This window comes from Phodopus roborovskii, unplaced genomic scaffold (genome assembly GCF_943737965.1).
Source record: "Phodopus roborovskii unplaced genomic scaffold, PHOROB, whole genome shotgun sequence".
NCBI lineage: Eukaryota > Metazoa > Chordata > Mammalia > Rodentia > Cricetidae > Phodopus > Phodopus roborovskii.
Genome location: NW_026126541.1, coordinates 32347134 through 32635491, shown reverse-complemented (window position 1 = coordinate 32635491; position 288358 = coordinate 32347134). Strand labels below are relative to the sequence as shown.

The 288358-nt window shown below is 44.7% G+C and overlaps 2 protein-coding genes across 5 annotated transcripts in view; both read left to right on the top strand.

The window, feature by feature from the left end:
• Window positions 1–60040: 60040 nt before the first annotated feature.
• Window positions 60041–175580, top strand: Kank1 (KN motif and ankyrin repeat domains 1). Of its 4 annotated transcripts, XM_051200109.1 has the most exons (12): window positions 60041–60092; window positions 121598–121713; window positions 151169–153847; window positions 163444–163641; window positions 164198–164306; window positions 165567–165815; window positions 167284–167371; window positions 169227–169446; window positions 171450–171592; window positions 172060–172260; window positions 174047–174145; window positions 174662–175580. In XM_051200109.1, exons 2-12 carry the CDS (start codon window positions 121677–121679, stop codon window positions 174722–174724), a joined length of 4086 nt encoding a protein of 1361 aa, XP_051056066.1. In that variant the 5' UTR covers window positions 60041–60092; window positions 121598–121676; the 3' UTR covers window positions 174725–175580. The 4 variants fall into 4 exon arrangements, with proteins under 4 accessions (XP_051056066.1, XP_051056068.1, XP_051056067.1 ...); XM_051200108.1 differs by lacking the exons at window positions 60041–60092; window positions 121598–121713 and adding an exon at window positions 148738–149067; XM_051200110.1 differs by lacking the exons at window positions 60041–60092; window positions 121598–121713; window positions 165567–165815 and adding an exon at window positions 148735–149067.
• Window positions 175581–237848: 62268 nt separating this feature from the next.
• Window positions 237849–288358, top strand: part of Dmrt1 (doublesex and mab-3 related transcription factor 1) — a 99262-nt gene continuing 48752 nt past the window's right edge. Inside the window, exons 1-3 of the mRNA XM_051200114.1 lie at window positions 237849–238399; window positions 242428–242611; window positions 280651–280934. Of these exons, the coding sequence (XP_051056071.1) occupies window positions 238052–238399; window positions 242428–242611; window positions 280651–280934 (816 nt within the window). The 5' untranslated portion in view covers window positions 237849–238051. The remainder of the gene's footprint in view (window positions 238400–242427; window positions 242612–280650; window positions 280935–288358) is intronic.

Sequence of the window (288358 nt, the reverse complement as noted above, 5' to 3'; positions counted from 1 at the left end):
AGAGAAAGGAACTAGGTGGGGCATCCGGGAGGCCCAAAGGTACAAAGAGAGCAGGTAAGAAAAATGGTTGGATTATATGGGGAAGGGCAGATGGGGGGAAGGGCAGCCCAGCCCCTGGGCTGGAGAAGTTTAAGGTAGAGGGGTGGGGTATGCCAGCCTGGAGGGCTCTATAACAGGTGGGGGTGAGGGATGCTGGGAGAGCCTGGCCTGGTTTACTTTGATATGTTAAGTAGACACCTCAGCCATTCGCTCCAGGTTTGAAGCCTAACAGGTTGTATAAGAAAGGTAGATGAACAAAGCCAGAGGAGTGAGCCAGTAACCACAGTTTCTGCTTCTGTACCTGCCTTCAGGTTCCTGACTCCCCTCAGTGATGGACTGGAAGTGTGAGATGAAACAAACTCTTTCCACCCCAGTGTTTTATCACAGCAATAGAAAAGAAACTAGGGCGTTGCCATGAAGCACTTTCGTGCCATTTTTATTGTTGATGAACATACATGGGCATCTATTTTGGAAATACATCTAGGGATAAAATGATTGGGCCTGGAGTTGAACAGGGGTAGCAGTTGCCAAAGTGACTTTGCTAGTGTCTACTCTGGACTCTGGTGTGTGAGCTCCAGGTAACCCCACTTTATAGTCTTTCCAGTGCTTACAATTGTCTGTGGCCTCGTTTTTTTAACTGTGTAAGTGCATGGTATTGAATTTCTAGATTTAATGAAGACAAGAACCCAAAAAGGTTCTATTCTTTTTACTTTTTAGTATAATGAGTTCATCGAGAGCTGACAGGCATGGTGGTGGTACCTATACATCTGGTAGAATCTTGAGTTCTGGGCCAGTAAAACCCTGTCTTAAAAACCAAACAACCAGCCAACCACCGGGACGATTTGTATCAGTTATTTTGATCTGCTCCTCCATACTACAAAATTCACCTTTTTTTCATTTCTTCAAGAAATTTATGTCTAATCAAAATAGAAAAATTAGATAAACCCAGCTAATTCTAGCAGTATGATATTCAGTATGTTGTTAGATAGGTTTGAAAGCTGATACTCGGTATTTGAGCTTTTATATTGTGCTGAGTTAGTTCATTGATTTCTTTTGCCTCCTGAGGTGATGTTTTTTTCACAGGGGACAGTGTCTTGAGCTATGCTGTGGAATGGGTCAGGAAGAGAGGCAGGAGAAAGGGGAAGACGGATAGGAGAATAATGGAGATTCTTTCGGAGGGCGGGTCTTGTCAACCCAGGGTCAGGTGATACCTTGAAGAATCTGAGGAATGGAGTTTTTGATGCTGCTTGGAAAAAAGCACATTTTTAAGGAATGTAACCTGTGGGGTAGAGAGCTTGTTGTGCTTTGATTCATTTCCTGGTGGCTGGTTTGAAATTTTTCCTTCAACTTTAGGACTCCTGTGTTGTCTTTTCGGTTGATTTTGTTTGCTTGTTTCTTCCTCTGTGTAGCCCTGGTTGCCCTGGAACTCACTCTGTAGTCCAGGTCTGTCCTCGAACTCACAGAGAGACACCTGCCACTCCATTCCGTGCTTGTGCTACCACCACCCAGCCTCAGTTGATTCTTTTAAAGGACTTGTCTCTCTTTAAGACTGCCATGCATGGGGCTGAAAAGATGGTTCAGCAGTTAAGAGCTCTGGCTGCTGTTCCAGAGGACCCTGGTTCACAGGGAGCGTTGTTGAATGTTGCTTATAAACTGTTGAGGGTATTGGTTCCTGGGGCCCAGGGTTGAGGAAAGATGAGATCTTTTTCTTGGGATATCCAAATTGGTGCTTCACACGTCTTTTCTGAGATCTGTGGGCATGGGGGACAGGGGGCACCAGGGGACTGCAGGTTGGGTAGAAGCTTTGGTGGGGTTTCCCAGGTCTGTGGTCTAAACCATTCATTGTTGGCTACAGTGTTTCCAGAGAATCTTCATAAACGCAAGTGATAAACCCTTGGCTTGCCTGCTTCCCTGTGGTTGGACCAGAAGTTTGAGGAGAGGAGGACAGAGATTTGTAACATTTGTTCTGTGAGGGTTGACAGAGTTAGCGTCCGTCCTCATTTCAGACGCTTTACTTTTACTTTCTGGACCACTCCAGAACACAGTGTTGTCTGCTTTCATGTGCATTCAAGCTTTCCCTCATCAGCACAAGTTCAGAGAGTCAGGGCAGGTCACACAGAAGACACATGTCTGCTTGTCATGTGTATCTATAGACCTGTCTAAATTATGGGAAGGCATTACAGTGGAGTAAGAGCAAAAGAAAACTCAGTTTTTAAACTGAACAAGATGGAGTGTGTAGTTGTCAGGAAAATGCCTATTAAGATGATTGCAAACAAACAGTCAAAATTTAAAAATGACAAATCCGGGTGAATAATAGCAGAGAGGTAGACGTGCGCTCTATTGTATGCTGCTGGTGTTTGGAAGTACCACTTAGTGCTGAACACACACCCTGTGACATTCTGTGAACACACCCTGAGACTTGGCGACCACATTCATTTCTGTGAAAAGGTATGTATCCTCAACTAGATGAACGTATACAGTCATCAAAAGCATTTGGGAGACTCTATAAATAGGGCTGATTAGAAACAATCCAAATGGGTCAAAGATCGCTGTGGCGTAGTTCTACAATGGAGTATTACTCAGCATCATAAAAGGAAGAATGGCAGCCATCCAGAATAAGACAAATTGTATAGATACTACAAGAGAAATAAGCCAGACACAGCTACGTATTCCATGACTTCATTTGTACAAAGCTCAGAACTAGACAGAACCAGCCCAGGTGATAGAAGGCAGGGCAGGGCAGACTGGGGCCGGGAAGAAATGAGGGAGTGGTGAGGAATGTTCGGTCAATGTTTTGCCCTGTCTCTGATATAGGTGTTGACAGGTGTTTTCCCTTGTAAGACTTCATCAAGGTAAACATTTATAGAAGGTGTTAGTTTCTTTTATTGTGCTAAGTGTTCCATTTTTAAAGATGTACAGATCAGTGTTTTTTTGTTTTTGTTTTTTTTTTTTTAAAGTAAAATCATTTGTATTTATTTTAAAGATATTTGGTAAAAAGGAAAAACTATGTGGTTTAAACAGATCAGCATCTGGAAAAAAAAACATCTGTGAGACTGCTGGCTAGTTTTATGTCAACTTGATGCAAGCTCTGTAGTCATCTGAGAGGAGGTAGGCTTAACTGAGCAAATGCATGTAAGGCATTTTCTTCATTAGTGACTGATGTGGGAGGGCCCAGTCCATTGTGGGTGAGGCCATCCCTGGGCCGATGGTCCTGGGTTCTATAGGAAAGCAGGCTGAGCTAGCCATGAGGAGCAAGCCCTTAAGCAGCACCCCTCAGTGGTCTCTGCATCCTCTCCTGCCTCCAGGTTCCTGCCCTTCTGGAGTTCCTGTCCTGATTTCTTTCAGTGATAGACTACAATGTGGAAGTTTAAGACAAATAAACCCTTTCCTCCCCAAGTTGCTTTTGGTCATGGCATTTCATCGAAGCAATAGAAACCCTAACTAAGACAGAGATCAAGTAATATTTATCAAGTTCTTTTTAATTGGTTCGAATCTTGAGGCCTTGGTCAGCTGTCCAGGCAGCCACTAAGACTAAAGTGTCCAACCAAACCAGATACCTAAAAAGATTTCTACTTTCTTTCACATTGACAGACTGTTAGTTACATTTCCTGGTTTTGCCAGGAGCCGGCTCTGCCAGTTAAATTTATAACCTCGATTCTTGTTTTCTCCCCTACTGGTTAGACATTAATTGCACACCTGTGCAAAGACTGGCTGGACGATGTCTTCTGTGAACTCACTATTGTTTTCATCAAGGTCATCTAAAGGTCAGACAAACTAGTAGTTTAGTTCTTGTCCTCTCATCTCCCAGAGCAGTGTGCAGAAGGTAAAATTTTTACATGGAAGAAGGCAGACATTATTTTCTATTTGTCATTGGTTAGCTGAGCGTTCTCTAAATAGTGAAACCTGTACATCTGTCCAACCCTTCAGACCTCTCCTGGTTGTTATCATTGGTTTCAAGAATGAAGTGGTGGCATCACTTGGAATAGACAGTGGCTTCTATTATGTGACATCAAGAGTTCTGTTGCAGGGGACTTCTTGGCCTTGGGTCCAGACTGAGCAGGCCACCATACTCTCTCAGAGACATAGTCTAGTGGTAGAGCCTAGGGAAGGAAGTGACTCTTTGTGCCTTTTTGTGGCACATCCCACTAACTTGCAGTGGGTGGAAGCCAGCCACACAGACAAGCTAGCCAGCAGGAGGAGGTGGGAGTATAATTAATTCTTCCATCTGGGAATATTGTACGTCATGTAACAATGGGAGGGGTATGATCTTCCAGGGAGGGCAGCAAATAACTGCAAATAATGTGACCTCCCATAATAGAAAACTATATTTAATTCAGAAAGGTTTAATGACCTCTATGGCAATGCTGAAAGTGTTTTTAGAATTGATTAAAGTGCATTCTGGGTTTCATTTTGAAAGGTTAGGCCTCGGAAATCTGCCTAGATTTGGAAAACAGGTCCACTCTCTGGACGGGACTGATTAATATTTCATGGGCTGGAGAGCTGTACCCGCGGCTTGGTGACTTTCCATTCACTGTTACTAAGAGCCCAGCATTGCACTTTAACAAAGAAATCGTGTTTCTTAGGGCTAGAAATCTAACTCGGTGGCTAAGTGACCCTCCCTTCACTCATCACGCCCTTCCCCCGCCCAGCAAAAGAAAAACCAACCATAATTATATTTGTTATTCTCTTGGCTTTCATGTCTGGATTTTTCACGTTTCATCTATGAGTCAAGTAATCTTGTTTAATTACCCAGGTTGATATGGTCCTGCCACCAGCTACTAGCTAGAGGTAGATAGTGCTCTCAAGAGAAGGATAGACTTGTAAGGTGGAGGGTGCATAATGGGTAAAGTGCTTGCTCCTCCAGCCTGAGAACTTAAATTTGATCCCCAGCACCCACATAAAAGCCAGGTGTGGCATTCCGGTGACTTTAATCTTAGCACTGGGGAGGCGGAGATGGGAGGGTCTCTGGGGCTTGCTGGCTATCAAGTCTAGCCAAGTGTGTGAGCACTGTGCCCCCAAAACATAAACAAAGTGGAGAGCGATTGAAGAAGATACCCACCTCTGGTTTTCACATGCATGCATGCTCACACTCACACACACATCCATGACCATGTACACACATGCACACACACACCTTTGTGGGGGATTACCTTTTGATGAAAGTGGCATTTTTTAGGACCTAATAAATCTGCCCTGACAGCTTTCTTTAAAAAGTAAGATTGCTAACAGGACCGCTATCCCCATGTGATGACCACCACAGTTTTTGGTCACTGCTGACGCTGTGTCTCCTTCTGTGATGTATGCAGACAAGAGATCCAAGGACTGCAGAAAACATTCTGAGCACCGGAGAGAGACGATTTGGTTCTGAAGGGTCCTGCTTTCACAGAATTACTCCAGGATGTCAGGGTGGTGACCGTACATGCCACAGTGACACTGTGGCAGGTCCATGCACAGGGAGAAACCTGTGGATGAGAACTTGGTCCTAAAGCACCTGCTGCTGGCAACCTGTCTGCAGCAACTGCAAGATGAGCATAAATGTTTTCCGGGTTTTCATCTTGCTGCCAAGGTTGAATGGTTGGAGGGCAAGTGTGTAGCTTAGGAAAGAAAGGGAAAGATGGTGCAAACATCATGGATGCTGTGGAACTTTGTGTCCAAGCATGGGAAAACCAGAGAGATCACTACTGCCAACCGTGCTGACTCTCATACTTTTAGGTTTGTGTGCATCTTTACCCTCAGACCATTTCTCTCTTAGCTCAGGAGGCTGCCCCTCCATCCCGCCTGCTGGCAACATCTGTAATCTTTGTGTTTTCACCACAGAGCTCTTTAGGGTCTGTATTTTCCTTATTCCCCTCCAAATCTGGCTGGATCTGGGTTAAGTGTATGATTATAAAGAAAAAAATCTAAGGAAAGAGAGAGAGAGAGAGAGAGAGAGAGAGAGAGAGAGAGAGAGAGAGAGAGAGAGAGGAAGAAAGAAAAGAAAGAAAAGACCGAAACAGTCTTTGCTAGGGGCTTTCTACCTTATCATTTTAGAAGTCTGCTGTCATGTGGGTGCTGGGAACTGAACCCTGGTCCTCTGCACGAGTAGTGAGTGCCCGTAACTGCTCAGCCATCTTTCCAGCTCCTTACTGCTCAGCCATTTGTTGTTAGAACCATTAGGTGACTTTAGGAAAACTATGGTGTATAAGAATTCAAATCTAATTACCAAAGAGTACATAGGTATATAGAGAATGTACATACCCCAGCTCAGTTGGTTTTCTTTGAACTTTCAAGTCCCAGCCCTTTTTTGGTCCGTATTCTGAAACAGCACTAGGGATATGCTTCTCTGTTTCCTTCCCTTGGGTTGAATTAAGCTCATCCTGGTAAACTGCTATTGTCTCTTTCTTTGGTTCATTGCCTCACAACTCTTGCTTCTTAAACCCGAAGCCCTTAATTTCAGACAGAATATCTTTTGAAGTATTTCTTGCCACAGTTGTTTAAAAGCAGTTGTTGGCTAAAACTTGAAAGGATTCCATTCTGTGTGCTGTGTGCATCCTGGGCAGGGAAGAAATCCTAACAGGCTTTTCACACGTGGTAGCGTGGGAGATGCCCAAAGCTGTAGAGTAAACATCCTCCTGGAATTTGCTTTTCTTTGGAGGGAACCTTTGAATTTGTGGAATCCTTACAAGTTCTGATGCATGGGTGCACACCAAAACTGGTAGTATTTTACGTTCCTGAGTTGCCTTTACTGGGCTGATGTCTCTAGTGGGTACGCTGTACTTTTTTCTTCTTAAGTAGGTGGCTGATTTTAGACATTGTGACTGGCAGGGGATCACAGGAGTCGAGTCAGTGTCCCTGCAGCCCTGGTGACTGCATTTCTTTTAGAACTGGAACTGGGGATTTCAAGTCAACTCTTACACCATGTACACCTGCCTAGTATTTTAGCACATCTGATTTTAGTCTAAGGATTACTATTTTTTTTAATTATGTCCACCTATAGCCATTAGATTCTTACAAATTATGTTTTCTGTTTAAGATGCTCATAATTAAGTTCTGCATGCAAAGCCACACCTATCCCCAGTTCCACCTCTCAAGAATGAGGTTTGGGGGAAAAAAAAAAAAAAAAAACCAAGAACTGATGATTCTGGTTTATTTTGTGATCTTAGTCATTTCAGAATTGATAAAAAATTATGGTGTTGATGAGAAAGCCTGAGAAACGCAGAACTCTTCAAGGAGTGTGAATCTTCTGGCATTGTCTCCAAAAACTTCTTCCAGTGAATAAGACTGCAAGGTGATGGCTTTGTCCTGACCCACAAGTAGGAGTTGGTAGGCAGCAAGCGCCAGCAGTGACCCAGAAACCGCCGGCTATTCTTAGAGCTACTTGCAAGGCAGCTGTTATTATTGGGGCAGTACAGATAAAGCTATCCTTTGTGTCTCGTTTGTTGTAAATCAATAACAACAATTCCCCTACCCCCAGACTGGAATATTAAATCTGTGAAAAGTTTTAGCAATGGATTATTCATATATGTTTGCTTTAAGGGTGGCCTCGAACTTGCTATGTAGGTGAGGGTGACCTAGAACTCCTGATCTATATGCTTCAGTCTACCAAGAGCTAGAACTATAATCGTGCACCGCCATGTGCAGTTTATGCAGTGTTGAAAATGGAACTCAGGGCTTCGTGCATCCTAGGCAAGCACTCTACCAACTCGTCAACCTCTCTGGCTCATGTTCATATACTTGAAAAAGCCAAGTCTAAGTCAGCAGACTCATGAAGATGGCAGGTTTTTTTGTTTTTTGGTTTTTTTTTTTCATGTATGTTTCTGTGGCACCTGAGTGTATGTATTTGTGTGTATAGGCCAGAAGTTAACATTGGGTGCCTTCCTTGAGTACTGTCTACTTTATTAGATTTTAGTATGAGTGTTTTGCATGCATTGGTGTGCATCATCTGTATGCCTGGTGAGCTTGGAGGTCAGAAGAGGGTGTCAGATATCCTGGATTGGGAGTCATGGTTGCTTGTGAGTCATCTTGCCGGTGCTAGGAATTGAACCCAGGTCCTCTGCAAGAACAAATGCTCTTAACCACCGATCCATCTCCCAGCCCCAGTCTACATTATTTCTTGAGACAGGGTCTCTCACTGATTTGACATACTAGCTGCCTTGCAAGCTCCAGGGCTCCCCTTGTTTCTCTGCTTTTCCAGTGCTGGGGTTGCAGTTGTAACCCCACATCTAGCTTTAATGTGGCACTAAGGGTTCAAGCTCAAGTCTTCATGTCTGTGTGGCACTTAATTGACTGAACTATCTCCCCAACCCCTAAATGGTAGTTTCTTGAGAAAGTGTTCTGGGCTGTTATTTCTTATATTTTTAGTTGTGAACCTAGCCTTTAAAGGTTGAGCCATCTCTCCAGCCCTGGGTTGTCATTTCTTAATTTAAACAAACAAACAAACAAACAAGAAAAACAAAAAGAACTTTGAATACTATTTATTGAAGTTATTTTGTGGAAGAAGATGAAGATATAGTTTGTAACTTTTCAGGGTGGTGGAAGAATGGCTCAGTGAGTAAGAGCACTAACTGTGCCAGCACTAGGACCTGGGTTCAAATCCCAGAACCTACATAAAAAGCCAGATATGGCAGAATGTGCCTTAATCCCAGCATTGAGGAATGGAGACTGGAGGAGTCCTGAGGGCTGGTTGCTCAGCCAGCCTAGCTGAACGGTGGGACCCTGTCCCAGGGTTGGAAGGGTGAGCTGTAGAGGGAGGGTCCCTACATCCTGCTCTGTAGCCACAGGTGCTCACACTGGCTTACACACCATCTAATTGTGTACGCACCACATGCATGTGCTGTCTCCCTCAGAACCATGAAGATGTACACCCTCAAGGACTACCTTTTTATGGACGGGGATAAAGAGAATGGAGTTTTCTTTTCATTTTCTTGGTGAACGTTTTAAAACTCTTTATCCAGAGAATTATGAATGACCTTTTTTTTTTTTTTTTTTTTTTTTTTTTTTTTTAAATTTTCCTGGGAATATAGTAACCTTTTAAATATGGACACAAAAACTATTTTAGTTTCTGGAATATTCTTTCTCTTCATCAGATTCCTGTTTTCAAATATTAGTCCTTCAAGAGTGATCCTCTGTGCTTTTTACCATTTCCTTCTCCTAATTTTTGTCTTGATTTTAAAAATCCATCTGTTCTCTTTTGTTTTGTTTTGTGAATTGCCTCAGCTTTATTTGACTGTTTTGATGACTTAAAAAATGGTTCTCAAATGACAAATGTATGGCTCATAGACAAAAGCTCTAAGTGTAGTGAAGAGCTCCCCCCACCCCCAAATCCATCCTCAGAGACCCTGCTCATTTGACCACTTTGATTGCAGCGGCACAGATTTTTTTTTTTTTAAATGGACAGCCCTCATCCTATTTAATCTGTTTCCCATGAATCTTCTTATCCCAGGATGCTCAAGGACACAGCCTTGCACGTGTGTTGTTGGGCTCATGTGATGAATTTGGTGTTGCCAGGTGACAGGACCCATGCATTTGTATGTGTAGAGGTTGCTCCCCTGCTTTTCCCTAAGGCAGGACTGGTCCCCACCAGGGAGGTGCAGAAGCTGCCATTTCTCTGGAAGTTTCATTCCTCTTTTTCTTTTTTGTATGGAAAAAATGGTTTCTCAAGCGGTTTTAGTTTGTACTTTGTTTCAGAGAGGTTGTGTCTTTCCGTGAGCTGGTAGCTGCCATTTGTGTTTACCTCTCTCTGAACTGTTAGTCCTTCACTATTGAGCCTTTGTGTCACTTCACTTTGTCACTTTGAATGCTATACACTGGAAGCAAATCCCTTATCTGTGGAAACAAGTCATTCTTACTGGTAATAATGAAATGAGGACTCATTCCCAGTCTATCGTCTTTTAGCTTAGATTGCATCGTATTTTCTCATGGCATTTATCAGCTGCTTAGTTTTAGTAGATTGAATGAATGTCATAAAAAGAAAAATGATCCTTTTTTTTTTTTTTTTTTTTTTTTTTAATCCAGGCTGGCCTGGAACTTGCTGTGTAGACTAAGTAATTCTTAAACTCTCAGTATTCTGCTGCCCTTGCCCCAACTGGTACAGGTATTAAAGGTATGAAGCCCCATGCCTGGCTGTTTTTTTCTATCGTCCAGGGAGGGTTTCCTCTCTAAGTCTAAGGTTTCAGGGGTTTTTGTTTGTTGTTGTATTTGTGTTTTGATGGGGATGGAACCAGGGCCTTGTAGAGGGAAATAAGTGCTTGCCTGCTCAGCTCCACCTCTAACCCCAGTTTTTAGTTTCCATAATAAAACCATTACTCTGTTTTGAACTGGTTTAGGTAAGTAGGATCCTAGTGTACTTCCAAATAGTTAGTTCTCCCCAACTATTTAGTAGTCGATTACCTATCTTGTTTGGCAGTGACATGTTCCTAATATGCCAAGTGGCGCACATGTCTGTCCTCTGTCCTCAGCTTTCTGTTCTATTGGTTTGCCTGGGTGTTCCTGTTTGAGTCATAGCAGTGTTCCAAATTTGTTAAGAATAGTTTTTTATTAGGGAGGATGAAGTTTATTTTTTTGTATTTGACTGCTGATTTTAACCTTCAGTCTCATGACGGCATTTAAACCTGAATTTCACATCACTCAGGGTTTATGTAACTTGAAAGTCCGATGACCTGGGCTGACAGAGATCGGGTTTTAGCCAGAAGTTTGTCTGCCTTCTTGCCTTCCTGCCTTCCTGCCCTTGCTCCCTTTCCTCTCAATCTGGGAAGCATGGTATTACAGCACAGGTAAGACTGGGATCAAGGTTGGCTTACATATCAACATTCCACATTAGAGGGATGAGTTGCAAAGCAAAATCTTTAGATGGAGGAATGAGTTGGGGCAGCTCTGTCATTTGAGATGAACTCAGGTGACCTGGGGAATGGCACTCAGCTTTAGCTTCCCTTTATATGAGATGGAACAGAGACCGCCATGAGCCACAGATTCATTCTTAATCATTTTGGTGTCCTGAAGCAACCCATAAAATGCAGCATCGTTGCCAGGGGCGTGAGGGAGATCTGCTGTGTGTTATGACACTAGGGGAAAGTGTGTTTTTGGGGTGTGTACCTGATGACCAGACAGTGGATCTGATGTGCTGTGTAAGGTATTTTAAAGCTTCTCTCTGGGTAGTTTCAAAGACTGAGCTGGGCATTGTGATACAGGTCTAATCCCAGGATGGGGAGGCTAGGGCAGGAGGGTCCCAAAACAAAGACAAGAGAATAAATAAAACACCGATAGTCAATATGAACACAATGTGGAGCAATTCTGGAGGGGTTTGTAAAATAATTGATGGATTATGCCAAGCTTGGCTCTGTGTGTGTGTGTGTGTGTGTATGTATTGAGTGGCTCAATTGCTTTTTCCCCCTTTTTGCTTGTATGTGTGTGGTATGCAAACATGTGTATATGTACATTTACTGTTTATGGGTCTTTGTGTGTTTTTAATAACTCAATAGCATTTGGTTTTTTCCTTTTTTCATGTATGTGTATGATATGCAAGGTACATATATAGGTAAGTTTACTGTATATGCATGTATGTGTGCTTATGTGTAAGGCCAGAGGTTGGCGTTGTGAGCATTCTCTACATATTAAGATAGAGTCATTTTTTTTTCTATTTTAACCAATTTCCTTCCTTCCTTCCTTCTTTTCCTTCCTTCCTTCCTTCCTTCCTTCCTTCCTTCCTTCCTTCCTTCCTTCCTTCCTTCCTTAAACCCAGGACTCACTGTCCACTGAGCTATGCTCCTACCTCTGCTTTTAAAGTGTTTTAACTGTGGTGCCATAGTGTTTGGTGCAGTCATATTATATGACCAGCATCATCATCCCTGTCCATCGCCTCTTCATTTTCCTAAGCAGAAGCTATGTCCCTTTAAACTCAACTCACCTTGCCTTCTGCCCACAAGCACTGGTAACATCTATCTGTTTCCCTGTGATTGTTTTATTTAGATACAGAGTTAATACTCAGGCGTTTTAAGCCTCTATGTAAAAGTCTTCACCAGTCTACTGGGCTTGGACACCCACCTCTACTGAAGCCATACCTTGGGTTTCTTTGGAGCATTTTGAAATGGGATGAAACTTGCATTACACAGCATCACACTTCCAGGTTTCCGGAGTGTAGATCAAAGCTTCTTCTTCTTCTTCTTTTTTTTTTTTTAGAGTATAATCGCAGTCAACTTGTCTTTCATATTTCTTGGCCATGGAGCTAAATTGCCCCTGACTTATGATAAAGCATGTGTACACAGCTGCAGGAGGAAGCATGGGGGTAACTGTGGTCGCAGGCAGGGTGGCTTGTAGAAGATAATAGGGCATCTGGCACCAGGTCCTTGCTGGTCGGAATAGTTTGGAACTGGATTTTTGTCCTGCAGGGATGGCCCTCTTTGAAGAGGGAGGCCTTCTGAATATTTGCATTGCTTTGAAGTCAGCACCATGGAGATACTGTGACTTATTGCCAGTCAGAAGGAGGCCTGGTTGTGTGAAGGTTTCTTATATAGGAACAAAGGTTGCTAGAAAAAGAGAGAGAGAGAGAGAGGTTGTGATAATCATTTATTTTGCCAGTTAAAATTTGTTGAGCCCTGAGGCTCATAGCTGAGGAGGAGTCATAGCTAAATTTCACATTTGTTGAGAATGTGTCGCAGGAGTTAATCCTGGGATAGGCACATGAATTTGGCTCAGACTTTAGAGCTGCTAGCTTGTAACTTCAGACAAACTTGTTTAAACTTAAGTTTCCTCATCTGAAGAGTGGACATAGAAAGTGCCATTCTTTGGAATGGTCAGGTAATAAATTCGTAGCACAATCTAAAGACTTTTTTTTTTTGGTTTTTCGACACAGGGTTTCTGTGTAGCTTTGTAGACCAGGCTGGCCTCGAACTCACAGAGATCCTCTGCTTCCCAGGGGCTGCGATTAAAGAGGTGTGCCACCACTGCCCAGCCCAGCCTAAACACTTATATAGGAGACCTCATGTCCCTGGATAGGAACGATGAAGTGGAAAATTATACTTTAAATGATACTGTACATGTATAATTACATATGTACTGTGTGTGTGTGTGTGTGTGTGTGTGTGTGTGTGTGTGTGTGTGTATCTTATCCTTCAGGTCTCCAGATTGTCTCTTGTTGAAGGTGGCCCTGATTGACAAGAAGTGAAGGACTCCAGAGGCCCCAAAAGCTATGAAAAGTCAGGGCTTTTGAACTGTTTCTACCTGTTACTGCTTTCCTCTGAGCCCTGGGTTGGAATTTGCTTTCTGTAGCTAGGTTCATTATGTAATTGTGAGTCAAGCCGCCTCTTTCTCATGTTTATGAAAAGCAAAACAAAATCAGTTCAGTTTGGGAGGATCTGGAAGCTTACCAGCTGCCACGCCCAGATTCCACAGAGTGGGTGAGATAAGGGGATGTCACCTAGCACCTTTCCTCTCTTGGCTCTTCTGCACAAGTCCTAGTAGAGATTTGCAGCCTGGGGTCAGGGACAGCAGTGGGCAGGGATCAGAGCCACTTCCCCGTCTCTCGCACTGGAGTTTTGCTGCCCATCTTGCTCCACTTGGAAAGGGCGTTGAGCAATAACATACTGTGGGAGTATGAAGAATGGGCCCTTAGACCAGCCTGGCTTGGGGAAATTCAGAAAATGTAATGCAGAAATGTAGGTCCTTGCAGCTTCTGTGGCCTCAACAATGGGGCTGTTGGGTAACCTCTGAAGACTGTTCTGTTTGGAAAGCTATATTGTGCTCAGTGCGCTCATGTGCCATGACCACAAAATCCTGTGTCCCAGAGTTGTGGCTGGGAGCCATGCAGAGCTGTGAGCAGGAAGGCAGGAGGTGGGAGGTCTTCTCAGCAGGAACGGGATCTACAAAGAATGAATGGAAGAGGCAAGGCTGGCTCTAGGGTAGACCACAGACTCAGGTGCCCGATTTTATCATTCTCTACTTGGCCTTTTAATAGAAATGACATTTTGTGGATTAATTTGTATGTGGGTATCCGTCCACACGAGCATGCTCTGCCATGCACATGTGAATGTCAGAGGACGGCATGCGGGAGGGAGGTTCCAGAGATTGGACTGGGCACACAGGTTTGGTGGCCAGTGCCTTTACCCGCTGAGCCATCTCACTGACTCCGTGCTTGGCTTTATGGGAAGAGTTCCTAGGGTGATTTCCCCCTTGGTTATGCGGTAGTCTCCTGGATGACATTATCCTGGGGCATGAGCTATTGTTATAGTAAAGGGTATGAATGCAAACAGGCTATAAGAGGGCTGCGCGCTTTGAGTTTTTTTCTTTTTTTCTTCCTGTGATGCCTTCTTCTCAGAAATCTCATGAAAAGCATAAAAAACAAAAACTTAATTACATTAGGAAAGGAAAACTGTCACAAAGAAAGTTCTATGTGTTTCTATAAAATCTGCTTTGCCTTGCGCATGGAGTGTCGAACGGTAGTTTTTTAGCTTGAGTTTTATGTTGTAATTACACTGGTGGAGGCTGAGGGGGGACGCCAGGCTTAGAGAATTGAGAATTGAGAGTGATGTCTTTCTCTGAGGCCACCCCATCGCCCCTTGCTGCTGGCCGAGCAACCGTGAGACCTGGCACATCACTTCCTGTCCAACTTGGCACCAGGAGTGGTGCAGTGCCTCTGCCCAGTGCTCTCTGATTGCCCTTGGCAAGCTTCCAGTCACACAGTCACTCCCCCTTTGCTTTCTGCAGCCTTAGGCAACTTCCCCAGACTTGGGTACCTCTGTCCCTTGCATTTTGGAATAGCCCCATCTAGGCCCCAGGCCTTGTCTTTGTTTAGCACTGGCTTTCTGAATAAGGTCCATTAGCCTGATTCCCTTCTCCATGCCAGGTCCGCGTGTCTTTCCTAGGAGAAGACATATCGGATCGCGTGCTTTCCTGTGGGAGAAAGGAAGACAGAGACCTGCCACTCGTAACTCAAACAACCGTTCTAGTGTTCCATCTGTTAAGCCCTGGAACCGAGTTCTTCCATGCGTGACCCTGGTTGCAGGGTTGCCGAGTGAGCCTTGGAGTAGGCTGCGGAGAAGCTGTTGACCCTTGACCTGGTCTGATGACTAGGATATAAAAACGTTTTAAAGAAGGAGCCTAGAGTGGTGGACCCACGCCTTTCATCCCAGAACTCGGGAGGCAGAGGCAGGTGGATCTCTCTGTGGGTTTGAGGCCACAGCCAGGGTGGTTACACAGAGAAATCCCGTCTCGAAAAACCAAAATAACAGCAGCAAAATGTTGTAAGCAAAACCACCTTCTTCAGTTTGAGTGAGAAAGAAGGGGGGGGGGGTGGCCATGAGGACCAGGCTCTCCTAGCTTGGAGGTTTCACCTCCGCAGTGCACATAGGCAGCAAATGGGCTGGCGTTTGTGTTATTTTCTGTTCTCTGTGATCTCTTTACCATGTTTCCCTCTGAGCCCTCAGTTGTTAGCACTCACATTCTCTATTAACAGGTATAGCCGTTCTGTAAATTTCTACCATGTTCCCTCAGTTCTCGCAGGCTCCACACAGCATATAATTCCAGCTGTTCCCATGCTGTTTAACTTTTCCCTTTAGCTAGGTCCCCTTGTCTGCATTACTTTCCCATCTCTGCTGTAGTAGAAGGTATAACTCTAATGCTGAAAATACAGATTTTTCTACTACAGTATATAGGTCAGAAGTTCCACATGGATCTCTAGAGCAGTGGTTCTCAATCTATGAGGGGCAACTCCTTCTGGGGTCAAATGACCCATTCACAGGGGTCACCTAAGACCATCTTGGAAAACAGATACTTATATTAAAATTCTTAAGAGCATCGAAATTACAGTTATGAAATAGCAACAAAAATAATTTTGTGGTTGGGGGTCATCACAACATGGGGAACTGTATTAAGGAGACTCAGCATTAGGAGGGGTGAGAACGCCACTCTAGAGTAAAACCCACAGGCTAGCAGGGCTGGCTCACTCTGAAGGCGGTAGAAGAGAGCCTGCCTTAGTCATTTTTCTGTCATTGTGCCAAGACATCCTGACTAGGGCAACTTACAAAAGAGTTTATCGGGGGCTCACAGTGCCAGAGGGTTAGAGTCTTTGACCATGATGGGGAACATTGCAGCAGGCAGGCATGGTTCTCGAACAGTAGCTGAGGCCTCCACCTTGACACACAACCAGGAGGTAGAGTCCTAACTGGAAATGGCGTGGGCTTTGGAAATCGTGAAGGCCACTTCCGGTGACACACTTGTCATATCTCCTAATCGTTCCCAAACAGTTCATGTAAATGAGTCTGTGGGGCCATTCTCATTCAAACCCCCACAGAACTCCTGTCTCCTGGTCCTGGCTTATGGACACAGTATGCATTTCCTGGCTCATGATCCCCCCCCCTTCCATTTTCAAGGGGTGAGCCCCATTTACATTTCCTTGGCATTTTTTCAGGCGTTTTAGGATTCATGATAAACTGGCCCCATTTGGGTAATCCAGGATATGGCCCCCTGTCAGCATCCGTAGTCTCCATCTGGCCAGCACACTCGCTTCTGCTGTACGTGTTATGTTCACAGGTTTGAGAATTAGGAGCAAAGCCTGTCATGCAAGGTAGCATGTGAATCCATAGTACAGTCAGCCATCTGGTCCGCGTTTATAGATGTTACTTGGGTAGTGGAACTATGAGCATTTTCTCCAGGGTTCATCTTTCACACAAGGCTGGGACCATGAACCTTGCATGTATTAGATCAGTGGTTCTCAACCTGTGGGTCATGACCCCCAAGACCATTAGAAAACACAGATATTTACATTGTGATTCGTAACAGTAGCAAAATTACAGTTAAGAGGTAGCAACAGAAATAACTGTATGGTTGGGGAGGTCACCACAACGTGAGGAGCTGTGTGTGTTAAAGGGTGGCAACGTTAGGGACGTTGAGAATCATTGTATTTGATGAACTGAAGTGTGGGAGCCCCTCACCCCCACCCCTTGCCCCTTCATCTTAGTGACTGGAACGAGAAAGGGAAGCAAAGGGACCGCTGGAGCTGTGACTGTCCTCCTTGTCGTGAACTGAAGAAAGAAACCTACTGCCCAGAAGCCACCATCCGTGACTGACGCAGGATGCTAGGTTAGAAAGCGGAGAGACCTCCAAGGGCTCTTCTCCTCTGAGGATGGGGCTACACTGCATTGCTGTTTGTTCCTGGGTGCTTTGTAGGAAAATTGGACCCCTCTGTGGCATTTGGCACGTTACTGAGCAGGGTTCCTTCGTAGGGGGGGCAGAAGCCCCCTCTCAAGACACCTGGAATTTGATGCCAGCTCCCACCTGACAGCTGGCGCGCCTGTCGGGTCCTCACAAGCTAGGTCTCGTCTGAGGAAATAATGTGCGAGAACATCAAAGCATGGGTTGGTTAATTAATTTTTCAGTAAACTACTGGTTTAGGAGTGTATAAACACCGTCTCTCGGGTCCCTGATAAGCGTGGAATTTTGAGTCCCTTTGTTTTTGTTTTTTTTTTTTTTTAAGATTGGTCAGTCTGCATTTGATTGATGTGTGCATCAATATGTTAGAAAAGAACTCTGAAAACTTGCACTGGCTATGTAAGAGGAAGCCCTGCAGTGAATAACCTTAGATACTCTGGCTAGGTGACTGCCGCGCTTGCTTGCCCTTCTCATTGGCGCTTGCCCTTCTCATTAGCGGTGGTTCTCAGCAGGTTGGGGATGGGGACTGCAAATTCTCCAGGGACATTCTGCCATGCAGACACATTTCTGGTCACTGTGACTTGGGAGGTGCCACTGGCATCTACAGAACATAGGGTAGAGACACTCCCACATGTCTCTCATGATGCCCGTGACATCCCCACACATCCCCCATGCCAGTGACAGCCCCGCAACTGAGATTTACATAGCGCAGAATACCAACAAGGCCTGGGGTTGAAAAACCTAGACTGAGGGATGATGGTTTTCTGATTTTCACTTATTGGGTATTTCTCTTTTCCTCCCTTCCCCTTTCCTCATTCCTCCCTTCTTCCCTTCTACACCTCACCCCCATCCTGCTGTGAGCAGGGTGTCTTGATTATTTCTCTATTGCTATGCTAAGACACTCTGACCTAGGCAATTCATAGACACGGTGTATTAGGGTTTTAGAGAGTCTGACTACCATGGTGGAGAGCACGGCAGTAGGCAGGCATGGTGCTGGAGCAGTAGTCAAGAGTTTACTTAGATTTTGGAGGCAGAGAGCTGACTGGAAATGGTGTGGGCCTTTGGACCTCTTCCAGTCTTTTCTAAACACACCAAGTGAGGTTCAGGCATTCAAATATATAGTCTCTAGAGGCCTTCCTCATTGAAATCTACACAGTTTCTTACTACTGTAGTCCTGGATAGCCTGGAACATACTGTGTAGACCAGGCTGGCCTCAGGCTCACAGAGCTCCTCCCTGCCTCTGCCTCCTGAGTGCTGGGATTAAAGGCATACACCACCACACCTGGCTGATTTCTTAATCCTTAATTTCTTTGGTGATAGGGATCCATGAGGGCTTGGTTTCCCAATAAATGGAGCATCTTGCCCTGGGCTCCTATACTTTGTTGTTTCTTGTGGCCTGCATCTTGCTCGAGGGCTTCATCTTTTTGTCTTGGATCTGAGTTACTCAGGGCAGCAGTTGAGAAAGCAAATGACAGCTGTGGCAGAATCAACTGGGGGAAAGATGGCCTGGGATGCTCTGAACCCGTGCTCCTCACCCCAGAAAACAGCTGTATGGCAGTGACTTAGGGTGCTTGTGTGTATTTGAGACAGATGCTGCTGCCAAGTGTGCCAGGGAACAGAGAGGCATGCAAGTGTAAATGCCCTTTTCCCAGGCGACTTGCATAAGGGGCCTAAAAGCCACACTGCATATTTTAAAACTTTGATAAAGAAGACTTACACATTCTGGGCTTGTTCTCGGCTCCCCCTCCCTGGAAAGAGAAGGGAGTTTAGAGCTCTTCTGCAAAGGTTACTCCATGATGGACAAAGCAATCTCAAGTACCCCAGAAGCATGAGGGCCTCGGGCCAGAGCTATTTTTAACTCTAAGTTGACAGCAGCTAGTTCAAGTTGTAACGCTCCAGACTTAATTACAGAGCCCAACGGTTCCTTCACACAGGTAGGTTTAGGCATTTCCTAGATTTGACAAAAGCTAGTTCATATTCATTCTCCTTCCCTCCCCCCTCCTTCTTGCCCTTCCCGGACTCCCTTGCTAGCAGTTAATCCTAGGACCTCTTCCGTGATAGGCAAGTGCTGTCCAACTGAATGTCACACACACACACACACACACACACACACACACACACACACACACACACCCCTGCTTTTTAAATTGTGAACTTCTAGGCCTTATCTTACCTTTGTGATCCTCCTGTCTCACCCTCACAAGTTACTAGGATTATAGTCTGGTACCCAGGCCCAGTATATTGATTGAAAATTGGCTTAGACTATGAGGTTAGGAGTCAGTTTTGTGTTTGAATGCCAGTGGGAATGGATCCTCACCTTTGCAATTTATAAAACAGTCATAGCCCCATAAATGGTTATTAAGAGTTTAATTAAGATATGGCATAGTAAATATGTAAAAAAGGATACTTATAAACATTATTGGTTGGGAAATGTTCAGTATTTAAGTATCTCCATGTTTTCCTCTAGATAGTTTTACTTGGAGTCTTTGTGGCTTTTATGCAAACTTTCAGGGTTTTGTTATTTTTGTTACTTGTTTCTTTTTCTTTGAAAATTGCCACTGGCTTTTTTTTTTTTTTTTTTTTAAGTTTTTTTGAGGCAAGGTGTCTCTGTATAGCCTTGGCTGTCCTGGATCCCACTCTGTAAACCAGGCTGGCCTCAAACTCTACCTGCCTCTCCCCTCCTTGGTGCTGGGATTAAAGGTGCACACCATTGTGCCTGACTATGTCACTGGTATTTTGACAGGGATTGTGTTGAATCTGTAGATTGATTAGATAATGTCATTTTAACTATATTGTGATCCATGCACACATAGTATCTTTCTATTTATTTCTATCCTTTTTGGTGTTTTTTATATTTTGTAGCTTTTCTGTTCACAAGTCTTTTCTTGCTGTAATTTGTCCCTAATTTTATTTCATTATTTACTTATTTTTGAGACAGGATTTCTCTTTGTAGCCCTGGCTGTCCTGGAACTCACTCTGTAGATCAGGTTGGCCTCAAATTCAAAACTCGGAGGTCCACCTGCTTCTGCTTTCTGAGTACTAGTATTGAATGCCTGGCATTCCAAAGTTTTAAAATTCTTTACTGATGGTATTGTAAATGAGACAATTTTCTTAATTTCAGTTTTGGGTAGTTCATAATGTATCTCATGCTGATTTTATAGCCTAAAACACTCTTGAGAGACAAGAACAAACATCTGGGGCTGGAGAGATGGCTCAGAGGTTAAAAGCACTGGCTGCTTTTCCAGAGGTCCTGAGTTCAATTCCCAGCAACCACATGGTGGCTCAAAACCATCTATAATGCCCCCTTCTGGCATACAGATGTATATGTAGACAAATCACTCATAAATTAAATATTTAAAAATATATATCTGCTTATTCCAGATAGGGAGACTTATTATTAATTATGAAAGCTTGTTCCGATAGTTTAGGCTTGTTTCTAACTAGCTCTTTTCGAGGCAGGGTTTCTCTGTATTGCTTTGGAGCCTGTCCTGGCTTTAGCTCTGTAGACCAGGCTGGTCTCAAACTCACAGAGATCCGCCTGCCTCTGCCTCCCGAGTACTGGGATTAGAGGGGTACGCTACCACCAGCCCGGCTTAAATTAACCCATTTCTATTAATGTATTTTCTGCCTCACGGCTTTATCCCCTCATCTACGCACTGCCCACCCTGCCTTCCTGCTTCCTCCATATCTCATCCTGTTTGTGCCCTTCTTCCCAGTGTTCCTCTGTGCCTGGAAATCCTGCCTAGCTATTGGCTGTTCAGCTTTTTAATAAGTTAATCAGAGTGACATATCTTCACAATGTACAAAAAGGTTACGCCTCAACACAGCTTGGTGAGCCAATGAGTTTATTGGGGTTATTCGCAGGAGCAGATATAACTCAAAGACAGTTGTACCACCAAAGCCCACCCCAGCATACCTGGCGGGTCACTGGGAGCACACTGCACAATCTGCAGACAGCTCCAAAGATTGGAGAGTGTCCTTTCTATGTGGTTCAGTTGGTCTCAGCTTCTTTCAGTCAGCTCAGCTGATGGGACTGTCAGTCTGAGCCTCTTTTAGGCAACTCAGCTTGTCTGAGAGTGTCTCTCAGCAGTTATTGCTTATTTGGGGGGAAGGAGAGGGGTCTAATGAGTCTGGTCAGCTTCAGGGACTTCCTGAAGCTTTGAATTGTTCATTTTCTGAGCTTAAGTACTTCTCTGCATGATAGAGTGTTTAACCTGTGTCTTGAGCTTCCCTCCAAGATGGGAGATGGCTACACAACAAACACTCACATTTTAAACAGATTCCAGGTGGAATTTTAATTTTAATTACTTTTTGATATTTAAGAGCATCAAAGAGACAATCTAACTTCCTTTGTGACTTGAAATTATTTTTTCATGTTTTATTGCTCAGGCCAGGTCCAGTACGTACTGTCTAGAACCGACAGGTGCAGATACTCTTGTCCTTTCTGACTTTGAAGGAAAACTTTGGCTTTTTACTACTGAGTCTGGTGTTGGTGGTGAGATTGTAATATACAGTCTCTATTACACTGAGGAACATTTCTTCCATACCTACTTGCTTGAGAGGGTTCCTGGAAAAGAAAATTTATCATAAAGGCACACAACATTTTATAAAATGACTTTACTGTGACTATTAAGAGGATTATGAAGTTTTAATCTTTGATTTTTTTAATGTGGCAAAGCATACATATTGATTTGCATATATGTGTTGAACCATCCTTGCACCCCAGGCATAAGTTTCACTGATCATGATGTGTACTAAGTGTCTGTTCTGGCCTGCAATGGTGTGTGTATATGTGTGTGTTCATGCACACAGTACATGTGGGTCCCAGGGATTGCATTCAAGGTTGTCAAGCTGGGTGGTAAGCCACCTGCCTTGGCGTATTTCTTGAGGGCAGTCTAGGTTTTGTGTACTTAGATACAGCTGTGGCTCTGTACAGAGAGGGTGTTCTGTAGTCTTGGCACTTAACTGTGTTCCTTAACAATAATGAGTCACAGCAGATTTGAGGTTGGCAGTTCATAGACAAGCCAATATGTGTAGAAGAAGTGAGGTTAGGGACTGGTTTATAGCTAAAAGAAATGGGGTTTGTATACTTGGGGAACTAGGCCAGTAGTCAGCGTTCTGATGGGACAATCCAGAGAAAAAGTGAGAGATGAAACATGGTGGGAAAGGTGGAGCTAACCAGGTGGGCAGAGGCAATGCTCTGAAAGGAGGCAGAGCATGCTCTGTTCAGACCAGAGAGAGTGAAGTTTGAAACTTCACACTACAGGGTAGAGCTGGATGTGCATAGGATAAGGGTGGGTATAGATCATAGAGGTATGCTGTGGGAAGAAATCTTGGTTTTTTTTTTTTTTTTTTTTTTTTTTTTTTTTTTTTTTTTTTTTTTCCTCGAGGGTGGTGGGAAATCTTGATAAGTTTTAATTTGGTGAGTGATGTGACAGGAAGTTATAACAGGTTGGAGAGAATGTCTCCGGTGTATGTATGTGAGAAAGGTCTGAGAACAGAGCCCCAGGAATATAGCCCAGTGAGTGGAAAGCTAGCCCAGATGACCGATTAGAGAGCTGGTGGGATGCAAAGGGAAGAGTCAAGGTCAGCGCTGGCTCAGGTTTCTTGGGAGATCAATCAGCTGCTCAGTAAGAGAAATCCTAGGACATTGGTGGGGGACAATGAGCTCCTTTATGAACAGATCGGGGGTGTGTGTTAAAGGGGACTGCTAGCTGGAAAGGAGAGAAATTGAGCTCTATGGGTCTTTTTACACAGAGAGATGGCGGTGCATTTGTGAGATAGTGTGATCACCTGGGACAAGAGTAAAGCTGAGCCTAAAACTGAAGGAACAGCCTGCAGGCTGACAGCAGGGAGGCCAGAGCAAGCTTAGAGGGTGCCTTTCCAGGAGGGAGCTGTTACTAGTGTCAGACTGCAGAGCAGCAGAATGGAGTCATTTCTGCGGGATTTGGCAACAAGAACCATGTAAGTAATTGCACGATTACCTGGTTAGCCTCAAATGGAGAGTTGGGAACACTGTGCAAACAGTACTTCCTCTGGTCTAGGGGGAGGGAGCCTTGTGTGGATTGGAGGAGGACTGTGCCCCTTCGGATGGACAGTTTCTGGGTGCATAGCTTGGTGAGTGGGCATCGTGGCTGGAACTTCATCTCCTATGTGCCACCATAACAGGGTGCACCTGCTCTCGAACACCCAACAGTACACACAGAAGCATGACACCAAATCTTTATCTTGCCCCAAATGGCAAAAATTGAGAAGAGGTTGTGTGTACAAGCCTTGTATGAGATTTGGCTGTGAGCAGGTGGTGGTGGCGGCCATGGCGCCGCATGCCTTTAGTCTCAGCACTGGGAGGCAGAGGTAGGTAGATCTCTGAGTTCAAGGTCAGCCTGGTCTGCAGAGTTCCATGACAGCCAGTGCTAGTGCTATGCAGTGAAACCCTGTCCCCCAAAAAAACAAACAAACAAAAAGATGAGCGTGAGGAAGGAGTCTGGAGGCGTTCCTCTGGAGGCATTCCTGAGAACAGTGGCCCACGTTTTCTGGACGGTGGCAGTTGTCTCCATGCCTACTCCGTCAGTATCATAGTGTTCCCAACCTCTGTGTCTCTTGGTCATCAGGTAGGAGTTCCTCACTGTTCAGTCTCTTGTAGCCTTCCACACCCACCATGCTACAAAGTGGGAGATAATCTGTGTGTCTGCATTCCTCTCTCCAGGCACTTTGTCAGACATTTGCATTTTAATAACATGGGTCAGCAACTTCTATTTTGGCAACCCAGAAACATTGCTTTGGCTAGTTAAGAGCAGCCCATAGTTCACTGAGAGGTTGACAAGGCCTTAGTGTGCGGCGGCCCCTTCGCTGCTAGTCAGCTCCCCTTGACTGCCAGTCTCGGAAAGCAGCAGAAGTGACTTCCCAGCAGCCTTGCTTCTGGCTCTGAGAACTGCAAGAATGGTTCTTACCAGATAGACTCAGCTTTCCCTGCGTTTTGGGAGCAAATCAAGTCATTATCTGAACAATGTCAAAATTGTGTTCCCAGCTCTGTTGCAGTTTGAAACATTTGGGACTGAGGGGGGTGGAGAAGAATTAATTAATGACTCTCTCCTGGTGTCCTTTTTCAGCCTTCTCAAATGGCAGTCTAAACACCCTGGCTGCTCACCAGTAGCTCATTGATGCTACTGTTCCATTTGATACAAACAATTGCTGGTTAAATTTTGTGAGCCCCTCCAGCCTAAGGCTAACAGTGTCTTGGCTCCAATGGTCAAGCAAATACATTGCGATGCTCGGTCAGTGGGGAAGGGGTTGGATTTGCAGAACTTATTTGGAAAGTCCTGGGTGGGTGTGCTCAGTGCTGATTCTACTGTTCTACTGCTGAGGAGCAACAATGTATAAATCTAAAGGTCTTGAAAGATAGTAAACAGGTTTAAATGTTGCCATTTGCAGAGTATACAAGCCAGAGAGAATGTGTTGTGGTGGAGAACAGTGTGTTTAATTTAAGAATGATGTTAGGAAGCGGGTGAAAAGGAACTCCTGGCCATATTGGCTGTGAATTAGGTATTGGATGTGGGTGCGTTCCTTTTAATCACTGTCTGTAGATACGTATTTTAGGTCTTTTTTCTATTAAATTGTTTTCTCCATAGTTTAAAAGTAGGGCTGATGCCAGTCTTCTCTTGATAGCCTTGGTCTATAACTCCATGACACTTCATGCAACATTTAGTTTACCTCTTTGTAGTGAATCAGATCATATGGTGGATGGGAAACATGGTGGAGAGCAGGTTTGGGGCAGGACACTGATGTAGAGTCATATTTCCAGCAATGACTGATCGGGTTAAAATTCTGGAAGGGAGCTAATTGCAGTTTGGAGAAATAAATTGTCGAGAAATCTAGTGTACATACAGCAAGCCACAATACGGTGTGTTCTTAAAAAGTAAAGTGAATGGTATGTGCCTGCAGGACAGATATGACAGCTATTTGAGGTCAGACACTTGTTAATTAGATGGATGTGACCGTGTACATACGTTTAGCCAAAGTATATACACTGGGTCATCTGTCAGTTTAAACAAACAAAAAGCACCCGGATCAGCTTGTCCATGTGCTCATTTAGTCAGGACTATAGATAAAAGTCTCTCTGTCTCCACCCCTCCCTCGTTTCCACAGAGAGAAATTTAGGTCTGTACTAGACCATGTTTTTTATTTTTTTTTTTCTTCTGCATTTAAGAGGACTATTTATCATGCTTTGTAACTTCACTAACTCTTACATGTGTTTTTTAAAAACCCTTTATAATTATGTCATGGACACAAATGTCACTGTCATTGTATTATGAACAACTGGTGAGACGTGACCAATAAGGGTTTTTCTCATGATTGTCTAGGAAAAGGATTCCAGCCCTACTGGGTTTCTGTTTTGTTATAAACCTAGGAGGACGTTCCTAAGGACTGCTACTTAACTTGAGAATCCCTCTTTGTCTAACCTGATACAGGTGAACTTGATACTGACCAGCATTTTCAGCCCTCAGTGACTGGTATAGATGTCCCCGTATGCTTTCCAGGTCTATTTTTAACAGTGAACCCCAGGGATACTTGCCAAGAATGTATGAGAGAATACAAATGAGCCAATACTTATTTACAAAATAATATTTGTGAGTTATGTGACAAAATCCAACAGGGGACCTGAGCCTGCTGGCACAGGACTGTAGTTCTCACTACTTGGGAGGCTGAGGCCAGAGGATTGTCAGTTCAGGACCTGCCATTAATCCCGCCATGCATTTGCACGTACATGCTTGCCTAGGAAAACAAACTAAGGATGGCTGTGATAAATAGTTAATAGTGGCTGAGCAGTGGTGGCACACGCCGTTAACGCCAGCACTCAGGAGGCAGAAGCAGGCAGGTCTCTGTGAGTTCCAGGCCTGCCTGGTTGACAGATCGAGTTGCAGGACAGCTAACGCTTACACAGAGAAACCCTGTCTCCAAAAAAAAAAAATAAATAAATTAATTAATTAATTAACAGTGCGAATTTCCCTTAGTAATTAAAGTAATTTCATTCATCAGTGTATATTCATTGTACAAAATAACAGATTTCATTATGGCGTTTTCTTGTGTATGTATCATGTACTTTTATGATCTCTCCCCCCTGGTACCCTTTCCTCACCCCTCTTCCTCCCTTTTTGCTCCCAAAATAGAGCCATTTTTACTCTTTTGTATTTTCTTTTCATTTGTTGTGTATTTATTTTCCTTTGTACTTTTGTTTTTCTCGACAGGGTTTCTCTGTGTACCCTTGGCTGTCTTGAACTCTCTGTAGACTAGGATGACCTTGCACTCACAGAGATCCACCTGCCTTGTCCTCAGGAGTGCTGGAATGAAAGGCGTGTGCCACCACACCCAGCTACATTTGTATTTCAATGCAAATAGATATCCTTTAATACATGCATGTGGGTGTGCAAGTGTCTCTATGATAATGCTGACTTAGAATTCTTTCTGTGTGTATCTAGAAGTCTCAGAGTACGAAAGTTCAGTAAACTGGTAGTTATCACCTGACTGGGGAGGTCACTGACAGACCACACAAGGTCAAGTAGTGAATGGATGGGTATACCCAAACTAGTTATAGAAGAATGGGCTATTTCACAAGGAACCTGGGCCGCTTACTGGAAGAAACGACATCCCTGAAGAGTTCCACCCACAGCTTGGGTAGCTTACACAAATAACTGCACCATAGTCCCCTGGGCATCTTCATGACTGACAAGGGTCCTAACACCCCCAACACATATACCAAGCAATTGTTTTCTGCTTCTATAACCTTGAGAGGGGCTGGACCACGTGGGGATCTTGTGAGGTTCTGTCTTCCTCCATAAGGATTGCTAATAGACCAGATCTCCCAGGAGTGAGGCGATTGTGATTCAAGATAGGCATGACCAATCCGATGGAATAGCTGTTTTCTTCAGTAGACCCTACATGCTGACTTCCACGACGGCTGCACTAATTTCTCTTGTCAGCTGCAGTATATGAGGATGGCTTTCCCCCTCCTCTCTCATCCTACCCGGCGCTTGTTTTTATATTGGCCATTCTGACTGGGATTGCAAGTAATTTTAATATTTTTTTTTTCATTTTTTTTATTTCTGGTGTATGAGCATGTATGTCAATTTGTGTTGCCACAAGCAACGGTGAGGAGGTCACAAAAACTTGAATTTATTCTTTCCTTCCACTGTGTGGGTTTAGGGGATAGAACTGAAGATACCAGGTTTGGTGGCCAGCACCTTGACTGGCCTTCAGTGTACTATTGATGTATGTTTCCATGATGGCTGAGGATATTGAGCATGTGTTGATTGCCTACTTACTCTTATCCGAAGAACCAACTGTTTAATTCATTTGCTCACTTACTGATTGGATTATTTGTTTTGTTTATGTTTAATCTTTAAGTTCTTCATCTATTTTGGATATTGATCTCCTAGGAACTGTCTGGCAAAGGCTTTTCTCCCCAGTTGTATGCTTTCTCCTTATTATGTTGTTTCCTTTGCTGTCCAAAAGCAAAAACCACAACAAACCAGAAACAGCCTGTCTTGTCTTTTCTCCAAGGAATATTTTTGGTAACTTGTTCAAAATGAGATGTCCGTGTTGGGCAGTGTTGGCTCGTGCCTTTAATCCTAGCACTTGGGATCTCTGTGAGTTTGAGGTCATCCTGGTCTACAGAGCTAGTTCTAGGACAGCCAAGGCCACACAAAGAAACCCTGTTTCAAAACAAAGAATTGAGATGGGTATAGTTGCCTCAGTTTTTTTTTTTTTTTTTTTTTTTAAATTAATGTGTTTGTTTTTTTAAAGTATCAGTGCTCTGTCTGCCTACATCCCAGGAAGGGCCATCAGATCCCATTGTAGACGGTTGTGAGCTACCATGTGGTTGCTGCATCGGTTGTGAGCTACCATGTGGTTGCTGCATCAGATCCCATTGTAGACGGTTGTGAGCTACCATGTGTTTGCTGGGAATTGAATTCAGGACCTCTGGAAGAGCAGCCAGTCCTTTCAACTGTTGCTCCATCTCTCCAGCCCGAGTTTATTTTTGAGTCTTCTTTTCCCCTGGTTCTGCGTGTCTGGTTTTGTGCCATTTTCTATAGTGTTGAGAAATCTCCAGCCTCTTCTTTGTCCAGGATTGTTTTGAGTATTTGGGATCTTTTGTGTTTACATGTGAATTTTAGAAGTTTAAAAAAAAATTGTTTATTTAATTTTATTATTACAGGATTTCTCTATCCTGGAACTAGCTCTGTAGACCAGGCTGGTCTCGAATTTATAGAGATCCAGTTGTCTCTGCCTCCTGAGTGCTGGTATTAAAGGCCTGTGCCACCATGGCCTGTTTTTTGTTTGTTTGTTTGTTGTTTTCCCTTTCTGATTTTAAAATTATTTTTCCTGTTTGTGTAAACAATATCATTGGAATATTGATGGGGAGTGTCTTATAGGTTGCTCTCAGTGGTAAATCCATTTCTAGAATATTGATCATGCTTATTTGGATGCATGGGGTATTAGCTCATGTGTCTTCAGTGTAACATTGGAGAGTATTTACTTTCCTTCATTACCATTTATTTATGGGCATTTTATTATTGAGGCAATTGTACACAGGATTGTTTTTCTGTTATATTTCATGGTTTGCTCATTATTAAGGTATAGAAAAGCTACTGGTTTTTGTATTTTGATTTTGTGTCCTGCTCTTCTGAACATTTGTTAGATCTGAGAATTTTCTGGGAGAGTCTTTAGGGCACTCAACCTGTGGATGGTGACCAACGGGAAACACACATACTTCCGATGATCTTAGGAACTGAGACACTGTCAGTAACAAAATTATAGTTATAAGGTAGCAACGAAAATAAATTTATGATTGGAGGTTCCTAAGACCATTGGGAATATGTTTCTCTGATGCTTGTGACCCAAAGGCTGAGAATCTGTGCTTTAGGGTCTTCAAGTACAAAAACCATTGTCTGCAAATAGGGATGATTTGACTTCCCGCTTTCTTGTATGTATCCTTTTTATTTTATTTTTTTATTGATCTGGCTAAGACTTCTCCTATGACATTGAATTAAAATAGAGTGTGGTCACTAGGTGGTGGTGGCACATGCCACTAGGAGGCAGAGGCAGGCCGATCTCTGTGAGTTTGAGGCCAGCCTGCTCTACAGAGTGAGTTCCAGGGCAGCGAGGGCTGTTATTACAGAGAAACTCCAGAGTGTGGCACCCTGACTTATTTTAGGGAAAATGATTTTTAGTTTTAGTTTGCAGTTACAATGTCGCCTTTGTTGTATTTATGTTATGATCCTTTGAGTTCGAGTCTCTTCAGGGCCTTTCTCATGAAGGTGTTTGAATTTTGTCAAAGGCCTTTTCTGCCTTTGTGCTGGCAACTGTGATTTCTGTCCCTGAGTCTATTTAAATGTGTCTTAAGACATCTTTGGAATGAAACCAACTTGCCCGTGACATACAGTATTTCAATGTACCATTGAACTTTTTCTGACCAGGATTTTAAAAGTTTTATGTTGACCATATTATCTTTATGTGACTAAGATACAATATAAGGGGGAAGTAAGTGTAAGTAATAGGAGTGACAGGAGTTTTAGAATCTGGCTGTTTCACATTAAACTATAGATATAATAATAGGAAGTTAATATCCTTTTAATTCCCTCAAAAATTCGAAGGAAATGTCTTCCTTTCTCTGTTATTACTTCCGCTGGAAAATGGGTATGTGCGAATTTTCAAATTAGTTGGTCGCTGGTGTCATATCTCCCTTTGTCCTACTTTCATATTTCTTTCTGGACTACTATTATGAAGCGTTCTAGTGACCAATGAATAGCTGATCAGAAGCCTTTGTAAGATCTCAACTTCCTGCACTGGACATGAATGCTTGCCCGCTGCCAATCTAAGCCACCCACCCCTCCCCCAACCTCCCAGCCTCTCACAGACTTTGGGCAGAGTGTTTAGCAGCAAGTGATGGACCCTCATGCTCATGGATGACTTAGTTTATTCCTCCAGTTTCCTTTTTTTTTTTTTTTTTTTTTTTTTAAAGTTTGGACTTTCTATATCTAGTGTAGGCCAGTCTTCAGCATTTTCAATCCTCCTGCCTCAGCTTTCTGAGTGCTGGGGTTGCAGATGTTCTCCAGATCTTCAGATCTTGTTGTGTTTGTTTATTTTTATTTTTTTCTATTGGTGTTTTGCCATGGGCGTTGGATCCCCTAGAACTGAAGTCACAGACAATTGCGAGCTGCCAAATGCGTGCTGGGAATTGAGCCCTCATCATCTGGAAGAGTAGTCAGTATTCTTAACTGCTGAGCCTTAACTGCTCCAGCCCAACTCTTCATGACAGAATTAAACTAAGTCAGTGAAGGAAAGTCTACGGTACTTCAAGATAGGCTCTGCCTGGTGGTCAGAAGTTTCCCTTCCTCTAGACCAGCGGTTCTCAATCTTCCTAATACTGTGACCTTGAAATACAATTCCTCATGTGGTGCTGACCCCCCAACCATAAAGTTACTGCATTGCTACTTCATAACTGGAATTTTGCTACTGTTAAGAGCTGTAATATAAACCTCTGATCTGCAGACCCCTGTGAAAGGGTCGTTTGACTGAAAAAGGGGGTCTCAGCCCACAGGTTGAGAACTGCTGCTTAGGGTGAATGTCTGGGAAGTCTTTAGAAATGACTCCTTTTCTTTTCCCTATTCTGGCCCTAACAGCTGTCTAAATACACAGTTTGGGGTGGGAACAACCTGGTTTCCTCAATCTGCAGGCAATGAAGAGTCTCCATCCTCCCTCTGTCCCAGCCACCTGGCCCCTTTGTTCTTTCCTCTTGTTCTCTGGGCCACAGGCAGCAGTGACTCCTGGACTAAGGAACTAGGCAGTGGGGGACTAAATCCCTGTGCAGGTGGCTGGCTATTGTGTGTGTGTGTGGGAGCCAGCCTCGTTCTTCCTGGGGTTGCTTTCATCTCCTCAGCCACCAGAGGGTAAAATGATGCCTAATTGGGGCTGGGAGTCGGCACACACAAAGCAGTGGGGTCAGGAAGGTCCCTAGGGAAACATACATAAGTAGATGTGCCACTGGGGAAAACTTACTTGGTGGATTTTAGTCTTTTCTTGTCGCGTAACTCTGAGGCTGCTGAAATCAAGGACTTGCTTTCATGTGTGGGTGCCTGTGGAATGTTAGCAGTCTTGATACCATCAAATGGGATGCAAGATATTCAGAGTTGCAAGTGTGTGTATTGGGAAACATGTGGGCAGGAGCATGTACACACACACACACACACACACACACACACACACACACACACAGGCAGTTGGGACAAACTGTAATTTTCAGTACTGCTTTAGTAATCTAATTCTAAGCAGAAGCTTCCATCTTTAGCTTTTTTTTTTTTTTTTTTTTTTTTTTTTTAATGAAAGCTGTTAAGATGTTTATTACAAAAAACCTGAACCTGTCATTTGATAACGTTCCTAGCCACTCCTTTCTTGGGCAGCGGCAAGCAAGCCTAAGTGCAGATCTTAAACAATGTCAGGCTTTGAGCTGAAGCAGCAGGAACAAATAAGTCTCCTGAAGCCTGGGAAGTGACCTGGACTGTCCTCAGCAGGGGAGGCAGGTCCTGGCGGGAAGGAGAGCTGGGAAGAGGTGGGTTAGGAATGGGAGACACCCATCCATGGTCCCATTTCTTCCTTCCTTCCTTCCTTCCTTCCTTCCTTCCTTCCTCCCTCCCTTCCTTCCTCCCTCCCTTCCTCCCTCCCTTCCTCCCTCCCTCCCTCCGTCCCCCCCCCCACCTCTCAAGACAGGGTTTCCCTGTTTCTCTGTGTGACCCTAACTGTCCTGGAACTCACTCTGTAGACTAGGCTGGCCTCAAACTCAGAGATATGCTTGTGCCTGCATGTGCCACCGCTACCTGACACCCTATCTCACTTTCTACCCTATTTTTTCGCATTCTTTCTCTGCATTGCCTATAGTTTTACTTTATTTAACCTCCTTCTCCTTTTCCCAGACTCCCGGTGTAATATCTTGTGGGTGTCATAGCTTTAGGAGTCTCCCAATTATCCTGCATCTTGAGAGTTGAGACCTGGAGAGCATAAGGGAAGATGGGGAATGAGACATGTGGCCATGAAGGCGACTCCTTTGGAATGTGTGTAGAACAGGGCAAGGGGGGGAGGCAGGGCTCAGCTAAACCTTGTATCAGGACAAGGAAGGATGTATGGTTACCATGGTTACTATGAGAGTGTGCCTCAGGGAAACCAAGATGGTGAGAATCACAAGTGGCTACTCCTCCATCCTAGAGAAATTTCTAAGTATGGAAAAGGTGCAAGATGTATGACAATCCCAGCACTAGGGAGGCAGAGGCAGGTGGATCTCCCTGAGTCCAAGGCCAGCTAGAGCGACACAGCCTGATCCTGTCCCCCAGGCCTCCATATGGGGTTGTGCATTTGGGAGGCACAGCATCGAGATGTAGGACCAGATTCTATATACTTGGTTATTGTGTTTTATAGGTTTGGTTAAAAGGATTTTTAAAATTTACTTATTTGCATATGAGTAGTTGCCTGCATGTATGTCTATGGACCTTGTGTTTGCCTGGTGTCCTGAGTGTCAGATTCCCTGAACTGGATTTATGGGGTTGTTAGCCACCATGTGAGTGCTGGGAACAGAACTCAGATCCTCTTCAAGACTGCTGAGTCACCACTCCAGCCAGGTTCCTAGACTCTTTAATCTGAAGTCAGTGGGTCATTTAAATGACAAAGGTTTACACTTATCTTTTTCTAGATTCTTCTGGAAACCGGACCAATTGTTGCAAGGTTTCAACCTGACACTGGTGAGTGTGAGAATCTGTGTTCAACTTCTGGCTTGGGAAGATAGTGCTTCCAGAAGGCCTTTGAAAAGTCACTCTCTTTTGTGCACCAGACCCTGAGCTTATGTTAACAACACAGCCTAGAACAGGCATGTTGCCAGCCTGCGGCATGCAGCTTCCAGTGCAAAGACACAAACATTAAACAAAGTTACTAACCAGCAAGAAGTAAAAGGAGTCTGTAACCGGTGGCCATAACCTAGCTTAGACCAGGCAGGCATTCCTGGTGACTTGACACCTACGGATTAATAAATAGAATTAGCTGTGTGAAGGTTAGAATGGGTGCTCTCTGGTATAACTGTGGGGCGTTTGCTAAGGCCATGAGGTAGAGAGGGGGCTCTCCCCTTCTTGAGGAACAGATTGGGATTATGTGATTGCTATGAAAGGATGGACGGGAAGGAAAAAAGGATGGCCCAATAGGAATCCAAGGGTCTGGTCGCTCAGGTCAGTCACCAGGTGAATGCCCAGCCACAACTCCACCCAGATCTGTTCACACCTCTTTCCTTAGCATTGAGAAGAATGTTTGGCAATGATGCTTATATCAACTCAGTGTATATTTAAGCCTTTTTTTTTTTTTTTTACTTTATTCTTTGAAACAAGGTGTTAGCTGGCCTCAAACCCCAAGAGATCTGCTTGCCTCTGCCTCCCTAGTATTGATATTAAGATGTGGGGTGGGCCACCACTCCCAGCAACCCAGTATAAACTTAAAAGATGCTTCAGTGACTTTTTTATACATAGTGTTTGCATCTTTTAATTATAATATAAGATTTTGTAATGTTAGCCACAAAAAGTCAGGGAAAGACTCCCTGAATGAACTCAAAGAAATTTGGCATGTTGCCTGCCTCTTACTTAGCCAAAATATAATTTAAAAGTTTTTTTTTTCCAGTCACTTCCTTGACCACTCCCCCACACCCTTGACCACTCCCCCACAACCTTGACCACTCCCCCGCCAGTCTGTGTCTTGCCCTAGTTTGAGGATCTTTAAAGAAAGTCTTAGGAGGTGTTTTCTGGTGATGGCAGTGTTTTGGGTTGGAAGGCTTGCATGCTGCTTTTGTTGTTGTTACTGTTTGTTTGTCTTGTTACTTTTTAGTATCCAGCCTAGAATGAACTATTTTTCTATTATGGACAGCCTCTGTTGGAAATAAATGTAACTGACGTGTTCTTCTCCCTGCCCCTTTTAAATAATTTTACTGCTGCTTCATGTAGAAAAGCAGATTAGATGTTTGCATCCCTTGTCTTCTCTGGACCCGGGCATATTCAGAAGTATTTAAGATGGAACTAAACTGTTAGCTGACAACAGTAATAAAAAACTGTTGCTGGACAGAGGCCTAGCTTGGTACAAGACAGTAACTGACTTTGCTTTCTTTCCTCCCTCGTTTCCCTGTCTCTCCTCCCCTTCCTTTTCCTTTTCCAATTTCCCTTAATCTTTTGAGATGAGGTCACCAATTCCCCCTGCCTCGTCTCTTGAGTCCTTGGGACACAGGTGACAGTAGACTTCAAATCATGACTTCTTCATGCTTAGGGCTGTGTGATAATTTTTCATTTATATGTTGTGAAGTTGAGGTTCCAGAGACTGAGTTTCCCAGAAGTCCCTGGGTGGGCCATGACGAAGCAGAGACCTCAGCTGCTTTCAGGCCACTACTGGGTATTGCCTTGATGCTCGGTCCCTGTGTGGCAAATAAATGTAAGCAGAGGCATGCCCCTCTAAACTCTAGGAAGAGCTTAATTCTAGAGCTCAAGTGAAGGAAAAATGAAAGCTAGTTGCTAAATTTTACATTATTCTTTGTCACTTTTGATAAATTCAAACCTTCCTTTTCTTTTATTTTACTTCCAAAGAAATATTAGAAAACCAATAAACTGCACCTAATACATTTAGTGAAAGCTAAACCCAAATCATGGCAATCCATGGGAATGATCCCTTTAAATATATCACTCTTAGAGGGTACCCTCAGATTTCTGTGCTTAGCTGAGGCCTCTGGAGGCCTGAGGTGTAAATACAGGGTTTCTGAGTCCAGTCTAGCTCCCCCACCCCACCACCCACCCCCACCCCCAGTTTTTCAAGACAGGGTTTGACTATGTAATAGTCGAGGCTGCACTGGAACTTATTTTGGTAGATCAGGCTGGCCTCGAACTCACTGAGATCTGTCTGTCTCTGCTTCCCAAGTGCTGGGTGTGTGCCACCACCACCCTGCCAGCCTAGCATTTTCTGTGTCTGGCTTGAAAGCTGGCATTTCTCACAAATTCCTAGGTGATGAATCTTGATCTGTCCACCTGTAGATATGAAAGGGGGAATTGCTCATGTGACTGGGGAGGCCAGGAAGTCCCCAGACCTGCCATGTGTGTGCGTGTGGGAGCTGGGAGAGCCTCCAAGTTCCAAGAGAGCCTCTGGTGTGTGTCTTTAGGGGTTTGAAGGTCTGAGGACTGTGAGCCCTGATGTCTAAGGGCAGGAGGAAAAAGAATCGCCTTGGTTATGTTTCTGTTGAAGTGGTCAAGCACCGTGACTAAACATAACTTGGGGAAGAAGGGGTTTACTTTTCCTACACATCTTGGTCCATCATGAAGAGAAGTCCAGGCAGGAACTGAAGCAGAGGCTGTGGAGGGTGCTGCTTTCCTGGCTTGTTCTCCACAGCTTGCTCAGCCTGCTTCCTGAGTGTCTTTCTTTTCCTCTTCCTCCTCTTTTCTCTCCTTCCTCCTTCCTCGTTTTCAAGACAGGGTTTCTTTGTGCAGCCTTGTCTATGCTGGGCTTGCTTTGTAGGCTGGCCTCAAACTCGGAAATCAGCCTGCCTCTATCTCCCAAGTGCTGGGAATAAAGGTATGCTCCACCACCACCTGGCTAAGTCAGCCTGCTCTCCCCCTCCCCTCTCTTCCTCTCTCTGCCCCCCCCCCCCCAATCAGGTCTTCTCCATAAGGTCTTCAAGTGCATACAGGTCTTTTGCAGCAGTAGATTCACGGATTTGCCCGAAGTGGCTTACTGGTTATTCCAGCCTTGCCCCCTTAACTCTCTGTGGCAGCTTGACTAAACTGCCACTGTAGATGCTGCTGCTGCTGCTGGTGTTCTGGGCTCTGAGCACCACTGGTTAGAAGTAAGACAGAGCTCAGGGCCAGTATTAGTACTAATGAAATAAGATGATCAGTCCTGAATTCCAGAGAGAGCCATTTCCCAGTTATCGATACTTTTGTAACCAATAGCAAGTGAATCTGATGCTCATCAGGGTCTGGGAGAGGCAAGAACTCGTGGAGCCAGCATGGAGGAGGCAGCACCACCCTTAGGTAAATAGTGGAAGAGTGTGCCCTACCCCCTTACACATGATGGCTCCTGGCACAGAAGCAGGCAGCCTGCACATTCTAGGATGACTATACTCTTCCATTCTCCTAGGCAGGAGGCAAGGGCATGCACACTGCTTGAAATAATTGAATGACTAAACATCAGATACCAGCCAGGCATGGTGGTGCAGAGATAGGTGGGTTCTCTGTGAGTTCCAGGCCAGCTTGGTCTGTGTGTGTGTGTGTGTGTGTGTGTGTGTGTGTGTGTGTGTGTGTGTGTGTGAGAGAGAGAGAGAGAGAGAGAGAGATACAAATCAATCAATCAAATAAAAAGATTTAGATACCAATTAGGCGTAACATCTGTTTATTTTACTCGGGATGGAGGGGTATGTGTGGTTGTCCTTCCTCTGGGGTTGTTTTTGGCCACAAGAGCTAGACTGAGTTTTTCCTTCCCTCCATCCTTCCCCCTTCCCTCCCTGCCTCCCTCCCTTTCTTTCCCCCTTGCAGTGACTAAGAAGTAGCTGGATAGCTGAAATCACAGAGTAAGCCTTAAGGAATTCCTTCAGCTGTGATGTGTCCAGACTTGTACCAGCATATGAAGTTTTGGATTTGACAAGATCTATGGGTTCCCAGTGCATAAGTGGTTTAAAAAAAAAAAAAAAAAAAAAAAAAAAGTGCTTCTCAAAATACAATTAGGGAAAAATTCCTTTGAAATGCTCAAGTTACCCTTGGGTGGTGATGAAGATACCGGCAGCCCCTTCTAGTTTAGAATTAAAATGACTTTTAACCTTTCTGATGCTACAGTACCATCATTAATTGTGTGTACACAAGCATCACTGGTCATGTGTAAAGTGATCGTTAGAATTTTTTTGCAAAGCTATACTTAAGACAACTAGTTTTTTTGTTTTTTGTTTTTTTATCATCATAGCACTCTAATTAAAATGCTACTGTGAAGTTGTTGGAGAGGTAGGTCACAGCTCTGTTTTTCTTTTCCTGTGTGGGGTATTGGAAAGATGGATTCCACTGAATGCAAAAGCGGTTTTCCAAATTCGTGTGTTATGAATGAGAAGGAATCCGAGATCACTGGTGATGGTAAATGTGAAATTGGAGAAGGGGAGGCTGGAGTGTGTGGCTCAGTTGGTAAAGTGTTAGTCAACCTAGCATGCATAAAGCCCTAGCTTTGATCCCTACCCAGCACCCAATAAAACCGGGTGTGGTGGCACATGCCCGGAAACCCGACACTTGGGAGGTAGAGATGGAAGGGTGGGATAGACTTAAAGTTCTTCCTCAGCTATGCAGCCAGAAGCAAAGAGGCCCAATTAATAAAGTGCTTGCTGGGCCCACGTAAGGACCCGAGGTCAGAACCCTAACACCCATGTAAAAGCTGCCCGTGGTGGTATACATCTGATAAGTCCAGGCTGGAGGGGACATCATCCTGAAGACAGGATCCCTGGTTCTTGTCCAGCTGAGTCCACACATTCCAGTGGGGAAGGATTGAGGAAGACTGCTGATGTCATGGCAACCTCTGGCCTCCATAAACTCCCTGGTGTACATACCTGACACCACCACCCCCCCACACACACACGAGAAAAAAAAATACTTGATTTCATTGTTATCTTATTTTTCTCTTTAATCTTGTTGAGCATGTAAAAGCTTTCGTGTGTCTGTCTGTCTGTCTGAGACAGAGGGAAAACCCGATAGCTGAGCTGTGCTGACCTCTGGCTGAGTGTGACTTGAATCTTGGTCTCTGGAGTTGGAGTCTCAGGGCTGCCAGTTGTGAGACATGTTCCTGACTGTGTCAGGAAACCCGAGGCCTCAGTTTCCCCTTCTGTCAATCAGGTGTGATCATAGTAACCTTCACTTAGGGTTCTGAAGTACTCTCCTTGGTCACTTGTACTGTTGGGCATCATCCTGGTAAGTTGAAGGTCATGTTTATTTTCTTTTCTAGTTCTCAAGAACTAGAATAGGAACCCAAGAGCTAGACGTTAGCACTGCTATCATCCCTTTCAGACATATTTGATTTTGGTCTCTTTGGGAAAAGAAAATACAGATTTGCAACCAGAAATCTTTTGAACTTGTGATCTAGTTATTAAGGTGCCGTGATGTACAAGGGCGCTTACGACATGGAGATTTAGGAAATGAAATGAGTTAGGCCCTGTGTCTGGAAGATTGCCCCTTTCATGCTGTTCAGTACTCCATGGGTCTGAAGTGTGAGTTTTCTAGCTGAATCGTTGGTGCCATTAAGATAATTCACTCACTCACCCAGTTACTCTCCTTCTCCTCTTTCCGCCTCTTTGGAGTCCTATGGTTCTTGACCTGCTGAATAGTTTGTTATCTTCCCGTTTCTTGGGGGCATTCCTCCAACTTAATTCTTCTGGTTGAGTGAACTGTTGTAATTTTTTTAGCTCTCTGGTGCTTTTCTGCATTAGTCTCCAGCACAGTCTCAGTCACTGTGCTGGGGAGTGGAGGTCCTTGTTTAGGTTCTTTAGTAAATGAACTACAACAACAGCTTTGAAACAAAAACTCCTAGGCAGACAGCTCACAATAGAAACTATAAGCTTTCTTAGATTTCCATTTATTTATTTATTTATTTGTATGTTTTTTTTTTTTTTTTTTTTTTTTTTTTCCGAGACAGGGTTTCTCTGTATTGAATTGGAGCCTGTCCTGGAATTAGACAAGGCTGGCCTCGAACTCACAGAGATCTGCTTGCCTCTACCTCCCGGGTGCTGGGATTAAAGATGAGTGCCACCAATGCCCGACTTGCTTTCTTGGTTTGATAATGAATGATGTGGTTATGTTAAAGGAAACATCTTTATCAGCTATGAAAAGGATGTTCTTAAAGGTTAAGAGAGAGCTTACTTTTGCTCTGAGGTGTAACAACAAAGGGCTGGAGAGATGGCTCCATGGTTAAGAGCACTGGCTCGTCTTAGAGAACCTGGGTTCGATTCCCAGCCCCCACATGGCAGCTCACAGTCACTTGTAACATCCATTGGCAGGGGATCCTGTGCTCTCTTTTGGCCTCTGGGTACTAGGTGCACATGAGATACACACACAAACACTCATACACATAAAACAAAAAATAAATCTCCAAAGAAAATGAACAAAAAAGGACCAGATGAGAAAGAGTAGCCAAGGATCATACTTGTTACAGCTCACTGTGTGTTCATATGTAGTCTCCTTGTTGTTACATATGTTGGAAGTTAATTTGTAATAACAGATTCTAAAATGGAGTTCTGGGATCCTAGCATGTGTTTCCATTCTTATGTGTATCTACTCTGTATTTGCATCTGTATATACAACTGTCACATCAGAAAATTTAAAGGCTCCTTGAGCAACAGTGGCGGGAAATACTCGTGTCCTAGACCTTTAAGGTGGGGGATTGTTTCAGGTAGCTGTTGAAAAGTGAGTTTTAAAACAGACGGAAATGTAGGTATAACCATGTGATGGACACAAATGTTTCAGGAGACTGCTCACATAAATAATGCAGTCTGTGCATGAAGACGGCAGTCTGAGGTGTCTGAGGCTACCTAGCAACCGAGGAAATGTGCATGTAGCTGGACCTGTATGAAGGTAGCAGACGTGTCAAGGAAGCAAGGTGCCAAAGGGTTAGTGTGGTCCAGAGAGAGGGTTGGAAGAGAAAGTCAAGTCTGGACATTAAAATCATCTACAAAGGCCCCTCAAGGGGTCCTTTTCATACAGCCAGGGAGCTGAAGGAAGGTGCACAGAGCACCATTTGACTTCATCTGGATTGATGCAAGTATTTGGGTTGCCCGCCCAAAGAAATTTAGTGAGCAGGTGAATTTGTGAAGTAGAGATTCTTTTCATGATATCAAAAGTGTTTTTATGTATTTTGTTCATGTATTTTTTTGGGGGGGTTGTTGTTGTTTTGGTTTCTTTTGAGACAGATTTTTTTTTTTTCTGTAGCTTTGAAGCCTGTTAGGAGTAGGTTTTTTAACCCTGCCGGCCCACAGCCACGCCAGCCCCAAATAACACACACAGATGCTGTATTAGATATAATTCTGTTGTCCAGTTACTAGTTTCTTACCAGCTAGCGCTGTCTTAAATATTAACCCATTTCTATTAATCTAAGTACTTCCCTGTGGTCTTATCTTACCAGAGAGAGGGGCTGGCGTTCTGCTCTCTCCGTCTTCCATCTTGGATCTCTTCCCTACCACTTCCTCTCTCCTCCTAGTCTTCCAGTCCCACCTATCTTGCTTTCCTATTGGCCAACAATGCTTTATTCATTAACCAATAAGAGAAAGATATTTACAGAATGACATCTCCCATCAGAAGTCTGTCCTGGAACTCTTCTCTACAGAGAGACCAGGTTGGTCTCAAACTCACAGAAATCCACCTGCCTCTGCCTCCCCGAGTGCTGGGATTAGAGGCATGTGCCACCACCACCTGTCTCTGTTCATGTATTTTTTTATGTATAGGTATCTGTATTTTTTCTTAGCTTTCAGGGAAAGCTTGCTGATAGGTACTGAACATTTTTTATCTCAGAGATTAGGTACTGTCTTGAGAATTGTCTGCCTTGTTCTTGTGCCTTACAGATTTATCCAAAACTATTAGTTACTGAGAATTTTTTTGCAGTATTTTCGCAGTTGTCATTGATTTGCTGTGTGATGAATTTTTACGGTAACCACTATCTTTGACTTGTGTTGGGTCTTTTTTTTTTTTTTTTCTCTACGCTTATAAAACTGAGGGGTGATTGTTGTTAATTTGAAGGATCAGAACAACTATGTATGAAATTGGTAGCCCCCAGGCTGAGGGAGGTGGCCACATATGAACGACACTTGAACCAAAGTTGAATGTTCAATCCCAATTTCATCATATCTTAGCATACTTTAAAGTCATGCAAAGGTAATCCATTTCAAAATTCTTTACAAACTTCACAAGATTGTCAGAAAAACAAAATGTATATCATTTTCTGGCTTGTAGACTTCTGTTGGCATTCTTTGAAGACAGGAGAAAGACCAACTGATTGAAAAGGCAGTTTTTAAGAAATTGAACCATAATAATTTCCTGATGTAAAATATGTCTCAGGTTTTCTAAGCATGGCCCAGAAGGCATTAGGTGAAGTCTCATTGCATCCTTTAATACAGAGACGTCCCCATCGTGTGTCCAGGCTGGCCTTTGCCTTCTTCATGCCTGTGCTCCAAGCTTCATAGCACAACACATTCCTTCCTGCACACTGGTGCTCCCCTTCTGGAACATTCCTTGTGTTTTGTAGTTGTTTGTGTGTGTATCGGGCTTTCCCTCTCACAAAGTATTTTCTAGACAAGTGTTTTTGAGACAGGGTTTCTCTATGTAGTCCTGCCTGTTCTGGAACTAGCTCTATAGGCTGGCCTTGAAGTCAGAGATCCACCTGCCCCTGCCTCACAGGTGCTAAAATTAAAGGTGTATATGTCAGTCTTCTGTGAAATAAATTAACTTTGTTTCTATACAGTCCCAGAATGGAGTAAGCTTTGCTTCTGGAGACTGGAATCGGGCAGAAGTTCAGGATCATTTTGGTCATGTTTTGGCCCGGTAGCCCCCAGGCTCAGCTTGCACAGACAGTATGGAGCTGAGGGCTTCTCTACACAGTAGATTCAGCCATACTGCCTGGTGAGCGCTGGATCTCTACAAGCCTTGAGTCTTTAGTGTACAAATGAGATGAATGGCCAGTTACCACATTTCCCGAAGTTACCGTGAGGATTGTATGCAGCAGCACATACCCAGTGCTTTTTAATCTGTAAAACACCACAGGAATACTGGCTGTCATTGGCAGCTACTGGAACATTCCTAATAGACGAAGAAGCCTGGCTTGGCAGGAAACAATAAGTCTGCATTGTTTTCCCCCCTTCAGAAGTGTACTTGTCTTGATGGGATTGATAACCCTGATATTCTTAGCTTTAAAATGGGGAAACTAAGGCCGCTTGATCTCAGCTGGTTCCAGTTTTGCTGCATGCTGGTGTCCTCACGTGATTTTAGTCTGTTTATCCGTGTTTTTCTGTTTCTGTTTTTTTTAAAGATAGAAGCAGGTCTCCCGTTGTGTAAACTCTTTCAGAGCAAAGGGATGCAGTCTTATATCGGACTGATTTACTCACCCTTATCAAAAATGAGTTTTGTTTCTCGTGCCGCACTCTGATGGGCTAGGAAGTCGGCGTCCCTGAGTCCCTGATATGGCCACTCTGTCTGTCCCTGCCCTTGTGCATTGTGTTTGCTCTCTGATAATGAGTGTTCCGTTCACCAGGAAGTCTGAAGTGCCATTGTGTAGCTGAGTGACATTGTGTCACTTCACTGCATTGTGCTTGAGAATAGAAATGGAGTTTTTCTTCTAGAGGGTCTTTTCTCTGCCACTCAGATGATGCAGCCGAAGAGAGCATGCCTCCTAAGTGCGCTTAGGACAGCATGATTATTATGTGTGTTTATATGTTAAAACAAAAAAGTAGAACTAATAATTTCTTACTCCCGGTCTTTGGGTTTAAAAAAAAAAAAAAAAGCATCAATGAAATTCAATGCAGTTGTAGTTGTGCGTGCATTCTTAGAAGATGGTCCATTAAAAAAAAAAATAGAATAAGTGCAGTATGTCCCATAAAGCTTAGTAAGCACTGGCCCAGCAGTATGTTTGATCAGTGGCAACTTTGTTGCTGGAAAATGATGTACAATCCTAGACTGTGGCTGTGGCAGGGCTCACATTGGTGCTAAGAGAACATGGCTGAACTCACAGATGTTGCTTTTTTTCTTTTCTGTTATACACCGTGGTCCCTGAGCTCCTGGACAAGCACAGGGTCTTTGTCATGATCCTTCAAAAGTGTCCTAACCTCTGTCACTGTGTGATGGAAAATGCACTTTCTGTGTCAAGTCTAAGCATAAACATGTTTTGAGAGACCCCGAGGTGGTCCAGCAGGCAAGGAAGTGCCCTGCCATGCCTGATGACCTGGGACTCGCATGGTGGAAGGTGACAACCAATTGTCCTCTCTCCCTCTCTCTCTCTCCCTCATGTCCTCTCCCTCTCTTCCTCTCTCTTTATCTCTCTCTCTCTGCCTCTCTCCCTCTCTTTCCTCTCCCTCTCCCCCCTCTACACACACACACACACACACACACACACACACACACACACACACACACACTATCTTAAGGAAGCTACTCCTCACCTCAAAAAAATTAAGTCATTTGTCTGTAGCTGCAGACTAGCCACGCATGAAAAGGTTTGGATCCTGAGTGAGAAAAATATACATTTTGTACCTTCTCACATTTAGGTAAAGGTAAAGATCTTTGCTCCCAAACTTCACTACCCGAGTCTGAGTCCCAGAACCCACATGGAGGGAGGAGAAAACCAAGTGGCAAACTGTGTCTTGTGACCTCCACACGCATGCTGTGCCATGCTCAGCCTCCTGACTCCCAATGTAGATAGGTCGGTGTAAAAGAATAAGTTAACCTCCCCAGATAGGCTTCAGATGAAAGGTGAAACCATTTAAATTCTCTGGTCATTCCTGGTTTTTCTTGACCTTCATTCCTAGCTTTCAACTTAACCAAACTTACTTCCCCATCTTAGACTCTTCATAAATGTGTAATGTCTATGTAGTAGTTGAAAAATCAAGTTACTGAAAAATTTGCCATTGTCTGGTAAATCAGTGACAGCATTTGTGCTGAAGTCACTGGGCTTATTGTCACACATGAACACACACAGGTCTGTCTGTCTTGGTGTCTTTCTGAATTACACTGCACCTTATATTTTGAGACTGAGCCTCTTACTGAATCTGGAGCTCACCCGCTTGGCTAGACTAGCTGGCCAGGAAGGCCCACAGATCAGTGTTTGCATTCCCAGCACCGGGGTTCCAGGCATGCAAGCATGGTGGTTGGCTCTTTTACGATTGGCTTGAATTCAGGTCCTCACTCTTAAGTGCCAAGCACTTTACCAACAGAGCAGACCTCTCCCCAGCCTGGCTTTATTTTAAAACGTTATTACTTCCTTACTATGTGTTATTAGCTGCAGAATTATAGGGTCAGAAGTAATATTAAAATAAATCATAAGCCAGATGTGTGGTGGCTCACACTTTTAATCTCAGCATTTGGGAGGCTGAGGCAAGAGGATGGCTGCATGTCCAAGGTCAGCCTGGGCTGCAAAGTGAGACGCCAACTCACTCAAACCAAACCAAATTGTAGCCACACTGAAGACTTGATACACTTTACTGAACTGGTTCATTTTAGAACAGCCTGCTTTGGGCTCCCACTGCTGACGCAGTACTCCCTTGTCACCGGGGAGTGGTAAGGATGGTAGCAGTGTGTCTCTCCCAACTGCTCTCTTCATCTGGGACCAGCCCCTCTGATTGAGGAGGCCCTTGGTGCAGTCTCTGTCCGTAGGATGAGTCTGACCCAGTCCTGTACACCTGCCTCCCTGCCAGTCCTCCAAGGCCTTCCCTTACTGGTGTCAAATATGACTCCAAGAGCTGAGGTGAGCCGGGACCAGCCCTGTGATTCCTCCTTGCATCCTGTATCTCTGTAACCATTTACCTTGGGTGGAATTTCTGAGAAGCTGTTAGAGTTGCTACTTCAGTGAGATTTTTTTTTTTAATTGTTCAGTGAATTTATTCATTGTTACCTTTTTCAGACAAACTGGTTATTTGTTCTCATTTGGGCAGGTAGTTCTCTCCAATTCCTCAAGGCTTGTATCTGTCTTTGTTCTCCTGGTCACTGGTCACAGGAGGTGTTCTTTAATTCTGTACTTTCTTTGCTCTTAAGGCTTTCTGTATTTTTATAATAACTATGTAACTGGATTTGTGTTTCTTTCAATCAATAATTATTGAGAAGAATTTGCTTTTCAGGTGTTGGGAATTATTTGTGCAAACTTGTCATGGTTTTGTCTTAATTTGTGCTTGGAGTGTGGTCTGTCATGGTTGCTGGCAAGCGTTTATGGAACTCTTCTATGCTCTAATACAATTTATGTTTGTGTATGTTTGAAACAAGTTATTAATATAAAAGATGACTTACTTTTGCCTTTTCCAATCCCAAACTGCATTTTTGTGATGGGGGGGGCGTGTCTTGAGTACAGAGTGACCATGAAGCCTTGAGTTAAGCTGGCTGGCTGCCCAGAGGACCCATCTGGTGGGTGCCCAACCCAATACAGGGAAAAGAAATCAAAACACGGTCCCCAGAAACCTAACCTGTGACCTAGACTGGGTCCCCAGGTACTTTTTATCAGGAGGTCCCATCTGTTAAAGGGCGCTCATCATCCTGAAAGGCAGGACAATCTTAATGCTGCTGATAAAACCTAGATGTGTCTGCTTAACCATTTATTATGGAAATTCAGGGTTGGAGACTTCACTTTCCTGTTTAAAATAAACTCCCTCCATTAACTTAGATTGGTTTTACATGTATGTATATATGTATATGTAAATATATATATATATATATATATATATATATATAGAGAGAGAGAGAGAGGGGGGTATACACACACATGGACACTAGGTAGCAAATTATATTGATTTTTTTTTTTTAAATGTGAATTCATTAGCTTGAAAGCCCATTTGCATAGTTCTCTGCTAGACTTCATCAACTTTTTAAATGCTTGGCCTAATAATTTTTCTGATTTTTACAATAATGAAGTAAGCAACAAATGCATTTCGTTGTAAATGCTTTTTATGAACATTATTTCCTTACTTTTTTTTTTTAAGAGGGGGAAAAAAATAGCTTCAGAAGGATCAAGCCTGTGGTAAGTTTTGTATGACAAGTATTGGTGTGTTCTCTGAAAGAACAGGTCTTGTTCTCAAGGCAAACAGTGATATGTCACATGGTACTCACAGTACTGTTAATGGCAGAGCAAACCTTCTTAGGGGAGGTGTTGACAATTGCTATAGATTGTTGACAGCTGCTGGAGGTTGTGCTGGGCAGAATTTGTTTCTGTGGCAGTGCCTTGTTAGACTCATGCTACTGTTGGTCTCTTATTAAATGAAAGTCTCAGCACCTATCCTGAGAAAACAGGGTGATTCACCACCCAAGTGAGGAATGTTCATATTGTTTAAGATTTAGCAAAGGAGATCCCATTATTGAGCCAAGTGTATATTTTTCTATTTAACAGGCCATGCCTCGTTTTAAAGCAAAAATATAAAATAAAGTAAGGATGTTACAGCAGATGTATATTCCATGACTGTGTGGAGGTCAGAAGAAAACGTTTAGGAGTTGTCCATCCCTGTCAAGTTGTTAGCCCCCACCCCCATCAGTTCCGGAAATGAAACTTGGATCATCAGGCTTGTATTGCAAGTGTTTTTATGCCCCCTCCCATCTGCTCCTTGGAGTGGGTAAGGCCTTCCCTAGGAAGTCTACTAAGTCGATCATCTCATTGAGGCAGGACCAAGGCACCTCTCCACCCCCACACCCCTGGTCTAGGAGGAACAAGGTGTCTCATGTCCATATAGAATGGGCTCCACTAAGTCAGTTTGTGCATTAGAGTTAGATCTTGAACCCACTGCCAGTGGCCTCATGTATTGTCCCAGTCACTCCATTGTCACCTATGCCAATGGAGTCTAGTTTGGTCTTATGCAGGTTCCTCATTTGTCAGATCTGAGGCAGTGATCGCTCACTAGCTCAGGTCAGCTGAGTCTGAGGGTTTCCTCATCATGGTTTTAATTCCTTTGTTCATATTATCGCTCCTCCCTTACTTCCATTGTACTCTAGTATATCAGCCGAGTATAGTTGTGGATTTCTGTTTCTGCTTCCATCTGTTTCTGGAAGAGGGTTCTAGCTTCTCTGGGGTTGTGGATTATAGGCTGGGTATGTTTTGCTGCATTTCTGGTATCCACTTATGAGTGAGTACATACCATGTTTGTCTTCCTGGGTCTGGGTTACTTCACTCAGGATGTTTTTTTCTGTTTCTGTCCATTTGCCTACAAATTTTAGGATGTCATTGTTTCTTACTACTGAGTAGTACTCCATTGTGCAAATGTACCACATTTTCTTTATCCATTTTTCAGTTGAAAGGCATCTAGGTTGTTTCCAAGTTCTGGCTATTATGAATAATGTTCCTATGGACATAGTTGAGCAAATGTCCTTGTGGTGTGAGTGTTTATCTGACAATCTTAAACACACAAAGCAAGCAGTGTCCTTTATTTAAAAAAAAAAACACACACACACACACAAAGAGAGAGAGAGAGAGAGAGTTTATTCAAAGGCAGTGGATAAATTATCCAAGAGAAATATTGGTTTATAGGAATTTGGTATTTATTTGGTAAACAGTTCAGCTCCTTAGTTTTATGTTTTATAAATCAAATCTTAAGTTTACTGCATTCTGTCCAGGTTTCTGTGTGTCTAGGGCACCTGTGGGCAGGCATTCTTGAGGAGACACCTGTTTAGGTTTTGGTTGATTCTGTTTTTGAGACAGTTCATTACCCATGTGGTCTAGGCTGGCCCCAAACTTATGGCTGCCCACCTTGGCCTCCTGAGTACTGAGATTACAGATGTGTGCAGCCACACCCAATGGAGTAGTTCAGTGTTAAAACAAGTTGAAACCAACAAGTTGATGTTTTCCTTCCACTAATACATCTCAGGCTTATATGTGTAGTAGTGACTAAGCTACATATTTTTGTGATTTTTAAGGCATGCCCACTTTAGCAGGAAAGTTTAAAATGTTAATGTGTTTGTTGCTGTTTGTGGTGTGAGAACCTATTGTAACTGATGAGGACATAAAAGCTGTTTGTGGTAAAATGATTATATGTTTTCCAATTTTATAGTCAGCAATCACAGAGATGCAGTTTCCTTCTGGAATAGGATGGGGATGCTGGGTAGAGGGGCTCAGCAGGACTTGCTTTTGCATTCTTGGTAGTCTCTTCAAACCTTGTAGCAGTGTATGTGCTAATCCAGAGGAGTTCAACTTTAAGAAGAAGGCCCCTTTTCTCCTAGCAAGGTTTATAAATAATGACCGCTGTGGATTTTAGTTACTGGCTGAAGAGAAAATCTGGCTGTCGAGGCTTAGGAAGGGGTGGGTCTGATGCCGTGGTAATTAGAGTGCTTCCTGGGTTAACGCCACCACAGAGCGCATCCTCTGAAGAATGAAAGATAATGTGACAAGGAAACAGAGAGATGGCTCAGTTGGTAAAAGCACTGGCTACTCTTGCAGAGGACCTGGCCTCAGTTCCCAGCACCTACCTGTGGCTTACAGTCCTCTATAAAATGCCAGTATCTGGGGATCTGGTGCCCTCTTCTGGCTGCCATAGGTACTGCTTGCACATGATGCACAGACATACAAGCAAGTAAAATACCATACATATTAAATTAAAATTTAAAATACTTTGTCACTGGGTTTAATCCCAGCACTTGGAGTCCAGTTTGCTCTACAGAGAGAGTTCCAGGACTACCAGGGCTACACAGAGAAACCCTCTGTCCAAAACCCAACTGCCCCCACTCCTGTCCCCTCCCACAAACAAACAAACAAACAAACAGATACTTTGTCAGTGTGAAGGACCTGGAGTAATAAAGTTGATGCTTGACCAGTTTCTGTTTAGGATCATGATTTTCTTCTTTAAACTGGAAATAACAGGCTGTGAGCATCGAGGGAAAGTCCCAGGGAGAGTAGCTCAGATGCTGTTGAGTTAAATGTGATTGAAATGAGTAAAGCCTTCCCTAACTGGGCTCTCCCCAGCTCTCTACTCCTAGTGATTAATACTTGTTTTTCAAATCTGGAGTGAGAAAATGGAAGCATTATTTCACTGCAGTAAAAGTAGCTGCTATGAGGCTGGAGAGACAGCTCAGTGGTTAAGAGCAGTTGCCCTTGCAGAGGACCTGGCTTAAGTTTCCAGCTCACAATCATCTGCAACTTCAGTCCCAGGAGGTCTGATGCCATCTTCTTGCATCCACAAGCACCAGGTATGTGTGTGTTGCACACACATGCTTCACACACACACACACACACACACACACACACACAACTAAAAGTTGGAGGACACACACAGTTAACTAAAAGTTGGAGGTCAGTTTTCCCGTCTTGCAGCTAAGTGCAGTTTGCAAAGGCATGCTTGCTGTCGACATGGCTTGGCTTATAGAACAATGAGCTGCTTGTTTCTGTACCTGCAGCTAACTTTAATTAGAGACCGAGGGCAGAAGGCAAGGTGCTTGGAGGGGCCGGGGAGGGTATTAGTGAGCTGCCCTATCCTCCACAGCCCAGAGTTTCCGGGGGTGTGTGCCAGGGCAATCTGGACTTGTGTTTCGTGGTGGAAGGAGTCTTACTTAGCCTATAAAAATCAGTTTCATGCCCATCATGTGGTCTTTGTTCTCTGGCCACAAAGACTTGGAGGGCTCACCTCATGCCTCTCTTCTCTTGGGAAAAGCAGAAGCTTGACACTTGTAACCTTCCCTAAAGACTAAGGAGCATGAGGCTGGGCATTGGAGTCTGCTGAAAGGCCAGCACTGGACCTCTGCTGAGGTGCTGTCAGTCATTGTTGCAGATCCCGAGGGCAGGGCTGTAGCATAGAGCCCTGGCCCCACCTCCCATTCTTTGCGCCTGGATTGAAGTAGGACATGTATACATTCCCAAGATGAGCAACATGGGAGAGACCTTAGATTGTAAAGCTTTATTGAATGCTGTGTGTGTGCGTGTTTTAACTGAAACCTGTATTGTTGACTGTATTATATCACAAACAGAATTTTTTTTTAATGAGGACAAATGAAAACATTGAAAAAGTTTCAGAATCTGATTTAAAAAAATTTTTTTTAGAAGGCTCCCATTTGCAAAGCTTTAGCTTAAGAGGACAATAACAACAACAAAAGCGAACAACAACAAAATAAAACAGTTCTTGAATCTTTATCCCACAATGTTGTTTTTCCAGGGAGGAGCTCTGGACCCTGCTTCAAATGTCATAACGATTTCAACTAAACCAGGAAAAATATTCCAAGAGACAAGCAGTTTCTAATACAAAGTAACATCTTTAAAATTACATTAGTAGTGGGAGATTTACAACAGTCTAGAAAAAAGTGTCCATTTACGTATGGGAAGGTAGGGTATGACACCTGTACAGGACATGCCTGAGGTCTGTCATGTAATGGTGACAAAAGCCACGTTCCTACGAGGGATTTCTGTCTGTTTATTAATCCGATCACTAACAGAGCGGGTGCTTAGGTGATAGGCAGGTGCAGTGGCCTGAGCCATGGCTTAACGAGTAGCTCTCTGTTGTGTGATCTCTAGACTAGACTGTGTACATCATCAGGGAGGTTTTTAGCAAGTGATGCTCCCAGGTACCTCTCAGACTCAGGGAAGTTCACTCTAGTTTCATCTTTCCGGTCTGCACTGGTGATGGACTTCCCTGGTTCTCCATGCCATCGGCAGTGGAAGCAGCCTGCTTAGGGGACTGCCATAGACAGCCTTGCTAGGGCCACAAAGGTAGCCTTAGGAGGTGCGGAGGGACGCCAGGGAGTTGAGAGAAAAGCGTGCTGAGTTACCTCCACTCTGCCCTTAGTTCACTGTGTCCGGTGCACTGTGGCACTTCCTCTTCAGGAGCTGTCTGTTATTCTCAGGTCCAGCCTCGGTGTCTGCACTGGCTCTTTACTGAGGGAGATAATGTTTCACTCAGCGTCAGCGCATGCTGGTTCGAGTCAGATACCGGAGGCCTCGAGATAAATTTGGCACTTTCTGAAACTGATTTTATTTCTGACCAAGGGACCTTATCTTGTAAGCCATTAATATCCTTCCCCTGCCCGGTAGCAAGTGCGCAAGTGCTCAGATGTGCAGTGTTTGCAGGGATCTCTGATAGTTAATACCAACTGTGCATCGTCTCCCAGAGGGCTGGCATCTTCTTCTGCTTCTCCAAAATGTGCCCTCTGGGCTCTTCACCTGGGGATGCTGTAGGAGCATGACTCACAGACTCCACCCCAAACCTCTTGAGTCATAAGTTCTGAGGTGGGACCGACCGATTTAACAAACCCTAGGGGTGATTTTGAAGCATGCTAATATTTGAGAAGTGCTGTGCTTAAGCATTATTCTTAATTTTTTTAAAGTTGTTGCACAGTAGTCCTGTGCCTCCTAGTATTTGCATTTGCCTAGTTTTTGAGGTTTCTCTTCCTATCGGCTGCTGCGTTTTTAGTTTACTATGATCTGTTAAGATACAGGGGTTATTTGGATTCTTTTGTATTTGTTAAGACTTTCTTGTGGCCTAGAGTGTAGTCTGTTTTAGTGAGATGCTCCCGTGGGCTGCAGAGAAGAATGTACTTTGTTACCTAATATGTGGGATATTCTGTAGACACCTTGTTAAGTCCATTTGATCAGTAGTAGGACTTAACTCTGAAGTTTCTTTGTTGATTTTTAGTTTCAATGATGTATCTAAAGGTGAACTAGACACTCCCACCTCCACCCCCTGGGGGGTTTCTCTGTGTAACCCTGGCTCTCTTGGAACTCATTCTGTAGATCATGTCTACCTCTGCCTCCCAAGTGCTGGGATTAAAGGCATGCACCACCACTGCCTGGCTGAAATGGACTGATAGTGTATCAGGACAAAGTTGGGTTTTAGGGCTATTGGTATGAAATCGGGAGCCCTGATCTTCAGCATATGTATATTTGCAATTGTAACTTCTCAATGAATTTTTCCATTTTCTAATATGTAGTGTCCTTTCAAAATCTCTAACTTGGGTGTGTGTTCTACTTTATCAGATACCCAAATCCTCTAGTTTGTTTCATGTTTCAGGTTGCTAGGTAGACTGTGTGGTGTGTTTCTTGTGTGTCTGTGGTGTGTGTGTGTGTGTGTGTGTGTGTGTGTGTGTGTGTGTGTGTAGTGCGTGCATGTGGTGGGGTGTATGTGTATGGTTTTTGTGCTTACCTTGGGGCCCTTTCTTACTAAGCAGCCTGTACTTGAGGGCTCAGGCCCTAATACTGCTCACAGAGAGGAACATAAACTCTTTTGTGATGGGATTTCTGTTTCCCCTCTTCCTGTGGAGACCAATGGGGCTAGAACTGTGTTCATTTTGACTTCTTGGCAGGTTAGCTGCCTTTCTATTGACACCATTCGGCTCTTCAGTCACCATCTCTGTGGATTTGCAGAGCTCTTTCTTTGGAACACAGTCCATGCTTTCTTTTCAGAACTATTCTTTTTTTTTTTTTTTTTTTTTTTTTGAGGGAGGATCTCACAATGTAACCTATCTGGCTTGGAACTCAGAGATGCACTTGCCTCTGCCTCCTGGGCTAGGATTAAAGGTGGGCTCCACCACACCCAGCTGTCTTATACTCTCTCCCCTCCTTAACTAGGTCTCCCGGTAGTATTCAGTTGACAGCATCAAAGAATAGAGTTTGCTGAGTAGAGTCTGAGAGTTGAAGCACCTGTGTCTAGGGGGGGGGGGGGGCGGGAGGTCTAGCTAGCTGCCTGTAGTGTTCTCAGGTGCACACTCTACTCCATCATGCGTCTCTCCCTGCCATCCCCTACCACTCTGCCCTGCTTTAGGGCTCCCAGCAAAACAGCAAACGGAGCTCATGGAAGAGATGGTTCCACTGGGAATATTTTGCTACCAGGAACAAAACCAACTTAGGAATGAATTTATCAGGATCCCGAAATAATCCTAAGAGCCCAGGAGCCTCGGAGAAAACCTACTGTCTTCACTTTCTCAGCTCTATCCTCAGCGTTCTGCAGGCCAGTGTTGTGTGAGCCTATCATTCCCTGTGTTGCCTTTTGTCAGGCTATTTGTCACATCCACAGACATGAAGCTAGGACATGGAGTATGTTGGGAGGTGGAGGATGGCCTTTATTTGACGCTGTGGCCTCATAGGCAAACCCCAAAGAGACTACAGGAAGGACAGAGGCATTCTCCCTGCATATACCATTAGCATGATCTTGTGGATTTATCCATTAACCCCTCTCTAGGGGAGTGACCTTCGTGGGCTCTAGGCTGATGTTAAGCCAGAGGGAGTGTGGGTCTCATCCTAGTTACCCTGTTCCTGAGGCCCCATGGCTGTCAGCACCTGATGCCTTCAGTGATGTCTGTCTCTGATAGTGTAGGCCTTTGACGTGACAGCAGTGACAAGTGAGTTCTTTCTTAGTGCAAGGGTTCGTGGTCAAAGCCTTCCCATGGGTGTCTGTCTGCTTTAAAAGCCTCCCCTACTGAGGATGTTGAAGGCCAATGACACAGAACTAAGAGACACAGACTCTGGGTATTGAACCCTCCCTTTCTCCTTTTTTTTTTTTTTTTTTTTTTCAGTCAATAGTTGATTTGAATTGGGGATGAATCTTAGTCCACAGACTAGAGATACAGCGATTATTGCCTTTTTTTCCTAAGTTGACTTAATATTCACAGGGAGCGTCTCTCTTAGGGTAACAAGGTTTACCTTGGTGTTCTGAGACTTCCCACACCTTCCTCCTGGGGTTTGTAGTGATCTGAATGAAAATGATCCCCACAGGTTCCTAGGAAGTGGCACATTCAGAAGGTATGGCCTTGTTGGAGCAAGTGTGTCATGGGGGGGGGGGGGCTTGAGGTTTCAGAAGTTCGAGTCAGGCCCAGTGGCTCACTCTTTCTTCCTGCAGCCTTCAGAGCTAGATGTAGAACTCCCAGCTTCTTCTCCAGCACCATGTCTGCCTGTGTGCTGGCATTCTTCCTGCCATGGTGATATTAAATCTGAACTGTAAGCTACCCCAAAATCAAATGTTTCTTTGGCCATGGTGTCTCATCATAGCAATAAAATCCTAAGACACGATGTTAAGCGTCCAGGCCTGATTGCATGTCACAGTGTCAGTAAGGGCTTTGGGCCATGTGTTGACACCGGTCCCTGCCACTTTTGAACGCTTTTGAGGCCATGCTTGGCCATACAAGTATGCATTCAGCATCTGGCCTTTCTCCTGTAGGTACAGCCAGAGGGCAGATGTGCCTGTGCTGTTGTAGCCTCCCTGAAGGTGGGAAGCCAGAGAGATATATGTAACTGGGATTTAAACACTGAGTGAGCTTCCTGCCTCCAAGTCAGTGATGCGCTACCTCAGGGCTGGGTGCTGCCCGGTAGTCTACAGGCAATGCTTCCTCAGTTTACCTAGCCACAGATGTTTTTGTATCGTTTCTTTGGCTACATCCGTACTGCTGGGATGCCAGCTGTACTTACTTATGACTCCTGAGACGTCCAGGCCTGTGCCTGCTATTAGGTGGCAGGCGAATTTGAGACACCTGGCTTCCCAGAGCCAATTTGGAAACTTTCTATTGCACACCTGTTAGCCTTTGCATTTCTAGCATTGTCTTTGAAATCATCACCAGATTAACCCAAGATATATGTTTTTCCCTTTCTGGCAATGAGTCATTTGGATCCATTAATAGTCTTTTGCTCAAAACCTATCTCCCACTCAGGGTCACACAGCCATGAACTTTTGCCCTCAGGCCTCAGCAAAAAGAGCTGTGAGTACAGTCAGATGTAGGCATCGGCTGCCTCCTTTTGTTCTAGTTTCAGACCCTTCTTCCTTGCCCATAGCACAGCTACTACAGTAAAAAATAAAACAGACATTTGGGGTAGGTAATTAGTGCGAGGCGGGGAAGGACACCCTGCAGGGTGACAAAGCCCACACCACACCGGCTTTGATAGAAACAGTGTTTGCCGGAGAGTTCTGTGAAGCCCTTGGCATCTAGAGTTGCAGCACGGGCTGTGCATAAAATATTTATGGAGCACAGTGTGCTTTACCTTTGACAAAAGGGTTTGCAAATGCACTGTTACTGGGGTGTGCACTGTTACTGTGGACATCGCTAACCGATAAGCCTCTGGAGGACCTTTGGGAGAAAGGAAAGCATTTGCCTTTTGCTTTTGTAGTGGCTGAGAGAGTGGCCTTGGTTCTCAGCCAAAAATGCTTAATTTTTTATATGTTCTCAGAGTGACCCTTAAGTATCAAGAAACCTAAAATGGGGAGAAGTGAGTTTACTTGAGGCTGAGTTTACTAGAGATGCTGAATGGAATGGATGGAGCTAGGTGTGGTGATATGTTATTCATGATTTATTAAAGCTTGCCACAGGATTCAGAAAGCAGAGCCAGCCACAAGCTATAGAGCTCAGGCAGTGATGGCACACACCTTTAGCCCCAGGACTCAGGATTAAGAGGTAGATGGATCTGTTAATTCAAGGCCACACTGTGTGAAATGTATCCAGTCCTAAAAGAAACAGTTCACACCAAGGTGATCTCAGCACTGGGGATCACATGCCTTTAACCCCAGCTCTAGGGAGGTGGAGACAGGAGGATGTGGCTGGGGGGAGGAAGGAATAAAACTAGGAGGAGACAGGATCTGAAAGCTATGCCTCTGAGGATTCGTGGAGACAGGATTGCCATTTCAGCTGGGTAGAGGTAAGATCTACTGGCTTGGCTGCTTTGCTTCTCTGAACTTCAGCTTGAAGTTTGAACCCCAATATCAGTCTCTGGGTCTTTTATTTTTCATGCTACAGCTAGGAGGCGTTTGAAGCTTAGCCTCTGGGATTAGAGTTGAGAAACCCAAAACAGCTAAAAATAGTCTCAAGAATCAGTATATGGTGTGTGTGCGCGTGCGTGTGCATGTGTGTACTAATGTGTGCCAATGTGCATGCACCAGTATTCCTGTGTGTGACAGGTTAGAGGTCAATGTCTTTTATTGCACCCCCTCCTCTTTTTAAAGCATACTCTTATTGAACCCAGAGCTTAACCATTTTAGCCTGACAGTCTGGCCAGGGGATACCCAGGGCTCCATCCATCTCCACCTCACCCCTCAAACATTAGGATTGCAAACATGTGCTGTCATGCCTTGCTGTTACACAGGTGCTGGGGATCTGAACTCAGGTCCTCATTCATGCCAATACAGCAAGCACTTAGTAAGCCATCGTCCCATCCCTACATGGCTGATATGTAAAACCACGTATCTCTCTCTTGGTTGTGTGTTTGTAAAAGAGGATTGCTAGTGCTCGCCTAATAGCCTGATAAAGGGTTGGAAGAATAAGGCACCTGTTGCTTTTAGTAAGTGGGGGTGATCTCATTTGTTCATTTGTTTTTACGAAGATTACTTTGACTCATGAACTTACCTTGATTTTCTGTGGTCATTGAAATGGGCCAATAATATGAAGATGCCTCTATTCTCAAAAATCATAAGCTAGGAAAGGATCAGCCAGGCAAAGGCATATGCTCATGTCTTTCAATATGAAAGCCTCTGGAGACCCACAGCGGGTCCTTTCGGAGACTCGGAGGCTTCAGTAGGCTTCGCTTCTTGTGTCCAAAAGTCCCCACTCAATGTACAATCAGGTGACAAGTGCCCTTGATATAGCGAGATGGTGTAAATCCATCTAGGAAACATTCAGGTAGAAAAGTAAACAAAGGGCATGGACAAGAATGTAAAATGTGTATTGCTTCAAATGTACACTGAGTTTGAAGTATCTATAGACTATAATACTAAAAAAAAGAAAAATACTGCCCAAGTATTAGATGGTTGTGGAAGAGTGGCATTGCCCTGTGCCATGGGATTTGACAATTCTTGTTTGCAGCTTTTCATAGTATCAACCCCTTATTTTCTCATGATTGGCCTGTGTCTTTTTCCAGAAAAATAATGAACGGTGTGTGAAAAGATACCCGACTCAGCATTGTTTTACAAAGCTTAGAAATGATTTCAGTGAGTCAAAGGGCTTCTAAAATGAAATCTCACACAGCCATTAAAATAAAGGCGTAGAAAAACTTTTACATGATAGTGCTTCCCTTAAGTGGGAAAACCCAGTTGCAAATAATGTCAGGTAATTCCTGTTTGTGTGTTATGTTTATAAATTGACCTTGCAAACACACCAAAGAAGGAGGAGATTCAACAGGATGCTAATGGCACTTCAAAAAGCCTTACCTCTTTTATTTTCCAAAATTATAGTTGAGAATAAAATCTAATTTTAAATTTTCCCTTGAGACAGGGTTTCTCAGTGTAACAGTCCTAGCTGTCTTGGACCTCACAGAGATCCGCCTGCCTCTGCCTCCCGAATGCTGGGATTAAAGGCGTGCACCACCACTTCTCAGCTTAGAACACACTGTTTTGAAAGGCGAAAACATGCTACTTTAAAGATAGCTGAGCATTAACTATATAAATTACCCAACGTTGTTCCGTGGGTTTGACACTGCATCCTATCTGTTTTCTTTTAGCTGTGTGAATAACCATCCATCGTGTTCCTGAAGCGGTAGACTAAATGCCGGCTTTCCTGAGTTGACAGTGGAAAATGTTGAGTGGCTCTGTGAGATTTCTTAGGGAGACAGAGCCAGGCAAGCGGGGTGGTGTTGGCAGAGCAGACTTTGACAGCTGGGAACCAAAGCGACTCCAGCTGGTGGTGATATTTTGGGAACTGGTGGAAACTTTAGGAGCTGGGAGCTGGCTGGAGGAAGTCATGTGCCCATGGGGGTATATCATCACACACCTTGCCACGCCCTGCTGGCTCTTGTTTCCTGCCCACCCCCACCTCCTCCATGAAGTGAACCTAGGGGCTCTGAAACTGCTTGTCCAAATAAGGCCTTCCTCTTTAAGCTGTTTCTGTCAGGATTTCTCACACAGAGGAATGAAACTAAGTAATTGAGGTGTTTTTATCAGGTTGTTGGGCCAGGCAGACTCCAGGGTTTGAAAGTGACCAGCAACCTTAGAGTTCTTGACAAGCAAGTCTGCTGTTCCCATTCAACCTCCTTGTTTCTCCTCAGTCTCTTGCCACGGCCACCCTGTGTCAGCCATATTGAAAACTGCACCTGCTGCCTCCCGTTTCTTAAGGCTGAGGCCTCCTGTGAGTTTCCGTGATGCTGTGCTCATGTGTGCGCTGTGTGCCTCTGCTGTCGGTGTGGTCCTCTGCATCTTTGTAGTGGCTCCATCTCTCCTCCATCAGTCCATCAGTCACTCTTCCTGCATCCCTCAGCACTTCACTAAATCTTCTGCTCATCATCAGGACCTTTCTTTAGTTTGTTGTGGTTTCGTTGTTGTTGTTTGTTTGTTTGTTGAGACGGTGTCTCTCTGCATATCTCTTGACTGTCCTGGAACTTGCTATGCAGCCCAGGCTGGCCTTGAACTCACAGAGATCCACCTGTCTTTGCTGTGATTAAAAGCATGGGCCACCACCACCCATTGAAGCCACCTATCTATCATCTTTTCCCATGGCCTGTTACTGTCGGTGATGCTGAGAGCTTGGTTATGAGACGCCATTTGAAATTAGAGGATGATCACTCTGGCATGAGCCCTAACACACTGGACATAACATAAAACTCATTTCTTAGTTCCATGAGACAATCCTTAGACTGAATGGTCCGTTAAGAGGAGCCCAGCCTTCTGACATTGCTTCTTGATGTCTTCTATAAATGTGCAGGCCATATTCATATGTATCTTGGGACCTATGTGACTCAGCAGGTTAGATGTGCCTGGTATCCACTGGTGATTGAACCTAGCACACAAAAATTGTAAACAGCTGGGTAACAATATGTTTTACAACACACATATGTTGTGAATTATTAAATCCAGGCAGATATATCTCCTCAAACATTTGATATTTCTTCATAGTGAAAACTTTCAAATTCCTTTTAGTAAAGGAAACTTAGTAAAGGCCTGTTGACTTCAAAGAACATTGGTAGAACTGACCCAGAAGAGAGATGAAGTGAAAAACTTAATAATCACTGGACAGTTAGACTCCGTAGACAATGCCACATTGGACAGTATTGTTAGGTGGTGTGTGATGCGAGGGTTACAGGATGTGGATCATGAGCGTTCCTGTGGCTAGAAATCCTAGCATGTACCTCACTAGGGGGCATGATGTAAGGCAGGGTATAAGTGCATGTTTTTGGTACTTGGACTAGGCTAGCTGGGATAGAAGGAAACTGGTAGCATGTGGTTATTTGATGGTAGATCATAGGACAACTGAAAGCCAGCAGAGGGGTTTATGTTTGGCAGAAGATGAAATCTTTAGCACTAAGGATATAGGTAAAACAGGGCTTGGGGTTTAGAAGTTTTAAAGCTAGAGAGCCTCAGGGTTGGTGGCGGTCTGTAAGGTGGGGTGGGCATGGCTAAGGCTGTGGAGTACCTGTGGGCCCAGTGAGATGAAAGATTGTACTGTTCTTATTTAACAGCATGGGATGCATGTTCTCATTTTATTTATAGCGAAGCTGAGATTTTTGGCAGAGTAGACATAACCTGGTTATATTCTGCAGAGTGGCAGGAGCTCGACTCATGCCCCAGGGACCTCTGATTTCTTAGAACAATGAGGGTGTGAAGGCTGGCATCGGTTCTTGATTGTGTAAAGAAAACCAAGAGCTCAGGACAAGGGCAAGAGAGTGGACAGGTGGCAATCTACAGGAAGTGTCCAGGCTACAGGTTAAGAAGTCATAGACATGCAGTGTGCCTATGGATTTAGTACTTTTACTAAAGCGGTGGTGGATGGGTGTTGGAATTGGGAGTGGTGGAGAGCATGGTAGAGTGACAGGGAACTGCCACTCAGAGTGTTGATGACGGAGTGGTCTGAGGGTAAAGTGACAGGAAACCATGGAAAGGTGGGTGTGGGATGCATGAGCTGACCTATGCATATCTGAGCAACTGCACAGAAGAATGCTGACGACTAAGGATGAAGGCGGTGAGGGACCAAGCCTTTTCTTTGGAAGAATAAATCGCCCTACGAGTGGCAGCCAGCCCTTTGCTAGAGCAGAGACTGGTCTTTGCAATTTCCTTAGTTCTTTATTCTGCTCCCACTCCCAGCAGGAAGGTTGAAGTTTGATTCAGAAATTTGTAGCTGACCTCAACCATTGACTACTCCCACCTGTCTTTCTCAACCTCATTGAGATCTTTTCCCTTTCAGAGTGATTGTCACCATACTGGAGGGGCAGCTGAACTACTGAATTACGTCCATCTTCTGACCACACTAGGAAGTTGTCTGTGGAGTTGAAATGTTTATTGCAGGAACCTCTGACCTTACCTGATTAAGGTAAGCTTTTACTTTTTTATCTTATAGCCATCACATAGTTGTCCTGTTTGTCTCCTATAACTTTACTTTTTACAGACATCAATCCATTCCCTTCCACAGGTTTTTATGTTCTAATATTCCATTCAGAATGCTCTTAACCTGAAAATGTAAAAGAGTGCAGAAAATGTTTTTATAGGGTGAAATATGAGCAGGCTGTTTGTCGCTAAAAAATGGAGGTCAAATATATTACTCCTCAGATTAAATCAATAAAATATTCCATTTCCATAAGCACAGTATGCACAGGCTGGATTATATTAGAAAAAATTTATTAGGCCAAGAGAAGTATTATTAAGGCTACTTGAAATAAATGGAATTCTTAAATATTAATATATTGCTATTTTAGTTCAAAAGACAAAAATAAAAATACAGGGAATTTAAAGGAAAAATATTGGCCCACTTTCAGAGATGCTAACATTTCACTGAGTTATTTTCCCAGTTTATGAAGTGTGTGTGCTTCATTTACTAGATTGGCTTAGAAATGATTGACATTTACCACAGTCTTGCCCTGTGCCAGTCTCCACACCATCCCCTTTGTAGGCATTAATTTATTGACTCCTATAAAAATTATTTCTTTTGTCCTTTATTATTGTTTGTGCGTGTGTGTGCATGCAAAGGTCAGAAGACAGCTTTCAGGGCTGGGCTCTCCTGCTGTGGATTTTGGGGATTGAAGTCAGGTCATTGGGTTTGTGCAGAGCCATCTCTCTGGCCTGTCAGTTTATTAACTCTTAATGATGCTGTGAGATACTTTTGTCACCATTAGCATCTAAGAAAACTGAGGCTTTGCGAAGTTAAGTCACTATCCATGCTTGTAAACTTGGACTGGGAACATAATAGCCCCACCAATAGGCTGTTATACACAGTTCAACAACATGGCATTTTTCATGGCTGCGTAACACTCTCCACCCTGTCCTTTTCTTGGCTGTGCACATCATTTCTCTTTCAATAATTTTGGAAGCCTCCGTATTGGGAGTATTTGTCATACATACATATGATTATTTCTGTAGGACGAATTGCCGCCGCAATTTGATCATCACTAATGGAGTTGCAGGAAGGACAGTGCATAAGGGTGCAGGCTCTAAGTAAGATGCCTGGCTTTAGATCATGGGAAGGCCACTCTACCCCTTTCCCCAGCCTCCCGTGTAAAACACTTTAGGATGGCCTGCCTTGGTACATGCTCAGTAATTGTCTGCTGTAGCTGTCTTCCAGAAGTACATACTCACAAAATTAAAAAAACAAAACAAAGGCAACAACAAAAACAAAGGCTGTACTTGCTTTGAATGAAATGTAGTTGTTACCAAGTTAGTAAATCACAGTAGAAACGAGACCACTGATAATGCCATACTGTTAGCTGTGATTAGCTGAAGCTCACACATAACCATTCCTGCCTCAGTTGATGCAGAGAGGTCATGTATAATGGCAGAGTATAAACAGGGCAACCAGGCTCTTGCAGCTTCATGGCTCCCATTGGACTTACACACACACACACACACACACACACACACACACACACACACACACACTCCCATTGGACTTACACACACACACACTCTCTCCCATTGGACTTACACATACACATGCACGCGCACACATGCGCACACACAGCTGAGCAGCTGTTACTAACCTGGTTTTATAGCAGAGGAAAGTAACTCAAGATTAAGTGTTTGGTGCTCACTGCAGTTGTCAAATGGTCAGTGGCAGAGCTGGCAAATAGTCCAAACGTCTATCTTTGTGTCCTTAATCCTCATTCTTCATGTTCTGTCCATAAGGATAAACCACAGGGTGGCAGGTGTGGAGAGCCAGGGACGGAGATGTCCCGGTAAAGGAAGAGCAAAACTGATGCTCCCTAGGAGAGGGCAGCAGAGTTGGGGAAGGAAGCTTGGGCATGTAACAAGTATGCAGGGACCCAGGTGGAGAGCAAGCGTGTGTACATGGGGAAGTTCAGGACCTCAGAGCGCAAAGAGCTGAATCAAGATCCAAGGAAAAGGGTTTCCTTCTTTGCTGTTTGACTTAGTGTGTACTCTCTATGTGGGTGTGTGTGCAGGCACGTGTTTGTGCACTGTTATGTGTGTGTAAGGGTGAGTATGCCCAGCACACGCAAGGGTGTCAGAGAATAACTTTGTAGAGTTGACCCTCTCCTTCCTTCCATATTGACATGGGTTCTAGTGATTGTATTCGGGTTGTCAGGCTTGTTTGGAAAGTTCCTTTGCCTTCTGCGCCATCCTTCTGACCAACTTTGAGCTTCTTACTCTCCTGGCCTCACCTCCCGAATGCTAGGACTACTGTTATGTGTCATCACGACCAATTTATATAGTGCTGGGGATCAAACATGCACTATATAAATTCATGCATGTGACAAAAGTACTCTACCAACTGAGCTATATCCCTGCCTTTGTCACTGTGCCATTGCTGGGAAGAGACACTGTGATCAAGGCAACTCCTATAGAGAAAACATTTAACTGGGGGCTTGCTTACAGTTTCGGAGGTTCAGTCCATTATTGTCATGGCAGGGAGCATGGCAGCGTGCAGACAGGCGCTGGAGCAGTAGCTGAGAAGTATATCCTACTCTATAGGAGACTGGGCCTGGCACGGCATTTTAAAACCTCAAAGCCCATTCCCAGTGTGACACACTTCTTCCAACAAGGCCACATCTATTCTATTAGGCTATACCTATTGGGTCATAGCCTATTGGGGTCATTCTTATTCAAACCACTGCAATCCCCATGCCCTACTTTTAAAACTGACAGGCAATTTATATATTTATGCAGTGTGCTATAGAATAGTACATGTAAATAGATACTGTGATGATCCCATCTCCATCACTTGTTATTACGTATTGGGCACTCTAAAAAAAAATTCATTCTTCCTAAAAATAGTGTGTGTGTGTGTGTGTTCAAATGCATGTGTACATGTGTACCCTTGCATGTAGAGGTCAGCTCTTAACCTTGTATATCATTCCTCAGGGCCCATCTACCCAGTTTTTGAGGCATGGCCTTCACTGGTCTGGGGCTTCCTGATTAGGTTAGGCCAGCTGGCCAGTGAGTCATAGAGATCACACGTCTTTGCCTGCCCAGCACTGGAATCCAGCATGTATCATTGCATATAGCTTTTCATGTGAGTGATGGGGATACAAACTCAAGGTCCTCAGGCTTGCACGAAAGCCCTTTACCAATTAAGTCATCTCTACCGCTCATTGAGACAGAAACTCTGTTTTCTCAAAGCCAAGAATACACAGACCCAAGAGCTCTGAGGTTAAAAGGAACATTAATGAGGAACGAGTACTTAAAACTCCTGTATAACCCAGACCTCGTTGGGTCCCCTGTCTTAACTTCTCTTAGCTGGGATTACAGAGCTGTACCACCACATCTGATGCCAAGGCTCCTCTGTAAAGGAAGAATTAAATGTTAGTGAGGATCTCCAGAGTGGTAGGGTGTGGGTTTTAGATTAGAGGAGGGGGTAGACCAGACACTGTGTCCTGCAGCCCCGCTGTGGTATCAAGAAGGGCTTGCCAGCGCCTGAAGTCACTGGGAAGGATGGCGATGCTTCTGATGCTGAGTCTGGGTCAGGCACAGACACTGTCGTGAAAGTGTATCAGGAAAGCAGGGTTGGTTCCTCAGTTTCCTGCAGAGTGAAATGACTCCACCTACAGGGACACTGTGTCTGGTGGCCAAGTGACTGTCAGGTGGTGTTCCCAGTTGCGGGAGTCAGTGCCAGTTTTGACAGTTGCTCAGGTGGACACCTGGACCCTTGACTGGTGGAGGAGCAGGGAGAGCCTAGGGTTTGCTTGGAAACAGTCTTTGTTCAGGGCTGTTCTTTGTGGTATTTTCTGAATATTGAAATGATGTTGGGCTCAGTGGGTGCTTCCAGAATCCTCCATCTGTTGCTACAGTTCTCCAGGCTACACTGAGCCTCCACTCCAAGGCAATTTTAGTAGACAAGTGGTTCTCAACTTTCCTGATGCTGCAACCCTTTAATACATTTCCTCATGTGTGGTGATTCCCCCTCCCCATCAAAGACGATGTTGCTACTTCATGACTATAATTTTGCTACTGTTATGAATTGTAATGTAAATTTCTGATATACAGGATATCTGATACTGAAGGGAATGTGTCCCACAGATTGAGAATCACTGTGATAGGACATAGCATGCCTCATTTAATGATACTGTTTCTTTTTCTTAAAGATTTGGCTTTTTAAAAAAGCTTTATTTATTTTTATTCATATGCACTCATGTTTTATCTACATGTGTGTCTGTGTGAAGGTGCTGGATCCCCTGAAACTGGAGTTGCAGACAAATATGAGCTGCCATGTGGGTGCTGGGAATTGAACCTGTATCTTCTGGAAGAGCAGCCAGTTCTCTTAACCACTGAGCCATCCCTTCAGCCCCTGGCTTTTTTGTTTTTGCTCATTTGTTTGTTTGAGAGAAAGTCTCACTGTAGCCTTAAAACTATTCATCTCAAAAGTACAACTTTATTATTGTTGTTGTTTTGGGGGACAGGGTTTCTCTGTATTTCTTTGGAGCCTGTCCTGGAACTCACGCTGTAGACCAGGCTGGCCTCGAACTCACAGAGATCCGCCTGCCTCTGCCTCTTGAGTGCTGGGAGTAAAGGCGTGCACCACCACTGCCCAGCCTCAACTTTATTTATTATTAAGAATAATGTGTATTTTCAGTTTAAATACAAAATTCACCTGCTTTTATCAGTTACAAAGAGCAAAATTTCCTCCACACCAGTGTCACTACTTTGCAGTTACCCAAGGTGTTCGAGGAGTTGAGTTTAGAAATGCACTGAATTTAATAGGTCTCTTTAGACTTGTTTGTTAATATCCATCCTTCTAATGGTATGGTTGAGGCCAACCTAAGTTCTTCTGAAGAAAGAGGCTTTTTTATTTTTTTTTTTACACTCTGTTACCTGGAAGCCTAATTCAATTTTTTATCTTTCTTAACTGGAGAAAAACACATATTTTTTTTTTTTTTTTTTTTTTTTTTTTTTAGTAAGGAGACAGGGGAGATGGATTGGTGTATGAAGGTACCAGCTGCCAAGCCTCACGACATGAGTTCTAACACTGAGAGTCATATAACAGGAGAGGACTGACTCTCACAAGGTGTCCTTAGACATCACATGTACCGAATGGTGCCTGTACACACTGTCCCCCACCCCCACACAAAATAAATAATGTTTTAAAATATGGGGGGGGGGCTGATGAGATGGCTCAGCAGGTGGCCTGGCTTCCAGGCCTGATGGCCTGTGTTCCCTCCCCAGGACACACATGTGGAAGGAGAAACCATCCCCTGCAAGTTGTCCTCTGACCTGCACACATGTCTTAGCACATGCTTCCCCTCCTAAGAAAAGCATGCAATTAAAGTAACAAAAAACAGTGAGTGCATGGAGCTTTATGGACATAGGAACCTTTTCTGACACATTCATATTTGTTCTTTTGTAGATTTTTCTAGCCGTGCACTTTGACTATGTCTCTAGAGAAATGGCTATTTTTGTTTCTACTTTACCAGAATGTTTTCCTTCTAAAATGTCCTACTATAGAAGTATTAGTCATTTTTTTTGGCATCGAATCGTGCTTAATGTAAACATTTTAGACAGCCGAGTGTTTATTTTCCTTTATTATTTCTGCGTAGATCCACTTGGAAACAAGAATGTGGCCTTTGCACTGTTGTAATCTCTTTCAGGTGTGGTCCCACTGGACACACCCTGCCCGAGCCTGTCCTGAACTTCTCTTCATCGTGGCCTGCAAGGTGGGACATGATCTGGCTGGGCCTGCTCTCCATCCCCACCTCTTGTCACCCTTGAACACTGTGTTCCAGTGCTTGGCCGAGAACAAAACGTGCATGTGCACACACTCACACTCACACTGTAGTGAGATATCCCCCCCCAGCCCCTGTAGCACTGACCACGCCCATTTAGGCGTGGCCACTGGTGCAGATATGAAGGAGGGTAGGACTAGGTCTGGGGTCCTGGACCCCAGCTCTCTTGCTTCCAGTTGAGTCACAGAGGGCAGCCTGGGTGAATTCTTGGAACTGGAACTTGCACAGTCACCCAATTCTTGTGTAAGTGCATTTTCCCTGAATAGTTAAATAAACTTATTTTGAGACTAGTCCCATGAATCTTGATCTGTGCATCCACATCTCTCTCTCTCTCTCTCTCTCTCTCTCTCTCTCTCTCTCTCTCTCTCATCTATGCACTTGCATGGTTTTCTGAACAGCATCAAAAACCCACTTTCTTGCACACATCAATGGGTGGCTTTACTAACACTTGCCGTCTTTGTTTCTTGGCTGGCAGCATCCTAGAGAAGTCACTAACTGATGCTTTCCCAGGCTTTCAAACACCAGACCCCACTTAGTCTCCGCGACTCACTGGAAGCAGTCTTCAGAGGCCAGACGCTCTGGCACATTCCAGGATGTGGCATGATCTGATAACGATTTCTGTTTCACTACAGAGGAAGAAATGGAGATTTGGGCAGCGAATGAATGGGAGGGAAGTTCACAAGGCTGAAAATTTAGCTACAGTTTTCTCTGGATTATGACAAAATAGTTTGATTTCCCTAAGAAACAGGATAGCAGATGGAATGCAGTCAGGTCACAAACATTTTCATAGCGGTGCTTCTTACAAGTCCCTTGTGCCCACCTACCTCCATTTGGTAGTGGGAGGCGGAACTCGTTGTCTCATACATGATGCATGATGCCCCAGCCTTTCTCCTGCTTTTCTTACGCCATAAGAACAGAATATAAATTTGGGGTGAGTGAGGGTGATAGACAAAGTTGACTCCTGGCTGTGCCCTTCACACTGGCTCTAGAGAGCACACCGTCCACTAGCCTGGCTCTGATGGATAGCACTCAACCCTGAGAACTGCAGGGCTGGCTGTAAGTGATGGGGGCTGTGGACTTCCAGAGAATTGCAGTTGTAGGGGTTTTCTACAGTGCCTACCTTATCACACTGGAGAGGCAAGTTTCATTGCTTAAGGGGACAATTTACGGCCATGGCCTCATCTCCATGTTTTAGCTCTTTATGTTTTTCTGCCTCTTAATAAAATGGGAAGTCACCAAGCAATTAAATAGTAGTGTAGTTTTCAGGCAAGAAGTGGAAAAAGGCTTAACTAGGGGGAAAGGGCTCACATGATTGACAGAGGCTGGGAGGAGATTTACATTGAGAATAACTCGCTCCTCAAAACTTTCTTCATTTTTCTGGTGGGAATTAGGGAGTAAATCATTGGCCAGGAGGATGAATGATTAGAAATGCAGGAGTTATGATTTCTTTTTGACTTTGTAAGTCTCTAAATCCTCTCCACCTTAACATGGAACTCTCATTTCAGAGTGTGAAGCCATGTGCCTAAGATTAAAGTGATCCCAAGGTACTGTCGAGTCCTAAAGTGTTAATTAGCTGAGATTGTTTGTATTTCATGGGCTATTTTAAGAAAAGATGAAATGAGGGACAGAACCCAGGGTTTGCTTTTTACTTCCTGTGCTTAGATCCATAACGGTAGACGTCCTAAAATATTCAAAAATATTGGATGAGGTTTCTGTAGTTTCCAAAATGTTTAAATATAGCCTTGGTAATTTTTTTCTATTTACGGTTGTAGCTAATATAATTCAAGAGTTCATTTCTCACGGAGCACACCTCTTTCAAACATTCTTCGTTTTCTGAAGAAGGTACAGAAAATCGGTGTGCTCCCCCCCCACACCCCCCCAATGGGAAACTGCAAGGGACTCAGAGTGGAAATGAAATGTCCACGCCTCTCAAGTCTCCTTTTCCTCACATCCTTCAGCACTAGTAATTTGTTTTGTTTTGGTTTTGGATTTTTGAGAGTGGGTTTTTCTGTAGCTTTGGAGCCTGTCCTGGAACTTGCTCGTAGACCAGGCTGGCCTCGAAGTCACAGAGATCCACCTGTCTCTGCCTCCCGGGTGCTGGCATCAAAGGTGTGCACCACCAACACCCGACTCAGCATGAATAATTTTTAATGACACTTAAAATTAGGCAAAGTTTTTAAAAACTGAACACAAAAATCAGAGCGGTTCAGATTTCATTCCAAGCACCCTTCCTCTACCACGTCATGAGACCCTTTTGATTGAGCCCCTGTGATTGGTGCAGATCGTGTCTATTGAAGGAATTCAGAGACTAGAGGTGTGTAAATGTTCATATCATCCTTTCTTCTTACAGAAATAACTTAAAGACGTGTTGGAAACCTGCCCAAAATTGAAGTTTCATTTCCTCTCCCCACATCCTCCCACCCCACAATAATCACATTGAAATGACTCAAAGAAATGTGGATAAGGTATAATAAGGTACCGTTGATAAAGGATTCACTAGGAATTAATGTACCCGAGCTCTCAGAAAATAAATGTTCTGGTGTGTATCTCTCCTTGGGAGACTGGAGGCCTGAGGTCCAGGCTTACCTCAGTCAGCAAGATGAGAGCTCCAAGCGCTAAGTGCAGCATCCTCCTGCCCTTCCTGCTGTGCTCCTGGGAGGGTGCTCATGAGGAGTTAACCCAGAGAACAGGGGTTTATTTTTAGAAGCTGATGAAGGGGGACCAGAAGACCCTTTTAGCAAAGCACCACACCCTGATCTCCAACCCAAGGTCCCATGTAGAGACTCTGGACACAGCCAGTTCAATTTCTCATCACGTATCTGGGTCAGGTTCACATAGACATGAGTAAGAGCAGCCAGAACGCAGCCCGGACTGAGGGAGCTTACTTATGTCCCAAGCACGCATCCCCACTGCTTGGGATCTGGGATTGCATGACTCCTGATTTGGGGTGTGTTTCCTCTCCCCTCACCATACTCCTTCATTCAGGGTATCGCTCAGAGGGGCAGCTAAATGTAGAATGTCCTCATGTTAGGCTGTTTGTCCCACTGTCCCACTGTCCAGCTTTTCCATGCCAGCATGTCAAAAACGAATTGATGACCTAGTCTCTTCTTGTAAAACGAGTTATTTTGTTTATGTATGTTTATTTACCTGTGTCTGGCACATAGTGTACAGGTACCTGTGGATGCCCTAAAGAGGATGTCTAATCCCCTGATGCCTGATGGTGCTTATGAGCTGCCATATGGGTGCTGGGAATTGAACTCAGGTCCTTTGGAAGACTAGTAAGTGTTCTTAGTAGCTGTGCCATCTCTCCAGCACCAATGATGTATTCTTGCCTGTGTGCTATTTCTCAAACTTCATTTTTAATGAGATGAAATTTTCATACAAAAATTAACTTCTGTGCCACTGCCATCTCTGTTTTGAAAGCTTTTATCATCACAGAAGATACTCTGGGTGCAGAAGCAGCCTTGCTATTCCCTGCCCACCCAGCATCTGATAGCCATTAATCTGCCTCAGTCTCTATGAACTCACTGATTCTGAATGCTATTATACACTAGTGTGATCTTTTGTGTAAGTGGAGGTTTCTCTCCTGCCCACCAGTTTCCTGAATAAACACCTAGAGGCTTATATTAATTATAATTGTTTGGCTCGGCCTCTTACTAGCTAGCACTGATTATAAATTAACCCCTTTCTTTTCTTTTTTTTGTTTTTTGTTTTTTTGAGACAGGGTTTCTCTGTGGTTTTTGGAGGCTGTCCTGGACCTACCTCTTATAGACCAGGCTGGTCTTGAACTCACTGCCTTACTGCCTATCTAAATTAACCCATTTCTAATTACCACGTGCCCTGTGGCTTATGGGTAATGTTCTGGAATCTTACTCCTTCTGTGGCTGCTGGCGTCTCCCTTGGCTCAACACCCCTACCCCCACCCCGTTTGGATTTCCCACCTAGCTATATTCTGCAGCACCATAGGCCAAAGCAGCTTCTTTATTAACCAATGGCAACGAAGCATATTCACAGCATACAGAGGGGCATCCCACATCACATTTGTATCTCACTTCTTCCAGTTGGTGTGTTTTCAAAGTGTGGGCGTATCATATAGTATGTGTCAGCTTTGTGTGGGCTGAGTGCTACTCCATCATGTGTATAGCGTTATGTATGTATGTTTATCTACTAACCTTTAGGACCTTTTCTGTTGACTGTTACCACTCAGGGTTCAAGTGCTTGTATCGCTGTTTCTCCTGTCTGTGTGGCTGTGTGCTGTGTCCTGTAGGAATTCTGTTGAATTGTTTTGAGAAACTAACAAAAGCGTTTTCCGTATCAGCTAAATTGCTTCATTCTCACCGTCATAGAAGGGGTTTCCCATTTCTTCACATCCTTCCCGCCCATTTCTCTTTAAAACCATCGTAACTACCTTAGGGACTATCAGTAGTGGCTCACTGCGATGTAGTTCTACACAACCCATGGCACAGATGATTTTTTTTTCCATGTGCTTATTGGCCATTTGTATATTTTCTTTGGAGGAGTGTCTATCCAAGTCCTTGCCTGTTTTTATAGTTGGATCATTTGTCTTCTGATTGTTGAGTTGTGGGATTCCTTGCATATTCTGGATGCTTACCCCTATCAGATACTGATTACAGACATATTTCTTTCTCTCTCTTTTATTTTACTTTCTTCATAATTGCTGTGTAGGAGGTTAGATTTTGGTGGACTCCTGCTATCTGAGAATCCATTGCAGAAAGTTATGAATATTTATGGATGTATTTTTAAAGGATTTTGTGCCTTTACCTTTGGTATTGAAATCACTAACGCACTTAGAGTTAATTTTTCATGTGATGTGGGTTCGTGCCCAATGCCACCCTTTTACACAGTGAGTTTCCCTAGCATTGTTTGTTGACAGAACCGCCTTTGCTCACCCAGTGGCCTCTGCACTTCCTTAAAAGCCTCTGGTCTGTGTGACTGTCCTCACATCACCACTGTGCTGTCTCTACAACTCTGAGTTTTATAAGTGGGGAGTGTGGGTGTCTATGCTGTGGCATTTTCCAGCACTGTTTGGATTGCATGTGAGTGAAAGGCCCTGTATGTTCATTTATCTTTTTTGGGTTATTTATAGTAAGTATATTGAGTGTGTTGGTGACTCAGGACAGTGATTTATATCTTAAAATATTAGAATTTGTAATTGGTGAATATGGGGCACCCCTTTTCATTTTCTTCTCCTGAGACAGTCTTCTTGTGTAGCCCTGGCTAGCCTTGAAATTGCGATCTTCCTGCCCAAGCCTCTCAAGTACTGGGAATTCAGGCCTATTCCACCATACCTGGATACTTATTTTTAGGTTTTATTGAATTTACATGGTCACAATTTTACATAGTCTTTAATTCATAGACCTGTTTCAGTTCCACTACCTTTCAAAAGTATTTTATTCCTATTAAAAGGAAAAAAACAAAAACAAAAACAAAACAAAAAAAAAAAAAACAACAACAACCTGACTTCTCTTCTGTCTTTCTCTCTTCTCCAGACAGGGTGTCATGTAGCTCAGGCTGGCCTCAAACTTGTCATTTAGCTGAGGATGACCTTGAACTTCTGATTCTCCTGCCCCCACCTCCCAAGTACAGTGATTGTAGGCATCTGTCACCACTACACCCAACAGAATTATTTTTTAATTTATGTGTATGCTTGTATTATGTGTGTGTGGGGGGGGGTAGGTACTATACAAAGATATCTTCTATATAAGAGTTGTGTTTTACAGGTGGTGATGATGCATAACTTTAATCCCAGCACTGGGGAGGCAGAAGCAGGGGGTAGTTTTGTTTTTGCTTTTTCTATTGCAAACAGTGCAGCAGATAGCAGTCATGTACTGTGTCAGTTTATAACTCCTTGACTGTCTCTAAGGTCAAAAGAATCTCTGAGGTGAGAAAAACATAAATCTTACCATTTAAAAAACTCTTCAGGTTGGAGGATATACCTCAGCAAGAGGCCCTGGATTTTGTCCCCCAGAACTATATACACACACACAGACACACACAGACACACACACACACTTTCTTCCCTCCTTCCTTTCTTCCTCTGATAGCCATTTTACTTTTGTGCCTGTGAGCTTGACTGTTTGCAGTAACCCTGTAGGTAGAGTCTTAGACTATTCACCTTTTAACACTTTGCTTATTTTACTTATTAGCAAAGTGTCCTTGAGTTTTTTTGAGACTGAGTAATACTTCACTGTAGTGGGTGCTACACTTTGATGGGCAGTAAGAGCCCCGCCCCCTTTAAAAATAAAGTACGTGCTCCCTTCTGGTCCTAGATGCCTCCCATCATTACCCAGCATCATCCCACTGATGATTAAGTGTCTGAGAAGAAAGGAGAAAAGTGTATCTGAGTCTTTGTATTCCCATACAGTGTGGCAACACACACACACACACACACACACACACACACACACACACACACAGAGAGAGAGAGCTGTAGAGAACAGGCGTGGAGATGAGCTATGTAAACACGGTGAATTGCATGCCTTGTGCTTCAACTCAGTATTGTTAAGCAAGGGAGCACCTATAGCACATCCCTGATTCTAGATGCTTCTCTCCCTTAGCCCTTCCCACACCCCACCCAACTCCCAACATACCTTCACTATCCCTCCACCCATTTCTGGCAGCACCTCTTAAATAGCTTTGAATTTTATGCCAAAAGATCTGCTCTTTGTTGGCAGATTCTGTGAGCATCCATCGTTTTAGGTTAGGAATTTGCTTACTTGCTCTGAAGTTAAAGACTTGGGTTTATCCAGTGTTGTCCTAGATTCATTTCTGTTCCTGTGATGAAATGCGATAAAAAGAAAGAAACAGGTCAAACGGGGTTTATTTCAGTGTACAATTCAAGGTTATATTCTATCACTGTGAGGAAGTCAAGGCAGCAACTTCTAATAGCTAATCCCATTGCACCCAGAAGGGCAGGGAGAAATTAATGCAGCATATGTGCTTGTGCTCAATTCTGTCCTCCACTCTTGCACAGTACAGGACTTCCTTCCTAGGGAATGGCACTGCCCAGGTTGGCCTGGGTTTTCCCCACACTATTAAGACAGTCTCCCACACAGGGCCACAGGCTGAGCCATTGTAGACAATCCTGCCATGAGACCTTCTTCTCGGGGGATTCTAAGTTGTGTCAAGTTGACAGTCACAGCTGTCCATCACTGAGGATGGTAACTGAAAGGAAGCCAGACCATGTTTAACCCTCAGAAGCATCACTCTGGTGTGTATGAGCCTCAAGTCTTAAGCCTTCCCAGGAAGATGCTTTTGTACAGTGTCCCCGAAGAGAAAGAGGCTAGGAGGAAGAATACTGTTGGTGGTTCTCCTCTTTGTTTGCCTAAATTTTTAAGTGCTGGAGAAATGGCTCCAAGTATGTACCACTCTGGCAGAGGAACCCAATCACTCACACTAGTCCTGTTTAGAATAGGAGGCGGGAGGGCTAGAGAGAAGGCTCAGAGCGCTTCGTGCTCTATCAGAGGACTGAAGTTCCGGTCCCAACATCCACAGCAGGTGGCTCACAAATGTATGTATGTATGTAATTTCTACTTAAAAGGATTCAGTTACCACTTCTGACCTCCATGGGCACACACACATACACACACATACACACACATACACACACACACACACACACACACACACACACACACACACACACACACCTACCTTTAAAAACCAAACCAAAAAACAATTAGCAGAAGCCAGGGGTGTCTGAGGACTACTTGCTGAGACATCTTTCCAGTCCCCAAATAAATCCTTTTTTTTTTTTTTTTTTTTTTTTTTAAATAAATGAGACTAAATGCCCAGTGCTGTGTGCACCTCTAAGGCAGGAGATGGAGCTATGCAACCACCTACAGCTTGTTTATCCTAGGAAGCTCCTGTTGTTGGATAAACAAACTTAACTTAAAGAAATGGCCAGTTTTACTAAAACAGAAGTGGTTAATCCTACTGGGTGTTTTTTTGGTTTTGTTGCTTTGTTTTTTGTTTTGGTGGTTTTTAGAACACTTGCCATCTTAACCCACAGCCAAAAAGTGAGCAGGAAATGAGCTAGAGAGGAAAGTTTAGCTGTAATTGAATCAGTGCCACTCAAGCTCTTGAGTAGTTAGAACACACTGGAGACAGCCTTACAGGGTTCAGTGCCTTGTTAGAATTTCTGTGGTCATAAGGAGTTCCTTAGTGGTGCACAACTTTAATCCCAACGTTCTAGAAACCCCCGACCCAGTCAGAGTTTCTCTGTGTAACAGCCTTGGCTGTCCTGGAATTCTCTCAGTAGAACAGGCTGGTCTCGAACTCACAGAGAGTCACCCGCCTCTGCCTCCTGAGTGCTGGGATTAAAGGCGTGCACCACCAACCACCCACATGTGTTTTCTTTAACACAGCCATATTTTGTTTTGAGTACTTCTGAAAGTGGGCAGAAATCACATAGAGGTCATGCATTGGGAGCATAAGCCTCCATTGCATTGGTGTGCTAGACTATATGCTGGTGGGCCCTTGATCTGATTCTAGGCTATCCCCATCATAGATACTTAGCAGTATCTATGAGTTTTTGTAGACCATCCTTTAAAAGACAGTCTCAGAGTAATGATCAGTTGAGTTGCACTGGCTTTCATTCATTCACCACATCTCCCAAACCCCCAGTTTATTTGCATGCCATTGGGTCTTTATAGTGGCTTTGAGATTAGTTTTGCCCTAAGCTGCTTGTGCACAGGTGACTGCCTGTGAATGGAAGGCTCAGCTGGTACTCCCCTGCCATGGGCTTGCTGGCTCATGTTCAGTCTTGCATTTCACACTGGCTGCGTACGCCTGGAGACCTGGGCTTTGCCCCGGGCTAGGAGAGCCAGATTGTCAGCTCACCCAACCCACAGGTGGAGTTCTAGAGACATTTTCTCTCAGACCTGTGAGATTGTGACTTTTCTTGTTATCCCTAATCGCTGTGATGGAGAAGAGGTTATGATGCAGTGACAAGGATGGTAGGCAAAGAAAAGAGAGCAAAATGGATGTGTGAAGTTAGGTTGATCTAGACGCCTCCTAAAACATCCCCTTCCTCCCATGCCTGCTGCCCTTGGCTGTCTGAAGCATAGCACTGGAGGTTGTCATACGGAGATTTCCCTGTGTGATTATCCAATGCTGTGAAATCTTAGAAGGATAGGATGAAACTTTCAAAATTATATCAAGCCTGCCTTTATGTGGGCCTGGGGGGGGGGGGCTTGGTACAGTGCCCGCTGTGCAAATATGAAGACTTGAGTCCAGTCTGTAGCTCCATGTTAAGAAAAAAAGGCCAGGCATGCTTGCACATGTTTGGGCAGAGTGGTATTAGAGATAATCAAATCGCTGGAGCCCACTGGCCAGCTAGTCTAGCCAATCCATAAACTCTTGAGTGAGAGATGCTGTCTGAAAAGATAAGGTGAACAGCAGCAATGAAAGACACCCAACATTTACCTCTGGCTTACACACACACACACACACACGCACACGCACACGCACACACACGCACACACAGATATACACATAGACACATAGAAACTTTATGATGTGTTTGATGATGATAGACCAATTTCTTAATTTAAATCAGCATATGTATATACTCTTAAAGACCTGAACGTTGTTTTTTTTTTTTGTTTGTTTGTTTGTTTTTTGGTATTGCTTTGGTGGTTGTCCTGGAACTAGCTTTGTAGACCAGGCTGGCCTCGAACTCATAGAAATCCACCTGCCTCTGCCTCCCGAGTGCTGAGATTAAAGGTGTGAGTCACCAACCCCCTGGGGACCTAGAAAATTTTTAAAAACCTTCCATTGGAGTTGGATATGGTGCCTCACAGCTGTTATCCCAGCACTTGAGAAAGAAGAGTCAGAAAAATTGTGAATTAGAGGCCATCCTACTCTCCCCCAGTAGTCCAAGACCAGCCTGGGATACAGAGTACTAGTCAGTGACTAAACAAGAGCAACAACAAAAACAGCTTTTATCTCTACTGGCCAGTGTTATCTATGGGACAATGCAGTTGTTTTAGACCTTGTAAGACGATAGTGGAAAGCATTTTGATGGAGATGGTTGATGTTTACAGGGGTGGACTGATCTACAGTGATGAATAGCTTCTCTTGAGGGAGGAGTGCCGTCATCACTCAGGCAGATGCGGTCACTCTGTCTTTCATCAAGCCAACGGAATAGGCAGAGTCCAAAACTTGTTCTTATAAAGAGTGTCAGTTATTAGGGTGTGCCTGGTGAACCACACCTGAGAAGCTACCTAGAAGAAGCCAACTCAGAGTTTCTTCATAGCCTCCACCCCAGTTGATGGTACAGATTGTATCCAAGGGAGGTGACCTAAACCAGCGTTAGACCTTGAGTGGGATAAGGCAAGGGCGATATGCATAATGGATGCATTCATACACATTGCCTCCGTACAGCCTGTTCTTGGATGGAAGCATGGGAAATAACACATAGGCACGTACTCACGCCTCTTGTCGGAGCTCGGGTCACTGCTGGCCTCCTACTCTCTCTCGACTGGCTGCCCACTGGGACTGGATCTCTTGGAAAAACATTGAAAATCTTTATGTTATGAGAACCAAAGGGAAGAAAACTTGACTCCTGACCCGAGGGGGGGGGGGGGAAGAAGGGGAGAGAGAGAGGCAGAGAAAGAGACAGAGAGAGACCTAGTGTCAATTTCCTTCATCTGGTAAAGTTTACCTTGTTATTAAACCTGTAGTCAAGGCATCAGGGTTATGATGGCTCTACAGCATTTTAATTGAGAAAGTATCTATAAGCTATTGCTTCTAATTTAAATGGATTTGTTTGTGTGTTCTTTGGGGATTCTTTCACTTTAATTGGCAGGCATCACAGAACCATTGTAAATATATCCTGCAGTCATCAATCTACTCACATACATTTTGCCTTTTAATCCATGGAACCTCTCTCATTTCCTTTAGTGGACTTTTCATTACAACTTAAGCCTGTAAATTCTGGTAGAGTCTGATCAATAGCTTAGTTTGGAACTGCAGCAAAATTAATTTTCTACAGACCACTGGCTAGCCAGTAGTTTATGTTTATTTGTTTATTTGTTAAAGAAAACAAAATGTTTTCAAATGACCTATAACTTTTACCATTCTCGTATAACAAATGTTTTTGTTTGTATATTTACTATGAATTTTAATATGCTTTAATTTTTTTTGGAACATGGCCTTTTCTTGAGGCATTGGGGTTTTGTGCTTATTTATGAAGTCTGCAGTTATGACAAATAACATTCAATTGCATTAACATATCATAATATATATAATCTGTTTTAATGCTAAAAGTGTAGACTATGCTTAATTCTTTGCCACATTAGATATCACTGAATGAGGCCTTTATGTCATAGTCATTTATTTCCTTGGGCTAAATCATAAACGAAACCATATCTTGGGGATAAATATATTTTAATATTCTTGAACACTTTATCAAAATTCTTTAAACTATAAAAGTAAACACAATTATCTTTATAAGGTAGAACAATTTAGCCATAAAGTTAAAAAAAAGAGAAGAAATTGCCTTACCTTAGCTCCACTCAGCAAAATGAACCATGATGTCCCCTTAAGCCAATGCATAGAATGAGAAAGATAGTTCTGATGGGAAGAGGGTCCGATAGAAGTGATGATAATGAATTATGTGGTTAAAAAGTAAAGCTAAGTGCAGGATCAGCCTTGGGGTGTTTTCTTTAATACAGTCTCCCACCATGCTGTTGCTGAAACCAGTATTGGCTGGCGTAACGCAGTAGCTGGATGGCGAAGGGCAGACTCCTATGTGGTGTGTCTGTGAACTGGTTATCTTTGAGATTTGTCTTCATGCTCTAGATCCATGGGTGGAAAAGTTTATGGTTTTTCTGTTTCTCTGGGAATTGCAGCGAGCAAAGAGACCAGTATATATAGTACTGCTGCTGACACAGCTAATGTCTTTTAGGAACCCGAAAAAGGCAGCAACTGTGTTCTCCTGTTTGCTTGTCTTATTGGGGGTGTTTCAACATCCATGTCCTGTGCTCACTTCCTCTGTTACACTGGCCCTATTTGTCACATGATAGGTGCCTGTCACTTTAGTGCCAACCTGTCTCCAATCATCCCCGTGTTCCAAGAGAAGGCACCCTGACATGAATACTGGGTTTTTGACCTTTAAAGATGTCATGTTATTGGTGCCCAAAGTTCTGTTTGCTAGCATAGTCCTAGATCACAACTTTCTACTCTAAACCGCAGACTAAGGAATCTATTACGAAGTCCCTGACATTGTCACTGAACCAAGTCCAGCTCTCTGGGCCAAATTCTCCACACATTCTGAGCCATAGTTTGTAATTTCTAAAATTGCATGACTAGACCTCAACTAATGGTTAAACTTGGGATAAAAACCATGAGACCATCTGTCTGTCATGCTTTCTGATGTGTCCATATCAAACACCTGGGCCGGTGTGGGCTGGGTATCTTAGTTTGTGTTCCCTGCATGGAGGCTAATTCCAGACAAGCTAGGTTTCACGTCCCCTGTGGATACCACAGCCTATCTTGTATAGGATTACATCAGAAGCTTAGAGGCTGACTCCCTGGCCTCTGGACGACACTGGTCTCACTTTCTGAGGCCTTTTTGATAGTTTATCCTCCAAGTAATGTTTCAGTTCTTCTCAGCACCCAGATCATGTGACTCTTGTGTGTGCATGCCTAAGCCTATAAAATAGAATCTTCTGAAATAAAATCGGCTTCCACTTGTGCAAGGAACATACCTGCTATTCCTACTACCGTCTTTCTTGACCCACCCACACCCCCTATACCATCATTTGCTGATAAAACCCTTCAGCTGTTTTGTGCTTTGAACAGTTATGAAGAAAACACATGGAGCCAGCTGTTGGGGTTCCTGGGTGTAAGATCAAGAAGGTCATTTTTTTGTGACCCATGTAGTTTATAATATCTCGTTACTAGCACTAAGGACTTGCAGCCCAAGGCTGAGATGATGTCAGTCATTAAGCATAGGTTGTAGGTAGCTCAGTGGGTGTGTGCACAGAGTGTCGATAAGCCAGCCTGTACCAGCCTGGGTGTCTGTGAAGGTGTATCCTGGGGTTTTCAATGTCATCATCTTCATGCCTGCTACTGAAATAGTTTACCTTTAGGTAAACCAATATAGTAAAATTGAAAGGCTTTCCTATCAGCATTTGATACTTGGAAGTATGTGGGTTTCTGTCAAGGAATGGGACAAAGTTAATACTGGATCTGTAGGGTGATGAGTAAAGAGTCACGTCAGCCAAGCAAGCTGCAGGATTAAGGGCAGACATGCCAGTAAGCCATTCTGGAATGAGTCGAAGGTGGGTCATCTCTTTGGTGAGGACACTGGTCTAAGGGCCAGTTTGTATACCAGCACCTCTCCTAATGATGAGTGTACGAGTTGGAGGAGACGTCAGAGGTCAGGAATCCCCATTATCTGATGTTTGTTGGGATGAGCCTGTGGTTGCAGAGTCAGGGCCCCAGTGAGAATACCAGGTACATGGCAAGCAATCCTGATGGCTTTTATTTATACGCACCAATCTTGGTCTGAGAAATTTTTATGTTGGCTTAAAAAAGCATATACAATGAACTACAAAATCAGTAGAAGAAGGTATTGGGACTGCAGGAAGAGGAGGTGAGAAAGGGGGAATAGCATGTAAGGGCTTGGGGACATGCTGGAATAGGATACTGCTCTGGTTCCCCCTCAGCCAAGGGAAGCAAGGAATTGGGACCAATTTCTCTGTTCACTTGTGTGTGTGTCTGTGGGGGGAGGGGAAGGGGGGAGGTTAAATTGGTACTAACTTGGGAAAACCACAGGGGTCACCACATGAGGAGCCGTGGGCCTGGCCACACATTCAGTGAGGACAGCTGTACAGCAGTCACTGCTGGAGATGGACAGAGCTCCAGTGCATTATGGGAAACTAGAATTTGTTTGTGCATGCACCCCACTATGCTCATTTCTGAAGATTGATGCTTACATATAACAGTCCACATTCTGACGGCCTTCTTTCATTCAGCATGTAAGGCATCAAGGAGGTTACAAAGAGGGGACTTAGCTTCTGGAGTTGCTTTAGAGATGCTCTTTTTATCAGGCGCTGTTCACTAGATGGCAGTATTAGCAGCCTTTTGGGGAGTTCAATTGCAGAAAGTCAGCTAATGATGTACTTGAAAGAGCAATTTTGCTTTCTCCTTTGAGGGGGGTATGGGGGGGTGAGCTGCTGCTGGGGGCAGCTGTGGGCATCTATGGATGGCACTGGGGGTAGAGATATTTTCACTAGGAGCAACTGTGCAATGTGCTCTACTAGCTCAGGGCTAAGGCTACCAGGTTCCCAGAAATGTCCCTTGCTGCTTTCTCTTTTTCAGACCAGGGCGGTGTGATTGACAGTCATTTGGAATAATACTAATATTTTTATCATTAGTAGTGTATCAATAGGATGTGGAAATGTATGTCATGAGTGGAAACATATTTTAGACATCTCAGGAAATGAGGTAATTTTCTCTATTTATATAAGGTTGATCCCCCACTTCTGTCTTTGAGGAGGGATTATATACCTACCTAGTTTTAATGAAAACTTCAGATCATTTTCAAATTAAAATTGTATCAAACTAACAGTGGTTCAACTTGACAATTTTTAGTGTGTCTTGGTTAGCACTTAGAAAGTCCTAGAAGACCTGCCTTCCTTTGTCTTATCGTTAGTGGCAGTTTGCTGCTGGCATTTTCCATGGGGCAGCTCCTTGTTGCATGGGGCTATAGGTTTGCAGGTTATCTGTGTTCCTGGCCCCTGTCCACTAAACACTTGAAGTGTCCTCAGACATGACTCAGTAACATCGTCTGTGTGTGTGTGCGCGCGTGCGTGCGTGCAGTGTGTAGGGGGCATTGTCTTCTAAAGAAAAGTGTACTGGGGGCTGGTGAGATGACTCAGTGGACATGGTACTTGCTGCCAAGCCTGATGGTTTGCGTTCAAACCCTAGAGCCTATATGGTGTTAACAGAGAAAGACAACTGCTTTCAAATTGTCCTCTGAGCTCTATGAAAGAGAGGATACAGAACTATCTTTTTAAAGAAGAAACATAATCTACTTTGTGTATTTTAAAAATCCCTACCTTGGCCCCTCACCTCCCTCCTCTTCCTCCTCCTCCTCTTTTGTTTGTTTGTTTCCTGAGTCAGGGTATCTCTGTGGCAAAAGAGCCTGTCCTGGAACTTGCCCTTGTAGATCAGGCTGGTCTCAAACTCACAGAGATCCGCCTACCTCTGCCTCCCGAATGCTGGGACTAAAGGCATGTGCCACCACCGCCCACCGTTACCTCCCCCTTCTTATCAGCATTTATTTTATGCTGTGACTCAGGTTAGTTCAATGTGAACAGATTTTTACTTGGTGTGAAGTTGTACCTGATTTCACCGTGTGAATATTTATCCTCACCAGGCCTTCCTCTTGCTCTCTCCTGCCATCTGTTGAGTTGACAAGGTGTCAAGGTGGTCTCTTCTCCATCCCCTGCCTCATTGTATTAAATAGATAATACACGTACGTAGGGACTGTTAGTTTCCATCCTGTGAATTTTTTAGCATCGTCTTCCTGAGTTTCCATCCTGTGAATTTTTTAGCATCGTCTTCCTGAGCTCTATAGTCATTTTTGTTGAGATTGTTTCAGACACAGTGGGGGAGGAGTAGCAGGCTTTGCCATCAGTCTCCCTGGTGTCAATTGGTTCCCCCTTTTTAGGAGCCCCTCTCTTCACCTGGTGGGAAGCACCTTGCCTGAGGTGGTTATTTGACACAAATTTCCATTTTTTTTTTAAAATAGGGTTTTATTAAGTAGCCCAGTTTGGCCTTGAATTTATAGCCTTGTAGTCCTCTGATTTAGCTTCCCCAGTGCCGAGACGATAGGCCTTCACCAACACTCCTGGTATCTGTTCCTTTCTTTAATTGTTATTGAAGAGAAAATTGACATCTTATTTCTTTTCATACTTCATTGGGTGCTTTTCTCGTTATGACAAAATACTTGAGGGAAAAGACTTCACGAGACGGGAAAGGTTTGTTTTCCTCATGGTTTCTGAGAGTTTTTGGCCCAAGGGAGGCATGGCAGTAACAGTCCTTCTATCCATGGTGGTAAGAGTATGATTAGTGAGAGAGAGTGCGAGGTGGCAAAGCAGGAGGAGAGACCAGGCTAGTGCTGGGCTGGATTATAGTTGTCAAAGGTCACTCCTGGTGAGCGCTTCCTCCAGCCCCGTCTTGTACAGATTCCACAGCCTCCATAGAACCTCATCCTGAGGAGCCAGCATTCAAATCAGGGACCTGTGGTATCATTTTAGACTTCAGCTGTAACGCTCATTGCCGTTTCACGGTAAACAGCCATCTATCCATCTGTCTGTCTGTCTGGTATACTGTGTTCTATCTGCATATATGCCTGCAGGCCAGAAGAGGACTCCAGATCTTACTACAGCTGGTTGTAAGCAACCATGTGGTTGCTGAGAATTGAACTCAGGACCTCTGAAAGACCAGCTAGTACTCTTAACCACCGAGCCATCTGTCTCTCCAGCCTCAACACTGACTGGTCTTAAGAGGCTCCTGAGCTCAAGGACTTGAACTTAAGGTTCCTGTTTGCTCTCACTGTACTCAACATAGGGCTGGCCCCATAGCACACCTTCTCGGGGACACAATTTTTAAAATGTGGGCTGTAAGTAACTACATATGAGGTCACATAACTGAGTGCAGAGGTCATGAAGTATTTGACAATAATAGATTTCTGAGCATGCTCCAATCAAGAATTAATTCAATAGCAAATGTCAGCGGACCTCAAATGTTGCTGACAGTGAGTGCTGACCCCATGGCTTCACTGCAGCCTTGTTTCTGAACACACAGCATGCTCCTGCACTGTCCGGTCCATCCTGCCTGACCGCCTTGGCTCAGAATCAAGGATCTTGCAATGTTTTTGCTATACATACAGAATTCTCAGCTCTTATAGAAACATACACTGTGGAAAATCAAGCATTCCTTAGCTTGTCTGCCTGTTGCACCTGAAGTCTTGCATTTAACAACTTACAGTGTTGTCCCCCAAAATCGTCGAGTGATTTTTGGCTTGTGATTTGAACAGTCACTATCTGCCATTTTGTTCTGTATTTTTGCCGAGCACGCTTCTCATCATTGGCAATCATAAAATCAAAATATCAGTAAGCTCTAAAAACTGTTAGATGCTCTGTGCTCCGCAGTATCAAATATACTCGCCAAGATCTAATTCTTTATGCAACTGCAAACATGTTGGTATGCATATTTGCCTTTGCCTTTAATAAATAGGAATAGTACATATACACCAAAGTGTTTTAAAAATACATTTTCTGATTTATTATCAGTAATGATTTGCACACATGTTTGGGGTGTGTGTGTATGTGTGTGTATATGTATATACATATGTGGCTGTGTAAATATTTCTCAGGCAGAAGTTGTTGCTAGTGGGAGAAGTTTCGAGAAGCCCTGCTCTAGGGAAGCAGTTGACTGATTTAGTTCTTAGTCACTTTTCTGGCTGGTTTTTGCATTGGTGCAGTTTAACCATCAGCTTCTGGATATAGGTTAGGTCAGCATACTACATTAGGACCGTGTCACTGGGAGCAGATTTTACCTGTTTCCTTTGATAGCTAACAACAGAAAATAGTGACAGAGGACACACACAGCACCTGGCATCTGACTGACTAAACACACAAGGAAAGGAAGAGAAAATAGGGAACTTGGCCTCTGGTTCCAGGAAATGTTGGCTTATTGCTGTTCCTTGGTATGCCAAGATCCAAAGGTGAGACCAGCTAACGTACATGTTCCCTGCCTGAGTGGATGCCATTGATTGCCTTAAACAAGCCTGGTCAGGCAGAACAGCCCAAAGAGAAACTTATGTTGAAGACCAGCAGGAACTCCTTTGTGGGCCTGATTCCAGAGTTACTTCCACACCTAGCAACAGTGTAGTGCCACACCCTGATTGACACTCAAAGAATGTTGTTTGATGCTGGCATGTATCAGGCAGTAAGGTGGACTTTCCAGGTTTAGGTGAATGTAGGAATTGTTTGGGTTAGGACATTTCCCTCCTTTGAGCCAGGCTCTCATGCAGCTCAGATTGGCTCAGTCTTGTTTGTGTAGCCTAGGCTGGGCTTGAATCTCTAAGCCTCTTGCCTCCACCTCCTGTTAGGATTACAGGCTGGAGCCAACATGCCCAACTATGGGTACTAGACATTTAATTTTCGTCCAATCTCTAGAACACCCTCATTTTAAGGAAAATCTGTGAGGACTCAGGTAAAACCATCTTTGGTAATAAGTTAGTAATTTCTTTGGATGTAGTTGGTGTTAATCATGTCTGGAGCAACTTGAATTAACCATGGTTGATCGTGTGTAGATTGCTAAAGTAAATATTTAAATGTAAGTTACTATCAGGCTGTGTACATCAGATCTTTGTGTTAATTTACAAAACTTTTATCGCTTCTCAAACCTGATATTTAATCCAAATGTAACTTAGCTCCATGTTCTATAAAGGAATACTCTATATTTACTTGATACCACATTTCACTATGGGAAATTTTGAAAGCCTATCCGCTTGTTTACCTACTTATCCAACCATCCACCCACCCACCCATATATCCATCCATCCCATCTGCCCATGTATCTATCCACCCACCCATGTATCCATCCACCCACCCATGTATCTACCTGTCCATGTATCCATCCGTCCGTCTGTCCCTCCCTCCCCCCTCCCTTCTTCCTCCCTCCCATCCATCCATCCACACACCTTCCTACCCATCCCTCCATCCACCCATCCCTCCCTCCACCCACCCATCCATCCACCCATGTATCCATCCATCCATTCCAGTTTATTAAGTTCCTTGTGTAGAGGCATCCAATATTAACTGTGGTAGTAATTATATTGAACGAACCACAAATTCAGTGCCTTTGAGGAAGAAGCATCAGGTTATACCTCTTCCCTGCTGAGTCTACAGCCTACTCCTCCTTGAAGGTCTCAGTCTGCTGCGGGGCATCTTTGCTTTGCATCTGTCTTGACAAGGTTCAAAAGAGCTCCATGCTTGGCCATAAGCCTTCCTCTTGGACTGGCACATGGCATTCCTAACACTTCATAACAAATAATTTATGACTTATTTAAGCCATTTTTAAGGACTGCCTCTATTCTCTTACCAAGTTTATATTCTAAGCTAACACTTGGCTTTTGGTGTTCCAATCCAGACATTTCGTTTGTCTCCTAAAGATAAATGGAAACCAGAGGCTAGAGGGAAAGAACAAGGCACAGCCAGCATCTAGTGTCCTGACTTCCATTTCCTTCATTTTCTCAAAACTGTCAGCTCTTATTCATGTGGGTGTATCTTCTTTGTCTGAGATATAATTAGCTTGTATCTCTAAGTGGGGGGGGGACCCTGAAGCTGCGCTTTGTTTATCCTGGAAGCCAGCCTGGTAGGCAGAGCCAGCACCACCCTTAAAGCTACTTGGTGGTAATAAGGAGCCAGGCACTCTTGTTCCATCTAGCTATGGGGAGGGGGTACATGCAAAAATGGGCTGATGGGGAAAACTACTCATGAAGCTTGTTTCTCCCACTATAACTTAAGGCCAAGAAGCAGCCGCCCGTGCCTACCACCCTTGGCGCAGACTCAGATCAGCAGGCTGGGTCCTGGCAGGTTCCCAGTCTCATTTGGAAACATTCTTCTGTTGTCCTCTCCTCTGTTCATGTCTCTCACAGGAGCAGGCTCTACTTAGACTAGCTGCTTTCGTAAAGATGAAAACAAATGTTTATAGACTGGAACATCTTAAGGAAGGAGGGTGTGGGTGGGGTGGAGGATGGAGTGAATTCTGGTTGTTGTCAGTCAACATATCTAGAGGACTGCCCTGGATGCCAAGCTGATTATAGGCAGTTGTCAGAGAAGTAAGTGTGGCCCACCTACTCCTGCTACAACCCATCCTGCACAGAGATGCCTTCTTGAAGATCACTTCCGACACTGCCCTTGGAATTCCACTTCTCTGGACAAACAACTGAATTCCAAAGAATAGAGTGCACGGTTGATGCCATTCAGTATAAAGCTATGTTCATTGAGGAAAAAAAAACGATCTGTGTTCTCCATTCCAGATCTGTTACCTCCCAGTCAAAATATTTATCAGGAAGGAGTTATTTTTAAGTAAAGATTGCTTTACATCTTGAGACTGTTTAAATGTTTACACAAAGAGCTTACATCAATTTGGAATCTTCCATTCTTTTAGAATGAAATGAGCCACCAGATAGATAATCTTGGTAGCTTTCCAACATTCAGCAAGGGATAAAAGAACTTGATGATCTGTAAGTAATTTTACCTTCAACATGTGGATGCATGGGCAGATTTCTCCTGTCAGCCTTGCTATCATTTTTAAGGGCTTCACATAAAATTTATTCCTCTGTTAATATCTAGAAACATTAGAATATTGAGAATTTTATATAATTTTAAGATACACAAGTCAGACTTTTCCTTGGGTGATGTATTAGTCTATTGCTGTGATAAAACAAAACAAAAGCAAGCAATAAACAGAAGGCAGAGTTTAAGCCAGGCATGGCGGCGTATGCCTTTAGTCCTAATACTCTGGGATGGATCTCTGTAAGTTTAAGGCCAGCCTGTTCTACAGAGCAAGCTCCAGGACAGCCAAGTCTACACAGAGAAACCCTGTCTCAAACAAAACAAACCAGAAGACAGAGTCTATTTGGGCTTATGGTTCCTGAAAGGAGGATTCATTATGGCAGGGAGCAAGAGGCAGGCATGGCTGTGGAAGCTGGAAGCTGAGAGCTCATAATCTCTAACCATAAGCAGAGAAGTCAAATGATAACTGGCAAGAGGCTTTTAATCTCTAATTTTGCCCCCAGTGACAAATTTCCTCTAGCAAAGCCCTAGCAAAGCCTTACCCCCTAAAGCTCCCTAGAACAGCGCCACCAACGGGGAAGTGGGGAATACTACGTTTTCAAATGCTGGAAACTAAGGAAGTATGTCTCACTCAAAGTGTACTAGAGAGAGAGAAAGGTTGTTACAGTTTAATCTCAGTTACAGCTCTCTGGCTTAAGTCCTATTGTTGTGTTGCCGTTTCTAATTCAGGTCCAGGCCAGCCAGACAACTTTGAGGCACACTGATAACTAAGATGGTCTTACTTTCTATTACCCAGCGTCACCTACTAACCATACCAGCTGGATTCCTACCATGTCTTAGAATGGGACATTAACTCTTAAACTATCTATCAGTCAAAACCTGATTTTTGTAGGCTGATGTGTTCAGCAAGCGTGTCTTTGGAAGAAAAGGCAAACAGTAGTTAAGTGTGTGTGTGTGTGTGTGTGTAGTGAATTGAGCCCAGAGCGTGTACCTACTACTAAGCAATTATGAACCTGACTACTGAGCTAGTCTCCAGGTCATTGATAGTAACTTTTTGAAATTAAACACTGGGTAGAGGAAAATTTAGAAATACAAGGTCTAATGAATAAGAAATAATACCTTTTCAGGAAGAGGATGGGCAAGAGTTTGCTGTATAAGCTGGGCAAGTTTCAAATCTCATGAGGCTCCTGCCTCAGCCTCCTAAGTGCCGGGATTACAGGTGTGTGTGCATACAGGTGTGAACCTAGCCAACACTTTACGGTGACCAGAGTCCCCTGTTTGTTTGGAAGTTAGTCAACATTTGATCATCCGGAGTGCAGCATTCCAGTCACATTTCCCAGCTCATTGTCTCTCATCTGGAGCAATGCAGTTAAGGGTCAACCTACCCAACATGCTTTGGGAGTGAGAAGGACTCACTCTTGTGTCTTCAGGTTCCTTGCCTCGAACCCACCTGCCCTCTGGGGGAATCCTATCCTCTTTCACTTTGGGGCCAGAACATCTCACACCCGTAAGGTGATGTTAGCATCTCAGTGGTTGGAGACTACAGTCAAAGAGAGTTGCTTGTAGTTGCTTGTTGTAAGTCTGCCAGTGGGCTTTGTGATGCATAGCTGACTGTATATGAAGTAAGTGTGAAAGTCTTGGGGTGCCCTTGAGTCACAGTCAAATTCACTGTCAACATGGACGGGCTAGGTGTAGAAATTCTCAAGTCTCGTTGTTGCTGCAAACCACTCCACCTCCGACAGGTGGGGCTGGTCATTTGACTGTTGTTGAAAACTCAAGGTCAAAGATTCTCAGAATTAGTGAAGAAAACCCTTTCCCACTAGCCAGGAGTTAGCTCTCCCTTGCTTTAGTCTGGCATGGCTGCCCTCGTGGACTTGAGCAAAGCCCACCATACTATCAGCACTGCTGTGTTTGCTCCTGAACTATCCTATTGACTGCGGTATTTCCCTGCTGACTACCCCAGTGGGAGGGGTGTTGCCCTAGCAGGAGACATGAAGATGTCCAGATGCTGTATCAGCAGCATTGCTTTGCCCTGGAAATCTCAAACACTACTAATGCCCCGTAAGAAGGAAGGGGAGGGAGAGGAAAATGCTTATATTAATTTTTTTCCAACTTTTTTTAAGCATATATGATGAGGGTCTTCTCTGTGGTACGATCTGCTTTTATAGCTCTCAATGCTCCTTTGTGTCACGGAGTTATTAAGTGATGGAGAGACTTAAGGAATACATGGATACAATTGTTTTGTCTCCAAGACAACTCCCCTTAGAGTACTAAGAAGCCAGTGATGTCTCATGGCTCGTGTTCTCCTCAGGCTTTCTGATGGGATTCTGTTCTGGGTATGGGTAACAGAAACACTGACCAACAAGCAAGTTGGGGAGGAAAGGGTTTATTTGGCTTACACTTCCACAGCGTAGTCCATCATTGATGAGAGTCAGGACAGGAACTCAAGCAGGTCAGGAATCTGGAGGCAGGGGCTGATGCAGAGGCCGTGCAGGATTGCTGGCTTGTTCCTCATGACTTGCTCAGCCTGTTCTCTCTCTCTCTCTCTCTCTCTCTCTCTCTCTCTCTCTCTCTCTCTCTCTCTCTACCTCCCTCCCTCCTCCCTCCCCCTCTTTCTTTCTCACAAGACAAGTGTTCTCTATGTAACAGCTCTGGCTGTCCTGGAACTCACTCTGTAGACCAGGATGGCCTCAAACTCACTGAGATACACTGGCCTCTGCTTCCCAAGGGCTGGGATTAAAGGTGTGCACCACCACTGCCAGCCAGACTGCTTGCTTTTTTACAGAACCTGGGACCACCAGCCCAGGGACAGCACTACCCACAATGGGCTGGGCCCTCGTCTATGAATCACTGAGAAAATGCCCAGCAGGCTTGCCTACAGCCTGATCTTACACAGGCATTTTCTTAATTGAGGCTCCCTCCTCTCAGATGACCTTAGCTTGTATCAAGTCAACATGAACTTGTCCTGTCCAATACACCTGTCCTGTCCCATGTACAAGGATGAAAGATGTACATCCTTAGAAAGAAGGCATTTTCTAGGGGACAGCACAGTTGACAAAGAGTGACGGGTGTGTAAAAGCATGTTCAATATTGGTTTCTGGAAAATGCAAATCAAAACCACCTTAAAATTTCACTCATTCTGATGACTAAAAGCATAAAAGGTGTTGGTGAAGACTTGGGGGGGAGGGGAAGGACCTATTGCATGCTGTTAGGAGTAATGAAAGTTAATGTGGTCACTATGGCAACAGTAGGAATGCTCCCCTCAAATTTAGAACCACCATAGGATCCAGCAGTTCTCCTTTTACCTGTATATCTAAAGGTTGGAGACATATTTGTACCCCTATGATCAATGGATAAGTATTCATAGATAGCTAAGATATGGAATCAACTAAGGTATCCATCAAATAACAGAGAGAGAGAGAGAGAGAGAGAGAGAGAGAGAGAGAGAGAGAGAGATTATTCAGCCATAAAGATGAAGGAAACCCTGCCATTTGGAATACGAACCTGGAGGATGTTGTAGTGTGTGACTCAAACCAGACTCAGAAAGACAAATACTGTCCAGTCTCTCAGGGGAATCTGTAAATCATAGCCCCACTCGGTCCTCCAGCACCCCCCAGCCCTCATGGGCGCCCCCTGCAGTCTATTCCTGCAGCTTTCACACCCATGCTTCTGCATGGAGGAAAAGACTACTGGGAGGATTTGTTGAAATTTAATTTCCCATGCATTTCCTGAGTCGTTATCGAACCGGTCCCCGTTAAAGAGTGCTGATTGAGCTGCCAGCCAAAATCTGGGGATAGGAAACATTTACATCTTTAAGAACTCAAGTCCAACAAAAACTGCTGGCTGTCAGCCTTTTCAGGGTGAAACAAACCTTGTTTCCTGGCTTCCCAGAAGCCCGTGTGTGTGGGCCTCAACGGACCTGCGCTTGGATCTTTTGTTTTTATGCCTTTCCTTTGAATCTACTGGAAATTTGTGGGCGGGCTGGGTCTTCTGATAGTTGTCCATTGTTGAAAGTTTTACTTCTCTAAGTTCTTTTTTGTACAAGGGGATGTTTGGAAAATCCCCAGACTCAAGGTCAATTCCCCCACCCCCACCCTAAAAAAGAAAGAAAGAAAGAAAAAAAGAATCACTTTTCAAATTGGTGTTTTGTCTGAGATACTGCCTTGCTGTGTTTGTTTACTGTCTCCACAGAGTCTCTCAGACAGAGGTTTAGAATAAAATGAGCAGAAAGAAGCTTCAAGCCCCTTCTGACCAACAGGAGCCTATACTTTTAAATGGCCGGAGAGATGTCAGGGGTTACGAGTACCCGGTTAATGTAACACAGAGAACTGGGTTTGAATCACGACACTCACATAGTAACTCAACAGCCTTTTATAACCCCAGTTCCAGGGGATGGGCACCCTCTTCTGCCATGGACATTGCAAGCACAGGATGCAATAACACAGGCTAAACACTCATACACATAAAATCAAATCAAATCTCTTTTTTAAAAAGGCTAAAATGATGCTGCACAGTGATGGCACATGTCTTTAATCCCAGCACTCAGGAGGCAGAGGCAGGTGAATCTCTGAGTGTGAGGCCAACCCGGTCTACAGAGTTCAAAGCTACAAAGAAACTCAGCTAAAATAACTAGGGAGGCAGAGGCAGGTGGATCTTTGTGAGTTTGAAGACAGCCTGCTCTACAAAGTGAGTTCTAGGACAGTCAACCAAGGAAGACTACTTAGAAAAACCTTGTCTCAAAAAAAAGGGGGGGGGGAGTTAAAATGAGCCATTACAGAAGTTCTCAGCCTATGGGTCTCGACCCCTTTGTGATGGGGTGATCCTTTCACAGCAGTTACATATATGTGATAGCCTACATATCATGTATTTAACATTATAATCCGTAATAGTAGCAAAGTTACAGTTATGACATACCAACCAAAATGAGTTTATGGTTGGGGGTCACCACAGCATAAGGAACTGTATTAAAGGGTCACAGCATTGGAAGGTTGAGGACCATGGCATTAGAGCATGCTGCAGAAGGAGTGTGAGGGCGAGTGAGCTGCTCGAGGCTGTCTGCAGATACTGTTGCTGTAGCCTGGCCACTCAGTCAGAGCTGAGCTGAAGAAGTGAGGTGTGGAACTGTGGAGACTAGAGGTGAAAAGCAGGGCTGGGTCACAGGCAGACAGGTGAACGGACCACAGTTCAACAGAGCTCATCAACAGTGGGGGCCGAGCTGAGCTGGAAATTCAGGAAGTCAAGGTGCTCTGCCGCTGATCACTTGGCATACACGAGGGGGTCATCCAGGCGAGGATGTTGTACTCCTTCCTCATTCCGGTGTGTCCAGTACATTCTCCGGTCTGGGTTTCCTGCTACAATCCCACTTTTCTTGGATAAGTGTAGAGAGCATTATTTTCTTTCCTGTTTACTTTTGGGAGTATTCAGTTAGCCTGGGCCTTGTGGACGGCATCAGACAGATGGGGCTTCTCTTGTGTCCACCAAGGCACGCAAATTACCTGCATTTGCATTAAACATGGAGCCAAACAAATGCTTCTTCCCAAATCTCATCTCTGGGGACAAGATGCAGCCTGAATAACCACTGTTCTATACAATACAGAGGGGCTGGGAAGGTGACTCTGCAGTTAAGGGTGTTTGCTCTCCTTGGAGAAGATGAGAGTTCCGTTCCAGCACCCACCCACATGGAGTTGCTCATAGCTGCCTCTAACTTCAGCTCCAAGGGATTTGACACTGCCTTGCCTTAGGGCAGGGCATTGCCTGATCTCCCCCTCTCCTTCCCCCTTCCTCTCCCCACTTTCCCTCCCCCCTTCCCCCCTTCCCCTCTGCCTCTCTCCCTCCCCCTCTCCCTTCCCTTTCCCCTCCCTCTCCCTCTGTCTCTCCCTTTCCCTCCTCGCCTTCCCTCCCTTCCAGACCTCCTCTTTCTACATCAGCCTTTTGAATGCCAATGTCACAGGCATGCCCCACCATGCCCACCCCCCACCCCATTCTTTCACATTTCTTACATTCTGAGTAGATACCAGGATTTCTTTACTTTCCAACTTCTTTGCCTGTTTTCCTCTTTAATTGTTCTTCTATGTTTTATTTCTTAGTTCCCTAGCATCCTTATTACCAGCCCCTTAGGGTGATGGACAGCAGAGAGTGAACGGCATGGAGAGCTATTCTTAGACACCCCCCCCCCCCAATCACAAAAGAAGGCAATTCCTTAGTTACTCCTGTCTGCTCTTAATGTCATGGTCAAGTCTGGCCAGAGGCAGGTAGTGCTTTCATGGGCTGTCTCCCTCCTGGCTCATCTCCTTAAACATGCCTTCCTTCAGTGTACTCAGAATCAGCCAGATTTGATATGGACACCTCCAACTTAGATCCTTTCTCCCCATCTACTCTAAGGTATACCACAGACAGGACCTAATTTTCCTCGTTAATAAACTTGCCTGGCAGATACCTCAACATTCTAGGAGACCCTGATGGCAATCTGGTCTCTGAGAACACAGATACTACTGCCAGGGGTCTTTTCCCAGTGTAGAATGGTCCTGGTCTCTCCCATCCTGTCTGATCCCATTTCAGAGCACCTGCTAGAGTATAGCTGTTGGGGGGGGGGGAGAGAAGAAGATATTATTCTACTTTGGTGTTGGCGTGGCTGGGAGTAGATGTGTGGGAAATGAGTACTTGTGTAAACCCACATACATCCTGTCCTGGATTGATGGATTTGAGTTTTTTGTTTTGTTTTGTTTTTCTCCTCTTTCTATTTTTAGCAATAAGTAATAACTAAGCTGCCTGAGGAATTTGAGTTCAAATTGTTTGAGGCTGGTGTTAGCAGTATGTATTTGGTTACTTAGTAAGGGTTTATTTACTTGTTTGTCTAGAGCCCTATGCTAACTAAAAATAAGAAACACAAAATCTATAAGGGTCATTCAGACCTCTTACATCAATTACAGCAAGCACAGTCTTTCCAACACCGTATATTCTTAAGTAGGCAAAATATTTTAAACAGTTGTTTGTTTCATTTCCTCCCTGATCCTAGAGAACATTTCCCCCTCCATTACTAGAGAGAGCTAAAGCAGAGAGCCCTTGTCTCCTGACTTGAAGTTAGAGAATCAGAGGAGAGGGCAAAAACTGGAAGGTCTGGCCTGCTTTTGCCCTAGAGTCCTCCTCAGATCCGTTTCCTTCAGTGGGTCACTTGCTGGATCCCCTTCCGCTTTTGACCTTGGTTTCTGTGTTGACCTCTTCCTGATTTTGTTCTTTGCTGTAGACTCTGATTAATTCTCAAGATGGGCCTTGCAGTAGACATGTTGCCTTTATGAGTTTCTGGCTCCTAGATGTCATCTGTCCACTTGTCTCAGATCTGTCTCTATATCCTTCACCTCTACTGATTACCTGGAGTGCTGAGAAACCAGAGCATAAGTTTATAGATTCTCTGCCTCAGAGCCATTGGCCACCCATGGAGCAGGTCCTCAGGGAAGAGTCCCCTTGACCCGCCCATTTTCCAGTTGCCACATTGAGTTATACCTTCTTGTCATCCTTGTTTCTATGGAGAGTTGATTTCTTGGTGGCTTTTGGTGGCTCAGTGGAGGGTTGCCTTGCTCAACTCTACATCTTGTATCTTTTTCCTTTCTTCATGACACATAAAATAACATGTATTTGATGCTCCATAACATCTCAGATTTGATGAAGTTACGTAAGGATGTCCGCTCCTAAATGCTGCATATGAGTTTTCCTGACATAGCACTTTCTTTTTGTCACAGGAATGAGCAAATATCCTGGGCTCCCCTCCCCTCCCATATGCCCAGGCTTGGCTTGCTTGCCTACTAAAAGGATCCCCAGCTTGCAGCGCCCACTCCTGTGCCCTTCCCCCACATCTGCGACAGCTGCCTGCCTTGTCTTCCTGCTGGTTGCACACGTGCAACAGAAATACAATGTTAATAAATATTTCTGCATGTAATGGAGAAACAAGCTGTAAAAATAGTCATTTGCCATCTGCTCAGCTGAGTTGCAGAAAGCTGTGACATTTTCTGATTCAGTAACTTTAACTATTGCTCCTCCTGTCCAAACAGATTATAAATATCCAAACACATGTCTTGAGAGAAAGGCATCGGTCTCAGAAGCAAATATAAATGACAAATGATACCCAGTTCCCTCTAACCCCTGGAGACCATGCTCTAGGTTGTACTACATGTCTGTGGTGCACACATGTCAGGGACAGCCCCGAGTCTATGGGGTGCAAGTGCCTGAAAAGAGGTGAGAAGGGACTAATGGAGTTCCCAGTGAGTGGCTAAGGATGGAGAAAGGCTGCAGTACCGACCTGTCTTCCCAGGGCCTCTGTATGTCATATGCTTGACCAGACTCTGCACGTATTAACTCATCCATAAGGGAATCCGGCCACTCCTTTTAAGAGCAAAGAGAATAATAGGAACAAAAGGCAATAATCTAAAGCATGGACTCAGTCAGGTCCAAGGTGAGAGGTGCTGTAGAGAGCCTAGTCAACCTTGGCCTGTTTGAAGATTAACAAAGGGCACAGTGAGGACATCGCTGGCTGGTGGGGGACGAGTCACTCTGTATAAGCAGTTGGAGGAGCGTGTATTGCTGTTATTTCTGCTCATCATCTCTATGCTTTGCATCAAATTCATGCACAAATTTTGTTTGTTCCTTTGCCTTTGGGATAAAGATCATGGATTTGCAAGTTGGTGATGGATTTATACAGTGCAGTATATGCCCAGCAAACAGAATCAATCTATACAAGTTCTGTAACCTGCAGTCCAGCACTCCAGCATGCATTTGTGAGGCTTTCTGGGTAGGCAGCTGGACCAGGGAGTTCCTGGGATGTCCCTGAGATGCCACCCCATGGTTCAAGATTGCTTTGCTCGAGGACCAGCATTTCCACCCTGGGGCACAGTTATCTACAGTTACCAACCCTGACTTCTACTTCCATTCCCCACTCCTCCGTTCAAACAGCAGAGGGCTTTCTTGCTTCCTCTCCCTCTAATTGAGCTAATTCCTTTGTTTCCTTCCAGAATAGCAATTCCAGAAGACTAACTGAGCCCAGGTGTCTTTCAGTGACACCACCCCCATTGCTTTCAAAATACAAGGCAAATTCCTTAGCTTGGCACACATGGCCTTAGTCATCCACTTTTGGATATCTGATTTCCCACAACTTCATACACGCCCCATCCTGTGGGCTCTGGCCCTGTGCTCTTGGACGAGCCTGCTTCCTCCCCTCCAGGACCAACTTACTCATTTCTAAGACTCCCCCAAAGCCCAGTGTCCTCTCTTCCTCTGTCTGCATCCTTATTTGGATTATCCTCTGTGGCTCTGGGCTCACCAATGGGAGTACAATACAGGTGTGTCACAGGGACCTCCAGTACTCTTCCCTCCATGGGTATGGAGCCTGCGTATTAACCCCCTCTCCCTAGAATGAACACTATGCCTAGCCTGTATAACCGCTCAATAAAAACTTGAATGATGGAGGTGACCTTTGACCCTTGGTGTCTAAGGAGGTATTGGTCAAGTTGTAGACAGCGGAAGTGAATGCCTAGCAGGATTTGTGCTTTATAGTGTTGGTAGCCACCAGCTTTGCCAAGGTTGGTTACTCAAGAAATTCACTGAAATTCTGTGCTCTGAGATTTTGATCTTTGGGATGATGCACTTTATTTGTCTTGGTAATTATCCTTTACCTGGGGCTCTAAGAGATGAGGTTAGGAAGGGATGGGATGGTGTAGTAATTGTATTATTCTCCTTAAAAGGAAAGTTAAATAGAAACCATTTTAAAAACTGGCTAGAGAAGGTAGTTACTGGGAGCATGGAGAAGATAATTACTTATTTCATTTAGTGTAACTGGTGCAGATGGATGCTCTGTGCAGAATACAGCAGCTTAAGAGATTTGTTTTGTTTTATTTTTCAGAGCCTCTTCCTTGCGTGGGTTTAGCAGCCCCAAGGCACAGGCAAAGCCTTCTTTTGGGATGGGCTTTGGAAATTAATTCCATAGCTGCCTTTTGACTGCCTCTTTGTGAAAGGGAATGAGCTACTCGGAGGGTCTGTAATTGAGCCTCCCCAGGAGAGTGGCTGGGTGCCTCGTCTAAGAAAGAAGTTGGGAATGGGTTTTAAGCAGAGCCAAAGGCAGAGTCGGGGTAGCCTTCTCCTTTATCTTAGGATATTCCATGCTGGGTCTTCCTTTGTTGGCACACTTCTAGAACCCTATAAGGGGGTTGTGATATAAAATATTTCATGGACTTTAGGTAAGAGCCTGTCTTCATCCCATTCAAGTTTTTACCAACAATGTCACTCTATTGTAAGAATCTTTCATGCTGAAGTCTTTCCCATAGCAAATAATCCACACTCTGGAGCCTGGAAGAACAGGGAATTCATTCTGATTCATCTTTGTCTTATTGTTTGAATGTGTACCAGGTGCAAGTAAAAGCCCAAGAACAGTCTTGACGCGGATTGTCTGTTTTGTAACTTAAATCTAGGAAGAGGGGCTTGAAAGTTAATTGACAATTGGCACAGTGCTGCCACCAGCCGCCCAAGTTGTCCCAGCAACTCCTCATGCCAGCGCATACCCTCCGATTGCACAGAAACAAAGTAGCTGTAGAAGAACTAGTCATCGCATCCTGACCTAGCATCGGGTGTCCCTTCAGAACTGTACAAAGTGTCCCACGGGAACAACCCAGAACTGAGTCACCTGTCCTTTCCTGTCCCAGTCACTGGCAAGGAGAATAAGATCAGATGGTCACCATCCTCAGTGGGACAAAGGTAGAAAATGAGGGCTTCGGGGCCTGTTCCTCTCTACTCACCCCTTGCCACTTTATTCTGTTTGTTATTTATTTTTAATTTTGCGTGCATGGGTGTTTTGCCTTCGTGTATATCTGTGCACCACATGTGTGCCTGGTGCCCACAGAGGCCAGAGAGTTCATTAGATCCCGTGGACCTGGAGTTAGACAGTTGTGAGCCAGCATGTGGGTGCTGGGAATTGAGTCTGGGTCCTCTGGAAGAGCAGCCAGTGCTCTACTCATCTCTGCAGCCCCTCCTGTCACACTTTAAGGACCTTCAGGACTTACTGGTAAATCTTTTATCTTCTTGTGTACTTTTCAGAGAGCCACAAATCTTAACATCTTCTGAGATGTTAAGACTAATGTGACCCCAAGACGGGAATGTTCACACATCCTAGGCCATGGCACCTTGGAGACCAGACTAACCCTTAAAATTGGATGCATGTGGACCCTTTCTATTCAGAATCCCTCATTAGTGAGCGAAGAAAAGTAAACACAGCACTCATAATTTATTCATATTTTCTCTTTTTCCGTTTTCACATATATGTATGTGGTATGTGCATATCTGTATTTGCATGTATATAAGCACAAGATGTGTACACGTGATCATGGAAGCCCAAGGTTGCTGCTGGGAATATTCTCAATCATTTTCCCACCTTACTCCTCCTGTTAATCAAGCCCAGAGTTAATCAAGCCTATGGCTGGTTTCACTGCCTAGCTTGCAATCGGGCAATCGTGTTCTCTGCCTTCTGAGACAGGAATTACAGGCACGTGAGTTCTGGGTTCCAAAATAGCCCTCCGTACTTGGGTGGTGGCAAGCCCTTTAACTACTGACCCTAGCCCCTAACTTTTTGTGGGGGGGGCACAAGGTATTAACCCCCTTAATATTATTGTTTAGCTGATTATTTCTAACAAGTGAGTACATATCAGAACTAGTACACATTGGATAGCTAACAATTAGCAAACATGCTGACTCACACATCATTTAAAACTGGCTGTCAGATGGTCTGGGGAAGGACCCAGTCTGCTCCCCAGGAATAGGTATGTGTTCTGAGGGTGATGCTGAGGGCTCCACATGCAAGCCCTTCCTCTACAGAACTATCAGAATAATCTCAAAATTTCCAAACTTTGTGCTCAGACTGTTTCAGGTAAGCATATCTTGTGTAAGCTGTGATGGCTAAGTCCATCTACCTTCCTTGTCTGCATGGGCAACATCTCATTTCTGTGCTTCCCACAGAACCAATGCCAATATTTCAGCAGTCAGAGAGGCTCAGTTCCCATTGCTGAGTACATACTGCTAGTGCAGAGAGAGAGAGAGAGAGAGAGAGAGAGAGGATTGTTGAGGCCAGAGGTGTCAGATCTCCTATAGCTAGCTGAACCACCCAACGATGGGTTCCCCGATCCAAGCCTGGGTCCCCTGTGAGAGCAGTACGCATGCACTGAGCCATCTCTCCAGCCCGCTCACAGCCATGTTCCCACAGTGTTCAGGGCTTGCTGCCCTCCGAGGTCCTATCTTCAGGCTCCTGTGTCTTGGGGAAGTGTATTATGACTGTTTGCTTTCTCCTTTAAATTTTTTAAGTCAGGATGCACACACACGGCAGTGTATTTTGCTCACAGTCACCTCTCTTCTCGCCTCTCATCATCCCAGGAATATTTTTGTTGTTTCCCGCTTTATTCTGCCCAGTTATGTACCGGTCTCGCCTACCCCTCTGCCCCCACCTCCTTACCCCCCTGCCCTTTGACAGTCCCGTCTGATCATCAGCTGTGTCAGGAGAACATCTGTATCTTCTCAGGTTCACTGTTTCCAGGTTCAATTCTCCCTTCGGACACTCCCCTGTAGCCTTGTTATACACTCATGGTGACATGGGAAAGCTTTTGTGCGGGTATTCATTCTTTCCTGACCTTTCATCTGTGACAATACTTGGCTTAGGGACTGGAGGGCAGGGTGGCCCTTATATAGCCCATTTTGCATGGTTCGACGTTTCTTTGGTTGTGACTAATGATGAGTGGCACCTGGTGGCTTAAGCAGCAGAGGTTCTTAAATTTCAAAACCACCAATGTACTTATTCAAACAGTTTGCTGGTCCCTACACCCAAGGATTTCTGAGTCACCAAGTCTGGGGTGAGGCCTGGGAATTGGTGCTAGTAAGTTCTCTGGTCACAAAAGTACACCTTTCTCTGGGGACCACACTTGAGAAGCTCTGTCAAGAAACAGCCCAGGAATGAGTACATACTTCTTTAGGTTAAGTGTTTGATGTTAGCCAGGCCTGTTGGTACAGGACTGTAACCTCAGCTAGGTAGCTAGAACAGAAGTTCAAGCCTACCTGGACTACAAGGAGGGTCAGGGCTAGCTAAGATTTAAGGTCAGTTTTGGCAACTTAGCAAGACCCTGTCTCAAAACAAACATTTTTGAACAGGATGGTGTATGTAGCTTAAAGTGGAGACCTAGTTTCAACACGCATGCACACATGCACGTATGTTCTGGAGCACAAATTAATATATATTTGGAACATTTTAGGTAGGTACTTTTCAGATACCCTAATAGTAGGTACTTGTGTGGGATACATTTTATTAGGTATAGATTTGAAAAGGAATTCTTAAATTGAGACATACTTAAGCATCAAGAAAGTAAATATCTTTTCGAAAGCAGATCTTGGAGTTGATAGATTCAGTTGGCTCAGTAATGTCAGACACTTGGGCTGGTATTGTTACCTTCTTTTGGCATCATCATGGGTCCTCAGGCTCCTGGGTCCCCAGACTGGTACTCCTTGGTGACAGAGCAGCTGCAGAAGTACTCAAATCTTATTCAGGTGCAACCCTGTTCAGTGTCCTAGCTTACACTGTCAGTGACTATTGGAGACACTGAAATCTAAATGCAGGGTTGGGCAAAGATAACCACTAAGGTATGAGCAGAGCAGTCACGGAGACAGGTTGACTTGCTTACCTAAGAAATGTGCCGGGTGGTTCTTTCTCAGCCTACTCCTTAATATCTGAAGCTTTGTATCAGTTTCTTGACCAATGTCCCTACATCCAGGGTACATCACCTCATAGGATCTTCCAGCTTCGATGATTTTGTTGGAGGGCTAGTAAAACAAACAATCAAAATGATGCCATCTCCATCAGAATGCTGTGGCTACTCCAGCATGGCTGCATGAAGCTGCAGACAGACCCACCACCTGGGCCAGAGGCTTTGCAAACAAGGCTCCACCATGGCGGAATGGGCAGTGAATTCCCTGGACAGGTTCCCCTACTCCACTGCCTTCCTGCCCTAGCCAGGGTGTCCATACAGCCTGCCCAGATGAAGTCTCTCTCTCTCTCTCTCTCTCTCTCTCTCTCTCTCTCTCTCTCTCTCTCTCTCTCTCTCTCTCTCTCTCTCTCTCTCCTGATTCTAGCCTGAGTCTTTTCAGGCTTGGTCACTATCTGGCCCTTGAAGAAGGTATCCGGGATGAGTGTTCTCTGCTGGGCCAGGGATAGTCCAGTTTTGTTGAAGGAAAGCATGTGAAGATAGCTTCAGATGAATCTGATGAATCTGTTTCCTTCTGGGCATGGGGGCTAACGTTACATTTTGGCACCAGCTGTGTGGGGCGTCCCGGAGTGTCCTGTCTGTCAAGGCTGGGTACTTGGCAAGGGCTATGTTGGTTCTTTATTCTCAGGTTCTGGGCCCATGCCAGGCTACCTTCCCTTTGAAGTGGCTTGATGTTCATAATCTTGTTAAATTTGACTTCTATGGAAGAAGGACTACGTTTTTTCCTAATTCTCTCCTGTCAATTCCTCTGATCCCCAAATCAATGTGGATATTGGAACTGCCTCCTTTGACGCTCCCGAAGGGGATAAATACTCAATGGTGCTCACCACTTGGGAGTAGTTTACACCTTTTACCTGCAGCTTGAGCAAACACATTCATTCCTGCCTATTTACTATCTTTGTGAGCTTTAAGGCATTCTACCTTTTAAAAAGCTAATGACTTGGAGTGATTTTATGTAATACGTTGCGGAAAGAAGCAGATATCATGGAAAGTCTCTCATTCCTGTGGCAGTCCGATTTAAAACACTCCCAAAACCTACTTCCTCCCCTCCCCCAAACTGGATGCTAAACATTTTGCTTTATCCAGCATTTCTCAAAGCTGCTGTTTGACTTTGCCTGGGATTGTACTCTGTGCTGTCTCACTTAAACATCCCTTGAAAGTCTCGCCCGTATCACTGGCAGTAATGGTTGTCAAGAGCCCACCTTCTTCCACTTGTAGATTTAATGTTGGATGCCTTCCTGAGCAGAGCAGCAGCCATGGGCCTCCTGAATGTAAGTGCCTCAGGCACCATGTGAGGCTGCTGTGACAGAATGCTGGGGGCGAGATCATTCAAAGTGCCTCAGCTCAAGTTCGTCCAAGATCAAGGTCCCTCAAGTTCAATATGTAGTGAGAGCCTCTTCCCCATGGGGTGGGCGGTGCTGTCTGTGTCTTTTCATGCTGGAAGGGCAAACAGGCCTACCTGGATACTGGATAAAGGGCACTGATCCACTGATCCTATTCATAGCACCCATCCCTCTTTACTGACCGCCTCCCAGAAACTTAGGAGCTAGGTGTGTGCGTGCGCATGTGTGCGCACTCCTGTGCATGCGCTCACACACGTGTGTATACAAGCTCACGCATACAGAGGCCAGCATTCTGTGTCTCCCTCTCAGAGCTTTATATGGTCTCTCTCTTCATCTCTTTGATTTTTGAGGTGGGATTTCTCTGTGTAACAGAGCCCTGGCTAGCTTGGAACTCACAGAGACCTGCCTGCTTTTGCCTTCCATATACTACCATGCCCTGGCTGGAGCTTCATTCTCTTGAGGTAGGGTCTCTAATGTAACCCTGGAGCTTGTGGGTTTTCAGCCAGGTTGGCTGGCCAGCACGCCCCACTGATTTGCCTGACTCTGCCCCTCCCCAATAAGGCTCCAGATACAATAGGCCATGCCTGGCTTTTTATGTGGGTGCTGGGGATCTGAACTCACGCTCTCAGGCTTGTGCAAGCAAGTGCTCTTACCCACTGAGCTATCTCCCCAGCTCAAGCCCTGCTCTTAGAACCGTTGTCTTGGGAGTTAAGTTTCATCACTTGAATTTGGGATGGGGGTAGACAGAGGTGTTCAGAGCCTGGCGTCCTCCCAACCAAGATTCCCTTTTAGAAGAAAACCCACCACCCTTGCTCACATTCTCATCCTGACTATCCATCTGAAAGGAAACTCCATTTGTGGACCCACATCAGGGTTTGTACATGTCTGTCTGAGTGTTAATGAATTTGTAAAGAGGAGTGCCAAATTTTGATGTCAGTATTTAGCAGATGTTGCCAAGAGCCCAAACCGGTTTCTTTTCACCATCAGTGAGTGATGGTTGCAGCATGAAAAATTAGCGCGATGGTGAAAAACTCAGCTGAGGAAAACCAGAATCCCTATGGGAAGTGCTAATTAATGCCAGGAGATACACACAGCCGCATGGCACATATTTAAAAGCCGTCTGAGCATGTGTGTGTCTACGTGCCATCTTTATCAGATAAACAAATGAAAGTCTTTTGTGTAATTGTTTCCTGTGTGTAATCCTTATCAGATGCGTCATTAGAAGTAAAGGGGAACAGCTTGCTGCCTCTTAGGGTTGTCTGTAGCCTCTGTGCTTTGCTTAATGAGACCCTTTTGTGCCACTGCGGAAAACACACAGGCAGAGGAGCAGCCTGCAGAAGTCAGGATGCTCTACCAGGCATTGCGGGTCCAAAGAATCCCCAGGCATGTGACCCTATAGTGAAGGACCTTGTGTCAGAGGCACAAGCATCAGGGAGGCTGAGCGTGCGATTGCGTGGAGAGATGTTCTGTGAGGAGGATGAAGGATGCTTTCTCAACTCATCTTACAGAATCTGGACTCTCTGACTTTTCTCATACCGTCTCATCAAATCTTACCTTTCTCTACCAGCTAGCTGCCACCAAGATTCTCCTGTCTCCCCCTCCCATCTCACTACAGGAATGATAATACAGACACTGGGTTTAAACAAGGGCGTGAGTGTGCCTGGCTTTGTGTGGGTTCTGGGGATTTGAACTCCACTCTTCACATTTGCTGGACAAGTGCTTTCCTCCACTGAACCATCTCCCACACACTGAATTTTTAATTTGGGTCATATTGTTGAGGTTTAATTGAAGTATAATTCACCACACAGGAAGTCCACCCATTTATTAACATGTGCGAGTATTACATAATCCCACAGCCATCACCACAAGCGATGTTTGAGTGTTTCTGTCATTCCAAAAGGAAAACTGATAGGCAATATGAGCCATTCCCTTCTCGTCTTACCCCACGCTCTGGATCTAGGACCATTTAATCTACTTTCTCTCTGAGCCTGTTTTGCTTTTTATTTGGGGACTGGGAGGTTGAACTCTGATAGCAACTTGCTTGGATTTCTCAGTGAATATATCCAGTGCACTCTGTAGCCTGAAAGCAGGAAGGGCCCCGGAATAAACTGGTTAAGTTACTATGTGCTTTACCAAGTCAGTGGGAAGGAACAGCATTCTGAAGTTTCTCTGAAAAGACCCTTTTTCCTTCCCCTTCCTCACCTTAGAAAGGGGGATTGTCTATGCAGCAATTTCTCTAAATTGTTATGCTTGAGCATCTGGCAGGTCTGGTTTTGCTAATGTTCATAGCAGAGGGTCTTAATTTTGTGGACACCCTAGCCAGAACTCCAGGTTCCCATTTGCACTCAGCCACCAGTGCCGAGGGATAGTTGGCATTTCTCTGAAGTAGCTGATAAAATTCTCCATCCTTGAGGGACAAGAGTACAAAAGCTAGACAAGGCATGGTAGTATGAGATATTTGAATTTCTGGATACCTTGTTCTGGGTTCTTCATAGTAAACAGGTCCCTGTTCCCTTACTTTTCCACATCTTTGAGCTTCTATAGATGGAAAAAAGTTGGTGCCTCCTTTGATATTTTGGGATTTTTATTTTTATGCCTCCTTGGCAGCCCCATCTGTCTGAGAAGCTCATGCCAAGAGGTGAAGGAAGGGTAGGTATCTTTGGAAGTCAGCAAGTGTTTTCTTAATACCTGTTTATAACTATCTCTATCTTTCCTCCTCCTACCTTGCAGTGTTTTGAATTAGTATGTCAACATGTTTTTGTTAGAAAGTAACTTTTTTTTGTAATCACACAGATAACACAAGGAAGGCCATTTTCAAGTGCCTGCTTAGGTCATGATTTGAAAAGAGCTTATGGTTTAAAATTTTAAAAATGTAATTTATTGATTTATATATTTCAAGATAAAAGTTTTGATCCAAGAATGTGTTGGGGAGTCGGCAGGAGGATGACATTTCTCTGTCTCATCTATCTTCCTTTGAAATCATATTTGGATGTTTTTGTTGTGTGTATATGAGATCTGTATGATGTGTGTATTATATATCCACAGATATCCATATATCTACATTTTAATGAGGTTTATATTATAGCTTATATAAGCCTTTCAGATAACCTCCTCCAAATATCTTTTTGATCATTTGTCATTGTGTTAATATCTAACTTTTGCTCTATTATAATTTTCTGTGTTAATTAACTCTTTACATGCTGCTTCTGTAGAAAAAGATCTGGTTTTGCCTTTTCGTTTTGTTTTGAAGTGTATGGTCTTGTTTGTTTGTCGTCCCAAAATGTCAGTGCACACTTTAAGACTCTTTTCCCATTAGACTTTGATTGAAAACAAATGGATTTTAATTTTTTTTATTACTTTCATATTTTGTGTATGGGTGTTTTTGATTTGTGTACATCTGTGTACCACATGCATTTCTGGTGCTGGAGGAGGTCAAAAAACAGCATCAGATCCCCTGGGTCTGGAGTGACAGGCAATTGTGAGCCACTGTGTGGGTAGTCATCTTAGGTCTTCAGGAAGAGAATCCAGTGTTCTTAGTCTCTCAGCCATCTTCCCAGCCTACAAAGAATTTTCTTTAGCATTAGTGTTCTAACAACCTTTGATTGGCTTTTCCCCTGAGAATAGGTACATGCTAGTGTGGGATGTGTTTATCACTGTGTAGCACATATCTGTTTCCACCATGCCCGCATGGAGAACTTATGGCAGTAACACTCGGCCTGTGTAACAGGGAAGTGGAGTAAAGGGGACTCTGGCCTTGTGGTCCTAACGATAAGCTATGTTGTCTCCTGGAGAAATGCTTACATCAAGTACCAGATTTGGAATCAATGTGGCCATTCCGGTTTGTGTGGTTTGTGACAAAGAGCCACTCCTTTGGTCAAAAGTGTCAATTCCTGTTGAACTTGGTAAAAAGGAGTTACGCTTTATTCTGAAACATTTAAGAATTCAAGAATTAGGTCCTTAAAGTGGGTGGGTATGGTGCACACCTGTAATCTTAAGGATCACAAATTCCGGGCCCATCTGGCCCACATAGTGAGTTCAAGGTCAGCTGTGGCTATATTGTCTAAAAAAACTGGAAACGAAACCAAAGAAAAACAAAACAAAAAATACTGTCTAAAATAGGACAGTATGTACTATAGCATCTTGATGCTAAAGTTCTTCTGTATTTTTGTTTGTTTGTTTTGTTTTTGTTTTCTCAAGGCAGGGTTTTGCTGTATTACTCTGGAGCCTGTCTTGGCACTCTAGACAAGGCTGGCCTCGAACTCACAGAGATCTACCTGCCTCTGCCTCCTGAGTGCTGGGATTAAAGGTCTGCACCACCAGTGCTCAACAAATTCTTCTGTATTCTTACACCAGAAATAGATAATGAAAGCAAGCATTTGATATGATATTAATCACTTTGGAGATGCATGGGCTGGACCATCATGATGTGTTTTACACAGCGAGGTGTCTCCTCTGGCTGTTTGCATAGTTCTCCTTTAAAATATGAATTCATGTTTCCCAGAAGTTGCCCTTATTAGGTCTCTGACACAGTAGGTTATTTCTCTAGGTGCTGCATTTTGTTCCTTGATTAGGAATGGTTGGAGCCGTTACTGGTGGGAAAGGAGAAAGAGGTTGCATTCAAGGGGAGGAGAAGGCAATCCTGGTGTGGTCACAGACGTCCCCAGCTGCTGATCCCATGGGCATCTCTGTGTAAAACCGTGTGGAGCAGCAATTCATTGTTCTTAATAATTTCTAAGTGCTCTTTTTTTGTTTTTTTTTTTAGTAAGCATAATATAATGGGGAAATAGATACAAGTAAGATACTTGGATCACATTCCAAACCTAAACATATGCATACCTGCTAACACACACACACACACACACACACACACACACACAAATAAAAATAAATCTTTTTTTAAAAAAAGTAACTGAGAAAATGAAGAATCATATGAACTCTTGGGAAGTATATATATATCACCAAACACCACAAGCAGATATAAAAAAAGAAAATATTTAAAAATAAATTGTTGTACAACATAGCTGTTTATGTTTCTCCACCAGAATAAGTTATTCTGGGTGACTCAGATTTCCAAACAACACAGGCTTTGCCCCTCTAACTGACTTTTCTATCCCCTTCTCATTTAACTGTCACTTCCTTTCAAAAGCTTTTGAAATTTAAATTTGTACTTGTAGACTTCCTTAAGCAATCTGTTGAATACGATTGACCTTTATTGAGGGAGGTCCGTCATTCCCAGTAGTAACTATCCTGTTGTGCGGTAACAATGACAAGGACCAGGAAACTGTTCCCCCAAATCGCTATCCTTACTGTCAGGGTTTGCGTCCTCCAAAGGAGGACGTCCTCCCAAGCCATCCCATTTGACAGGGGTGGGATCCCATTGTCAACAGAGCCTTCTCTAAACTGACAGTGTTTTATCTCATTGTGGGGATTTGAATGAGAATGGCCCCACAGGCTCATAAATTTCAATGCTGGGTCCCAGTTAGTGAAACTGTTTGAGAGGGATTGTGTGGTAATTTGAAGGAATATAATTGGCCCCCATAAACTCATAAGGAATGGCACTATTGGGAAGTATGGCCTTGTTGGAGTAGGTATGGCCTTGTTGGAGGAAGTGTGTCACCGTGGAGGTGGGTTTTGAAGTCTTATATTTGTCCAATTCACGCCCGGTATCTCAGACCACTTCCTGTTGCCTGCTGGTCAAGATATAAGAACTCTCAGCTCCGTCTCCAGCACCGTGTCTGCCTGCTGCCATTGTCTGCCATGAGAATAATGGACTAAAACCCCTGAACTGTAGGTGAGCCTTCCCAATTAGACGTTTTCCTTTCTAAGAGTGGCTGTGGTTGTGGTGTCTCTTTACAGCAATAGAAACCCTAACTAACTAAGACAGAAGTGGGTACCAGGAGTGGGATATTGCTTCGATATGCCTGACTGTGGTTTTGTTCAAGGGAATTTAGACCTTGGGACTGTGGATTAGAAAAAAAAAAAAAAACCAGTTGAATGCTGTAAGTGCTTGCTTGATGGGCCATCCTATTAGGAATGTGGAAGAAATGTCCTCCAAAGCCACCCGCACTCCCAACCCTTTGTGTAATCTGATCTAGGTGATGGGATGGGAGAGAGGGAAGGTTGCCATTGTCAATAGAGCTTTATCTAAACTTGAAATATTTTATCTTGTTGTGGAGCCTTGAATGAGAATGGCCCACATAGGCTCCTGTGTTTGGATGCTTGCTCCCCAGTTAGTGGAACTCTTTGAGAGGGATTGGGAGGTGTGGCCTTGTTGCTACTGGGGATGGATGGGCTTTGAGGTTTCAAAAGCCTATCTCAGGCAGTACATCTGTCTCCCTGCCTGTTTGCCTTCAGATGAGAATGCAGAGCCCTCAACCCCATGCCCAACTGGCTGCTACCATGCTTTCCGCCATGATGATCATAGACTAACCCTCTGAAACTGTAAGCAAGGCCTCAGATAAATGGGGCCTTTGATAAGTGTTGTCTTGGTCATGGTGTCTCTTCACAGCAATAAAACAGTATTTGTTTATCTGACTATTTGTTTGTATTAGTCTTCCAAATATTGTGACAAGTAGGCTCAGCTCTGGGTAAGATGTGCTTTCGTGGTATAGCAGCTTTCTGGCCTTTCCTGGCATGCTAGTACGCTCTGTTGTGAGGTGACAAGATGCCTTTTTGGTCTCTTTCTCTGCTTTTCCATGAAATATAGAAAAGCCACCGTTCTTATCTTTGGAACCATTCAGGTCTCAAAACTAGTAAAAATAAAAACCTATAGAAAACTAGTTCTTTTGGTTAGTGTCCATCCACTTTCATTCTGAAAATTCAGCTTTAGTTCTTTCTAAACAAAAGACAACATAGTACAGTTTACCTCATGGAAGGGTCCTGAGGGGAAGCATCCAGAGATAGCTGTGTCCTCTCAAGTGCCTTTGAAAGCATGGAGTGCTAGAGCTAAGCGTTCTGGCTTAGCTTGTTTCTTCAGAGCAGTGAACACTAAGTAAGCACTGAACAACTCAGTTCCTTCTTCTGGCCGACACACACACACACACACAGCCAAGATGAAGCATCAGCTCCCACCCACGCCCCCCCCCCAGTTGGTAGGGTGGGGAGTGATTTTCATAGCCATGCTGCGGTCCAAGGAGATGAAGAGTAAAGACTCTCCTCCATCCAGGGCACAGCACGTTCTGCTCTCAGACTGTGTGACACAGCCCACTGAAGGTGCAAGAGCACTTGTGCCGGTGTCCTTTTCCTTTGGCGCTTTCCAACTGCGTAATAGGAATGCCTTTATCTCTTTGATCTTGGATTATAGATCATTCTGATATGTTGAAAATGTGTATACAGGGCTGAGGATGCAGCTGTGTGGTAGACTGCTTGCCTGCTATGCACGGAACCTTCCGTTCCGTTCCAGCGCTCCATACACTAAACATGGTGGTATATGCTTATATAATTACAGCAGGAGATGGAGGCAGGAGGATGAATGCCCTAAGTAAATATTTCATATCATATGTGTGTATAGTCATTGTAATTTACCTTTCTCATTCAAAACTGAAAATGTAGACGAAGAAATGGAGAGGCATCAGTGCACTTTCTCATGGAATGTGTCCTGCTCTTCAAAGTTCAATTTTTATGTATTTTTTTATTTTATTTTATTTTTTGATTTTTTGAGGCAGGGTTTCTCTGTATTGCTTTGGAGCCTGTCCTGGCACTCACTCTGTAGACCAGGCTGGCTTCAAACTCACAGAGAACCACCTGCCTCTGCCTCCTGAGTGCTGGGATTAAAGGCATGCACCACCAACGCCCCGCTCAATTTTAATTAATTAATTGGAAATGTTGTCAAACACCAGCTCGGCTATGAGTGTGAGGTGCTGGGACACTGAGAATCATTGCACTCAGAGGGCTCACAGCCCAGTGTGGAAGGGCAGTGCTTGGTATGAAAGGCGCCATCACAAGCCAGGAGGCTCACTGCTCTGATCCTTATTTCTTCATCTGTCTCAGGCTAAGGCTCTCATAAAGCGAATATACGCCTATGGCCATGTGTAGTTTAGAAGCTGGGAGAACTAATGTCTGAAACCACATAGACAATACTGGACATCTGGTTAGAACAAGGGCTAGCCACTCGGCTCGTCAGAGCGGGGTACACTCCTGCAGGAATCATTTTGTCCACATTAATGTTAAGTAGCACAGCACTGGGAGCAGCAGTATGACATTGGCAGCCTCTCTTAGTACTGCCACTGTGCTTTTTCTATGGCGTGTTAACAAACTGGGCCGGGGCTTGTGGTATTAATGTCTACAGTGCCCATGCCATGATTTCCCAGTGTTTTTATTTACTGGCTTTCTTCATTTCCCCCTATTCTTTAATGGTAGAGAAATTATGTCTCAATTTGCCTGAGTCTGAACCATGGCCGTTGTCCTTGATATTCCATTTATTTCTCACTTTAATCATCTCCAAAGTTTTCCCCCTTGGACCTTAAGTTTTCTGGTCACTCTGCATCAAGGCACAGGGGGAAATTAGTGAAATTATTACGGTCCATAGCAACTGAGCTTGGGCACTGAACTGACCTACAGAGAGTGCATTTGGTCCGGGAACACCTGGGATGCCTCGCACAGATTGAAGTCGGCGGTTTCTGGTGTTCACCTGGCAGGGAACGAAGCTTTGACACTGTGGCTGGTCGGAGTGTCAAGGCTCACATTCCTCCTGAAAGTCCAGCGAGGGTTTCATGTGGTGTGAACACATGCACTAAAATGGGGTCTGTACCATTTTGAACCGTCATTCATCATGTCAGTCACCCGGGGGGGAGGGGGATAGGAATTTGGATGCACTGTTCTTGGGACTGCCTCAGTGACCCAGGAGAGTTTCTGGGTCTCTTGCGTTGCCTCTACTCATGTCCGTGCTTTGGGGATGTGTTTGTGTATACAAATGTTTATATATCCCTCTAAGGCCTCCTTCTAAGTATGTATTTTAATATATATTTTCCTTCATTCCTTCATTCCTTGTCACTGTTCCTTCTGTTTTCCACTGCCCCCCCCCTTTTTTTTTCCTTTCCGGTTTGTAACTCCCTACCTGCATAGATCCTACATGTGATGTGGCCACGGCTGTAGAAGAGGATGCAGGATGATGGGGTTAGGCTTGATTGCTGTTCCTCCATTTAGAAAGAGGAGCCAGGAACGAAGGACCCAAAACACCAAAAGGAATTTCTGGCAGTTCTGTCTTTTTATAGCAAAGGGATGGGTGGGTGTTACTTTGTGGGCTGCTTGCAATACCCAATATGATGGTATGAAGTTGTCCCTTGATGCTGGCCTTAATAAGGAATTTATTAAAAAGGTAAAGTGAAGGCCGGGTGGTGGTGGTGCGCGCCTTTGATCCCAGCACTCCGGAGACAGAGACAGGTGGATTTCTGTGAGTTCAAGATCAGCCTGGTCTATAAGAGCTAGTTCAAGGATAGTCTTCCAAAGCCACAGACAAACCCTGTCTCGAAAAACCAGGAAAAAAAAAAAACTAAAGTGATGCTTTGCTGTTTAATTATATTCCCTCCCAGTGTTTTCATCACTGGGCAGTTTGAGAAAAGTTCCGTTCCTGTCTTGCTAGGTTGAGCTCAAATGCACCTTTCTCTCTTGACAGTTGTTCTCTGTGTTTATAAGCCCCAAAGAAATGTGAATAAAGAAAAATCAGTGAGATGGGATGTTTTTAGTGTTGCCCTATTCTCTAGAAAGGGAGAAGTGTCGCAAAGATCTGTTTAAAACACCCTTGGGAAACTTTGATGTGGGGCTCTTACTGAACAGGCCCTGAGCTTCAGTAGTTCTGGGGTGTTGGCCCCAAACCATGGTTTCCAATCTGTTCTGAAGGATGCAGGCGCCGTCAGACCCTAAGCTGTGTGACAAAGTTTGAGTAGCAAGTCCTCAGAAGTGGGTGCTTCACCCACCTCTGACCCTGGGTGCTATTGTCCCTTCCCTGAGTTAGAGTGGCGCATGTGGTCCCCAGCTTTGAGGATGGCTGTGATTAGTTGAGATATTGGGGTGGGAGGAGAAACTACCTGGGACAAGGGCTTTAACTAATGTGCCTGTTCAAGAGAAGAATTAGGAGTGGAATTCCCAGAATTGGCTCCTCAGGGGCTGTGAAGACAGGAATGCAGGGCAGAGGGACAAGATAATGAGGAAGTGAGATAAGGTCCCCTTCCCTCCTGCCTCCATCCTAGGGGTGGACTGGGATTATTAACCATCAGTCCCTTTTACTCTTCGGAACAAAACCAGGGTACATTTCTGACTAGCTTGTGAGACTGCGTTCCACTTCACCAAGTGTCCTCATGTACACAGACAAGAATTTGGACATACCCTGTTCTCCGGAGCTGCTTCAGTGACACAGGGGAGGTTTCTACTCGCCCGGCATTGCATCTGATACCCATGTCTGTGCTTCTGGGATGCGTTTGTACATCTATAAGGCCATTTCCAAGATAAGTACGTATGTTAATATATAATATTTCCCCCCACATTCCTTGTCTTTTCCTTTTTCATTTTCAGAAAAGGGAATATTTAATTTTATGGCTTCAAACTTTTAAATTATTTTCTTTATGCCTGCAAGCCACGTTTGGCCGTGTCAACACCTCTGTGTCTCCGACACTGATCTGAGATTCTGACATTTTAATGCAGCAGTGCCAGAAAACTTCCTTTGCGGCTTGCTAGCCTTTGGAGGTGTCAAGAGGCAGTTCTAGAAGGTTTTTGATGAAAATGTCCTCCTGCTTCATGTTTCCGTCTGCCTGGTTGGTACATGGCAAGCTGGGGATACGGCGGTGGGTAGTGAGGCGCTCTGAGGAACTCAGGATGAGAAATTGAATGTTTTCTGTTAATTTGCCTCCAGTGCCTGCTGTGTACATACAGGAAAATAGAAACTGCTCTGAGCCGAGAGTGAAGAGTAAACACATAAGCTGGCGTGGAACAGCTCAGACGCCTTGTCAGATTCAAACCTACTGAAAGCACATTAGCTATTTTGCGGAGATTTTTGATATGCTCTTTGGTGTGCAAAACAATAAAATTGGGAATGGAACTCACTTCAAATTCCCTCCCATGTTTTTGGTTTCTAAGGAACAACACAATGCCATCCATATTTGTAGGGTATGAACAGGCTCTGTCTTTTTTCCTTGCTCACCCACCTCTTGGAATTTACTTAGAGGAAATTACCGGGGAATTATACACAGCAACCTGCCAAAACGTTGCAAAGTGAAAAATACTCTAAATATTTAGTAATTAAGGAAGGTCAAACAAAATATGTAACAAATATGAATGAATTCTATGCAGCCAGTAATAAAATAGTTATTGTCTTAGATAACTTGTGTTATGGTATGATGTGCGTGGGGGGGTTGTATTTAGTATTTTTAGATACGGTTTTTCTGTTTAGCTCTGGCTTGCCTGGAACTCACTCTGTAGACCAGATTGGCCTTGAATTCAGAGATCCTCCTGTGCCTGTCTCTTCGCCTCCCAGGTGCTGGTATTAAAGACTTGCACCACCAAGCCCAACTACAATGTTATATATATTATAAAGTAACATTTGGAAATAAACTCACTCATTTACAGGCACAGGGAAGAACCGGAAAGCATGTCCTCTCAAGGTTTCTGTACCTCGTGAGATGTTTAGCCATTGTTTATCCAGTGTTTGACAGGTCACTTTTGTCAAAGATGAGTGTCCCGTCCCCCCCCCACCCCCAACTATGTGGAGACCATGTACACCCACCTGTCAGTGGACTTCTGGGTTGCCACATGCTGGATATTGTGACTAATTCTGTAATAAGCATGGGGTTCAGTGTCTTTGGACAGTTTTTGGAAGCAAGTTACTGCATTATAGAGTAATTCTATTTCTTGTTTTAGGGGAGCCTCCGTACAGTCTTCCATTATAACTGTACCATTGATTTCAGTTCTGTTCATAGGACACACGCAGTCCTGTTTCTTCAGTCACCATCACTTGTTATCTTGGGCGACAGCTCTGTCCACCACTACACCACTGATGTCAGTTGTTTGGAGTTGGATGGGGACTGTGAGGTGATAATTCATTGTGGTTTTCATCTAATTCTGCCTTGCTTGACACTGACACCTGCTTGTCACCAGGTAGCATGTTATAAAGTGCTTCATCATAAAATGTATCCTAAGTAGAAACTTGTTATTGGAAAATCACACACACACACACACACACACACACACACACACACACACACACACCCTCACCCTCCCTCCCTCCCTCCCTGGGAGATTTCTCTTTAGCATAACCAAGCCTTTCTGAAACCAGAGGCAGGTGATAGCTTCAAGGTGGAATCCTCTTTTTGTGAGGTCCCAGGATCCAGTGATATTCCCTTCTGATGTATTGCTTTTAAGGTCTGTAAGCCTCAGAAACACACGCATGAGCCTGTTTTGTTTACCCTGTAGTATTCGATACTGTTTGTCATCACATACTGAGGTTTAGTATTTGTTTAAATAAATCATCAGAGCCAGGTTTCCTGTTGACAGCTTCCAAACCACTGAGAGTCTTTGTGTTAAAATCTTGGACCATTCCTGGTTCAAGCCTTGAAACTTAGTTTCTTCCTGGTGACTTCCTGCCAAGCTGTGGGGTTAAGAACATCTGCTGTACATTGGGGTCTCCTAGAAACTTACTAAAGTGCACCTCACTGGGCGTGGCTCCTGGAGACCTGGCCCATGGCTAAGACGATCTGATGATTTTCATTTCTTTTTTTTTCTTTGATTGAAAATACTTTCCTCACATAATATATCCCGATTATGGGTTCCCCTCCCTCTACTCCCCCAGTTCCTTCCCAATTCCCCTCCAGATCCACTCCCTTTCTCTCTCTCTCTCGTTAGAAAAGAGCAGGCAACTTGGAGTAACATTAAAATATAACAAAATAATAAGATAAAACAAAAACTATCACATTGGAGTAGAACAAGACCAAAATAAAATAAAATAAAATAAAATAAAATAAAATAAAATAAAAAAGGAAAAGTGCCCAAGAGAAGGCACAAGAGTCAGAGACCCACCCATTTTCACACTCGATAATATTCAGGCATCCTCAGCTGCAACCACTTAGAGCATCACCTGTGCACATTCACTGCATCCCCTTTTAAAAGGGCCTGCCCAGCTCCGGTATCTCTCTCTCCCTCTCTTCCTCCCTTCCCCTCCCTCCCTCTCCCTCTCCTCTTTTCTCTGCCTGGATCTCTGTCTCTACCCCCCCACCCCTTTTCTGCTGTTCCCGTCCCTTCCCCTCCCACCTTTTCCCATTTCCTTTCCCCTAATAAACCCTCCACGTGCGCTCTGTTGCATGGTGTCTTTCTCTCTCTCAAGTCACTTTTTAAATTACAACACTCATAAAAACACTAAATTGGAACATTTCTTACAAAATTCTGGGAGGCAATGCTGCTGCTCCTGCTGTTGTGGGGACTTCGCTCTAAGATAAACCATTTTAAGGTTAAGACTCTGAGGGTATGTGACTGGTTCCACTTTACTTAGTGACGGCTCCAGTAATAATATGGATCAGTTGAAAAATAATCTTAGAGGATGTCACTGGAAAATATAATCCCATAGGAAGTAAAGGGAAAGTTTCCTCTGAGAGCAGCAAATGAGAACATTTAAAATTATTTACACAGGGCACATTTAAAGTCTTCCAAGTACAGGAACTGAATTATCTTACATCTGTTAGTCTGGTTCTGTTTTGGCTTTTTGAGACAGGGTTTTGCTGTATAACAGCTGTCATGGAACTCGCTCTGTAGATCAGGCTGGCCTCAACTTCACAGAAATCTGCTTGCCTCTACCACCCAGCATTAGTCTTGTTGTTAATGTCAGACTAGGGAACAGTACTGATATTTCAACTCATGAAGAATGGCAGGCAGAATTCTTTCTCAGCCAGGACAGGGCACGGGGAACCTGGCCATACTTGTAAATCAAAGTTTAGCTTCCGTTAGGATTGTTTCTCCACAGTCATCTGCATGAGGAGGACCAGGGCAGGTGAGAACTTGCTGCTTCGTTGTGCCTCACCTAAGAGATGTTCTCCTCCAAAGTCAACAAGAAGTGAGAGGTGTTTGTGAAGGGAAGAGCGTGCTTGTGACTGCACTCCATAGTCCGTCACATGTGGGGGTCAGGAGAGAGGTGGCTGTCGCTATCCAATGAACTTTCACCCCAGAAAGTTTCCTGGCAAGAAACTTCGCAAACATTAGTTCTTATTGTAAGTACAGGAAGCTATGTCTGCCCCCAGCAACCCAGCTGGAGCAGAGTCAGTGTGGGGCCCTGAAAACATCTAGAGGCTTCCAGGTGGCACTAGCCTGCCCACGGCTCCTACACACCCTGGGAAAGATATCGGTGTCCTTTTGTGGTGTTGGGTGGATGTGGATGAGCAATAGGGGTCTATGAGCCAGCACAGCACACCCACACCCACTTGGGGACAAAGTGAGTACTTAAGGAGACAGATGTGATCATGGGAACTTTTCAAGTAAGGCCAAAAGGTGAGCTTTGGGGACAGTCGATCATTAAGCATCCCGGTAACCTACATGTGGTGTAGGATGGGTGTGTGACTCCTTTGCTCAGTGCTATACTCAACGTTCACAGTCAACCTGGCTTATGGTGTCCAGACACAGAATGAATGAATGAATGAATGAATGAATGAATGAATGAATGAATGAATGAACGAACGAACTTATTCACTGGTGCTTATTTTGTTTTCTCCTTAACATCTGCATTTTAGTGTCTGTGATAAAAATACCTACTTCAGCCTTTTATCTGGGATTTACTCAAAACACAAAACTGTAAATATAGCTAGTTGTGTAGACAAACAGCCTAAAAATACCCCAGTAAGCAAACCGCAGCCTTCTTTCTCCACTAAATAAAACCCAGTATCTAGGTAAGAGTCTAATTTATATCTTGATCGATAGTAAAAGTCGGTCCCTCCCTCCCTTCCTCCCTTTCTTCACCTCTCCCTCCCTTTCCTATCAAAAGAAAATGATCTGCTGTAGCCAAGGGTCCCCATGAGGTTTAAACATACTAGGTATCATGTCTGTAAAACAAGCCACACCCCATCCCCTACCCCTCACTCCATTCCCTCCCCACCCCTCCCCCAGATGGTCAGAAGCCAGTACTCACAGGGGATCATTGGGAGAGAATCTAATCCTGAACAGTGGCCACAGTGACATAGCTTTTAATTGTTGCCATTAATTAGATATTGACTGCCTTTGCAGAGTCTATAGGACAGTTGTATGGGATGTGTAGACAGTTGTATAGGATGTAATGTGTATGTTAAGTAAGGTTTTTGGAGGCTTGTTTGAAAGACTAACTTAAGTAATTGAGATGTACAGTTTTTAAAATTGGAGCAAAGGTACTTGTGCATCTACTTGTCCAGTTGCTTTTGGTAGAGTCTGTTTCCTTCAGGTCTCTCTCTGAGTTGTCTTAAGCCATCTTGCTTCGTTTGCACTCCTGTCTAAAAGCAGTGTGAGTCAAGCATCCTTGCACTGAGCCTATGCATCCCTGTGCAGGGTTTAAAAGGGACATTACGTGTTTGTACCTGTATGTTCTCTTGTGTCAAAGCCTAGTGCTCTGACTGCTAATCCTATAAGCACAGGGCAGGCTCAGCTGTATCTGCTCAGTCATGTAGCTATGTGACTGGGTCATTCTAAGCCTTCAGTACTTGTAAAATGAGGGAATGGATTTTAGTGTTTGCAGGTTCTTAGAAGTGGAAAACAAGGTGATCAGTGTGTTTAAATAAAAACTGTTCAGAATGTATCGTAACATCACCATTTCTTAAGATTTCTTTCAGACTTTACCCCTTAACAAGGATCTGTCTTACAAGTGAATGCAGTCCCTCTTCTTCCTTCTCTCAATCCTCTCTCCCTCCCTTCTTTCTTTTTTATAGTGCTGAGAGCCAAGCCCAGGACCTTACACATGTTAAGCACATGCTGTACCATGTATTAACCTCATCATCCACCCAATATAGTTTTAGCGAGCATTTTATTTTTAATTTTTAAATTTTTATTTATTTTTATGTATATCAGTAGTTTGCTTGTGTATGTGTGTGTCTGTGTACCACGTAGATGCAATGCCCACAGAGGTCAGGAGAGGGCACTGGATCCCCTAGGACTGGAGTTACAGATCATTCTGAACTGCCATGTGGGTGCTGGGAATCGAACCTGTGTCCTCTGGAAGGACATCCAGTATGCATAACCACTTAGCCATCTCTCCAGCCCTGGTCATTTTTATCATTTTATCATCATTTAATTAGTAAAATATGTTTTCACATCAGCATCACTCAACAGTGCATCATGTAGTGGGTGAGGTTTCCCATTTCAGTTTTAAGAAATCCTAGCAAGGGATGAACTCGTTAGCTGCAGCATTACAGTCAGTGTTGTCCATTGGCACCATGTCCTAAGCAATTCGGTGACACTTGATTTACAGAGGTAACCATGTGGGTCTATGTCTCTGTGTGTGCATGTGCAAGTGTGAGAATGTGTGTGTATGTTTGCCTTAGTTTCTCCAACTGCTGTCTTTCATTGGTATGCTCTTCACAGAACTCCATTGAGTTCCTTCATTTCAGCTGATGTAACATATTTGTGAGGTCAACTCTTTATCTTGTTCACTGAGCTACTATACTTGGGCTACTTGGGAGATGATCTTCAGTCCCACCCAGACTCTGGAAATAAAGAGAGAAGGCACAATCTTCATTTTCTCATTTGAAGCATTTCCCCAAACCATAAGAAAAGCTTTTTGTAGGTATCAGAATTCAGCCACAATCGCATCACTGGAGTTAGTGGCTGCACTCTCCTCCAAGGGGGGGGAAAAGAAATATTTTATTGAGCTGTAACAAAGGAATGGACCATGGCCATCCTCTGCCTTCTTCAGTGGGCCGCATTTCACGAGGAAGAGCAAGTCGGCACAACTGGAAAGCCATCTGTCAAATGGAATAATACCTGGGAGGCACAGGTCCACAATTTACAGCTGTTCTCAACACAGGCGCTGCCAGCTGCCACATCCCGTGACAGGGTGCCTTGTTATTTTATCTGTGACATGCTTGTAGCTCCTAATTTTAGGCTTCCTTCTTTTTATTGGATTGTTCTGTTTTAGGAGAGGGTGGGAGAGGCCAATTTGGATCTGAGATAAAGATCTCCTGCCAGGTGAGGGAGGTTCAATAACGAGAGAGAGAGAGAGAGAGAGAGAGAGAGAGAGAGAGAGAGAGAGAGAGAGGGAGAGAGGGAGAGAGAGGGAGAGAGAGGGAGAGAGGGAGAATGTGTGTGTGTGTGTGTGTGTGTGTGTGTGTGTGCTGGGCCAAAAAGTCCATGAAGCTTGCCTGGGAAGCCTGGGCACATCTCCACTCAAATACCTTGACACATACTTCATTCACCCCTAACACCCACAGCTTGTCTCTTCTTGCCTTCTGTATGCCCTCAGTAGGTTAAATGGTGGTATTGATGAGCCTCTCTGAACTGACACCAGAGTACAAACCTGAGAAGCCACTGAGGGGCCAGCAAACGGGTTCGGCCTCAGGTTTGTGAGGTTTTTGTTGAGGGTTTTAGAAGTGTGATTAGTTGAATGATTCCAGAAGCTTGGCTTTTCTCCTTGCCCACTCCTCCTCTCGAGTCTTTCCTGGCCCCACATTCTTTTTTAAAGGCCTTACCTGGCAGATGTGGGTAATCATTTCTGTTCTTGAAAGCTAACGTTCCCTCTGTCCCTTGCCTTTTAACCCAGCCGCCTACCATGGTGCACAGCTTGGTGCCTTGCAAGTTCAGTGCCCCTGTTTCCCAGGGAGTGTCCGGTGAGTGCTTCCTAATCAGAGAGATTAGAGCCATCTTGCCCTGGTATGCAGAAGCTGGCAACCGGCAGCGAGTGGAAGACTCGCTATCTGGTTTCTGCCCGTGGCACTCCGAAGTAACTGGAAGAGCGTGCAGGGGGACATGCCTGACAGAGCAGCCTGTAACAACAACAAAATGTCCTTCTGACTTTGCAGCTATGAACACTGAAGAAAATTTCATCAGCTAAGGAGCAAGGTTCTCGCCCAATGTGATCACTAACATCAGCCATCTATTCCCTTCATTCTTATTTAAAAGTATTGCCAACATCCTGTGTGTTCAGAAGGAGCCTGAGAGTTGCCTGTTATGTGGGAGTCATATTCTTGCATCTCCCCTTTCAAAGCAAGATGAGTCCAGACACTGGATTATTGTTGTCGTTACTGTTGTTGAAATAAGGCGGGAGCCAGTATCATTGGTAGGTGTATCAGCCAGGTGCAACCACAATGGACATCCTGGTTCATTCACTTCTGATTTTTAATTAAATGCACAAGCACACATTTAAAAAAAAAAAAAAAAAAAAAAAACCCGCAGGTTTAGGATTTGATTGGTACCATCTTTTGCTTGTTTGTTTTTGTTTTTCAAGACAGAGTTTTCTCTGTAGCTTTGGAGCCTGTCCTCGAACTATATGTAGACCAGGCTGGCCTTGAACTCCCAGAGATATGCCTGTCTCTGCCTCCCAAGTGCTAGGATTAAAGGCGTGCGGCCCCACTGAGAGGCTGGTAGCATCTTTTTTAAAAATCATGGTGTACTGATGCATGCGACAATTTAGATTTTAACAGCAGTTAGAAATTAATGAATGTTGGCTGTCCTCTGCATTATCAGTGTTAATATCACATTGAGTTTTGTGGGGTAGGTGTGTTGGTATGTGTACACACACAGACATATAACACCTATTGTTAACTTGCAGTTTTTATTTACTTGAGTGGCGAGTCAATGCATGTGCCATGAGTGTTTGTAGAGCACTTACTATAGAGGCAGGGGCTGCTGCTGCTGCTGCTGCTGGCCTGTGTACTCCTACCTACCCGGCCTATTGACTTGTACCCATTCTCCTGGCTCTGCCTCCCATCCCACAGGAGATGCTGGCTTGCTGGCTTTGAGCCACCACGCCTGGCTTTTGATGTGGGTGCTGAGGTTGAACTCAGGTCCTCTGGCTTGTGTAGCAAGCAGTTTTACTTTCTAAATCATCTCACCAGCCCTGTCTTGGTTTTTAAAAAAATCAATTTACAGTGTTTTACCATATCCTTAACAAATCTCCATGATTTCAGTGGTTGTGCTAGGATGGCGAATGTTTCCACTGTTATTTTAGCACACTCTTGTCCCTGAGAAGTCACTTGGCTTCCTGGCTGCTACTTCACAGGGAGGTCTGGAGTTAGGATGATGGATCATTAGTGTTCTTGTTTATAATTATTTACTTTCTTTTCCAGTTTTTCTATAGAGAAGCATTTTGAAAAAGCAATGGTTACCACAGTATTTTTTTTCTAGCTTCTCTCTTGTTTCAAAGTTTATAACTGTTATATGTCTCCACTCAGTAATCCATGATTACCTTTAGCAGAAAGTCAATGTAAAATCAGAAACAGTGTCTCCAATTGTGTGTCATGCTGTCTTTAAAGTTTGTCCAACAGAACAAAGCAAGATACTGAAGGTTTTGATTGTTTTAAGACAGGACTGATGACTGGGTTATGGTGTTGGCGACTGCCTTTAATCCCATCACTCAGGAGGCAGAAGGAGGTGGATCTCTGTGAGTTCGAGACTAGCATGACCTACAGAGTGAGTTCTAGAGTTACACAGAGAAACGCTGTCTTGAAAAACGAAAGAGAGTGAAAGGGAGGGGGGGGGGGCTGGATGGCACCATATTAGCATTTTAGCAATGTGACTGCATAGAAAAATGGGACTGGGAAAAGGACTTGATAGATAAAAAGAATTTATACAGAGTTTACCTATAAGGGACAGGGCATCTGATGCAAGAACTGCAACAGATTGCAGTTGATAAAGGGAATTGTTGAACCAGCTTATAGAAAGGCAGATGAGCTTCAAAGCCGTTATACATAGAAACTATTATATGTAATTAAAAATATATTATATGTAATTAAAAATATAGAGAGCACTGAAGAGGGACATGTGTCAGGTGTCCTACTTCCTGAGCAATGGGTGTTTGGGAGCCAGCTCTCTCCCCTCAGAGTGTGTTGTTTTCGGTCCGGACACTGGTAGGCCGGTGGGCATGCCATTCCTCTGGCAGCTTTGGGGCCAGGGTCTCATGCAGCCACCACCTGCATCCTCAGTCTGTCTCCATGCTAATCTGCTTTCTCCAGCGCAGTCACCTCTGTCCACAGAAACCAAGGTTTACAGCTCTGCCATCTTGGAGGTTCTGATGGTTCTCTCTTTGTCATTTCAGGTCGAAAGCCTGTGGGAACTTGCTGTATGAAATTCGTACAAATCCTCCCTGCTTCGTCCATCCTTGGATTTGAGCCAGCATGGCTTATACTACGAAAGTCAATGGCTATGGTGCAGGTAAGTGCTCTCAGATTCTAGAGGGAGGGAAGGGTATGTCTTTGCTCAAGTTGCTTTTTTCCCCTCTCTTTTAATAATGGATAGATAATAGTAAGTGGCCTAGAGAAGTAGAATTTCACAGCAACTTTCTGTCTTGTTAAAGTTGTTTCTTCTTTAATCTCTTAGAAAACTTGCCTTAAAACACACACACACACACACACACACATACACATTTTTGTAGGGGGGCATCACAAGACAACTTTGTGGGTATCGATGCTAACCTTCTATCATGTAGGGTTGGGACTCAGGATCAGTCTTGGCAATAAGTGCCTTTACCCCACTGAGCCATCTGACCAGCCTTTGGTTTTCTCTTTAAGACAATTCTTCCCTGAAAGAGAAGGTGTGTTGGTATGTTGAGAGAGAAATGTAAAATATCTTGAATGCTGATCTGAGCATAAGGCATACTCACTCAACTTAGACTTCTCTGAGTAGTCACTAGATAAAGGGCAACCCACTTTTGATTCTGCAGCCCAATTCCTAGGAGTTTTGTTTGATGAGACCATCCATGGGAAAGGGGTGGAGTGGACAGGAACAGAGCCCAGATACATGTGTTTGTTTCTTCTTAAGTAACAGTAAATCCCTAAGTTCAGTCAGTTATGTTGGCTATAATTCACCGAGTGATCTTGTCTTTATTTGGTGGTGTGGCAGTTCCCAGCATAAGGTTCTTTTGTTCCCGTCTTATTAATTCACACATCACACATACCATAATGACATGCAGGCTACAGATGGCCTTACTGAAAGGCAGAGGCATGGATGGTACCAGTGCAGTGCAGATGGTCAAATAAGGTTCACAACCAGGGCAAGCAGAAGCAGAGTGCACTGCCTGACCAAGTCCTGATGAGTGGCACCCAAGTCTGAGCTGCCACCCTGGGGACAGTCTGAAGTCCAGTGCTTATCGATCTGATCCTGTGATGCTTGTACCAGGCGGTGGTGTGACAGGTCCCTGGGTGACTGTGTCCCCATTGTTAGCTCTCCCCCCTTCATGGGACCCAGCTGAGGGGGTCATATTCATCATGGATCTGGTATGTTCCATAAGCTTTTGGGCCTGGCTTTTCTGTGTCTCCAGCCAACTTTCCTAAGTTGATAGTAACTCTTTACTTGGGTGACCAAGCTGTGTGCTGCTTCCTGGTTCCCGGTGTACTAGTAGCAGTGTCTGAGACAGAGACTCATTCTGACTCCGCATATGATTGAAAGAGAGCCACCTGTTGCTTCATAAAAATGGAGTCACTCTGGACAAGGCCTAGCCTGAAAGCTACTACTGTTCCATACAATACGGAGTAACTTCGAGTAGAACATAGCTTGGTGGCCACAACGAAGAGAATTTATGCTGTAAACAAACTCCTTTTGGAATATATAACAAGCTATATTTTTGAAACATGAAGACCTGAACTTTGATTCTCACTTGGGTTATATTAGAGACTTAACATATTTTGAATAGCAGTTTGCTTTTGTAAGATTTGAGAGATTTGTAGAATAAATGGGGGAGGGGTCATCCTATTAGATAATACGTAACCAAAGATGATAGCCTGTGGGGAAAAAAGCACTCGGAGTATTAATTCCTTTCTTGAAAACTTGCTGTGGAGCTGAATGATTGGCCGCCGAAGGCTTTTTTTCTCAGAGCCTGACCCCAGAGTCCTAGCTTTGCTGACTCGGCACCCTCCGGTGGCAGCATTGTATGCAGGAGGGGCAGATGAGCTTCAAAACTCTTAAATATAAACTATTCTAGACTTCGGTTAGCAGTTGTGTTCTGCTCAGTTAGCATTTGCACTCCGCTCCCGTGGTAGAGATCTGTTTCACCCTCTGCCTCCCCTCTTCCTGACCTCGCCTTGTTCTGCCCTCCCCTTCCCCTTGCTCCTGAGATGTGGTGGTATCTGGTGGCGGCAATAACTCCCCCACCCCCACTTGGTTTCCTGCCTACTAGGTCTGGGCATCAAGTGCAAAGTAAGGGAAAGCCCTCAGATCCCTGTGTTCCAGGATGCATAAGTATGAATGGTTACTGTAAGCAGGTGTCTGGTCCAGACAAGGGGAAGAAGAATCCTTGCTTACAGTAGTACAAGTACTTCTGAGCCAGGGTTCTCAACCTTCCTAACGCTGCTTACCCATGATGTGGTGGCCCCCAACCATAGAATTATTTTCATTGCTATTTGATAACTGTACTTTTGCTAGTTTTGAATGGTAATGCAAATATCTGTGTTCTCCGATGGTCTTAGGCCACCCTCATAGTAAAAGTGGTCCCAAAGGGGTTATGACCCACAGGTTGAGAACTGCTGCTTTAAGCAAATCAGTCATACACAGTTGCTGAATTAGCACACATTGGATCTATGTGCATATGATGCTCATTAGATGCAAAGTAGAAAAGTGTTGCATTCTCTAAAAAAAAAAAAAAAAAAAAAAAAAAAAAAGGTGACTCCAAAATCCTTGGTACTACTACCACTCAAAAATAGTTTTCTTACTTTCCAAACTGTCACGTTTTAAATATTTTAGTTGATAAAGGATTTTCTTATCAAAACCATTGTTTTGTGTGGGGTCCCCCCCCCCTCATTTTATATTACAGGGGAAATACTTGCCCGTGGTTTAAAATGCAAAAGTATATGCTGATTATGAACATAGAGTTTTGAGGGGCTGGGAAAACTTCTAGGAGATGTTACGTTCAGGTCTCAGCAACTGTACCCATGAGCCAGCTCTCTCACCCACCTGAAGGTCCTGCTTTAGGTCTCCAACTCCCTTCCCTGTTCTCCATAGGGGTCCGCCCTCACACATACACACCCCATGCACATAGTCATGACCAAGAAATAATTCTTTTTAAAAGTTAGTTTTGTGTGTTAAGTTTTTTTGGTCACCTTGACCCAAGCTGGAGTCATTTAAGAAGAGGTAACCTCAATTGAGAAGAAGATGGCGGCCTGAGTTTGGCCTCAGGCGAGCCATTTTCTTGGTGGACAGTTGATGTGGGAAGGCCCAGTCAATCGTGGGTAATACTACCCCTGATTAGGTGCTCCTGGGGTACATAAGAAAGGAAAATAAGGAAGTCACACAAGAAAACAAAACAAAACAAAACAAAAACAGTAAGCAGCATTCCTCCATTGTCCCCTTGAGTACTTGACTCAGGGTTATGTTTGAGTTCCTGCCCTGACTTCTTCTTCATCAGTGAACTGTGATGTGGAAGTATAATCCAAATGAATCCTTTCATCCCCAAGTTGCTTTTGGTCTTGGTGTTTTATCTATTGTAACAATAAAAGAAGCTGAGACATTGTGTATGGGGGGAGGGCAATTAGTGGGGGCCAGTTACTGATCTGTCCTCTGAGGAAAAGGCGAAGTTATTTGGGGTCATCTAGTAGACGTTTTAGATGAAAGCTATATGTTTGCAGGTCCCCTATCCCCAATAAAGTCATATCTATGATTTCTTAGAAATTACACATCCCTTAAATGTGGTCTTCCAAATCCTTTCCCCAAAAATGACTGTTTGGGGTTTATTGAACATGAATAGGAAACACTTTTCATGTTCTTATGAATCAAGGAAAAGAGGCCAACAAAAAGCACCCCAAGACCAAATAACCCTGTCTCTCAGAAGGACTGGCCGGCTGCACACTGACACTGCTTAGGGTTTATGCTGGGTAAGGAGTGGCCCCTATGTCCTCCCAACTCCAGCTTCTCCACAGAGCCCTGGAGATGGAGTGGGCAAATAAGAGCATTAATGTTGTAATTTATAAATGATCCTTAGGACATGGTTCTGACAGAGGTGAAGATTGTGTGAGGGGTGCACGTGTCTACCTGCACTGTCCAGCATAAGATAAACCCTGCGAGAACACAGCAGTTGCTGAGCTATGTGCCAGGTACTGTTTGTATAGGATGTAGCAATGAACAAAACAGGCATGAATCTCTGCCCTCCGGGATTGTATACCGTGGAAGCCAGGGTCTCCTGTGGACAGGGATGCTAAAATAGGACGTGTGTTTACACAACTGAAGTGGCCTGTATCTGAGGTTCACATTTAACCGGTGATCTGCTTCTGCTTGCTAAACCTGGCCAACCTGCCCCTCCCAGTTCCCTTCCATTGGCATCACCCTCCTTGCCACTCACCCCTCCGCATCAGTTATCATCTTTACACTGTCTGGTTTTAGCAGAGCGCCAACACTCCACTTCTATCCACTGGCACAATTCGTATGCGTTCATTCAAAACACGGCTGGTGACAGCAGGATCTGCTCTCTGGAGCTTGTCTCATCAGAATTGCTCGACTCTTCTGTAACTAGCTGGCAGTAAACAGGGATCATTGGTTAGGAAAGTAGCCCAATTTCTCCGGGGGTTCTCAAAAATGGGGACAATCTGCTCTTCACCCAAGTTCCCAAGTTGTGTCTTAAACTGGCTACACTGATTGATACCTCTCTAAACACTAATTAATGTTGTGAAACTTTAATTAGACCTTAGGATTCCTTTAGAAGCCAAATAACAAGTGGCTGATTTGTCAGACGAAGATAATAACCTGTGTCTTCTCTTCTTCACAAGACAGGCGTGAAGAAAAAAGTAAGCAAAGCTGTTAACTTTACCGTGCATTATTTTGTGGTTCTTTTGAGACAGGGTCTCCCAGGCTGCCCTTAAACTCAGTCTCCTTTTGGCCGGAGTACTGGGATTATAGGCATGTGCCCTTACACCTGGTTTGGAAGAACACTTTTTAAGACACAAGTCCTAGTCAGACATCAGGGGACAGACCAGTTGTCCTTGCCTTGTTGCCCCTGTCATGAACCCCTGCTCTGGTACCCTCAGGTGGAACCTGGACAGATGCTGAGGTGTAGGTGCAAGCCTGTTCTCTCCCTCCACCCCACCCCCAATAGTTAAATGGATGAGCATAGCTACGTGACTTTTCTGGCCACTGTTACCATCTTTATGTTTGCTAATAGTTGCCTTCCCACCTTTATGGCTTCTTCCTCTTGTCAATCTGTCTTTCTTCAGATGTCTACTTACAATGTCTGAGCCATTATTTACTGGCTGCTTTAAATTTTTAAATTATTGGGGCTGGAGAGATGCTCAGAGGTTCAAGAGCATTTGCTGCTCTTGCCGAGATCCTGGCTTTGGGTCCAAGCACTCAAATGACAGCTCACAACTGTAACTCCAGCTCCAGGGGATCTGATTAATGCCCCCTTCTTGCCTTTGTGGGCACCAGGCACACAAGTGATACAGGTCCATCTGTGCCAGCAAACACTCCTACACATAAAATAAAATCACTTTTAAATCAATTTTTTTAATTTGATAACTTTCATAAATTGTTAGGAAAGTAGGAAGAAGTACTTAACAAACATATTAGGTCTTACTTTTAGCCATCCTTGGCTTTAACACGCTCTGCATACTACCCAGTCTTCATGGAAAATAGCTTTCAAATTAATCTGTGTGGTGGCTTCCTGATATTCCTGGCCATATTTCTAGCAGCTTGGTTACCCTTCGCTTTTTGCTGGGGGGTTCGGAATGAAGGTTGCCGCGCCTTTCCTCATTGAAGGTAATGATGCAGAGAGTTGCTACCTCTTTCTCTTACCTTGCCATCTTTCTCCTCTTCCATGGTTTCCTGAGAGTAATTTCACAAAAACGGGAGTTAAAGAACACGGCTCTTTAGTGGCCTCAGTAACTGTTGGAGGTCTTGAATCTGCTTAGCCTGGGCAGTGATTTGGCTGTGGATTTTGTCTCTATGCTGATCTCAAATGAGGTACAAAGGGCATTGATAAGGCTGGGTCAAGCAGAGGAGCCCAGGACTCCTGCAGAGCAGGCAAAGCGAGCTGCAGCACCCACAGCCCACTCTGGGTTGTGTAAATATTTTTTCTGGGCAGGCACATTTCTCAAACAGAACTCTGAGCCCACTGAAGGTGAGCCTAGCAGCTGGAATTTCAAGTTTAAACACTGCCCTGCATTGACTAGCCTGCCTAGAATCACTGTAGTGTTTGCTGAGACCATCTTTAGAGAGGACACATCAGAGCTGCCATGTGTTCATGATGGTGAGTTCCAGCGCTGACATCTAGTTATCCTGGTCCCATAGGGGAAATTAAACTACTTCTAACCTCTACTGTACTCTGTAACTTCCCAGGGCCTCTTGATCCTATTTGTAATAGGATGTTAGATGTGTGTTCTTATTTCAGCCCTACATTTCATGTCATCAACTGTCAGAAAAAGCTGAGGGTGAAACCAAGTTTCTTAACATAAAAATACAGGTAGAAGCTAAAGGAGATCCTTTTATTTCAGTTGTCTGGCCTCTTCCCTCCTCTCAGATAACAAAACACAGCTTGTGAAGCTCACACAGTGAATCAGAGTCTGCCTTGTGTTAACAGTGACGGTGTGTATAATATCTGATCAAGATGGTTTGAGAAAACAGACCAAGGGAGATGTATGTATTTCAGAAAATTTATTAACGCCTGAAAAGTAAATGATTAAAAGCAAAATGTCCTTTAAGATAGGAATTATGGTAATAGTCTTTTTTCTTTAATGCTAGTTTCTTAATATGCACGATAAAGGTTGTGTTGATGGTTTACTCCTCCTCTGTCCCTCACAGGGTTTCTCTGTATAGAGTTGGAACCTGTCCTGGAACTGTATACGTAGACCAGGCTGGCCTTGAACTCACAGAGATCCTCCTGCCTCTGCCTCCCAAGTGCTGGGATTAAAGGTGTGCCCCCCACCACCACCTGGCTAATAGTTTACTTTTTAGTGCACATTAATGTGCATTGTTTCATTGAGTTAAATTAACCTATTTAATGCCTTATATTTCTTTATTGTACCATGAATTTCCTTCCTAGCATTGAATGTGTATTGGATTTAATCATATTGTGCATTTCAGCTTTTAATAAAACTTAGATGCTAATTTATTGAAGGCTAATTCCACACCAAAGGCCATAAATGAAATAATTTTTCTTATAGTAATGGTCTTTGACAAGGCTTTATTTTTTCTAACGTCAAATAGATTTGAATTTAGTAACTGTTAAAATGCCAATAAAAGACCCTGGGATTTGGAGTCTTGCCTGTGTGGCTAAGCAGAACCCCAGAGCTGATTCCCCACCCTGGAGAGACTGTGAAAGAACCTCCCTGCTCAGGGCTTGCCTGGTGTACTAACTCAAGGCTTCAGCCTTAGCCTGTAGCCAGCTTCACTTCCCAAGCATTCTTTCTTCAAGGCTTGCCCAGTCTTAATGGGTTAAGCATCAGATTTCAAGCAGGCGATTAGGGCTGCAGCTAAGCTGGGACTGGTGACTAGCAGCCTCCTCAGGCGGGCGGGTGCAGGCGTAGGAAAGAGAGAAAAGGGCTGGCTCCTCCTGGGGCAAGGCTAAGAAAGCCTGAGCCGCGTATTTCTACTGCGGTGACTGAGAGCCTGGGCAACCGGCACAGAGCAAGCATAGCCCTTGCCGCCAGGGTTTGGAAATTCCACACTCTAGGGCTCCCCATCGTGAGTATTCCCATTTATTATGACTTGCAGGTCTGTGCTTTCTTCCCTGGCTCCAGTGGGCTAGGGGAATTCATCCACAGACAGAAGAAGGTTTGCCTTCTTCTTCTGGTGTCCTGGAGAATTTCCAGTCCATCTCCTTTGGACAGTATCAGAGGTTTCTGTGGGCGGGGAAAATGACTGGTAAAAGCTTTAGGATTCTTTTCTGTTTTTTTTTTTTTTTTTTAAAAAAAAAAAAAAAAAAAGCTGTTTGATTTGATCTGGCATGAAAAATACATGCATAATTCTTAGATTCATGGAAGCAATAAATTCTTCCTCTTTTCCTGAGGAAAATGCATTAAAATTGCCTTGAGGAGACGTCACTCATAAAAACTTTACTGCGGATCTGGGAATCAGATGTCACAGGATTAGTTCAAACTGCTGTAGGCATTTGGAGAAGGAGAAGCAATTTGCTCTGGAAATCATAGTGCTGTGTTCATGGAGTTCTTTTTCTGTGACTTCCTGTCACTGAGGAAGGTTTTTCTCCCCAAGTGATCTTTTGTAATGTGAATGTACTCTCTGCGGCTGGAGAAATGTCTCAGTGTGTAAAGCCCCTGCTATGCAAGCCTGAGGCCCTGAGTTCAAACAGTCTCAGGCCAAACAAGGTAGGATGTTCTTTTTCGTTCTTGGCTTCTCTGTGAAATGTATTCTGAGTGAGCTGTTCATTAGCTCATTCATTTTCATAATTTCGTAGGGAAAATATGCTTGTGTTTAGAAGACAAATTGGATTCAGCTTTGGGGCTATACAGTTTAATAGAAAGACTAAAATAACATGTGGCCCATTTGTGTCTAAGCTCTGGTGATCTCAGCTCGGCTTCGAGTTCTGTTCAGACAAGTGGTCGCCCCACTTAAAAATAATTATGCTTCTATTTTGAGGATTATTTAAAAAAAAAAAAAAATACAGGGGCCAGATTGCTCATCCGAGCAGTTCTTAGAACCAGCATCAACTAGAAGACTAAGCTGTACCTCTTCAGCCCTCACTGTCAATAGACAGAAAGTGGAACAGAAAACTCTGCCAGGGACTAGCTGCCCGTTTCTGGGATTTAATTTAGTTGGAAAAATCAAACTTCTGGGGTCCCAACTCTACCTTATTCTATGCAAGCCAAATTTGAAGGACCCTGTGGCAGTTCCTTTGCCTGGGTCAAGGGTTTGTTTACATCTTCACCCTTTCTTCATAGCGGAATGAAGCATCCAGAGAAGCAATTTGCTGTCAAAAGTCCCAGTACCGTGTTCACCTGAGCTCTTTTTCCCATGACTTCCTGTCATTGAAGCTTTTTCTCTCCGAGTGATATTTTGTGTTTTAGATAGACTCTCTAGGGCTGGAAGAATGTCCCAGTGGGTAAAGTGCCTGCTTTACAAGCACAAGGACATGAGTTCAGATCCCCGGTGCCCACATAAAAGCCAGGTGCAGTTGTAACTCATTGGTGGAGCAGAGGCAGGTGGATCTCTGAAGTGTGCTGGCATGCCAGCATAGCCATCGGTGAGTTCAGGGATAGACCAGACCCTGTGTCTAAAGGCACACACAGCACAGCCTTTAATCCTGACAGATGGGAGGCTGAGGCTGTGTGAGTTCAAGGCCAGCCTGGTCTACATAATGAGTTCCAGAACATCCAGGGCTACACAGTGAAACCCTGTCTCAAACAAATGACTGTGTGTGTGATATACATACATACATACATATACACATACACACATACATACATATGTAGTGGAGAGTGGTAGCGGGAGATATCTGTTTGACCTCCATGTAAGTGTACACACAGTCACATGCACACACACACACACACACACACACACACACACAACAAAAAAAAAAAGAAAGAAAAATAAATAAAAATAAAAATGTTGCTTGTTAGGTAGAAGCAAAAGAAAATCCTCTGGCTTCTGGATTTGTTCACATAACATTTGGTTGAGGTGATAAACCCCATCAGCTTTGCAGATAATTTTGTGAAAACATTGATTGAGAACAACTCATCCACTTCTCCCATCCCCTCCCTCTTCTGAGTCAACCTCCTCTTCCAAGTCCAGAGACCCAGCCAGGTACAGCTGATTCTCTGTCCTTCCATAGTTTTCATGGGCTGGGGACCATGAAACTAGGACCACACCAGGAAAACTTGGGGGCACAGCTTGTTCCCCTCCAACTGAAGACAAAGGCTGGTTTGTCTTTCCATGCCCTGGCAGAGGAGGCTGAAGTACCTTCTGGATTTAGGTAGCACATTCCCTCACTGGTGCCCGGCCTGCAAATGGTGAATCAGTCTAATGATGCACTGGCATTTACAACACTCCAGGGTGGAGACCTGGAAGTCTGTAGGCCAGTGGGGGAGGAGGGACGGATTGCCTGTGAAACGATTCCAACAATGTAGCTTACAGGAAAAAAATTGCAAAACACAAAGCCCTGTGCCACCAGACTTTTCCATTAGCACCAGGCTCTGTATAGTTTCCAGATCTGCCCCAGGGACAGTGTGAGGGAGATAGCCCAGTATGTCATCAAGTTTAGGGCTGGCCACCTCTCTGTTTATCCCAAAGGGGCCACTTGCATCGCCTCCCCGCCCTCTCAGCAGTCACAGAAACAGCTGTAGCTATTTGTCCTCTGAAGGCATGGCTAGGGTTTTATCTGGGCACCAAAACATGGCAGCTGGAGCCCACAGTACCTCAGAGTACTGATTTGAAATAAAGAATCCCAAAATAGGCATCTAGAAGGTTAAAGGGATTTCAGGGCCGGGGATTTTCCTCTGTGGAAATCTTTGGTATTCCCTGGGAAAGAAAACCTTGCCATTGGTGGCGAATTTAAATTGAAGTATTGTTTAGGGACTCGGCAGTAATGGGAAACTGCAAAAATACATGAATTCAGAAAGCTCATGCATTAGGTGGCTCACTTTAAAATACCTGCTCAGAGTTGCGTTTGGCAGAGGCCACGCTGATGAGCCAGCCAGGACCCAGGAAAAGCATCATCTCTCCTTCCTTTTTCTTACTAGGTTATGGTTTGGTTAGGTTATGATTGGCAAGATTCTTTGATTTTCTGTCTCCTCAGATACTTCTTCCCCCACTAACTTTAGAACTATTTCCTTGACCTTTGTTTGGGGTCAGTTTTGACATAAACCATTTTCTGCTTCTGTCACCACCAGTCCTAGTGCCTGAGGAAACCGTGATGGTTTCTTGGGGCTTGAGGTAGCGAGAAACCAGGCACCTGTGTGAGAGGGAGGAGTGTGTGATCCGTCCCGGTGCCGTTTCCTAGCCCGTGGCTTTGCTTGAAGCACTAGTCCTGGGCCTGAGCGCCTCTCCTGCATCTGTGAATACAGGCCCTTCTTGGCCTTCAAGCCCCGTGACCCTGCTCTACCAGAAATGTTCATTGACCGGTCCTGTGGAATTCACTTTTCCTTTTTAAAATCATTTCTCAACATCTCTCTTCTTGGCATTTTTTATTATTTTGTGATTATGTATATCTGTGGGTGTGTGGATATGAGCGTAGACAGGTGCCCTTGGAGTCTGAAGGGGATGTTGGATGCCCTGCCATTGGAGTTACATGCATTTGTGAGATGCCTGATACGAGGGCTAGTAACCAAACTCCAGTCCTCTGGAAGAGCTGCATGGGCTCTTGACCACTGAGCCATCTCCAGCTCTTCATCTTTCCTTTTCTTAATTCCAAGAGTGTTTTGTGTTTCTACCAAATGGTTGCCATTGGCTGCTTTCAATAAAGTGCTGGGGTCGTTCCTGCACCTAGGTTGTGTGCCTCGCCCATCTTCGACAAGAGCTAGGAATCGTGTGATAGTCTTTGTAGACTTGTCCTCCCTGGCTTTGTGGACCAGCAGATTCCCTGTCCAGCCACACTTCCAGCACCCCTACTTTGTGCTAGCTAACACTGGGCACACGCTTCAGAGCAAAAAGCAGAAGTGCAGGCCTGAAACAGGTCCTGCTGCCTTCCAGTCTGACATTGTTCCAGCCCTAACATGTCATCTAGCAGCCTGTTCTCTGGGGTCCCTTGCTCTGTGTGTCCACACCTGGTCTGTCCATCTGGTGAACCAAACAGGCCTCTCGTTGTTGAGGCTGCAAGGTCTCTCTCTCCATCCTTTACTCAAAGGCTGGCTTTTGAGTGACATCCTCAGGGAAACTCGGGTTGCAGAGGGGGCGGAGCGGTGCAAGAGTATGATGAATGGCTGTCCTTGGAAGGGTTTTCAGAGGCGGTTTGGGACGTCCTCTCCGCACCTATGGCCTGCCTGTTTCTTTGCTCTTTTCATGCTTGTTGACAAACTGGCAGCAGGGAGAAGGCACAGGACCGGTGGACTCCTTGGAACTGTGTTGTGGGTGAGACCTGAGCTGCGGATTCTGGGGGTGTGCTCTGTCCTACTTCTGTCCCACCGTTTACTTGGGAGAGCCTCTGTACATCTTTTTTAAGATGTAAGGAAATAAATAGTCCCCATTGTTCACTCACAGCCTTTAAGGCAGTCCTTGTGAATGTTTATAGTTTTAAGTCCCTTATTTATTTCTGTGCCCCACAGGTGATTTTTGGCCATTTGACTTTTTAAAATGTTGACTTCAGCCAGGTCTGGTGGCAGGGGCTGTAATTCCAGACACCGAGGAGCTTGGGACTGGGGGATTGCAAATGGAAGGCCTGTGGAGGCTACCAATTGAGTTGAAGGCCATCTTAAACAACTTAGGAGAGCCTGTATCAAAATCCACAGCCTAGGGCTGGGACTATGGCTCAGGGCTATGGCTTACTGGTAAGGCCCTCAGTCCCAGTACTGCCCAAAGTAAAAAGATAAACTACAGCTGAAATGTTGGTTTTAAATCTTGGCTAGATATAGCCACATCTCTTCCTTTAATCTGATGAGGCTAATAATGGAGGGAGTGACAGCAGAACCTGTGGAAACCCAGTGTGACTGCAGCCCAGGCCCCTGCTCAGGGAAAAGCAGTAACAAAACAAACATGCTTCTCATTCTTGTCTTTTCAGATAGGACTGTGAGATAGTATCCTCTTCCTCTGTAGCTCTCCTGAGAAGAACCACACCCCTTTGCTGCTAGGACACACCCTTGTCCTGTTGCATGCCAGGTGGCCTCTCCTGAGAAAGTCTGCCCTTACATTAGGTCTCCTGAACTGGTCTTGCTAATCCAGGCATATAAAAGAGCCCTCTTCCAACACCCAGGGTGGAGCAAGGTCTACACCCCACAGAAGGAACGAGGGTGCAGAGCCTTGTTGACTTGCCCACTGATCCTCTGCCACCCCCGTGATTGCCGATGGAGGTGAGAAGAGGCGCATCAGTTCTGTGGGAAGGAACTACAGCCACTGCCTGCCTCTGTACAGTTCTCCAGACACCCGGAGATCCACATGCACATCCCATCGCCAGCCTGATGGTAGAGGAGGGGCAAAAGTACAGGGAGAGATTTGAGTGTTTGGAGGAAGTCTCCAGTACAGCAGGAGCAGCCTAGCCCCTCTGAGAAGAAGTGCAGTGAGTTCCCCTTCCAACCTGTCCCATTAAGGGTGAGCATCCGTCAGTAGAGTTCTGCAGAGTATACTTGGGAGATGCTGGTGAGGCTGCGAGGGGGTTGTTTTGGCTATTATGCTTATCATTATTCCATTTTTTTAAAATAAAACATCTTGTTAGCTAAATAGGTAAATTTAAATGTGAAAGATGGCCAAATTAATATGCAACAAAATAAATCTTTTTAAAAGTTGAGTTTTATATCTTCTTCCTTTCAGTGGGTTTATAAGACGAAAATCACTGTCAAATAAAAAAGGAGGTCTTGGGGGTGTGGGTCAGTTGGTAGAGCGCTTGCCTAGCATGTACAAAGCGCAGCACCACCACGTATGGTGCTGTCTGTGCCCGTAAACAAGAGCAGAAGTTCAAGGTCATCTTCAGCTGCATAGTTCAAGGACAACCTGAGCTTCTTGTAACCAGAGGGGGCAAGAAAGATAAGAAAAAAGAAAGTGGCAGAGACAGGAGTGGAATGGGAACAGAGGGGATATCAGGTGTCCCTTGCCTAGGACACAGGGTGGAAGAGAGGCTGTCCTGTTTCTCCAACCCGTTGTTTTCATCTGGGTTCATTGCTAGGATATTTTAAATTGCTCCATTTTGTGTAAAGGTATCAATTGTTTTAGCCTCTTCGGGGACCAAAAAAAAAAAAAAAAAAAAAAAAAATCAGAAGCTATGGCAATAACACTGTATTAGCACTCCAATGGGCACAGTCACTAGAGAAAGAAACAGGTGCTCTCTGGGTCTCCCAGTTTCCTTTACACCCCTTTCCTTTCAGTTCAGCTACTTGACTGGGAAAGTCTCTGTCCTAGGCCATGAGGTGCTTGAGTTGTTTAAGGGGTGTGTTAACTCTGCTCTAATTGAGAAGCCAAAAAGAATGTATCACTCCAGGCTGCAGGTCAGAATCACTGGGGAGCTTTGAAAATGCTGATGCCCAAGTTGGGCCAGGCCCTGGGAGGTCTGATTTGTGGTGGGTGTGGAGGTCAACATCTAAGGACAGCCCTAGGTAGCTTGTTAGTGTCCAGGGACTGAGAACTCCTGGGAGGTTCCAAGCTTGGTGCCAGCTCCTTGCATGACAGAGCAGAAGTCAGTTACTGGCACCTCTTTGTGCCCAGAGTTCTGCCTGGCTGTGAAATGAGGGCATGGGCTGAGTGATTGGCATTTCACAGACACCTTGAAAGGAAATAAATACTCTGAGTTGTGCTCCCTGAGAAGGGCTGGGCTTGAACTTGTCCTCTACACCCAAAGACCTCGGATGGACACAGCCTTGTCTATGATGGACAGGACAGAGCTCTCTGTGCTTTTATAGAGAGAGGGAGCAGGGGCAAGCTGCTCTGAGTGCTGTGGTGGGAGAGGACGCTAAGGGGGTAAGGAGTGGCCTCACAGGGCATAGGTAGATGGTGAGGGATGTCTAGGTTAGGTTTCTGTTGCTGTAATGAAATGCCATGACCAAAAAGAAGTTGGAGAGAAAGGGTTTATTTATTTCACTTACACTTCCATGAGATCAGACTGTAGGCAAGTTTGTAAGGCACTTTCTTAATGAGTGATTGATGGGGAGGGTCCAGCCGGTTGTAGGTGGGGCTATCCTGGGCTGAGTAAGCCATGAGGACCAAGCCAGCAAGCAGCATCCTTATGTAGCCTCTGTATCAGCTCCTGCCTGCAGGTTCCTGCCCTGTGAGTTCCTGTTCTGATTTCATTCAGGAACTCAAACTTGCCTACAGTCTGATATCATGGAGGTGTTTTTTCTCAATTGAGGTTCCCTCCTGTCTGGCGACACTTGCCTGTGTCCGGTTGACATAAAAACTAGCTGTGACAGAAGGGGAGGCTTGTGTTTATTTTCAGTACTAGGGACTGAACCCAGAGCCTTGGGTATTCTAGACAAGACCAGACCACTGGGATACACTCCCAGCCCCCAGAACTGATATTTTGGATGGCCCTTAGAAATGAGAAAAGTTTTTCCAGAGAAAAATAAGCCGTAACCCTCACTCAGAGAAGAAATAGTATATGCAAATCCTTTAAATACCATTACCAAAACACAGTATTGACATGTCAAACTTTAGCAGAATGTTTTTTACAGCATCAAGACACTATATTCAGATGCTTTCCATCAGTTTAACTCTTAAGATCGAGAGGTTTGTTTGTTTGTTTTTATTTTCTGGGGGTTTTTGTTTTGTTTTTTGTTTCTGTTTTTTTTTTTTTTTTTTTTTTTTTTTGCGGTGGAGGGGGCCAGTTAATATTTAGTTTTGTGGCTGTATTAGATCAGGATTTTCTTTTTCTGAAGTTGGAAGAAAATTTCTTTGCAGAAATCTCCCTGTCCTTAATCTACCCCATGCTTCCGAGATGCCAGCTCCTTTTCCCAGACCCTCTTTGCCCCTATAAAAGCTACAGGGTGGAGTGTGTATGTCTGGGCAATACGCTGCAGGATGGAGTGTGTCTGGCCGGGCAATACGATATAGTGTCAAGGCGCAGTAGAAGGGTACTATGTGTGCGTGACCTAAGCTCATCTGTGAAATGCGGAGATGCTCACACCTGCTTTGCAGGGCTGCTGCAATGATGGATGAGGTCATACGTGGAGAAAGCACTTGAATGGGTACTTGAGGCATAGGTGAATGGTGGCAGACTGACAGAGGGTGGGCGGTGGAGAGGGGTAGGAAGCACGTGGGCAGTCTGTTGCAAGAATGACAACTAGTGCGCTTATTCCTGCTGTAGGGTGTGGCTGGGAGGGCCCTGTGAAATGCATAAGCAAGAAGGGGAATAGGAGAGGGGAGGGAGGTCACAGGCATCCTGAGGTGTCTGCCCTGGGAGCTGCGTTAGCACGTTAGCACTCAGCTTCGCTCTTCTCTCTTGATGAGGGGTAGAATACCAGAGGACAGTCTTGCTGTGACAGTACCATCACCGTGTGGCAGAGCTGAGTGGCTGGAGGTGTTGAAGCCCCCCCCCCACACCCGGTGTAAACTTAGGCCTATGTCACCAGAGCAGCCCACCACCTGCAGCTAGTGTCCTTTCTCCCCGGGAGTCACTTCTTCGGGCTCCTCCCCAGCTGTCCCTAGAGTCCCCTCCTTCCTCAGCCCTGTGCCTTCTTGCTTGCTCAGTCTGAAGAGGGCGATGAAAAAGGCCCTGGGTGGGAACCTTTGTGACTGATGGTTTCCAGGCAAGTGGAACTCGTCCTCGCAGGAGTTTCCCTCCCCAACTTCTCTGTCACCATCTGACAAAAGACTAGACATGTATTTGCATACAATGACTGTTGTCCTGCCAGAATTCATGTACATGCACACAGGTGACTGACTGCACAGCATCAGATCCAGAAGCCAAATAGTTAACACCCGCTGCTCTATATGCTAAATCAGATTCTTACTGGAGTACAGTGTCTATCCGTAAAAATGTAGCCAAATGCTTCTATGGGATCAAGAAACATATATTCTGATGATTTCCTTATTTATTTTATTCTGTGTACATAGGTGTTTTGCCTGCATGTGTGCGCACCCATGTGTGTGAAAGGAGGCCAGAAGAGGGCATTAGGTCTCCTGGGGACTGGAGATGCAAACAGTTGTAAGCCACAGTGTGGTGCTGGGAATCAAACCTTAAGAATGCAGCCAGTGCTCTTAGCCACTGACCCACCTCCTCAGTTCCTTAGTTTAATTGTTTTTTTAATAATTTATTTAACTTTATTTTATGTGCATTGGTGTAAAGGTGTCAGATCCCCTGGAACTGGAGTTACAGATATTTGTGAGTTGTCGTGTGGTTGCTGGGAATTGCACCCGGGTCTCTGAAAGAGTGGGCAATGCTTACTTGCTGAGCCATCTCTCCCGCCCCCTTAATTTAATTCTTAATAAAAGGCTTTGTGATATTAATACTTAGCTTTGACTAAAATAATATGACAATAATACAGAATTTTATTATAAAAAGCAGAAGCCAGTTTCTTTGTGGAAAGCAAATGCTAAAGCATTTAGGTGATTGGCATCTTTTAAAGCTGGGCCCATTTAATGTGTATTGCTTTGTCTTTTTTTTTTTTTTTTTAAGTCCAAAACTGGGGGGTTGGTGATGGAATGAAGAGGTTCCACTAAACTGTCTTACCTAGTGGAGGTGTTGTTGAGTACAGGAACTTAGAATTATTGGGGCTTGATACTTCAAATCTGTGACACTGCGTAGGCAGAAGTTCTTATCCTACCAGTTGGTCGTCTTTGTAGCTGCTTCTAAATTACCATAGGAGACCTAATACTATTTATAAATTCTCTGCCAAATAGCTCAGGCTTATTACTAACTAGCTCTTACTTTCTAAGTTAGCCCATATTCCTTATTTACCCGTGGCCAACTTGCTCTCTCTGGCCATCTGTCTGGCCAGGGTCTCCTGACTCCTCCCTTCTCCTTCCCATCATCCTTAGTTTGGTAGCTCCACCTATACTTGAGCAGAGAACCTGGACAGGGCCTGTGAGTTCTAAAGCTCACAGCTCTCTTTGCAGCTGTCCCAATTGCGTGTGATCTCTGCGGTCTTGTTCGGGACTGGCTTCTGTTGTTTGTACTCCAGTAGAATTCAGCAAAACGTCCACAGGGTCGCATCAATCCTGTATGCTTTGTGAGACAGGTGGTAGTGGTTCTTCCTCCTCCTCCTTTCCTGTCCCCCTCCCTCCCTCCCTCCATCCTTCCTATTCCTCCCTCCCTCCCTCCATCCTTCCTATTCCTCCCTCCCTTGCAGTGATAATGTTAAGTCATTTCAGGGACACAAATTCACTCATTTTAAACACAGAAGCAAAAGCAGGTCCATTGATGCCACCACACCAAACAGAATGTACATGTCCCAGAATTAATGGGAGGGGCTGCGGTTTACAAATGGTGTTTTCAGCCTTCAGATTCCAAGTTGCCTTAAATAAGAATTGTTAGACCCAGAGTTAGTTTGTAAGCCCCACCTGCATAAAAACTAGGTAACTTTCTGGGATTCTGGGAGTTGTAATTCTTGGAAAACAACAACAAAGCCTCATGGGAATGTAGGGTGGCCTGTGGGTTTTGTCTATATGGGCAGGCCTGTGTCTTGAGGCCACGCAGCTGGAAAGCTTCCCAGATGGTGGTTCTGACCAAGTTCCATCTTGGTCAGTCTTTAACATTTTAATACAAGCTTGCTTAAATTTGGCCAAAATGGTGGAACTGGTTTTTCTCCAGCGAATTTCACCATCAACAGACTATCCTCAGGGAGTCTCCAGCCCAGCCTGGGGCAACATGAAATCACCTTCTTCCCAAGCCAGCTGCTGCCCCATAACTCAGATTATACCCAGGAACCTTTCTCCCTCTGACTAGACAGCGGGGGAAGAGAGTAGAGGGACAGAACCTTGGCCGCCCTTTTCTCTCCCTGGAGTTAGGGAACTACATTTCTAATGCAGCCTCGCAGAGAGCGAGGGTGGCTGTGGAAGAGTGGCCTGTTTTTTTTTTTTTCCGGTTAAGATCCAGGTCTCATTCATTGGTGATTTTGCTGTCTCACCGAGCTCCGTGTCGTGGAATTAGACGCTGTGGCTGTTAGCTGGTCAGGAAATTCCAACATGGGTATAAATAAATGCTCTGCCATGGCTCCTGGGCTCTGTGCCTGGGAGCTGTGTAGAGTCTCTTTAATGCGCAGGGAAGTTTCCTGGGACTTCCTGCCTTGCTGAAAATGACAGCTATTGTGTCCCTGGGTGGCTAAGTAGGAATACCCAAAAAAGACAGGGGAACGTGACACGTGGGTGGGGGCTGCTGGGACACAAAGTGGAGCTCTGTGTGTTATGAAAAATATTTGCCTTTGTGACAGGCTGGAAAAAATAACTCAGCACTTGCCTCTGGGCTCAGTGAAAACTTTCCCTATAGCCCATGGCTTTGACACAAAGATGTCATTGTAGCACTAGTGACCATTTCACACAGATGTTAAAGCTTGGGTTTCTGAGTTTGTGGTTTACTTAAATTCCAGGATTTCCCTTATGTTGTTAATCAGTCCCTCTTTGGATATCTGTTCTTATGTGGTTTTCTTTTCTTTTTAAAGATTTATTTTATGTGAGTGTTGTAACCCTGTCCATGTGCATGCCTGGTGCCCACAGAGGCCAAAGGAGGGGCGTTGGATCCCCTGGAACTAGAGTTCTAGGGAGTTGTGAACTGCTATGTTGGTGCTGAGAAATGAGCCCAGGTCCTCTGCAAGACAACCAAAACTTTCGTTTGTTTTTGTTTTTCAAGACAGAGTGTCTCTGTAGCTTTGGAAGCTGTCCTGGAACTCGCTCAGTAGATCAGGCTGGCCTGGAACTCACAGAGATCTGCCAGTCCCTTCCTGGGATTTATTAAATCTGGATCTGACTTCCTATGCCAGCTCTGTAAGGGCTGGGGTTCTCCCACACATCCCAAAAAGTGCAGTTGGTGCCCCCCCCCCAAAGCAGTCTCAGCCTGGGTACCTTGTCTGCTTTTTACAGAGTCGTCCTTGTCATCTGGCCTATTTCCTATTTATGCTTAGAGTTGCACAGAATTCTGTTTTTATGTTGGGGGGGGGCAGGGTTTCACAATACAGCCCTTGCTGGCCTGCCTGGAATTCAATATCTAGACCAGGCTGACTTGGAACTCATGGAAATCTGTCTGACCCTGCCTCCAAGCACTGGGATTAAAGGTGTGCAGTTTGGTTTGAGGTTTTGGTTTTCCGTTTATTTTATGGGTATGGGTATTTTGCACATGTATATCTGTTACTATGTGTGTGCCTGATGCCCACAGAGGTCAGATGAAAGCATAGGATTTCCTGGAACTGGAGTTACAGATAGCTGTGAGCTGCAAAAATGGGTACTAGGAATCAAACCTGGGTGGGATCCGCAGATGTTTCTAGACCATTTCTCACTTGGCAAAAGTGACTCCACACACATCAGTGCATTTCACAGCGGCACGATGCTGGCTTTGATTACTGTGGATTTCCTCAAGGTAGCCATTACTTTTCCCTTCAGGAAAGACGATGTTTTGACATGAGGTTTTCTGAGACCACAGCAATAGTCTTTCTTGTCTTTGGTAAGAAATACCCCATCCAGCAGCCTTCACAGCCATTCCTGTCTCCATCAGCCACTACCATGATAGTTCCTATATGGTAATTTCCTGTTCCCATAATCCTGACCTCGGTCATTAGCTGGCGCTCTTCTCTAGCATTATGGACTCATAGATACTTATCAGTTGGTTATTATCATTAATTATATTATTTTGATGCTGAAATTATCCAAGTGGCCAGTGGGGTTCTGGAAGAGTCTCTGAACTAAGCAGACCACACAGCACTGGTTTGAAATCACTAATGTATTGGAAGTTGAGAGCCATAACTGACAGGCAGTGTCACCCAAAGGAAGAGCTAGGCTGACAGTGTTCAGGACATAAGGCAAGCCAACCCCAACCCTAGCTCTGAGGCCATCTGGTGGGTAAATATTTTTAATCTGGGAGGGGGGAACATTGCTTAAGACTTTCTAAGACCCTCTCCGAGTTGTTGAGTCGAGTCACCACATTGTCCTGTCTACCCTCTACCATCCCCTGCTCCCGAGGCAGCTGGTCAGGTCTGGGTGGAGAAATTAAAGTCACAGAAGGGTTAAAGATGCAGAAACTGCTGCTGGCTGCCAGGTCAGCCTTGTGGTTAACACTTCTGAATCCTTGCTGTTCCCCTCCCTGAATCTCAGGGTATGGGGCAGGTCTGCATTCCTCCCTAACGTCTGCCTGCTTCCTGGCATTACTCATGTCACCTCTGTCCTTCACAGATTAGATTTATTGTTGTTTAATGACCTCCAGAAGAGGAAACCCCTCCCCCACCATTTTTCTCCGGAGTGAGTCATTGGCTTAAAGAAAAATATTTTCCTTTTTAGTAGCAGAGCGGGGTAGCAGATAGAGGCAGGCATAGCCTGTAGCTCAGCCCACAGGGCTGACATCTGTCAGGACTTCTCAGTTTCCTCCTAACTACAGGGCATAGAGGTGGAGAGATGGGCACCAAGACACAAGTCCCGGCTGCCCAAATACAGAGGGTAGGTTTGGATGGTTTAATGTCATGTCATGCTGATTATCTAGCTTGTTACCTAGACAAATACTCACTTGTGAGACTGAAGATTTGTACAAACAGTCCTTGGAAGCCTACCAGAAGATGGAGAAGGGAATTTTAATATATAATCCTTCGACTAGCAAGAGAAATCTTATTAAAAATGTAAAAGGACTATTTTACTCCCTTATTTAAAATGCCCAATAGCTTCAAGGTGCACCTCAGGATGCAAAACTGGTCTTTCCCTAGCCCCCTCCTCTGCTAGCACCGCCTACCCCTGCCCCCATAGGAGGGCTCCATTTCACCTCCACAGTCTTTACTAAGGCCGTTGCTAATCTGTACAAGCACTTATCTGTCTTCTCTAGTTGGTAAGTTCTACCTGGGCAGGCACGCTCCGTGGCTGTTTAGTTCAGCACTAAGCAGCCTGCCACTTGGGTTCTTCACAAATAGTTACTCCATGAAAAACTGAATCCGTCATCCTCCTAAGAGGAGGCTCCCCCTGTGGAGTGTGGGAGTATTGCCAGTAGGAAAACTGGTAATGTGGAGGTAGTGTAGAAGAGGCTTGTGCAGAGATCATATGCAGGTCAATAACTGTGACACACAGCTTACAAACATGGAGATGGAGGCTAAAGATTTAAAGAAAGGGGCACCGAGCCCTCTAGCAACCACATGAGCCAAGCAAACTATAAAGTTGCTTTTGCTACAGGTAGTGTCAGCGGGCCTGGTACTTAGAGCTTTGGAAATACCCTTTCACTTTCTTGTTTTATTTCCATAAAGGTTTGGACAGCTATTTAGAACAGCTGTAGGGAGATGTTGTAAGATTAAGATGGGCAATCTACACTCCCAGAGGAAAGAAAGAACGCTTTCTTCAAATGGAGCCTAGCGCCCTTTGGAGGGGCTGAATGAGTGGGTTTTAGCTGGAAGGAAAAGAGCAGGTTTGGAAGCAACTACCTCTGTCCAGCACTGGGGCAGCTGAGGCAGGTCTCAAGTTTGAGGCCAGCCTGGGATGCAACATAACAAGACTGTCTCAAGAAGCAAAATAAAGAAGTAAAATTTTTAAAAGAGTAACTGTTGGATAAATGCTTCGCAGAGTGCAGAATACTTATGTTACTGGCATCTCTGTTGTGGTTTCCTGTATCCTAAGTGGTGTTTCTCAGGTGAATTTGGTATTGGGTGGGAAGGTGTGCTTGGAACCTAAAGCTTAATGCTCAGTGTCTTTGGAGCGCTTCCTGCTAGACCTGTTCTGAAGGGCACGGTCCAGTGACACTTCCTGCTTTCTCTATACCACGGTCCCTTTCTGGAGGAGCTGTCTTGCTAGCTCAGACACCTTTGTGGGCCTTGCCTTCCCCCAGTTCATTCTCATGGTTACCTTTCATGCCTCCAGCCAGCCACTGCCACAGGTCCTCTGTGACATTCCCCACAGCAGCTACTGTACTTGGGCACTTGTCACTGTGGGAATCTGTGGCCATGCCATGCCTCTCTGGGACTGATTCAGCTCCTGGGCCAGGTCCCTGTGCTTCCTGTGAGAGGGGACAATGCATTAATGGGAATTTACACTCGTTAGCCTCAGCAGTTAGTGAGAATGTCTGATGAGTAAAAGCACGTTAACAATGTGTGAGGTTGTGGCACACTGGTGTAATTATTCTTCATGGCATCCTCAGTAATTGGACTAGAGTGTGGAGCAAAACAAAGGGGTCATTGTGTCCTGATGAACAGAGTAATAATATCAGAGCCATGTCCATTTAAAAGTCCAGGGTGCATTGGTTTGGGAATGTCTGGTGCTTTTTGCTCATAATAAAAAACAGCTCATTGTGGTGTAGGAAACGGTGAGTGTTTCTTACTCAAAAGTGGCATCTTCCCAGAAAGATAAATATTGCATCTTTTCTGTCATACACAGAATCTAATTTTAAAAAGAAAACGATGTGAAAGTAAACCAGGAACTCTTAGAGAAGGGGCATAAGGAAGAGGCAGGTGGAGTAAGACAGGGAGTATGGAGAGTAAGGTGACTGGCATACAAGGTACCCACGTGGCAATGTCACCATAAAGCCTTGGATATACACTGATTAAAAAGACAGGTGTCGGCATGGTGGCACAGATCTATAATGCCACCACTCACAAGACAGAGGCAAGAGAATCACCAAGTTTGAGGTCTGCAGAGCAAGCTCCATGTCCTAGCATTACATAGCAAGACTGTTTTTTGTTTTGGTTTGGTTTTTTATTTTATTTTTAAAAAAAAAAAGATCACCCTGTCCCTGGCACATAGCGTTACAGTGTCACTGAGAAATAGAGGGTTGAAAGGCCACAGCCCGGATGTTGCTGTGTGCGGATATTTTGCTCTGTTGGGAGGCTGAAATGGGAAACGGGGCAGACCAGGCATTGAGCACCACCTCTGGACTCAACTCACTAAGCCACACGCCAGCCAGTCGTAGCTCTTCTCACTGCCTTGTGATGTTGCCAGATGTCACCGTGGAAAGCAAAGCTGAGTTGAGAGCTGCTGCTGGCCAGTCATACTCCCACACTAGGTAGCTGCTATCCAAGCTGCTGCTTCTTAGTGAGTAGAGTCATTTTTTAGGTCTTCCCAAATCGAGGATTATTTTTTTGACAATGAATTTAGTTTGTTTAAAAAGTTAAAACTGAATAAGTAACCCTTTATGGCCCTAAATGAAATGATCTTTAATACTTCTCGCTCTCCCAAATTCCCTGGCAAATGGAAAAGAGCCACAAGAAAATGCTGCGCTGTTCTGGAAACCACAGTCGGGCCTTTTTCATGGGGTTTGGAGTTTTACAGAAGGTAAATGCACACCTAAAGAAAAGCCTTATCATCCACTGTAGATTTTGATTTCCCTCTGAGCTCATGGGACCCTGTCCTGGACTTGGGGAGTTTTCTCTGATGGAGGCTGTGGTTATCCCTAATTGCACACCGGACAGACTGGGTAGAGAAAAGAGAAAGGTCTATATGGCCTTTGGATTTTAGGTGTGAGATCAGCTCAGAAAGGGTGCTGGCCCGCTGTTAGCAAGCCACCCAGATGCCCAGACACTGGTGCAGAGGCTGGGGAGGGTGTGTCTGGGGTCTTCATTTCACTCCTGCTTGGCATATCTATTTTTTTTTTCCTGTGTGTCCCATCTACACTAGACTGTGAGTCACATAAGAGTGGAGACCTTGCTTCTTTTATTTACGTTATGTCCTTAGCTCATCTGCAGGGAGTGTTAAGTGGTGAAGATGAATGGAGGATAGATTTTAACAAGCCTTTAGTCTCAGTATTGACTATAAGTTGCACATAAGAATGCCCATCTTCTTTGCTTTAAACCTCCCAGTGGCTATTAAGATCTATTAATTGCTGCCATGTATGATAACACATGCCTTTAAATCCAGCTCTTTGGAGGCAAAGGCAGGCAAAACTCTGAGTTCAAAGCTAGCCTAGATTATGTAATGAATTCCAGGCCAATCAGAGAGATATGCAATAAGACTGTCTTTCAGAAAAGAAAGCCCCCACACCAGTTTAACTGGCTCTCTGAATGTAAGCTCTCTGCCTAGCTCAGCCCAGTAGCTACATGGTAGTCAAGGACGTATTTCTGGTGCCTTTTAACCTCTTCTGCTCCTATCCCCTGTCTTACCTGCCCTGAAGCTACTCTCGCAGACATAGTCCTGCCCCTTTTCCCTTGGTGTTCTATTATTTGCCTGGTCTTCAAAACCCAGTTCTTGGGCGTCCCATTCTGTTTTGCCCACTTGTTCCTATATTGCCGTCTAGCTTGTTCATAACATACCCTTGTAACTAACTTCAACCTGTATTCATTTCCTCAGCTGGCCTATACATCTGATTTTATTTCTTTCACACACACACACACACACACACACACACACACACACACACTACTGATTTTATTTCTTATAAATTTTTCCTCCTACTCTTTCAACAGAATAGAATCATTTTTCTACACCCAGTAAGTTTTCAGTAAAAGTTATATAATGAAGACAGAGGGGTGCTAGGGGTAGCCTGACTCCATTCCTGCAATCCCAGACATTCAGAAAATTCTCGTAAACACCTGGGCAGCCCTCCAGTTCCAGAACGGTCAGAAGCTGTTGCTTGCAAAATTCCACATAGCCAGTGGAGGTTTGGCTATGTAAAAACAGACATATTTCTGTTAGTCTAAAAAGGGTTTTTGAGAAAGCTATGAAATTTCTTTATAACTCAGCTATGTTTTCTTTTTCCTTAAAAAAAAAAAATATGTTTTTGTGCTTCCTTATTCTTGAATTAACCAGTTTTCATACTAAAAGCTATATTGTTGTTTAATTAGTTAGCATTTTCTTTTTAAGATACATGGCCAACAATTTGGGTAGGAATGAGACAGAGGCACAGGATAGAAGCTGCTGCATCTCTTAGAATTTGGGGTCATTACAAAGTTGGTTTCTCTCACATGAAAGTACAGAGATATAGGCTCTTGAGAGTTTTAATACCAGCTTTGATCCACAGAGCCACTTGAGACCCAGATTCCTTCTAGCACATGGGTTCTCTATCCACAGGTGTAAACTCGATGGCCAAGTTAGCAGCGAGTGATCTTAGCATCATGTCTGCACTGGGGGAGGGAATGGAGAAAAGAATTGGAAAGATTATCCTGGGTCTCTTGAGGAAGAGTTGGGTAGGGGTGGGGTTGTCTCATGAACTGTCTGCTTATGTCTGGCCACACTAACAGCATAAGGAGACTGGGGGAAATACTGGCCTTACATTTATTCATCTAAAAATAAGTTAATTCTACCCCATCCATTTGAGTACACTTAGTTTTTACTGCAGGGCATGCCTGTAAGAACAGTGCCCTTTTTTTTTTCTTATTAAGTATCCATGTGGCATAAAAATTTGTAAAGTGCAAATGTTACCCCTAACTCCACACCCTAAATCAACCACTAAAGGGGTCTTAAATGTCTACTTTGTTCCTAACATCTTATTTGTGATATATATAGTGTTTGAAAATTCAGTCTATTGCTCTGAGGATGTTTAAAATGTGGGAGAATAAAGTTAAGACACATTTTTGTTCAGAAAAACTGAGAAATAAGTATGGGCCATAGGTGTGTCATCAGGCATTTGTGTAACGATGCAGTGGAAATCTGTAGATTAAAAACATTAGTGAGATTATATCCTCACTGTGGTGGCCACACCTCTTTTCCAAACACTTGGGATGTAGAGGCTGGTGGATCTCTGAGTGAAGGCTAGCCTGGTCTACATAGGTAGTTCTAAGGTAGCTAGCTGGGTTATCTAATGAGAGTCCATTTCAAAAAACCAATAAATAAGTTAATTAAGTAAAAAGTTTTGTTGACTGGCAGCTTCAATGTAATAGACTACTTGGTACCCAGGATGGTTGCACAGGTGTCACTTTGAGAATGTTGTTTGTTTGTTTGGGGATTGTTTCCCCATCTGCTCTATCTGGTTTTTGTTGTTGTTTCTTTTTATTGCTAGGGCCCTTTCAGTATTTGGGATTCAGCAGTGTTTGGGAAAGAAGTCTGCTGTGGTTAAATTCTAACTACCCCTGATTTCCAGGGGGAGAAGTCCAAACTGTCACTTGGGGATAATTCAGAGTGACCCAGACCTTTGGTTATCTCTACTCTCTGAGCTTGGGAAGTAGCTAAATATAGACCAGTTAAGTTTTGCTGAAAAATGTGCTCTGTGTGTTTGGGGGGGGGGGTCTGAAACCCGACACTGAATCCACTCACTTTTTCCTACTGAAAAACGCTGCAATGGGAACATCGGTAAGAAAAACCTAGAAGTCATGCCAGCTGCCACCGCCTCAGACATGATTGCCTTTTTCTTTGTAAAGTCTCTCTGTGATGTTCTTGCTAGCATGGCCTGCTTTGTTTGCAGCCGATAAAGGGCCTGGTTCATTCATTTTCTTTAAGATGCATGGCCAGGGCTCGACTGTTGGAGGGGAACTGTTGGTTACCGGTTACCGGTCACCTGTCAGGAGCTAGGCTGAGAAGGGCCCTTCAGTGCTAGGAAACAGTGGCCAATTGTGGCCCTGCCCTTCCTCAGGTGACCTGGGCTGAGTTTGCTGGGCCTGCCTCCAGAACACAGACTCTTTGATGAAGTGTCTGGCCCCAGGGGCAGACTGAGCCCTCGGTGGAGAGGCTCACATTGCCGGCTTTATTTGGGCTCCTGGCAAAGCTGCATCGAAGAGCACAGGTTTTCCGAAGAAGGCAGGCGGCTTCCTGTTTTCATTAAGACACCAGGGGGATGCCGGACTGCTGAGAGTGCCTTGCCTTGCGGGGGACGCCGGGAGCCCTCATTGGTGCAGGCTGGGCCTATGGTGTCCCTGCGGGCCTGGGAGGTGTGTGCGCGAGTTGACAGGCGTTCCCTTAAGTGGAGAGGAGTAGAATCCGAGCCTGGGGTGCTGCGGCTGGAGGCTGCCCTGCTGTGGGCCCTCGGTAGGTGAGCTCAGGAGGGGTGAGCCTGTGGGCTGGGGTGAGCCTAGGGGGGTGGGTGCTGGATCAAGTGCTTAGGGGGTGAAGGTGACCTGCAGATGGCTCCGGCTCCTTCCCCACCGGACCCTGAACGCACCCCCCTACCCCACCCCACCCCACCCCCGCTTTGCCCGGCTCCATATTGTGAGCCCCGGGTGAGTATACTGCCCCCTTACCCACACCCACCCCAGACACCCTGGGCTGGTGGGATATATCCTATTTTCCTTGCTTCCTTTGGAACTTCAGACAGTTCTGGAAACAGGTCTGGCTGCATATTTTGAGCTAGTGCACTGTCCTGCGGAGTTGGAAGCTAGGAAAGAGAGGGGAAGACACATTCTGTTAGCATGAGCTCAAATTTCCAGGCACTGGTACTCTGGGTCAACTCATGCTGGGACATTTATTTCAAAGAGAATTCCTTAACAGTTTTAATACCGCTGGGTGGTGGTGGTGGTGGTGGTGGTGGTGGTGGTGGTGGTGGTGGTGGTGGTGGCGGCGGTAGCGGCGGCCGCGGCAGTAGCCGAGGTGGCAGCAGCTGCCGGGGTAGTTTAGATGGGGATTTTGTGTGTGTGTATATAGAATGGTTGTGTGTATATATATGGAATAGTTGAACCCCAGGACACAGGTGACAGGCTAGCCAAGTATTCTTATCTTAATATTGTTCGAAAGTGAGACACAAAGAATGTGTGCCCATTTGGCAATCTTTTTAAACTTCCCAGAGTTTCAAAGGAGAGAGAAACGTGGAGACTAGGGCTGGGGGGAGGGGTGCGTCATTCCGAGCTCTGGGCATCAGCTGTAATGTGGAGCGGAGCGGGTGGGGACTGGGAGGGCAGGCAGCAGCCTGAGTCTGCTTCACATCCTTGGACCTGACAAGGCAGGACAACCAGGACTGGGGCAGGGGACAGATGGCTCTCATTTTCACTCCTAGCTTTTGGTCCTTTCCATAGACCTGAAGTTAGTGTGGCTGTAGGAAAAAACATATGACCTAATCCTACATTTTAAACAAACAAAACGGCATTGCTTTTAAATTTGCAATGTACGGCTCAGATCAGCAGCAAGGCCCAGGCTTTGAAAGGTTCCTGCGTTTCCTTTTTTATGTTTTGTTTAGCCAGAAGTAGCGTTTACTGAATGCCACATGATCCCAAAGTTGGAGTTTGCTTTGTCCTTACTTCCATTCCTCCTTGGACCTGTTCCGGTTGCTTGTGATGACAAAACCAGGTATTTGTGAGTTAGTGACAAAGCTTGGCAGAGCAGAGAAAACGTTCCTCCAGTTGGGAGGGGGTTTTAAGTAGGGAGAGAAAGTGAGCAGTAGGTGAATGTCTGTCCTCCAACCTTGTTCTGGCACCCAGAATTCTCTCCTGTCCTGTATCCCCAGCTGGGAAACTGGAAGGGTCAGGGCAAAATGGAATCATGTGGAAATAGTCAGACACTAGGTGGCTCTTTGCCACCGGCAAGAAAAGACTACTGAACCTGCAGAAAAATTAACATACACACACACACACACACACACACACACACACACACACCTGGCTCCCTGGGTCTGCTGTGACCCCCTCTTTTACTCTGCTGGCAGTGCATTTTGTGACTTAGTGGACTCTGCATAAGATGCCTTCTCTCTTTTCCTTCGAAGAACTGTAGGGGACAAGTGATCTACACAGCCATGTTGTCAGGCTTTTTGTACCAATATGTGCTTGGCTCTCAAGGCCATTGTTTCATAATGTTATGAGTTGAATACTTGAATTGTCCTTCTATTCACTTGTGTGTGGGGGGGTAAGGGGGTTAATACTGTAGATTGCTCTACTACTGAGTTACATCCATAGCCCTACATCCACAACTTTTTATGTTGAAATAAGATCTTTCTCGGTTGCCCATACTGGCCTTGAACTTGGAATCCTCAATCTCTCTAGTAGCTGGGACTACCTACTTGTGCCATTATGACAGTCACTGTCTCCATTTTCACTCAGGGCTGAGGTTCAGAAAATAGGACTGACAACTCTTATAGCAGACTATCTTGTGCGACACTCACAAGTAATTCATTGCATATATTGTCATGTCTTCTCTCTCTTAGAAAAAGCGGATAGCGTTCTGAATGGAGACCACAACAAGGAACAGAAAGACCCGTATTTTGTGGAAACCCCTTATGGTTTTCAGCTAGACTTGGATTTCGTCAAATACGTGGATGACATACAGAAGGGAAATACCATCAAGAAACTCAACATCCAGAAGAAGCGAAAACCATCTGTACCATGTCCAGAAGTCAGGGCCGCATCTGCCCACCAAGCTGTGTGGACTTCCACCGAATCCCTGTCTTCCTCCAACAGTGATGACAGCAAGCAGTGTCCCAGCTTCCTCCTAGCCAGAAGCCACGTTACATCAACCCCGATCCCACGGCCACCTGCCCCACTAGAGACCTCACCCACTTTTGCCATCCCGGAAAACCGACAGCTGCTGCCCCCTCCGTCGCCTCAGCTCCCAAAGCATAACCTTCATGTCACCAAGACGTTGATGGAGACCCGGAGAAGACTCGAACAGGAGAGAGTCACCATGCAGATGGCACCGGGTGAGTTCAGGAGGCCCAGGCTGGCCAGTTTTGGAGGCATGGGCTCTACGAGCTCCCTCCCATCCTTCATGGGTTCTGGTAACCACAATTCGGCCATGCACCAGCTTCAGAATGGATACCAAGGCAATGGGGATTACGGTAGCTATGTCCCAGCAGCTGGTACCACTTCCTCCATGGGGAGCTCCATCCGCCACAGCCCACTGAGTTCAGGGATCTCCACCCCTGTGACCAACGTGAGCCCCATGCACCTGCAGCATATTCGAGAACAGATGGCCATCGCCTTAAAACGCCTGAAGGAACTGGAGGAGCAGGTGAGGACCATCCCCGTGCTCCAGGTTAAGATCTCGGTCTTGCAAGAAGAGAAAAGGCAGTTGGCCTCCCAGCTGAAAAGCCAGAGGGCTGCATCCCAGAATGAGGCATGTGGTGTGAGGAAGCGTTCCTACAGTGCGGGCAATGCCTCCCAGCTGGAATTGCTGTCCCGAACCCGCAGAGGTGGCGGGGAACTGTACATCGATTATGAGGAGGAAGATTTGGAGAGCGTGCAGCAGAGCACACAGAGGATTAAGGAGTTCCGGCAGCTCACGGCTGACATGCAGGCACTGGAACAGAAGATTCAGGATAGTGGCTGTGAGGCCCCATCAGAGCTCAGAGAGAATGGACAGTGCCTGTCTCGGGAGTGCAAGTCTGTGGCTGTGGGCAGCGATGAAAATATGAGTGATGTTGTTGTTTACCACAGAGACTTCAGGCCCTGCCGGGACACAGCTGTAGGGACAGTCACTGAGACGAGGAACTTTGGCATCGGTGTGACGGAAGCCATGCTGGGGGTAATCACTGAAGCCGACAAAGAGATTGAGCTACAACAGCAAACCATAGAGGCCTTAAAAGAAAAGATCTACCGCCTGGAAGTACAGCTTAAAGAAACCACCCACGATCGGGAGATGGCAAAGCTAAAGCAAGAACTGCAGGCTGCTGGGTCCAGGAAGAAAGTGGACAAGGCCACAATGGCCCAGCCACTAGTCTGCAGCAAGTTGGTGGAGGCGCTGGTGCCGACCAGAGACCAGATGGTTGGCAGCCATGTGGACACAACAGATTCATGCGTTGGGACCTCCGTGCAAACGAGTAGTGTAGGCATCTCCTGCCAATCTGACTGCAAGAATCAAGTTGTGGGGCCCGAGCTGCCTATGAATTGGTGGGTCGTGAAGGAGAGAGTAGAAGTGCATGACCAATGCATAGGGAAGTCTGTTGAGACTTGTGACCGGAGTGTGGGCGTGGAAGTCAGTGTCTGTGAAACAGGCAGCAACACAGAGGCTTCTGGGAGCGACCTAACACTCCTTAAGACAAACTTGAACCTCAAAGACGTGCGGTCCATTGGCTGTGGAGACTGTTCTATTGACGTGATTGTCTGCTTTCCCAAGGAGTGCACCTCCCGAAGCATGAACACAGAGGTGGTAGGCCAGGAGGAAGCCGCTATCATGGCGGTACCTGATACCACAAACCAGCACACCAGCACAACTCTGGAGCAGGTGGACCAGTGCACGAACACGGAGGTGGCCACCCTTGTGGAGTCCTGCACCAACACTTTCCTCAGCACTTTGGACAAGCAGACCAGCACCCAGACTGTGGAGATGCGAACGGTGGCCATAGGAGAAGGCCGTGTCAAAGACATCAACTCCTCCACTAAGACTCGGTCTGTTGGTGTTGGGACGGTGCTGTCCGGTAGTTCTGGGTTTGACAAGCCATCCGCTGTGAAGACCAAAGAGTCAGGCGTGGGACAGATAAATATTCATGAGAACTATCTGGTTGGTCTCAAAATGAGGACCATAGCTTGTGGCCCTCCACAGTTGACTGTGGGACTGATGGGCAGCAGGAGGAGCGTGGGTGTTGGGAATGAACCTGTAGGGAATCTCTTGGAGGATCCTCCTCAGCCTCAGCTTGCATCTGGGATGGTGACTGGTTTGGATCACTACATTGAGCGCGTGCAGAAGCTGCTGGCAGAACAACAGACCTTGCTGGCTGAGAACTACAGTGAACTGGCCGAGGCTTTTGGGGAGCCTCATTCCCAGATCGGCTCCCTCAACTCACAGCTCATCAGCACCCTGTCGTCCATCAATTCCGTCATGAAGTCTGCAAACACGGAAGAGTTCAGGAACCCCGACTTCCAGAAACCCAGGCTGGGTAAAGTCACAGGTAGGTGATACCCCCCAAGGCCCTGGGCGTGAGGACAAGGGGAACCATGTAGAACAGAGATTTGTGTAGCTCAGCACTCTGAAGAAAAGTCCGATGCATGGCACCGACTTTCAGCAAGCTACTCATCTGCTCTATAGCAAAGAATGCATCATGTGGTGAGATGGGACAATAATGTACCTATTCCCAGAATACTGACATCAGTCCATAAGGACAGGAGGATACATCTTCCACCATGTGAATTGTTAGGGACACATTCAAACCATGGGAGGAAAGAGGGGGAGAATGTCTCTCTAGGAAGTAAGGAAGTTTTGTTTTATTTTTTAATGGTTGGAACTATTATTTTGGAGTCTTGGGAAAAGCTTTAGGATGATAATGAATTGAATGTAGACCAACAGCCGAGACACGTAAGCATAAGCAGCCTTGCCCATCCTCAGTACCTCAGCTCTTTTACCCCCTGGCTTCAGGCTAACACAGAAAAGCAAGCATATGAGGCCTGGCCACCCTGGAGGGGTCCTGAGACTTTATATGATGCCTCATGTCTGTCTTCTGGTTATATATTTGCTCATTTTATACAGAACTTCTTTTAAAATGCTTGTATTGTTTAAATGCATAATTATCAATATATGACCAATTAATTCTAGAGTGAAATGTTCTCGGTTAACATTTTATGAGAGGGTAGACACTTCATTGACTTGTTAAGGTGGCAAAATAACCTTTGAATTACCACTTCATGTCAGCATAGGCTCTGAGGGTACTTAACAGAGTCCCTCCCTGCCGGGAGTCACTGGGCCACAAGCAATAAACAGGAGAGCTGTGTTAGGTCAGGAAGTAGCAAGAGCTATGGAGACAGGGACAGGGAGTGAAGTGCCTGGAGTGGAAAGTATGTTTTTGAGATAAGGGACCCATAAGCAAGGACTGACGGTGGCTTTTTCCTTTGCTTGAGTTGATAGGCACTTACACTTTTGTCCTCCCCTTCATTGAGATCACTGCTCACCTGATTTTAAGTGAATGTGAGTCATTGAGCAATTACCCTGGGGTACTCTGCCAAGTAGCATCTCCCCAAGAGACTCTAAAGTGACTGCCCTTGGGACCAGGTGCTCGGAGTCTCCACACAGTGCCCTTAGTAACCCTGGTCATCACCCGGGGCTTCCATTCCCTGGTGTAACAGTTCTCATGAACCCGCCTTACCTAGGGAGAAGGATGCTCATCCAATTAATCTTTTTGTGAAAATGTGGGGAATAGATCTTAGTTAAGACACCTTTATAACTGTGTGCCCCTTTATATCTGGAAAGGACAGTAGACTAACATATACCCTTCCTATATCTTCCCGGGTTTATGCTTTCAAACCTGGATGATTATTAGTTTTTAGTGTCTGTGCTATAGAATAGTGTTTATTGTGAAAGGAAAATGCACATGGCAACTGATGTTTATATGGGTTTGCCTTTAAGAATTATAACACACACACACACACACACATAACTGTAATAAATACACACAGGAGTCGTTTTAGAATAAACAGGATTAGATTGCAATGTGGGCTAAAGTGAAGTCTTACATGTCTGCCTCCTCATCCTTTAAAAGAAATCATGATGTCAGATGTTGATGTCAAGTAACAGAAACAGGTGGCAGAGGAGGGTACAAAAACATGTTCTTCCCAGCCTTCCTCCCTCCTCCCAAAACTGGACTTACTATTTCTCATTCTTGTCAAGAATACACGGCTGTATTGCTATGGAGTAATTTGTGTGGCCTCCTGTGCATGGAGACCAGGAAGTTCCATTTGACTGTGTTACAGCGTGTTTTGGCCTATGTCCAGTCAGGCTGACATCCCACACATCAGTGTGTAGATCTGATCCTGCATGGAACACCTAATTAATCAGCTAATACACGCGAGATCTGTGACAGCTAGGACCAAAAGGAAAAATACTCTCCTAGCAGGCAGTCACTGTCAAAGCACACAGAGCACCCTCACCCTTAAAGGCTGCCTCTAACTCATATCACAAACGTATTGCAACCAAGATCTGATGAGAAAGGAATTTACCCCACATAGGGTGTTTGTACATGTGAGCTGGATACAGGAAGGCGGTAGCATTCTTGACATCTGCATGCCACATATATGGAGGTGTCACAGCACACTGGGTCACCATACCTACCTCGTAATCCACAGTATCCGTTACACAGTGTAGAATTCATATCCGTGCCAAAAGGCATTTATTTGTTCACACAATCTAATCCTTAAAAAACAGTAAAGAATTGGGTTTGGCATGTCTCAGAGTATCAGTAGTCGCTTGTACAAACCCAGTTCTTTCAAGAAGTTAACCTCAGGCTCTGAAGCCAGCCAGGCAGTCTGAGTGCAGATTCTCTCTACAGAGAGACTGTCTTTGAGCCTTGGCAGGGTTGTAATGAGGAACTGGGGATTGTAAAAGGGAAGCATGGAATGGTCTGCAGCATAGAGCATAAGGGCTAAATAAAAGCTGCTGCCTCCCATGTCTGAGTTCTTCCAGAAATGGACCTGTTGAGAAAAGTTGCTAAACAAAGCTTGTGGGAGTAACCTTTGACTTCCTCTTTGTTCTTCTTTTCTTTTTGTATGTGTGAGTGTTTTGCCTGAATGTATGTCAGTGTACCATGTGAATGACTAGTTTCTACAGAGGTGGGAAGAGGGCATCAGATCCCCTGGACGCAGCAATATAAATGGGTGTGAGCCACCATGTAGGTGCTGGGAATCAAACCCAGGTCCTCCACAGAAGCAAAAGTTCTCTTAACCACTGAGGCATCTCGTCAGCTCTCTCCCCTTTTAATCTCAAATTTATGTATTCATAATTCCAGCTTGAGAATTCTCTCTTACACACACCAATTATTATGCCTGTCCAACTAATATTTTTATCAAGATAAAGAAACATTATGAGGAAATGGGGTGTATGATAGTCAGGCCACTGTCATTCAAGATGAGTAATTAGGCTCTCAATACATTATTATACAATATATACAAGTATTATACCCTGTCTGTAGACCCATTCTTTGTAGAGTTAAAGGTTTAATGATGGAGTCACTTGTCAGCTTGTAAACTGTCACCATTCCCTCACCCCATCCAAGACAGGGTTTCATCGTGTAACCTGGATGACCTGGAATTTGCTCTGTAGACTAGGTTGGTCTTGAACTCAGAGATCCACCTGCCTCTGACTCCAGAGTCCTAGGATTAAGGGCATGTGTCCACCACCATCCAGCTGCAAACTGTTATTTTAACCGAATCATCACACTGAATACTTTAATTCTATTTAAAATTTCACTGGGAGTATGTAATTGAGTGTCCTTTAGAAGACAATGACACATTATGCTCTCCTGTAGTACCCGTGTGTGTGCTAGCCATGTACAAGAATGCAGTATGTGACTTGCGTTTTAGAAACATATTTCTTTTTCTAACAACATTTGAGTCACAAATTATGCTATCCCCTCTGTATTTTCTCACCTAAATGATCATAGATGTTCTCTCAGGATTTGAGGGACAGTGTGTCATGGCTTTGACACAATAGAACTTGGTGATGACTAGACGTATTGTTTCTCTTGTTAAAATGGTCACAGGAAGTAAGTTCCCTCCCTCCACTTGACAAACCCTCACCGTGTGGATCAGGCTGGCCTTTTGCTAGAGCCTCTTGGCTCAGCCTTCCCAAGTCTAGGATTCCAGGTATACACCACTGTGCCTGGCTAAGAGGAAGGAAACTCCTGTTGTTAACAAACAAATCTTAAGAAGTTTTTTATCTTTTCCTTTTAACTTGTTTATATTGATTTAAGGAGTGGAGTTTCCTTTTTTTTCTCTTTTTTTTTTTTTTTTTTTTTCATTTTGGAAAGGGGAAGAAAATTCTAGACAAATGACTCAGAGTTACAAATACCCTAAAAATATCTTAACTATTCCTGCACAAACAGAGATAGAACTTAACTGCCTGCTACATGGTTTTTGGAGATTTCATCCTTTACACTCAAAGGAATTTCTGGTTAATGGCCTGTATATTTGCATTCTTGGTTCTCTGGGGTTTGTTTAAAATGTTTATAAACTTGAAGACCTTCTCGTAGCTGTGCAAGTTTGTAGGAGGAAATCTACCCAAAACTAGAGTGGGAAATGAAACAGTTACAGAATTCTTCTAGTGAGCTGTCTCCTTGTTTCTTGTGCTATACCACTAGGTATCTGTTTTTGGTTTTGCATTCCCTCTAAAAATGCAGGAAAACATCAAAATAAGCCAGGCCAAGAGGTCTTGGAACCCTTGAAGTGTTTAAACGGCCTGGGTAGGTAAGGGGTCTCTAATGGCCTGGGAGTATGGAGAACTGGCTGGTTCTCAGTCCTGGGAATTTGTGTTAGTCTCCACAGAGTCTGAGTTCTGTGTCTGGGTCAAATGAGAAGACTCATTTGGTTTTTTTCCCCCCCAGGTTCCCTCCCAGCAGAATTGTCCTATGGAAGCAGCTGTGTAAGGCTGGCTGTCCTTTACAGCTGAGGCATTCCTCTGAATATATTTAAACATGTATTATCTGCCACCACCCATCAGCTATCCCCATCACCAAATAAACACTCCAGTTTGGGGGCATTTTGCAATGAATGGGCTTAAAGTCAAGGGTTGTCTGTATCTGAGCTTAAGATGAACCCAGGTCCTTGCTGGGGAGGCTGTCTGCCATAGGCAGCCCAATTTGTGACCAGAGCTTCATTCTAGAGTCAGTCCATAACTTTGAATATCTTTATGCTTGAGCTTTTTTTTTTTTCTTTTTTCTTCCTTATAAAACAGTGAATGAATTTCATCTGATTCTCAGAATTGATAGCTAAACATGGTGTGGTGATGTGTACCTATAACCTCCATACTCAGAGGTAGAGGCAAAAGATTACAAGTTCGGCTATGTAAGAAATAGTGGGCTAGCCTGGTATATATATATATATATAAGACCCTTTGTTGAAGCCAGGAAGCCGGGCAGTCATGGATCACGCCTTTAATCCTAGCACTCAGGAGGCAGAGGCAGGCAGATCTCTGAGTTCAAGGCCAGCCTGGTCTACAGAGTGAGAGTGAGTTCCAAGACAGCAGTAGGGAATGGGGATGGGGTGGCGATAATGACACAACTTTTTTTAATGCGACCCTGAAAGATTGAAAGTGTAGGCCAAGTCACTTGATCATATGTTAATGATCTTGGGAAAAGGCATTCATCTATGAAGGGAAGGTCTTAAAAGGATTTAACTCTGCCCCCTCCCTTGGCAGCCCTTCAGCTTTTGTTTGTTTCAAAGTTCTGCTCTCTTGAACTGTTGGTATTCCTAAATGGTTATTAGCCAACTACAGGAGTGTTCTGGAAGAAGATGCTGACTTACTTTGACACTTACTCTGACTGAATCCTGACACACATAGCTGGTGTCAGGCTAAGGGCTGGTGGTTGGTAATTTTCAAGAAACACGAATGGCTTGAATTCATGGTGTCCATAGGAATGGCAAACGCAGTTGCTGACACTATGTCTTCCTGAGCGGAGAGTCGTTCATACTTCAGTAAAATTGTGTAGACTCTGTTCTGCCCCCTCGCCATCTATTTGTGTTAAATGTCAGCTATATACAAAAAAGAAAGTGTAGTGCTACAACAAAGAAATCTACAGATGAACCGTGAATAACTAGCCCTCTGTTTGGGACGCCGAGACACGTGCAACAGACAGAAATGTAAATGGTCACCTGTGGGGATGATGTTAGGTGATACAAGGTGCTCAGGGTTAAGCTGTGGTCAAGGCCACCAAGGTCCAGGGAGAAGAGGACCTTCGCTTCTCTGGGAGGAGCCTGGTCAGGGCACATTTTAACTCAGCCTTGGTAAATGCAGCCTGGGATTTCTGGGTCAAGTCATGGGAGGGTATATAATTAAATATGGGTGGGGTTGTGCTGAAAAAAGCATCTGATTCTTAAACCCACTCTAGCGTTGTAATTTCCAAGTGAGTGTCCACTTTCGATGCGTGCTTGGCAGCCATTTGAAACTGATCTTAGGAGAATACCACCACCGTGCTAGAAATGACTAAACCACAGCTCTGACCTGTCATGGCTCCAGGGCTTCTGGTTGGAAGTAACTGTTTATGTCGCTGACTCCATGTCTCGTTCACATGGGGCGGAATTCCAAGAGCAAAGGTCCTGCTCCTCCATCCAAGACCCAACACTTTCCCCAAAAAGGGACCTCTGTCAAAAATAGAATCTGTTTCTTCTTCCTCCAGCCAGTGCCAGCACCCCAAGGGCGGGTCCCTGCTAGTGCCCATCCACTCCCCAGGAGAGTTACTTTAGGGAAACACCTAAAGTCATGGGTGGCCTCTCATGAATCAGAAATTATGATTCTTCCCATTCTTGACAGGGAAGCTAAATGGTCTCTAAAACCCATTTGGATGCTAAACCTTAGGCAATGCTGCTCGGCTACTTAGCTGTGTTTTCTAAAACTGCTTGCCAGAGTAGTGTAAATAACTGTGGACAAAACTTTCAAAATTCACTGTAGTAAATTTTCAAAAGCCAGGGAGGAATGTCACAGAGGAATTAGAGGGAGGGGAAACCCTGTAAAATTCTCCTAGTTTTCACGGATTTATATATATATATGTTTAATACTTTGTTTCTAATGTTGGGAATACTATAAAGTTTACATTTTATTTTTCTTCAATATAGTTTGCCTTTGCTATAAAGATTGTCCACATATTAATTCCTGCATGCACTTTAGAACTATAATTAATTCATTGGATAGATGTGTTTTACTTTGCAGAACACTAAGATTTCTGCCACTCACTGTCTTTTTGTCATCACTAACCTGGCCAAGTCCTAAAATGAAGCTCATGTTTTATTGTTACCTATGACTACTTTGAATGATTTAACGACAAAAGCCATCTCACAGCTACCCACTCCTCCTTCAGTCATTTCCCTGATTATACGTGTGGGAGCCATTGCCACCCACTGGGTATCTGGAGCATCTGGACTATAGGGCCAGAATTCTGGAGGGTGTTATAATCACTACTCTTGCGTTTTGTTATTGTTTGAGTAACATGTGATGTTCTCTATGGGCCTCTACCATTGGCGGTCCAGGCCTGTTAATTAAACTACCAGTTAATTAAGACCTCATACACATCCAAGTTGATGAGTTGAGACTGAGGAGGCATGTACTCTTATTTTTCAGTAGTCAAGTTGTAGTTTCGTTTAATCTTAATTTAAGAGTTCTGCAGGGGAAAATTGTGGGGAAAGGTTTAAAAAAAAAGACAAAAACAAAAAAAAAAAACTGGGCATGGCAGCGCATGCCTTTAAGATAGACACTGAAGAGACAGAGGCAGGCTGCTCTCTGAGGCCAGCTGGGTCTACATAACACGTTCTAGGCCAGCCAGAGCCTCAAGATGATGATGATTCCTGAGCCCACCAGCACATAGTAGCCCTTTTCTATGTTTTTAAAAGCCCCGTCCCCTCGTGTACATAACTTCCAACCATGGCCAGGCTTAAAATCATCTCATTGGACTTTGCTGGCCACTCTGGTTTTGCCTGTCCATCCCCACTCTTCCTCCCCCCTCTCCTTACATGTGGCAGTCCTCTGTCAGAGCTTTACGCTGGGACAGATGTCACTCCATGTGATGGCCATGCCCATAAGGGCCTTGCCAAGCTCAGAGAATCATGTCCAGACTATTCAAGTCCAGCCAGTTTGAGCACCACCCAGAAGAGATTTTTTCCAGCAGTGCAGGCAGCAATTCTCCCTGATGTGACTAATTCGGACTAGTCTGGTGCCTGCTGACCTTGCCTTACCTGTTGGCCTCTGACATCATCTCTGACTTCCAGGTGAGTTGCACAGATGCTTAGCAGAGGACATCTGTGGCCCAGTACCTTGAAGAAGACACAGATACAGATGCAGCAAGAAAGGCTTCCCGGGGCCTGCCTTCCCCAGGGAGGGAATACACAGGAACTGAGAATACAGGATGGGGAGAGTTTCATTTGCTACAGAGCAATGATAGAGAAAAGAGAGCTTTCTAGAATGATGTCCTAGAAAAACAGAGTTAAAAGAATAGGATTTAGACCACGCCTTGGAAAGACTGTGGATAGGAATAATGGTGAACATCTTGCCTGAAGAAGGCTTCGTGCTGTAGTCACCGCCACATGGAACCCATAACGGCTTCATAGAATTCTGTCTGAGTGCCCTGTAGCTCACCCACCAGATTCAACAACTTCTCTCTGTTTTAAATGTGGGCATTGTGAAAATCCTTCTATATGTCCCTGTGCATCCTTAGAATAATATTTCTGGAAATCAAATTACTAGAAAACATCTGATCCATATTTAGTATGGATTATATAAAACAAAGTAATATATGAAAATTTTTAGTCATGGTAGCTGACTCATTTTAGTGGAGTTTTACTGATTAATCTTCTATGAAAGTATGTTTGTGCAGATTGTTATATTTAGTCGGCCTTAGTAGCATGCAGAGGCAGCAGGCAAGATCTCCATGAGTTTGAGGCTAACTTGGTCTGTGTGGCAAATTCTAGGCCTGCCAGGGCTATATAGTACGAAGAAGTGTGACCACCTTGTCTCAAACAAACCTTTGCCTCCATGGATTTCAATGTGTTTGCTTTTTAGTTCAGTCTTATGTTATCAACATCATTTCAGTGCCAGTCATAATGAGGGTTCTGTGGAACATTAAATTGCAAATATGATTTTATCAAATTTCCCTGCTTTGTCCGCTGACATGAAATGCTTCTCATGTGGAGAAGTAGTCTAGTAAGCGTGATGAGAGGAAAGCTGACAAGGAAGTATTTCTAAGACTCATCCTGTCCCTGTGGCGTAGACCCCAAAAGTGTGACTGATAGTTGCACTGAGATAAGAAAAGTTGGTTCCAGTTGAGGAGGGAGGGGAAGAAAGATGTGGCTGTGCGGAGCTGGGGAGAAGGTACTCCAGGTGGAAGGATTGTCAGGAAATGAGGGAGACCTGGGCTTCGGTCCCTTTCCCCACAGAGACCAGAGGAATAAGGGAATGATGGAAAGCAAGATGGCGCCTGGCTGTGAGGACTCCATTTCCCAAGCTTCCCTGGTGGAGGTGCCCTGTAGGTTAATGGTGTTGGAGATAGTGGGAGCATAGTTCCTGCACCAGTGCCAGGGGGAGCTGTAGTAGAAGTGAGTGCTATGTGGCTTGGATGCCAAGCCTTGGTAGGTCACCATTGTGGTGACAAGGATAGAGCTTAAAAGTCACTGAAGGCCTTGGAGGTTTGAGTCTAGGAGACGTAAGTAAGTAGTGCAATGTATTCAAAAGGGAAGCACAAGAAGTCACTGAGGAGAGGGTGAGTTGTGAGACTTGGGTTTTGTTTTAGTAATTTTTAAACCTAGTTTACTTTTTTGTTTTAAACTTTTTTATTGCTTTTAAAAATGATTTTTAAAACTTATTTTCATTGGTGTTTCACCTGCATTTTTTTCTGTGTGAGGTTATCAGATCCCCTAGAACTGAAGTTACAGACATGTGGGTGTTGGGTATTGAAAGAACAGCTAGTGCTCTTAACCAAGCCATCTCTCCAGCTCCATGAGAATTGTTCTCAACAAAACGACTTTTAAGTATGTTGTACAGTCCTAGTACCACATACCCACACTCCCTTCTCTCGAACAGGAAATCACTTGGATCATCCTTGTATGTGTGGAAGCCTTCAGTCTGAAGGACTGTTAAATGTGCCAACGCCCCCACCTGATCAAGAGACGGGAATGGCAGGACGGAAGCTGGTCAGAGGCCGTGACCAGTTCCCCACTCAGGGAAATACACTGTCCCCAGTGAACCTGACAGATGACCAGATAGCCACTGGCCTCTATGGTGAGTCTCCTCCCAGCTTGGTATTGGGAATCTAGGCAGTTGATGATTTATATATTGACCTACAAGACAGGTTAAATCATTTTTTTGGCAGCTAGGAGGTCTAAGGGTATCTTTAACACAAAGCATGCTATGTAGTCTTAGCTACAAATTATGTGCTATACAAACAACCCTCCATTCTTTTACATGCTGGCATGCATACACATATCCACTCCCTGCCACCAAGGTTATCTTAGCTGATGAAAAAGTATACCAATATCCCTACCTTAGCCTAAGTGTTTTTTTAGGGTGAAATGAGACACAGTGTCACTTTAGTACATGCCAACAGAGAAAATAATAATAATTCAGCATTCTATTAATAATGTTCTTTTAAATGGGGGAAAATCTATCGGCGTGCCCAGACATTACAGACTGGGTGATGAGGGGCATTCACACTTTCCCAATGGGTTGGTTCCATGAGTGTTTCTCGCACAAGCACACTAAGATCTATATTCACAAACACAATTTAACTTGTATGATTTCCATCACTTTGATTCACTTTTTTTTTTTTTTTTAACAGTATGTCCAAACAACGAAAACACACTGAAGTCCATCATGAAGAAAAGTGATGGGAATAAAGACTCGAACGGCGCCAAAAAGAACCTTCAGTTCATTGGCATTAATGGCGGGTAAGACAGCTTGGTGTTTGGGTGCAGAGACATCTCTCCTTTGCCTCCCGCCTACTTAAGTCACTGTCAAGGCACCTAATCTGGGATGCTGCCCTGTCTTGATGAAAGGTGCCCCTGGTGCTCCTCTTCTCTCCTTTTAGTATCCTCTTTCACAGGTACCCACTGAAGCTGGGAAAGTGACATCTCTTCACCTCTGACCTGGGGTGGGGGAGATCTTTAGCAAAAAAAAAAAAAAAAAACAAAAAACAGCAGGGTTGCTGCTCTCTCTCCTTTGGACACTTGTGCTTGTACATGTTAGAACACAGGAGGGAACAGGAAGAGGCTAGCATCATTGGTCCAGGGCCCAGTGACAGTCATCCACTTCTCCAGAATGGATTGCTTTTGCCTTAGCTCTCTGTGGGCATTTCAACTGAAGAGTGATAACCTGGCCCTCACTCCAGTTCCTTGCTTTCCCTTGCTTTCTACATAGAATCCCTGGTAGTTATTGGCCCGGGTGGTTGAGCCTGTCTGTCCTGCAGTTGAATCAAAGCAATTAGTCGATTGCTCAATAAGAAAGCAACAGTGTAGCGTTGGGCATTTATAGTGATGTGGCTACCAAGAGAGGCTTAACATGATGGTGCATGTTTTACAAATCTTCAGCTTTGAATGATGTGACCCGGCAGATTTCAAAGGACATGCAAGAGAGAAACCATTGGTTACTTATGTCATCGGTTCACCTTGACAGTGGGAGAATGAAGGGGGCAAAAATAGGAAGGGGGGGGAGGAGAGACAGCAACTGCAGATCTGCTTTCCTATAAAGTCACCTTCCTTTCCATTTATTCTGAGCTAATGGTGTCATGCCTGTTTTTATTATTATTAAACCCAGTGGTACATGATACCGGTTGTCAACAGGGAGATAACTCTTTGATTTCAGAACTCATTGTAAATCTACTAGATCTTACTTTGAATTTCTTCTCTCCCCACCCCACCCCCCAAGAGACAGGGTTTCTCTGTGTAGCTTTGAAGCCTGTATTGGAACTCACTCTGTAGACCAGGCTGACCTGGAACTCATAGAGATCTGTCTGCCTCTGCCTGCCGAGTGCTAGGATCAGAGGCGTGCACCACCACCGCCCGGCTCATACTTTGAATTTCTAAAGTGCAGGCTCTAAACCACTGGCCAGATGTCTGCAGTTAGGCAGCAGCTTTCCCTTCGCAGGAATGTCTGTCACTGGGTCTTTATGGGGACGCCCTGCATCGCCTGAAATCCCAATTGCCACCTAGGTATGAAACAACTTCAAGTGATGATTCCAGCTCGGATGGAAGCTCTTCTTCCGAGTCAGATGACGAGTGTGATACCATTGAGTATCCTCCCGAGGAAGAGGAGGAGGAGGAAGAGAAGGAGGAGGACGACACTCTGGGAATGGCGAAAGGGCACCATGCAGTTAATATTGAAGGTTTCAAGTCTGCCAGGGTGGAAGATGAAATGCAGGTTCCAGAATGTGAACCTGAGAAGGTGGAAATCAGAGAGAGGTGTGGTACATTCCCCTCCCCTCCCCGATTCCTCCCATGATTGGTGGTGTGCTTGGGTAATAGAATTACTGGTTCAGACAGTTTATGACTGTGTCTGTGGATTTGGTCTCCTCTGTGTCTCAGAGACATCTGGTCAAGGTACTAGTGAATACAAGTGCAGGGTATGGTCTCTGTCGGATCTCTCCTAGTGTAGCAATGAGAACGGCTTAGTTGATAGTCTCCTTTGTTTGCTGAAGCTTTAACTCTTTGCTGTCTAACTTGGCATATGGAACCCTGTCCCCTATAGTGTCCATTGTTTGAACGTGTCACCTTGTGTACAAAGACATCTTTGACATTTCTGATGACCAGCATACTAGTTAAGATTTCAGATTTTTATCTTAATGCAAATGTCAGAATCGTTATCACAGGACCATTGTGTAAGTGCAGGACAAGAGTTTAGCCTCAGCCAAAAATCCTGCTAACTGGAAAGGTGGTGGGTATCAGCCACATGACTCTGTTCTGTTGCTTACCGAGTGATAAGGAGCACAACAGTAGATGTGGGATGTCATAAATATCAGCTGAAGTAAAAATCTCACATACTCTGGTTGGCTGAAACATCTCCTGAGAAGGAGTGAGTTCGAGACACCGTTTAGTAAGTGTGGATTTAGCCTATAAAATGAGAAAAGATGGAAACATCAGTGTGGTTTTTTTGTTCTATGAAGTATATACATTGGAACATTACAGCAAGTGTTTACTTTGTTCCATTTGTCAAATGGAAGCTCTCTGACAACAAAAGGTAAGTGTTTCCAGGGGTTTTGAAATGGCTTCTGAGTTTCAAATGGCTTTATTGAGATACTACCATGTCATTGGATTTTGAGCTTTGCATATGTGTTGAACAAACACTTAAGTCACTAGATGTGGGTACAACATAATAGAAATATAGTAATTTAGACCTCTTTAATGCCTTAAGAGTATATGTGTGTATATATAGGTATATCATAAGCTATATAAATAAATAAGTATATATATATATGTGTGTGTGTATATATACACATATATATATATAATCTCACTGTATAGTCCTGGATGGATTAGAACTCACTATGTAGATAGATAATAGTTGGCCTCAAACTCACAGAGACCCATTTGCCTTTGCCTCCCAAGTCCTGAGATCAAAGGCATGTGTCATCACACCTGGCCAATACTATTTTTAAGAACTTACAATAAAAGGAATAAAATTTTCTGAATGTTATTTTGTAATGTCCTAAAGGACAAACTGATAGCTGGAAGTTACCCTTATGCAAAGACCTTCATTTCAGAGGCACTGGCTTAGTTGTAGTGTTGTCAATCACCCATGCCTGGAGACAGCTCCATTCACCATGACCTGCCATGGCCCTGACCTATTAATGGTTGTGGGCTTTCAGATAAAAATCACTTTCATCTTGTGACAAGTCCTGAGTTTTCTGTATTTTTTTCCCCTCTCCTTTAGGTACGAATTAAGTGAAAAGATGTTGTCTGCCTGCAACTTACTGAAAAATAACATAAATGATCCCAAAGCTTTGACCAGCAAAGATATGGTGAGTCTGATGATACGAACAATCCCCGGGCTATGCAGCATCACCCAGGTGCACCATGGTCAGGAACATGGTAGCCTGCTCTATGCTTCCATGGAGCATGCTTCTCCCTGAGCCGCTCATCTCCAGCATATCTGGCAGAGTGAGCATTGTACTGCCCAGCTCAGGGAACACACTGTTTCCGTGAGGCCCAGGTTCCGCCATCCTTTATCCACCCTGTACTTTTCTCGGGGGTGGAGGCATCTGGGAGGCACATACTTGGCAGAAAGAAAGAGAAGGCTACCTTGCAGGCAGTCGTCTTCTTTGTCCATGTTCTGCTTCTGTCCAAAGAGCAGCATCCCAGAATGTTGCAAAAAGCAAGCACAGTGTTTAGAAGAAATGTATCTGGGGGGGGGGGGGGGAGGTCAGCCTTCCTTTCCAGTTAGGAAAGTGCACATTAGGTTCTGGTGTGGAATGCAGATGGCCACTATTTTTAAACAGAAAAATGGCTGCACTGTCATTTCCCAGTTGGAGAGGATACCGAAACAGGTAGCATGGAGACCGTGATTATCTCAAGGGTCAGGGATAGCACAACACAGGTACTGCTTGCTGTAGTGGCGGCTAATCTGGTGTGCTGCCAGGCGACTCTCTCCCATGCTGACAGCTGGATCTGCAACTCCTTGACCTGACTGGGCCTCAGATTGGCAACCCTGTCTTCAGGGCATTGTGAAAATGTGGCTTCTTGCATTAATTTGATAATAACATGAATCTGAGTCTTTGCACGTCAGCAGGTATGGTTCATGTAAGGCTGAGTCATCCCAGCCTGAATCTGCTGCTCAGGTGACTTACAGGGCTCTCAGGAGACCTAATCCTAGAAACATAGTTGGAATGCTGTGGGCCTAGCACGTTATGGTAAAAGTTGACAGTGGCTGCCCCGGGCTTGGACACAAGTACACAGGAACATTTATCCATGAGCCCACACTAGCCAAACCTAGCCCCAATACCCTGAGAGATGTGCCCCGAGGGCCTGCAAGATGGCTCAGTGGATAAAGGTGTTTGCTGTCAACCTGATGATCTGAGTTTGAGCCCTAGGCCCCACATTGTGCATGAAGACAACCAAAATCTGCAGGTTGTCCTCTGACCTCTACACATGCTTGTGATGTGTGTGTGTTGCATATGCGCGCACGCACACACACAAAATGCATAAGAAGATTTTTAAGTATTTGTAGAATACCAGACACCTTGTCAGACTAGTAGTGCTAGAATTAAACTGTTCCAGTTTGCTCTTTGAGGCAGGTGCTCACACTATAGCCTATAGCTCAGGTTGACCTGGAACTCACTATATATCCTAGGCTAGTCTCAACTCCCAGCCTAGTGCAGTGGGAGAGCTGAAGCTAGTCAGTCTGGGTCAGGAAGCAACTCAGCTGTGGGTGTGCTAAGTTCTTCCTGATGCCAATGAAAATTTGCTTGAAAGACCAGTTAATTCAGTAAATACAGACAGCTCAAATGTTGAGCCAGGCCTAATAGAAGCTATAAAAATGAGGGGGGGTTTATTTTTGTTTTCTTTTAAAGACATGCGAACTAAGATACAGAATAAGGAGGGTTACTTTGCTCATAAGTAGTAAAATCCAGAATTAAACCTTGGGGATCTGGCTAAACTCATTTGCACACTGTTGTGACCTCTTAGTTATCACAGTGTGGACAAACCAGAAGAGAAGTTCAAGTTTGCTGTTTGAAGCTGCTCTTGAGGCACTGGGTCTCACTAGACTTGAGAGCAGATGCTGAGAACATACACTTTGACTATAAAAGGCCTGGTTGTTTGGGCTTTCGGTTGTGCTCAGAGAGCTATAAATAGAACAGCAACTTGGTGTTTTGGCAGAGGTTCTGTCTGAACACCCTCCAGCACGAGTGGTTCCGAGTGTCCAGTCAGAAGTCTGCTGTGGCAGCCATGGTGGGTGACTATATCACCGCATTCGAGGCTGTCTCCCCAGACGTGCTCCGCTACATCATCAACATGGCCGACGGCAATGGGAACACTGCACTCCACTACAGCGTGTCCCACTCCAACTTCCAGATCGTCAAGCTGCTTCTGGACGCAGGTATGGAGGCTGTCCCGTTGCTCCCCTAGGAACACTCAGCTTGTGACTGGTCTTCACGAAGCCAGTTGACCCATGCCTGAGTTCTTTGGCCATCCAAAAGTCTTTTCATTGCTTTTCCACATGACATGGCAAGAATATCGTTCTTGAGTCATGGATGGGAGGCTTCAAGTACACCAAGCCTGGGCAATAAAGAAACAGAATCTCAGTCTATTTTGAAAGGTTTTGAAGATATTCTCGCTGCAGGTCAGCTGTCTTCAAATGAGGTGTAACCCCTGCTAATAAACATGACTACATTTGTTCCTCAATGAATCATGCAGGCTTGGTGGCAGAGTACTGCTCACAGGCCCAGGGTCATAGCTTTAGTGTCTGTGACCGCTCCATTTGTCCTTGTACCCCAGCCTCCATGTGGTCCTTTAGAAGTGAGTGGTTGCTCGGGGTAGTGACTAGCAAAGCCACAATAGAGTCATCATTGTTCCTGCCCAACTACATGGCTCCTGAAGAATCACAAAAATCAGAGGCAGTGTTTCCCATTACCGCCGAGCCACGTTAACTGACAGTGTTGAGAACGAGCCATCCCAGAATGCAGCTCTGGATCGCGCTGCACATGAAGTAGGAGGGCAGTACAGAAGGAGCCCCTTGAGAAGGTGACCCTTCAGCGGGGTGCCCAAGTGGGGCAGCCCCCAAATCACTTCCATCACCACAATAGTATTTTTGATATGCCACTAACCCAGAATTCGCAACAACTCAGTCTGCTGAGGACATAATGTCAACACCTGATTTACTGTAATGAAATTGTCCAGTTTCCCTTACTGTCTCTTGACGGCCTGGTGTACATTACTCCATCTCCGAGTTGTTAACATAGAGAAGAGAGAAATCCAAGCACACTTGCCTGGTGTACATTACTCCATCTCCGAGTTGTTAACATAGAGAAGAGAGAAATCCAAGCACACTTACCAATCAGATTCCAACTTCCCTTTTCTTTCTTTTCTTGGTGTGGGGGTGTTGGAGCTAGGGCCCGCAGCCTTCTGCATGCTGGACAAGCACCCTGCTGGCGAGGTACTCCTAGGGCTGCATATTCTCTATTTCAGTGCTCACATTAGGGGAGAACTGCGTCCATGAGACAATGGGAAGCAGTTACGGGCTTCCTTCCCTCCAGACTGTAACCTTTAGCTGGGGAAGCCCAGAACAAGATTGCAGCATTGCTCTTGAAATGAATGCTTTTTTTTTTCCTGCCCTCAGAACCCTAGAATTTATTCCGTTGTTAGGTAGTTTTAGTTAATTACTTCATTTACTTTCTTTTTATTGCTTACTCTTTTGAATAGATTTTTTACTCCACAAAACGTAACTCTGGGTGCTTCACTGTGGAAAGACTGAGGACCTTGGATACATGTGTATACCCACTTTGCTACCAAGTCTTTGCTTCTTACACATAAGTCCCTCTGTACATCCCATTGTGTGATCATGTAATGGAGCGGGAGCCCAGGCAGTTTTCTCCTTGTCCTGTCTTAAATGTGTAACTTGATACTTGCTCCATATAAAAAAGACTTTCCATTACTCTTCATCCTGGTGTGTTGTCAAAGCCCTGGAACACTTCTTGAGAATTGAGAACAGAAGAGCTGTAGCCCATGGGGTCGATGGTCCTTGGCAGTTTCTTACTGCATGAATACTGATCTCGCAGCACAGCGCTAGCATTAGAAGCCATGTGATTGTGTTTCTGAACATGTACCTGTCTAGATCCTCACTGGGGCTTCTGCTAGAGCAAGTACACCGTAGAACCTCCTCTCACACCACCAAGCTGTCCCACCAAAATCATCAGGCACAGGTACTGTCTGTCACTTCTGCCGCTGCCACCAGCCCTCAGAGCCTGGGCATAAAAACAACTGTTTCCTTCTTAATGGTTTTCATTGCCAGAGCACTTTTCACTTGGCTCTTGTAAACACCATACTTCCCATGAGCACTTGCTTCTCTAGTTGGCTCTCCCCAACGAGGTCTCTTTCTTGTAGACGTGTGTAATGTAGATCACCAGAACAAGGCGGGGTACACGCCTATCATGCTGGCAGCTCTTGCCGCCGTGGAGGCAGAGAAGGACATGCAGGTTGTGGAAGAACTCTTTGGCTGTGGAGACGTGAACGCCAAGGCCAGTCAGGTTGGTGTCTTGCTTCCATTGCTAGATATTGCTGCCCTGGCCGACAGAGCTGTGCTGGGGGTACACTGACAGCTTTAGTCCAGCACAGTAGTGACACATGGGTTCAGTCCCGTGTTGCAGACAGCCCCCCAGGCATCCTGCAGGGAAACTACAAATATGCTTGTGTACAAAGGTACCTGTACAAGGTTCTCACACCATTGCCTATTAATTCCAACCATCTTGCCATTTTGGTTTTATACGAGACCCAGAGCTCTAAGTCTGAACGTAACGTGTTTACATAATTTGACCTTCAACCTCTCTTTGGAGCTGTCTACCTTGCTATGCTAAGACATCCTCAGAGTTCTAGTGAAAACCTGACTCCACCCCATGTGCTCTTCCTTAGCTCATAGCTCCAGAGCCTTTGTGTGTCATCTACTCCAGTCTACTCCAGTCTGTACTTCTGAATCTAACCCTCAGGTCTTTCATAGGCAGGACAGACAGCCCTCATGCTGGCTGTCAGTCATGGGCGAATAGACATGGTGAAGGGCCTACTGGCCTGTGGGGCTGATGTCAATATCCAGGACGACGAGGGCTCCACCGCCCTGATGTGTGCCAGTGAACATGGGCATGTGGAGATCGTCAAGCTGTTGCTGGCCCAGCCAGGCTGCAATAGCCAGCTGGAGGACAATGTGAGTACCACTGGGACGGGCGGGCGGGGGTGGGCCCCCCTCTCTCCTCCTTGTGGTCTGGTGGCGTCCAGGCCTCTTCCTTTTATAGCCCAACTGAGCCGCATTTACCATGTATAGTCTGACACTACATTAGCCAAGAGCAAAAATAAATAAATGGACCTCACCCTCGAGTTCATAAAAGGAAGACGTGAGAACCAGTGTCCCCTAATGGGAGTGAACAGATCCGGCCCTACAAAATCACAGAAGCACAAGACTGTGAGCAGTCTCTTGGTAGAAGTTTGGAGGGTTCCCCCCCCCCTTGGATGGACCACTTAACCATGCAAATGCAGCGTCATGGGTGAGCTGCTGTGGTCTTTCAACATGGATATTCTGTGACCCATAAGCCAGGAAGTCCACGAGCTCTCCAACTCTTCTGGGAACATTTTCCCACCCCTGCTTAGTCTTCTCACTCAGCTCCCAGTCTGCCCCACTCCAAGATAAACCTTGCAAGAGGACAAGCCAAAGAGAGCATGCACTTGTAGGCAGAAAGCATAGTACTAGCATTTGAGCTGTGGAGCCAGTCCAAGGTCGACAGAGGTCATACCAGGCCAGTCCTGGTTTTATCTCTATGGAATACAGGTTCAAGCCACAGATTTTCATTTCAAAACACCATAAAGTTAGTTACAGGGGGGGGGGGGGGAACCTTTGCCATAAATTTCAGATCCTGCTGGGCTCACTCCAACAAGCAAAGCAGGGGAGGTCTTCACTGGGTAGAAGGGCAACCCCCTCCCGCCTCCAGAGAACACGCAATTCCCTCAAGAGTTTTACAGCTTGCCTTTCCCCCACTACAGTCTCCATTGCCTGTGTTTGGGAGTTTCTTCAATTGCTTTCTTTCTAAAAAGTTGTCTCTCTGTAGTAAGAATCTATAACAGTATGGAGACCAGAAATCCTGGCCCCCCGGCTAATTGCTCACTTCGTTATCCATAAACAAGTAAGCCAACCTCCATGTGACCTCTGGAAGAAAAGCTGCTCCCCAGATTTGCAATGTGGAGGGCGCTAATATTCAACATGGGAATTGTTTCCTGTTGCTGTGACCAAAGGAGAAGTCCCCACTTCAAAACCAGACAGGAAATAAGCTGTGCTGTCTTTTGCCTTAGTTCCTTCATATCCAGCTCAGGGGCTGCAATTTAATCAAAACCAAACAATTAACAAAACAATGTTTCTATCTCATATGCAATGTTCCCCCTGGTATTTCCAGAAGATGCATGCATGCATGCAAGCTGCCAGGGTGGAGTGCTTATGTGTGGAGGTGACCTCCAGCATTCAGTAGAGGTGCTCTATAGGCTACAAGATCACAGCTTCCTCGTCCAGAGGAAGCCTGAGGTGTTTGCAACTGGCTAGACCTGTTCACAACACACCCTAGATCTCGCCTGATCATTTGTGACTGTAAGAAAAGCCTCTAAGATTTCTACCCCTCCTATTCCTAGCTCCTTCTGGCAGGTGGGACAATTGGATAGAGGGTTCTTCATGGACAGCCTTCTATTTTTAAGGTCCCTGGTGAACACACATCTCTTGCCAGCACTGACAGGCAAAGCCGGAGTGAATGAATGATTCTCCTTGTGTTTGGCTTCTTATGGACAGAGGCTAGTGTCACTCATGTGAATCTTCAAGACCCAACACACACACACACACAAAAAAAAAGACCCAGAAATGCTGCCTGAGAGACTGAACAGATGACTAAATTTGGGGGAACTTTGTCAGCATTTGAGAGTCTTAACCTGACCTGCTGTTTCCATTTCCTCTTTAGGATGGCAGCACCGCTCTCTCCATAGCCCTGGAAGCTGGGCACAAGGACATTGCTCTTCTTCTATATGCCCACGTCAACTTCGCAAAAGCACAGTCTCCGGTCAGTAGGCATTGACAAATGGGATGGAATCCACAGGCTGGCGGGCCCTCTTTCCTAGCGGAAATGACAGGCCACAAGGGTCTTATGTTGATTCTGAAAATGGGAATTTTAGCCCAGAGCTTAAGTCTTTGTCATTTCTACGCCAGGCCAGGAAAGGCTGGGCCTCAGTCACCCTTGAGAGACAGCTGCTCTCATGAGGAGCCGATCCATACAGCACAGGTTGAGCTCATGGCTACATGCCATTGTGTTCCGGACACTGTTCCTAAAGCAGTCAGTAGGCTGTTCGTCATCTCAGAGTTTGCTCAGAGTGGGAGGGTGACTAGCTCGGACAGCTGACAAGTCCTGCTAAGCCTGGCTGGCTTTAGAGCCACGCCTGCTGAGGGTGGACATCTGTCTGTCATTCTCAGCTAGAGACCTCCCAGATCAGGCACACAGGTGGCCGTCAGCTGTGATGAACCAGCGTTCTGAAGTCACTTATTAAGTAACCTCCACTTTTCCCCCTTTCCTGGTCTCTAGGGTACCCCTAGGCTTGGAAGAAAGACATCTCCTGGTCCCACTCACCGAGGTTCCTTTGACTGACTATGTAAACATAGCCCTCCATGTGTGTGCCACCATGAAGCTGCTAACTAATCCTGTTGGGGTGACAGATACTGAATGTATATGGACCATGCTGAGCTGACCAGCAAACAGAAGTGTAAAGGAATAAGCTGACACTTTTGCAGGGAAAACAGAGCTGGTGGGAAATGGCAAAGCTAGGTTCAGGCGGCCTCTCTAGCCCTCTGCTCTTGGAGGGCTTGGACCCAGCTCTGTGGCTGCTGAATTGGCTCGGTTTAGCTACAGTGGTAAGGAACGGTAGTCTGGCTTGACCCGGCCACTTCTACAATGTAAGCAAATGACAGGTTCTCTGTAACATTGTTGTTTCAAGTTTCCACAAATATTGTGGAACCATTGGGAAGCCCTTCCAGTATTCCATTCCAGGATGCTTTTGTTCATTTCTCTCTTGTCTTTTAAAATAAGAAACTTGAGATGACTCTGTCTGACTTAAAAATAGAAGATGGGCTCTCAAACCATACAAACTTACAAGAAGAAATATTTTCAGCTGGTTTATCTAGGTGGATGTATTATATGGCTTTTTATATAAAAGACTTCTGTATGAAATTGACACAGCATTTCCAACTTTTATATTCCACAATAGAGTCATAAAGAAACATGTAATATGACATTTTTAACAGGTGCCCAACTGTGTCTGTATCTGGTGATAAAGGTTGAATAAGGTCAAGGAATGGGTTCCAAATTTGCCTCTAGGGGAAACATAGTGTAGTTCTCTGTGTATTTCTATCACGTCACATTCACTTTGGTCCTGTATACGTATTTAAATGTTTGAAGTGCCTTAGACTCTTGCCATATTTTCAAAATAAAATTTCATTAAGCTCTTCGGCTTGTCCCTCATTCATCACTGACAGCTAGCTGTCTGCCGGGCTCTGATGACTTACAGCAGTGGCCACAAATGCTGATGGATGGTTTGGGCTGGAGAACAAGAGCATGGTCTACCGGCCTCAGCCTCCAAGCGGGGCAGGTCTTCCAAGGATATGACAGTTACCACATCCCCAGGTTGCATGTCACAACACTGAAATTCACAACCTTATTAAACATGACACTATCAGCCAGGCAACTTCCCCAAGGTGATTATTCCAGATGCATGAATGCTAGTCCTGTACTAAATTGGGAATGTTGGTTGGCTAAAAGGGGGCCAGGAAGCCAAGGCAGAGTTTTTAAGTGTTGGGTTTTCTAGAGAAACGTCTGTCCGGAGGAGTCGTGGAAGTTCTGGGATGAAGTCAGGTCAGCCTGGGCCAGCCAACTGCTCTATAGCAGGCCGGGGGCCTCTGGGATAGAAATCTGCCCTCGTCTGTGAACTGTAGGTCGCCGAGACTGTGACTCCCAAACTGCTCTCTCTCTCTCCCCATACAGATCTGGCAGCTCTGGGTTCCTACTACATTTTGGCTCAGGAAGTTATTAAAGCCTGAGTCCCATGGACCAGAATGGGTACAATAAATTAATGTGGATGAATGAGGGGGCCTGTGAAGGGAAGTGATCAGGGCTTTGTCTGTCCCTTAATGGCCGAAAATGCCTTCTGAGCAAAGAGCTGTTCCTCAGGGGTTTATGGTCCTGGGGATTTTGTTTTACTGAGAGGTAAAAACAGCATTAATACTATAAATGTGGAGCCAGGGTAGTGAGGGTCTAGCGCAGTGCTGTTGTTTACCTAACATGCACAAGGCCCTGAGTTCAATCCTCAGCCCTGACCCGTTGGGGGGGGGGGCATGGGGGAAATAAGAAAATGAAATGAACCCTTGTGCTCTGATAAAAACAAGTGCTTTTTTATCTTTGAATGAAGTCTTAACACACTGTGTATTTAACCTCTGGGTAGTGCACACCGGCTCAGGCCATGTTTGCTCTCATAATACAGGGCACCTCGAATTCTTTTTATCGTCAGATCTCCACACACTGTATACACAAGCCTGATTACCCCATTGGTAAGGCTGTGGTTTATGGAGGCACAGCTTTTGAAAAGGGACTCGGAAAGGAGGCTTGGGCTCGTTCTCTAAGTGAGGGTAACCTAAGGGAGGAGACGGCCAGCTTTATCTTCTGAGCCAGTAAGAAGACACCAAACCTTTAGGTATTGCCAATTTCCTAGAAACCTTTGCCCTGGAAATCCCAGCTGAAGTCTAGAATTTGCCCTAAGACAACAGGACAAGCACAGCGGGAACTTTGAGACACTGATATCAAGAAAATTACCCGACAGTGTGTCCAACCATTGTTAGGACATGTGGTGGCTAAATTTCTCCTTATGGGAAGGTATTTTGCTTCTAGAGAAATCTGTCTGGAATACACTACTGACTCAAGTGTACAAAATATAAAAATGTGTTGAATACTGAGAGTTTTGCTTTTTTTTTTTTTTAATTTTATGTGCTTTGGTGGAGTTATTTGTTTGTTTGTGTTTTTGCTTGCATGTATGTCTGTGTGAGGGTGTCAGACCCCCAGGAACTGGAGTTACAGATAGGTATGAACTGCAATATGGGTGCTGGGACTTGAACCTGGGTCCTCTGGAAGAGCAGCCAGAGCTCCTGACCACTGAGCCATCTCTCCAGCACCTCTGAGTTTTTATCCCTGCCTTTGTAATATGGAGACTACTATTATAGACAAAGGAAATAATGAGCAGCTAACCACTTTTCTTTAAAACTCAGTGGCTCTAGAGGACCAGGATGGGCTGCAAATGTCAAGACCCTTGTGTGTAAGTTTCCATTCACAGAGCAGGTAAGAATTTCCTGGAAAGCCAGTTAGAAGCCAAACATGCTGCCCCCCCCCCCCCCCCCCGGAATCTGGTGCCTCTGGTCTGCAAGCATCCCATGTACTTGTCAGTGAGAGTTAGGTCCCTGAGAATTCCTTACCATTACCAGAGACACCACATAGACGTATTTGCAAGGAAGACAGGCAAGGTGGGTGAGGCTTTGTCAAACCAGGAACTCCGTGTACCTCTGCTGTGCCAGAAGCCCATCTATGCTTAGTGTCTATGTTGCTTTGTCCCTGTGCAAGGGCATTTCTGAACTTCCTGGGATAGCCATTCATGGTAGGCTGGGAACTGTGACTACCACCATACCATTTTTCCATGCTTAGTTACAAGGCATATGACTGACTGGCTGAGCAGGCAGGCAGGCTGATCTTGGTATGTTTTCCCAATTTAATCTTTTCCTTCCCTATTTCCTCATGGAGCTGGAGTGTGGTTACCCAGGAAGGGCATGAACCTTTCCTTTGGTTTTGAAATAGTGATACTTTTCCACTTTCTCTTTTACTAAAAGCACATTTTTTTTTTTTTTTTTTAATGCCCTGGCCCTTGGCAGGAAACAATTTCATTTTCCATTCGGCAGAAGGAAATTACTAATCATAAGTTTACTCTGCTCTTATTCGAATTCGACATGGCTGTAATTTAGAAGCCATGTATATAAAAATATATTCAGAGTGCATTTTGTTGGAGATGATTACCACCCACAAAAGGATGTGGTGAGCCCGTGGCCAGACCTACCCAGGTCCCACTTCCTCTCACTGCAGTCACTAGTGGTACCCTTGGGGATGAGAGGTAATGATGAGCCCCATCCTGAGCTATGCCCAAAAACTGGTGTGTGAAGGTTGGAAGGCTAAGTGCTGGTTTTTCGTTCTTTTACAGAATGTCTGGTGTTAGAAGACGTTTGGGTAATTTGGAAAACCAGCCATCCCTCTGCCTCTGCTTTAAGTCCTTTGGTGATCTGATTGGCAAGAGGATGGCCCTTATTTTCAAATCATGACCAGTATAGAAGTTTTCCTCGAGAGGGTTTAAACCATCACCCTCTCCACATCCCAGAAGAAACCAGTTTATGGGTTCTTGAACCTCCTGGGAGAGTGAGGCTGAGTGCTAAACAAGGAGAAAAGTCCAGATGTAGTGGGCAGGAACTACTCAGCCATTCCCGATGGCTTAATACCAAATACATGAGACCAGGTCCCAGCTGGGAGGACCACTTGCTCCTTGTGTGTCAAGCAGCAAGACATCTGGCTTGTTAGGAAACACTGGCTGTATGTTATAAGCAGATAATAAAGACAGTATCCATAGCCACTAGCTAGTGTGGGTCCTTGAAAGCTTCGGCAACTCAACTCATCCACCCTCAGACCTGCCTGAAGTAGCACTGGGTAGAAAAATCCCATCTCTGACAGCATGCCCAGTAGGACTAGCCTCTGTGTTTGGGTTTGAAACACCACCTGCCAGGACTGAGGGATTCCAGTGTGTAACTGGTGAATGCTAATTAAATGAGTATAAGAGTCAGGCTGTGGAAGTCAGGACAGAGTTGCTGTTGGGGAGGAAATGCCTGGGGTGGGGTGGGGACTAGGAAGGCACTATGCACAGAGCATTCCGTGGAGGCCACTTCCTACCTGGGTGCCAACTGCAGTGTTCTCTTCATTTTGCCGTGTACTTGTGCTGTGCACACTTTGTGCATCTGTAATAGCGTCGGGATGTTTTTAGTTAAAAGCCTGGTCAAGACTGGAGAGATGGTTCAGCGGTTAAAAGCACTGGCTGCTCTTTCCAGAGGACCAAGGTTCAATTCCCAGCACCCACATGGCAGCTCACAACTGTCTGTAACTCTAGTTCCAGAGGATCTGACACCCTCACCTAGACACACATGCAGACAAAATACCTTTGTACATAAAATTAAGAAAGAAGAAAAAAAAAAAGCCTGGTCAAAGAAGATCTGGGGATGGATGTTTAGATCCAAAGGTTGGAAGCAAAGAGGCAGCAGACAGGCAGCTGCAAACCTGAACTTCTTGACCACCCCCCTACCCATACACCCTACCCCACCCCCCACTCCCCACCCCCCGTGTATCTATAATGTTAGTGATGGCCCTGCTCGCCAGGAGTGTGGACAGTCACTGGGAACCAGCAGGGCTGTTCTCAAATTGTCCGGTGCTTTTAGCAGTTGGAACAGAATAGAGTATACTTCCCATTGTATTCTGAAGTCAGCTTTGACTGTGGGATTTGCTCTGCCTACACAACGTTGGTGAAGCAATGTGTCAACTCCAGATGCAAGCTCTAAAAGCCCCTTGTAAAGGTAGAGAGTGGACCTATAGCATGACTTAAAGTTTTCCAGATTCATCTCAAAGCTGGTTCCTAAGTTGGCTGCTGTAACAAGACACTTGGTTGGTGTGAGCAGCAGGATAACTATCACTGGGGACTCCTCAAACAACGCCAAAGTTTAAGTGACTATTTTCTGAATCCCAGGAATGGCACCCACAAGCATCCTAGTTGCTCAGAGAGAGGGTCCCCTACTGTGTGCAGTGTATGCCTGGGCCACTTCTGTGTCACCCGGATTGTAAGACAGATTGTATCTTAGGCCCTTACCGCTCTAGTGCACATGGAATCCCCTGGTGGGTTCATGGACCCATCCCCAAGGTTCCAGATTATACGGGTTAAGACAGGCCCAGGAATCAGCACTTCACAGTTCTCTGCTGATCCTTCTACTCACACTGTGAGTAGAAGACACATTGTAGGTAGACCTTCCCATACCTCAGCAGAAAGGGTCTGGAAGGACTCCTGCAGGGCAGAGAGAACACCTTGGGGTCTGTGTCTGTCACCTGGGGGTGACTCTTTTGCATGTTTCAGAAACTAAGCCTTCGTAGTCACAATGTTCCCTGTAGAACTTGTGTTTCCCAGTTGGAAGATAATTCTGAAGAGATGCCTTTTTCTACAACAAGCCTTCTTTTTCTGTGGCTCAGACAGCATAGCCTGTGTTGTTTATAAACCCTGCATTCATCTACAGTTCGCTTTCAGACCTTGTCCAGCGTTAATGACTTAAGTCATGGCAATCTTGTAAGAAACAAAATGACTCACATTCACTTAGACCCCTCCTTGCTGCCCATCTCAGGGTCCGTGCATTGGCTCCCTCCCTGATGAATGCCCCTTTAGAGCCCAGTTGATCTCTGGAGTCCCAGTGAGGGTCCAGCGAAACCACACAGCTGCTCTCCGGGCAGCGGCCCCTAAAACCCGTCCTCTGTTCACATCCTGTCACTGGCCAAAAGCACACAACGGTCCTTACACAGCAAGACAGAGGCCACCCTAGACATGCCTGCCAGCAGCTGAGACAGACACATCTGTGAGGGGAAAGTACCAGAACCCTCGGGACCAGGAGGTAACTGACGGTATCCGTTGCCCTGGAGGCATACAGGCATGCCAGTGCTGCAGACTGAGAGACTGAGTGAAGATGAGAAAGAGGCAGAAGAAATGGGTGTTTTAGGCTGGGAAACTGGAGCCAACGCATTTATATCCTTCCTGCCTATAAATTAATCTCCGAGACTCGACTCTAGGAAGTTCAGTCATAGAGACTGATTGATGGACGGCCTTGATGACCAAAGGAACACCAGTAAAGGGTATGCCATTCAATGACCGTCAGGGTATAAGGCCAGACACACAATCAAGGACTCAGAAGCTCAGTCTATCTTCCAAACTCTTTTTTTCCACCCGAGACAAGGTATCTCTGTGTAGCTTTGTCCTGGAACTCACTCTGTATATAGACCAGGCTGGCCTTGAATTCAGATATTTGCCTGTTTCTGCCTCCCTCCCCAGAGGTGGGATTAAAGGTGTGCACCACCACAGCCACCAACGGGACAGTCTTACAAACTCCTGACCCTGGTCTTTATGAGTTTTGATTGTTTCCGCTTTGCTGGCTTTGTCCATTCAGGTTTGGGTTTGGGTTTTGGTTGTGTTTGAGGTGTGTGTGTGTGTGTGTGTTTTGAGACAGAATCCTGTTGTGTAGACCTGAATGACCACTTGATACATACCATGCATTGCAGGCTAGCTTCAAACTCATACTAACCCTCCTGCTTCAGCCTCCTGAGTGCTAGGATTGTAGGTGTGGGTGACCAAGTCTAGTGTGTAAAATATTTTAAAAGGTAGAGATTGGATTTATTTCTATGTGTCAAAGTTTAGATAGTTCAGCTAAAGAGAACAATAAGCCTACGGTTGACGGAGCACTGGATCTTGGATTCAAAAAATGTGTTCTGTCCATAAAGCAAAATATACTCAGCCTACAAGCCACAAACCTAGAGAAGATAGAACCCTCTTCTAGAAACAGATGGAAGCCGGTGTAGAAATCCACAACTAACCAATGGGCCAAACTCCTGGAGTACAATTGAAGTGAGGGAGGAATGAAAATATGAACAAAGGACTCAAGACCATGATGGGGAAACCCACAGAATCAGCTGACCTGAGCTAGTGAGAGATCACTGAATCCAGTCTGATAAATGGGAAACCTGCGTCAGACTAAACTAGACTCCCTTAATATAGGTGACAATGGTGTGACTGGGACAATATATGAGGCCACTGGCAGTGGGTCCAAGATCTAACACTAATGCACAAACTGACTTAGTGGAGCCCATTCTATATGGAGAGATAACTTGCTCAGCCTAGACACAGGGGTGTGGGTGGGGCGGTGCCTTGGTCTTGACTCAATGAGATGACACAGACTTAGTAGACTTCCTAGGGGAGGTCTTACCATCTCTAAGGAGCAGATGGGGAGTAAGTAGGGGGAACAGGAGGAGAGGAGGCAGGGGGAACTGGGGTTGGAATATAAAAAATAATAAAAAATAAAATGTTCTATCATATTTTTCTATGCTTCTAATCCATATTAATATTAGGAAAGCAAATCACTGCCTTTACTCAGCAATAACCTTTCAACTCTCTGTACGTTCACGAACCGCACTTGGAGAATGCGAGCTTGATGAACACTAACCCATGCAATGACCTGACCTAGCTGGGTAACAAGAGTGTTATCTAAAATTTTGCAAATACAAGGAGTCGTGTTTGTGGGCTTTGGCTCACAAGAATGCCTTTCACCTCATGATTACCTACTTATTCTGTTCCTACTGAGACAGAGTTGAAACCCCATGGAAGAAACTCAGCTTGGATCAGTGCAAGAGAAGAGCAGTGTACAGGAGCCTGCTTTAGGGGAGAAAGCTGTTGTTCCTAGTAACTCTTCGGAGAGCCTGTCCAGTGGACCACTTACCTAATTATTCTTTATCAATAGAAACTGGGGAGTCAGATACAGGGTAAGAGCCTGAATGATCAGAGAAGTGATCAATGATCTCCTCTCTCTCCCTCTCCCTCTCTCCTTTGATCCAAAAGGTTCAAGACTTTCTCCAAACCCCACCCTACTACTTTCAGGGTCTCTCAAAAGCTCTATGGCTAGTTTTAGCCAGAGTAGTTAGTTCTGCCCTCTGACTCAAAGCAAATTTTATTATCAGTCTTGGGAGCATCAGAATGCGATCATAACATCCCACCACCTTTGCCCACATTAATATTATATATATAACCAGAAGACCCAAAGCCTGGGTAGCATATCATGGTAGGCATTCTCCGCTCACATGTCAAGGTGCTCAGTGATGGGGCTCTCCTGACCTTACTTAGCCATTCTCACAACTTTCCTCAGATGTAGCTACTCTGGTCAGGCAGCACAGAGGACTTGACTTTGTTCACATGATTACAGCCTCCAGCTCAGCTGCCTACACGTGTTCTCATGACCTTTCAAACATGCAAGAAATGAGGGGACAGTATTCTGGAGACTTGGACTCAATCTGACATCCCATCATTTCTGTGGCATTGTGTGTGTAGTCTTACACAAGTCAGAAGACCAGCCCAGATCCTTGAGAATTAAAAACAGATTCTTTAGTGACAGGGAACTGTAGGTCATGTGCCAGAGTGTTTATAGCTAGAAAGAAGTAAAGGATCAATTATCGTGGTTAAATAAGGATCAGGATAAACAAATAGGCTGAATATATGTTTATTCAGGGAGAAATAACTTACAACCTAGACAGATGAACACCAGGAAATTCCACCCGATGCTCTCCTGTCCGAGTCACGCCAGCAAGAGAGCTTTTTCCCCCGGCTCTCTCTCCGACCTCCTTCCACAGGTCACTTCTGCCCATGGCTCCACCCCCCAATGGGCGTGGTCAGTGCCACAGAAGGACTATCTCACTACCATCAATTAGTGTCATGAAGTGAAAGAAAGCTATCATAATGGGATCATCCCCTAATACTACTTCTGCAGGACTCTGGGATTTCTCAGAAGACATGCTTCTATTAGCCTTCTTAGGAACCTCTGGGGAAGGATGGTGACGGCACATCTGGTCCACCCATGAGACTGACTGGCTCTGGCAAAGCTTTGTCCATGGAGGTCTGATACACGTTTGCAGCCACACCATGCTTAGAGCCATCAGGGAAACCCAGCTGGAGATGAGCTGTGCTGAGCGTGAATATAAGATCGGAACAGCAGCCCCTTAGAAACTTGTGGCAACCTGAACCGAGAGAAATACATCATCATAGAGTCTTGAGTGTCAGTTCCCAATGATACTTTGAGGTAAAGAACACAGAAGGGAGAACTAGATTTTTCTAGCACATTCTCTTTGAGGAGCTGACAACATTAAGCTTGGGGAAATTTGACTGCCACAGCCTCTGACAGAATCACAGAGGCAGGAGGTACATCAGGGTCCCCTCAGCTCTCAGCTAGGAATTATTCTCACTGCAAGCCGTGGCTGCTTCTTGGGGCCAATAGGAAAGGGTCCAAAACAGATTCTGCATTCTTGCCCATGAAACTTCCCTGAGGTATTCTTAATTAGTAAGACTGTCTAGGAAAAGACAGACATGCATCTCCCTTACCCCATGATAGCTGGCAGTCTGACCTCTCTTTGGAAGCTGCAAGGTCGGACCATGCTAGCATGCCTGCGTGTTGAGACTGCAGTAGAGACAGGACCTAGCAGAGAAGACCGCCTGCCAGATCAAGATGTAGCTCCTTCTCCACTCTCAGCTCCTTCACCAGCACCTTGTCTGCCTGCATGCCACCATGTCCCACCGTGATGGTAACGGACTGAACCTCTGAAACTGTAATAGCCACCCTAATAAATGTTTTCCTTTATAAGAGTTGCTGTGGTCATGGTGTCTCTTCACAGCAATTAAAACCCTAACAAAGACACTAAGAATACCTATGATTCATGTAAGTCTGTGTATCACATACATGTGTGTAGTTCATATGAAATTTGCCCATCTGGGGCTGACAACACTCTGCCAAGTGACGTTAACTATCTAACTCCAACTCCAGGCGCAAGAAGCCCTCGAGTTGCTGCTCGGGGTTATCCAAGAGGCTCCCCAAACATTTATGTTGCCTTTGGTTGCCCCCCTGTCGAGGTGGAGGTTGAAGGACACCCTTCTCAGGCAAGAAGAGAGGCGTGTACTGAGACAATACAATAAAACAAGCCCCAGAAGACATTAAGTCAAGAAAATGCTTAACAGGTTAAATCAACAAGTAGACAGTTGTTCCATAGATAAACTGAGTCATCACCATGGTTCCTCTAGAAGGGGATTTGTCAAGGGGCATGAGAAGCTGAGTGTCCTAAAGTTCCAGCCAGTCACTGAGACTGCCATACTTCAAAACCTTGCCAGAACAATTTGGTCCTTAGTGAGTCCTGACCCATCAGCTCCCCCTAGTGGCCAGCTGTGCACACACCCATGCTCTAGCCACCCTCCTAGTAAGCTTCTCAAACGGGATGTATGGTTCATAAAACCAGATCGCATCTGCAATCTTGGGTCACGCTGCATAGAGGAATAGTATCACCTTGTGAAGATTTACCTGTATATGTGTTATGAGCCACGAAGTACAGTGAATAGCATAAAAAAAATAAATGTTTGCAAAGCCAGATAGAGAACACAACTGTCCACAGCTGCTCCTGGCAGGGAACAAAGGATGGAATCATCTAGAAGGGCCCATCTGGACTCCTTTTGGTCACAGACATGTGGGTGGGGAGGGACACCAAAGTAGGAAGAGGTACAGTTCCTGCCCACTGAGGGACCAAGGCATGCAGAAGGAAGGCCAAGTTCCAGGACTGGCAGAAGTGCCGTGGGAACAGAACACAGGGCTGGGGAGTTTGTCCTGAGCCGTGTCAGGAAGGAAACAATGGGCACGAGGCACAGCCGTGTTTGCAGCCCAGCTGGGTGGGATTTGTGGGGTAGTGCTCCACCTCATGACTTTTCCTGGAAACCCTATTGGCATTTTCGTTACTTGCTTTTCTATTACTGCTATAGTACTGGAGGCTGAACCCAGAACTCACTGCTGCTGGGCAAATAAATGATCTACCAATGAGCTGCATCCGGTCTCTGTCTGCTTTTTTATTGTTGTTTTTGTAATGAAAATATACACAGCACAAAGTTTGCCATGTTAACCATTTAAAATATCGATTCGATAACAGACAGAACCTGGATTCAACCTAGGTGCCACTCAACCAAAGAATGGACAAGGAAAATGTGGTACATTTACACAATGGAGTACTATTCTGCGGTCAAAAAACAATGACATGTTGAAATTTGCAGGCAAATGGACAGAACTAGAAAAGGCCATCCTGAGTGAGGAAACCCAGAAAAAAAAAACAAATATGTACTCACTTATAAGTAGATATTAGACATAAGACAAAGGACAACCAGACTACAGGCCACAACCCCAGAGAACCTAGGACCCTAAGAGAGACATACATGGATCTGCCTAGGAGGGGGAAATAGACAAGATCTCCTGAGTAAATCGGGAGTGTGGGGGGCAGAGGGGAAGGAAGGTGGAATGGGAGAGGGGAGGAGGGAATGGGAATGGAGGGAAATGTATAGCTCAGTAAAAAAAAAAAAATGGCAAAAAGAATATTGATTCAATGACATTACGGCTATTCAGTGTCCTGTAGCCACCATCATCTCTATTTCCAGAATTTTGTCATCACCTAATAAAAAAGAAAAGACAGACAGAAACTACAAACATTAAGCAAAAGTGACCCCTGCTTTCTTTCTGTGCTTCTTCCTGTCTGAGGCGCCTCAGGTAAGTGGAGTCGTGTGACAGCTGTCATTCGTAGCTGCTTTGTTTAACTTGATGTGTTTTGAAGGCTCATTCATATTAGAACCTAGCCAAAACATCCACTGTGCATTTGTGCCCATCTTGCTCGTAGAGCCACCTGCAGATGAGCGCATGGGATGCCATCACTGGTTGGTTGTATTGTTGCTGTATTGTTGCTGTATTTTAAGTGAAATGACTGACACTGAGATACTCCCATGACTCCTCAGAAAGCCTGGTCAGAGAGGTTAGGCCTTCTGCCTCCTGGGCCACGAGTTTCTGTCACCACTAGAAGCAATCTTGTGTGACACCATTTACTCACAGTCTTCTCATTTCAGTGGTGAAGATGACAAAGGATCTTTAATGTTCAACTCTATATAGACCCTGCTGATGAGTGTCTTATATATGCCAGTCCATTTTCTCCTTGCCATAGACCTTGGAGGCAGCTGTGTGCCATGACTTTTCCCCTTCTGTAAGATTCCAGACAGGAAATATCAACCCTTGTGCCTTTTATCTTCCCCAACCCCGTGGCCAGAAAAAGACTGCAAGCTGAGCTGTACCTGACCTTCGCAAATGTCGTGGTGCTGTGACCTCATGGACTTGGGAAACAAACCTGCTCTGACTGTAAAGGACAAAGGACTAATGGACAATAAAGTCCTCTAACCTCACATGACTTCCCTGATACATTCTAGAACCTACTAAACTGGTGACACCAAGTCTGATTCTGGGCTTGCCCTGGCTCTCACAGAACAATTATCCAGAATTCCATTCACCCTCGAGTCTCACCTCCAGCCAGTTACAATGACTATAAGCCGGAGACTGGCCAGCAATGTGCAAAGTACAACATTAGTTCCAAGAACTCTGCCCTAATTATAGTTAGGTCATGAGACTTTCTAACTATTGAGACAGAAACTTCTAGAACAAAAGCCAAAGGATCCATAGCTGCTTTCTTTAAGCCTATTATCCTTAAGCCAGCAAGCAATGAGGCTATCACTCCCACCCTTGGGATAAAAGGAGGGAGTTTGCTGTCCCCAACAGAACAAACAAGGCACTTAATTTCCCAGCTCTGGGGAAAAAAGATATTATTAGAAAGTCTGCATTCTCAGGGACTCTGTGTCCTTGAAGCGTGGCTGCCCAGTACTCTGGGTTGTAATTTTAGGAACCAAATCTAAGGATATCAGTTGATCAGGTAAACAGAATTTATTTACCTGCCTCTGTACCTCTCAGGCTATGGCCCTGATAAGTCCCTCAAGATGCCTTTCACAAGCTCGCTCGCTGTTTCTGTTTCCCTTGGGAAAGTCTGAGTGCCAGGCAGGGCTCAAATGCCTGGCTAACTCACGTGCCTACTTGCTATAAGATTTTTCTCCTCAACCTTTCAGGCCTGCCAGGGTTAAGGCGGGTCTTCTGCCTCAGAAATCAGGATTAACTGCAGTCATATCACATGCCTGTGATCCCAGGAAGATGGGGGCAGGAAGATCATTGCTAGCTGGAGGACAGCCTGGTCTACACAGTGAGTTCCAGATCAGCCAGGCTGCATAGGGAGATCATAACAACAGAAAAAGTAGGAGGAGGGAGGAAGGAAAGGAGGGAGGGAGGGAAGGAAGGATTGAAGAGAAGGGAGAAAGAAGGAAGGAAAGAAAGAAGGGAGGGAGGGAGGGAGGGAGGGAGGGAGGGTGATCCAAAGCACAAAGTGAGGTAGTGATTGGACGGTAATGGGCAGCAGACAGGGTCAGAATACTGTTTTTCCTGCCGCAGACTGGCATCTACTGCTCCTGACCCATTCTCCGTGAAATACCGCCCATGCTCAGTTGTGGACACAGCCTTCCCTGCAAGACCCTTGTGATTCAGCCAGGGACCACCTGAGAAACAGTCAACAGAATGCACAGACACTGAGATAGTGGTATACAAGGGACTGAGCTGTGAGAGTCTTGAAGCCAACAACCCCTACAATGGGCCCAGGAAAGCCAGTGATGTGGTTGTAGTCCAAAGTCAAAAGCCTGCAGCCCAGGGAGCCACTGTCTGATTGCAGCAGAGGATAGCGACCTGGTAGAGGCGGGAGAGCTTGCCCTTCCAAGTCTTTGCCCTGTTGGAGCCAAACTATAGATGGGATGCTGAATGTCTTTTTTTCTCTTATGGAGACCCCCCACAGACACACCCAGAGATTATAGCTCATTAGTTGGGTGAGTGTTTTTTTGTTAGTTTGTTCGTTTTTGGTTTTTTTGTTGTTGTTGTTGTTGTTGTTTTGTTTTTTTTTTTTTTTGTCTGTTTTTTGAGACAGGGTTTCTCTTTGTAGCCCTAGCTGTCCTGGAACTTGCGCTGTAGAGCAGGCAGGATTTGTACTCAGAGATCTGCCTGCCTCTGTCTCCCAAGTGCTAGGATTAAAGGTGTGCACCACCAACCACTGCCTGGCTTTAGATGGGCATTCTTACCCAAGCTCACCCACTAAATTAGCTCTCACATCCCTCTTGCCCAGAGTTCACAATGGACTACCCTGAGACCCTGAAGCCTGACAATCTACCTTTGCCCAAGTTAGGACCACAAAGAATCCATTCTCACAGGAAGCCAGCAATACTCGCAGGGCATAGCACCCTTCCCGTGATATATAGATTCCATACAGTCACACACACACAGCCAACAACCCTATCCTACTTATGTTCAGGTCATATGACCTGCTGACCATGAAGAAACTACTAGAAGGGAAGACAAAGAGAATCTGCAGCTGCGATCTCTGAGCCTGTCACAGCTGGGAAGTCAATGAAGCCTGTGCCAAAGGAGACACTCTGTAACCCACACAAGCACCATGGGAATGCTGGCAGTTTTGCTGAGGGGAACCTCATTTTTCTCTTCAGTTTGGGCTGCCTTTCTCTTCTTTCCCTCACTAGCATTTCCCTAGGAGAACAGAGGTACTCAATTAAAAGCAAGACCATTCTTGGGTACCCCACAAACAGGGATAATGGCTGGGCCACCCACTGCACTATTGTTGCTACTTCATAGCTTAGTTTTGCTGCTGTTACGGATCACAATGTAAATACCTGTTTTCCTATAGTCTTAGGGTTGTGACCCGAAGGTTGCTCTAGGCTATCTGGGGAGTACAGGGAGGAGAGCCCTCAGAGGCCTCTGGCAGGCAGCCCACCCTGGGCCTCAGCAGACCTTACCTGTGTTCTGCAGCCTCACCACACTCGGGCATTCTAGAATGTTCAGGACTCAAACCTGTGCATTTCAGCATCCCTCCTGAAACGATGCTCTTAACCAAGACAGAAGCTGGTAGTGATCACTGCCTCCCAACAGGCTCATCATTGTGTTAATGGTGCCACATGCTACCTCCCCACACCCCACCACCAAGCTAGCTGCCTGACACCGACCAGTTTCTCCTCCTTTCTCCCACAGCTGCTTCCTCGGGTAGGAGCATCACAGTTTCTCTTCTGGGTTGTCTGAAGATGTCCAAATTGGTCTCTATTGGCCTCTCTAATGTGGCCCCTTTTCTCCCTCCCTCTTAAAGCTATCAAGGCTCGGCTCAGTTCCTCCCAAGAAGACATGAGGTTTCCTCTGAAGTGAGGCCTAAGTCCCATCAAGTTCCTCCCACCTCCCTGGTGTGCCAGACCAATTGCCACAGGAGGTTCTGCCCCTCAGCTGTAGTGTTGCTCCATCTATTGCTAAGAACTTTTCAGTGAGTTCAACAGAGATACAAGGTCCCGGAGTTCTCTCATTTTGAACATGGGTGCTAGCCTCCTTTGCAAAGAACTGGATCACATCCCTCAGTGGGGGTCTGGTCATACTAACGGATATCTTAATGTGTCAGTCATAGTGCTAATGGACTACCAGGATTGACCTGGATTGAGCCTAGTATATGCATCCATTTGGAGGGTGAATCCACTTTAATCATACTGTCCTACATGAGGATTCCAAGCCGTGAGGCAGGAAGGAATGGCTGTGGACCAGGGGTCTCTCTTCCCGTCCTGTGGATAATGGCTCCCACTCTCATTTCTCATTAGGTCAAAATCCTGAGATTGGATAGTTCTGTAGTATTTCCTAATACTAAAATAACCAGCTGTCATGCCATTCAAAGTAGAATGCTTTGGATTCCACACAGTTAAAGGTAGGGACTCATCATGTTTTAAAACATTTGCCAGGCCACTCTGGAAAAGGCAGAGTCCCTGCTAGGCTACTGGATGTTCCCAATTTGTCTTATAATAGAGTTTTACAACAGGGCTTTCTGGAAGGAAGTAGACCAAGCTCCTAGCTTGCAAGCAAACTCACAGAATGAGCCTGTTTCTGCCAATAATTGTAGCCATTCAATTCAACTTGATTTTAAGTCTTAGCCTTATCAAAACACCGTAGAACTCAGCTCCTCTCCTATGAAGTGAGAGTAAGTACTTTTCTTTCCATAGGTAGAAGCAAAGCATTTGCCTTCAGGAAAACTAAGGGGGGGGGCAGCACTTAAGCGGCTCTTGTTTCTTAAAAAAAAAGTAATGGGAGTTACATGAAATTTATCATTAAATGTAAGTGGAAATATCATAAGGGTTTGATTTAAGCTCTCTTCTTAAAGGAGGGATTTAAATGGAGTTTTGCAGTATTGAAGATGGATCACGGCTCTTTTCTCATTTCCATGGCTTTTCAGACTTTAATTCTGCCTTTGTGCCCCGAAGGATTGTTATGCTTGAGTGAGAAAGTCTTCCACACGCTGGCATTGGGGGCACCTGGTCCCCAGCATGGAGCTGCTTCAGAAGGGTGAGCCTTGCAAGGGCGAAGCCTCAGGAAGCTGGCCACTAGAGGGCCACCTTCCGGGTTGGCCTGGTATGGTTCCCGGCCTAAGCTCCCTGCTTCCAGGTATACCAAGATGTAAGGAGTCCCAGCCACAGACACCTGGCACCACAAACACCATGAACGCTGCCCACATTTCCTGCCATAAAGGATGTAAACCATTTGGCTCAAACTATGAGCCAAAAAATGAATCCTTGCTCCTTAAGTAGTTTCTGTATTTGGCTACACTGTGTAAAAGAGTAACGTAAGGAACCTTTACAACTCGGGTTAACTATTTAATAGTTAAGCCTAGCCTTTTCTTCACATCCAAGTTAAAGATTTACAGCCGGACATAACAACCTTCGGCTAACTACAGCTGTCAGGAAGCAAAACCCACGAGCCAGACTGGGTCTGTGGAGCCCAGTGGTCCTCTGCCACCTAGTGTCCGAATAGGATACTGCAGCCTCTTCCATATGACACTTCCAAGGATGTAATCCTCCTACCTTCTCTCATCTCTCAACCAACCCAGGGATGTCATGGAGAACAAGTGTCACCATGCTATAGGGAGAAATCATGGGCTGTTGGACTGGACAGAATGACCCAGTGTTTGCCACATTCTCCACCTGCGACTTGTTAAGCTTTAGCTTCTACACCTGGTGAATGTCGATCATGAGAAGGGTGCCTGACTTGTGAGCATTGCACTTGTGTGAGGATCTAGATTTGGTCCCTAGGACTCACATTTTAAAGGTCAGGCAGGTATAGTAGCAAGTGGGATTAATAATCCCAGCCTGGGGCTGGGGGAGAGGGGAGTTCACTGGCCAGCCAGCCTAGTTTAGGTGGGGAGTTCCAGGCCAACGTATGACCTTATCTCACAAAACAAGTACATAAAGCCTGAACAAAAGCCTAGGCTGTCCCCTGGCTTCTGCACACATATGTACACATACACACCTGTACACACATGAACATGCACACACACACACACACACACACACACACACACACACAAAAGGAAAGTCAGATGGCTGCAGTGTAGATGTTAAATGCTATAAAGTACTTGTAATCCTAGATCATCGAGTGCCCTGGGCAGTGGAATGAGAGGAATGAAACAGAACAGACATGGAGGGAGAGAGAGCAATGATGACCACACCGACACACTATGCATGCCACAGGAGGGAAGCAGTTTACCTTCTGGAAAATACTAGACAGAAAACAAACAAACCCAACAGGATACTTGAATTCATTCGCTCAGAGATTCTGTCTCATTTCTGAGTGCGAAGGGCCATAGATACATGCCATCAATTTTTATTTCAATTATTCTAGCAGAGAAATTGACCCAATGTAGAGTCATTTATGAACAATGTTTCCTGTTAGTCTTAAAGTATCCTGTTGAGTTTGTTTGTTTGTTTGTTTGTTTTGGGACAGTGTCCCATGTAGCTCAGGTTGGTCTTGAACTCTTTACCCTGCATCGACCTTCTAAGTGCTGGGATTACAGGAATACACCTGTTTGGCCTGCTCTTTTTAAAGTTAGTGAGTGTGTGTGTGTGTGTGTGTGTGTGTGTGTGTGTGTAATACATTGTTAGAGAAGCTCTATGCATACTGTAAAATTTCAAAACATCAATGTTGCAGCCACATTACCAGGACTCTAGGTATTGCCACCCACGATGCAATGTGCTTACCCAGTTGGGCCCTGGGGCCTGCTACTACCATCAGACTACAGCAATAGGATGCCATTTTGTGATCATATTACATCTAACTGAGATGCTTGCGTTCTGAGGAGACCCCCACCCTTCCCTGCTTGGAGGTTTTGAGGAAATAGGAGTTCGTGCTAAGAAGAGTCACACTGCAAGGAGCTGGGTGTGGCCTCTGACTGATGACATGAAATCCAGGTCCTTAGTGTGATCACTCATGGGGCACTCATTGATGCTAACAACTTGTGAGCATGTTCTCTCCCGCTGGTGCCTGGATGAGATCACAGGCCCATTGAGAATCTGGGAAGCAGCCTTGTAGCTCTAGCAGCTTAGTTGTGTTCAGACCTAGGAAATTTGGATTTTAAATTGGTGTTGTCTTAGACCATGTTTGGAGTAATGCCTTGCATCAACCGATAAATCAATTTCCTCCAGCTTTGCAAGATCCCAAAGAGAAGATGACCAGGGGGAAGAAAACAGCCATAGCCCCTGCTACCACGAAGAAGCAAGAGGTCAAAGCTCTCAGGACCGAGTACAGCACATATGAAGAGATCTCCCTGTCTCTGTGGATGCAATGCCCTGGGTCCAAAAATCTGTGGCTCACATTTCCAAGCTGGAAAAAGGCAAAAGCCCCGAGAATTCACCACCAAACTGGATGAAATTTACACTACTGAGTTTGTACATATGGATAATTATTGTCTGTCATCAGTGTAAAAAATGGATGGCTAAAATGATTACATAATGCAGTATATTCTCATTATTTAGAGAGCACAAGTTAGCAGGTTTGTTTCATCATCCTGGGTCAAATTAATACATGGTCATTGAAAACCCAAGCAGAGGCATAAAGTTCAAAAACAAAAAGCAGGCAAGCAGGCTAGCCAACCCGAAGTATAGTCTTAAGGTATCTAACCCTGGGACTTGGATTATATTAGCTGTGTTTGAACTGCTTTGCTTGTTTCAGAGTTTTGTTTTTGTTTGTTTGTTTGTTTTTGGTTTTTTATACTTATGGATGTTTTGCCTGCCTGTATGTCAGGGCATTATGTTCCTGCAGTGCCCACAGAGGCCAGAAGAGGGCATCTTATCTCATGAAACTGGCCTTAGAAGTGGTTGAGTTGCCATAGTGCTGGGAACCAGCCCTTGGAGACCTCTGCAAAAGCAGCTAAGAGCTCTTAACTTATTCCCAAGCAACCCCTCCTTATGGAGATGATGTTTGAGCTGGATTAGGGAGTGGCCTTCGGAGGCTGAGGCTGGGCCTCAGGTGACAATCAACTGAACTCACTGATCACCACCTTGACTTAGATTTGAAGACAGGCAGCTGCTGTAAGGGAATGGGCTTCTGCGCTGATATTCGGTGACCTGACACACCTGCGTGGCCTTGTTAGAATGGGTTTCTACAAAGGTGTGTTTACAAAGAGCTTGTGCGGTATTTGGATATAAGTTTGATAACTGTTTAGTATTGAGAAATGGTGTGCTTCATCCTGGTAGGGGTTGACATTCTCTCCGGAACAACTTCTACGCTAATTTCTGTTTTCAAAAGGGAACTACAGAGGGAGGAGCTCATATAAAGCCACGGGCTTCATCCCAGTACCACCCCCCACACACACACACACACACTCCCCTGCCCCAGCTAGGTGAGAGGCTGAGTGGGGGGCTTAGGTCTAGGATTTTCAGGCCAGCCTAGGTAACCTAGTGAGGGGCCATGTTTAAAATAAAAAAAGGCAGCTACAGGGCTGGGGGTGGGGGGTGCATCTCAGTTGTCAAAGAACTTGCCTAGCATGCAGGAAGCTCTGGGTTTGACCTCCAGCACCACACAAAACCACACAGGATGGTGCATGCCTGTGACCCCAGGTCCCAGGAGCTAGAGGCAGGAGGAGCAGGAGTTGAAGGCATTCGTGGTTATCTGAGTCTGAGGCCAGCCAGTGCTCCCTGAAATTCTGTCTCAGCAGAACAAAAAAGGGAGCAAGGAAGGGGTGCTTTTATTCAAGCCACGGGCCGATTTCATTATTTGTCTGTAACAGTGAGGAGGCTGTATATGTATTTAGGCTCCCTGGGCCCCGTGGGAAGTCTTGGGCTTTAGGAAGGGGGCTGGAGTACAGTTTCTAGAGTTGGGGTAGTATCCCATGTTGAGGTAGGGTTGTGGGGCCAGTCTCTGTGGTCTCCTTGTTCTAACCTCCTGGACCATCATAGGCTGACCTGCCTGAGAAGATCCACACAGCAATGCAGAAGTAGGCTGGCAGCCGGTGCAAAGCCTGATATTCTCAGCAGCCATTGAAGTCGCCCATTTCTGCACTCTAGTCTAGAAAGCTGAACTCTAGCCTGGGGCTAGCATGTAATGGTTTTGCCTCAACCTGGAAGGTGACTCCCAGGGGTCTCAGACCTGGAGACGAGCCACATGAGACAGTGGAAGAGAAACCAGCAGCTTCTGTGAGGAAATAAGGCTGCTTAGCAAACACGCTGGCTGGTTCTTCCACCTAGCTCGGGCAATTTACAGGCCTGAAAGCCTAGGAAATGGCAGCAGGGTGCTTGCTTTTGCTCCCATCACAGATGTCAGCATCACCTGGAAAGTGTGTTAAAGTAGATTGCTACTCCCACCCCTTGCCCAGACTTTCTCATTGAACAGATCTGAGATGGGCCCGGAGAATACGCTTCCACGGAATGCCCAGAAGATGCTGGTCAGGGAATACACACTTTGGAAACCACCTTTTGAAGTAGAGTTCATGTCTCCGTGGCTACACTGTCTATGGCCACAGTGCCCATGAGTGTCTCCTAAGCCTGCCTAGCCTCCCAATTAACACCTTTGGTAAAGCCCTTTCCACCTAAGCTCGATTTAGTGAATCCTGTCCTTTGTGGCTGAGCCTGCTTGCACAGGAGAGTCTTGAGTGCATGTAGCAAAGCTCTACTATTCTAGAAATTTATCACTGAGTCCCTCCTCTTCTCAGCAGGGACTCGTGAGGATACTCTGTCACTGGCTCCCTGTCCTATCACAGTTACATGACTCATGAGGAAACACTCCTTACCTCCCAGATGTCCTTGTCATACTCAGATAACTCTCCTTAGTCATTCTCTACCTGCCCCCAAAAGCATGTTGAGAATAACAGGAGAGGGTGTGGTGGGGGTGGTTAGAGTCTATGGACCTTAAGGAACAAGTGTCTTGAATCTAGTACTAACCTAGCTCCACAGAAGGAGCCATCTCACTGGGCCTGAAAATATGTTCCTTTGGGTGAAGCATCTTGATGTGAAATTTATAATAATAATAATAATAATAATAATAATAATAGCAACAACAACAAAACCACCTAAACAAGCCCCTCCTCACACTGGGGCACTTTATAGTATATGAGTGGAAAAGTGACACCCTGGAAGATGTGTTTATTTAAAAATTGTTAGAAGATTTTTATTTAGCCAGTGAGTGATATGCACACACGCGCACACACACACACCTCCTCCTCAGGTAAATGTCTCTCCAGATAGGTCTTTAGATGTGTATCATTTACTTGATAAAGCATAGAGGCCTATGGAGAGGAGTTATGGTCCCTTGCACAAATAGGCATTTGGACAGCTTTAAAAATGCATACTCTTTACACCCAAATGCCAGGGAAATCCCCAAGGAAAGTGGTTATTATGAGCAAAGAGCAACCGCTTTTCAAATCCAGGGTGGGTGCCTGGTCCAGTGGCCCTTAAAGCTTGCCTTCTCCAAGAGCCATGTGGAGAACTACTGATTTACTTATTTAATGACACTGATCACTGCTGGTCCTGTTGAGAGTGGGGACCCTGCTCGTAGCTCAGGCTGGCTCAGTGTTTACACCCCCCTGCAAACATTGCAGTCTCCTGGGGAGCAGCCCCAGGCATGACATCCATCTCCATCTGCGGGGCTGCGTGGATGGTGATATTTACAAGCACACATTTCTTCATGTGTGAAGAAATACCCAGGATGAACAGAGAAATTAAGTTTGCACAGTTTGCCTTGGAGGACCCCGTGTTCCAATCAAGGTATAAAGACTGAAGAGTCCTTCCTCCCTCCCTGTCTTCCTCCTCTCTCCTCCCCTCATTTCCTTCCTTGGGTGGTGGGTTGGTGGGTGAGGGGTTGAGAGAAGGCTTTACTAGAACTCACAATGTAGACGGGGCTGGCCTCAAACAGACTCACCTGCCTCTGCCTCTTGAGTGTTGGGATTAAAGGCGTGGGTCCCCATGCCTAGGTTTCCCTTCTTTCTACTACAGTAGGAATCCACTTCACATTTCCTAGTTCATTTCATCATAAATATGATTTATTTCCTTTTCCCTATTTTTCAGTTCATTAATCATAGATATGATTTATTTCCTTTTCTCTGAACATTTTCTGAAACTTTCTTTTCACAAGAGCCCAAACCATTCTATAAAGGTCATAGGTTAAAGTGACTAATTATTTCAAGCAAGGACTAGCTTAGGCATTTTCCAAGCCAAGCCAAGTGATATATGTTATAGCAGACTCCTTTAAGCTTGAGAAATCCCAAGAATGGTCCCAACAGCAAATTAAAGTAGGCAGGATAGGCTGCAGCATGGTGGACACCATCAGACACACGGGTGTCTTTTAACCAACACATGTGTAACCACAAAGTTCACTCCCAGTTTGCTCTAGAGCCCAGCACCTACCACACTCAATACTTGAGATATTGTGTTGCTGCTGCTCGGAAAATCTATAGTAAAGGAGATGCCCCTCCCCACTATAACGCATTTAATCCTTCAAATGATGTGCTGAAATAGGACTAAAAGGACAAGCATGAACAAATGCAAAGATCTCCATGGAAGGAGAAAATGATCTTTAGCCCTGGGAAGAAGTACTGTGCCTTCTCCCTTGGTCTCATTTGGTGGAGACATGGAACCTGGAATTACCAGACATCACACACCCACACCTCAGTGTTTATGAATGTCCATATTCCTCACACAAAAGGTCCCAGCCTACAACAACTAAATTCTAAAAATAATATTTTTAAACTAAGACAAAAATCTTTTCCATCTAAGATTTGCAGTCCAGTAAACATGGGATTCTTTATGCAGTTCAGGACTTCTTTACAAAGCCTAAGCTTGCAAGATAAAAATGAGTGAAAATGAACCAAAACTATAGTCCCTTGAAACTGATGTTAAATTAGTTATGGCCATAGAACTTTCATAAGGGAGGTGTATTAAAGGGTTTTATATTATAAGAAGTAGGAGGAGGCAATTACAACTTTAAAGACATGAAATATAGACATTAAATAAGAGATCTTCTATTCTACTCCAACATTTGTCAGTCTTTTAGTGTTTTTTGTTTTTGTTTTTGTTTTTTCATCTCTTACTCTCCTCTTGGCATATTTAACAGACATCGGCATTCCCTTTAATGTACACAACTGTCATACTGACAGAAGTAAGTATATCCCCTGCAGGGTGAGGCTGTCTCCTGTAACAGTGCTTCGTGTTCTACAGCATGGACCATGACTGTAGCCTGGCATGTAGTTGGCTATGCATACTTACTCAGCTCATATATTAATTGCAGAGAAACATATACATTCATACTGATGCTTTTAAGGCTTGCTAATATTCACAGATTATTAGGCTCTGAGCACTTAATACTAATCTGTTTTCCAAGTATTCAAGAAATTTAAGTCCAGAGATGTAATCAGTAACACAAACAACTTTTAGGATTTATTCTAGGGCTAAGTAAACCTATTGTGGGTTATTAGCCATTCTGGGATACTCAAGTATGGGGCAGGTCTCATTGCAGTGATAAAAATTTGAGTATTTTGAAGAGAGTTTGATTATGAAATTTTATGCTTAAAATTGTCAATGGTAATCTGGGCAGTGGTTTTGAATGTCTTCAATCCTGGCACTCAGGATTGTGAGATAGAGGTCTACAAAGTGAGTTCCAGGACACCTAGGGCTCTGTTAGAGAAACCCTGTCTCAAAAAAAAAATTATCAATGATAAAAATAATTTTGAATGCAGCATGAAGAGTATTTTCTTTTCTTTTTTTCTTTTTTGTTTGGTTTTCCCAGATAGGGATTTTAGCTATAGCCCTGGCTGTCCTGGAACTAGTCCTCTAGACCAGGCTGATCTCAAACTCACAGAGATCCACCTGCCTCTGTCTCCCGAGTGCTGGGGTTAAAAATATGAGCCACCACTCAGCAGGTATTGCCTTCTTGAGACTTAAGTACTTATGTGGAGATGTTGAGTGACTCACCTGTCACTCAGCACATACAGGAAGCCAAATTCCAATGGAAGAGGAGATGTGGGTTTGCACCACTATGGGAGCTCAAGGTAAAAGGTGTTGGTGACAGGGATTTTACCTAACATGTTTCAGTGTAATCAGCATGGATGGGAGTGGAGGTAGTGACAGTGGGAGAAAAGATGGGAAACAGGACGAGTACGGTGTTGTTGTTGTTATTACTCACGCTTCTGCAAAAACTAACCAGAGGCCTTGGGCAACCAAGGATGCCATCACCATGAGCACCTTAACCATGGATTCTCTGGGAAAAGCAACTTGACAACGTCAACTGAGAAGACCCTTACTCTGGCTGACAGGGCAGTCCCCAGGTTCTAGAATTCTAGAAACAGTCGCACTCCTGTATCCTGAGCATTTACCTCTCTCGCTCTGCTGCTGAGCCCTCTCTACAGGCTGAGACCTAGGCCGCGCACTTCCTTTAGAATTATAGGTAGTGAAGGCTAGAGTCTGTGGCTTGGCTGTCTCAGCCTCGCAGTGTTCCTCCATGGTTATCTGTCTCATTGTATCAACTCCCTGTACAGGTCAGCCAGCAATGTCTGAGTCCTCTCCCTGAATTGCAGACATAAGTATAGATGCTCCTTATCTAGAATCCACTGAGGTTTAAGGGTACCATCCAACAAGATGGGTAAGGTGTAACAACAACAGGAGAGGGAGCAGGGCCAGCAGGAGCTGGTCACATTGACTCCATGCTCTTTCATGCCATCAACATGTATGTATGACAATAGTGTACAGTCACACAGCTACAACACTAAACACCCAGAAAACACAGTGGGGAAATACGTTTCTATTTTCCCCGTACCAGGTCAGTTGGCAGTGACCTCTGAGGTTTGGTTTTCAGCTGTTTTCTCCATATATACATAAGTTTGTCTTTATATATTGTAAGGTTTTATACTCTGAGTACTCCAGCTTCCTGAAGAATCTCTATTGGTTACTTTTTGATCTATGAATTAGCTACTTCGATATGCTGTGATAAAATACTTATCTATGGCCACTGTAGAAGGAAGGGTTTATTGCCACGAGCACGGCAGCAGACAGGTAGGCGTGGTGCTGGAGTAGATGAGAGCATACATCCAAAGTCCACAAACAAGAAGCAGAGGGCTCACACTGGGGGTGGCGGGAGGGCTTTGCCGCAGGCCTCAGTACCACACCTCTCCAGTACAGCCACACCTCTGAATCCTTCCCAGTCACTAACAGGTGGGGGTGTGTCTGCATCTCATTCAAGCCACCACAGTCTGAGTCCTGTTGCTATAGCAGTATCCAAAGCAGATTAGTGAGGAAGAAATAAAGCTTGACTTACGGTTTGGCAGGCTGAAAAGTTCCAGAAGGGGTGGCTGCAGCTGTCAAGGGTCTTGTGTTGCATCCCCACATGATGGTGTAGGGAGAAGCCAATGAAGAGCTGGGAGTGGACAGAGTTTGGTGTGAGAGGTGCCGGGTGGCCTTGAAAGGCATTGCTACAACCATGCATTCCCCAGGGCAAAGCCTTCAAGACCTAACTGCCCCCCTCCCCACCTCTCAAAACCTTTGCATTGATAACCAGAACCTTTGCATTGATAACCAGACTTCTCAACCTGAGTTTTGGCAAGGGAAACCTCACAGTTTAACAACAGCAGTCTTCTGTTCCTTTTATGGGAATAGATGTACGTGGATAGTTTTAAGTAATATAAATATGCACAAAGCAGCCCTATTACCATATTTTTTTTTAAGACAGGGTTTCTCTGTAGCTTTGAAGCCTGGACCTCACTCTGTAGACCAGGCTGACCTGGAACTCACAGATCCTCCTGAGTGCTGGGATTAAGGCATGTGCCACTACCACCGCCCGCCCGGTACCAACACTTTCTTTAGAGGAGATTGTGTCTACACATGCTCTAAAATTCGTCATATGATGGCTCAGCTCTAAAATTTGTTTCTGCTTAAAAGAGCCTCATTTCCACATCAGAACATGCTGACATACCTCTTTCAGTGTTGCCTTGAAGGAATAGTCCATGCTTCAGTTAAACCAATCTCCTCAGAAGGTAAGTAAAAACCTTCCTACCAATAACAAATAACAGGACCCTAGGGATTGCTCAGCAGCTAAAGGCACTTGCTGCCCAAACTGAAGGTCAAACTCTGGGACCAACATGTTAGAAGGAAGGAGAGAACCAATGCCTTCTAGTTGTCCTCTAACGTCCACACACTTGCCATGCATGCATCCCTCACCTCTGACACAAATAATAAACAAATGAGTCAACCTACAGGATTCCTGGCTTAGGCTTACCGTCTGGTTCCTTTCCCACTGCCCGGAGCCTCTCCAGCTAAAATGTGAAGAGAGAGCCGGGAGGAGGCTGTGATGGGGTCCTCCCCATGCTGTGGTGCCACTGAGGACCAGAGCGCCTCTGATTCAAATATTCTCTTAGAAGTCTCTACTGTAAATCAGGGATTTCCATCTCCTGTGTGGACTAGCCTGTTTCCCTAGTGGATTCTTCTGCTGCCAGCTCAGAAATGGGAGACAAAATGTTCCAGCCCCCCAGACAGGTGCTTTGTCTTAAGCATCAAAAAAGCAAAGCACACCTGAGTTCATTGCCTTGAGTATGCTATTGAACCGTGAACGCAGAGACGATATCTTAGGTAATACAGCCCAAGCAATGGTCAGAATCGTGCAAGGGCATTAAGAACTCAGATTAATAAGAACTCAGATTCAGGAGGCTTACGGCCAGATTTGAAGCCTAAATCCAGTCTTCACTGGCTATGGCTTTGGATATGTTCCTTCTTAGTTCTAATCACTACAATGAGGATGACACCTGCGCCTCCTCATTGGCTGCCCAGGTGATGCAACGAGCTACCTGGTAGGCACTTAAGAGACCTAGGAAGCTCTGTGAATGTTGGCAAGTGTTATTTTTCTCTTCTCTCCTCTCCTCTCCTCTCCTATTTTTCTTCCCTCCCCTTCCCTCTCCTGTTCTGTCCTTTCCTCCCTTCCCCCCACTTCCCCCTCCCCTTTTCTCCCTTCTGCCCTCCCCTCCCTCCTCCTGTCTTGTCTTCTTCCCTCCCTTCCCCCTCCCCCCTCTCCTCTCCTCTTCCTTTTCTGGTACTGGGAACTGAACCTAGAGCCCTGTAAATGCTAGGTGAGCCTTCAGCCACACAACTGTATCTCCAGACCTTCTCAGCATTTCATTTTTATTTTACAGCTGGGTCTCCCTAAGTCGTCCATGCTCGCTCTGATGTCATTATATAGCCCAGACAGGCTTTGACTATATGATCCTTCTGCCCTAGCCTCCTAAGAAGCTGGGACTACAAGCCTGTCTGCATCATTCCTATCAACAGAAACAATGGGTTGCTGATTAGATAAGTGATACTGTGCCACCATGAGAAAGTATTACATATTTACATATTCTGAACTACAGGACTAGAATTTGATTTCCTTTTTTTTTTTTTTTTTTTTTTTTTTTTTTTTTTACATATTTTAGGAGGTTTCCTACAAAAAAATTCTTTGCTTTCATAGGTAGGAAGCTTGCTTTTTTTTTTTTTTTTTTTTTTTAAATAACAAGGCATCTTTAGACACATGCACATCGGAGCATTAGCCAATCCTTTCTCCAGTATGTCAATACCAGGTCCAAGGGGAACAGTCAGCATCGTGGTCAGGGTCTTGGTCTCTCCAGCCTGAACCCCTCCCCTGCCTGTTGCTCTCCCTCTGCTCACCCTTTCTGCTCCCACACTCAATCCTCTTCTCAGGACAGGCTCCCATGAGTTTACTCAGGACCTGCTACAGAAGTTGGTGTCGTTTCGCTGGCCACAAACTCTTAATGTCCCTCACTAGGAAGAACGGCAAAGGATAAAATTCCCAAGAGTGGGTTTGTTTGCTTATTTGTTATTTATTTATTTTTGCAACACCCAGACAAAGGAGGAAGCTATTGAATCAGCAGGAAGGAAATCTGGTAGCTCTGGAATCAAAGCCTGTTGATTCATTCAGTCAAGGTCCACTCAAACTCACAGACAACTTGAAGAGAAAGCCCTTACCTTCTGGGACAGGACCTGGGGGAAAGGCACATGGATGGCCTAGGCTGGCAGTGTCATTGTGCAGCAGGCTGTGGGATCATGAGAAGCCACTGGTCATGTAGGCTGCTTCCTTAGAGAGGGCAAGAAAAATATCAGAGACCTCCAAGGACTAGACATGTCTGACCTGCTCACCCTGGCTGGAGGATGGAAAGCCAAGTGTCTTTTTGAGTTCAAAGGGCACTGTCCTGGGAAAAGGAAATGATTAGGCTTTACATCTGAGCCCAGGTTTGTAACAAAGAAACTGCTTCATAATTTAAAAATTATTCATTCCCATCCTTTGCCCTGGCCTCATCCCAGGAAATAGCAACTCAACTGTATCCAATGAGAGATAAAAGACAATAAATAAAAGAGTAGCAATTAATCGCGCATCCCAATTTAAGGGGCTGGGCTGCTGGCTCATGCCTGAGTGGCTTATCAAATTTAGCTCCATTATGACTGTCTGTGTTTCAAATGATGTCTATCCTCACGGCTGAGTGCTGGGACCACAAGGCTTTTCAGACAGAAAAACATCTAAACTTAGCGTAAATTGTAATAGGATTCTATCGCTTGTATGGTATGAGGCAAAGTGCTGAAAATGGCAGTTTAACGAGTCATGCAGAGTGACTTAGCGCTCAGTCACCGTTTCCATTATTTCTGCCTTCAAAGGCCACTGGAAGCAGCACGATATAGTTATTTTTTAGATGCCTTGCTTGGGGGGGGGGGCTAATTCTTGCCTGTTTCCTTGCTACTTAAAACAGCAAAGATTCTTCTTTTGGGGCACCAATCATGTATGTGATGTTCTGACATACATGTAGGCAATGTGTGTGTGTGTGTGTGTGAGAGAGAGAGAGAGAGAGAGATCAATAGATAATGTTCAATAAATGAATAATATGAATAAATGAATAAAATGAAAAGCAGAAGCATCCCAAAAACCAAAATCCCAGGTTTCCTGACAAACCAGACTGTGACCAGATCCACACCAAGAAAAATAAACAAAACCCACAAAGACACTTGAAACACAATGGCCCCATGGTCCCTTGCTTTCCCAGCTCTTCCCAGCATGGGTAGATTAGGAAGCAGGTGTCCGTGAGAGCCACTGATGAAACAGGGTAAGAATGTGCTGCTCCTCAGCCTGTCCTTGGCTGTAGGCCGCTGAAGGTGCCCTCAGCAGCCCCAACAGGCAAAGGTTTCCCTGGTTGGATGGAAAATCTAATTTGAACAGGGCACTAATTCTTTCATTTGCTGCCCTCCATGTTTTCATCTTCAAGCCATAATTTCACCTGCCAACTCAGGGAAATCGCCTTTAATAGCACAGAGGCTTTGAAAGGTTAGCCTGGCATTGATTCCATATTGAGATTTTGTACTCAGATCTCACCGCTGAGGTGGTCCCAAAGGGTCAGACACCTCTTTGTTGTACTCTTGGGAGAGAAGGCTGGTTATGCCCACTTAACAAAGTCAACCCAACTGTCCCTTCAAAGCTGTGCTGTCTTCTCACCTGGTGTGAACAAGCCAAAGGAAGCAAGAATGTCCCGTTTGCCAACCACTTCTCTCTCTCCACACATCTGGTGTGTGGGGACAGTGAATGGAAGCCACAATGTTGGAGAGAAGAATGTACAACAAAATTCAAAATGACTATAATGCATGATACTACATGGAAGCCTAGGAAAGACAGGGTCAGCCTCAACAGGTGCAAATGGAGGCAGCATCCTTTAACATCACTCCAGGGAATAGATGCAAGGTTTCTCTAGAACATGCCACAGTTGGGGAAGGCTACACATTGGAGGCCCCCCCAAAAGTACACCGGCTTTAATGAGTTGACCTCTGTGCCGATAGCTAGCTATATGTTAACTTGACACAAGCTAGAGTCACTGGAGAGGAGGGAGCATCAGTGAGAAAATGCTACTATAATGCTCGTGTGTGGGCAAGCCTGTAGGGCATTTCCGTAATTCGTGATGAATGGAGGGGATCAAGCCCATAGTGACTGGAGCCATCCCTGGGCTGGTAGTCCTGGGTTGCTCACACTGCTTTCTTGTAGAACCATGTCTGCCTGTCCACGGCCATGCTTCCCTACATGATGGTTATTGACTGACCCTTGGAAACTGTGGGAAAACTCCAAATAAGCTTTCTTCTGTAAGCTGGCTTGGTCATGGTGTCTCTTCACAGCAATAGAAAAGTAACTAAGAAACATGACATTTAGTTATGGAAAACAAAGCTTTTCATATATTCCTACCAGCAGCTCTCAGCATGTAACCATAGAATTACACTATCTATATATTGACTGGACTGTCTTAAAAATGATTTTAAAACTTGCTGTTTGAGAGGCTGAAGAGATGGCTAGGAACACTGACTGCTCTTCCAAAGGACCCAGGCTCAACTCCTACACACATGGTAGCTCATAACTGTCTGTAACTCCAGCCCCAGGGAATCTGGTGCCCTCTTCTGGCCTCTGAAGGCACATACATACATACATACATACATACATACATACATACATACATACATGAATGATAATTTAAATACTAGCTATTTGAGTTTCATTAATAAATTGTTAAATAAATTTTGACTTATTTTAGCTTAGAAGGTAGTACAGAATTTCCAACAGTTTCATAAATGGTCCTTAAAAATACTTCTTTTTGCTCTGCATATTTATAGAAGCTTCTCTACATTCTCCAGTCTTAAATATCCATCCAAGATTTAATGCTTTGTATAAAAACAAATGCACAAAGCCTGGCAGTGGTGGCCCATGCCTTTAATCTCAGCACTTGGGAGGCAGAGGCAGGCAGATCTCTGAGTTCGAAGCCAGCCTGGTTTACAGAGTTTGAGTTCTAGGACAGCCACGACTACACAGAGAAACCCTGTCTTGAAAAACCAATAAGTAAATATACTAATAAAAATAAATGCATGAATCTTATTACTATGTAAATCTGCTTTGACATTATTTTTAGTTTTTAAAAGAGATTTATGTTCATGAGTGTATATGTGTCTGTATTCATTCATTTAAGTGTATGCCACCTGGTCAGGTGCCCACAGAGGCCAGCAGAGGGCACCAGGTCCCCAGCGGCTGGAGTTACGAGTGGCTGTGAGTAAAACTCAAGTCCTCTGGAAGGACAGGACTCTCTCTTAAGCTCTGAGCCAATTTCCCCAGCTCTGCTTTTGTCTTTGACAAATGGTAAAATCACATCATGTTATAAAAATGTACTTAAGAGTTGTTTTTAAATTTTTTTCTGATTTACTATCAACAATTCTATTTTATGTATCTATGTATGTTCAAAGTCAATATATTTTGTAGCAAACAGGGACTATAAGAGGAAAACTGACTCAGCCCTGCTTTAGCTACTCAGCAGGTGGAATAGTGTGCCCATGCACCAGGGCTGCCTAGAAAACTGAAGAGCGCATTGGCAGGGTGCTTCCTGCCTGCCGAGGGCGCAATGAGGAGATAGACACTCCAGGCCCCTCTATTAGCTGGCAGGTGTTTGCTGGCAGGTTTTGTTTTGTTTGGGGGGGTATTGTTGTTGGTTTTTGTTTGTTTGTTTGTTTTGTTTGGGGGGTATTGTTGTTGGTTTTTGTTTGTTTGTTTGTTTTTGCTGTTCCTTGGCTTACAGAACCTTTACCTTGCTTCACCCTCATCTTCACATGCCATTCTCCTTGAGTGTGTCTGTGACCAAGTTTGTCCCATTTTATGAAAGTAACAGGTATATTGGGCTAGAAGTTTCCTACTCCACTATGACATTGTAAGGGACATTGTTGTGGGGTGTTTGTACACCGTGTGGAGGTGTGTGGTTGTGATTGGTGTAATGAAAAGCTGAATGGCCAATACCTAGGCAGGAGGTATAGGCGGGACTTCGGGGCGGAGAGAGAAAGGAAGAGGAATCTAGATGCCAGAGAGGGGCAAGGAGACAAGGAGGAAGCAGGCAGGATGTGACAGAACATCGATTAATGGAAATGGGTTAATTTGAGTTGTAAGAGCTAGTGAAAAACAAGCCTGGGCTATAAGCTGAGCTTTCATAATTAATACGTCTCCGTGTTGTTATTTGTGAGCTGGCCACCCAAAGAAAAAGCTGACTGCAGACCACATCTGCAAAGACCACACACTCTTTGAAGAAGACCACATTTAGAAGCACTGGCAGTTAGAACTTCAAAACATGAATTCTTGCAGAATGCCACTCAAACCCACTCAGATTAGTTTACTTTAGGGAAAAATGGCTGAGTGATGGGTTGAAATTCTCCTCTTCTTAAATATAAAGTGGTTTTTTTAAATAAAAGAAATAATATTGGATTTTTTAATAATCTAAATACAAATCAAATGACCTTAGGTGTGCCATTTACTGCATTATTCTCTCTTATTTATAAAAATTGAGGCTCTAGAGCTGATGTTTTGTGGCACACACCTTTAATCCCAGCACTCGGGGGCAGGGGTAGTCAGACCTCTGGGTTCAAGGCTAGCCTGGCCTACAGAGTAAATTCTGTAGTCAGGGCTACAGAAATCTAAGCCCAAAGAGCAAAGGATAGTTTACACTAAAAATAAAAAGGAAACTAAAGTTTTATGAGCTTAGAATCAGATGACAAGAGCCTATCCAAAAAATAAGACACAGGGGTTGTGGAGATGCCTCTGTGGATAGAGTGTTTGCCATTCAAGCTTGAAGACCTGAGTTCAAATCACCAGAGCCTGTGTACTAGCTGGGCACAGTAGCAGGTGTCTGTCATAGCAGTACTCCTGTGGTTAGGTGGGAAGCAGAGACTACAGAGTCCTTGGAAGCTCATGTACCTGCTAACTTGCCACATACAACAACCAAGAGAGACCCTCGTCTCAAACAAGGCGGGAGCTGATACCTGAGGTCCTCTGACCTCTACATGCTGTGGCAGGCATGTAACTGCACATTCCCACACACAAGCACACACCACACACACACACGTACACACACACATTCTTTTTAAATTGGCACTGGCAGCTATGAAGACAAACAGACCTACTCCTGCAGCCTCCATGCCTGTACAGTTCTTTAAGGTAATCCTAAATACCTAAGCAATTCTGGTTCCCTGAAGATGCACTCCTTCCCACTCCCAGGTTCCTTAGCACAGCTTCTGTGGGTGCTATATCCTTAAAACGACCATAGTTAGAAATAACCAACTCAAATCTGGCCATACGTGCTGAGATCACTCTGAAGGCAGGAGGCCAGCTTCTTGCAGGGTGTGACGTTTATACATACATGTAAAATAGTGTTTTTTTTTTTTTTTTACAGCTCACAAACTAAGTTCCTCATTAATATTGTACCAGAGAGCAATTATTCACAGGACCACAAAACTCTAACTGAATACGAGCAGATGGGCAAACATTAGTGTGTGTGTGTGTGTGTGTGTGTGTGTGTGTAGACACATGTGCACCATGGTGATTGTATTGAGGTATGTGGACAACTGCAGGGTATCAGTCCTTGCCTTTACCTTGATTGAGACAGAGGTTTTGTTTTTCCCTCTGAGTGTGCTAGACAAGCAGCATCCAGAGCCTTCCATAGGAATACTGGGAGGATAGATGCATAATGCTGTGTCCAGTTTTCTGGGGGTTATGGAAATCAGTCCTGAAGCATGTGACAGGGCCTTCACCCACAGAGCTACCTCCCCAAGCCCAGAACTGCTTTCCCAGCTTTAACAAAGCCTTGCTTGGTGTCTTTGGTTGTTAATGCTAATCTATCGGTATGCTGGTCACGTGACTAGCACACGTCCATTATCAGTGGGTAGCTATAGAAATGTATGGACTCCATTGGTTCCCAGTAGAAATTATGCAGGGACATAAAAGAAAAAATAGTGTATTTGAATGGCAGAGGCAGTTTAAAACTATATTTATTACATTTGTGCGTATGTGCACATGTAGAGGCCAGAGGACAATTTGGGACATGCAGTTCTCTCTTTCCAACATGTGGGTCCAAGGAATTGAACTTGGGTTGTCAAGAATGACAGCAAGTGTCCTTACCCATTAAGCCAGTGGTTCTCAACCTTCCTAATGCTGTGACCCTTTAATATAGTTCCTCATGTTATGATGGATGACCCCCAGCCATAAAATTATTTTAATTGCTACTTCATAACTGTTCTTTTGCCACTGTTATGAATTGTAATGTAAATATCTGAGTTTTCTGACCTTCCTATGAACTGACACTGTCGTCTCTGTTGTACAGAAGAGTAAACCCCTGTGGTGACTTGAGTGAGAATGGCACCCATAGGCATGTAGATTTGAAGCCTGGCCCCTCATTATTGGTAGAACTGTTTTGGGAAGGATTGGGGTAGGCTTTGAAGTCTCAAAAGCCCTGCCAGGCTCACTGCTCTCTTCCCTCAGTCATTGTCTGCCCACTGCTGGTGGGATGTGAACACTCAGCTCCTGCATCAGCACCATGCCTGCCTGCTGCCATGCTTCTTGCCCTGATGTTCATGGACTCACCTTCTGAAACTGCAAGCAAGACCTCCCTCAAATGTTTTTATCAGCTGCCTTGGCCATGGTGTCTCTTCATGACAATAGAACAGTGACTAAAACAATGCCTTACCGGCCCAAAGCCACCAAGGTAGGTAGCCATGGACCAATCTTCAACCCAGGCCGTGTAGCTCCAAGGCTCAAGTCTTTTGCTTTCTTCTCACCCATTCAGTGAAAACAAAAGTAGCACTTACCACACAGGTTGTGTTGACTTGAATGACATAAAACGTCCCTCCTAGTCTCAGGCATTTGAAGGCTTGGTCCCTCGTTGGTGGTGCTGTTTGGACATTGTTAGACACAGTGTGTCACTGGAGGCAGGCATTGAGCATTTAATAGCCATGCCAGTCCCAGTGTGCTCCCTCTCCTTTGTGTCTGAGGTTCAAGATGTGATCGCTTGGCCTCTGCTCAGTTGCCTTGCTTGCCCGCTTCCTGCTGTCTCCCATGGTGAGCTTGGTGAACTCCTAGGCCTCTGGAACTGTAAGCCCAAATAAAACCTTCTGTCCACAAGCTGCCTTGGCCATGGCCTTTTATCACAGCAACAGAAAAGTAACTAAGCCATGTCCTTGGGGACTGTCTTAGAGGGCCACTGTGCTGCTTGTGGCACTGTTGCTCTGGCTCCTGTACTGTTTTCTGTGTCTGGGGAGTCTGCTTTCCAGGGACAAGACCCTTTGTGCTTTTGTCTCAGCTTGGGCACAGGGGAAGAAGGCAAGAGAGTCAGGGGCAGGGTATTTCTTCCTCTGGTTTTCTCCCTACTGGGTGGCCAGAGGTTGCAGATCTCTGCTAAAGCCACTCTCTCTGCCAGGGGCCAGTAGCCAGTATCTAGATTCCAACTTTGTCCCTCCCTTTAGGAAGAGGGACTAATGGCCCTTGTGTTACCAGATTCACAGTACTTCCATCCCACAATAGCTCCCCTTAACTCGTCTCAGATCTCTGCGAATATCCTTTAGTAAGATTTTCCTCTATGCTCCACCACGGGCTGGGAAGAATGGGAATGAGAGAGGAGGACACGTTCCCAAAGACACACTTTGGATAGACACTGAGGGTGTTGGAATAAGCTGTCCTCTACAGTGGGTAGAAGCTTGGGGACAGATGACTTGGTGTCACCACCCTGCTACTCAGAAGCTGAAGCACAGGGCTGGGAGATGGCTTGATGGTTAAGGGCACTTGCTGCTCTTGCAGAGGACTTGGATTTGGTTCCCAGCATTCTCATGGTTGCTTACAACCACCCATAACTCCAATTCCAAAGGAATCCAACACACCCTTCTGTGACCTCAGATGCAGGGGATACATTTAACACATATATACATTCAGACAACACATACACTCACACCAACTTAAAAAAAAAATCTAATCTAAAATAATTTGCCAGGTGTTGGTGGCACACACCTTTAATTCCAGCACTTGCGGGAGGCAGAGGCAGGTGGATCTCTGTGAGTTTGAGGCCAGCCTGGTCTACAGAGCTAGTTCCAGGACAAGCTCCAAAGCAATACAGAAAAACCCTGTCTCAAAAAACAAAACAAAACCAAAAAATTATGAGCTGGAGCACTTAGCTTCCCAGAGCCTTCTGGGTATGAAAAGGGAACAACACTAGACTGTGCTTCACTGACTTGTTCAGAAGTGTAAAGCAGACAACGCAGCCAGGTGTTTGCTGTAACAAAGCAAGTGTTCACGAGCCTTGGTGTGCCAGACTCTATCTAGGGTTCTGTGCGGCTGAGCTGAAACCCTTCCCCTGAGGTCACTGAGGACTCTGAGTTATCCTTTCCTGGAAGGCAGGGGGCAGGCATGGGAGTGGGGGGGGAGGTAGAGGGGTTGTTGAGCCAGGGAGCCTGGGCTTCAGATCCTAGACATGTTTCCCTTACACAGTTTTTTCATCCATAGGTAGAAGTGATCATACAGTCTCACAGCTCTATTATTACAGTCAAATGAATGACTATTACACAAGAGGCTCTCCTTTGTATTTTCTTTCTTTTAGGTTACAATGAGTTTTAGATGGTTTTGGACATAGCATAGATCTATCTATCAGTTGATCTGTTGAGAGATTTCTAAGGAGTTGGCTAGCACTGCAGTGGCCATTAACAAGTCTAACATTCATGGAGTGGTAACTATGCATTAAGGTAGGCTTTTTCTTTCTTCTCCTTCTTCTTTCTCTTTGGAGGCAGGGTCTCTCCATGTAACTTGGCTATCCTGGAACTTATGTAAACCGGCCTGACTTGGAACTCACAGAGATCTGTCTGCCACTTCCTTTCCAATGCTGCTGGGATTAAAGTCCTTTAGCTTATAAATTATTTTAGTTTAGTTTTAATTGGAAATAAAGTTATTTTCATACACTATATTCTGATCATGGCATCCTCTCCCTATTCTCCTCCCAGAGCCTTCTCACCTCCCCATACTTCCAACTCTGCACCTTCTTTCTCTCTCTCTTAAGAAAACAAACAAATAAAAAAAGACAAATAAGGATAAAACAAAATAAACAAGCAAAAATAAAACTGTAAGGAAAAACATGAGAAACACACACACACACACACACACACACACACCATAAAAACTCAAAACTGGAAATCACAATATACAAGCAAAAGATCAATAATAAGATGAGCTGGGTACTGGCAGTGTACACCTTTAATTCTAGCATTTGGGAAGCAAAAGCAGGGGAATCTCTGAATATGAGGCCAACCTGATCTACAGAGTGAGTTCCAGGACAGCCAGGGATGTTACACAGATAAAGCCTGTCTTGAACAAACAAAAAACAAACAATAACAACAAAAGAAGCCTAAACAAAGCAATATGAGAGGAAAAAAAAATCCCCAAATACCTTTGAGTTTGTTTTGTGTTGGCTGTCTACTGCTGGGTATGATGCCTGCCCAAGCTTTTTGTTTGTTTTTTAATCATAAAGTATGTGTATATTTGGATGTATGTCTGAAAGTTTGTGCATATGAGTGCAGTGCCTGTGGGTGCCAACAGAGGGCATCAGATCACACAGAGCTGGAGTTACAGGTAGCTTCAGACTGGGGTGTATGCTGGGAAATCAAATTTGTGCCCTGGAAAGAAAGAACAGTATGTGCTCTTAACTGCTGAGCCATCTTTCCAACTGTAAATTTTTTTGTTTTGTTTTGTTTTTTTGTTTTTCAAGAAAGGGTTTCTCTGTATTGCTTTGGAGTCTGTCCTGGAACTAGCTCTGTAGACCAGGCTGGCCTTGAACTCACAGAGATCCTCCTGCCTCTGCCTCTGCCTCCCCTGAGTGCTGGAGTTAAAGGCATGTGCCACCAACGCCCAGCTCCAAATTGTTCTTAAAAGCCAAAACTTTAGATGCTTGGGTGTGTAACCCTCAAAAATCAAACCTTCGGACAAACTGTATTTTTATTTTAATTGTGTGTGTGTGTGTGTGTGTGTGTGTGTGTGTGTGTGTGCAAATGTTGTTTTGGGTATCTGAGGATGTGAGTTCTTTAGAGCTAGAGATATAGTCATGGGCATTGGGAACCAGACCCAGGCCCTATACCCTCAGTGAGATAAGTGTTCTGATAAAGGACACCCCGAAGAGTCCTCCTGTCCTCATTGCTCCAAATGAGGACACAGATAGAAGGTGGAATCAGCAACCCCGAATCAAGCTCTTGACAACATGGCCAACCCCAAACCCTAATTAGAACTTCCAGCTTCTACAATGGAGAGAGGCATCTCTTATTCCAAACACCCATTTCAGAATGATTTGTTACAGAATCTGAATGGACTGAGGGGGGTAAGTAAAGACAGGGAAGAAACACTGCCTTGGGCCTTGTTGCAGAACCTACTTAAAGTATTTCTAGCAACAAAAGAAAGTGAACTAACTGTTTTTCATTGATAGGTTGGCTTTCCCACCCTGTTTGCTGTTCTAACTTTAATTTCATGAATGATGAGAACTGCTAGTGTTCTTTGATTTAGTCAATCTTCTTTTAAAACGTGGTCATTAAGTTGTAGTAATTCAGTATTAAAAGTAATTTCCATAGAAATTTGTTCTGTTGTCAATGCCTGCGGCACTAACTCTGCATTAGTCAAATTCTGACAGCAAACCCCACACACTGCACCAAGCACCTCACTTCATTGCACCTTCAAGAACCTTATTACAGGTCTAATGAAACAAGTTTTATTTATGATGATGACTTATAGTTAAATCTCCAGCTAAGACCTCTTCCTTCGGGAGCCTGTGTCCTATTCAAAATGCCATTGGTTTTAAGATGGCTAGTTCTTTGCCTGGTCATCCAATGAGCTTGAAATAAGACCATCGGCCTGAGACCTTTTGATGTTTCCTTGTGCATATGAGTGACTTAAACGAAACGACTAGGTGCCCATGTGCATGCCTGTGTGTGTTCCTCTGTTTGTGTGTATGAGCATGTGTGTGTGTGTTCCTCTGTATGTGTGTGTGTGTATATGTAATGTATGAGTGTGTGAGCGTATGTGTGTGTGTGTGTGTATGTGTCTGTGTGTGTATTCACATGCACATGAGTGTGCAGGTCAGAGGACAACTTTGTGCAGTCAGTTCTCTCCTTCCACTTTTACTTACTTATTTATTTATTTATTTATTTATTTATTTATTTATTTATTTTGAAACAGGGTTTCTCTGTGTACCATCACTGGTTGTCCTGGAACTCACTCTGTAGACCAGGCTGGCCTCGAACTCACAGAGATCTGCCTGCCTCTGTCTCCTGAGTGCTGGGATTAAAGGCATGCACCACCACTGTCTGGAGTCTCCTTTCACTTTTATGTGAGATCTAATTCAGGTTGCCACGTGTGGTGGTTTGAATGAGAATGTCCCCTGTAGGCTCATATATTTGGATGCTCAGTCACCAGGGAATGGCATCATTTGAAAAGATTAAGAGGAGTGGTCTTGTTGGAGAATGTGTCACTGAGGGTGGCTTTTGAGGTTTTAAAGCCCTATGCCAAGCCCCATGCCTCTCTATCTCTGCTTGATCATACCAGGATGGAGTTCTCAGCCCCATCATCGGCCTCCCTGCATGCTCCCTGCATGATAAGAACGGACTAACCTCTGAAACAAGCAAGCCCTCAGTTAAGTGCTTTCTCTTATAATAGTTGCCTGCGTCATGGAGTCACTTCACAGCAATAGAACAGTGACTAAGACAAGCTGGTACCAGAGAGTGAGGTATTGCTGTGATGTTGTTTATTGGAGGAATATGGAAGCCTTTGGGGGACTTTAGACTAGAAAAGTGGTTGGATGATTTAAAGGGGCTTACTGGGCCATGGTAGTAGGAGCACTGAAGACAGCAGCTGCAGAGAGTGATGTAGATTATTGCTCAAGAGGCTAAAGGGGCAGAATATTAGTATGTGGCCTAGAGACAGTTCTTGTGATGATCTGGAGAAGAATGTGGCTGCTTTCTAATGGGAGATGTCATTCTGTAAATATGGTTCTCTTATTGGTTACTGAATAAAGCACTATTGGCAAATAGGAAGGCAAGATAGGCAGGGCTAAGAGACAAGGAGGATTCTGGGAGACGTAGTAGGGAAGATTCAAGATGTAGATACTTGAGAGAGGAAGAGGTCTGGACTCTCTCTCCAGTAAGATAAGACCATGTGGAAACACTTAGATGAATAGAAATGGGTTAGTATTTAAGACAGTGCTAGCCAATAAGAAACGCTAGTAACAGGCCAACAGCTTTTTATATCTAATACAGCATCTCTGTGTGTTATTTGGGGGCTGAAGTGGCAGTGGGACCAGACTGGTGGAAAAACTGCTCGTAAAAGTTTTCTGCCCCCCCAATCTGCCTGAGGCTAAATTAAAGAGTTTTGGCTTAATGGCATTGGCAGAGGAGATTTTAAGGCAGTCTAGTATTGACTATATCATGTGGTTGACAGTGGTCACTCTTATGCAGATCTACAAAGAAAAGGAGCAAGCTAGACCAAAAAAAAAAAAAAAAAAAAAAAAAATACAAAATATACAGTCTGAGGAGAGGCAGAGCACTAGGAAAAGTAATGTAACAAAGTCTGGTGTTTAAGGAGATGGAAGAAAAACCTGAGGTTAAATGGAATAAAGACAGTAGTGACCACAGGACAAGACTCCACCCAGCTAAGCTTCCAACATGTGAAAAGTAATTAAAGAAAAGCTTAGGGAGAGAAGGAGACCATCAACAACAGAAAGCTGATGCAAATGTAATCGTAAGAGGAGGTTGAAGTCTAGCTCCATCAAACAGCAGAAATTGGCAGCTTCAGCTCTGTGGTTCTGGCTTTAGAGTTAAGGACACAAGAAAGGACTTGTGGAATATCTGTCTGTGGCTAAGGAAAGCTGCCTCCGCTGCTGCCACCAAGACCAGACAGATGTCAAGGGTGTCTCTACATGGACGTTGCATGAAGGTATGAAGGTTGTGCTGGAGACCCCCAAGATGTTGGAGTTGCCAGAGTTGACAGGGGGCTACCTGCCGAGGAAAGCTGCAGACTGGATGTGGCATGAACCCAAGAGAGAGAACTGTGCTATAACCAACAAAGCTGAAGGAGCTGGAGCTCTCAGTAGAGTGAGACTTTAGTATCAGACATGGAGCTGCAGAATCTGGAGTTTGCCCTGCTGGTTTTAGGTTTTGCTTTGGTCTGATATTCCCTCACTATGTTCCTTTCCCTCCTTTTGGAGTGGTAATGTACATCCTGTGTTACTGTAAGTTGTGATCTGCTTTTGCATTTTGATTTTACAGAGGGTTACAGTTGAGGGATTGCCATGAGTCTAAAAAGACTTTGAACTTTGGGCTTTTAAACAATGTTGAGGCTGTGATAGCCTATGGGGTCTTTTTGAAGTTGGACTGAATGTGTTATGACAGGGCTACAAGCCTGTGGGGGACAGGGAGTGGAATGTGGTGGTTTGAATAAGAATGCCCCATCATAGCCACTGGGTGACAGCACATGCCTTTAATCCCAGCATTTGGGAGCTAGAGGCAGGTGGATCTGTGAGTTCGAGACCAGCCTGGTCTACAGAGTGAGTTCCAGGACAGCTGGGACTATTACACAGAGAAATCCTGTCTCAAAAAAACCAAACGAACAAAAAGAATGTCCCCCATAGACCAATATATTTGAATGCTTAGTCCCCAGGGAGTGAAACTGTTTGAAAAGATTAGAAGGGTGTTAAGAGATGTGGCCTTGTTGGAGAAAGCATGTCACTTTCTTTCTGTCTCCAAGCCAATATGTTTCCTACCATAATGATAATGGATTAAACCTCTGAAACTATGTGTAGGCCCCCAACTAAATGCTTTCTCTTATAATAGTCGCCTTGGTCATGGTCTCTCTTCGTAGCAATAGAACAGTGACTAAGACACCAGGGTTATGAGACGAGCCTCTTCTTGACTGAATCATGTTGGCAGCCCTCCTTTACTATTCTTTCAACTGAACCCAGGTTCAGTTCCCAGCACCTGCATAGTCCCTCACAATCATCTGTAACTCTAGTTCCTCTCCTGGCCTCCCCAGGCACCAAGCACACTCATGGTGTACATAAATATGTTCAGGCAAATGCTCATACACATAATTCTTTTTAAAAATTTCATGGGGGGGATGGAGAGATGGCTCAGCAGTCAAGAGCATCGACTGCTCTTCCCGAGAACCCTGGTTCAATTCCTAGCACTCACATGGCTGCTAACAACTGTAACTCCAAGATCTGACACCCTCACACAAACATGCATGCAGAACACCGATTCACATAAAGTAAAAAATAAATAAATTATAAAAAAATTGAATTTGAGGACAGCAGGTAAGAATACTTGCCTAGTATGTGAAAGGTACTGGATTTGATCTCCTGCATAAAGGGGAAAAGTATCTGTAAAAAGGACAGACAATTCCCCTTATTAACTTATTTATGTCATTTATTCCAGAAAAAAACTACATCGTCAAAACTATTTACATAGCATTTACATTGAATTAAGCTCTTAGAATTGTTTTATAATAAATAGTGGGCTGTAATACCAATGGACACAAGTCATAAGCAGATACTTGTCACTTCTTATTAGAGACCTCTGGATTTGCGCGTTCATTGTGGGAAGTCCTATCCTGGAACCTTAGTCCTGGATATGGAGGGATGGCTATGTAGACTCATTTCTGTGACTGGCCAGGCAACAGGGCTGTGTTGCTCTAGGTGACTCCATTCGTGTGGGTTTGCAGACTGTGTTTTGCTTTACCAGAAGCACTGGACTCCTTCCCCAGCACAAATGCAGACACAGGATGACTGTGCTTTGGTGGGTATGCACACAACCCTGCCCGTTTGGCACCACCCACAGGCACAGACAGACTGATCAATAACTTCATCCTGAAAGTAGAAGTGTTTCCCGCACTGTAAACTCAGGAAACACTTTGGCAGTTTCTTGAAAGTTAAACAGAATTAGCACAGAAACTAGCAGTTTTACTTCTAGGACTCTATCCAAGAAAAAGGAAATCACAGGCCTTGATTATGAACACTCTTACCTCATCATCATAACACTCAGAAGTGGAACCCTAACGCTTACCAATAAATGCAATATCACATGGATATTATACAGCAAGAATGGTTTTAAAAAACACAATGGAAAAATTTCCACTCTGGAGGTGGATCTCTGTGACTTCAAGGCCAAGCTAGTTTTTCAGGATAAGGTTTCTTCGTAGCTTTGGAGCCTGTCCTGGAACTTGCTCTGTAGACCAGGCTGGCCTGGAACTCACAGAGATCTCCTGCTTTTGCCTGCCTCCAGGGTTCTGGGACTAAAGGTGTGTGCCACCAAAACCCGGCTTCAATATATTTTTTTAATGGCTGGAAAATTTCCCATTGTGTATATAATATATGTTTCTTGTTCTTTTTAGGCAACTGTATGTTTATAGCTGGGAAATACAATATACACTCAGTCCTTAAGCATAATTCATTACTATTTTAATATGAAATAAAGATGTTTTAAGAAATGGATCACAGAGACAGAGTCACTTGAAAAATGAATTTTTTAATTTGTAAGTTATACATAAAGAAGTTGTTTGGTTGTTTTTGCTTTGTTTTGAACTGTAGTCTGTTGTATTGGTTTAGGAAATTTTTTGTCTAGGTTAAAAATAATTAATACACATTTTAAAATTTTAGGTTTTTTGGATGTTGATTCGATCTTCATTGTAAAGTGGTAATTAAAGGGGTGGAGAGCTTGCTCAGTGGTTAAGAGTACTGGAAGCTATTTCAGAGGACCTGAGTTTAGTTCTCCATAGACCACACACATGGTGGCTCATGACTACCTGTAACGTAAGGTCTAAAGGATCTGAAGCCTTCTTCTGGTCTTTCCAGGCAACAGGCACACACATGGTACATATGCATATATGCAGGCAAACATACACATAAAATGAAAATAGGTGGCCTGGTGTTAGTGTGCTTTTAATCCCAGCATTCAAGAGGCAGAGGCAGGAGGATCTCTAAGAGTTTGAGGCCAGCTTGGTCTAAAGAGAGAGTTCCAGGACAGGCTTCTGCCTCAAATAAATAAATAAATAAATAAATAAATAAATAAATAAATAAATAAATAAATAGATGTATCTTTTAAAATTAGTCATGAGAGCTGGAGGGATGCCTCAGCTATTAAAAGCTAGGCTCACAACCAAAATTATAAAAAATAGTAATGAGAAAATTGGATGCAGAGCAAAGGAAAACAAGATCAAGTGTAGAAAATATTTATTCACACCTGCAGAGGCAGGTGGATCTCTGTGAGTTCAAGGCCAGCCTGATCTTCAAGGCCAGCTAGAGCAACACAGAGAAACCCTGTCTCAAAAAACAAGCAAGCAAGCAAATAAACAAACAAAACAAATATATGTCATGGAGAGCCTGGAGAGATGTCTCAGTGGTTATGAGCACTCCTATTTCAGAGGAGCCTGGTTCAATTCCCAGCACCCATATAGAGGCCCACACCTATGACTCTGATCCCAGGGGGTCTGATGCCCTCTTCTGGCCTCCTCCAGAACTGTTTGCATGCAGTGCCTATACAAACATGCAAGAAAATATCAATGCACATAAAATAAAAAAATGTTAGTCTAAAAATATTTTAATTAAAAAAGGTCAAGGAGGGACTGGAGAGATGGCTCAGAGGTTAAGAGCACTGCCTGCTTTTCCCGAGGTTCTAAGTTCAATTCCCAGCCAACCACATGGTTGTTTTCAACCATCTCTAATGAGATCTGGTACCCTCTTCTGGTACGCAGGCATATGTGCAGGCAGAACACTGTATACATAATAAATAAATAAATCTTAAAAAAAAAGAACTACTTCACCTCATAAAAGGCATAATCCACTGAGAAAATTGTGATACCTATCAGTCCTCAAGCTCCAATAGCAAGCTTTCAGAATATTTTGGGGGAAGGTCATTACCATAAGAAATAAAATGAAACCTCTGCTCTTGGGAGCACGCCACATATCTCTCAGAAATCAACTGGTCACGTAGGCATAAGGCAAAGGTGTGGACTACCTGGAACTAAAATGAGCTGGAAAGCAAAAGTCACATGCGTGTGTGAACAAAACTTTAACCCTTCCAGCTATCACAACCATTTATTTATACAGCCATAAAACACGCTTCCAAGTTGAGCATAGATGAAGTCACATAAAACAAACACACAACAGATTTTTTGTTTTTGGAAAATAACATCGTTTGCATTTTGTTCTGCTGACAGGACATTCACAGCACTAACTTTGAAACTCCTCTGCCTATGTATGTGTCCATGGTTTGATCTGACGAAAGATTACTATGTTTAAAATTTGAAATGTAGTTAAGAGGATTTAAAAATCCCAAAACACACACCTCTTGCTTTCCCTTTAAATTTCCCAGGCTCTATTTTGCCTTGTTCTGACTGAATTGAAGAATGTGTGGACACCCTGCCCACCCACCCACCCACCCCTCGCCCTGCCCCCATGCTCCTGGGGCCATTCTGCCCCAGAAACAAAAAACGTGTTTCTCTTACTTTAATAAAGTGTTTTGTTTTGTTGTTTTCTTCCGTGCTTATAATATCAGCATTCAGGGGGCTGCATAAGATTTGACTGCCTTGAGTGTGTGTGAGCCAGCCTATGCTATATAGTGAGTTAACAGGCTAGCCTGGGCTACAGAGTGAGAGAAGCTGTCTCACATCATCGCTACACCCGAAGTCTATTAAAGCCTCCTGAAGTATCTTCCTACACTGTAAATCCTCAGAACTAATACATTTCCCTCTGAACAAGGTGACTGTCTCCTTAGAGGCCCCTGCCACTGCTCGAATCTGGGCTATGTACCCAGTGTATCTTCCTTGTGTATCTGTCCTTGACTATTTCCTGCATGCTTTAGGGGGACCATGGTCAAAACAAAACAAAACAAAACATAGAAATATATGAGCTGCCCAAGGGCTTCACATGAGGGTTAAACACACAGTGCCCATTTGGAGGCAGAGAACTTAAGAGTTAGAAAGGAAGAAGATAGAAGGTTGGGAAAGAGGGAGGGATGGAGGAATTTTTTTTTTTTTTTTTGCATTTTTATGTGGTTTTTAAAAATTTCTTTTGGGTTTCTGGACAAAATTGTGTAATTGCTCCCCGTCTCTGAGACTAAAGTGATTGCCCTGTTTTTTTTACCTCTTCAAGTGTGTGGTGGGGTTGCCTCTCTCGGAGTGTTTCACTGGCCCCTTTCTTGTTTAATAAGCTGTATTCTGAGCCAATAATTTCTCTTCACCTCCCAGCACCTCCGACTTAAATATTTAAAATACCAATAAATCAAGCAAATACTAAGTATTTCTAGTTTCCTTGTTTTCATCTTCTCCAGAACAAGAAACTGGACCGATGTCACTCTGAACCCAGCTACAGAGCAAGCAAACCTTCTGAAGTCATTGACAGGGTCCAAGTGTGGATGTCTTGCTCAACAAATCACCAGGCAGGGAGTAGGTAGCAGGTGCCAGCTTTGATCTGCTGAGCAGAAGTCTTGGCTGTCACCAGTGTCCCATCTGTGCTGAGACTTTTGGGCACTCTCCAGTGATAAAGTTTCAATGTGTGATGTGGCCCTAGGATGCAGGACAAGGGAATGCTGTTGACTGGGAGACAGCAAATCTTCTGGAGAGCAAATCTTCCTGTCCCTCCTTACTCCTCCTTCCTTGCCCAAGTCCATGGGGATTTAAGCCTGTGGGGACAAAACACTGGGATACTGGCCATGCAAACTGCAAAAGCACCTAAGCCTCCTGTAAAACCCAAACACAACCCAAACTACCGTGCTCTGTTTTTTTTTTTTTTTTTTTTACCCTGCCTCCCAAGCAAAGGCTCACATTTAACAAAAGCAGAGAGCTAAAATAAAATTGATGAGAAGGGCATGGGGGTGCAAGGAGCAGCTACAGGGCACATGCAAATGTAAGAGGCCATGGAGAGGAACATTTGGGGTTCTGCACTTCTTATGTGTTCTGTCTCACTACGGAATGGGCATGCATAGCAATGACAGTTGTACAACCATGTTACTAGATTAAGGTCACTGCATGGTTCACTTAAAATGGCAAAGATTTTTTTTTTTTTTAGGTAATACAAACTAACAGAAAAATCTTTCTATGCCTGGAGAGTTTGCCGCGAGTCTCCCCTCATTATTTCAAGCCGTTTCCTTCCTAAGGTCTACCAATTACTAGAAGTGGAATAACACTTGACGGTGTGGCTCCCGGCTGAGTCTCCTCATGACCTTGACCTTGTCCAGGCCTCACAGGCTGTCCTGCAAGCGTGGACTTCCAGGTTGATGGAAGCCAAACAAAGACCTAGAGGTCAAGGGGAGGGCAGGATGCAGAGCAGGCCAAACGGGAGGGAAAAGGCCTAGCAAATATCTGCTGGCTGCCTATCTCTGGCTTCCCTCTGCTCCTCCCTCCTCCAGCCTGGTCAGGAGGCAAACTGTAGACCTAAGTCATCAGGAGGCACACCCCTGTCTCACTTTATTTCTTTCTTCCTTTTCTAATACAAGGCAAAGAAAGCACACAGAGGCGAGGGGGCTTTCCCAAGGTCACAGCAGAAGGCCCAGCCAGGACTAGGATGAAGCCCCCGGATGTCCAGAGCTGTGCCAGGCCTGCACTTTGTGAGCAGTCTTGCCTCTGCTGCTCTGGGTTTTTCTAGTCGCTCCTCCTCCTGACCTTCCCACCAAAGCATCTGATGCTCAACTTTCCCGAGATTTAATCCACACCACCTTCACACATTCAAAGTCTACAGTTCCGTTAGCATATTGAGGGTTAGGCCACTACATCCATTTTAAATCTTTTCTTTTTAAAACTTTTAAACATTTGCTAGAGGCTGGAGAGATGGCTCAGCAGTTAAGAGTGCTCGCTGTTGTTGCAGAGGATATGGGTTAATCCTCAGCACTCACAGGGTAACACACAACCACCTGTAATTCCAGCTCCAGGGGATTTGATGCCCTCTTCTGACCTTTGGGGGTATCAGACACGCAGGTGGTACACATACATACATGCAAACACTCATATGTGTAAGATAAAAAATAATCTTTAAAAAACACTGCATGTACATGTGTGGGCACATGTGTCACAAGTACACGGATAAAGGTTAAAGAACAACTCTTGGGTGATGGTTCTCTCCTTCCATGAGGTAGGTTTGGGGAATAGAACTCTGGTTGAGAAGCTGGCCTTGTTTTAAACCATTTCAAAGAGAACCCTGTCCCTATCAGCAGTCACTAAGCTACATATTCCCCCACAGAGGGACAAATGAGAAAGAATTCTGAGTGTCACACAGCATGATACCACCACGAGGTAAAGCAAGAACAATCCCTGTCGTGTTCTGCAATCTATGTGTATTCGCTATCTCATTTAACTTAATGTCCATAGTCTAGGACCACTACTGTGCTAGTAGAGACAGACGTGAAATGCCAAAGGAGTCTGTGGCTCTCTAAAGGGATGCACACGATGTAATTTAAGGAAAGCGGAGCTTGAGAGAGAAAGACACCATGCGATGGGGTTCAAGCAGAGGGGTTTTTAAAATTAGGGTAAGGGATCATAAAAAGGGGAAAGGAAAGCAGGGAGACCAGCTTCTGGAGACAGCAGCTACAGGAGAGAGGAGAGAGGAGGAGAGATGGGGGGAGGGGAGACAGAGAGAAGGATGGGAGGTGGAGCATAGTGAATATGCACAGGTGGTGCTCTTAGTGGCTGCAGCTGAGGGTGTGTCCTGCCAGAACCCCAAGGACAATACTAACAGCAAATACTGCTAAATTCCTTCTCATGGAAAGACATAAATAGCACCTACCTCTTTTCCTAAGGTCCTGACTGAGGCAGGATTCTGCCAAAATTCCTTCTAGGGAACCAATGAGTTTTCTGGGCTTCCTTACAGAGCATAGGTGAGGACTTACAGGGGTGAGGATGCTCCTTCCACAAGAGGCTGCACCTGAAAATCCTTTACGCAGAAAGAATAAGGGCTTGCCAGTAGTAGCTTAGATGGAGCGCCCCTCCTGGATGAGCGCCCCTCTTGCCAAGCCTTTATACTCTAGTCCCTCCTGGAGGCCAGATGCAATTAAGGCAGAATTGAGCACAATAGGTGGTAGGGAGTGGCTGGGTACTCAAGCCTTGTGACCCCACCCCCAGTCCTCCAAGAGACAGTGTAAACAGCCTTTGCAAGAGGGCACTTCTGAACTCCGGGAGGTGGAGGCTGCCTGGGTCAGAGGACTGCCACTCACAACAGCTGTTTATAAGGAATCCAAGTTTGTTGACCCCAAAGTCTCACTGGACTGACTGGATCACCTCTGGCAAAGTTGTTTCAATGTGTACTTGGTGGGGGCTTCTCTCTAGTGTGAAAAAGGTAGCAGGCCCATCCCCGTGCTTTTCCGCCTTTTGCTTCCCTAATCCTCATTCAACTCCTATATATCACACACTGTAATCCTATCTCTGGCAGCAGATGAAGAGCACAGCCAGTCACAGGAACAAGGCTGGAAAGTGAAGAAGGTGACAGGCACATCATGCAATGGATACAGTGTGTGATGGCAGCTGTGGGTCCCAGTGACAAAATACCTGAGAAAAACTATTTTTAAAAAAGAAATGTTTTGGCTCGTTGTTTCTGAGACTTCAGTCCGAAGTCAACTGGCTCCATTGCTTTTTGCCTGAGTCAAGGCAGCCTTTTATGGCCCTGGATGTAAAGGCTGGTGCGCAAGAGAGGAGAAGTCAGGCACACCCTTTCCAGGGCATGCCTGTGAAGTGGTTCAGTTCTTCCCACTGTCCACTGTTCCTCTCACCTCCCAATAGTGCATACAGTTATAGACCCATCAATGGATTAGTCTGCTTATGAGATGAGAACACGAATAATATAAACCGAGAGATAGATATTGAAGTCTTTCAAGCTGAAGATCAGAGAAGCAAAGCAGCTGGCCACTAGCTCTGACCTCTACCTCAGACAGGAATGGGGTGATCCAATCCTCAGAGTATGATGGTCTCCACTAAACCTCAGACGGCAATCCCCTCAGTTCCTGTTTCCTCCTGCCTTATACACCTCTCTCCACCCAGGCAAACATATTCCTGTCTCAAACCTCCCTAGTGCTCGGATAAAAGGTGTGTGATGCCAAGTGCTGAGATCACGTTTGTGTGAGCTGTTTCTCTTTTAGACTGGATCAATTTTGTGTAGCTCAGTGTGGCCTTGAACTAACAGAGATCCATCTGTTTCTGTCTCCTGAGTCCTCGGATTAAAGGTGTGTATCACCACTACCTGGCCTCTATGGCTGAGGCTGGCTTTGCATTTTGATAATCCAGTGGCTTTATTACATCACAAACAATATACCAGCACAAGAACCCTCACAATACAATCACTCCCCCAAAGCCCCACTTCCGAACACTGCATCTATAAGGGACCAATGTTCAGCCCAGCCTCTGCAGGATGCCCCCAAATGCAAACCAGAACAAACATTAGTTAGAGGGAGATCCTTAGAAACCATTAGGGGGAATGTCCCCGTGTGCAGTAAACAGTGCATGCTCGCTGTGTCACAACTCATCTGAAAACGTGTCTGTGGGGGAAGAGTTAAGAATTGACATGCCTGCCGGGCAGTGGTGGCACACACCTTTAATCCCAGCACTTGAGAGGCAGACACAGGTAGATCTCTGTGAGTTCCAGGCCAGCCTGGTCTACATAGCTATACAGAGAAACTCTGTCTCTGAAAAAAAAAATAATTGACATGCATTATGTATTTGCTTACATATGTTCATATAACTCTGAAAGGAAAAAAAAAAAAATGGGAAACTCAATTGAGTCTAAAGAGAATAGTTTGGTGACCCAGGAAGTAGCAAGAATTTCACTCCAGCATTTTAAATCATGTTCAGGTTTGAATTGTATTACCTGTTTAAAAACATATATGTATGTATATGATATATGTTAGATTTGATCATTTTATTTTATGTGCGTTTTGTGTGCATCTGTAACTTCTTGGTGCTTGCAGAGGTCAGAGGAGGATGTTGTAACCCTGTGTCTTAGTCACTGTTCTATGGCTGTGAAGAGACACCACGATCAAGGCAGCCCCTATAAAAGAAAGCGTTTAACTGTGGGCTTGCTTACAGTTTCAGAGGTACTCCATGATCATCATGATGAGGTGCATGAAGGTACAGGAAGACTTGGTGCTGGAGAAGTAGCTCAGAGTTTTACTTTCTTGTCCATAAGCAGCAGGGAGAGAGAGCCTGAGTCTGGCATGAGCTTTTGAAACCCCAAGCCCATCCCCAGGGACACACTTCCTCCAACAAGGCTACACCTTCTAATTGTTCTCAAATAGTTCCATTCGCTAATATATGAGCCTATGGGGGTCATTCTTATTTAAACTACCATACCCTGAATGGAGTGATGGATGGCTGTGAACCACCATGTGGCTGCTGGGGAATGAAACCCAGGTCCTCCACAAGGGCAATAAGTACTCTTAACTATTGAGCCTCCTCTCCTCCCCCGAAAACATGCATATATATTTAAAACCCACTTGTGTTTTTATATTTATTATTTTGTTCTTATTTTACATAGTGATCCCAATTTCCTCCCCCCCCATGCCTCCTTACCCCCTTCTCATCCCATCCCTCCCCCACTCCATAGGGAGGGTGATGCCTTCCAGGAGGGATCATCAAAATCTGTTAAGTCATTTGGAGTAGTGACTAGGCCCTCCCTTCTGTAGCCTGTAGGCTAAGGGAGTATCCCTTCATGGGGAATGTGCTCCCAAAGTCCTTTTGTTCACCAGGACTACATCCTGGTTCCACTGTCAGAGATCCCTTAGACTGCTCAGGCCTTCTAACTGAGACCCACTTGTACATTCAACAAATGTTAATAAGCCCTTGTTCTTGATGTTGGAAGTATAGGTAGGATTAAAACAAGCAGAGGAGGTTCGTAAGATTTTTGTAGCCTTTATAGTTCCTGTTCCCATCACCATAAGACTGGCTTGAAGAACAACACTACCCCAACAGCAGCATATCTCCCCTGTGAGTCAGAGTCCTTCCCCCTTCTCTAATTTTTGTGGAATGTATAGTCTGCACCATACATAACACTTAATTGCCTGCCCCGTTGTTTTGTCTGATGTGGCTTCGAGAGTCCTCAGTGTCATGCGCCCTAAGGAAGTCCTCACCGGTCTTCCTGTCGTTGTCAGACAGTCCCAGCACGTGAGCCATATCTCACTTCTTCACTCACTTCTCCCTTTCTACTCCTAGTTTTCTGTTGCCACCATTTTGCTTTTTTTTTTTTTTTTTTTTTTTTTTTTTGAGACAGGGCTTGGTCTATAGTCCAGGATGACCTATATTCAGGATCCTCTTGCCTCAGCCTCTGGAGTCACAGGATTACAGGCCTGTGCCACTACCTCCCAGCTACTGCTGCCAGTGAGGGACAATGGATGAGAAATGACATCTTTCTTGGATATGGTTAAGGATGTGAACCTGGATCTAGCTACTAGGGCTCCTCTTCTTTCAGGTAGGAGCGTCCCAGACTCCCCATTTATAAAGTGGGAGTAATGAATGGCAGGACCTACCTAGGTCAAGGTCAAGGGCTATTATTACAATAATGAGATAAATCAACTAGGAAAGCACGTGTGTGGAGCTCATGAAAAGATGAGGGTTATGTTAATTAGTCCTATTATCTCCGGTCAATCTCCAGGCTCCACGAGGGCTATGCTCCGGCACTAGGCTCGGTCACATGCATTTTGTTTTCATTTCTGGAATACACAAGCACATCTCTACATGTGCCTTCTTGCCTTCCAGATCTGCCTATAAGGCTGGGTTGCATATCTCTCTCAGGCAACATTAGCAGCTTCCTCCTCAGGATGCCCTTGTCCCTAACCCTTTTTCTAGAACACTGCCAGCAAGCCCATCTCCCTTGGCAATCTGGTACTTAAACCAAGGGGGTCCTGGGAGGTTGTCTGGAAGGCAGACAGGGATGCCATTTTACAACAAATATACCTTCTAGAAAACACTTGGTACTGAGTTCTAAATGTGTTACCGGCTTTCAATATATTTTTATTTTAGTATTTCAGACTGTGAGTCTCAAAAAAAGTGTATGTGGAAGGGATTCCATAGTAGGTATCACACTTTTTTAAAGGTAAAAATCATTAAACATTTAAGATTTCTGATCCCTATGGTATCTGCTTTTGTGTCTGCAAAGTAGTGACAAGTGGCTAGTAATGAATGGGGTCTGGAGCCCCGATTGGTGGCCCACTCATTTGATCCCAGGGTGTGGTGGCACATGCCTTTAATCCCAGCACTCAGGAGACAGAGGCAGGTAGGTCTCTGTGAGTTCCAGGCCAGCCTGGTCTACAAAGCAAGTTCCAGGGCATCCTGGAGTCTGTTACACAGGGAAACGCTGTCTCGAAAATCCAAAAAGAAAAGAAACAAAAAAGCCAGTGGAGTTTGTGTTCCAATAGATTTGTGGACCCTGAAACTTGAATTTCCTATCATTTTCACATGTCCCCAGTCTGCCTCTGATTTTTCTCTTGGCCATGTAATATGTGAAAGCCGTCCTTCCATCCTTAGCGCTCAGGCCACACGACTCAGGGTCAGCTGGCTTTAGAGCAGCGAGCAGAAGACGTTCACTCCCCAGTGGTCCTGGGAACATGGTATTTTCCAGAGGCTCCCCAAGTAGGGTCGTTAGGGTTTCTTTTTGTTTCTGTTTCAGTTTGTTGTTTTTTGGAGACAGAGTCTCACTATGTAGCCTTTCGTGGCTTAGAACCCACTATGTAAAACCAAACTGCGGATGAACTCACAGAGATCAGATCCCATCTGCCTCTGCCTCCCGAGCGCTAGCGCTAGGTTTACATCGCCTGCTAAAGTTTCTTGACTAATCCAGTTTTCTTTGATAATCCAGATTACTGCTCTCCTGAAGGCCTGACTCTTCAGGAAGCCTCCAGCAGATGAAAGCCTCCAACCGCTGGCCCTTACTGCCACTTTGACCTGGCCCTGAATCCTGCCCCCAGCTCCTGGCTCTGCTCAAACTGACTATGTTCCCATAGCCAAGTATTTCACGTTTTTTTGGCCTTGCTTTCCCAGTGCCCAGAACATCTTTCATACTGGTGTGGTTGGTTTTGATATGTTGACCTCTTAAGTCCCAGCAGCTAAAAGTAGTGACATTGCCAAACCAAGCAGTTTTTGTTTGTTTGTTTAAACTATGTAGGTGAATGCTTTTTTTTTTTTTTTAATAGGGTCTCATGTAACCCAGGCTAGCCTCAGCCTGATATGTTGAAGTCTAGAGGATAACTTTGAAGTCTGATCCTCCTGCTTCCACCCTGCAACTTCTGGGATTGAAGGCATGAGCCATTATATCTGACTAGATGAACAGTCTGATTTTTTTATTATTATTTTATAGCTGCAGGTGGCTTCTGAGTAATGTGTCAAAACTGTCATATGCATTGATCTACTCCTTGGCATCAAATAACGTTTCTGCCATTACTATTTGGCTCTTTACTCATCATTATTTCTTACATAGGTGGAATTTGTGTTTTAATAACACATCTCTAGTTCAGTACAGGTGTTTCCCATGAGTTGGTAGAGTAGAAATCTGATAAACCTCTCTCGGAGGGGGGACAAAAACAAAAGCATGGTAAAATACTAATATTGGGTACCTATGTGAAAATACTCATTTTATTGTTCCCAATTCTCTACCCCATGACAGTGGAGTATGGTTAAAGCAAAACAAAACAAGCAAGCAAGCAAGCAAACAAACAAGACAGGGGTTTGCTTACTGCATTATTTACCCTGGCAGAATTAGCTTTGCTAACCTGTCTTGTTTCTATGCCCTTAGTGTTAACTTTCAAACAGGGACAAAAGGCGGAGGTGCCTATTTAACATATCAAAGTGGACCTGTCCTCCAGGTTCTCCCAGCATCCTTCAGTCCTTACCTGTTAAGGAGTTGGCATACCCCTCCCCCTTCCCCTGAACTCCCCAGCCCAGGCGGCTGTCCTTCCCCCAGAGGCTCTTCCCTGTCTAATTCAGACGTTTTGGTTAGCCGCCTCTTTTGTACCTTTGGCCTCCTGGCTGCTGCATCTGGTTTCCTCTCTCCATCCCCTCTCCATCCCCTCCCCACCCCACAGGGCCCAGCTCAGCCTGGTCGTGTCCACTTTGCATTTCTAGAAGACCCTGCCCGTGCTTCTACCTATGCTCTCCCTTTTATCTACAATAAACTTTCTCCTCCACCATACCTAGGAACAGTCGTGTCCTCTCCTTGTTTTTCCTTTCTTCCTTTCTTTCTTCCTTCCTTCCTTCCTTCCTTCCTTCCTTTCTTTCTTTATTTCTTTCTTTCTTTTTTGTTCAGTTAGCAGACAGAGAAATCAGCAAGTTAATCACAATAGTGTAAGCACCTAAACCCTCAGCAGACCTGCATCGTACCTCCAGTTTAATCTACCTTGAAAGTCTTTTTTTGTTTTTAGTTAATGTTCGTGGGTGCTTTGTGTGCATGTCTATCTGCATACCAGAAAAGGGCATTGGATCCTGTTATGGTTGTGAGCTGCCATGTGGGTGCTGGGGATTGAACTCAGGAACCCTGGGAGAACAGTCAGTGCTCTTTACTGCTGAGCCATCTCTTTAGCCCCTCATTTGGAAAAATCTTAAATGACAAACTACTTTCATTTTAAGACAGGGTCTCACTGAGTTACCCAGGCTGGCCTTGAACTTACATTGGCCTGGCCGTTGTAGCCCTCCTGCCTCAGTTTTTTGGTAGTTGTGATTGAGCTATCAGGGCCAGCTTAAAAATCAAAAAGAAAGATGGTTTTTTTTTTTTTTTTTTTTTTTTGGTTTTTGGTTTTGAAGTTTTAAACAGTTGATGCGATGAGAAAATACAGGTAGCCAGTCCTTTCTCCTAGGCTAATTAGTGGGAGTCATCATGTCGGACATTGAAACATATGATAGCCAGTCCTTTCTCTTTCCTTGGGTTAATGGGAATCAGTATGTCAACTGTTTCAAAACAGCCCTTAATATTAAAAAGTCACCTATAATTAGTGTTCTAGTTTTATTCTGTTGCTGTCATAAAACACTCTGGCCAAAGCAGTTTATGGTAGGAAAGGTTTCTTTTAGCTTTCAACTCCAGGTCTCAGTCAAGGGAAGTCAGACCAAGGGAAGTCAAGGCTGGAACTCAAGGCCGGTCAGGGTCCACCTGCTATTTCACACAGCATTGCCTCCAACCAAGGAACCCATGTCATAACCAGAGAGGGAAAGATGGGGGGTGCTGCTTGCTAGCTGGTTAGGACAGCTAATGCTCAACTAGCTTTCCTGTACAGTTCAGAATCACCTGCCTGGGAGTGGTACCACCTTCCTATACCAGTTAAAAGCCAAGGTAATCCCCCACTGACAGGTCACAGGACAATCCCATGTAGGTAGTTTCTCAACTGAGGCTCTAGGTTGTGTCAAGACGACAGTTAAAGCCAACCAGGATAATTATCTTTCAAAATAATAATTAAAAAAACATGCTGCATTTATTTGTGTGTGCATGCCGTGTTACCTGTGTGAAGGTCATAGGACACTTTTTATGAGTTGGTTTTCTCGTGGTCAGGGATCAAATTCTGTCAGGCTTGGGAGCAAGTGTCTTTATCTACTATGCCATCTCTCTAATCCTATAACTATCTTTAGAATGCAATCCTTAATTTGCCTGGTCTGGACTATGAGTACATTTTCTGTGGACTGGTTTATTTGACTTGATTTTTCTAGATGATTCATACCCAAACATTTACCTCCCAGTTTTTATTGGAAAAAGAAACCCAAGACTACTGTATTTTCCTTTTTTATTTTTTTAATTTTTGGCATTTTTGAGACACGCTCTCTACATGGCCCTGGCTGTCCTAGAACTCATTATGCAGACCAGGCTGGCCTCAAACTCACAAAGACCTACCTGCCTTTACCTCCTGACTGCTGGGATTAAAGGTATTTAGCACTGTACTCTCTTTCTCTCTCTCTCTTTTTTTTCTTTCTTTCACTGTGTTATATAGATCCACTGCCCTAGAACTCACTTTGTAGGCCAGGCTGGCCTTGAACTCAGAGATCCACCTGTCTTTGCCTCCTAAGTGCCGGGATTAAAGCGTGCACCACCACCACTTAGCTGACCACTGTACTCTTAAGTGGGGAATGACAGACTTAATATTTGGGTGATGGCTCCTAGGCACTGCTCCTGAACCATTCTTAGGAAATAGTGATGGCCTCTGCTGATCAGTGCCCATAGCCTCCCTCCTTGTGTGGCTCTGCTGCCTCCTCCTGGAACCCCCACCCCGGTGGCCAGCCAGTGTATAGCATATGATAGATAGGTGTGTCCCCCATTTTGAACTCACTGTCCTCTTAAGGGCCTGAGACTGGCCCTGGATGCTCCAGTCATGTGAGGATAGTGGGCTTCCTGGCCTAGAAACTTTGTCATTTGCTTCCAGGCCTTTAGAAGGGTTCCAATTTTTGGTCTTTTTTGGTAAAAATGTGTTTGGGAAGACGTAACAAACAGCTCAGATCATTTGGCCTACTCCTAGCTCACCAGCCTGAGCTTCAAAAATCCCTATGGAATACAAAAACACCACCTCTTATGATCCTGCCCACCTTCTGGTAGATCATACCATTAGTGCCCGTTTTTCTCACGCATCAGCAGCTGCATCTTCACAGTGATTCCCAAGTTGTTTCCAGTCTCCAGATGAGGGAAACAGGCAGTGTGACTTTGGAGCCTGTGCTCCTACTGGCACGACACTGCTGCTCTAACTGTCCATCCTCCATCTGTGCAGACACCTGTAGGAATCCAAATGTGTGGAGAAAGTGGCTCGTCACTCTGACTTGTCTCTGCCACCCCAGGCACAGCCATCTTCCTGAATACGCAGGGTTACTGCCAGCGTTATTCACTTTCAAATTTCTTCTGCTCCTCCAATCTGACCACAACCAGCACCAGTTAACCACAGTGACCAAACATTTCCTAGCGGCAGGCATCCTTCCCGGTACTTTACAAATATCTCTAATTCCTATGATATTATTGTCCCCACTTAAGGCCAGAAAGCTCAAATACACTGAATGGTTTGTTCAAATCACACAGTGATTAGCAGAACCCACTTTCGTCTCTCCAACGACTCAAGGACAAAAGCCTCCATCATCCTTCATTCGCCTAGAGGATAGACGCCAACCAGCCCACTGGCAGGCTAGGTGCCATGCTATCGGCCCAAGCTTATCTCTCGCTGGGCTTCAGCACTCCTCTGTTCCAGACTGGCATGTCTGTGCCCTCTCCCCCAACCCCCGGGCTTGCTCCCAACACCCACACTTCCAGCCATTGTTCCTGTGACCTAGAATGTCCTGTTTTCTCTCTAAGCCTCCTCAGATCCCCTGACACTATGGGATCCCTCTTCCATCCCATACCAAGTCCTCATTAAATGCTTAGCCCTCCCTGGCCTATTTCTGCCTTCAGTTCTGTCACTCACCCCACTCATGGGGCATGGCTCACACATCTCTGTCAACCGGACTCAGCAGCATACTTGACATGGTGAGCTGATGGAGTATTTTCACTCATATAGCATCTCAGTTGATACATATGTTAGAGCCAACCCTGGAGAATTTTCCCTTGACCTGTTACACCATGACCTGGAACAAAACCAGTTGTCTCGGACAAAATGCAAAGTAGGTAAGTTTACTATCAATGCCTTTAAATGCAGCATGCCTTCATACAGTTTCTTTCCATATGTAGAAGCCAGGTATGTAAAAACATTCTGTGTTCCTTCTTCTCTTCTTGTCCTTTTTCGTTTCTTTCCATTGTGGAAATAACAACAGGTATATTACCATATATCAGATTCTTTTTCTAATCATGTCACAAAAATCAGCTGCTTTAGTCTTCTTTACAAGCATCTGAAATTGGTGTTATCTCCCTTTCCCTTTCAAAGACAAGGGGACTGAGTCACACATCAACTAGGTAGCTTGTTTAGATCACTATATACTGCCTTGCCAATAAACTGATGTACATTTTCCTTAGAGTAAAAGCAAATTCTTCCTGTTTAAAAAAAAATCAGAAGGATGAGGGACTGTTGAGATGACTCAGCAGTTAAGAGCACTGATTTTAGTGTTGCAGAGGACCTAGGTTTGATTTCCAGCATCAGAACTGTGGCTCACAACCATTCGTAACTTCAGTCCCAGGGGACCAGTGCCCTCTTCTGTCTTCCTTGGGCACTGCAGGCTCATCAAGCACAGTCATAATCAAGCAAAACAGCCAAACATAAAAATAAATAAAAAGTTTAAGAAGGAATAAGAAAAGGTCAGAAGACCTTTGGGTCCAGCTTAGTGGTTAGCATGTATCCAACATGCAGAAGGCCCTGTGCGCCATCCTTGGAATAACTCCACAACAAACCAACCAACCAGATGCTAAAATAGGAGAACTATCTAGGATCCTGTTACTTACAGAGAAATTTTTAGAAAATCAAACCGCCATGTATACCATGGGTGTTTTTCTTTAATTCAAAATTTCAAGCCACCACCTTGATGAAGAATATAGTATACACATATCAGAAAATTCACCTGTTTTAATTGTATTCTAATCTTAGGAAAATTGCAGCGTTCTGAAACTATTGCTCTAGACCATTCTATCACTTTGTAAAAGCACTTTATACCCATTTACACTCACTCACAATCCTTAGTTACTGCTAGTTTCTTTTCTTTCTGTATTGATTTACTGCTCTGGGCATTTCATATAATTAAATGGTTTGTAAAATCTGGTCTCTTTTACTCATGATAATGTGGATTTTTTGTTTTGGGCCATGTATATAGGTATGTTCACACATGTGGGCATGCATGTGGACACCCAAGGTTGGCATTGGGGCTCATCCAGCTGATAAAATGGGCACAAGAGTTGAACAGACATTTCAACAATCACAAATTTGCCGAGGACAGGAATAAGTAGGCAAAGTTCTGAGTTCTGAGCACTCATTTTCACATAAAAACTTGGGGCTGACAACCCCATCCTCTGTGCTTTACAAATACAATTAAATAAAAAACTTAATTTGCCATTAGCGTCTTCACAACCTTCTAGGTTTCAAGGCCAAGAATGAATAGTCACAGTCGAAGATTCCTCATAATTTGGGATTTTCACAGAAGATGTGTCTTTTCCCATCTATTTCAGTGGCTAACGCTGGACAGGGCCTTGGTAGTGGTTCAGCTGCAGTTTATTAAAATGAAAATAATAAAAAAATAAACAGTGGTTGATAATAGTTGGCGTGTTTTTAATTAATTACTGTTGTGGTATTGAGGATTGAGCCTAGGGCTGAAAGACAAGCACTCTACTACTACATCCCTAGTTCCAGCCCCCACAGTACCTCATTATACAGCCCTAGATAACTTGGAGCTTGCTTTGTAGACCCTATGGCCTTGAACTCTCAGAGGTGTACTTGCCTCTGACTCCACATTAAAGAACGATTCAAGGTTGTGACAGCTCCCAGCTGTCTTTTTACTTTTTAAGACAGATCTCACTAAATTGCCCACGTGGCTTTGAATTCATTCTGTAGCCAAGGCTAACCCTGAACTTGAGACCTTCCTGCTTCATTCTTCAGAGTAGCTGGGATTAGAGGCCTGGGCCATCAGGCCTGCATGCCATGTATATTTCAGTGAGAGACTTACAGGACTGGGTTATCTCTGAATGACAACAATGGTCATCATTTAAGAGCTTCACAGATGGGTGAATGGCTGCATCAGGACCCCTTTCTGAAGTGGAGTTTCCTGGCATCTCCTCTAAGGTCCCTTGTAAAGCTAGGAGCTTCTTTCGAAGATATTTTCAGGCAGTGAGTGCTAATGGAAAAAAAATCCACACAGAAGGAGAAGGCTTAGGAAATGGAATGAGAAGGGTGCATTAGGAGGATTTCGGAGATAGGTATCCTGACCATGCCAAACTGCCAAAGAGGCGTGGCCACTGGGTAACCTTGAGAAGCCAAATAGGCTGGCTATGCTCCTTTGGGAAAACAGCCCTAAATGTGGAAGGCAAGTATTGACAGTGGTGAAACGCGAGAGGAATGGAAGGTAATATAATGACAGTCTCCTAAAAGACAAGTACAAATGCAAGCCTAGAAATGAGACTGAACAGACACCTGTACAGGGTCGGTGGAGAGCTCCCAGCTGGAGGGTGTCAAAGGCTAAGAAAGAAATGCAAAAACCAAGGTCTTCAACTTCTGTGGTCCCCCCTCCCACACACACAGAAAGCAGTAACCAGCTATTGTTAGGCTCTTGGGGTGCCGTGTGCATGAAATACCCTGGAAGACTAAAGAAATGGAGGTTCCTGTAGGGACTCAGAGTTTTGAGGGAGTTGGAGGGAGGGAGTGTGTACTGGATTTCATTTTGTATTTACCTCTGTCTGGACTGGAACTCACACTTCTCCCATCTCAGCCCCACCCTCCTGTTGCTGAGATAACAGATACTAGCCATCATGTTAGGCTAGAGATTCAGACTGAAGGTGGTGGTGTGCTGGCTTCCAGAGTCACAAGACTGGAGAACTGATGAGCAGACCTTATGGGGGCAGGTTTGCCGTGCAAGAGAGCCGTCAGGGAACCTAGAAAAGGCTCCAAAATGATGGAGCTTCAGAGTTTCATTTTTTTTGGGGGGGGGAGGCACATTCCCATACAGTAAAATAGCAGATCTTAATTAAGCAGAGTAGTGGTGGTAGGTGGTACATGCCTTTAATCCCAGCAGGTGAATCTTTGAGGTCAGCTTGGTCTACAGGACAAGTCCCAAGGCAGCCAGAACTGCATGGAGAAACGCTGTCTCGACCTCCCCCCCACCAACCCACAAACTAGCAGATCTAAGCATGGAATGAATTTGAGTAATGTCTCCATTTGCATGATCCCTTTCTCAGATTCAGTTTTCTTTTCTTTTAATTTCGGATGCAGGATCTTTTTACTTCCCAGGCTAATTTCAAACTTAGGGATCCTTTAGCTTCTGCCAGGGTGTGGACATTATAAATTCGGGTCACGCTATGTGGCCCCAGATTCAGTTTGCATTTTTTCATTTATTTATCTATTTATTTAAAGACAGAGTCTCTATAACTCTAAGTAACCAGGAGCTCATTACATGGTCTCCACTGGCCTTGAGCTCTTGGTGGTTTTTCTGCTTCAGCCTTCCAGGTGCTGAGATGACAGGCCTGAGCCACCATGCCAGGCCAAATTCCTTTTGGCCAAATTCAGTTTTTAAATGCCCGAAATCCTCATGTCTGTGAAATTCTAAAATGAAGTTGCTTCAAAGGTAGAAGCTATCTCCACCTACGGCGGGAAGCAATGAAGGCTAGAGTTAAATGAGCTGGGGTGACATTTATCTACTGGAGCCAGGTGGTAGGAATCCTGCAAGCAAATAAACAGGGGTGTAGGAGACAGATGGGAGGCAGAAAACTCGGCCTTTAACTTTTGGGGCGCTTGAGCCCGGTGCACTGAGGATCTTTATTTGACATAAACATAGAATTGGCTTTTCTTGGACTTTCAATCCCGCGTCTCACTCTTACTGGAGGGTGGGGGTGGGGTGAGGGGAGAAAACGGCTGCCAGTCTCCCTTTTCCACTGGGCCTCCCTGGGGCTAGCGGTGAGCAAAGTCGACCACACAGGGTGGTCTGCACCTCCTCCAGCAATGGGCGCCGCTCGGCTCAATTCCTCGGAGCAAGGAGCTCAGAGGGAGCTCGTGCTGGTGCTGTGCACACGGCTGTGATTTGTAGCGATTTTTGCAGTAACGCTCTTGCGAACAGCTGCTGCAAGCTTGCACACAGAAGCACAGTGGATGGAGTTGGGGGGACAGTGGGCGTGGCCACGCCGCGTAGCGCCCTCTCCCGCCCACGCAATCCTCGGAAGGTTCGGAAAAGTATCCAAAAGTCCTGCGCGAGGCGCGCCAAAAGAGAAAAAAAAAGGTACAACCCCCCACCCACTTCTCGAGCTTTTCATTTGGACTGCACGTCGGTCTGCGCTGCACCCGCCTCCTGGACTCCTTCTAGGGAGCTAAGCGTCTTGTTGGGTGGATCCGCGAGCAGGAGACGAAGCTCGATGCCTAACGACGACTCATTCAGCAAGCCTTCTACACCGACCGAGGCCCCGCACGCTCCGGGGGCTCCGCCGCAGGGCAAGGCCGGCGGCTACAGCAAAGCGGCCGGGGCGATGGCAGGAGCGGCCGGGGGCTCCGGCGCGGGGAGCGGCGGAGGCGCCTCGGGCTCCGGGCCGTCGGGCCTGGGCTCTGGAAGCAAGAAGTCCCCGAGGCTGCCCAAGTGCGCTCGCTGCAGGAACCACGGCTACGCGTCGCCGCTCAAGGGCCACAAGCGCTTCTGTATGTGGCGGGACTGCCAGTGCAAGAAGTGTAGCCTGATTGCCGAGCGACAGCGCGTGATGGCCGCGCAGGTGAGTGCGGGGTCCCGGGAACAGGGGCGCAGCTCTCCGCGTTCCCAGCGAAGTCGCGGGAGGCCACCGACGGACACGTGTTAGGGGCGGGCCACGACTTCCAGACGCTGGGGGCAGGGTGGTGGAGGGTCGGGGACCCTACTGACCCAAAAAATCTTTGTATATGTGTGTGTGTGTTCTTTCTGCTTGAATCTCGTGGATTCCCGGGGCTCCCGGAGGCGATGCCGGGTTCGGGCCCGCAGACACGCACGCTCGCCCTGGGGACCCGAGTGGAACTCTGCTCAGAGTTCTCTGCAACCTGACCCCCCCCCTCTCCTGCTGAGTTTCGGGGTTCGCCTCGCACTTGTGCACCGGAGTTTCTAAGGGTGCTCTGTGAGCAGAGTCGCGAGGTTTCCTGACTCGGAAGACCCCGAGACTGCGCCATCTGTCTAGGGATGTTGGGGCGTCGTACGGACTTTCTGAGATGCGGACGCGGCTAGCAAACTGGCGGGGTTTGCTCCACTGGGAGGGCTGCGGGATTCGAACTTCGGTTCCAAGCTGGAAGTTGGGTTCTGCCCTCTGGGAAGATTCCCCACAGCCCCGAACCCCACGCTACAAGGAGAGTTGCAGGATTTGCTCTTCCGGGGTCCCTGGCTTGGAGTCCCCAAGAGGCTGCCGAAGTAGGCGGAAGGGATGCGCCTGGACCAGTTTTCACCCTGGCGGCGCGGGAATGTGCTGCTCCCGGGGCTTTCTGGAAAAGTCCTTGGGATGGGCGCGAGCGCAGCGTGTTCGCGCCTCTATTGGCGCACTTTCCGGGTTCGCCCCGCGGACCCGGGCAAGCAGCGCTTCAGCCATTTTGAGCGGTCTGAAAATGCTACTAGCATTTGCAGACTTGTAGTTCCGATCCAAGTTATATCAGTTTAGATTACTTTGAAAATGTTTTAGTCATGCTTAAAAATGAAAAAAAAAAAAATACAGGTGCTGGGGAAGATGCCGGTTTGATCGTTCTTTTCTTTCTTTTCTTTTCTTTTCTTTTTTTTTTTAATGACTTGAACAGCAGGCTAGTAATTTAGCATCATAACGGAAATAGTTAAATGTCGGTCGGTATCCTAAAGGATTTTTAGAAGGCAATAATATACATTCTTTTCCCCCCAGTGTTGTTTCATCTTAAAGCAGGTTATTTAAAATTAAAAGATACCAAAGAAATGTTTGCTAAAGACTAACTACTTTAGGTTAAGAACATCTTTTGAAAGTGATGCAGATGAGAAGGTTGAACAGGGATGCACAAACCCTAAAGATTATATACCCCTATAGGCATCATATCTTTAAAAATAAGTCTTAAATTATATATACTGTGGCTTCTCGTTGTGAAGTTAAAAAATAGTTTTTGGCTTCTTTCTTTCTTTCTTTCTTTCTTTCTTTCTTTCTTTCTTTCTTTCTTTCTTTCTTTCTTTCTTTTTTTGGACAGGGTTTCCCTGTATTGCTTTGAGGCCTGTCCTAGAACTTCCTCTGTAGACCAGGCTGGCCTCGAACTCACAGAGATCCACCTGCCTCTGCCTCTGCCTCCCAAGTGCTGGGATTAAAGGTGTGGGCCACCAACTCCGGGCTTTTAGTTCCTTAAATGACATTTTAGCTTAGACTGTAATGAATTAAAAGAACATGCTTCATCTTACATTGAAAAGCATCACAATGAGATTATAAAACAACTACTAAATTATACTTGTAGTCGAAAATGGTTGGATTATGTGTTCATTGTGAAGATTATAGTTGGAAGGAGTTTCCTCCAAGGAATAAAATATTTATTCTAGTGGAGACATTAATTTTGAATAACCTTGATTGGGGGGCTAATTTTGAGGTTCTTAAAAACTGACTTAAAAACAAAAAAGCAATTCAAAATTTCTTACAGAATGGGGTATTAGGACTTTCCACACTGGGAATAGGGTGCTATGCAAGACAAATTCTTAAAAATCTAGATAATATTTACAAGTTTTACTCACTTTAAATAATTTGAAATAGATACTAAACATAAGTTGAAAACAATCACATCTTTAATCAGTTGCTACCTCCTTCCCTGTTTGAATGAGCATTTCCTAACAGAAGGTTTTTGAAAAAGGTATGGATTCATGGCATATCCAAGTTGTGCATTTGGGGTATGCCAGGGCATGGGGTTTGTGTAGGTGTCTCTGGATACACTTCAGAGGGTGCAATGGCTGCGACTTCTTGTCCAAGTCATTGCTGTTCTGTTTCTAAGCCTCTTGACTAATGTAAAAAGCAAAAAAAAAAAAAAAAAAAAAAAAAAGACCCCACGACAATCAATCTTAAATACCTGCTTATTTAAAGTCTCCCATTCAAAGTTAAAGGTACCTTTGGTTATGAGCAAAACTTCCACGTTAATCACTTAAGTTTGGACAGTAGTTTTAAAAATACAGTGATTATAGTTGTGAATTGCAGAAATGGGGCTTGGGGTGCAGGTGTGGAAGGCAGGGGACAATTTTGTGTAGTTGGGTCCTTCTTCTCTTGATTTTGGGACTGCAGATTTACTGCAAGTACATCTACCTGCTGAGCCAAGTCTCTGGTCTGCTTACCAGTTTTGTTTTTTCTTAAGTTTGGTATAGTGAGCCTAGTACCACCAAGTACTTTCCCAGCTCATGGAATTGTGCTTTTGAGTTAGCATCTTGATTTTACCTTTGCTCTTGGCTTTAGGCCTCTGAGGTATTGGTACCTTCTCCTGTTACATCATCAATGGTCAGTTTCCAGAGAAAGTCTTTTGTTTTTGTTACACATAGTAAACAAAATGCTTCGTTTTCTTTAAGCCCTTTTGGGATCCAACGTCAACAAATGTTATTTAAAAGACAAGTTGAGTAATTACGGACCATATGGAGTTTAGTAAATGCATGTTGGGTTCTTTCTCCAGTTGTGGTTCACCTTCCTGCTGGAATCATCTACTCCAGGGCCTCCAAGCACCAGGTTCCAGTCTCTTTCTCCCCAGCTCCACCCTGCCTTGGGAAACAGGGCTCTTCTTTCTGGGGTACCTGAGCTGTCCCTGCCTTTCCTGACCACTCTTCTTGTTTCAGATTGTTCTGCTCTTCCCCTGGCTTTACAAACTCTCCTCGTCAGATGCTTATACTTTAAAGGCATTTTATTTTTTCTTTTTCGAGGTGGGGGGTCTTGCTGTGTAGCCCAGGCTTGCCTCAAACTCTCTCTTCCCGCTTCATCCTTCTGAATGCTGGGGTGACTGGCATATGCCACAGCACTTACCCACATTTTAAAGATATTTTGATTGGGATTTTTTTTTTCCTGTAAGCTTGCTGTGTATGTCTCTCAGTGTCTAGCATGTTCTGTCTTGATGTTGCATGCTTGTCTGCTTCCTTCCATTTTCTTCTAAGTGGAGAGGAACGTGGGTCTAAGCTGACCTCACTGCCTAATATTCCCAGTACAAGGACCTTTTCTCTACATGTTGGGTGAAGGAGTGGAATGGTCTAATTCTCCTTTCTAACCCATTGGAGCTTTTTCTTGGTATTGAGTCCATTCTACAGCTTGTCCAGCTGGGCATATTTTACTTACCGAGTGTCTTAGGGTATATATGGCTGCAGTGAAATAACCACAACCAAAAAGCAATTTTGGGAAGAAAGGGTTTATTTGGCTCACACTTCCACAAAGCCAGGACAGGAACTCAAACAGGGCAGGAATCTGGAGGCAAGAGCTGACACAGAGGCCATGGAGGGATTCTGCTTACCGGCTTGCTCAGCCTGCTTTCTTTCAGAACCCAGGACCATCTACCCAGGACTGGCCCCACTTACGATGGACTGGGCCTTCCCACATCAATCACTAATTGAGGAAATACCCTGCAGGCTGACCTATAGCCCTGTCTTCCTGAGACATATTCTCACTTGGGGTCCCTCCTTTCCAGTGACTGCAGCTTGTGCCAGCACAGCTAGGGAGTCAGGTGACTGGAGAAGGCAGAAATGAGAGCTGATCATATCACAGTAGTTCAGCAGAAATTCACAGCTGAGTATGCTGGAGGGTGACTCACTGCCCTGTGCTTGTAGGTGGCCCTGAGAAGACAACAGGCCCAGGAAGAGGAACTGGGCATCAGCCACCCCATCCCGCTGCCCAGTGCAGCCGAGTTGCTTGTCAAGAGAGAGAATAATGCCAGCAACCCATGCCTGATGGCCGAGACCAGCGGTTCTGCCCAGCCTCCACCTGCCAGTACCCCCAGCTCTGCTGCTTCAGGTACCTAGGGGCTGGGTTTCCATGCCTTGGTTGCTTTGTCTTTGGTTGCTTCCCAAGATGCTTCTAGAAGCAAAGTGTAAACAGCTTTGACTTGGTGTTCACCAATATCAAGAGTTGTAATCGTCAAACATTGGGCAGAAGTGAGACTGATCATGTATCATCTCCATCCATTATGGGGTCCTCCTGGGTGGGAACTCAGAGTCCTTGTTTCCTTGGACTGGGCAGCTCTTCCTCTAGCACGGACTACATCCCTTAGGGGAAAGTGTCTGAGAAGGCAAATTCTAGATTTTACAGTTGAATAGAGAGAGGGAACACAGGAGCCATGTTCTCCCGTGTGCTGCATGCCTTCCAGGGGCCGTGTGAGTCACTGTGAGGTAGGGATAGTAAGTCTTTGTAATGTGCGTGACAGCTGAGGTAGGAGCTAATTGACAGGCCAAATTGATTGAAGTCCATGTGCCTTCAGAGTTCAGTGCTCTCACTCAGCTCCAGAGAACCAAGAAGGTGAGCGCTCACTGTCAACTGGGGAGACCTTGAGCCACGTGCGCTTTAAAACCGTTTAACTGAAATACAGTGAGGAAATTTGGTAGCCACAGGTGGCCCAGGACTGCCACGAGGAATAATGCATTTCTGTCTTCAAAGAGTTGATAGTGGGGTTTGAACAGCACTTGCTGCTCTTCCAGAGGACTCAAGGTCGGTTGATCACCACTACCTGTAGCTCCAGCTCCAGAAGATCCAGTGGTGTCTATGGTGTCTACACATGTGGCATTTTTACACACACACACACACACACACACACACCCCTCATTCAATAAATTAAAAAACAAATCATAAAAAGTTGACGGTGGTTTGGAATGCAGGGGTACTTAAGAAACCTGCTAGTGTTTGAGTTCTGAAGTTTCTGGCAGTTAAACAAGAACTGCCCCATATCTGTGGGGCATAAGTTTTAAAACCCAGGTGAGTGCTTGAATGAAGACAGCACTATACCACACATACATACAGACAAGGCACACAAGCACATACAAATATACATACAAACAAATAGACATGCAAGCACATATATAGATACACATGTAGAGACATACATATGTACATATACACATGCATACACATATAGGCACAAATGCATACACATGTATAAGCAAATAAACACATACACACTCATAACCAACCAATATACTGAAAGAGACTCATATACCCATAAACTAATTCATACACAGATCCAGATACACAACACATGTACACATTCACAGACATACTCTGAGATGATACACTTACACACATACAGACACATAAACACAATCACATAGGTATACACATACACACATTTACACATGCTCCTTCATAGACACATACATATGCACACATAAACGCACACTATGCTGTCCTGTAGCTACATACCTGTGACAAAGTTAGGTTTGCCAGTTATGTATAGTAAGATATTAGTAACAGCTAATAACTGGGGTAATTATACAGCATGTTTATAACAAAGTTATTTCAAATTTATGGGTTATTTATTTTTGCAATTCTTCATTTAGTACTTCTGGACCATTCTTGATCTCAGGTAAATGAAATCCCAGCAAAGGAAACTGAGTATGGGGGAGCTACTGTGCACACTGAGTCACAGCATATCTCTAGGGTCTGCTGTGGCTCATGAAACCAAACTTGCACTGTGAACCATCTTAATCCAGTCTTCATGAGTCACCTGGGTAACATTACTCAGCCCCGTTTAAAAGCTGTGCAACTTTAGACAAGTTGCTCAGGTACTCTGGGCTTCTTGTTTCCTCTCAAAAAATGAAAGGGTCCCAGGGGGGGGTGCCTTCCCATGAGTCTTGGTATAAAGGATAAGGTAAGTGTGCCTCCAAGAAGCAGGTGTTTCTGTATTTCTGTCACTATAGATCATCGAATTAACAAAGGAAAAGGTACCAATGCCTCTAATGTATGGTAATGGGATTACATCCCAAAGAATGAAGGGCATAGAAGGTACACTAATGCATTTATCCCCCAGCTACTGAGGCTACAGTTTACATTGTGTGCTGGGAGGTGAGGCTCTGCTTCTTCTAGAGTTGTGGGATAATCAACCTACATATAAGTAGCCTAGAGAATACAGTCTGACATCTGATTTCTTTTGGAAGAATATTGTTTTCTGTCAGTTTTAGAACCAATATTTTTTTTAAAGGCACAAACATAGTACTTTTTAGTTTTCATTGGATTTAATGCTCACAGTATATATGCAGAATAGTTTCCAAACTTAACTCTTCATAGGACCAGGGAAGTTCTGGAAGGCTATGTTCAAGGGGCGGTGGCAGGGTATGTTCAAGGGGTGGCGGCAGTTAAAGAGAGGAGCCACAGGTGAGCAGGAAAGGGACCAGGGTCAAGGAGGACCCCCAGCCCGATTTCCTGTTTTGCCTTAGGAGCTGACAAACCCCAGGATCCTCTTGGCATCTTGAATCATCAAGCAAAGGGAAGGGGAATGTTTGTGACAGGTTGAGTTGTGCTCATTTACTGGGGACCAGGTGGGGGGCATGCTTGGCCTGGAGGCTCGCTCTGCCTCCTGGAGGAGACAGGTTCCCTGGCAGCCAGTTCAGCTCTGTGAAACTTCAATGGTCTCCATCACAGAACTGACTGTGAGGCATCCGCTCTGCAACTGATGGCTTCTGAACCAGGTCAGGGTATGAGCATCAGGGAAATGAAGATGGGAGTAGAATTAAATTACTGCATCTAGAGGGAGGAGAGACAGTAACCAGACAAAGTCTTGAAGCTTTTAGGCAGCACATGAAAGCCAGGCCACCTCTTAGGTAGCTTGCTACTAGCAAACACATACCTTGTTAGAGATTCATTTGAAATAACACTTAGTTCAGGCAGGCAACTGGTAGATAGTAGTCTGGTGAGATGGCTTAATGGTTAAAATGGCTTGTCATGCAAACCCGATGACCTGAGTTCTAGAACCCATAGTGGAAGGAGAGAATTGATTAATGTCCTCTGACTCCACACATGACCTGTGGCATGCATGTGCTTGCATGCGCGCGCGCACGCGCGCGCACACACACACACACACACACACACACACACTTTTAAATACTAAATAGTTATCACTAGGGGGCCAGGGAGATGGCACACTGGGTAAAGTACTTGCTGGGTAAGCATGACGACCTGTGTTCAGATCCTCAGCACCTATGCGGTTGTGTGCGTTTGTAACGCAGTGGAGAGAGCAGAGATGGGTAGATCACTGGAGCTTCCTGGTCAACCAGCCTTGCTAAAATAGCAAGTTTCAAGTTCAGTAAGAGACCCTCCCTCTCTCTCAAAGGAAAAGAAAATGAAGCAGAGGGCCCGGAGAGATGGTGCAGTGGTTAGGAGTACTTGCTGGTCTTACAGAAGATGACAGTTCAGTTTCCGGTACCCACATGCTGTCTCACAACCCTCTGTACTTCACTACCAGAGGATGTAACACCCACTTCCGACCTCTGCAGGCACTAGGCATATATATGGTGTACATACATACATTCTGTAAGCAAAACACCCATACATGTAGAACACTCAGATGGTTCACATACCTATATACAGGCAAAAACATTTGTATATGTAAAAATAAATCTTGCAAAAATAAAATGGAGTGACAGAGGAAGATACCTGACACCAGCCTCTGGCTTACACACACACACACACACACACACACACCAGCCTACACACACACACACCAGCCTCTGGCTTACACACACACCAGCCTACACACACACACACACACACACACACACACACACACACACCAGCCTCTGGCTTACACACACACACACACACACCAGCCTCTGGCTTACACACACACACACACACACACACACACACACACACCACCAGCCTCTGGCTTACTCACACACCAGCCTACACACACACACACACACACACACCAGCCTCTGACTTACACACACACACACACACACCAGCCTCTGGCTTACACACACACACACCAGCCTCTGGCTTACACACACACGCACACACACCAGCCTCTGGCTTACACACACACACACACACACCAGCCTCTGGCTTACACACACACACACACACCAGCCTCTGGCTTACACACACACCAGCCTACACACACACACACACCAGCCTCTGGCTTACACACACACACACACACACACACACACCAGCCTCTGGCTTACACACACACACACACACACACACCAGCCTCTGACTTACACACACACACACACACACGCACACACACCAGCCTCTGACTTACACACACACACACACACACACACACACACACACACACACCTTCCTTCAGTGAAAGATCAGTGTTCTTTGAGTCCAGCCTGAAGTTCTCACGCATCATTACAATAAAACTTGGTGCCCGTAAAAATTTCTGACCCGTATTATATACATGAGTATAATGCTTATACACAGCCTTTTCACCTAATACAGCATGGAATTCTTGAAGATTTATTTTTAATTATATATGTGTACATATACATATATGAATATATATGTATCCACACACTTATGGATGGGGGGTGCAGTTGGAGTGCAGAAACCCATGGAGGTCTGAAAGCAACAGGTCCCTCCCTACCCCCTGGGAGGTATAGTCACAGGCAGTTGTGAGCTGCCTGGTGGAGAACTAAACTCTGACCCTTCCTCTTAATCACTGAGCCATCCTTCCAGCCCAGCTTGGAATTCTTAATGGCTTAGAGTTTCTTTATACAGAGATGTGTGAGGACAGAGTTGGAAGTGACTTAGTAACCTACAAAAGGAACAGGCATGGTGCTGGTGTAGTAAAATCTGCCTGCCTGGCTCCCTAGAGGCCTGGAAATAAACTCTTGCTATCCCGTCTTTTCATGACCTCTCACTTGGTAAAATGAAATGGACTTTTTTTTTTTTTTTTTTTGGCCTTGAATCTCAGTTATCTTCTTTTGGCTCCTTAAAATGCCAAATGTGAGTAAAGAGAATTATTGTTGAGACTATTAGCTGAGTTTTAAGGACACTTCAAAGGAAATTGGTTTACCAGGCTGAGCTGTGAGGAACTGAGGCCTACATACAGGATAGGACATACACCAGGAGATGATCTCTGCAGTTAGTCAAGGACTAGCTAACACTTACCACAGGCTGGATGGGACAGACTTCAACTAATGGCTGCAAGAGTCTTCCTATTCTGGGTGGGGATTAGTGTAAAAATAGCCTTTTGAATAAATTCCCTGTTCGTTATTGGTTCTTACGCTAGCAGGTACACCCCTGATCAGCAAACAGCTCCTTCCCAGTTTGGGGGGCATTTATGGAAAGAACATTTGGGGGGGAGGGGCTTCAAAGACAGTGACTTAAAATAGCAATTCCAGCATCTTTTTCTGTATTATTTCACTTCTGAATTTTAGGGTAAATTGAATTTTTTCCTAAGTTTTCAGCTAGTGCTTCCCACCTGTGTTCATGGATAGCGTTTTACCCGCACCATTCCCAAGCCCCGCTCAGCTCTGCTCCTGTGTCCATGGATAGCATTTGAGCTCCTGTGCCCATGGATAGCGTTTTACCCACACCATTCCCCGAGCCCCGCTCAGCTCCGCTCCTCTCCTTTATTGCACAGCTGTCAGATGAAGGGTTGCATTGTGGAGCACAGGGTTGTGCATGCATGGCCTTTGTGAGGACCTGAATGTTATCTCTCTTGGGCTCTCCCTTCTGGAGCACCCTGGACTTCCATCCACACACATACCCACCCTCCCCCAGATCAAGCTCCACCCTACTGTCTGGGGCTCTCTTAGGCAACTCCTGCTTGTGTGGAGCCCAGTGGCCTGGATTCATTCCCCTTTCCCAGTTGGGTCCCCTGGGTCTGTGTCTAACTGTAGGAAGGCCTGTTCTACACTTTCCTTTAGTAACTGGCTTGGAGAGCACTCAGCAGACCTGAACTGTAGCCCTGTGAATATGAGGTAACCTGCACGCGTTATTTTCAAAAAAGGGCGCATGATTTAGCACATAAAGACAATGGGTTCTTTACTTTTTTTTTTCTTTCTTTAGAAAAATAGACTTTTTCCTTTATTAAAGGGTAGTTGGAGGTTTGCCCCAGTATGGAGAGGATAGCATAGGGATTTTCATATATCTTTGGCTCTTCACAGGCATAGGTTTCTCCATTACAGCTAAATCCCCTGTCAAAATAGTGGGCTTGTTAATGAACCTGTACCATGACATGCCCATCACCCAGGATCCATGATGCGTGTTCAGATCCAGTCATGCTGCAGTACATCCTTCGGATTCCAACAGATGTGTATCCACCACTATATCATTTTATACAGTGTATTTCCATGGTCAACCTTCTCTGTGGGGTTATGGAAATTAAAAATAACATTTCATTTTTTATCTGCAGTTTTTTTTTTAACTTTGTAAGGAAGGAAGCGTTTCATTCAGATGGCTGTAAAAGCAGCTCAAACAAGCTGGATAGGAAGCTCAGCTTTAAAGATCAGAGATTTGGATAAGATGGCTGTAATATGATGTAGGACCACTTTAAGCTGAAAACGGAATTGGGAACGATGTTAAGTAGTTCAAAGCATTCAGATAAAAACACTCTCAAACTTTACTTCCAGAGTCAAAAAAAAAAAAAAAAGTTTTCAAACAAAACTTAAGAGGGAGAAATGGTTGGGAGGCTGAATTGGAAGAAAACACTGGATGGTGGTGTCCAACCTGTCTGTTGCTGTAAACAGGCTCAGTCGCTTTTGTTCAGGGCTAGTCTGCTTCCCTGCCACATCTGACAAGTGTGTTGCCCTCATGGGAATTCTCCGGGTAGTATTTTAGTACAGTTATAATCCACAGAGATGGTAGCCTATCGTTCTGACTTTGCCTGGAAAGGAGGTGTAAAGTCATGAAACATGTAAATAGAGAACTTAAGGTCACAAGTGAATTTTACCACAGCATGTAAAGCACAGTAAGAATTTTAACTGGTTCACACCTGCCTGTGGAAAACAAAGCCTGAGGGCAGGGATTGCGTCCACTCTTTTCTTCGTCTGTCCCTGCGCGGCACAGTGTCTGTCCTTATGGTCAACAGTCAATGAGACTTTTCAGAATGAATCAGTAAGTGGTGGCTAAGTTGTGTTTTAAATGTTCTTTCCATAAATGCCCCCCAAACTGGGAAGGAGCTGTTTGCTGATCAGGGGTGTACCTGCTAGCGTAAGAACCAATAACGAACAGGGAATTTATTCAAAAGGCTATTTTTACACTAATCCCCACCCAAAATAGCAAGACTCTTGCAGCCATTAGTTGAAGTCTGTCCCATCCAGCCTGTGGTAAGTGTTAGCTAGTCCTTGACTGACTGCAGAGATCATCTCCTGGTGTATGTCTGACTTTTTCTTAATCAGACCCCCAGCCAAGAACAGAGAAAATGAATGTACACATGATGGATTGCTTACACTCAGCCTAATCTCCCTACTCCCTTCCCCCACCTCTTCACTGTTACACAGTTCAGGACTCCCTGCCTAGGGAATGGCTCTGCCCACACTGGACTGGGCCTTTCCACATCAGTTAGCTTGAATGAGACAATATCTCCAAGGCTAACTATTGTAGACAATCCTTCATTGAAAGTTTTCCCAGGTGATTTAGGTTTGTCAAGGTGACAATGAAAGCTAAATGTCACATCAGCTGAGCTATCTTTCTGGGCCCTCAGATTAATTTCTTTCCTTTTTCCTTTTTTGTTTTGTTTTTTGAGACAGGGTTTCTCTGTGGTTTGGAGCCTGTCCTGGAACTAGCTCTTGTGGACCAGGCTGGTCTCAAACTCACAGAGATCTGCCTGCCTCTGCCAACTGAGTGCTGGGATCAAAGGTGTGCGCCACCACCCCCCACCCGGCCAGATTAATTTCTTAATAGATTAAGAAAAAAGTCATGTGCTATATAATTCACCCATTTAAAGCATAAACTGCACATTTAGAATAAACTAATGGGGTTGTGAAATAAACATCGAATTAGTGGTTGCTCCCCATTTGTTCCCTTCCCCAGTTTCTGGGTACCCGCTAACTTATTTTTGTCTCCACAGATTGGCTTATTTTGGACATTTCATATACTGTCATGAAATAAGATGTGTGACTTTTTGTGCAACCTCTGCTCCCCTCATTAGCTGACTTGACTGTGGAAAGCCCCTTGGACCAGCTCTGCTTTCTTCCCAGCATCACAGATTTGACACCACCTGTAAACTGTCTGTGTGCTAAGACACTTCTAATCCCTCCCAGCATTCATTTTTGTTTTCTACCCAGTCCCGCTGTACTGTCATTGCCCTCTCTCTTTTTTTCTCTGGGTCTGTTTATTTATGTATTCCTCTGGGATAAGGGAGACTCAGATCTCTCAAAGAGCAGGTTTGTGGGCTTGGGGGAAGGTGAACTCATGCATTGACAAATGTTCTACCTTGGTCAAATAGCCTGGACTGTAAGCCTAGGCATGCAGTCACACAGGAAGGGAGGGAAGTAGACTGGGAATCTGTGGCCCTCGGTGGCACTAATTAGTTCTTAATTAGTCTGATACTGTTTTGTGGTTTTCACAAACTGATGCAAGGATGTTCCTGCATTTCAGCCTCCATCTGAGCTATCTGCTCTTCACTTGACCAAAAAGGAAAAAAGAAAAAAATTAAATTCTTGGGCTGTTTTTAACTCCCTTGTGAAAATTCACATTAATATTGATCGCTCTTGCTGAACAAATTACATTGCAAACCAAGTTGACTCTAGTCTCTTATGCCTGTGGACCGACTTCATAATTGCTAATCTGGTCTTAGTTTACAAGCACTGAACATGCCTTCCAGAACAGAATGGGTAAGTGACTTTTAAAATAGACTGTAAATAGCTGGCTTGTTGTCAAAAGAAAATATTGATTCAGTGTTATAGTTATAGCAGATTTTCTGATGTTTATTGGCAGTAAGAATTCTTAGCTATTGCTTCATCCAGCCAAATGTCAGGTCAGTTCATTGTGCACTAACACATGACTTTCGGTATTGATTGCCACACTTACTCCCTGTTTTTGCACTAACCCTTAATTCTGAGCTCAAGGTAAGTGTGTGTGTGTGGGGTGGGGAGGGCTGTCTAAAATACACAGGTGATACGTTAAGTCAGTAGCGAGGCCTGTGTTCATGAAGCACCAGTATTTGCTAAAGCAAATTCTCACCTGCCGAGGCTGCCCTCTGCAGATTTCCCCCTCCTTTCTTTACCTTCTTTAGGTTTCTTCATTTTGTTTATTTAACGAATATTCATCGAGCAGGCTGTGTTATAAGCGTGTGATACATAGCTTTGCACGAAACACACGTCTCTCATTGATCTCTCTCTTTTTTTTTTTCTTTTCTTTTTTCAGGGGTGGAGATATTTGATAAATAAGTAGGTAGTCAACATATTTTCATGAAGGGGTGTTATGAAGAGAATGGTATGGGATGGGTGTGATGGATGGTGCCCTAGCTGTTCGGATAGTATTGCGGTAAATAAGGATCAGGATAAACAAATAGGCCGAATAGATGTTTATTCAGGGAGAAATAACTTACAACCTAGACGGATGAACACCAGGAAATTCAACCCGATCCTCTCCTGTCCGAGTCACGCCAGAAAGAGAGCCTTCCTGGCCCCCTCCGACCTCCTTCCTCAGGTCACCTCCGCCCATCGCTCCACCCACCAATGGGCGTGGTCAGTGCTACAGAAGGACTACCTCACTACAGGATAGTGTGGTCCAGGCAGAAAAGCCTCTCTGAGAAGAATGAGCTGGAGCTAGCTCTCAGTGATAATGAGTTGTTCCAGGCTGTGGGAAAGCATTTAAGATGGGGGTGGGAGGGAAGCAGGATGAAACTGCTTACAGCAGGCAGGTGGCCAGTGTCTGCAGTGGCTTGAACAGGGTGACAGTAGTGGGCCTGCATCACCCTGGGCTGTGTAGGCCAAGGGGATGGGGTGGGATTTTATTAGATTGCCATGGAAAGTCACTGGAGTGTTGAAGCAGTGAGCACGTGGCCTGATTGTCTTTCGTGTTATATTTCTGCCGTTGAGTATGGCCGATGGGGGCCAAGTGGGAGTAAGGGTTTATGGGAAGTCTCAGTGGAGAGCTGTGGGCAGGCGGTGGCAGTAGAGACAGGACCAGGACGGACAGGACGGGAGGTTTTGCAGGTAAGGTTACCTGTTGTTTGGGTAGCTGTGATGGGTGGCACCCCCTCCAGTGGCTGCCGCAACAGCGCTGGATTAAGCTCTCACAGGGGCTCTACTAGATTGAGTGGTGAACACTTATATTTTTGCTTGCTCAGAGGAATGAAGGGACCTTAAAGGCTACGTGTAGTGGAACTTTTCCCTGATCCTGGCATTGGCTGCAGCAGGAAGATCCCAAACTGGAGACCAGCCTGAGTTACATGAGGAGACTCATTTAAAAAAGGGAGGGATGTATCCTAGAGAGATGGGTCAGCGATGGAGAGTGTGGACTGTTCTTGTAGAGGATCGGGGTTCAGTTCCAAGCACCCATGTCAAGTGTCTCATCGCATCCACATACCCGCCCCCCCACGTACTTCATTTTTTTAAAAAAGGGAAAAGGTGCAGTCCCTAATCCAGGAAAGATGCTGACTTTGAATGGCAGGGGGGTCTTGGTAGACATCATTAAGCAAAGACCTTCAGATGGAGAGATGATTCAGGGTTTCCTGGGATCTGACTGCATGATCCCCCAAGAATAGAATGCTTTGTTGGCTATCCCAGATAATACCGAACAAAAGATGACACACTTGATGTGTGTGGTGCCAGCTTTCAAGATAGAAGAAGTTCTATCCACCTCAAGATCAAGAGAGGCAGGAGGCAGCCAAGGCCTGCAGCACCCACCCCTCAGCTGACAGTGTTTTAAGTACCATTTGAATTTTTTTTCAGTGAACCATCATGCCTGTCTTTTGTTCATTTCTCAATTGTATCCCTCTTCTTAATGCACTGGAGTTTCCTACTGTATGTGATACAATAGAAAATTGACTGTATGTGATAAGAGTTGCAATATCTCCTACTACTTGGTGTTCTAGACCATGAAAGCATGCTAAGACTGGCTCCATAGAGAATAGAGACAAGAGGAGCCATAGAACTGAGCATTCTGGAGGGCAAGCAAAGGACCAAAAGATAGGCCCGGCAGTGGTGGTGGTGCATGCCTTTTATCCCAATACTTGGGAGGCAGAGACAGGCAGACCTCTGTGAATTGGAATCCACCCTGGTCTACAAAGTGAGTTCCAGGACAGTCAGGACTGTTAAACAAAGAAACTCTGTCTCGAAAAAATAATAAAAAAAATAAAACAAATAAACAAACAAAACCCCACACAGGCCTGGCATTTAATTCCAGCACTCAGGAGGCAGAGGTGGGCAGATCTCTGTGAGTTGGAGGCCAGCATGGTCTACAGATGTTAGTTCTAGGACAGGCTCCAAAACAAGACAGAGAAACCCTGTCTCAACAAAACAAAAGAAAGCACAAAAAAACCAAAACAAACAAAAAACCCACAACAACAAAAACAAAGGACCAGAAGATGCAGCTTTTTCTTTCCTTTTTTCAAGATTTATTTCTAGTGTGTGTGTGTGTGTGTGTGTGTGTGTGTGTGTGTGTCTAATTTGTGCATGCGTGTGCATGCATTGTATGTGTATGTGCCATGTGTATGTAGAGCCTTCTGAGGCCAGAAGAGTGTTTCTTCCTCTGGAACTGGAGTTATGGACAGTTGGGAGCCACCATGTGGATTCTGGGAATCGAACTTGTCCTCTGCAAGAACAGCCAGTGTTCTAAACCACTGAGCAATCTCTCCAGACCACTACTTTCAGTTCTCATTAGGCCATTTTAGCCAGCTCTGTGATAATGGTCCAAGACAGGCTATAGCAATGTGTTTTCTTCCTTCCTTCCTTCCTTCCTTCCTTCCTTTCTTTCTTTCTTCCTTCCTTTCTTTCCTTCCTTCTTTCTTTCCTTCTCCTTCTTTCCTTCCTTCCTTCCTTCCTTCCTTCCTTTCTTTCTTTCTTCCTTCCTTTCTTTCCTTCCTTCTTTCTTTCCTTCTTCCTTCCTTCCTTCCTTCCTTCCTTTCCTTCCTCCCTCCCTTCCTCCCTCCCTCCCTCCTTTTTTCCCTCCCTTCCTCCCTTTTTCCTTCCATCCCTCCTTCCTTTCTTCCTTTCTTTTAAACCCAAATTCAACTCTTAGTTCAGTTTTAGCCACAGCAGATTAAAAGTTAAGTTAAAGGTGTCAATCAGTGACTGAATCGTTTCACAGTCATGGTCTAGAACAGTGGTTTTCAACTTCCTAATGTTGCAATCCTTAAATACAGTTCCTCATGTTGTGGTGACCCCAAACCATAAAATTATTTCATTGCTACTTCATAACTGTAATTTTGCTACTGTTGTGAATTGTAATGTAAATATCTGGTATTCGAGGTTTCAGTGCTACTGTTTGGTATGTAGTAAACTATGGTTACAGCCACACTGAGGAATACATAGATGCATAGCTAAGTCCTAGTAGCCTAGAGGATTAGTTTCACATCCCCCACCCCATACAAAATTCTAGGAGGGTCAAGTTATTTTAAATATATTGGTCACCTTTCTTTTGCTGTGATAAAATACACTGACAAAAGCAACTCAAGGAAGGTTGTAGTGATTGATGAGGTTGTAGTGATTGATGGCAGAAAGTCTACAACAGCAGGAGCTTCAGGCAGCTGCTCACATTGCATCCATCCACAGGCAAGAAGCAGACATCTGTGAGTGCCTTGCTCAGTTTGCTTGCCCTTTTTTATACAGTCCAGGATCCCTGTGTAGGGAAGAGTGCTACCCACAGTGGGCATGTCTTCCCATTTCAATTAACCTAATCAACATAATCCTTCATTAGTATGCCCAGAGGCCCATCATCTTTCAGATGATCCTAGAGCTCCTCAGGTGATGTTGAGATTAACCACTGGACTCTTAAGTACCTTGAGTCTTCTCTAGAGGGCTCACAATAACCGCTGCTATGCAAATGCTGTATAAATTGTTGTGATAGTGGCCTGGGGTGTAGCTTGAGTGCTTTCCTGTTGTCTACAAGGTCCGGGTTCAATTCCAAGTATTGCAAGGAAGGCTTATTTTTAGATATTGTTTAAGGAATAATGACAAGAAAATAGCCTTGTGCATGTATAGTGTAGAGGCAACGCTCAGGCCATACCACATAGTCAGTGAAGAAGACACAAAGCAAGTATCTGAGTGTAGGAGAGAGCTAATCTGTGCAAAGTGGAGGAAACACAGAACACTAACGACTTCATGTGGATTCTGCACAATTCAAGTGAGACATTTTTGAGATTTGGGTAATTTTTAAAAACAATCTATTTCATTTGAAATTGGTTGGCTCAATTGCTGACCCTGAAAAGGATCTACCTAGTCAGATATAGGTGAATAGAGACTAACCTGTTCTTACCTTCAGTCATTCAGGTATTTTGAAGTCAGTTTTTCATTAATGTGGAAGGAATGTTGTCATTAGTGTTGAATGCCAGGCTCTTCTCTGAGAACAGCACTTGATCAAAGGTCTTGACGATTGAAGATACTTAGGAAAAGAATTTTGCTGTTATTTTGATAAGTTTTTATTTGGAGAGGAAGATCTATCATTGGAAGAATCTAGGCCATGATTCTAACAGCCTTCTTACCCCTCTGATTGGGAAAGGCCATTTCATTGGTTTGTGTGTTCATTTTTTTTCACTTGCAAAATAAATAAAATATGTTTCCTGGATTTGTTAGCACACCTATATTTTTCACAAAATACATAGGATACACAGTTTTCATCAAATATGATGTAGCTATGAAAAAAAAGTTTTCAGACTATGATGAAGTATAAAAGCAAGACCTAGAACACACATTTCAGATGAGTTCTTGCTATGCGCAGCTGAACAAGCATGATTGTGGTCTACCGTGAAGCCATAAACTGTTTTTTTGTAAAACTTAAGCTGCATGTCAGGCCTGGAGAGACACCTTAGTGGTTAAGGGCATTGACTACTCTTCCAATGGACCAAGGTTCTACCTCCAGGACCTACAAGGTAGCTCACAACCATCTCTAACTCTAGTTCCACGATACAGTGCCCTCTTCTGGCGTCCACATGCAGTGCAGGCAAAATACCTGCACATAGAAAATAAAACAAAAATCAAAAACAAAATTTTAAACATTAAGCTGCACAAGCAGTAAGCACTATATTCCCAGATAAGGAATATAAACACACCACATCTCTGCACGCTAGATCTCATTCAGCTGCACTGAAATATTAGGTCCTCACATTAAAATGCTTTTCCTTTTGTCAACTTCACTGATAATGTGTGGTCTTAGCCTTCTTTTATCCTTTCCAAAGGTCACAAGGAGTGTTGTACAGTCTCACAACTCAGGATTCTGAGGTTTGTGGTTAGCTTCAGCATATTGGGGGAACATCTCACGATCTTACTGGACTCACAGCTGAGATGGAAGGCACACATTAGAACACGCACCAGACAGGGAGCAGTAGGGCCTCCACACAGATGTGCTATGCACATGGGATAGAGACACTCTCGAGAAGAAATGTGGATACGCTGACCTGGCTATGTCGCAGGGTTTTCCTCTGAGAAAGGGGCTGTTTACTTGTCAGCCTGGCTGTGAGCTGATTTTGTATGGTGTTAGGAGTTTTCCTTTGATCGCTTACAAAACCTGGGTTTCTTTGCAAATAAACAGTGTTAGCTTTTCTTTCCATTAAGGCCAAACAAAGCAAAAGAAGGTCCCATGGATGCTATTTAGCGAATGCAGTGGTACCAAATGCAGAGGTGGCTCAGAGTTAACAAGCACAAGGAGTGGACAGCATGCATAATTTCTCATTAGTAGGAGTGGGCCTTCCCCCAGCATCCTATCCCAGGAGCTGCTAGCTTGCAGAACTCCATCATCCCTGTTCCCTTATCATTCTCTCCTGAGTTATCTTAGAGATGAAATTATGAGTTATTGGAGAAGAGGAGTCAGAGGCACATCAAAGAATGTGTGTGTGTGTGTGTGTGTGTGTGTGTGTGTGTGTGTGTGTGTCATTGGATAAGAGGCTGTATTGGTTGGGGCTGTTGGCTGTTAGCTTTGGGTGTGCTGTCTTCATCATGAAGCACCTGGGTTTGTGTTTCTCTAAAAGATGTAGATAAACTAGGGCGAATCCAGGAGAAGGGCAACAAAAATGATGTATGACTCAGAGGGAAGGAGAATAACAGTCTATAAATATTTGAAAGGTAATATAAAAGAGGCAGAGAGATTATTTACAGCAGTGGAGGGGATTTTGACAGGGAACAAAAGCTTGCATCGAGAAGCAGTGGGAAATTGAATAGGGCTGGGAGAAGACAAAACAAAACAAAGCTTAAGAAGTGTGATTAAGCAAAGACATGTCCTTCTCATGGAAGTTTTGTGGCCAGGAGCCAGGATGTTCTCCGACGGAGGACTGACAGTGTGAATCTCATTTTCCTTAATTCTGTTGGCTTCATTCTTTCCTTCTCAGGTGTGTACTTTGTTTAATTTCCAAGTCCGGTGTTTGTGGTTTCCCGAGGTGTTAGTAGTAATTCTAACATGGCCAGCTTCCTTTGTCGCTCAGTGGATGGACGCCTTGTAGCAGGAATTGTCTTAGCTGCTTCCTTATTTATTATTTTCATTTAACTGTTACAACAACTCTGTGAAATAGGAACTAAGTTTTCTGCGTACGAGGAAAACTGAGGTTCTATGGCTTGCTGGAGATCACATGTGTATTGAGTGGCAGGGTTGGGGTGACTCACAGCACAGTCTGGAATGCGATCATGCTAGATAGACTCAATGGCCCTGTCACTGTGTCTACAGTAGTAGTTGGGATCCATCAGGTAATGGTTTGCATCCAAGGCCAGGGATGAGTAAAATGGTTGGTGTTCAAAACTCTTGTTTTTCTAGTCTCTTTAACCATTCTTTCTTTCTTTTTATTTCTTATTTTACATATCAATCCCAGTTCCCTCTCCCTCCCATCCTCACATGCCCCCCCCCAGCACCTCCATCCCCCCACCATCCACTCCCCAGGGAGGGTGAGGCCTTCCATGGGTGATCATCAAAGTCTGTCAAGTCATTTGGGGTAGGGCCTAGGCCCCCCTCCCCCGTGTCTCTAGGCTAAGGGAGTATCCCTCCATGAGGAATGGGCTCCTGAAGTCTATTAGCACTAGGGATACACTGGTTCCACTGCCAGAAGCCCCATGGACTGCCCAGTCCTCCTAGCTGACACCCACATTCAGGGGTCCTATGTTGGTTTCTCAGCTGTCAGACTGGGGTCCATGAGTTTCCCACTTGCTCAGGTCAGCTGTTTCTGTGGGTTTTCCCAGCATGATCTTGACCCCTTCCTCTCTGAAACTGGATTCCAGTAGCTCAGTGTTTAGCTGTGGATGTCTGCTTCTGCTTTCATCAGCGACTAGATGAAGGCTCTAGGATGGCACATAAGATAGTTACCAATCTCATTATAGGGAAAGGCATTTAAGGTAGCCTCTCCACTATTGCTTAGATTCCTAGTTGAGGTCATCCTTGTGGATCTCTGTACAATTCCCTAGTGCCAGATTTCTCTTTAAGCCTACAATGGCTCCCTCTATTGATGTGTCTCTTTTCTTGCTCTCCTCTATTCATCTCCCCATTCAGTCTTCCTGCTCCCTCATGTTCTCCTTGCCCCTCCTCTTCTCCCCTTCTCTTTCTCCTACTCCCTCCCTTTCCCCCCATGTTCCCAGTTTGTTCAGGGGCTCTTGTCCCTTTGCCCTTCACTGGGGGACTGCGTATGTCTCTCTCACAGTCCTCCTTGTTCTCTGGCTTCTCTGGCTATGTGGATTGTATTCTGGTAAACCTTTGCTCTATGTCTAATATCCTTATATGCATGAGTACATACCGTGTTTGTCTTTCTGTGACTGACTTACCTTACTTAGGATGGTTTCTTCCAGTTCCATCCAGTTGCCTGTGAATTTCACGATTCCATTACTTTTTTTTTTCCCAATGAGTAGTACTATATTGTGTAAGTGTACCACATTTTCTGTATCTGTTCTTTGATTGAGGGGCATCTAGGTTGCTTCTAGTTACTGGCTATTACAAATAATGCTGCTATGAGCATAGTTGAACAGATGTCCTTGTTGTATGATGTACTTTGGGTATATGCCTAGGAGTGGAATTGCTAGATCTTGAAATAGACTGATTCCCATTTTCCTGAGGAACTGTTGCCATACAGATTTCCAAGGCGGCTGTATGAGTTTGCACTTCAACCAGCAGTGGAGGAGTGTTCCCCTTTCTCCACATCCTTTCCAGCATAAACTGTCCTTGGTGTTTTTGATTTTAGCCATTCTGACAGGAGTAAGATGGTATCTCAGAGTTGTTTTGATTTGCGTTTCCCTGATGGCTAAGGATGTTGAGCACTTTCTTAAGTGTCTTTCAGCCATTTTAGATTGAGAATTCTCTATTCTGTACCCCAGTTTTCAATTGGATTATTTGGTGTTTTGGTGACTAGCTTCTTGAGTTCTTTGTACATTTTGGAAATCAGCCCTTTGTCAGATGTGGGGTTGTTGAAGATCTATTCCCATTCTGTGGATTGCTATTTTGTCTTGTTGACTGTGTCCTTTGCCTTACAGAAGCTTCTCAGTTTGAGGAGGTCCCATTTATTAATTGTTGATCTTAGTGTCTGTGCTACTGGTGTTATGTTTAGGAAGTGATCTCCTGTGCCAATTTGTTCAAGGGTATCTCCTACTTTCTCTTCTAAGAGGTTCAGTGTGGCTGGATTTATGTTCAGGTCTTTGATCCATTTGGACTTAAGTTTTGTGCATGTTGATAGATATGGTTCTATCTGCAGTCTTGTACACACTAGCATCCAGTTATGCCATCACCATTTGTTGAAGATGCTTTCTTTTTTCTGTTGTATAGTTTTAGCTTCTTTGTAAAAAATCAGGTGTTCATAGGTGTGTGGGTTAATATCAGGGTCTTCAGTTCGATTCCATTGGTCTACCTGTCTGGTTTTGTGCCAATATCAAGCTGTTTTCATTACTATAGCTCTATAAGTAGAGCTTGAAGTCAGGGATGGTGATGCCTCCAGGAGTTATTATTACTATTTTTTTCACTATTTATTTTATTATTTTATGTGTATGGGCATTTGTCTGCATGTATGTCTGTGCACGACACATATACCAGATGCCTGCAGAAGCTGGAAAAGGCTATTGAGTCCCCAGAACTGCAGTTGTAGCAGTTAGGAGAGCCATGTGGGTGCTGGGAATCAAACCCAGGTCCTCTGAAAGAGCAGCCAGTGCTCTTAACCTCACGTCATCTCTCCAGCCCTCTTTTCATTCTTGAGAGATATTTTCTTTGTAAGTGGCATGTTATGAATAGAATAGTTTTCTTAATCCCATAAGCATTTAGCCATCCCTATAGAGTGATGTGGACAATCTTGTTAAGGCTCGATGTGGCAAACATCCCTTTCCTTATCCTGGACCTCACATGCTGATGGGATGGGTACCTTTTGTGGTTTTCTGCCTTTCTGGTCCTGCTGCTGTCGGTTAGGGTGTCCCCATACCAAGACAAAGTAGGCAGAATACGCTTCTCACAGTAAAAGTGGATTGTGGGGGGGGGGCTGGGCTATAGTTCAACAGTCGGGTGCAAACTTAACACACATTCAATCTCTAGCTGTGAAGAAAGGAAAGATCCAGGTATCTGGGCTCTTCATCATCATTGGGGTCTGACGGCCTGGACTTTCAAGCAGATTCCTGTTGCTGCACAGCTGTGTGCTAGGCACCTTTCTGGGTCCCACCTGGCATTCTCAGATTCCGGGGGTTATTGTGCATTGCCATGGGCAGAACACTTGGAACTTAGATTTTTAAATTTCAGAGAGTGTTACAAAGGAGCCACCCAACGTTAGCCCCATTTTCGTTGGCAGCTTTAGGTGTGGCTCCTCTTGGTAAACACTGGGGTCCTGAGAGCACAGTTGGCATTTTGGAGGAGGTTGTCGATATTCCAAGGGCTTTTCCCTAGTGAAACTCACTGGCTCATCTAGAACAAAGAAGGCATTAAAGTGCAGCGGGGGTGGGGGTGGAGGGTGTGTGTGGGGTGGGGTGGGTGTGGGGTGGGAGTGGGTGGGAGCAGTGTGTTAGCTGGGAAGGAAGGAGTGGATTATAAGGAAGGGGAGGGGTGAGTAATGAGGGGCAGCTATGACTGAAATACATTATGTACATGTATGAAAAATAGAAGTAGTGTCTGATCACTTGATTTGCTCTTAAGAGATGGATTCTCACTGTGTTGCCCAGGCTGGCTTCAGGTTTAGGGGCTCAAGCTTCCCAGGTAGTTGAGCCTACAGGCATGTGCTGCCATACCCGGCTCAAGCATCAGATTTGTATTAAGGACATGGTGCTATTCTGTTTCAAGGACATTTCTGTACCAATGCCACAATACCCCTTTCCTTACCTTTAACTACGGTGGCATTCAGTGGAGACCAGTGCCATGGTGGCATGGAAATCTAACATGTGGCTGAAGATGCTGGCATTTTTCAATGACAGTTTCCTGTGTGCCAGTCCCCGGGTCCCTTTGGGATTGTATGCCTTGTTAAAAGCTAAGGAGCCTTTTGTTTTCTGTCCCTGTGAGTTGCCGGTGGTAGCGGTTCCTAGTGAATTCCATGCTAAAGTCACCCCTGGATTACTTCAGCTGTAAACTGTAATGATTCTCCCTGGCCATATTTCTCCCAAGGTCTCCTATCTCAGTTAAAGTAAGGCTACTCCTCCCCTTTCTTGTCGTCTTTGATCTTTTATAATTGGCTTAAAGCTCGCCATATTTAATCTGCAGGGACTTTGTTTCTCCTCCCTAGTTCTTGCACAGTCCCTGGGAATTTAATAATCTGTTTCTTATTGTTTTCTCGTATTTTTACGGTGTCGTATTTTCTGTGGCAATGGTAATCATCTTTTCTTCTTGTCTGCCCATTCTCTTTATTTCCGCTGTTAATGCAGGAGTGCATGGTGTCAGTAATAAGCAAAGTCGTGCCCAGTCTGTGGAGTTGGACTTGGCCAGTTCCAGACTTGGCTGGACCTGGGAACACCTACCTGCTGGGTATGTGGGCATGTGTGTTACCAGAGCTTGTCCAGACCAATGATTCTCTCTGGAACAAACTATGGTTACTCACATGGAAGGAAGAACAGTCTGTTACCTCCTCTGAGGAAGACTTTTCATGAGTGCCTTGAGGTGACATCCAGAGCGATTTTTCCCATGAAGCCCTACTCTTCAGCTCAGAAGGGCTTTCAGGCAGCCCCAGGGCCTCTCCCTTTGTGGTCAAGTGTGCCGGCATTTCCCCGGTACAGGGAAATCGCAAGGCTCTAGGACCCTGAATTTCTCATGTTTTCTCTTGATTCTTTAAGCTCTTCTCCTTGGTGTCTTGTGCAAGGAAGGACATGTTCTGACACTGGGATAAATCCGTAGCCTCTTTTAAAAACGAGTGGGTTTCAGTTACCCTCTGAACTTCTTTAGTTTTTCGAGACAGGATTTCTCTGCGTAGCCTTGGTTATCCAGAAACTGCTCATAGCCAGGCTGACCTCGAACTCACAGAGATGTGCCTGTGTAATGGGATTAAAGGCGTGCACTACCCAGCCTCAACATCTTCTGAACTCTGTTTCTCTAGGAAGATTTGCTTTGGTTTCATCTGATCCTTCAAGGAGTTTGTGAAGAAATGCTAAAACTACTCATTTGAGTTTATGTCAATGACTATTTCTTTAAAATATCAGCTCAGTTTCTTATAATTCCTTCATATTATTTAGGGTACTTATAAACATATATGCCATATAAAGTTCACCCCTGAAAATACATTCACAGAGTTGTGTGTAAGGGGTGTGGTTTTTTGTCTCTCGCAAAGCAGAGTTAAACCAAGAAAAATGCTGCTACCAAGAAACCTTGCTTGACTCTGTTCTTTTGTTTTTAAAACCCCTTTTTTTAAGCTTTTGTTAAATTTTAAGTGGACGTTCTTATTAGCCACGTGGGCGCCATTTGTAAGGGGTACGGTTTTTCCTCCCACCGCGGGTCTTGTCCCACTGCCGCGCCAGCCCCAATTAACACACTGAGACTCTGTATTTGATATAATTCTGTTGGCCAGGTACTAGTTTCTTATTGGCTAGCTCTGTCTTAAGTATTAACCCATTTCTATGTATTTCCACGTGGTCTTTTTACCGGGGAAAGGGGCCAGCGTCTCGTCTCCCCAGTCTCTCCATCTTGGCTCCTCCTTCCTACTTCCTATCTCCTCCTTGTCTCCTAGTCCCTCCTATCTTGCTTTCCTATTGGCCAACAGTGCTTTATTCATTAACCAATATGAGAAACATATATACAGAATGACATCTCCCATCAGTTGTGTATCCATCATGTAATTCTAAAACATTTCACAGGGCTTTCTGCTCCCCCAAATCTATACTCAGTCATAGCACATTTCCTACTCCAACCACTTCTGGCCACCACTAGTGTTTCTTTCATTCTTTGTAGGTTTGCCTACTCTGGACATCTCTAGATGTTGTTTTCAGTGTGGTAGGGGTGTGTGTATGTGTGGCTTCTTTTACTCAGCACCATGTTTTCAAGGTTTTATCCATATGTAGTAAATACCCATACTTTTTATTTATTTTTCTTACCTTATTGTTTAGTATCCTATTATATGAACCCACCAGGCAGTAGGGGACATTCATGGACATGTATCACCAGGAGTGGAATCGAAGGCTCACATCTGTTCTATAAAACATTTTACATCTACACAGCAATGCAAGTATTTGGCTCCTATTTCTTAACACCTTGACAGTGCATGGATCTTGAGTTTGAGGCCAGTCTGGACTGCATAGTAAGGCTGTCTCCAAACAAACAACAACAAACCACCCAGCATTTGTATTTGTCCCTTGGGTTATGCTGCCTGAGCTACATGAAATACACCCATAAATGTGTGTGTGTGTGTACACATATATGCACGTGTGTGTTTGTGTTTGTGTGTTTGTGTGTGTGTGTATGGTTCTGTTTTAATTACTTAAACACTTATTTATTGAGACTGTTTTCTTTGTTGAGATTCTGTAAATTTTGATTAATGTAAAGGGACACCAGGATTGTTTTGAGTTCGCAAAGATCATGGACCCTGTTTCTAGTTGAGACATTAAGGATGGATCGATTTTTATGTTCAGACATGATTAGTTCTTGTTTCTTTCCCCTTCAGCTCATTTTTTTGCAACACTTTTTGATGCCTTTTTATGGGGTGAGTGTACACATGAATGTGCGTGTGTCACGAAAGTGTGTGTGTGTGTGTGTGTGTGTGTGTGTGTGTGTGTGTACACCTGTGCTTGTTCCAGACTTGGCTGGACCTGGGAACACCTACCTGCTGGGTATGTGGGCATGTGTGTTACCAGAGCTTGTCCAGACCAATGATTCTCTCTGGAACAAACTATGGTTACTCACATGGAAGGAAGAACAGTCTGTTACCTCCTCTGAGGAAGACTTTTCATGAGTGCCTTGAGGTGACATCCAGAGCGATTTTTCCCATGAAGCCCTACTCTTCAGCTCAGAAGGGCTTTCAGGCAGCCCCAGGGCCTCTCCCTTTGTGGTCAAGTGTGCCGGCATTTCCCCGGTACAGGGAAATCGCAAGGCTCTAGGACCCTGAATTTCTCATGTTTTCTCTTGATTCTTTAAGCTCTTCTCCTTGGTGTCTTGTGCAAGGAAGGACATGTTCTGACACTGGGATAAATCCGTAGCCTCTTTTAAAAACGAGTGGGTTTCAGTTACCCTCTGAACTTCTTTAGTTTTTCGAGACAGGATTTCTCTGCGTAGCCTTGTGTGCATACGTCCAAGTGGTAGAACTAAACCCAGGCCTCCTCACACATCTTAGGCAATCACTGCATCACTGACCTTAGTTCAGAACCCTCTAAGTCCTTTTTAAATTACTTACAAACTTAATGTGGAGTGTATATGGCTTAGACATTTCTGAACAAACCAAATCACGTGTTCCTGTTGGTAACTTCATTTATTTTTATTTTATGTGCATTGTTGTTTTTGCCTGTGTGTATATCTGTGTGATGGTATCAGATCTTGGAGTTACAGACAGTTGTGAGCTGCCATGTGGGTGCTGGGAATTGAACTGGGGGCCTCTGGAAGAGCAGTCAGTGAGTGTTCCTCTCCAGCAACCCAATTTGGTGACTTTATAAACAATCTCCTTAACACTGCACCCCTAAGGAGTCTGTAGAATAGAGCAGAAAGAACCCTTCCTTTCAAGTCCTGCCCTGCTCATTCTTGGTTGAAGATTTTCTCATACATTCTGCACACATAAAAGGAACATTCTGAGCTGTCTGTGCCCTAACTTCCTTTTCTTTCTTTCCTGGGAATTTAAATAACATTTGAAGTGTTCATTTCTTTGAGACAGTCTCACTTGGTAGCCTTGGCTGGCCTGGAATTTGTTGCGTTGAACAAGTTTCCCTTATACTCACTGGAGATCTTCCTGCCTGTCTTGAGTGCTAGGATTAAAGGTATAATGGTATAATAAAGAATTAAAGGTATAATCCAGCTATGATGTTTTTGTTTTGTAATCCTTACTACCACCCAACACCATAACTTAAAGCCTTTCTTCGTAGGCATATGGACTGTTTGTCCAAGTCATGACCCCTGTTTCATTGTTCGTTAAGGAAAGAAACACTGTTCTCCTGTCTTCCAGCAAGCATTTCTTTTGAAGACGCCAGTGTTGTTTCTTATCCTTGGGGGACTGAAGCTTCAGTCTCCCAGGACAGTTTAGGGGTTGGCTTATAAGACTATGTCACCAGATAGATGCCCCTTCCTGACTGTATTTAGTGGTGTGGAACTTAATGTCTTCTTTCACAGGGTGTGGCCAACGAGTAGCTCCTGGTAGTTCTGTGACTTAGAATTTTCCAACCATGTTAGGTTCTTGGTGATCCAGAGGTACAGAGCCTTTATAACAGATCATTAGAAGAGAAAGTAAGTTCCCACATGAAGCAGGTGACTGAGTGGCCAGTGACATGGCTTTTGTCATGTTTTTAGGCACCATAGTAGTTTAGTTTATTCACAGGTCCAGTATACCTCAATCTCACACAGTTTCTAACTTATTTCTGTTAAAATTTGATAGACTCTCCCATTAAGCAAAAACAAGGGCTAGCTAGCTAGAAATATATAGCTCACTGGAAGAGTACTTTCCTGAGACTGATGAGCCATAGGCCTCATCAAAAGAAAAGGAAAGGATAAAGTGTTTTTATCTGAGTGTGGTGATACATACTTCGTTGTCATAGATACTTGGGCTGAAGTAGGAGGACCATGTGAATCTAGGAATTCAAGACCAGCTTAGAAAAAAACTGCTATACGCTATCTTACAGCAAAATGTAAGGCTGGGGGCTGTTAAAATGGCTCAGCAGGTAAACAAGCCTGGTGCATAAGCCTACACATACATTTCACACACATGCACGCAAGTGTGTGCACGTGCAAAGACACACACGATGATACGTTTTTATAATAAAACAACAAAGGTCGGAGATGTTGGCCAGCACGCCTGAAACCCAGAGTTATATCCTCAGTGTTGGGGTGGAGGGAGGGGAGAAATCAATAGAAAAGCAAAAAATAAGCTGGCTGTGATGACATATTTATAATCTCAGCACCCAGAGCTGAGGCAGGAGAGTGAGAGGTTGATGCTAAGATGTGTGTGTGTGTGTGTGTGTGAGTGCGTACATGCACATATACTTGTATACACACAGATTTACACACACAGAGTCTGTTCTGCTCTCCCAGTTCCTGCCTTTGAATTGCTGGCAAAATAGCCAGTTGTCATCATTTAATAAAACCCATAGTCTATGATGCCAACCAGAACAACAATGATAATAAGGTGCCACATCTGATTGGCTAAACTGTCTTGCCTGTCTCTATGCAAGTTGGTGTCCTAGCCAAATTATGACCCTTGGTCCCTGCTTTACTCAGTATTTCTCTCTGAAAAAGATGATCATGACTGTGACAGCCTTGTCACAGCTTCTTAAGAACGCTTGGCCTCTGTGAACAATACCTCCAATTTGAATTCTAATAGGAGTCATTCAGTTTCTTCAGACCATAAGAACCATAACGACAGACTCCCTGTCAACCATCAGCATGGTCCACATACCATACTCGTCATGACTCTTCCTTTCCTGTGTAGCATAGAGGGCAGATGCCAGGTCTCCTACTGGGGATCACTGTCTATATCTGCCACTTGCACTTCAAGACGGATAAAACTGCTTGTAGGGCCTTCCTCGCAGCTCAGTCTATTAATGTCACTAAGGTTAGTTCTCTGTGTTTTATTTGGTAAAAATGAAGGCCGAATGAAAGGACGAGTGTCTGTTTGCAGAAGTGACTCTCATTTGAGGGGAGCCTTATTTCAAAGGAAGGGAGAAAGGAAACACGGGAACCATACAGAATCCCTAACAATTTACACTCCTTAGGGCTGTTTCTGAACACTGGTAGCATAGAGGTGTATTTTCCATGTACAGGGGACATTGGGGTTTCTAGAGAAGATGCCAGTAGAGGAGCAATACCAAGGAATGGCCAAGCTTGCAACCCACTCTCTGTTCTTTCCTGACTAATATTGAGTAGTTGTGTAGATGTAAGGGGCCGTGGTACTGGATGTTGATTTAAAATCATTTAAATCCCCAAATGTCATTTTCATCATTAATTTGACTATAATTCCTCTTCCTACACCATATAAATAGGGGAGCTTATCTGCTCACTCTCAATTTTAAAGTTTCTCTTTTTGTGATCTGCTCTATTCTACCTTTTCCTAGTCATGGCTTTTAAAAAGCAGGATACAATTTATGGAACTCTAAAAAGACTAGAAGGATTAGGAGATGTGGCCTTGTTGGAGTGAATGTGTCACTGGGGGGTGGGTGGGCTTTGAGGTTTGGTCCAGTGTTTGTCTGTTTCTTGGCCTGTGGACCAGGATGTAGCTCACGGCTACTGCTTCAGCATTGTGTGTTGCCATGCTCCCTGCCATGATGATAATGGGCTGAAACTGTAAGCCAGCTCTCAGTTAAATGCTTTCTTTTATGAGTTGTGTCTCTTCACAGCCCTAGAACAGGGACTAAGACGTAATTAAATACAAAATCAAAGGAAAGGGAGTAGAAAGGGCTTCAGATAATTTCCTGTTTGGGCTATAAACTCCCCCATAATGGAGAGCTGATGATGTTTTATTTTCTTTTTATTTGAGGGGAGGAAAAACTGTGGAGGTGAGGAAAGTACATTGAAGTAATATTTGAAACAGACTAGACTGTGGTTCAGTGTGCCTGTAATGTGCACCTGGCCTCGAATGTGGGCTTACAGTGTAGCACTACAGTCCTAAAGGTCAAAAGCTTCCTTTGCAAATTTGGTAAGATGAAATGGTTTGTTATACCAGCATTCAAAGCCTGGAGGTCACAGACTATGCTAGGAGAAATAATTATGTGCAGTAATGGGCAATTACTGATAATGACCTTCCAGGGTGGCAGAGAATACACAGCCCCACCTTCTTGGCTGGAACGAACATTGAATAGCACATTAACTTTATAACAAGCTGAAAGTTCGGCCCTGAAACTGCAGCCCCCACCACCCCCACTCCCATATAAATAAACTTCTGTCTTTGGGAAAGTGCTGTAGCAGTAGCCACTTCAAGTCAAAAGCAGAGAGGAAGGGGTTGGGGGGGGCATATGATTTTGGAAGGGGAAGGGATGGCGAGCGGTTCCCCCACCTCGTTGAATCTGTCACTCAGTAGTGGTCGTCCCTGTTCCCAGGAGTGCACAGTGAGTGGTTGTTGCTCTCGGGCACCGGATTTATGTTTGACATTTAAAATAGCCCTGTCATGCCTGCCTTGTGGGAGAAGCACATTGTTCCCGCGCTTCCTGATTATGACTTTAGGGAGTGATATCACACTGACTGCACTCAAGGCTACAGTCTGACCTCTGGGAAGGCCAGGAGAAGAGGTCTGTGCTCTGTTCCAAGTTAGGTTGCCTTTGGGAAGCCCTGCAGGTGCAAACCAGCCTCCAGTGGTGCCCTAATGAGGAGCACTCGGGACAAGGACTTTGCTGGGAGTTGTCCGATGGCTTTCTGGCTGCCTGGCCGAGAATGCTATGACTGTGCTGTGCTCAAGATAACAGTAAAAGCATTTTCAGAACACTTGCCATGGGCTGGAGCCCACATATTTGACATGTAAGGACTTTTCAGATAATTATGCTCCTGTCAGGTATAGTAGGTTCTGGGGTGTGAAACAGTCAAGTTGCTTGCACGCTGGACAGGTGGCAGCAGATTCCAGATCTGTTTCGGCAGTTTGACTCAGAGCAGGTGCTTTCACTCAGAGGTTCATTGCCTCGCCATCTGTAGTTGTCACAGTGATCCCAGGCTTAAGGATTAAGCTAATGGTGACTCACCGGGATTTCATTGCTTAGAGAGCTACCTCATAATTAGACACTGACCTCCAACTGCTGAGAAAAGAAATGTCTAGAAGTCAGAAGTTTTAAAACATTTTAGTTGCAGAATCCCTCGGCAGTCTTAAAGATGTTGAGGGTCTCAAGAACCTTTGCTTATGTGGCTCATATTTGTTGATACCATACAAACACTTAAGTTGAGAAATTTAAAAGTAGCTTTTAAAATTAGAGTATGTGTCCCAGTTAGCTTTCTATTACTGAAACAAAACACTATTAATCAGGGTGTCTGTTGCTGGCATGAAACACCATGACCAAAGCAACTTGGGGAGGAAAGGGTTTATTTGGCTTACACTTAGATTTCAGTTCAGGACAGGAACTGAAGTAAGACAGGAGCCTGGAGGCAGGAGCTGATGCAGAGGCCATGGAGGGATGCTGCTTACTGGCTTGCTCATCATAACTTGCTCAGCCTGCTTTCTTGTAGAACCAGGACCGTTAGTCCTCACCCACAATGCTCAGGGTCTCCCAATGCCAATCCCTAATTAAGAAAATGCCCTTCAGGCTTGTTTATAGCTCAGTCTTGGAGGCATTTTCTTAGTTGAGGTTCCCTCCTCTCTGATGACTTTTGCTTGTGTTGAGTTGACATAAAACTAGTCAGCACAGTTTATTTAGCTTACACATTCCCACAACAGTCCATCTGTGGGGGATGTCAGCAGGAGCTCAGACAGGAACCTGGAGGAAGGAACTAAAACAAAGGCCATGGTGGACAGATGCTGTTTACTGATTTGCTCCTCATGTTTTGCTCTGCCTGCTTTCTAATGCTACTCAGAACAATCAAACCAGGGGTGCACTTTCCTTAGTGGGCAGAGCCCTCCCACATCACTCATTAATCAAGACAGTGCCCCCCCTCAGAGATGTCTATAGGTCAGTCTGATGGAGGTAATCCCTCAATAGAGTTTCTTTCTTTCCAGATGATTCTAGCTTGTATCAAGTTGAGAACAAAGGAAACAAAACCGATAAGCCCATGGATTGCTAGCATACTAAAGTATTTTAATGAAAAATACCTTCAGAAATTAAGAATGAGAGCATCTCTTTACATGTCTTCAGATCTCCTTTCTGTCTGGTTGAAAGGGTGCAGCCAGGTTTGCATGGCTGTTACTGTGGACCGTTGCTTTGACTGAGTTAGTGAAAACGCAGCATCATAAAGATAATTGCCAATGCATTGCCCGGAGAACCTTTTCAGGTAGCTGGGACTGTTCTCGACCCATACTTTTGACAAATGGTCATTTCTTGTTTATAAGAAACAGGGTTTCACTATGTGGCTCAAGTTAATCTAGAACTCACTGTGTAGCCAATATGCCTCAAACTGGTAATCCTCCTGCCTCAGTTTCCTGAGCTCTGTGATTATATATGCATGTGTGGTCCACCACTTTGCTTTAGCCTGTGCCCTCCTCCATTATTCCCATTTCTCCCCTCCATGCCCCGTGCAATCTGGAGTTGAACAAAAGCTACGTGAAGTAAAATTCAGACTTTTCTCTCCTTACTTTTACAGAGGGTCTTCTACTTTACTTCAGATCCCCTTTGGTGACCAGCATTATGTCATCTATGCAACAAAACCTTTGATAGGCAGGGCAAGGTAACATTCCATAGCAGATGGTAGAGTTGCAAAGATAACCTTGGTGGTACATTGTCATCTGTTCTGAACAAGTGTCAGGTGATCCTGGGGTTTCACAACCTAAGATGATACTAAAGTTGGAACACAGCTATAGCTGTTGTTTCTGTCCATACACCATACCTGACTGTTGGGGGGAGTTCCTGGCTAGGAAAACCATTTGAACTTCTAGCAGAACCTTTTGCTGTAGGGAAATCCTGCCTACACCTCCTCCCTCCCTATTGGCCATTCAACTTCTTATTAGACCAATCAGGTGCATGAGGCAGGCAAGGTAAAACAACAACACATCTTTACATAGTTAAACAAGTGCAACACATCTTACATGGTTCATCAAATCCAACAGATCTTTGTATAGCTAAATGAATATTCTGCAATATTCTACTTTACCATTTTTTTTTTTAAATCTCCTAGTTCTTTTACTTTACTGACACTCTTCATGTGCTCGAGGTCTAAGTCACTGAGCTCTGACGAAGCCATTCCTACTTTGTAAAGATCTTGCCCCATTGAAGAGCTCCTTGAACTTGCTAAGGCTCCATACCAGCCAGGAAGTCCCTGCTGGATCAGCCTTTGTTTAACCACTCTGTGTACACAGTTCTGTCTCAGTGAACTGGGGTTCAAACACAGCTTTTCTTATTCCTGGCTCCCTCAATAGCCCCTGCCCCTCTGTTGTTTTCCATTCTCCGACATTTACGGGGCTTTCAGATGGAGACAGCCAAGTGTTCTCAGTGGCTCTGATAAGTCAGTCCATCAGGGCCTCAGTTCCCTCATATTGTCTCAGGTTATGCAGCTTTTGCCTAAAGGAGGCGTGGGGAGCTACATTACTCAGTTTTTCTGCCTCCACAACATTCAGGCTGATCCCGTCTGCTCTCATGTCCCACAGCATCAAGAGCTGGGCTGCCGGAAGGCTCTCTCGTTGCTTGTTAAAAAGTCTTCCCTGATTCCAGCAGTTCAGTGGCTGAGGATTTCCTGATTTTATTAAGGCCCCCATCTGCGTGGTTGGTCACAACTTTTCACTCTTTTTCTACTAAAGGGCATTCCAGGGGTGTCTTCTACTTCTCTCACCATCTCTCCCATTCTCTCGTTTAACTTACTTGCCAAATCAGAGGCTAAGGTGGGGAATACTGCCGCATCTCCCTTTCTTGGTGCAGTTGCTCCTTTTATACAAACAGCTTGCTCCCCGGCTGCCGTCTTGGCCTCGTATGATTTTCTAACTACACACAACAGAGGCCAGACAATCTCTGCTGCTGCTTGCTGCTGGCGGTCTCGACCCTTGTGCATTAGTAATCTCCAGAACCACAAAGTCTCCTCTGGACATTTGAACTCTTTTCACATGGTGGACCCCACTCGTCAAGCAGGCATGCCCCCCAACCACAGAGACGAACACTACCATGCTGGCATCCCTCCCACAGACACTCCTGATTCTGATGGCTCAGCCTCCGATGCATGTCTCACTACCTGTAACAATAGCCGAGCAACCACTGTCACAGCAAAGGATTACTAACAGATCACACAGGAAAGGACAGGGCTGTTGGAAGTTCCCCCATGAATGGCCTCCCTCGGGCTTCTCAGCTCCCATGGCATGCCTTCCTAGCTACTCATAGGCAGGACTGTGCATTTATTTCTCCCCAGCTCTCCTTTGGTTCTGTCGTGTTCCTGTTCTTGCACCAATATGTTGTGTGACATCATTTTCAGGAGAGATGCAACACACACACACATCTACTAACTTCAGATAGGGAACCCAGTGCAGACCAAAGTACAGACACCACCAAAGTCCAATTTAGTGAACCAATGAATTTTATTGGGGTTCGTTATAGGAATATGGGTGTGGAGTTACTTACAGGAGCAGAAATGACTTAAAGACACTGCATTACCAAGGCTCACCCTGGGGCACACTGCACATAGCCTGCAGGCAGCTCAACAAGTTAGAGGGTGCCTCAGCTGGTCTGAGCCTCTCCTAAACATCTCAGAAAGTCTTTTCAGCTCAGCTTCAGCTTTCATTGCTTACTCTGTGAGGGAGGAGTCCAGTGAATCTACTAAATTTCAGGGACTTCCTGAAGCTGGTGAGTTGTTTACCTTCCTGTTTAAGGAGCTTCCCTGTAGGATGTTTCCATCTCTGAGGAAACTGGTAAACAACAGCCTGTCTGCTCAGCACCCTTCATGGCATAGATTACTCAATTGTTCCTCAGTGTGGGACATTCCAGGAGCTGATTAATCTGGACATGGAATGCCCTACAAATAATGATTTAAAAAAACAAACAAACAAAACCCCCAAAACAGATAGTTTGTTTTGTTGCTCCAGTGAAGGACACCCTAGTCTCACCTTCCAGATTCACAGTCATATTCAAAGGACAGTGTTAGCCAAACAGGGACCTCCTAGTTCTGAGTTCATATTAGTTGGTGAAGGGCAATCTTGTGTTTCAGATTTACTCATATTTACTGATGAAGGTTTTGCCTGACTGGAAACACACAGAGCTTTGAAGCTAAGTAGCATAGATGTCTACATAGTATGAATTACAGATACAAAAAGAAAGATGATTCTTTTCATTGTGAAAACACTTCACTGTGGACCAAGTATTGCAATCTGCAGTGGTAAATTTTGGTTTCATTTGTGGTACCTTTTCTTCCTTCACATGCAGAAGTGGGTATAATTCCAAGTTTGAATAGAGAGGGTTCAGAGTACAGCAATGCTGGGAATTGGGACACTAGAGAAGAGGGGGAAAGCCTTCGCTCACCTTAAAAGGAATTACTGGTTAACTACTACTAATATGCTGCAGGCCTGGAGGCCGCATATAACACTCTAAGATCAATAAAGGTGTTCATCATGTATGGGTATTGATCTTTCATGAAGGAGTGAATCATATTTCACATTGCATGTGTTAGTACAAAAGAAAGTAACAGGGCTGTGAAGGCTTGTCAGAGAATGAGATGTTCTGTACTGAGCCATGTATGAGCATTAGCGTGGCAGGTGATAGTCCACAAGCCCTAGGCCTGCAGTTGGATGTGTGGAGACAAAGATCTCAGAGTCTGTGTGAGGGTATCCACTTCTCGGCCTTCTGCTACCCTTCCAGCTGGATCTGGTCCTGCTGGTATTCTGTGCAAACCACAACTATCTGCCAGTAGTCACAACATTTGAAACGTCAGATTTGCTGGGTGTGGTGGTGTGGTCTATAATCCCAATACTTGGATACTGAGGCACAAGGACTGCAGACTCGAAGCCAGGCTGGGTTACATAAAGGCACCCTCACTCAGAAAACAAACATGAGTGTTCGGTTAACGTGCAAGGGCCCTGGGCTCAGACCCCAGCAGTGAGGAAAAAGATCCAACTTTCTATTACCGTTTGCATCGTGGCAGAAGACCACTGAGTTGATGATCCTATGAGGGGTCGCTGGTTAAGAAAGGCACCACCTTTGCTTGGGCTCAATGCATGGCTATCCCTTATTATATTAATAGCATTAAAAAATACTGGCCAGTTTTCATTCCAGAGTGGCGTCTAGTTTCAGATTTTTCAATGCAACCATTAAGATATGTCTTTTGCAGTCTATGCCTCTGGTCTTTATATCAATGGTATTGCTGTGCAGTCCTGGGGTTTCTATTGTTGTGAAGAGACACCATGGCTGCAGCAGCTCATAAAGGAAAGCATTTAATTGGGGCTAACTTATGTTTAAACGTGTATCCCATTATTGTCACGATGGGAGGCATGGCAGCATGCACTCAGACATGTGATGCAGAGGTATCTTAGATCTCTACATCTGCATCAGCAGGCTGCAGGAAGAGAGTGATGCTGGGCCTGGCTTGAGCATCTGAAACCTCAAAGCCCACCCTCAGTGGCATATTTCCTCCAGTAAGTACATACCTACTCCAGCAAGGCCACGCCTCCTAATATTCCCACTCCCTATGATCCTATGGGGACCATTTTCACTCAAACCACCACACATGATACACAAGAGGCTTAGGGACTGGCTGAAGGAGTTCACAGCCAGACCAAGGGAATGTTGAGTGCTGGTACTCAGTAATGTTTACAGAGGCAGGTTTCCCTTCTTACTATTTTCCTCCCTTGATTCAGAATGAAGTCTATTTCTTGTTATATGAAAAACAACTTTATGAAAGTTATATGTATCTACATATGTTTGGGTACACACATAGAAATTGTGATTTGTTTTCTGGCTATTTTGAGTTGGAATTTTTAAATATTGTTTAAGGCAGGGTTTCACCAAGTAGACCCGGCTGCCCTCAAACTCAGAGAGATCCATCTGTCTGTGCCTCCCTAGTGTTGGGATCAGAGGCATGCACACTGTGCCTGAGTGGACATCTTAATTTCAGAGTTTTCATCACTTATTGGGATACTTAGCTTGTCCTTCTGCGACTCTTCTGTGATGGGGAGAACACCCTTGGCTGCTGCTTGGGGACTCTGCCATGACTGTGTGACTGTGGCTGTTGTAGGTAGGAAAGACAGACTGATCATAGGTGTGTGCTATGGCATATGAGATGTCAGCACTGAGCAGACTTGGAGGGGGGACTGATGGCTTTCCTGGTCCTAAGCTGACAAGTATAAAGTGTGTATGTTGGTTCCTTAAAGAGACTTAGAAACTGTCAGACCAGGCTTCCTTTGGGAGATTCAACATCACTTTCTTCTTCCTCTGATGAACCCCAGTGTTACTCTTGCCTGCCAGACATGTTTATCTGGTCATTACTTCTGGAACTTTCTTTTCTCTCTTTATAACCCTTCATATTAGCCTCCTTGTGAATGTTTTCTATCTCCTTAAGCCATTCCCATCTCAGCTCATCCTAGAAGCCTTGATAAAGCTCCCCTTTCAGTACAGCCACCTGGAGAACGTGTCTATACTATTGGTGTGGCACAGAAATCTCAAAACACAAACATAAAGGCTGAGCATATCACTCAGTGGTAGAACAGCCTACACGGGCAAGGTGCTTGGTCCCATCCTCAGTACCTAAGACAGTCTGTTCATCTGTCATCTGTTTCCTATATCTGTAAGAGAATAAAATGAAAAGTCAACCACTGTGTTGCCATGGTATTGAACTCTGACTAACAGTAAGTGTTCCTGGGTGATGCTGTTGCCACTGATTCAGGGACCAGATCTTGCTAAAGCACTCAAACTGACATGCTGTTCCTTGGGTGCTGATTTTTGCCAGTCCTGGGGTTTTTCATCCAGCAACAGCATGTTCATTAAAGCTGGGAGCCATGAAGCTGTGTTCGCCGTTGACCGAGTTTCAGTTGGGAACATTAGCATAGATTCTGAGCCGAAGGTGTAACTTCCTGGTGCAGTGCCTGCTTAGCATGTTCAGTCTGTGGTAGCATGCACACCTAGCGTGCGCACACACACAGGCAGACACACAGACACAGAGACACGGACAGACACATATACAGAGACATACACACATAACACACACCGTAAAAACCTTATGGTTTATATAGAGATGAAAACACAACTCTTAGGGCATTTTAGTCATTCTGTATGTAAAATTGGGGGCAGGGCGGTGGGTGGGTGCAATGCACCATTGCAAAGCTCACATGGTTTAATTATTTCAATTTTGCTTCGAGACTGAACTTTGCTAACTTACCATTAAAGCTCAGAATAACTTGAAAAACAAAACAAAAAGCAGGCAAGTGGGGGAAATGATGGCATCATAGCTAATGTCAAGCAGCCTCAGCCAAGCACTGTATGATTTGACCTGACCTAGCATTTTAAATTTGAGGTTTACTGTACTGTTTACCTTGAATGCTATTACCACCATTATTTTGTTCCTTGGTAAACTGTGGTCTTGATGGGAGGAGCTCACCTGGTTATTCGGCAGACATGGAGAAAGTGTGCTGAGCCTCTGTCTTAGACTCTTGGTGCCCTGGGTTCTGATTTCTTTCTTTCTTTCTTTCTTTCTTTCTTTCTTTCTTTCTTTCTTTTTTTTTTTTTTTTTTTTTTTTTTTTTGCCTGCCACCCTGTTTTGTTTTCTTTAGTAAGAATATGGCTTTTGGGGCACAGGCCCAGGTCTCCAGGTTTTCCCACCATAGGAGCAGGTGTACATATGTAACATGCTTTCCATTTGTGCCTGAGATTGCTTGGGAAACGACCCACCAATACTTAGGGCTGGCCGATCGACTACTTCATTCATCCATTTCTTGTTTTTAATGTCTGCATGATTTGTCAATTTTTTTGAGAAGTTTATGTTGCTTTTGTAAGGTGATAAAGAATAAATGACCTGTTACTGAAAACAAAAGGATTAGATACCAAAAATTAGCAATTATGCCACTGAATTGTTTTATTTTGTTTTTGATGTGTGTATATGAGAGGTTCCGTGTATTTTTTTTTTTTTTTTTTTTTTTTTTTTGAGACAGAGTTTCTCTTTGTAACTTTGTAGACCAGGCTGGCCTTGAACTCCTGGAGATCGGCCTGCCTCTGTCTTCCAAATGCTGGGATTAAAGGCGTGTGCTACCACCACCCGGCAAGGCCCTGTGTATTTATGTGCACCATTTGTGTGCCTGGTGCCTGCAAAAGCCAGAAGAGGGGGCATTGGATCCTCTGGCATTGCAGGCAGTTATGAGCCACGTGGGTGCTGGGGACTGAACCCAGGTCCTCTTGCAAGAGCCGCAAGTGCTCTTAACCCATGAGTCATCTCTCCAGCTTCAACCTTGTTTTGTATAAGAAAATAATGGGGAGGAGGGGAGGTGGCTTGCCAGTGCAAGTTAGTTATAGAACCCAATGGTGGATGGATTTGGATCCTGTCCCGAAAAGGGGGCTGCTGTCTTTAAAATAAGGCTGTATGGAGGGTTCAGTTGTAGACTTGGTCCAAAACTTCCAGAGCTTGCCCTTTGAATGCACACACCTTCCCTTGGCTGTTTTCTCTTCCTTCTATCAGACATGTATCCAACACCATCCCCTGAGTGTTTTGGACCACATCATGCTGGGAATTTCTCCCGGTGCCTCTTCTTCATGCCTTGGTATTCTGGACCCTTCTCTGGGTCTTAACTATGAAGTAACAAGAGCTGTGGCTCTTGGGGCTTCAGTTTTTACCTCGTGTTTATGCTACTTACAAAGCAGTCATTTGTTGCTCTCTTTAGTTAAAAACACTGCTCAGGATCTGGTATTATGCTAGACATAGGGGGCACGTGGCTGCCTGGAGGGCTGGTGCTTCTTGCAGGATCATCTGGCTATTTGAAACCGTCATCCATCTCTGCTTGCTCGCTCGCTCGCTCGCTCGCTCCAAGCTGTTTAGCAGGCCAGATGCTGTCGCTTCTTTAACACCACAATGGAAAATCACTTGACCAGCTCTGGATTTGTGTGGTTGCTGAGTGTGGGTTGACACTGCAGCTGAACCCTCTGCAGTCTGTGTTGCCTTTGGCTTCTGTGGAGCTGCATCTGCTTTCTTTAGTTCGTGCCTTAGCGCCATCCCATCCCCCAGATGTAGCCATTGCTGGGCAGTGATTCCGGATTTTAGCTTCCAGGCTCAGTGGCTTCCAGGAAGTCTCAAGCTCCTTACTTTGACTCAGCCCTGTACCTCATGCCCAGTGTCTGAATTAGACAGGACATGTCCCTCTCTCACTCTACCACACCCAGACTCCTGCTCGTCACCTCCCCTTTATCTTCGGCCCTGATGTCTCATCCTCTTCCAGTTCTTGTCATGCCTCATGTGTCCCTATATCGGGCTACCCTTACGTTTGTAGCCTAACATGGTCCCGTCTGATAGTGATGTTCCCTAGTTGGGCTTTCTCATCTCCTTCACCTTTCCCAAGAATTGCCCTCGGGTGGGGCTCCCACAGCACAGCTCGGTCCACTAACTCTCCAGCTCACAGATCTTCATTGATTCCTGTTACATCCCATCTTGAGAACTAGATAAAGGCTTTCCAGGCCTGGCTCCATCTGCCCAGTCTGTCCCTGCCTTTCCTGTTCTTCACCTGCCTTTATCTTTGTCCATGTTCTTTTCTCCTTCTCATTCCCCACCTCTTGTTTTACTCACCCCCTGCTTCCGCCTCCGCCTCTGCTAGGGATTGAACCCAGGGCCTCACCAGTCAGCCCTGTCTTCCTTTTCCAGGGTGTGGCTTGGGGCTTGGTAATGTATTTATTTTTTTTCCTGCAAAGGCCCAAGTCTTCTCCAAACTGCAAGTTAACCTTTCTCCATCCTCCGAATTTCCATAACAGTTTTGTGGGTGTTTCTGTTACGCTGGGTGGCAGTATGCTTGGAAGTCCCACCCCAACTTTCACCCTGCACTGTAGGCTCCCAGTAGGTTGCATGGGTGGGGGTGGGGGGTGGGGCCATTTCAGGGGGCTGGCTCATCTCTTAGAGCATTGTTTAGTGAATGTCCATTGGATTGAGGCCAGAGGCATTAGTTCAGTCTCTTATTTAGACAGGATACAGTTGAAACCCTCCTCCATGTCAGCTGAAGAATCAGCAGATCGTTTGTCACTGAATCTCTAGATTCTTGGCAGATCCTGATGAATGCAACGGGCTGGCTAATTACTCCAGAGGGGGAAGGGACAGCAAAACCGATTCTCTTCTCAGTTATGTGAAAAAGCCTTGTTGCAACACAGCATTGATTGGCTGGCTGGTCCACAAAAGTTCAAGTAGTGCTAACTGTGCTTTTGCAGAACAAGTCGGTCTGTTCCGGGTCCACATTCTAGTCCATGTTAAAGAACATAGTACACACCCTGGAAGGACATAGAGAAAACATGTCGCTCAAATTCAGCCCCTTACTGAGTTCCTGGGGTGACAGGCACTTTATCATGTGGTAAGAATTCGTAGACAGGTTGCCTAGATTTTTCCTGACATTTGAGTGGGGTATGTGGAGGTTGCAGTTCACTGTCAGATTTTATGTCATTTAATCCATTTCCAAAATCATTCCCACTAAAAAATAAGGTGGCCAAGGGTCTTTAGGCTGTATCACCAGCAGGAAGCCAGCCTTGGAACCCTCCCCTTGTGGCTGAAGCAACAACAGTGATTTCTCCCTTTCCAGGTTCTTTGCTCATCACGAGGGTGATCTTTCAGGCGTAGCCAAGGTTTAGAGGGCAAGATTTGTGGACTCCCTTCATTAAATCCTTTTCTCTTTTCCTTTTTAGAGGGACGCATGGTCATCCAGGATATTCCTGCTGTCACCAGCAGAGGGCATGCCGAGAACACGCCTGACCTGGTGTCAGACCCCGCCTACTACAGCAGCTTTTACCAGCCATCTCTGTTTCCTTACTACAACAATCTGTACAACTACCCGCAGTACTCCATGGCTCTGTCTGCTGAGTCCTCCTCTGCGGATGTGGGAAATCCCCTTGGGGGATCCCCTGTGAAGAACAGCCTTCGGAGTCTGCCAGGACCGTATGTGCCTGCGCAGTCTGGAAACCAGTGGCAGGTATGACCCGGAGTTAATGGGATATGCGAAACACACATGCATGTGAGATGTACATGCATGCATGTATGTGCCATGCACATTCAACACACACGTAGTCACATTGTGAAAAAGCACGTTGGTTTTTCTTTCCGGCTGTTGTTAATATTTAACTTCAGAGTTTGGATTGCAGGGGCTTTGGAAGGGATTGTGCATGCTATTTGGGTTGATTTTTCAGTTTTGGCTTCTCACACATTGTCAATTTGCAGAAATCCCCAGCTGTGTCCCCACCTCCTCCAGCCTTCCCTACTTGGCAGCTTAGGATCTATTAGGTGCAGTTTCCTGGGTGGAGTCATCTCCCCGAAAATTTTTACACTGGGAGAGAAAGTATTATTATGTATGTGATTGCATGGCAGAAAGGTTTGAGAGGGAATTAAGTTGTGTTGCCATGGCCCAGTAACATAGGTGGGTATTTTTTAGAAACAGGTATCAGTCTTTTAAAGTACACCCACATATAATATTAAAATAGTGTGCGGTCAAGAGCTTTCGACATTTGGAGTGTTTTGCTTCACTGGGGAAAAGAGCTTCTTCTGGAGTGACTTTGCTTCTGAGGGCAGAACAGCTTCCATCACGTCATTCATTGCATCAGCACCAGGAGCACCCGGAGGCGAGGTGATGGTGTGTACTTACATCCTAGGAGTGTGTAGCTGAGAGGTTAGACACACATCACCAGGCCACGGAAGATGCTGTGATTCTGCAGGAACTGTTGCTCACCCTGGCTGTGTGAACATGGCTGAGGCTTTCTCGGCAAGCGTTTGACTTCAATTCCATGTAACATGTATCTTGAAGTTGGTGCAGGTCTTTGATGCCCTCTTTTCTCCTTACTTTTCTTAGCTTTATTGAGGTATAACTGACAAATTGGACACATTCATATCTTACACTGTGTTGGCCTGGTGTACGGGGCCACTGTGTATTGCTGACCACAGTCAGGCTAATGAAGGTACCACCCGTGTGTGTGCTTACATTCACTTAGGATTTAGTCTGCATTTTTCAGATACCAAGCATTATTGATTATAATGGTCACATTGTACATTAAACTTCCAGAACTTAAATTGAAAGTAGAAACTTTTGATGTATGTCTCTCCTCTTTCCTAACCCTAAGCCTCTGGAAGTCAGTGTTGTAAATTTCTGTTTCCAAGAGTTAAGTTTAAATTACTTTTCTTTTTTCATTTTTTTTATATTCCAATCCCAGTTCCCCCTTCCCCCTCTCCTCCTGCTTCCCCCACTCCTCTCCACCTCCCATTTGTTCCTCAGAAAATGTAGGCCTCCCCTAGTAAGTCTACTAAGTCTATCCCATCATCTCACTGAGGCAGAACCAATCCTTCTTAAGACAACTTATAAAAAAATTCTTTTTAAAGTCAGGTAATTATTAATACTCAAGGCCTCCCACTTTGGGGAGTCTCTTGCCATGCTCAGGGACCTGACTCGTCCTGTGAGTTTCAGATTTCTCCTAAGTTTCCCAAGCCCTTTACATTTTTGTGTGTGCATATAGGTATGCATGTTTGCATCTATGTGAGCCAGTAGACATGTGTATAGAGGGCATTGTGAGCCAGTACACATGTGTATAGAGGGCATTCAGAGGCCAGAGGTTGACTTGGGTGTCTTTCTTAATTGCTCTCCACCTTATCCAGCGAGGAAAGGTCTCTCTCTTGAATGCATTTTGCTTGTGGGATTTCCTGTCTCTACCCTTCCATGATGGGATTATGGGGAGGCCACTGTGCCTGTCTGATGGGCATTATATGGGTCTAGGAGATCTGGTCCTCCTGCTTGTGTGGCAAGTACTTTGCTCCTTGTGTCATTTCCTCAGCCCCACATTTCACTGTTTGGACGGAGACTTAAAACTTTCAGGTATTGGAATTGAGAGGTGTTGTGAGGATGACAGGAGTCTGATGGGCTCCCACCTGGACCTCTTCAGACCCTCCAAGCATAGTAGATTTTATGGTTTGGAGGTTTCCTGTGGCGAGAAAGAAACATCTTAAAGATTCAAACAAGCCAGGATCTGGTGGTGCACGCCCTTAACCCCAGCACTCAGAAGGCAGAGGCAGATGGATGGATCTCCAGGACAGTTAGAGCTACACAGTGAAACCCTGTCTTGAAAAACAAAGAAGATTTAAACAGAGCAGACCCTCTGGCTGGTCCTGCAGAGGCCCTGGGTTGTCAGTTGTCACTGGCCAGTTTTCTGGCTGTTTTTAGTCTTTGGCAATAGGGTAGTTGGGTGGATCTGTGAACCTGATAAGTTAGTCGATAAAGGCTGAGGAAAAGACAACCATCTCCATTTGAACGTTAGTCACATCTTCTAAACCAGGGGTCTCTTCCTTTTGTCAGAACCATTGCAATAGCTGCTAGTCCCTGACACAATGATATTGGCCTCGCTCTTCCACCAAGGACTAGCAAAGGCATGCTGCGTGAGGTCTGGAGATGTGGCCGCTCACTGGGAACATCTTGCTGTGGCCTGGAGGGTACCTCCTGTTGTGCCCAGAGTAAGACCACCCTTCTCCTCATGCAGAAGGGGAAAGGCATATACTATGAGAAGCTTTACTTAGACACACATACAAGCCAGCCAGAGTGGGATGGGAAACTGGAAAACTTCCTTTGTCCTGCAAGAGACAGATATGGTGTTTAGCGCCTTCCCACAAGCCACCAGACAGGAAAGACCCATCATTTTTCTAGCCCTAGGGAGTACATGGAAGTATCATTTCATATGGGATTTTGTTTCCTCAGAGGCCCGTATTTAAATCCCATCTTCCAGATGTTCTCAGTAATATGTTCTCATGTAACAAGCTGCTTTGGGGCAAAAGGGCCTCTGTCCTGCTGCAGTAGATGTTCTGAATAACACAAACAACAAAAACTGTCATTTATTGAGCAGTTAGTTATTGCTGGTTTTCTTTCTTTCTTTTTTTACTCTTTGGGGGCCATCACCTAGCTCCCAAATAAATACACAGAGACTTATTTGTACTTATGAATGCCTGGCCTTAGCTTGGCTTGTTTCTAGGCAGCTTTTCTAACTTAAATTAACCTGTTTCTCTTCCTCTACATTTTGCCTCTGGGCTTTTGACCTTTCTTTATTCTATGTCTTTCCCCCTTTCTTACTCCCTGTGACTGGTCGTGTGTCTGGGTGGCTGGTCCCTGTGACTGGTCGTGTGTCTGGGTGGCTTGTGACTGGTCGTGTGTCTGGATGGCTGGTCCCTGTGACTGGTCGTGTGTCTGGGTGGCTGGTCCCTGGTGTCCTCTTCCCCTTTTCCTCAGCTCACTCCTAGCTCTTCTCTCTTGAGCCTAGATTTCTCCTCCTATTTATTCTCTTTGCCTGGTAGCCCTGCCTATTTCTTTCTGCTGTCTAGCTATTGGCTACTTAGTTCTTTATTAGACCAATCAGGTGTTTTAGACAGGCAAAGTAATACAGCTTTACAGAGTTAAACACATGCAACATAAAAGAAAGCAACGTATGTTTGCACCATTAAACAAATATTCCAGAGCATAGACGAATGTAATACATCCTAAACTAAATTAATATTCCACAATGGTTAGTACTGCCTATTTTCCAAGGGGAGGAATGATACTGTCATTTTTAAATGATGAGGGCATAAAAGATTGAAAGAATGACTTTCCCAAGGTCCCTCTCACCACCAAGAGAAAGAAGCAGGGTTTGAACTTGTCTGTCTGGCTTTGAAGTATGAGTGAGTAGGGTTTGACCATCACTGGGTCTGCAGCCAACTCAAGACTGAAGAATGTGCCTTGCAGGAGCTGTCTGTGAGTGCGGACGCTGGCCATACCTGTGAGCACACTGTCTCTGTTGTCCAACCTCAGCTGTGGGTGGACCCCCTATAAAAGCTCAGGCCCTTTGTTGGAACTGTCTGCTGTTTGTCTTCACCCATGCTGGTTAGAAACAAGCACAGGTGTTTTGAGGAGAGCTGATTGTGGCTGTTTGAGGTGGCTGTGAGGGTAGCATTCTCCCGAGTTCCCGAAAGACATAGTTCCATGGGTCACTGTCTAAAAGAAGCTGTGTCTCACTAATTTGAAGTTCCTTTTGGAATCTGCGTAACAATTTCCTCAAATGTGATGGCAAATAAGGCACATGGAGGGGCGTTCTCAATGTCTGTGTAACAAAGAATGATCCTAAGAGACGAGTAAAGGGACTCTGATATGGCAGCTTCCTCAAGCTTGACATAACCAACTATAAACACACTTGACTTTTTAAAAAAATGCACCCCTCCCCCCGATTCTGTTGGAAATAAATTCGTACATTCAAACAGAGCCAGCATAGCTCTGTTTGCTGAAAACCACATGCAGATCAGCACAGTGATGAGCAGGCCTGAAATGGGTCCTGGAGTTCTCACTCCATCCGAATCCGCTGTGAGAGTTGCAGAGGTGCATGACTCCACGAAAAGGCCTGCCGCCGATGGGAAACAGGGCAGAACTGGAGTTGTAACCCTGAAGGTCCACATCCAGTTACAACTTTCGATTTAGCCGCATTACCATGAGCGGGCACTCTGCTCCAAATCTCAGCTTTCTTAACCTTGCTACTTTGAATGCCATTGTGTGTTGGGGCTCAGTATGGATGTTTTTCAAACAAAGACCTCTCATGGTTCCTAGAAAATACGTATTGTAGGAGAGATCATAATTTTATTTCAAAGACAGACTTCCTAAAAAACAAACAGGGCATCCATTTTTACATCGGAAAAAGACATTGACTCTTATGTGGAGTTAGGCTTCCTGCATGCCTAGCTTATAAAAGCAAGCAAGCCACAGACTGACTCAGCACCTACTGAGTACCAAATCTGTGTGTGTGTGTGAGAGAGAGAGAGACAGACAGACAGAGAGAAACACTCTTGCAAGTTTGAGAGAGGGAGAGAGAGAGAGAGACACACACTCTTACAAGTCTGCTTCCTCTCCCAGCCTCTGGGGGTGGCATCCTGGAATCCCAGAGTGTGCATCCTGTGAACACCACCATGCGTGCTGAGAACAGCTTTAATGGCTTCTGGTCTATCTCCAGCCTGCAGAGATTTGTGGCCCAATCATAGATTCCTGTCCTGTTGTGAAACAGGAATAACATTTGTGACACTGGAACAAACTCAGGATGAATGGCTGCTTCCGCTGACCAGCAGCTCAATTTCGCTTCTGCATTTAATTGCCTGCAAAAGCTGTTTATTGCCTTGTGCACTCCTCCACGGCAACATTATCTCTTAAATAAACATGTTGTACCTGGTTGACAAGGGAGAGGTGCATATCAAGTGAGCAGAAATAAATATGGGAGGACTCAAGAGCCGTGCCTGAGATCTCCTTCAGGCTCGCAGCTGGCGCTCTTTTGTTAGCTGTTTCCAAGCCGTGCCAACCAGACGTCTGGGTTCACATTTCCTACCTCAGTCAGGGCATGGCCAGGTGACAGCCTTCGGGGTTGCATTCCTCTGGTGGTTCCTTTGGTCTCAGTCTGAGTCATCGCATGATAATGATTGTCCTCTGACAGCTCTGCATCTCACTGGAAGTCATTTGTTTATGAAATAAACATACATCAGGGACTGCTACACACTGGGTTTGGCTGCCAAATGAAACATAGGAAAGCACGATAGGGTAACGGCAGTTAACAATAGTTCATATACTTTAAAATAGCTAGAAGAGAGTGTTGGGTAGATATGCCAAAGACCTTGATTTGATCATTCTACATCATGTCTGCATATGGAAAAAATGTGAAGAGATGTTGGGAATCACCATATAGTCCTTGGTTTGGACCAAGATACAGGCAGGAAGGGAAACAGATTCTAACATATGACATGGCACCAAGAAAGACACCTAATGTTCCTGGATGGTGCTCCGGTCCTCTCATCTCTCTGAGGGCCAGAGGGCTAGGCTTGGCATTTTAAAAAGCTGCCTGTGACTGATCGATCGTATGCTAACTAACCCACAGCCTGAGCAGGCCCTCAGCTTCACACTAGCTCCTCTTTTCTAGTGTAGCTTAGCTATGGGACAGCCATGTTACAGTACGGTGAAAGGAAGTGACTTTCCAAGCACAGGCTATATGGAGGTAGCCACACCTCTGCCTTTTCCACCATGGTGTAGTGTCTGTCCCACAGGAAGTGTGGCTGGCTGTGTGAAGCCAAATCTGAGAGCCACTCCAGTTCCTAGGGAAAGTTAAAAGTAACAGTCCTTAAATCATTTATGTGTGTTGTCTGTTTTTATTATTTCTAATATATTTATATACTAACATATTAATACATAAATAGTATATTATGTATAATATTTATATAATACCAATATAGTGTGTAATATAAATATAAAATATTACATATGTATATGGAGACAGAGAGGATCTCTTTCTCTCTCTGTGGCTCTGGCTGTACTAGAACTGTCCATGTAGATCAGACTGGCCTTAAACTCAGAGATATGTCTGCCTCTATCTCTGGATGCTGAGGTTAAAGGAGTCCTCCGCTAAGCCTGGCTTGTGTTTATGTTTTCAAAGACAGAGTGTCCCTCTATAACCCACGCTGACCTTGAATTTAGATGTTTACCCCTCTGTCTTAGCCTTCTGAGTTCTGAGATTACAGGTATGTACAAGTGTACCTGGCTCTCAGATACTCTTAAATTTTAAGATGCGAATAGCAGGGGGAAGACAGGGGAATGTAAGGCCCTTTTTATGGCCTGAGAAGGTTGGTCTGACTCCTGCGAGGAAGCTGACCATGTCTTTGCATCTCAGCCAAGCATATTTTCTACAGTCTTTGCTGTTTATGAGCTGCCTGCCCATCCTGTGGCCCACACTGTCACCAGCAGGTTGGGCTTGTCTCACTTCCTTTTCTAGAACCCATTTCCTTTTCTAGAATTAAATGTTCATTTGCCACTGTATTAATTATTTTCCTATTGCTGTGATAAGACACCACGTCCAAGGCAACTCAGAAAAAGGAAGCATTTAATTGGCTTATGGTTCTAGAAGGTAATGTCCATGATGGTAGGGCCGAGGCATGGTGACAGGAACAGATGAGAACTCATGTCTCAAACCACAAGTAGGGAGCGGTGGCATTGGCCTTTTGGGGTTTCCCTGCCCTGGTGACATTCTTCCTCCAGCCACCAACTGGAGACCAGGTATCCAAATACCTAAGACTTATGAGGGACAGCTCCTTGAAACCTCCACATCTACTGCCGATGGTTAGGTGTAGGTGGACGCTGGCTTTTTGTCAGAGAAACTGGCAGCATTCATACACCATCAAGGGAATTTATAAAAATAAATGCAATTTAAAATATTTTTATGGCACTCTCTTTCCTCAAGCAAACAGGTATAGTATCTTTTTTAGAGGTCTTAGAGCTAAGACTATACTTTGGTTTCTTAAAGATTAAGTACAGAGGCATAACTCTAATGCCTGAAGGATTTATTTTAATTCATGCTCCATTGCTATCATGCGCAT

Excerpts from the sequence above, each read along its gene's own strand:
- Kank1 (XM_051200108.1), top strand. The coding sequence starts at position 148,947 with ATGGTGTCCCTGCGGGCCTGGGAGGTGTGTGCGCGAGTTGACAGGCGT. Across the intron at positions 164,307-165,566 it reads TTCATTGGCATTAATGGCGG|GTATGAAACAACTTCAAGTG; the intron begins GTAAGACAGCTT and ends ATTGCCACCTAG. Across the intron at positions 172,261-174,046 it reads ATAGCCAGCTGGAGGACAAT|GATGGCAGCACCGCTCTCTC; the intron begins GTGAGTACCACT and ends TTTCCTCTTTAG.